The 288,358-nt window shown below is 40.1% G+C and overlaps 1 protein-coding gene across 1 annotated transcript; it reads right to left on the minus strand.

Moving 5' to 3' along the window:
* Positions 1 to 66,344: 66,344 nt before the first annotated feature.
* Positions 66,345 to 243,288, minus strand: LOC135710742 (uncharacterized). The gene is made up of 2 exons (XM_065233407.1): positions 241,807 to 243,288; positions 66,345 to 66,505 (listed from the first exon to the last, which is right to left on the minus strand). The coding sequence occupies exons 1-2, from the start codon at positions 242,151 to 242,153 to the stop codon at positions 66,457 to 66,459; spliced, it is 396 nt and encodes a 131-aa protein (XP_065089479.1). The 5' UTR covers positions 242,154 to 243,288; the 3' UTR covers positions 66,345 to 66,456.
* Positions 243,289 to 288,358: the final 45,070 nt, after the last annotated feature.

Below are 288,358 nucleotides of genomic sequence, written 5' to 3' on the forward strand. Positions count from 1 at the left end.
GGACAATTACCAGTTTTTCAATAATTTCTTGTTGAAAATCAACATTCGAAAGCATTGTTATCGATGCGTAGCCATGTTTCTGATCGATTGGTGATAAAATAAATGAAATTGGACCAGGGGCAGCTGAGTTATTAACGTTCAAAATCTTTCTTAATTTGTTACATGTTCCATTTTCGGTTTTCACAAAGTGTACCCCCATATAGAAATCAAAGACGTAGTACTACGTCAAAAATCTAAAATATTCCGAGAAGAACCTCAAAGATATTCAATTCTTAGGACAGTTCCAAAATATTACTGGGGAGAATTCAAAGAAAATTCTTCGGATAATTTCGAAAAGAATATGCTCAATGTTTGTTTACGTCTTGGTAGTCTGCAGTTGTGGTAGGAACTGTAGCAGTAGGCGACACTTTTGAACAGTTTGGCGAGTTCTGAATATCGGTCAAAGAGCCCTCAGCTTCGTTGACATGCAATGCGTTCTGGCCATTGCTCCCTCGGGTATCGCTGGAATCTGGGGCCATGCCACCACCATGTCGTCATATACGATCTGACTTGCCAGGGTACTCGAATTATGTTCGGTAGTCGCTGAACCTGCGCCACACGATTTGAAACGAAGACTTTCCAGCTTTGGGACTGTAGCCAGTGGAGCACAATTGTGCTGTCGGTCCACATTGTCGCTGACTCAGTGAACTCGGTAGTTCTATGCAGCGTATCGATGAGTTTGCTGCCAAGTAGCACAGCGCTAAGCTCCAGGCGTGTAATGTATTTACGTAACGGTACGACACGAGATTTTGAGGTAAGAAGATAACTGTGGAGCTCTGCTGTTTCGTCTGGCGAAACGATGTACCTAGATGCAACACACGAAGCAGTGGAGAGAGTACAGACGAGAAGTGTTAGCACGGAACTTGTAGAGTGGACAATTGCGCCATGTCAGTTCGATAAGTCATCCACCAATCTTGCAATTCATTAGAGAGCTGCGTTTCCCATGGCAAATGTTCAGCCCAGAGAGTTAACGACCTGCCCAAGAAGAGCTGGTATCATAAAGCTCGATTCAAAGTAAATCTGGTCGCACGGTTTAATACACCACCGCGCCCCTGGTGGTTGGAACAAAAAACGTTTGACAGGCATTTGTTGATGTTCCCTAGAAACACGCTTGTCGCAAATCAGTTGAAAAAACTTCTATGCAACTTATTTTAGTCTTAAACAAGTTGCTACAACTTTTTGTGACGGAAATGTGCTACTCGGGTTTCATTGACGAAGAAATTGGTGAAAAGTTTTTCTCGATTGATCGACGCATCTGGAAATTACGGATCATGGAACTTTAGAGAAAAAAATAATTGTGCACAAACATCTAGAGAACCCTTCGTGGTCTGCCTCAAAAATAGCAAAAGTGTTAAAATTCCCAAAGTTAACGGTGAGTCTTGTAATCAAACGTTACAAGGATACTCTGAGTGTGGATAGAGCACAGCGCATCTATCATAAAAGTGGCACTAGGGACAAAGAGCTGAGGAGAAAGGTGTCGAGGTACGTGAAAAGCAACCCAGCCCAAGTAACAATTTTAGTTTTATGAGAGTTCTGTGGACCATGATTTAGACTTGTAGAATACTATAAAACCACGATAAAACCTGCAATGTTACTTAGGAGGTGTCTCCATACGTGATTTGGCAAAGAAATACGATTCCAATTTTTCCACCGTGCGTAACATCCTTTCAAGAGAAGGATATAAATCTTGTTGTGCCAGTAAACATCCGAATCGCTCCCTGAAACAAAATTTAGTGGCCAAAAAGTGAGCACGATTACTATACGAACGAGTTTTGACGAAGTTTGATGGCTGTATTTTGATGGCTGTATTTTAATGGATGACGAAACATATGTCAAATGGATTATAAACAAATCCCCGGGCGAAATTTTACCTGGCAACTGCTCGTAGGGATTTCCCTTTCAGATATAAATTTGTTTTGGCTGATAAGTTTGCTCGGAAAATAATGATTTGGCAAGGAATCTGCAGTTGTGGCCTTAAGACCAAGGTTTTCATCACATCTCACACAATGACGTCAAAGGTTTACATTAGAGAGTGTCTGAAAAAGCGGATTTTACCCTTCATTCGGCAATACAAGACCAACGTTATGTTTTGGCCGGATCTAGTCAGCTGCCACTACTCTAAGGGGGTACTAGAATGGTATGCAGCAAACAATGTTAATTTCGTTGCCAAAGAGATTAATCCTTCGCATTGCCCTGAGTTCAGACCGATCGAAAAATATTGGGCAATTGTCAAGCGAAAACTTCGAGGATGCGGTAAAGAAGTGACAAATGCACAAAAAATGCGTTTAAAGTGGAATAAGTTCGCCGGTACAGTGTCACAAGTAAAGTGCGACAGTTCGTTCGAAACGGTGAAATGTAATAACTTGTTATACATCGTTTGAAAGCTGAATAAATACCCCTTTGTTTGACGTTTTGATCAACCGTGTATGTTGTTTAATTCTTTGAATCGGGCTTTACACAGCAAAAAAAAACTGAATTTTACTTGTGATGTAAACATTGATGCGTGTAAATTTATATTTCGTCTTACGTAAACCAGCAACTTGCAAGAAATGTTGCTTGAAAAGATGGTCAGTTGCATACAATATTAGCAACATTTCATGAAATGTCGCAGAACTTTACATGATTTATAATGTAAACTTAATGATATATGACGCTCAATTTATGTGCATCATATTGAACAGAAATTGACTCTACTTTTTCGAACTGTGTAAGCCACAGAAATCCTAGCATCTTAACAGTAGTCGAACGACTGATTTCTAGCTTGCTGGTAGTTTTGGAACACTGCACCTCCAAGCAAGGTGATGAGCTGTCCACATGTTTCCTGGAGGGAGCGTAAATCATCGTGTCCAGTAAGTACATCGTAGACGTAGATTCCTTTTCGAATGACTGTCACTGCGAGAGGATAGTGTACTTCGTCATCGGTGGCCAACTGGTTGAAAACTCAAGTTGACAAGTACGGTGAGCTGGCCAGTCCGTACATAACCGTATTCACCGGTAGTGTAGTGGTAAGCGTGATTGCCTCTCACCCCAAAAGGCCTGGGTTCAATTCCATTCGACGCCGCCTGGATTTTCTGAGGCATAAAATCTCTGATCACGTGCAAGTCAATTCATCAAATCTAGAAAGCTTACCAAAGCTTAGGGAATACATGAGGCACAAAACTTAATTTCTTAAGTGAAAACACCACTTTTGAATCACTAGGGCAGTGCCATAATGAAGGATGGGCAAAAACTTATCCCGTTTCGGGGGCAAATACAGAGTTTATACCGGGTAACATTTTCTCGAAATTCATTCCATCGACATTTACTCAATACATAGACGTCATTTTCACAGTTTTCTAAGGCTGAGGCAAACTCTCACTACAATACTGCACTAGGTTAGGCTTTCATGAAGCCATGGCTCAAATGATCGTTAGTAGCCACTCCCAATATTATCAGACATAAAGAAATCCAAATTACCAAATCTAGCTATAACCATAAATATGACCGCCGCCCTATTCTATCATGTAATTGCAAAAACCGGGTAAAACGGCACCCATTTCCATAATAAGTAGCGCATGGGAAATGCCCTGCTTTCCAGTAATTTATCGAAAATCCATATAACGATGACTCAGCACACTCATCCCCCGTCAATTTCAATCTAGTTTCACTCTGCTTGCCATACGAACATTGGCTGCAGACTATAAATATCCTGTTGGTCCTGCAGATCGATACATTTCGGAAGCATCAAACTTTTGATTAAATATGTATGCCCACTGGAATCGATCGAAACAAAGATGCGGATAATGCAATACACGTGTAGTGCCTTTCACCGAAAACATTGAAGGCGCGTTGCAAGGCGACTTACCAGCTTCTATCTTTCCTTAGCGATGTAACAGAATCGTTAAAAATTGAACAGTTGGTTGCCTCCAGGGAAGGGTCATGGTCGGGTCGGATCGACGACACCAAACGCGTGCGAATGCAGGCGGCGGCTCTCATGATTATTCTACGCTCCTGTAAGTGAACACGTCGATTTCCCCCTTTTTTTATTCGAACTCGAAACAAGAACGTTTTTGGAAGGTGGGAGGACTGCGACGGTACCCCCTGCATTACATTATCCACAAAAGGCGTGTGCATACTAGAGGAGCGAAGGCGTTCGAAAGCAGACTTCCTTTTATGGGGAGGAAGCGAGGATGGTTCCTTTCACCAGCAGCCAAAAATCTTGTCTACAACGAGACATTTTTCCCAATTAGGTGCGCTTGCTCCTTGGCATGTCGTGTGCGGAATGACCTCCGAAGGAACAAAGGGACAAAAGTGACTGTCGATCCAAAAACGCTCTTGGTCAATCTTGATCTGAAGAAAATGAAATCGAAACATTTCCCAACTCCAATCCAATGCAACCCTCTTGATCAACTCCCATAAATTTGTGTAAATTACTCTCGACAACACCACATCGTTATGTAATTGAAAAATTTACTGCTGCTCAGTAAAGTTATGCTAGTTCACATTCCAAATCCAAATCCGACGACGACGACGGACGGCTATTCCCATAATCGTTAATCGTCTCTCCCCTTTTAACCACCTAACTACTAGACCTATAGCATCCGACTCTCAAAGAATAAGACATTATTCTTCCCAGCCACTGATTTTCGCTCCCACAGTGAATCACATTGGCTCTTCAGCCACATACGGATTTCGAAGATTCTTCCGTACAATTGTTGTTTTTTTGGTGCAGTTGCCTGACCATCGCCGCCGCTACCAGTCTTATTATTACACCACATTAAACTTAAGCCTCCGAGCGCATAAAAACTTCCAACTAGGGGAATATGTTAATTTCATTTAACGATCCACCGCCCCTTGCACACCCCTTTGAAACCACCTATAAACCACCATCTATAACTACAGACAGCAATCATAGCTTCCTTTAGTGCCGTTGTTCTGCAACCCACGCATGTGCCGTTTTGGACGCAATATTCTGACCAGAACGCGCGTGAAGACGACCACTCGAACGACGCGTTTAAAATAATTTTAATTCGTTTTACAGCTTTTGGATAGCTAATTGCTTTAAAGAGATTCATCGTACTGCCCTCCTCGGTGGCATGCATTTCGGGGTGGTGCAATAACCAGCCGTGATGGCTGGATTTGGGAAGTTTGTTTATATCATGAACCTCTCCCATTGGCGTCAAATGCTATGTCTTTTCCTACTTATTCTTGGATAATATTACTTGAAATAGTTGAGCAGTCCGCTGCAATCACTGTGAGTTGATATTTTGAAAATTCATTAAACTATACCAATTCACTACCAACACCATAACACTATGGGAAATTACCATAGAAGTAGGTGGACAAAAAAATATTTTCTTCATCTTTGCTTCAATGTAAGATGTTGAATGGTTGTAATTATTAACTGAGTGACGAGGAACACATTTTGATGATTCACGAACAACTTTTGATGAGGGCTTAGGTTTTAATTGCCCAGTGCAAAAAATGCAGTGTCTTTTAAATTCTGTAAGTGTTGCTGAACGTTTTATATGTCTAGGCATCGAATTGAAAACATTTATTCCTTTAAAATATAATGAATTTTGTGAAGCACAAGTCAAGAAATGTGGTGTTCTTATTTCAACCGCGTTTATAGTATTATATCTATGAAAGTCACTTCCCTAATACACTTCTCTGGGGAACTCCAAGGTTATTCCGCACGGGACTGCAAACAGAATCATTAAAAACAGTCCGTTGAGTTCTGTCAGACAAATAGCTTTCAAACCATTTATATGCAGTACTCGTAATCCCAAAGCGCTTGATTGTTCTTAACAATAAGGGCCTAGAAACAGCTGGTATCAACAAACTATTACTATTTAAATACTCCAACAGCTGGCCTTTAACAACAAGTTCTAAAATTTTCTCTAATGCGTGCAACATGTTGATAGGACGAAACTCGTCGGCTTTAATCGTTCCAGCATCTTTTTGGATAGGAACCACTAAGGATTCCTTCCAAATTTGTGGCACATGTCCAGTTTGCAATGATTCATTAATAAGGTCCAGCAAGATGTGGCCAATGACATGAAAGCAATCTTGAATAACTCTAGCATTAACATTATCTACTCCAGCCGATTTTCCTAATGAAAAACCAATAACTCTAATAAACATATAAATTAATAAACGAATCTAATGTAATTGGGTGAAAAACTTCCAATCTACAACTACTATTAACTGGCTGTTTTATTTCGTCAGGTTCATCAACCAATTCAATGGATCGATTGATCAATGAAACACTGTCGACAAAATAATCATTAAACTTATCTGCAATTACTTGTTCTGACTGTTCTAATGTGCCATTGAAAGTTATGGACCACGGTTTGCAATTACTAGGCTTTAATTAAGATTTCAAAATTTTCCATAACTCTTTGCTGTTGTTTTGATGCTGATCAATCTTCCTTTGAACATATTCACAACGAGTTTTCTTTATCGATTGTGAATACTTATTACGCGCGATTGTGTACTATTCCAATGATGGTCATTATTTGATCTACAAAACTTTTTGTACCATTTGTCCCTTTTCTGTTTAATTCCTGGTGTATTGGACTGCAACAAACGTGAAGTTCCAGTTTCTTTGTTATAAGTTTTGTGAGAGCTGATATCTGTACTCTTGAAATTTTTATGTGGTTATGAGATTGATCAGAAATAAGGTTTCCTTAGCGATTCAACTTGAAAATGCACAATTTTTCACCAATGTTATGCAACATTTCATAGTTGATCGGGATATCAATTAACCATGAATCCATGTGTGCTGAAAATACCTGGGCCGAGTGGATTCAAGGAGAAAGTCGACGAAGAGAATCTTGTCAGTGTTACTTACTTGCAATGTTCAGATTGAATTGTTTCGCTTAGCTGTAGCAATGTAAACAGAAAATCGATGAAGAGAATCAAACATTACAAGTAGGCCCTTTTGAACTCTCACTTTCGAATTTCAGAACCTAGCACTGAAAAAGCTCGACGGTACCTCTATTTATGCTAAGAGATAAGCATTGCAAGTCCCTCCTACTTGAAGAATTATGCAATCGAATGACTGGCTATGCATCAGCAACCGTTCTATAGCAATAATAATAGCATAATATTAGCAATATTAGGATTTTTTTTTAATTCATTCCATAGATTAAAGATGTACCGGTAATTAAATGGAGGGATTTCTGATCGCGAAATATTGATGATCAATACTGAAATTGTCCAACCCGTTTTGTGTGGTGTGCTGCTGATTTTCAGTGTTGCTCAGTGGGAGCTTTCATAAATAACGTAGTAGTTGAGGGAGAAGAGGGGTTTCAGAAGTTGGGACCGGCCATGTATTAGGTGTATTGCAAAACACGCTCTGAGGGGGAAGGGGGGTTAATTGGTAAAACATATATACGTAATTTATGGATGGCCTTAAGGGGAAGCTCACCGCTCCGAAAAAAATAATTACGTTTTGATTTTTCTAAAAATATTGGAAAAAGATATCAAAATTCTAAGAAAATCACATATTTTTTAATTTTTCAAAGAAAATTCACATGCAAAAACATTTTTTATACCGTGCCGATTCAAATTTCGGACACTTTTAAAAGTTGATTATCTCGGTCGAATATGATCCACATGTCTTGTAAATTTTAATTTTTTTTTACTAGTGCCCTCCACGATCATCTAACATTATTACTTTGTTTCTAACTGGATGTAATATTTAATTAAAAATGAAAGTGTCCGAAATTTGAATCGGAACGGTAAGTCATTATGGCATAAAGTTGGACTCAAAAAACCACAAAACATCAACTTTTCGGTTTTTCTGAGAGTCCAATTTTTTTTCATGATGGGATAGAAATATTTTTTTTTGCATGTAATTTTTGACAAAAATCTAAGGAAGAAACTGATTTTCTTGGATTTTTGATTTTCTCAATATTTTTAGAAAAATAAAAACGTACCGAAAATATTTTTTTATTTTTGGGCCGGTGCGCTTCCCCTTAATTTTACTTCCAAGGCTGTGTCGCAATGGGCGAGTTAAATTTATCTCGTGGTTAAAAGTGACGGATGAGTTATCGAATAACTCTGCTTTACGAGCGTGGTTATTTCTGTTTGAAAACTCTGTTTGAAAACTGATCAATTTCCGACATTTTCGAACATTGAAAATAGCTTTCGAAATGTCACGATAAAAAAACTCGGCAATTGGTACAAAGCCCACGAAGTATTTCTCGATTACTTTTTCGAAGGAACGTATCAGCTTTTGTAAACAACGCATTTGATCGTCGATTTGGCGTAACTGGTAGCTCACCCACGCATACTAACACTACCATGAGATAGAGGAAATTTTCCCCTACCTGATATAGTGGTGTTTAGTATGTGGGGCGAGCTATTAGTTATGCCAAAACGACGATAAAATGCGTTGTTTACAAAAGCTGATATGTCCTTTCGAAAATTAATCGAGATTTGTCGCCAGCAGCCAGTGATCTCGACGGGAACGACGCGCAAAGTTCGAGGTGCTAAACTCGAACGCTGCACGCTATGTCTGAAGGCACTTTTTTTGCAACATTCATGTACCTCAGATTTTTCTTCACAGGATGTTAGTATTGATTGTAACAATCAAATCTGTGATGGTTTTAAAATATTTCATCTTGGGTTTTTTGAGAACAAGTGTTTTGAAGTTTACAAAGCTGATTATTAAGGCGTATATGGACTATTGACCATACAACAGCATACAAATGCAGTCAAATTAGGTTTAAAAGTTGATTGCATTAATCCAAATGGCATTAAAGAAGTTTTCTTTGACTCCCAAGTAAGATCCATATCGATTTTGTCGACTTTGTGATAAATCAATTAATATTTGTTCGTAGCGCAATATCTTGTTTAATTTCTCTTCCCTCATAATAGTAAAAGCAAAAGAAGCGAGCAGGACAGTCCGAGACAGCCACGTAATCATAGTAGGCGTTGATTTTCGTCCTATTTCGAGTGTTTTGATGATGTGTTCTCATGAAGAAAATAGATAGCTCGCTTGTCGTGCTTCGAAAAGCGACTCTGTAAAAAATGGAGCCACTTTAGTAGCTAGGATCATTGGAAGATTTTTACCGGAGTTAAATAAAGGAGATAGTAGGTATCCGAAAGTTTTGTATCTTGTACTCAGCAGCTAACGAAGGTGGCATTTACAACTAAATCATCCTGAGGGGCGTAAAATTTGCTTGGATTTTAAAAAATAAATAGATATGTTTGACTCAACGGCGAGATCGACAATAAATTCTGGCAACCACGACGATATTTTTTTAAAATCGTTTAACCGATAATGCCGATAATACCGGAATGAAACTCACTTGAGGTTAGTTACTCTTACACAGGTAGTTTAGGTAGCCCTCACATTGAATTACTACAGAGTTGCTAGAGCTTCATCGCAGTTCCCATATTTTGTTCATGGAAATTTTCAGGAAGGTTCAGTGACCTTCTAGGAAATTCTGCGAACTATAGGGAACTGTGATGAATTTTAGGAAAGTACTGCAAACTTTAAATAAAGCAGAGAAATTCAACAACTTTCTGATAAGTTCATTGAACTTCAGGGAAGTTCTACATACTTCAGGAAAATTATTAAAACTTTATAGATGTGCTTCGATCTTCAGAGAAGCTCTATAAACTTCAGGAAAATTCTGCCGACTTCAGGGACGTTTTGTGAGCTTCTGGGGAGTTCAATGTCGTTCTGGTAAGTTCTACGAACTTTAAGAGAGTTCTGTGAACTATAGCAACATTATATGAATTTCAATGATGCTCTGCAAAAACTGCTTTGAACGTGAAGAAGTTTTGGCAAACTTTAGGATGGTATGTGAACCACAGGGAAAATTTAATAACATTAGGAAAGTACTGTGAACTTTAAGAAATATCTGAGAATTTCAGGAAAAAAGCCAAACGGTCAAAGAACATCAAGAAAGTTCGAAAAATTTCATCGAAGTTCAAGGAAATCAAGGAAAAACAGGGCTTTGAATTTGAATGTAACTTCTATAAGCTGTTTCATCGGGTCGTTGGTTGAACAACTCCTACTCTATGTCTTAGAAAACAGGTATAGTAGAAATAATTTCTTATGATATCTCTTTCTCTTTTACGCTTCCCTTATGAAATGTGATCGAGGGCATGAGCAGGATAAAAATGAGAGTTCGCCACCCAAACAAATATCGTGAATATGACTCACGCATGTTACATTGCCGTTTACCGGTATAGAAAAGGGAGCAGTTTATGAAAATTGAGGTTCACAAATATCCAGAAGAAAGATGTTAACAAGAAGTTCAAACCAAACTCGACAGTCAAAGATGTGCGGGTTTGTAGATATTTGTTAAAAAAAATCACCGCAGAAAAAAAATAAATTCATAAAAATTTGCAAATTATGTCTGACGCAGCTTTCTCCTATGAAACGTCCTGCATGTAGTGAAAACCACTTTGTCGCCAAAAGCAGGCAAAAAACTAGCCGAGGTTATTTTTGTAAACGTCGCAGGAAGACCAGGAATCAATGTTTTTCAATATAAAATCCCAGTTTTTTAATAACATTTTTACACGAATTTTTAATTACCTTTCAATTAATATTTTGATCTTTGAAATCAGCCCAATAGTACAAAAGTTATACACTTAAAAAAGAGGCATTTAAAAAATAAAATAAATAATAAACTATTTTTTGGACTACTCTAACATTGAAATGGTCTCCCTGATGACACAAAATAAAATAAAATAAAAATATTTTGCGATAAGGAATAAAATTACAATTTTCTACCAAATTCTAAGAACCACTATATCGTTTTGCAATGGAATGGCTGAATAATAGTAAATTTAGAGACTACACAATTGTTTAATTATTTTATTAATTTAAACATTATGAGATCATGACAAAGCTACGATATCTTACGGTACCAATAAGGGAATCGTACTTTACCAGTATTTTGACAACTTTAGTCCCATTTTAAATCATTTTCAGCTGAATTTGTTTCGATCCACAATAGTTTTGTATCATCAATAGTTCGTATACGCCTTTGTAAACGACTAAGTATACTTAAAAGCACTTTTTCTCTAAAAACCCAAGATGAAATATTTTAAAACCACCACAGATTTGATTGTTAGGATCAATGCAATGCATCTTGTGAAGAAAAATATGAGGTACATGAATGTTGCAAAAAAAGTGCCTTCAGACATAGCGTGCGCTGCGCGCTTGACAGGAACCGCCTTCCTGCTGCTGCTGCTGCTGCTTACCTGCTTACCAGCCGTCCGAAGCGAAAATGAGTTGAGGCAGTAGTAGTAGTAAAATTATGATTATTTCTGTTGATTATGGTAGTATTTACATTGATTTATCATATTAATTGATTAGCCTATCTGGCTCTTCATCTTTGTTTAATTTGATATTCTCATTTAATATTTGCGTTTTTCAACTAGTTTACAGAATATCCCTTTGGGGATTTGTTTTATTTGAATTGAAAAAAAGTGATAACCTACCTAACTACGAGTATAACTTAACCGAACTTGCTAGATCACATATGATCTGATGATTTGATCTCAGACAGGTGTCTCTGAACCTTTCCAGAATGAATACTCTCCGTTCTTCTAATGTCTGAATTCCAGCCAGGAGGTGGATCTCAGAATTTCTAGTCCGCGGGGGACTGTTTAGGACCATTCTAAGGATCTTGTTTTGGATCCTTTGGAGTTTAAGGTGATGGTGAGTTGAGGCACATTAGCAGCGCTGTTTTATAGCTTTTCAGATTCAAGCAGCACGATGTGCAACCAAATTGTGCTTGATTATGAGGACTGGGTTTGGGGAGAACGTTAATTACATGAAAACAGTGATACTATCGGTCCATTTTTAAAACAGTTTCTTATGAAAAATTGAAAAAGCGTTTATTGCAACAGCTAACGAAAGGTATTTCCTATCGATGTGTATTTGTGTATTTGGATTTTAATTTCATCTATAAATGACCAAGTTAGAAGCGTTCAAAATCTTACACCTTTTCGTAGCGGTAGCAATTTTAGATTTTCGATTTACCCCCTGTACCTACCCGTAAGACGTAGTCTACGTCAAAAAAATAACTGGGAGAAAAGGTATAGATTTTATTTCACTCTTTTTTATTATTGTATTCTCGATTGTTCATTTTTTATTATTCGGCACGGATATTATCACTAGCAAAATCTTCTTCAACTTCGTCGACAGTTTCCATAAGTTCTTCCAATGCATTGCAGTTATAGGCACCGACTATTGAGCAGTTTTCGGAATCTTCGAGTATCATAAAACTTTTGACAATCACCCATATTCTTGTTTTCGTTCGAACCGTATTTTCCATACAAAAAAAAAGTTTTTTGTTTGGAAAATACGGTTCGAACGAAAACAAGAATATGGGTGAATATCGGGATCGATCAATGCTTTTTTTGTCTGTCTTCTTTTCTCCATCCAAATGGTACAAATGAATGGTTCTGATTCATTCATTGCCTGACTCTGGATCGTTTTCTAGCATGGTGAGTTCGATATTTTTTCAGTTGTTTATGCTAAATTTCTGCTGCTTCTTCTGCTAGTATTCCTAGAGAAGCTGGCAAATGAATTGTTATTTCTCCAGCAAGTACTTTATGTACGGTTGCAGGAATTTTATACCAATCATATAATGAAAGATAAAGTCGGTATGTGTCTTTGCAATAGGCATCATTTTTGCCTGGATTAATTGGCTTCTGACTGTTGATAGTAAATAAAATGTTTCGAAACCTCACAATTAATTCTTAGTCGATTTTTAAAACGCTGCTTATAAGATGAGGATTTTCGAATCCTCGTCGACAAACGTTACCTGCTTGTTACTTTTTTTTTTCTTTGCAAATACTGTTCTTTACATGGCTGTTAAACTTTCCATTGCTCTATATCCATACGATACGAAATATACAGCAGACATTCAAAGAAGCGAATCCATGCATAAAGTGGAAATGTATTTACCATAGACTAGGGTATCTACGTTGGATACAAATCCTTCTAATTTGTCTTTGTTGTTCATTAGCTTTGGATTTGTCCCACAAATAGGACAGTACTGCATTGATGAACTAGGGGAAATGGCTCTAATGTTGGCCTATGAATCTAAGATTAAGTCCATCGCTAAAAATCTGCTATTTTTTTAATTTTATCTAGATGAACGCACGTCATTGGGACGGTACTAATGGGTATTCTTGGTCGCTATTCAAAATTTAGTTGATTGCTGAATTTATGTATGGGCCCAAATTAGGGGCATTTAGGCCGACATTACATCCATTTCCCCTACCACAAATATTTGTTAACACCTTACCGTCAATCATACTTAGTACAAATTTACATTCAACTAAGATTGTGTTTCCGTTTAATGGATCAAATTTCTATTTCACTGATATTAGTTCTTGCATTTCTTTCTCCACGGTATCTCTCTACTCTCTTTCACGAATTGCAGGATGAATGGTCTACAAAACCGAATACTTTGAGACATGCAGTTAAACAACATAAATGTGTTCGGATTATTTGCCATATAGGGGAAATATACATTAATTCAACAATCGACTAAATTTTCAATAGCGACCAAAAATATCTATTAGTACCGTCCCATGACGCGTTCATCTAGATAAAATTGATAAATAACAGATTTTTAACGATGGGTCCAATCTTAGATCCATTGGCCAAAATTAGAGCCATTTCCCGTATTGGAGAGAGTATTGATGACAAAACATCAGAATCATCTGGACATTCGTCTGGCAGTTTTTGATGATACTGCGAATAACCGGTTGAGCCATCCATGCCCCAACTGCTCAATAGAATCAACTCTGCATATTTCAGGTTATTTGATGTCATAAACTCGTCGAGTTCCATCTCAATAACTTTGATGATTCGTTCGACTGTATGTTCCAACAGAGCCTGTATTTTCACCTTTATTTTGAACGCTGTTTCTTCAACGGATTGAATTGGAGGGGCACATACTATTTAAATGTCCCGATAACGTTGTATGGTGGAAATCTTGATTACTTCGTATTGACTTTTGCTTAAGCCAGCTTCAATGAACAACTTCTTCAGGTGACATCATTCCACGTTCATCTGTTAACTGCGCGTATATTTTCTTATAATGTTCTTGGTTTTTAATAAGGTGTCCAATGACCTTAACCAGATTAAAGTTTCGTCGATTATAGGCAGTCTATCGCGTAATAAATAAGGCCTTCTCGATGCTGTCCATCTTTGGATTTACTTCCTCGTTGTCGACGAGACGACGCTTGCTTATTTTGCTCAGCTCATCAAACTGCAATGAAGGTCTCCTTCGTTTTGATGTTGAAGGAACGTTCTGCTCCTCTTCCATGAATTCCTTGATGGTAAAACTCAGGCTTGCAATTGCTCATTACAGCTAAAATGCTATTTTTCAGTATTATGAAACAATGGGATACTATAATGATAATTTTTATTTGTAAGATGCAAGAAGAGGTGGTGAAGTTAGTATATGACATATACAATTTGTCAATTTTGCTTTCAGAAGGTCACAACTAGCGATTTTATGATCGCTGATTGCTTGTTCATCGTCTTGCTCAGCTATTCGCTACACACTAAAAAAATCTGAATTTTACTGGTGATGTAAACATCCATGCATGCAAACATTCATGCATGTAAACTTCCTTTTCACGTAAACTAGCAGCTTGCAAGAAATGTTGCAAACAAAGGTGGAAAGTTGCATACAATATATGGAATATTGCATGACATGTCTCATAAATTTACACGATTTATAATGTAAATTTGTATGATTTATGACGCTCCATTTATGTGCATCATAGTAACGGAAATTTACACTTCTTTTTTTTAGCTGTGTACTGTGACCCTCTGAAAGCTAAATTGACATGTTTTATGTGTCATACACACACTTTACCTTCTGTTCTTGCATCTTGTAAATACAAATTATCATTAAAATATCTCATAACTTCATAAATCCGAAAAATAGCATTTTAGCTGTAATGGGCATTTGCAAGCTTGCACACTACTAAAAAGTCATGTAAATTTCGGTTCCCTGAGACCGACACATGTAAGCGGGCCTTTCGACATAAGAATCAGTTGAAAGAAACGTAAAAATCAATTGAATCAAACGTTCTCTTTGTCGACTAGCTGATGTTTCGATTTGAGAACACTTAATTTTACATGCCATGTTTGTTTACGTTCCATGATTTACGTCAAAGCTGAATTACGTCTCGTGTAAAATTAATAATTTCTAAGTGTGTGGTGAAACTAGATTCGAGCCTCTTTTTTCGTTGAGATTGACTCCACTTATCCTTGTATTTACTGACGAGTTTGTAAATGTTATCCTGCAGTCGTGATTGCTTTTCCACGTGGATATGATATTTTTCTCAAATATACATGAAAGCGTTTTGAACATTTTCACTATGCGCTAGCTTTACGTCAAAGAGTTAAATAAGAGTTCTTTTATCCATGTGCACCAGAGATGCCAGATTTACAGACATGTATGTGAATTTACAGATTTTTAGTTTTTTCACAGACATTTTTACGATGCACCAGTTTGCGATTATTGTCGATGCTGAGAAAATGTATGGACAGCTTCGGCTTCACTCTGTTGATTTGCCACTGCATTGTATTCGCTGGCGTTTCTCCTCTTCGGAACCGCTCAAAACTTTCGAACTAACCACTGTTACCTACGGTACTGCATCAGCATCGTACTTGGCTACAAAATGTCATTTAGAGTTGTCGAAGCAAGGCGCTGATTTGTTTTCTCTAGCGGCGAATGTCATGTCGAATGATTTTTATATAGATGATATGCTGACCGGTGTCGACGATGAAGAAACCTGTTGCAGTCTTCTGGTTTCAATTTACGCAAATGGGCGTCCAACTCGCCGTCTATTCTCTCGGTCATACCACCAGAACTGCGTGAAGAACGAGCCGTACTTGCGTTAGATTTCCCAACAACCATTAAAACCATTGGACTCATATGGGAACCATTGACGGATCTACTCCACTATTCCGTCCCCAAATGGTCCCAAACGAACACAATCACAAGGAGAACCGTGCTGTCAGACACAGCAACATTGTTCGACCCACTCGGGTTGATTGGCCCGGTGATAGTCCTTGCTAGAATCTTTCTGGCGAACGTCTGAATCCTAGGACGATCCATTAGGCCGACAACATAGTAGAAGCGATTCGAAGCGATTCGATGCGTTAGCAATAAGTGAAGCGCTTGTGTGAAAGCTCCTTCTATGAGCGTTCTATGGGAATCGCCCAAACCTGACGTAGTGAAAGCAATGCGAAGAGGTGTAAAGCGTTCAGCAAAGCGACAGAGCTGTTCGTGTAGTGTTTTGACGCCTGCGAATGCAAGTGGACTGATTCGATTGAGGAAAAATGAACACCGATATCGATTCGGAAAATCTGATTGCTCTCGTTTTTAAGAGAAAACACCGGAACAGGTTGATTGTCGATAAGCTTTGGCGACAAGTTTCCTGTGAGCTGGGAGGAGAGGCAACAAGTAAGTGTAAATAGTGATTTATTTCCTAATTAATATAATGTCCACGTTTTCGAAAGAGATGAAGAAAATTCCGGAAAGAAGATCTAGTGACGCAGGAGGACCATCGAACTATGAAACATATACCGCCTGGCCCTTTTTTGAGTCGATGCTTTTCTTGAAGGATCAAGTGAAACCACGCAAGTCCGGCGGCAACCTTTCGGCTGGTGTTGGTGGCAATGAAAACGATGTGGATGATAAGGACCTCCACGAAATTATAACAGGAACCATACCTGATGAGCCAACCGATAATGCAGATGCATATGAAGTCGCTCCTGCAGCTGAAATAATTCCTCACCCGAACCCACAACCACAAAACAGACCAGGAAAGCGAAGTGTTCAACAGCAGCTGAAATTGAGACTTCTGGGGAAAATGGCTATTAAGTCTAGTGCTTGTGACGACGATGAGGATGAAGCATTCTTCAAGAGCCTCCTGCCACATGTGAAAAAGCTGAAGCCAAGAGAAAAACTGGAATTTCGAATGGAGATGCAAAGTCTCGCACACAAGCTTGTGTACAAGGACAACAGAACCCTGGATGATCCAAATTTGTACAACATTCAACGTTCTACGCCGTTGCAGAGCCATGCACCATTTGCTGAGTTTGAAATAAACGCATCACAGCCATCTATCTTGTTCATATCAACGTAGTCCACCAATTCAACAACATGATGATATTATCACAATGGAGTACCAGGACGTCCCGACGACAAATGAAGATCAGCACTCCACCATAATTTCCCCTGAAAGGCAATATTACTCAGTGATAACATCACCTATCTTCAGTGTAATCTCCTAAAAATAGTTTTAATTTTTGAACAGTGCATTTATTTTCAACTTCAATATGATAAATACATAAGTTCGAAACGATTTCAAAGCTTATTTCTGTCCATAAAGTCTTTGAAGTAATTACGTACAAAGCGTCCATTTTTATTACATATTTTGATACATGTGTTGTTCGTCGTCTTCTTAATACCTCCTTCATTCAACTCAGCGGCCTCCTCCAGTTGCACATCGAGTCTTTCATGGTCAATGATGACATTGTGAAGGATGCAAATCGCTTTAACAATATCATCGGCAAAATCCGCTCCTGTTTCAATTGGTTTCCACAGGAGCCTCCACTTTGCGGTCATAATGCCGAACGCACTTGCGAACACACTTTCTTGCTCTCGATAACTGTGAGTTGAAATATGCGAGGGATTCAGTCAATTGGTTTCGTGGGTATGCGCGGATCAAATTTCGTATTAGTGGATACACGCAAACCAAAAATCTATTACAATGAATGTTAGTTCCGTTTCCCATCATCCTCTGTTCATGAACATCGCAGCGAATGTTAGAAGTTGACCATGCAGGCGATGTAATGGTTTTTTGTCTTTTTTATTTCGTGTTCTTTCTACGCTTTCGACTATACCAGTAAGCTTGTAGAACGACGCACATTGTAGAACATTGCAGAGCGACGCACACACTTGCCTCGAATCTCTCCAGCAGATAAAGCATACGAAGTCGAGTATGCGAGAAAATGAGCGCTTCGTGTTTGCTTTTAGGCTATCCATATTCAGAAGCATGGATAGAGCAGTGGAGAAAGCACAGGTCTGATAATCGCAACGTTCGTGGTCTACCCGACAAGGAAACCACTGCGCTGTCTGAGGAACAGAACGAGAACGGTCTTAGGCCGAACCAGGTGTTCAAAATGAATCGGCACGACACCTTCAGAACAGCTGTGTTTGGTCCACCTCGAGCGAAACTCAACGTGTCTGAAAGACCTTCAGTACATTCGGACCCTTTTCACACATCGTGTTTAATTGGGAACGCCAAGCCACCGTAACGTTACCCAATGCTCAAACTCATGTTTGACCACGGCACCAAAAATTGCCACATGGCTCATCGCTGTAACGAATGTGGCATGCAGCACGCACCTGAAGCATGTGACAGGATAGAGAACGCCGATCCACAATGCGCCAACTGTGGTGCAGCACATCGAGCTACCAGCAAGTCTTGTCTGAAGCGTGCGGAATTCATGGAAATCCGCAAAAGGGCCTCCACACAGAACCAGTCGGGTCGGAAAAAGATTCCGGCACGCAATGAGCAGAATTTCCCCGCCATTAGCCAACGGCGTCCGATTTCAGTTCTTCCGCCACTTCTGCTCAACAACCGTTTGGCTGCTGCTGCATCGGTCCCGCCTTCTGCTGAGGTACCAAACCCTTTGGCTAATCCGCGCCGTCAGTCTTATGCGGCAACGGTTTCGACTTCTCCCCCGTGACTATCGTGGCGTCGAGATGAGGCCCCACCATCGAACGAAAAAGGAAAAGCTGCTCACAACAGAGGAATTCATAACCATCATGGCAGAAGTAATCGTCATCAAGTGCTCCTCCTCCGAGCAGATTCTTGCTGCATCACGTTTCATAGACCATTATGGACCGTGAAGCCATCAAGCCACCGGAAACCGGAGGTAAACGTCTACCTTCCTGACTTCCGGCTTCTAAGACTTGATCGAACCAGCTCCGGGGGAAGAAGAGTGGCCATTGCAGTTAGGAGAAACATCTGCTGTCGACTTCTGCCGAGCTTCCAGCTGAAAACCATCTAAGCTTTAGGGGTAGAAGTCTCCACTCCTGTCGGCCCTATCACCATCATTGCGACCTATTGCCCCAAGCAAGTCACCATCAGGGACGGGTCGGCAGCAGACCTGCGGAGGGACATCATCAAACTAACTCGACGGCGCGAAAAGTACATCATCGCGGGCGACCTGAACGCCAAACATCTGGTTTGGGGCAACAGTCGACACAACCAAAACGGCACAATCCTGAATGCGGCAGCCTGCAAGAGGCTCGCTACACCATATTAGCGCCGGACTGTCCCACCCGGTTGAGCCGGTCTGGCGTACGCTCTATCATCGAAATATTCATCAGCAATATGGGAGACAACATCTCGCTACCAGGAGCTTAGTTCGGACCCCTATCCGGTGGTCCAAGCTTCCCGACGCAACTACCATCGTGTCAGCTGGGAGCAGTTCCAACACTGTGTCGACTTCACTATCGACTACGGTTTCCTTCCGGAGACGCCCGAAGACGTTGACCGGTGTCTGCGTTCCATCGAGCAGGCGATATTCCGGGCCAGGGAACAACATGTGCCAGTATCCAACCAGGTGAGCAATACTCTGAACCTTGATAGAATTACCAAAAATCTCATCAGACTCCGTATCTCCATCCGAAGGCAATACCAGCGTTCTGGTTTGCGTGTCTTGAAGACCCATTGTAAACGTCTTACGAAAACCATCCAAGCCAGGATGGTGGACGTTAGAAATCAGGATTTTGCTAACCAGATCCGCTCTCTCCCAGATTGTGCAAAGCCCTTCTGGAAACTAACTAAAATCCTTAAAAATAAGTCAAGGCCCATCGTGTTGGAAGTCAGCTAAAGTCATACCCATCCGGAAACCTGGGAAGGATCCGTCCTCTCCTTCAAGTTATCGACCAATCAGCTTTCTCTCATGGTTATCAAAACTGTTCGAAAGAGCAAGCTCCTAACATCTGCAGACGAAAACAACTAGTTACTCGAGGAACAGTTTGGTTTTCGGAAAGGTCGTTCGACCGTCCACCAGCTGACTCGAGTAACAAACATTCTCAGACGGAACAAGTCTGTTTCGAAAACATCTGCCATGGCGTTGTTGGACGTTGAAAAAGCGTTCGACAATGTCTGGCATGATGGCCTGGTGTTCAAATTGCAGCAGTACGGTCTTCCAATCTTCCTAGTGAAGATAATAAACAACTACCTATCCGACAGGACTTTCCGAGTCTCTCTGAATAGCATCACATCGGATGCTTTCAACATCGGTGCCGGGATTCCACAAAGAAGCATCCTTGGCCCCATCCTATTCAACCTGTTCACCTCCGATATGCCGGCTCTCCCTGATGGTGGATCGTTGTCTCTGTTCGCAGATGACTCATCCATCGTCTACAAGGGTAGGGTCATGGGAGCGCTGGTTGCCAAACTTCAGAGAGGCCTGGACGTCCTGTTTGAATATTTCAACAGCTGGAAGATCCGTATCAACGCGGAAAAGACCCAGGTCATCATCTTTCCACACTCTGAACGGCACAGCGGTGGAATGGTCGAAAGAGGTAGTCTACCTAGGCCTAACATTAGACAGCAAGCTGATTTTCAGGGAGCACGTTGACAAAACGAAAACCAAGTGCAACATCTTGATAAGATCGTTGTATCCACACATCAACAGGAGGTCTACCCTGTCCCTGAAAAATAAGCTTGCTGTCTACAAACAAATCATCCTCCCCGTAATAGAATGCGGGATGCCAATTTGGGAGACTTGCGCAAAAAGCCACCTTCTCAAATTACAAAGGATCCAGAATGAGATCCTGAGAATGATCCTCAATAGTCCACTGCGGACTAGAAACCCTGAGGTCCACCGCCTGGCTGGTCTTCAGACACTGGAGTTACGGAGAGCTGACTCCATCGCAAGGTTCAGAGATTGCTGTAGGCGATCCGATCAACAGATCATCAGGGATCTGGCACGTTAGGTTAAGTAGGTAGAATAACAAATTAAAACATTTACCTAAATCAAACATTCTTCACAAGAAGAGAATTGTAAAACATTACAATAGTAAAACACGACATGTACAAACACAAAATCAATAATTTCACTAAAGATGAAGAGCCTTTCTGGCTAACCTCTTGTCAATTGTAAACCACGAAACAAATCACAAATAAAGAAGAATTTTACTACTACTAAATAATTTCAGCGAAAAAAAAATCACCTGCAAATCAACAAGACTAGAATCCACCAACCATACATCGAATACGATCTCGTGGGAGTCTTTCCGTACCAACAGCCAGAACAAAAAGCACGAACACACCACCCATGTCACGAAATCGTTCGTTCAATTGCTTCTCGTTCCCAGTTCCCAGCACTTTCCTCTGCACATCATGTGTGGGGCTGACAATCGCATAAGTGGGCTTGTCCCCAAACTGGAAGCTGAAACCTTTGTGTCGACAGGCAGACCTGAAAACAGGTCCGTCGCTGCTGCAGCACTCGTCTCGGTTGAGCGCTCATCACCTCTGATTCTGATGGTTGGTCACGCTTCGACGATTGGAGTACAGTGACATTCTTCTGCTCTGCATGAGCTTTCATGGGGCCATTTTCCCGAACGATGAATCACTGCATCCATCGATTTGATTCACCTTCATCATCATCATCAAATAGGGAGGCACGCGTGTAATGGAGCTATAAATCAACTAATCTCACCCGAACGATCATTGTTGTTATCAGAGCGATTAGTTCCCTCATTACGTGCTTATTAGTGGTTCACACTCTTCTAGATCTCCACTCCGGACGGTTCCCTCTTGGGTGGTTAGTACTGCTCAACATAACCCACGGGTGCGAGAAAATTTAATCATAACCATTTCGTTTCGCCACACTACCGATTAATACGCACATGTGTGCGCGGCCGCTGCGGATTACAACAGCGAGACTCTGGGGCATGATTTTATGATACGGCTTGTGTGTTATGTTGTGTTGTGGGTTCGTATAATTAGCACGTGGTAGCTGGCAGCTAATCGCTATCGATCGACTGCAGCAGCCCAGCCAGTCGGCGCTAGACGATCATAGGCGATTTCTCCCATGTTAGCATCTTACATGAGCAGCGAGAGCAGCAGCAGCAGCAGCAATTTCACTGCAAATTCGCCACTAATTGGTACTAATCGAGTAGGGCGGGAATTTCTGATTGACCAATACACCACTTGGCCTGACGAACGACGACGACCATGATCAAGCCGCGATGATGAAAGTTGTGTGTTGTGACTAGTTATGATGGCTAGACTAGGGTACTGGGTCGAATGCAGTGTAGAAACCGAGGACGATGCTGGCCCATGCGCGCACGTGGAATGTTAACGAGCCCAAGTTGTAATTATACCGTAATGGGTGCCGATTCTGAATGATAGCGAAAGTTGTTAGAGATTTAAACCATGTCATGATGATGTATTTATATCGTAATTTACGGGATCATTTCGAAGATTGGTTTTTCTTAAAATCACAAATAACGAAAGCCAAGATGACATTGGATAGAACTGCAAGACAGTCCGAGAATCTTCAGAGAAGCCTAGGTGAAAATATGGGGACGGGGGATTTCACAAAAATGATCGACTAACTTCATAGGTACTCTGTATAGTATTCGAGAGGTTCTGTTGCAGTAAAGGAAAAAAAGTTCTTACTTTGCTCCAATTACTTTTTGAAATGCTCCACATTTCCATAAACGTCTACCGGTTTCAACATCCCGGTTATACCGCAAAGCTTATCAAGATTTACCGGGTCAATTATCGTTATCTAAGAGCACAACAACACCCCTGAACCACCTCTCGTATAAAATGCTCCCAGAAAGACGCTAACCTATGGTGATGGTGTCCTTCTATGGTTTAATGGGTGCCTGCCTGCCTGACTAACTGACTGACTGATGTAAACTATGAGATTAGGAATTTGCATAAACATCCACACTGCGGTGCAAAGTGCTGCTCGTTCGCGAAATAGAAAAAAAAACTACCAAACCAGAAATGTGAGTACATACCCGGTAAAGTCTTGTAAGCCCCAAGAAAGAGAGACGGTAATCGGTTTAGGTGCGATTTCGGATTTGCATATATATATTTTTGTTTGCATCGCCAGAGCCGTAACCCAATCTAATCGAATCGAACCGCGGCGTTCGTAATCGCATGCAAACTTATAGTAAAGTGATCCATTTGCTCAACAATTTGTTATCCCGTATTCTAAGCTGATTGATGTTGTCGTCGAAGACACTTGAGAACGGCGTGCGAGTGATGGAACAAGTGTCACCAGCAAGGCATACATTGACTCATAACAACCCACGCGGGCGATAACAGTGGATCTTTCCTTGTACACCCTAGCGAGCTGTGAGCTTATCTTGTTTGAGAAATTCCGAAACTCGCGAGACTTGCGCCGCTTATCAGCAGGACTGTTATCTCTAGGTAAGGTAAGTATACAACACCAAGCTAGAAGAAAACGGTATGGTTCTTTGCTGGTAATGGCATTTGAAAATTGATGACGAGCGTGGGCACTCCCTTTCGTGACTTAACCCACACTGAGACACGTAAATGTATAGTCGTATAATTTTGAACTTCAGCTACGGGATGAATGTCGTCGGAGTTCAATGAATGCTACAGCAAAACTATCCTATCTTGGTGGTCGAAAACAGACATGGTGGGAGAACTGGATGTGACCGCGGTGATCATACTGGATGCGGGAAGGCACGGAAGTGGCAGAACATGAATGATGAGTTAATAACAATCTCTCCAGCTGGCACTCCCAGTAGTAATTGGCTGGTAGTGTGGGTTACGAAATGGAATAATTGCAGCTGGATGATGTGTGGATTTGCAGGTGAGTGGACAAAACCCGACTGTACATTTTAAATGTGGGGTAAGATTTAATTTCTGTCATACTAAGCACAACCCGCATTTTGCATCTCTTTTTTATCACTGATTTGGACGAAAATTGGAATGTTTCTATAAATATGGCTTCTAAATTTATTTACCTTTTCATATGTACCGTAGGATTTGGTTAAGAGTCACAAACTGTTGAGATATTGTTAAAATTATAACACTGCTTCTTGATTCCAATTCCGTCATACGAGTTTCAATCTCGTCCAAACACATGTAAACGTCATTGAATTCACTTCGGCATATGTTTGAAGGCAGAAAAAATGGGTTCGCTACCAGAGCAAAGTTGGAGATTAAATTGAAATCAAAATTTGATGTTATGATGTAACTTATTTTTAATAGGGCTAAGGGATGTAATGTAAGTCTAGCTAATGTCCTTTAAGTATGGATGTCTGTCAAAAGTTGTTCCAATCGAACCGTCAAAATGCACTGTTTTGCTCGATTGGAGAAACTTTTTCAGTTTTGTGGTGACAGTCGTCCATACTTTTACTAGAGTGCTCAAAGCCTAGCGCCTCACTTCGGCCTATCAAGCAAATTACTCATTGATTCAGCAATAATACACAAAAGTAATGAAAACCCAATATCACATCTGCTGCGAAATTGTAATCCGTAAATAAATTGTCTGTTTTTACGACAAATTTAGAAATTTTTTAGCTTTTTTCAACGAAAAAGATGAGTGGAATTGTCATATTTTTAGATTTCTAGGTGCCATGATCTTGCCGTACCACTACACTAGCAAAAATCTACACTCTAGTGGTTCATGAAAGGACTTACTTTTTTTGTAAAATAATCGCCTAATAAATCAATATCACATTTTCACTCTTATTGTACCTGTAGAAGATTTAACGCTTTTTGCGCTTTATAACTATGGGCCGAACATAAATAAGGGATGTAATTTTTAGATGTGTTCCTAATGATGGCCTACGAACTGTATTTGAACATTCTGTTTTGGTATAGGTAAAACCATTTGCTTTGACGTCAACTCTGCAACTGTTCAATCCGTTCGGAAACCCCCAAAGTCACGACAACATTGAATTGAATATTTTAAAGGTAATAATTTTTTGGGGAACCAACGTAAACAAGCGTATTAAAATAAAAATCAAAAGATCGATCTACCAAAGATCGATTCTTTGGTACCGATTTAATCAGTGGATCGATTCTAGAGCCAAATATAAGATCGATCCGTCAAGATCGATCTTTCTCTGAAGATCGCCCAATCCTAATGAGCACCAATACTACCGAAGTCAGGGAGGCAGTTCCCACACCTGGACCACAGACAAACAGACATAACTCTCACAAGTTGTTCATCGAACAAGCATTTAACGGTCAATTTAAAAGTATCTCAGTTGGTAGTACTGCCAGCTGTGGCGCGCATAGTCAATTCCCTTGCGTTTGACGTTTACACACTACCGCCATCTGTTCAGCGTACTACCCACCACCGTGTACTCTACAGATGGCGGTAATGTTTTAGCGACGATGTTTTACAATGAGAAATATTCAATGTGTTATGTCTGTTTGTCTGTGCCTGGAGCCTACCTATCGACCCATCAACTCATGAAGCGGGGACCAACGGCTTTACTTCCTTTCCGAATGAAGGCGTGATCAGAGATGTTATGCCTCAGAACATCCCGGCGGCGCCAACTGGGATTGAACCCAGGCCTGCTGGGGTGAGAGGTAATCACGCTTACCATTACACCACCGGCGCCGCTTGAATTTCATTGATTTGCCTTATGAAAAATAATGTCGGCAATAAAAAATAATAAGACGGAGCAGACTGGAACTGAATTATAGACGTTGGGATCCTGTGTCTGGACCACTCGGCGGTCAACGCTTGGGAAAATGGAATGACTTAAGGCGTATAAGAGCTACTTCATTTTAGATGTGTCGTTCATAAGTCGAGTCTTATGAAATTCTTAAGTCTATTTGCCTCAGTGTACTATTATAGCATGGAGCCACTTTCTGATCCGATATTCCACCTCTGTTCTGTACATCCATGCTTCTCACGCTGAAAGACTTGAGCTCAAATCTTACCCTCACGAATGTCTTAAAATGTGTTAAACAAAACAAATAAACAATAATCGTTAGGTCAACGACAGATGAATTATTAGCAAGACGTTAATAGTAGAGATTACAGTTATGTTGCTTTCGTTTAAAAAGTCTTGACTGCATAATGAAAGCACAATATGTTGGACCTTAGTTCATCATCTTTACGCAAATATTATGTATATGACCTCATCTGTTTTCTTTGTTCAAGTGTTGAAAGTTAGTGATTTATTAGTGGTCGAAACGAACATAAAATCATACAAATATTCGGTAATATTATTGCACTAAATCCTTCTAATTGAAGATTAAAAACAAATTCTATCATCATTTTTCAAAATCGAAACGATATGTCCACTCAAGCCATTCAAGCCATTCGTACTCTTGCCTCACTTGAAGTTAATAATGTAAAGGGTCTCCCATAAATTACGTCTTTCCTGTATCGTCTGCTGATACATACAATAAAATACCTATCATAATAATCAATCATAATAGTGGAATACTTAGGTTATATTCTTTATCCATGATATCCATGATATCATCAAGCGGTATTTCAAAAACATTGTAATTTTCTATCAAAATGCAAAAATCGAAAAAATACATGCTACTAGTGATAACCTTAAGGTGGATAATTAAAAAAACACAATATTTTTCTAGTAGGTAAGCTTGTATTCAGTAGAGGCAATTCAATCATTCTCATAATCAATGGTCCATCATTTCGTTTACCTGTATTTCGAACCAGTGCGTACTTTAAACCTCTTTACTCTACAAACTTGCAGCAAATTGATTGTGACTAAAATGAGTCCTATTGAAGTTACCTCAATCGGGTCGTGACAAGTGACAATTGAATCAAAATTATAACACAATTTTCTAAATTTGTAAATTTACTCCTTAGCTTCTTAACAGTCATGTTTTCGTTGAGGAAAGAGGCTTTTATTTATCCTAGGCATAATAAATCTGAAATTTTTGCTATTCTCTTAGAGAACGATGCTCCAAATCTGCTCGAATGTGTGATTAAAGATTATACTCGGCAAAATGCAACGCTTTCTTATTGCATTTAGGTAAAAAATTGAAGATTTTGAGTAAAACTAGTTTAAAGTGTAATGTTTACATGTGAAAAATCTCGTCACAATCTGTCAACTGGTTATCGAGATGGCTGTCAAGCAAGAAGTGCTTCGACAAAAAATTATAGGAGCGGTCGTGGAAAATCCAGTCCAGTCCCAGAGTTAGGAGACCCAGACGACCCAGTGGCGAGTTGAAAGCGGAAAAAAAGCGAAAACGACCGACCCCGTGAACGCAGGGAAGGGGAGGGATTACTTCAAGCGCAATCCGAACCTTTCGATTCGAAACGCGGTCAATAAGGTCAATTCTTCCGTCTGGTTCGTCCAGCTGACAATGAAGTGGGCCAGACTTCATGTCTTCAAGGTAAGGAAGGCGCCTAACCAAAGCGAAAAACAGAATACGGTGGCCAAATCCCGCGCCAGGAAGCTGTACCGCGAGTGGTTGATGCAGCCGAAATGCATAGTAATGGACGACGAGACGTACATTAAAGCGGACGCCAAGCAGATCCCCGGCCTGGAGTTTTTCGTCGGCAAGTCCCTCCTGGATGTTCCGGAAGAAGAAGGACGACAAATTTGTCAAGAAGTACTTAGTGTGGCAGGCGATCTGTGGATGCGGTAAATTCAGCAAGCCGTACATAACGACCGGCACCATCAACGGCCAAATATTTTGTGCCGAAGGAGGCAAATCCGCCAAACGAGAGTTTCAAAAATATCCGACTTAAAATGAAATTTTGGTGATCATTCTTGTCTGTTACATTTTTTTCGAGTACAGTCTTTAATTAAATTCAACTCTATACTGACACGTTCTGGTCTACATGCTCTATTGAATTGAAGTCAACGTTGACCGTTCTCAAAACATCCAATGATTTTTCATCTACATTCACACAACTATCACCGATTTCGAAAAAAAATCGAAGCAGTCTCATCAACTGAACACTCCGAACACGATGCTTCCGAAAAATGTGTAACGGAAGAAGAATACTGTTGGAAGAATTTAACCAGGTCTTTCTGCGTGAGAGTCCCAGTATGAACCCCGAGGCAATCTGACATACATGAAAGTACCCAACAAACAATTGAGAGCTCTTATAAAACACCTGAGTTGATCAAACGTTGAATAATAGCTTCCAGAGTTGAACAAAAATGTAGTTGTATTGCCATTTGATTAAAAGTTTTAAAAGCTGTTGGAGCACTCTTAAATGATTGTTTACGTTCGGTTTAACTATATGCTTTATAAGACCTACGATAACTTTTATAGCACCTTAGTTAAACTGATTCACAAGAGCTATATAGAACGTGAAATAAACGCATCAAAACAAACCATTGGGAGCTCTTATACAACACCTGAGTTGATCAAACGTTGAATAATAGCTTCCAGAGTTGTACAAGAACGTAGTTGTATTGCCATTTGGTTAAAAGCTTCAAAAGCTGCTTGGAGCACTCTTAAATGATTGTTTACGTTCGGTTAAACTGTTTGACAGGAGCCATATAGGATGTGGAATAAACGCATCAAAACAAACCATTGGGAGCTCTTATACAACACCTGAGTTGATCAAACGTTGAATAATAGCTTCCAGAGTTGTACAAGAATGTAGTTGTATTGCCATTTGGTTAAAAGCTTCAAATACTGCTTGGAGCACTCTTAAATGATTGTTTACGTTCGGTTAAACTGTTTGACAGGAGTCATATAGGATGTGGAATAAACGCATCAAAACAATCCATTGGGAGCTCTTATACAACACCTGAGTTGATCAAACGTTGAATAATAGCTTCCAGAGTTGTACAAGAATGTAGTTGTATTGCCATTTGGTTAAAAGCTTCAAATACTGCTTGGAGCACTCTTAAATGATTGTTTACGTTCGGTTAAACTGTTTGACAGGAGTCATATAGGATGTGGAATAAACGCATCAAAACAATCCATTGGGAGCTCTTATACAACACCTGAGTTGATCAAACGTTGAATAATAGCTTCCAGAGTTGTACAAGAATGTAGTTGTATTGCCATTTGGTTAAAAGCTTCAAATACTGCTTGGAGCACTCTTAAATGATTGTTTACGTTCGGTTAAACTGTTTGACAGGAGTCATATAGGATGTGGAATAAACGCATCAAAACAATCCATTGGGAGCTCTTATACAACACCTGAGTTGATCAAACGTTGAATAATAGCTTCCAGAGTTGTACAAGAATGTAGTTGTATTGCCATTTGGTTAAAAGCTTCAAATACTGCTTGGAGCACTCTTAAATGATTGTTTACGTTCGGTTAAACTGTTTGACAGGAGTCATATAGGATGTGGAATAAACGCATCAAAACAATCCATTGGGAGCTCTTATACAACACCTGAGTTGATCAAACGTTGAATAATAGCTTCCAGAGTTGTACAAGAATGTAGTTGTATTGCCATTTGGTTAAAAGCTTCAAATACTGCTTGGAGCACTCTTAAATGATTGTTTACGTTCGGTTAAACTGTTTGACAGGAGTCATATAGGATGTGGAATAAACGCATCAAAACAATCCATTGGGAGCTCTTATACAACACCTGAGTTGATCAAACGTTGAATAATAGCTTCCAGAGTTGTACAAGAATGTAGTTGTATTGCCATTTGGTTAAAAGCTTCAAATACTGCTTGGAGCACTCTTAAATGATTGTTTACGTTCGGTTAAACTGTTTGACAGGAGTCATATAGGATGTGGAATAAACGCATCAAAACAATCCATTGGGAGCTCTTATACAACACCTGAGTTGATCAAACGTTGAATAATAGCTTCCAGAGTTGTACAAGAATGTAGTTGTATTGCCATTTGGTTAAAAGCTTCAAATACTGCTTGGAGCACTCTTAAATGATTGTTTACGTTCGGTTAAACTGTTTGACAGGAGTCATATAGGATGTGGAATAAACGCATCAAAACAATCCATTGGGAGCTCTTATACAACACCTGAGTTGATCAAACGTTGAATAATAGCTTCCAGAGTTGTACAAGAATGTAGTTGTATTGCCATTTGGTTAAAAGCTTCAAATACTGCTTGGAGCACTCTTAAATGATTGTTTACGTTCGGTTAAACTGTTTGACAGGAGTCATATAGGATGTGGAATAAACGCATCAAAACAATCCATTGGGAGCTCTTATACAACACCTGAGTTGATCAAACGTTGAATAATAGCTTCCAGAGTTGTACAAGAATGTAGTTGTATTGCCATTTGGTTAAAAGCTTCAAATACTGCTTGGAGCACTCTTAAATGATTGTTTACGTTCGGTTAAACTGTTTGACAGGAGTCATATAGGATGTGGAATAAACGCATCAAAACAATCCATTGGGAGCTCTTATACAACACCTGAGTTGATAAAACGTTGAATAATAGCTTCCAGAGTTGTACAAGAATGTAGTTGTATTGCCATTTGGTTAAAAGCTTCAAAAACTGCTTGGAGCACTCTTAAATGATTGTTTACGTTCGACCAACCACAATTTTGTTGCTAAAAATAGCACAAGTGATAGGCATGTTTATATAACCATAAGGCAATGATTATTCGACTGCAAGAGAAGTTACTCAAGATGAGCTTGATATACTTCTCTCATATGATCAAAATATGTATTCAAGAATAGAGCAGATGGAAACAGAAGCGGCTGGCAATCCGGGATCATGAGTTCGAATCTTGCTTCGAGAAACCTTTGGTGGAGTAGAGGTAAATTATATATGGGTGTTATTAATAAGTGCAAACATTAATTTAAGACATATATCATATAATCAACGATAACATTTCTAGATAAATTCTCTCAATTAATGATTAGAGAGATTAATTGAAAGAATATCAATCAAAGCTTAAACAGATGCTTGTTTCAGACACACAGAAACTTCCTCCATGATCACAGAATGTGAATTTATGGCATAATTAGATATTTTTTCAAGGTGCATAAATAAATTAAATAAATAAAAACTGTACAAGCAATTATTTTGGCGTACCACGACAATTGTTAAACTAATTTTAATCTGTGAATATTGTGAGTACTTACACAACGGTTATTAAGGAGTCATTAAAAAGTGTTATAAACGCTTTTCACCGCTTGCGTATAGTGATTATTTAGGAGTCATAAAAGAGTGTAACAAACGCCTCTCAGGTTCAATCTCTAATACATTTCGAAGCAGCGCTGTTAGGAGGTGTCTACAAACGTTGTATAAGAGCTTTCACCAAAACAATAAAGCTTGACTTTAAATATGTATCTATAAACGTTGTATAAAAGTTGCTTCTATCCGATTGTTAAGGAGTCATTGAAAAGTGCTATAAACGCTTTTCACCGCTTGCTGTACAATGATTATTTAGGAGTCATAAAAGAGTGTAACAAAAGCCTCTCAGGTTTACTCTCTACTAAATTTCAAAGCAGCTGTCAGGAATTGTCTACAAACGTTGTATAAGAGCTTTCACCAAAACAATAAAGCTTGACTTTAAATATGTATCTATAAACGTTGTATAAAAGTTGCTTTTATCCAATTGTTAAAGAGTCATTGAAAAGTGCTATAAACGCTTTTCACCGCTTGCTGTACAATGATTATTTAGGAGTCATAAAAGAGTGTAACAAACGCCTCTCAGGTTTCCTCTCTGCTAAATTTCAAAGCAGCTGTTAGGAGGTGTCTACAAACGTTGTATAAGAGCTTTCACCAAAACAATAAAGCTTGAGTTTAAATATGTATCTATAAACGTTGTATAAAAGTTGCTTCTATCCGGTTGTTAAGGAGTCATTGAAAAGTGTTATAAACGCTTTTCTCCGCTTGCTGTACAATGATTATTTAGGAGTCATAAAAGAGTGCAACAAACGCCTCTCAGGTTTCCTCTCTACTAAATTTCAAAGCAGCTGTCAAGAAGTGTCTACAAACGTTGTATAAGAGCTTTCACCAAAATAATAAAGCTTGAGTTTAATATGTATCTATAAACGTTGTATAAAAGTTGCTTCTACTCCTATACCGCTTATACATATAATGCTGTAGTTGAACAGGTTCTCCAAACCAGTGTAAACAAGAGTTTTACAGAAGTTATAATAAAAAAATTGTACAGTTATTATTCAGCATGCAGTTGAATAAAATCACAATGGAAGCGTTTCTTCAACAAGAAATTGATTTTGGATAAACGTTTTACTGAATACGTTAGACAACACCTTTGTGTTGCAGTTGTATAGGTTCTCCAAACCAGTGTAAACAAGGGTTTTATAAAAGTTGTGGTGAACACATTGTGCAATTATTATTCAACATGCAGCTGAACAAAATCAAAACGAAAGCGTTTCTTCAACTGGAAATTGTTACTTGGGTAGGCTGTTGTCCCAACTACTGTTGGAGTTTTCAATGCTAGTTACCACCTCTATGAATTTCAAATTTGAGTTATCCTGCACAGTATCTCAACACACTCGTGGTGCAATGGTTAGCGCTCGTAGATATAATGCGGTATACACAGGTTCAAATCCTGGAGCTGCTCTTTTGAAATCCTGTTTTTTTTCTCAATATTTGGATTGAATATTGATGCATTGCATAAATATAAGAATTATGCTTTATTTGAGCCATCGATCCTTTTAGATTTACGTACATGAAATACGGTTACAAACAAGGACTTGTGCTGATTATTTTACGTGGGCTTCAATGGATCTTCTTAGAAACTTTAGAGCTGCTTAGAAGTTCACAGTGAACTTGTTCGGAACATTGATGCGGCCATTTCTGTAGCCTTGTCTAGATTTATGAAGTGACCTCTTATTCAGCTTGAATGCTGTTTAGGAGTGCTCTTCAGGCCTTATTTTGAACTTCAAGAGTGCGCATGGATACTTTTTGGAGCCTGAAGCTACTTGGGAGCTTTCTTAGAATCTAAGAATCTAAGGCAAACTTTTAAATTATTTTACAGGAGTGAGTATTTTTTTACTAGGTTTTTGAATTGCTGAACAAATCGGTAAAAATTCAAATAACCGTTATCCGTATGGAGACAAACTAAATTTTCTATCATTAAATTGAAATAACAGAACTAAGTCTGTACAAGTTCAGAATAATTTTTCTTATTTTTGACTTTTCCGCAGATTTTTAAAATTTTACCGAACAATTCCGCAATTCAAAAACCCAGTAAAACCTTACTGACTGGATTAGTGTGCTGCAAGAATGTTCCGCAGAACTTTTTTTTTTTAGCTTTATGGAACTTTAAAGTGGATTTTATAGTTGAATGCCGAACTTTTGGTTACTTGGGTATGGAACCGGCGACCAATATGGTCAGAAAAATTTGAATTGATCACTCAAAACTAATCCATGATAAATTTGCATTCGTTGTGAACTGCTTGGTGGTCTTCTCTAATGCAAACACGGAATAGGCTTTAACAGATCTCAAAATAGAGTACAGCGGAAATTCGTTCGTCGGAATGTAGACTCTAATAGGTGTACTCACATTTTGTTTTTGTAGTGACTGCAGTAAACAGTCTGATTACCGGCAGGTATGCTTACAGACTAACCAAGGTATCCTACGATGTTCTGACTAATCTTGTCTACCTGTTTAGCACAAATGGAGACATGCAACTTACTTCAATCCGAATTGATTTTTGTCAAATCTTCTCTATCACAACAAATGATGCGCATAACCCCAAAAAAACTAAAAGGGACAGCCCTATGGGGTTGTACGCAATGGTGACGTAGGACAACGTGGTCTTATATCATAAATGTTATTTGTTAACTGCAGCAGGAGCTTGTGTTTTGTGTAGGAATACGATTTTGAGCGGGGTTCTCTCTGTTTATACTCTTTTGTATGACACGCTTGAAATAGATGGCCCATAGCGACTCACGAAGAGCTTCTGATTCCAATCAATAGCGGTGCGGCTTCTTCATCCTTCTATGGATGCTCATGTGGGCTGCAACTCGCTGCTTGCAGGCAGCCTTTCGTTGTGTACTGGAGAACAATGTTAACGCCACGTGCCGAATGCACTGCTGCTGCTGCTGCTGATGCCGACGACCGGACAACACCACACACGGTGATTGGAACTGCATTCGATCAGCGGTTGCGGGCAGCCTTGATAGCTAGTTGCTTGCGTGGACCTTTCGTTGTGTACTGAAGAACACCACCACTCACCACGCGATTATTGAATAAACACCGTATGGTGAGACCGGATGGAATTCAACTTTGAAATCTGTGTTAGGGAAATCGCTTTGCACAGGCAATCGGTGATAATTTTAATTATCAAAGCAACAGTTGCACATTCGTGCAATTTTCAATAGTGACATTTTGAAAAATTATAAAGTCTTAAACGCGTAGAAACATTTTTGATCGATTGGTGTTAAAGTTATTAAAATTGATCCAGGGGCAGCTGAGTTATTAACGTTCAAAATCTTTCAAAATTTTGTTACATCTTCTATTTTTGGTTTTCACAAAGTGTACCCCCATATAGAAATCAAAGACGTAGTCCTACGTCAAAAATTAGCCGTCTGTCAGTTGATCCAACTAACGAACCGAAAAAGTAGACAAGACAAGAACGCTAATTTGTCGACTACCATACACTTATTGATGGTGATAGTCAAGAAGAAGACAATAGGAAGTTTTCCCTAAGTGCCTCGGCAGGTGTAACTACTCTTGTTGACAGCTATAACTATAAGTTCATTGACACCGAACGAAGAGCGTCTTCCGGATTTCCTTCCATTCCGGACTTGCAACGTTCCATTTTTGCCTGCAGTTCCTACACAGCAAAAAATCTGAATTTTACTTGTGATGTAAACATTGATGCATGTAAATTTATATTTCATTTCACGTAAACCAGCAACTTGCAAGATGGTCGGTTGCATACAATATTAGCAACATTTCATGAAATTTCGCAGAACTTAACATGATTTATAATGTAAACCTCAATGATATGTGACGCTCCATTTATGTGCATAATATTGAACAAAAATTTCCTCTACTTTTTCGAACTGTGTACACTATGATTCATTCCTTCCCCGTCAACTTGTCAGACCCCGCAAGCAAACAACATTCTTTTGTTCTAGCTTTTCCAGCTTACGACACTTTACTCCACCGTACACATTGTACCTTTTCTAGTTCATTGGATAGAGCCATGCCATACTGTACATTCCGCTGCCAACCAACGCGTCCTGAACGTGAATGTGCAAGCCCTATCGTAGTTCCTGGTTGAGTTAGACCCATAGCCTCCAGCATCCAGCATTCTCATACTCCATGCATATTTAGTAAAGTCCCTACCAGCCGTGTATTGTAAAATTGTAAAGCACATGTTCTCCTGTGTGTTACAACAATGTTTCCATCTGCCTCTGAATTATTATCATATCCCATCCCATTCCGCCGGACCGAACCCTTTTGGATCGACCCACACACAAATGATGGACCCGGACAGGAAGTAGCTAGCGACCGTCGATCGACATCTATGTGCCTACAGCAGTGAAGGGGCTATTATTACTCCAGTCATTTTCAGAGGAGAACAGTGGCATGCATATTTGCTCTACATAAATTGAACATTCCTCCTTCTGATTGTTCGGAAACATGTTTCACGAAGGGCGTTCGTTTGTCTGAATTTCTAATTTTTGACGTAGGACTACGTCTTTGATTTCTATATGGGGGTACACTTTGTGAAAACTGAAAATGGAACATGTAACAAATTTAGAAAGATTTTGAACGTTAATAACTCAGCTGCCCCAGGTCCAATTTCAATAATTTTATCACCAATCGATCAGAAATATGGCTACGCATCGAAAACAATGCTTCTAAATGTTGATTTTCAACAAGAAACTATTGAAAAACTGGTAAATGTCCAGCATTGTCCAAAACCGTCAAATTAACTATCAAATTGACCAATTACCTACATGCATATGCTGTTTCCCCAGCACAGTCGTCAGAGAGTAGTAAGTAGACGAAACAAGTCGAAGTGGCATTCGCCTCCGATCCTCGGGCGCGTGCGAATAGGGAAGATGGAATTGCGTAATATTTTGCACACTCATCACCATATTCAGAACCAAACGCAAATTCTTCAAGATAACCACCATCCGTTGTCTGGATTGCCATGGCGGTGTCTGACGTACACACGCCAAGCGTAAGCGGCCATGGATGTCATCTACGTTTTTGAAGTGACAGAAACGCACTCTGTTTGGTTTCGGAGGTTAAATCATCTTTGGCAACAAAACGGCTCTTTTCAGGGCCACCAAGCTTATTACAAAAAAGAGTAGGAATAGAATTCTTCTGCCTGTTTGTCCATATTCAGAACCAACGATCACACAAAATGCTCGTGTAATCAAACTGGAAGCAGGGGTACAAATTATTTTGATCAACCTTGATCATCTTTGAATCGCCACGGCCGGATATTTTCGATGGAAGAAGCAACAATCTAGCATCTAATTCGACGAAGACGGCAGGAAACATTTCTGGATCAACAATAGAAAAGGGTCCATCAGCATTTGTAAACAAACCGTTCCAAAGCCCATTCCTAACAAATCGAAGGCCGCTCACACAAACCAACACCATCATCGTGTAGGTAGAAGTTTCCCCTATCCGATGATGGTGTTGGTTTGTGTGGGTGGCCTTCGCTTTATGAGGAATGGGCTTTGGAACGGTTTGTTTACAAATGCTGATGGGCCCTTTTCTATTGGTGATCCAGATTTGTGAAGCCAAGTTATTTACAAAAGAGAGTGTCTATGAAGAGAATCGATCAATGTAGATAGGACCTATTGAAAAGTGACGCGAGATTTGTTTTCCGTACTGAGCTCCAATGCTACCGACTGAGATTGGACCCAGGCCTGCTGGGATGAGAGTTAATCACGCTAACCACCGGTGCCGATATCTATCACGGCGAATGAGAACGACCCAAATTTGAGTTTACTTATCTCAGAAATAAGAATTAAAGTGCAGGAACTCAGCGATGAGTAAATTTGCCTCATGTTTTCCCAAGTTTTTCCAGGATTTTCCAGGAAAAAATTCCCGAATTTGAGAAAAGTAAAGATTGGATTCACTCAGTCTATTGGTACTACTCCGAGACTATATAAAATTTTCGTCAATTTCCTCATTTTCTGGCAGATTTTTAGGTTTTCCACAGGAAACCATGGGATAAATTTTCTCGTCGCTGAGCTCCTACACTTTTGGCGACTAAACTCAAATTTGGGTCGTTCTCATTCGCCGTGTACGCAAAAAGAAAATAGCCAGTGTCGCTACTTGATAGCAAACTACACATAATGGGAGGAGTCTTTGTAGCTTTTATACCACATCATTCTGCTTTAACCTAAAAAGATATAAAGCAGCGCTGCTGTGTGGTATCAGCTCATTTTCGCTTCGGACGGCGTGGTGAGCAACAGTAGCAGTAGGTCGTGGCTGGTCGTGGCAAAGGAGGTGCCAATCGTCATCGCAAATTCTTCGAGGTAACCACCATCCGTCGTCTGGCTCGCCGTCGCAGTGTCTGACGTATCTCCGGTCTGATCTACGAGGTGTGCTGAAGGTGTTCGTGGAAAATGAGGTCCGTGATGCTGTCACCTACACTAAACACGCCAAGCGTAAGTGGCCATGGATGTCCTCTTCAATAAAACGGCTCTTTTCAGGGCCATCAAGCTTACATCAGTAAAGAGTTGGAATAGAATTTATCTATGCTTGTTTGTCCATATTCAGAACCACAAGCCCCCAACGACCACACAAACTTGGAAGCAGGAGTGCAAGTGATTCTGATTGATTGATTCATGGTGGCCAGCAAACCGGGAAATCCGGGAATACCGGGAAATATCCAGGAATTTGCAAAGTAACCGGGAAAAACCCGTGAATTCTGCAAGAGAACCGGGAAAATAAATTAACCATATCAGGAACAAATTTTTACATCAGAATTTCAGAATAAACCATTAAAACAGAGTGATTCTTTAGCAAATGAATGTCTTGCTCTATTTGTTGCATAATTTTCTTCAGTATACCGTCTTATTGTTTTTAGAATTTAATCACTCAGCAATATTGCAAATTGATTTTTGTCGTTTCAATTTCAGGTGTAAAGTGCATGGTCCTCTAAAGAAAATATTGAAGATGCTGGAGTTTGGAAACAAATATTTGTAAAAACCGAAACTGAATTATTCTTTTCCGGGGTTTTAATTTTTCGTTGTTCAAAATTCTCATGATGAATTCCAGAATTAACTTGGAATTCTGCTCTGAATTATCTTGAAATTGTTCTGAAATAAACCAGAAAACACTCCGCGTAATAATTACTGTTGAATTCTTTTAGGAATTTTTTTCCAACCCCTTCTAAGAATTTATTGGAATCCTTCATATAATTTCCGTTCCCGCCTATCAGGAGACTTTGATTCCTTTAAAAATCTTTTCAAACATTTCTTTTAACTCTATTCAAAACAAAAGAAATCTTTCGAAAATTAATTTATAAACCCCTTGGAGTATTTTAAAGAATTTCTTTCTAATTATCAGCAAATTTTTTGGAATCATTCGCACTAGGGTTGAAATTATTGCCAGAACATTTTAAGAACTCTGTTTCTTGTTGAATTCCGATCATAATTCTCTTGGAATTCTTCTTAAAATTCATCTGTCATGTTCCTCACGATGCCCATACAAATCTCATCAGAACCACGTAGGAATTTTCTGCAATGTTTTATTTTTATTTTCACAATTCTTTTTTAAATCTAATAAAATTACCTAACAGTTTAATTTAGAACTTGCATTCTTCTCCAAAGAAATCCTTCCAAATTCATTTAACAATTTCTATGGATTTCATAAATAATTCTAAGAATAATTCTGGAAATCTGCTCTTCTCCTTCGAAAACTGTGTGGGAATCCTTCTCAATATTTGTTTTTAATCAACACTTTGAATTCTTTTAAATTTTACTAAAAATTCCAGGGTTTGTCCGCCAGATTCTACAGATTGCTATGTAATTTGTTATTACCCTTAAAATGCTTCCAAGTCTCAGAGCGTGACAATTATGACTCCACGACTCATAAGTATGATGTTTTTTTTTTTTTATAAATCTGTGTTCTTGAAAAAAATTCAAAATTTCACATTTTAATTATTGTTTTTCCAAATCTTGCATCACGAAGCATGTTATTAATCACAAATTTTGAAGAAAAGTTCTAGTTTCAGACTCTACACAAATTTCAAAGCTCCAGAATCTTGGGAATCTTCTTAAATCACATTTTTTTTATCCTATCAGTAAATTTTGTTTTTTTTTTTGTTGCATATTAACAACCGGGAATTTTTAAGATTTGAACCGGGAAAACCGGGATTTTCAAAATGAAAATTCACTGGCCACCCTGATTGATTCTCGTAATCAACTTTCTTTTTGAAAAAGATTACTACAAATTTGGATCGCCTACAATTCAAAACCGGCGTACTTTAGTTCGCGTGTAAAGGGCCTTAGAATGTTTGTTTACAAATCCTTTTGTGCCGTTATCAAATGTTATGCCTGATTTGATCAATTAAAAGAACTTAATGCTCTTCACATTTATTCCGTCCACTAGCGGTCCTACGTCAAGCTTCCGTTCGTGCCCCTAGGCACAGACCCTTCTACTTTTTGTGTTGGTTTTATTCGCTCTCTCCCCCTTAGCAGCCGCGTCTGGTGAGTTATTTCCGTGCCACTGCAAGAAATTTGGGTTGGTTTCTAGTGAACAGTAAGGCACGATATGGGCGAGGGAATATATTTATGGAAGGTTAATTTATTGCTTGCAGTCATGACGGAGTGAACAGGCAAGGATACTGCACCACCCACGAGAAAAGCTAGGTCGCACCCCGAAGCGTACACGAAAGGACGTTGCAGCTTTACCCAGGCGTGTGCAGGATCTTGGATGGAATATGCTATGTCCAATCTACAACCTCTTAACTCGTCCCCGTCCCAACATTTTGAGGAATTCAATGGCTGTTTGCAGTGCAACGGTATCAACGACCTCGGAGAACGGTACAAGATTACCATCAAAGAGGGAAACAATCTTTGATTTCGAACGATTTGCTAGAAGGGGAATTTTTACGACATCCAATGGCATGAGTCATTCCGGGTAAGTGCTATGGAAAGCAAATTAATCTTCCCGTCATCGAGTCGAGCTGCACCCTGCTTATGTTTTTCTTCTTTTGGATCAACGGTCAAGGTGAAGCTTCGAGACTGGAAACATCACCAGACAGTCGGTTTTGGCCCAGCTCCAAAAACGGTGTGAAAATGGTCCATGGTCGTTCAGCTGCCGGTGTTACGCAATGCAATCCAACGCCCATATGGTGCAAAGCGAGCCAGACACGTCGGACGGTCGAAAGGGGTCAAGGTTACGGAAAGCAGCTCGATTTGCACCGTGACCGGGGCCGTAATTGCAATCTTCATCACTATAATGAATCGTCAGATTTTCCTAGAATCCATAAAGAGCAGCAGTTTATTGCATTTTCGGTGGGCGCACTAGAGCCGGAATCGGTTGTTTATTTTTGCAAATGGATTAAAACGCCCACCAGCTGAAAAAAAAATGTGCAATCGATTTTGCGAGCTGTGCTTGCAGGCCTGGGTAGATAAAGAGTATATTCACATTGAAATGGTAGTGAAACTCTGTTGGCTGACGTGTTGCAGTTGTTGTTTTGTTGCTCTTGGAGTTCACATTTTGTTGCGCCGGATTACCAGAACAGGTGTGTCAATATGATGGTCTTCCGCTGGGGAGACAAATTGGTTGCCTGTTTTTAGTATGCCCATAAACAATTGGAGTGACAGTTTCAACAAAAGTTTTCCGGGATCAATAATGCTGGTTGTCTGGGGTGATGAATGTTCTTTGTTTCGCTTCTGTTTTCCAGGTATGGCTCGGTTATACATTTGAATATATTTAAAAATTGATTAAATAGTTAGTGATTCATGTGTATTAATTGATACATAATCCTTTTGACAGCCCATATCTGTTCATATCTGTTTTTCTGATTTAACAAAATCTTGATTGCAAACCATTCACATTCGTCATCAAGTTGGATCTTTAAACATGATAAATATGCCACGAATTGCTAAAAATTCATTTTTTTTTCAACTGTAAGGCCCCTTGGCGAACGAGAGGTTCATTAATTTGAGTAAAGGAAAGTGGCAATCTCATTTTTCATTAGTTTCGACCAATCAAGCGGATATATTTAAATATGTAAAGACCATGTGCCAATGGTGACCTGGTTTCAACGAGAATTACTCAATTGATAAACAAGGAATAGAGCTAACTGTAGACACGCAAAGAGTGAATTTCAATTTTTAAACTCTAGGTGTATTTTCCGGTTTTCCGGGTTAGTAATTCTACAATTTTTCAGTTTTATAAATGTTAATTTCTCGGCACTTCTTGAAACGAAGTAATGAAATCGGGTTGTTAGCGGAATGCTTAAATAAAGCAGCCAAAAAAGGTTATCTTCCATTTAAGTCTGCACGATGTAGGGGAAAAGTTTCTAAGGGGGTTATATTTTAATAAGTATTTAGTGGAAATGACGCTGATGAAGACTGCACATTGTAGTCCAAAATTAATTCAATGGAATTAAATGGAACCCGAGTAAAAATTGACCATACAAAAACAACAGAACCTACCGTTCCCATGCAATAAAATGTTTTGTAGCAACCATGAATCTTATAGTCAAAAAGAATTGAAATGCATTAGAACTTATTGTTATGTGCAATAGAATATATTGTTTTTGAGGCTTTTACTATAGAAAAGGGGGGTTGTTAGTTACCGTAACGATAAAAAAAAATCTTTTTTTTTCTCGAACAAATTTGATCTCATTACAATACATTCTATTGTTTTTTTTGTGTGCAAAATTTTGATAACATAGAATTTATGGTACACCTATTGTGATGACTATTTGATTATTTGACCAATACAATAGAATAAGATTAATTGTCAACAATAGAATCGATTGTATTTTATTAATATTTTATTGCAGTTTTATGGCTATTTTTATCCGGGAAGATAACCTGTTTTGCTGTTTTATAACTTCTTGAAAGTTCTTGCAATTAATTAACGGAGCTGCTCGAAACACCCAGAAATATCCATGAAAATAATGAAACTGTAGTTCACTGGGCTTCCGTGAAATTCTCGGAACTTCTTACAGCTTCTCCAAATTTTCCTGAAATGCATGGTACTACTTAGTACTATTTAGTATCCTCTACCAAAAACTACACATCTTAACTCAAAATCTAAAGATCTCTGAGCTTACCTGGAGTTAAATTTTCACAATCCTTTTTAAGTTTGCCGACTTCTCAGATGCTTTTTTGACGTGTTATCTGGACATCCTTGAAGTCATAGAAATTTTTCATAGCTACTACAGTGGCCTGGAAGCTGATTCATTTATTTATTTGATGGTTATTCATGTGTCATCTCTGGTCATAATGAATACAAATTTGAGATTGTCACAACAGTTAAGCAATCAAGTGATACCCATAAAGAATATGATCGAAGTGTGCTCTGCTTCTGTAAGGACGTAAAAAATTTCCGAGTTTCAAATTTTAGGCTTGCATTTTTCAGTCATTGATTTTTTCATCGCGTTTTAGCCCGAAACAATGTGCCACTCGATAACATAATTCTAGAAAAGAGCTTTAGTGCAAAGAAAGTGCAAGTGATCGGGTAAAATGCATTTCAAAGTATTTTTTTTATCAGCATCCTTTTCGTCAGAACTGTTATTAGGCGATTGACAAGTTGGCCCGATGATTCTGATTGGATTGGAGGCGGATTGTGCAAGAGTTTCTTTGGAGATCCGATGAAATGGTTTGAAGTGTTGAGCTAGAACTAGGAGATGCAAGTAGTCTTCCAAGTTTTTGCTTCAAGGGCAATCCATCGTTCATTTGGTGAGATCGTTCCTGTTTATATATTCACCTGTTTCGGTTTCTACAACTTAGCCCTAGATATGATTTCGAAGAGCCGCTTTCGTGCTGTATTTTGATGAGAAATCAAATGTCGAGTGCGCTATTGTCAAAGTTTGGGAACGAGTCGGTATGGCCAAGTTCCAACATAGATTTGCCAATTGGTTCATTCGGCAAGAGAGTCGTCCTAGTGCTTTTTTCCTGGTTTTAGACGTTGATGTTTTGTACCTTATAGTTCCATTTTTGTGATCATGATTTGCCTGAAGAATTTTTGAATTAGTTTGGAAATAACCCGGAAAAGTCTTGGAAGTGCCTTTGGTTCAACAGTAGTGCAGCAGGCCAGATCGGGCTGAGATCTTCCCTTTATTTTTATTTATGTTTTCTTAAATTTATAATATATTTTCGTTCTATTACTCTCTACCGAAATCTAGCTCTGACCTGTTCGTGTTCAGCGTTGGGAAATTTAGCGAGGTTTTATGAAACACACGAAAGGAAAAGTTCGCGAATCATTGTGAATTTTTGCGAACTTTTCCTGTAGATTGATTAGATACCCGTTTTTTTCAGTTTTTACACAAGGGAAGGTAGAACTAAAGTTCCTTCCTCCTTTTCCTTTCTCCTACGGCCGTTTATTCTCTTTTCAGAAAGCGAGTAATGGCGCTATAACCATAAGCCATATAGGGCTAAGACAAGAGTTAGTGCTCATGTCCGTACCACTCGAGGAAAATGGAGCATCATTTAACTTTTTTAGAATAGATGCTCCCAACGACCAATTATTGATAACAACGGAACGTACGGTACGAGATGTCCACGTTTCATCCATCGTGTTTAAATCTTTGATTTAAACAGGCCCGATGTTTCTGAATCATCTTGCCCCTTGAATGCTGCACAGTAGAACTGGCCGTTTTGATCTCTGATGTACAAAATATACCAAATAGACAAGAAAAAGGATGGAGGTATATCTATCATTTTCCAGGATGCTTTCATGAACTGGCTGTGTTGGTGTTAGATTAGATTATAAGTGATACCCATAAAGAATATTCCCATAGATGGCACTGTGTCCTGCATGCAGCGTTGAAATTCAGCATGGGAGGTGAGATAAAATCAAATTTTTCAATAATTACAAGCTGTAATTTCGAATTCACGTAGCCCAGTGCATAGTAAATATCAACCTTATTTGGAACTTTTACTTTAATATGGAGCCCTCCCCCTGCGTAGTCAATTGTTCATACACAAATTTTAAAATTTGTAGGGGCCGTGGATAATTTCCAACCTCGCCTAAACTGTCTACGTAGTTTATGAACAGCCCTTATTTACTAACAATAAAACAGTTCATTCCCGTACTCTTTGCTTTCAACTTTACTACCAAGAGAGTAAGCTACTTTGTCTCTCATACTATTCTCTCTCTCTATCACCATTCCATGTATTTTGATGACACTTGATTTGTGATTTCCCTCTCACATACTTGAAAATAGAGTACCTACCACTTCAAAATATGTCTGGTACCTCTATATATGCATGTAGTTTAACATCCGAAGTCCCTTCTTTTTTGCATACTCGGCACAAAAGAAACCTTTTTTTTCATAAAACGTCGGTAAATTACACTAGTTTACAAAACAACATAAAAAGTGTGAACTTTAGTGGTTGACCAACGTTTCTAATGCAAAATCCTACGCTGAATGCCGTGGTCAGAAAAAATTAAAGTAGAGCCATTTTTGAGATATACAAAAATTTTGATTTTTTGAATTTTGGACAAAAGTACGATTACTAAAATGTCAATATCTTTGGAACTAGTGCACCAATTTTAAATCTTTTTTTATGAAAGTGAAGCTAAATAAATTTGCTATCGTTCACTTGAATATTATGTCTTAATTAAAAATTTAATTTTGAAGTCATTTAAAAATTTACAGCATTTTTTTTTATTTTTCCTGCGAATTTTCCATAAAAATCTTGTTTTAATCAACATTTTTAATGGGATAAAAAGATTCAAAAAATCATTCCATAATTAAAGTCCATTAAAAACTGGAGAAAATGAGCCTTGAATGGATGAAATCGGTTGGAAATTGTCGAAGTTATGATTTTTTTGTAAAATCATGGAAATTAAATGTTCTAAGATTGGCCGTTGTCCCTCTCCTAGGTTCATGCACCACTTCCAGTAAGCCTTTCTGCGGACGTGTACGCATACGGTGCATTTCACTAACACTACCAGCTGTCACGCAAAATTAAATGGGATATTTTCAACAATATAATTTACGCTAGTGTTTGTGAGACCGCTCGGCGAGAACCTAACGCAACCAACTCAATTTGACAGCTTTCTTTCTTTAACATTGCTTAACGATGTATACGACAAAACGTGAATTCAAGTGTAAAAATGATCCTCAAAAGTTTTGCTACGCGTGTGGCAACTATATATTTACAAAATCGGTCAATTTCACTGCTTCGTTGCAAACTGCATACAGGCTTTATTTTAAAATTGATCCTGGAGACTTTGACGAACCGTGGATTCCAAAAGTATTATGTAGTTCGTGCAAAACGTGCTTGGCTAGGTGGATGTCAGGCGCAAGGTAAATTGATTTTTTGAATAACTTTCATATAAACAATTTATGTACAGCATGGTAGTGCTTTGTTCTTTCCTGATCGACATTATCTTACTTCATCTATTTTTGATAAGTGTTAATGTCTTACTTACTAACTCACTTATTTGTTATCTGTCAGTCGCTATTTGTCCTTTGACATGCCCACCATATGGCGTCGACCGTTTTATCATGCAACGGATTGTTATTTATGCTTGACAAAAGTTAAGCAACAAGGACGTCACTAAACAGTTGAGTATCCACAAGTGGCTTCTATGACAAAACCTGTTCCACATTCAAGTTCGGTCCCGTATCCTGTTTATCCAAAGCGGAAACGAGCGCCCTCTGTTGAATCGACCGTTACAAAAAGTGAGGAGGAATTCAAGGAGGAATGCGAGGAAGACTTCGAAGTGGAATACAGGAATACAGGAAGAAATACAGAAGGTTTTTGAATCAAAATTTTCAAACGTTGATTGCGAAAATTCACATATTTTGAGTTGTGCCACTATTGTACGAAATCGACAAAAGCTGTAATCTTTGATAGGGAATTCACTTTTTTTCCACCTAGAAACACCCCGTTTTCTTATGCAAAAAGATGAATGTGCGTTCACAAAACGCATGAAATATAAAAAAAACACAATATTTAGTGAGAGAGATAGGGTAGACAACTACTTCAGCCTAATCGCCCATTTTGGGCCTATCGAGAAGATAACTTCAAATAAATCCATGATTTCAGAGTTAACAACTTAATTATGCGTTTGGTACGATACTTTAGTTTATAAGCTACCGAACGAAGTCAATGAGAACGCGTGATATGAAGGTTTGCACCCATTATTCCCAAAAACAAAAGAAGCGCTCCGACCGAATCAATTTTAATCTTCATCCGATAGGCCGAAGTGATTTCATTGGCGTTTCAATGGCGTTTCAATGCGTTAGGCCGAGTTTAGAATCCGTAGGCCGAGTTTGGCGTCAAGAAGCAGTGTTAGACTTTTGACAATATCTCAACGATTGGTTTCTCTTTATCAAATCTTACGGTATATACGGAAAGGTAAATAAATTTGAAAGCCATCAGTAATAATAACATTCCATTTGGTTCTAAACTGCACTAGGTTAAAAAAGACTAAGTGCGGGTTGTGCTTAATTGGCCGGAAATGGGGTAGTTAACCCTATTCGCGATCAATTACGAAATTTCGCATACAATTGATCCTTTTGTCAAGCTTCTGCATGCATGTTCCATCAGATGTCACTGCTGTTGTTTGCGGTGACATCTATCGGAAACTACACACAATCTGTTTTCCTATAATTGTTCACAGAGGACACTGCAGTGCAAAGCATGTCTGGTACCTCTATATATGCATTTAGATTATTATTAGAAGTCCCTCCTTTTTTACACATTCTGCACACAAAATAGCTCACCCCTCACAGAATTTCCCGCCGATTTTTATGTATGGGCGGGGCATAAATTATCTTTTGCGTAGATAATGTAAAAAAGGAGGGATTTCAAATGTTAAAGTAAATACATATATAGAGGTACCAGACATGTTTTGTAGTGACAGATACTCTATTGTATAATCTGTGAAAAGGAAATCACAAATCGAGTGTCAACAAAATACATGCCATGTTGAGAGATTGAGGTCGTGAGAGCAAATTTTCTCTCTCAAATTTTAATTTTTTGGCTCTCTGGGAACTGGTAGTAAAGCAGGTAAAACTGTATGGGGAAAAATCATTTTTAAATTAATTGTAGCTTGTTTAACAATAATTTCCGGGAAAAAACTGAACGCAAAGTCCCTGATTAATTTCTTTAGGTAGTCGTTCACTTTTTTTTACCTGAATATGCACCGAAAGTGAATTATTCCCACTTCTCTCAATTTTTATCACTTCCTACCAGCGAAACAGCGCCATCTCTGTGGAAAATGGTCGAACAAAATGATTAATTGGTGCAAAATTGAACACCCCGTTTTGTGTGTGCTTTTTTTTAGCGTGCTGAATAATGCTATACCTTAACAAATGTTGAAATTTCAGGCTTTCCTTAACGTTAGCAGACTCTTACTGTTGATATCCATTCCATTTAGTATGTAGTTTGTTGAAAAAAATTGCCTGAATAGTAATAAAGGTAAAAAAAAACTTGTCTTGATTACAGATCCTACGTTTGTAACATAAAGTTAACGCTGGATTTAGCGTAATTAAACAAGATATTTCGTGTAAATTTAAGCGCAATCTCGCAATTTCGTTGTTTATGCCAACTTTAGCTCAAAATTAAACGGATGGAGATTTTACAAGATAGTTAAAATTCAGATTTTGTTTTCTGTTTGACAACAGTAAGATTGCCTCGTCAACAGTATTAGTGCCTAATCATTCTGGACCCTTTGCAACACTGCAACAAATAATTTGAGGGATACTAAATAAAACAAAAAAAAAACGGTCCTTTATAGTCCTTTATATTATCCACAGATGAAAAATATAGAGTTAAAATTGCAGCTTTTGAACAAGTGAAATAATCAAACCCAAACACAAATGCACCGACCAATCGCTGCCCTGCGCAGGGTGGCCAGACCTACCGATTTATCGGTAGTCCTACCGATTTTTGGGATGCCTACCGATTCACCGATGAAAGGTTCAAAACTACTGATTATTCACTTTTTCTACCGAGAATCACAGATTTCAAGGCTGTGCTCCATTTGGCAAATTTCCACTTAAACTTTACACTTCGAAAGTAAATTATAGTGTTCGGAAATTCCTCTGGTGTTGATCGTCCGATTTTTGTGAAGGTGTTTGTCAAGATTGATTCCTGATCGGTGAGCCATAAGTTTGCTGGAATTGCAGGTTTATTTGAAAAGTTTACATCTGTCAAATTTAAGTGAAAATTCACCATTAGAACACAGCCTTAGTGATCTTGAAAAATGTTCAAAACCTCTGTTTAGTTTTCCGTTTAGTCAGTCAGTTTGATCGAACGCGATGTATTTTGCAGCTCCAATCCAACGTATATGGTAAGAAAATAGAACCCAAAATTAAGTTCTTTTCACTCATCTCGGCACTATGGTGCAGGAACCAAAAATAGGTAAAGCAGGGCAAAGTAGTTTTCATTTACTGGTGTGAAATTTGAACACTGAAAGAAAACATCCGCAATACTTTGACTGATTATTGTATTGCTCGAGCGCATTAATAATATGTCGAATTTTGGATGATTTTTTTATGATTGAATTCGTCATCAACTGATGAGCATCCATATGACTGTCCTCCAAATAAAGGATGATATTTATTTGAAAATTGGCTGTACAAGATACTGGGCTCAGAGGACAATCATTTAAGGATAGGATGACTTGCAAATGCTTCAGATTAGATTATTAATTCGATTGTTAACATTTCCATATTGGATAGCCATGAACAGCCATTCATCATTGATACAAAAAGGAAGTGTTGGTAGAGGAAACTTCCTCCACCATGAAATAGACAATATACGGTTTCCACGTTTTACCAATGTTCGTACCACCTCTAATAGCGATGGCTATGCTTTCACCTTGTTTGTCTACTCAGAGCAGCAAATGACGTTCGACAGAATTATTTACATCATCGTTTTGAATGATTTCCGTTAAGCGGCTGAACCAATATCAAACGCATTTCAATTTAAGATGACTATCATTCTGCAGAGAGCATTACGCATTCCAACTGAAAGCCCTATCCCTTTTCATAACAATGTTCATCCTGTATTCGAAAGGAAAATCATCTGATTTCAAAACAAACCGTGCTCCGGTTGCAGCTATCATTCGAAAAGGTGATTTCGATGTTTCGATTTGAATGGTCTGAGGTTTCATACGAACAGAGGATGGTGGTTTGGTACAGTGTATGGCATTTTCCACTAACTTTCTACCCAAAAGTAAGTTATTTGTACCCAAAAGTAGGCTCTAACACTTTAATACCCCTGTGGGGTGGTTTTTCTCCTCCGTTTTTTTGACAACATAGAAGGAGAAAATGAGACAAACTAGTCAAAAGTAGGTAAAAGTGAAGTGGTCGTTGGGAACTTCTTTCTCACCGTCTGTAGGACTGTTGGACTAATCTCTTTCTGTTTACCTTGTGTTTAAAGCTAATAGAATGTCGGACACCTAGGAAATCGTATAAGAGAAGATCACCAGTATTGGCCATAGGTTCCTGTTTTGGCCACGCCTCAGAAAACCGATTAAATTACAATCGAGGGGTGCGACACATCTAAATCTCGATTTTAAATGGGGGTTGATGCATATATTATGTCACGCTCTAAGGGGGGAGGGGATGGTCTAAGATTTTGTGACAGGGGGTAATTTTTTGCTCGATTTAGCGTGACATAATTAATGCATGGGCCCTGGTCGACAAACCTCACACTAGCGAATCAATCTACGAAAAATCTTTTTTCATCTCTTACATTTAAACCCATCTACTCGCATCGCTCTCCACCTATTTGCAGGAAATCTTCAAAATCATAATCAATCGTGTTTCTATCTATTAAGCGCGAGTGCATCTCACTACAGCAAAGCAAACAAATTCCTGCATCTTAGATAGAGTCGCCCACCTCGATTACAATATTCGTTGATTTTGTGGTCAAAATGTTTATGTACATCGATGAATGTGATTTGTACCAACAAACTGAACGCAACTGAACATCTCAAAATTGTAAACAACGTGAAATAGCGTCAAAAGGTGGCCAAAATATGAACATGACCAATACTGGTGCATTTATCCTATTAAAAAAAACCATCGATTCAAAAGTCCGAAATTGGCGAATCAAAGCAAAGCCAAAACTGGTCATGTGATACCTAGTTTTAAGAACCGCAATTACAAAAATGATGATGTCCTAAAAAAAATGTCATGCAATTTGACAGATATCAAAACGTCATTACCATTTTCACCCACTCGACATCTGTGCACCGAAAAAAGTTTTCATGTACCTTCCATTGGAAACGCACATGATTTTCATCCATAATCAAAATTAATGGAATTCTCGATGAACATTTCAAATGGTCCTATCTGCTATGATCGATTCTCTTAATCGACTTTCTGTTTTCATAACCACTGCTATGCAAACAGATTTCGCGTTAATTCTACCACATAGTTTGATAAAGGAGGTTCTTATCTAGCGTCCAAAACGTCAAATACCACAGGGAAAGGTTTTGCAGCTGAGTTATTGACGAAAGAGAAAGTCGATGAAGAGAATCGATCAAAGCAGATAGGACCAATTGAAATGTTCATCGAGAATTCATCTGAATTACACATAACATTTATGCAATCACATTAATTGTATGTGATTTTTCATATGAATTTCATCGACCTCATAATATTCATGTGATTTTGTGGTGGGATTTGCTGCTATGTGATCACAGAAAAGCTATGTGAAATTCACATGGATTTCATCCATTAGATATGTGATAAATTTTTTGAGTGTGAGTCAATCGTTACTGTTGCGCGCGATTTGGTTTCAATAACCCCTCCCCCCTATCCACCACCCTCTCCACTCACAAACGTTTCAAGTTTCGGGAAAGCCTTATTAAGACGGTCTACCGATAACTACCGATAAACGTTTTGAGAACCTACCGATAATGAAAAAAATAATCTGGCCACCTTTCCTACGTCAAGTTTCCTCTTCTTATTTTTTTTTTCAGAATGATCTCACTGTGCCCTTGGTGGATTCTATCAACCTTGTAGGTAATTAGCTACCATTTTCATTTAAAAAAAAACTCAGTTTTGACAAAAACGCATAAGGGACCGAGTTGCGATTTTTTCCTGGAGCGAATAATTCTCTGATGTTTACAATCTCAATTTACTTTTCAGTCACAGAATTGATTTCAGTTCTCCCCTTCCCCCAAAATGAGATCAATATTTGACATGAGCAAATATACCATCCAGTCAAGTCCTGGAAATGAAAACTGCAAAAACCCACCTCCAATGCCGCACCACCGTCATCCGGATCACTTCGACCGGAAGCTCATGGTGCTGTCGCCAGCGGGCGCCTTCCTCCACCAGCGTGTTGTACTTGTTATGGTCCCGTTGAAACTGCTGCTGGTACTGCGACTGCCGGTAGACCGATTCTTTGCGCCATTCCGCACTCTGCCGCCGTATGGACTCGGTGTCGAAACAGTGACGCATGATAATCCCCTATAATGGATTCAGTATTTCACCACACAAACACACGGGAACGGGTGGACGGGGTACGATTCACTTGATTCACCGTCGTCGTCGACGTCGCGTTGCTGTTGCCCTACGCGTATTCGTTTCAGGGGGTCAGCAACCACTTCTCGACCACACGGCAAAGCACCATCAGACACTGAGTATCGATTTTTTTTTACGATAAGTAAGAACGAGTAAGAGAGTGAGAGGACTTGTTTCAACGGCGCCGGGTATTCGTGCGAAATAGTTACTCAACGATGACGCGGAGGTGGTCCTTCCGACGACGACGACGACGACGTCAAGAGCCACTTTGAAAGCTTGTGACCTCCGGAGGTCCCAATTTGGTTAAATCCACTTGGCCGCATAGCAATCCGAAATTCCACAGCGGTCGAAAATTGGATCTATGACATTGGCTCCGGACCACACTTTGACACTTGAACACGTTCACGTTCAGTTGCTGAAGATTTCAATGCGAACCACTATTGCACTCGAATGTCAAACACTTTTCAATTCGATACCACACCACCGACTGTAATCGAAACCGCGCTCCGAATAAAAAAACAACCCGTTAAGGAATCGAGTGCCAGCCAGCCAGAGATGCAAAACTGACGAGTTCCGAAATGCCACTGGTCGGAAAACACACTCGCAGCAGTCACTTGGTTCGAGTTCGAGTTCGGTTTGGTCCTAGTTTCGACTTTCTTTTTTTTTTCGTCGTGCCTCCCAAAAAAAAAATATCGTCGTTGGTAGCCAGGATAACCGGGGGGTTTTCCGCATTAACAGCAATGACTGAAAAAACAAATCTCGATGGAAGGGGGGGGGGGGGCAACAGTAGGGGTGACGAAAATAAAAAAAAACACACTCTCAGGGAAAGAAGGACGACCGAGGACATCGACTGCTGCTACTATTTCTGATCAACTAGGTCTCTGCGCTGGCTGTAGACTAGGACTGGGACTATCGCTATAGATGCGAACACGGCAATAGAAACGGAAGACGACAACCGACGATGCGGTGTCAGCGAGCGACGTGGGCTGATTCACGTGCGGAAGGACTCTCCGCTTCTATTCTATTTTCTGTCAGGGAGTTCGGTATACATAATGACAAAGTGACTATTTTCGCTCGTTGTCTGCTACTGCGTCATATAATGGGTTTCGAAAAAAAATCCTGAACATTACGAATCAGTGGGTTAAGTCGTGACGGGGAGGTTGTGGGACAAAAAGTGTCGAACGATCGATTTGTCCTGTGTCATGAGGACTGTAGATCATTCGTCTGCTTTTTGGGGTAGGTTTCTCATTTTAGGATAAATAGTGGCTGACGGTGGTTTTAGGGTGACCAACTTTTTCAAGCTTCTATAATATCAAAAATAGTGCATGGGACACTACAGTAAATAAGGTATTTGTAACAAGCGGCAAAGGTGGCATTTGCCACCAAAATAAACGGAACGGCGAGATAATTGCTTCAATGTCCCCGAGTATTAACAAAGTTTCATTATCCTTACTTCTTGAAAATGTTTTCAACTTCTATGATGATTCAGCAACTTCTTCCAAGATCTTTGAGAATCTATGTCCTTTTCCAAAGTTAGAGATCAACTAGCCTATGGCTTAAAATCTCTCAAATAAAGAATTAAAAAAAAAACTTTTCCAATGTTCAGAAATGACCTTGAAACTTTCTTTTTTTTTTTCTTTGGTTTGTTTTTTCCGTCGATCTTGTTTTCCGTGCTGAGCACCAATGCTACCGACGTGCCAGGAAGGCAGCTCCCACACCTGGACCCTACCTATCGACCCATCAACTCATGAACCGGGGACCAACGGCTTTACTTCCCATACGAAGGAAGGCGCGATCAGAGATGTTATGCCTCAGAACATCCCGGCGGCGCCGACTGGGATTGAACCCAGGCCTGCTGGGGTGAGAGGTAATTACGCTTACCACTACACCACCGGCGCCGTTATTCTTTGAAACTTTCCTATGAATTTCTAAACAATGATCCCAAAACTTCCAGTAAGTTCTCAAATCAAAACCCACAGTTTAAAAACGTATGCAGAACGTCTTACGAGAGATCGAAGTGTGCTCTGCTTCTGTAAGGACGTGAAAAATTTCCGAGTGTCAAATTTCAAGCTTAATTTTTTTCATCGCGTTTTAGCCCGAAACAATGTGCCACTCGATATCATAGTTCTAGAAAAGAGCTTTAGTGCAAAGAAAGTGCAAGTGATCGGGTAAAATGCATTTCAAAGTGTTTTTTTTTATCAGCATCCTTTTCGTCAGAACTGTTATTAGGCGATTGGCAAGTTAGCCCGATGATTCTGATTGGATTGGAGGCGGATTGTGCAAAAGTTTCTTTGGAGATCCGATGAAATGGTTTGAAGTGTTGAGCTAGAACTAGGAGATGCAAGTAGTCTTCCAAGTTTTTGCTTCAAGGGCAATCCATCGTTCATTTGGTGAGATCGTTCCTGTTTATATATTCACCTGTTTTGGTTTCTACAACTTTGGCTGAGACATAATTTCAAAGAGCCGCTTTCGTGATGTATTTTGATGAGAAATCAAATTTCAAGTGCGCTATTGTCAAAGGTTGCAAACGAGTGGGTATGGCCAAGTTCCAACATAAAAAGTCTTGGAAGTGCCTTTGGTTCAACAGTAGTGCAGCAGGACAGTAAGAGAACAAAATTAATGAAACTGGCTGAGATCTTCCCTTTATTTTCATTTATATGTTCTTAAATTTGTAATATATTTTCGTTCTATTACTCTCTACTAAAATCTAGCTCTCACCTGTTCGTGTTCTGCGTTGGAAAATTTTGCGAGGTTTTATGAAGCACACAAAATGAAAAGTTCGCGAGTCATTGTGAGTTTTAGCGAACTTTTCCTGTAGATTGCTTAGAGACCCGAAAGCGAGTAATGGCGCTATAACCATAAGCCATATAGGGCTAAGCCAAGAGTTAGTGCTTATGTCCCATCACAACGGAACGTACGGTACGAGATGTCCATGTTTCATTCATTTATTGGATTCTGAAGCATCGTGTTTAAATTTTTGATTTAAACAGGCCCGATGTTTTTGAATCAATTTGCCCCTTAAATGCTGCACAGTAGACCTGGCCGTTTTGATATATTTTGCGCATCTCTGATGTACAAATAGGCAAGAAAAAGGATGGAGGTATCTCTAAAAATTTAAGCACTTTGAATTTTTGAGAAGTTTCTCGAAGTGCTACGCATGTAATTCTCGTGATATAATTTTTTGAATTCCTATTAATTTCGATGCACTCCTGCAAAGTGCTCTGAACTTGTTGGAATTTCGTTGATTTCTGTAGTTTTTCAGAAACATTGAATCTGATCTCTTTGACGTATTTGAAGTTCATTTCAACATGAAGTTTTGCAAAATAATCAAAATTCCCTGAACTACAGCAGGGCTTCCCAAACTTTTATGAGGATCCCAATTCATAGACTTTGTTGACATTCAAGAAGCATCGTTGATCTTATAAAAACTTCGTAGACATTCATTGAACTGCAATGAACTTCTGAAAATATTCTAGAAGAGCAGCAATTCAGGAAATTCAGCGAAGCTTATAAAAGCCCAGCCAACTTTGTAGAAGTTCATTAAACTTCATAGAACTTTAGTGAAACTTTAGTTGAACATGAAACATGAAAGTTTTGTAGAACTCAGCATGTTTTGTAGAAGTTAAGAAAAATTTGTAGACTTCCATAAAATATTGTGAAAAATTAGCTTTAATTAAATTAATTGAATTTTGTAGAGAACCAAAGAATTATGCTGAGGTTCAGTGACTTTTCTTTAATTTCAGTAGAGATGTTTAGAGGATGACTTCAAAATTCAGGAAATGTATACTAAATTCGGTTAATTTCATAAAGAATAAAATCCGAGCAAATCGAAGAAATTGGGGGTGCTTTGTAGAAATTCGGGAAATCTTTATACAATTTTGTTTATTTTTATACAATTTCATAAAAGTTCATTTAGTAACAGTGTTCTTTAAAGTGTAATGGACTGGAAATATCATTTTGAAGTTGCGTAGAGATTCTGGAAGTTTTGAAGAACTTCAGGACACTGTAGCTAACTTCATAAGAGAATAAGAATTTCGTAGAATTTAAACGGATTACGCAAAAATTCGAGGAATTTCGTAAAACTTCACAGAAATGCTGAGATTGTTTTTTTTAAATTCAGCCAAAATTGAAGAAGCTTTGCAAATCGAGTATTGTAGCTGTTCAGCATACTCTTCAAAGCTACAGACTTTAATTTGGGAACTTAGAGGAAGTTTGAAAACTTTTTTTCACTCAGATATTCGCTTTCCTGAAGTTTGGACGGCATGTGATAGAAATGAGCCAACTTGGAAAAATATGGAACTTGGAAGTGATGGAAGCTTGTAGAAAATGAGAAAATTTTCAGGAAGTAAAGCAAAGGTATCTTTGTAAACATTCAAGGATCATTAGATCAATTTTCCACACCTAAGGATTTTGTTGTTGTTGTTGGCAGATGACACCTTCGCTTAATTGTATTGTTTAGTGTCATGTTCATTCGAGTGTGCCTGATGAAGTGGAGTGATTTATAAAAATAATAATAATAAATATCACCCGCGTGGCAAAATTAAGATCCGTGGTGGTGGCGTAAGAAAATGACCCACGGCGGCAGCGTGACGCAGCGGTGCACAGATCTAGCTGTAATATGAAAAATCAAAGCGACAAAATTGAAAACTGTGCCATTCTTCATAAGTTACACAATATAGCAAATGGCGATCAATGATACTATTGGTATTAATTGTATTTATACCATTGGTATTTGTTGTAATTGGAGACTGTTCGAACAAGAACTTTGCCGGCCACCGAAGGTCTCACTTCGCTGCAATATGCAGGCACCGAAAATGTATGAAGTCTGGTGTGCACAGAGACGATTTACTGACCAGAGGCTTGGGTCGCCACAAGCTCTTGTGCGTCCAGGAAGCACCACTAGTTCTACAACTGTTGGTCACTTCAGGCTCTTCAACCTTCTCACCAAGGTCCGAAAGCACTAGAAAATGGATAAGTTCCTTCGTAAAAGGGCACTTAGCAAATATCACGATGATTGATTACCAACGACACCGTATAACACAAACGACAGAGTCCCTTTTTATCAGTGGACTTGGTGAAATTTCTCGCACCGACCGATAGGCACACATACGATCGACCGTACGTCTGCTTCAATTCGTTTGCAATTGATTTCTAATTCTATACAATATTTACATGGTAGGTATGGGGTGCAATTTGTTGTTCTATCGGTCCACGATCGGTGATCAGTGGATGGGAACTGTTTACGCATGCGCACTCTCTCAACTCTTTACAGTGCGCAAAAAGTTGGTAGGTAGATTTAAAATTTTAAATAGAGGAAATGGCTCTAATGTTGGCCTATGGATCTAAGATTGGGTCCATCGCTGAAAATCTGCTATTTATCAATTTTATCTAGCTGAACGCGTTATTGGGGCGGTAATAATGGATATTTTTGTTGCTATTGAATATTTAGTCAATTGCTGAATTTATGTATGGGTCCAAATTAGGGGTATTTAGGCCGACATTACATTCATTTCCCCTACTTATTGGAATTTACTTCACTTCGGCTCCAACAGAGACCTTAAGTCACTGCAATTGCTTTTACTTCATACATAGGGTTAACTACCCTATTTCCGGCCTTTTTTTTTTCTTGATTTGTTTTCCGTCGATCTTGTTTTCCGTGCTGAGCACCAATGCTACCGACGCCAGGGAGGCAGCTCCCACACCTGGACCCTACCTATCGACTCATCAACTCATGAACCGGGGACCAACGGCTTTACTTCCCTTCCGAAGTAAGGCGTGATCAGAGATGTTATGCCTCAGAACATCCCGGCGGCGCCGACTGGGATTGAACCCAGGCCTGCTGGAGTGTGAGGTAATCACGCTTACCACTACACCACCGGCGCCGCTATTTCCGGCCTATCAAGCACAATCTGCACTTAGTCCTTCTTAATCTAGTGTAGTTTAGCGTCAACCGGAATGTTATTATTACTGATGGCTTCCAAATTTATTTACCTTCCCGTACGTACCGGAAGATTTGATAAAGAGAAACAAATTGTTGAGATATTGTTAAAAGTCTAACACTGCTTCTTGACGCCAAACTCGGCCTACGGATTCTAAACTCGGCCTAACGCATTGAAACGCCAATGAATTAACTTCAACCTATCGGTTGAAGTTAAAAATTGATTCGGTCGGAACGCTTCATTTGTTTTTGAGAATATTGGATGCAAATATTCATATCACGCGTTTTTATTGACTTCGTTCGGTAGCGTTTGAGCTAAAGTATCGTACCAAAAGCATAATTTTCCGGCGTTAACACGAAATCATGGATTTATTTTATGTTTTCTGCTTGATAGGCCCAAAATGGGCGCTTAGGCCGAAATAGCTCCTGCCCCACTTGACCAATCAAGTCACAAATTATATTGATAAATTCTGAATACATCTTTATCCAGCAGCCAAAATTTCATACATTTTGAAAAGTAACAGGTCTTGGAATTTTCACGGAGAGACAGTACTGTAGTTACGTTCAAACACTACGTTTTAAGCCTAAAAGCCTATAGAAAGAACAAATGAAACAGGAACATCCGGATATATGATAATAGGTCGAAGGACAAAAGGTCAAATTGAACTTAGAGGAAGAAAAAGTCGAAATGAACAAAAGGTCGTAATGGACAAAATTAAAAAAAAAAACAATAAAATTGACAAAATATTACAGAGACAATTTTCGCTTAGTGTTAACAAGAACGTAGACCAAAATACTCCCAAATAACTGATCATGTTTAGAGATGAAATAAACTCTAGAGAAAGGCAGTTATTTGACTTTTCAATTTATGTGACACGCACAAAGTACCTATTTGTTATCTTAATTTTCAAAATAACTGTACATGAATTAAATAAAGAACAACTGTTTGAGAGTCAGCCACCCATTTTATCCTTCATAAATTTGATCAGTTTATCCATTTCGACCCTTTGTCTATTTCGACCATTTGTCCACTTCAACCTTTTGTCCATTTCGATATTTTGTCCATTCGACCTTTTCTTTATTCAATCTTTGGTCCGTTTTGATCTTTTGTCCATTCGACCTTTTGTTCATTCAAACTTCGGTCCATTTCGACCTTTTGTCCATTCGATTTGTTGTCCACTCGTCCTTTTGTCCCTCTAAGTTCAGTTTGACCTGTTATCCATTCGATATTTTGTCCATTCGGCCTTTTATCCATTCAACCTTTTGTCCATTCGACCTTTTGTCCTTCTAACTTTTGTCCTTCAACCTTTTGTTCTTTGACCTTTTGTCCTTCGACCTTATGTCCTTCCAACTTTTGTCCTTCTACCTTTTGTCCTTCTACCTTTTGTCCTTCGACCTTTTGTCTTTCGACCTTTTGACTTTCTACCTTTTGTCCTTGGACCTTTTGTCCTTCGAACTTTTCTCCTTCGACCTTTTGTCATTCGACCTTTTGTCATTCGACCTTTTGTCCTTGGACCTTCTGTCCTTTGACCGTTTGCCGTACAACCAGAGTTGATAGTTTAGAAAACGGTTGCGTTTAATCTTTATGAAAGTGGGCGTCTTATTGGAATACTTTTATAAAAAGAGAGAGAGAGAAGAATTGGTAATTTCCATTTAATTCCAATACCTTATTCTTGAAAGATACGCGTATTTCGTCTGCAATGTGCAGACTTCTACACACTTAATCTAGCTCAGTAAAATCTCCAACAGCCGATTACCTCGGCATTTGCTTTTGCTGATATCTGTTTGTTAGCTGATATCTCAGCAAAATGTTATTTGTTAGCTGAGTCTCGGCAATTGTTTTACTGAATCTCAGCAAAACAAATTGCAGAATCACTCGGCTGTTGGAATCTCGGCAAAAAATAATTAAGTGACAAAATAGGTTAATATATATTGGGTAAGATGTGATGTTTTTTTCAGTCGAGTATTAGTATAAGACACTGAAGAAGTCTGCACATTGTAGACAAAATACGCGTATCAGTCAAGAATAAACAAATAAGGTAGCGGAATTAAATAGAAAGTACTAATCCTTCTCTCTCTCTCTTTCTTTATAGTCGCGTTTAGAAGTGCTAACATTGGTCATCGTCAAAAGTGTGGAGTTGAGGAGCTTTGCCATAATCCTTATTCAATTCTGAGGTTGTTTCGATTGCCGTCAATCGTCTTTTAGAGTGTCCTTGTGATTTGTCTGTTCTGACTTTAATCCATGTTAGTTGCTGATGATTGAGTTTGATAGCAGCGTTTCCAGATATACAGATTTATCGATATTTATACCGATTTTAGAACTTAATACCGACATTGATCACCGATAAGGTTCATGAGAATACTGATGTTAAAGTTTTTTTTACCAATTGCTACCGATTTAATAAATAATCGAAATGATTATTTCATTAAAATGTCAGAGAAAACTTTTGTGAGAGACTTTCATTCTTTTCAATATCTCAAATTTTTGGAACATTCAAAATGCATAAATAATTATTTATCCTTAACAATTTCTTATACATAATATTCTTTCGACTAATGTTTCCATTTCCTAGCCGTTTTGGGCTACACAGGAATCGAGAAAAAGCGAATGGCTCATACTGATATTTCCTGGGAATCTGGAAATACTTGCTACATTTTAATTTTTCCGATTCCTCCCGGAAAGTTATTTTTTACTTCCCAGCTTCTTCCGTCTGATCCTGCCAGTTTTTTCCAACTTCCCCCGGAAAATTGTGCTAACCAGTTATGGCATAATCATTAGTAAATTGATATTTTTCCGCTCTCATACGCTCTCAATATTACGCGTGATATTGAAATAAAATATCATGCCTGATATTGATTTTACAAGTTCCTTTGATATTGCGAGACTATTCACAGCTAGTAAAGTTAAAAGTGAGAGTTGAATCGACACAAAAATGATTCCGTTGCACCTCGTTTTTTTTAGAAAGAGAAGGTATAATAATGCAATCTCTTTTTCTTATCAACCCGGGGGCAACTTGACAACTCCAGTATATTGCTAGTGTACCCTGACTATTTGGTGCTGGTGGTCCTGTCAAACTCACAAGTTTCAAAAGGGTTATCTGAATAGGACGAAAGCACAAATGATGTACAATAAATAAAATTCAAGCTTAAAATTCTCTTTGTCGCGCGCTCACCAAGCCGGAACACGCGTCCGACGTCAAAATTAACATTAGTGACATACACACTTAGATTTTTTTTGCCGAAGTTGGCACCACCGAGCCACTGACCACTGAGATCTCAGCAAAATTTATGTTTGTTAGCCGAGATCACGGCAAAATTCCCGTTTGTTAAGTGAATCTCGACAAATTTTTCACTGAGATCCAGCAACATAGATTGCCGAGCTGCTCGGTGGTGCCCATCTCGGCAAAAATCTAAGTGTGTAGGAAGTCCAGTCATGCCAACGAGAAATGTCGTTTTGATTTTCAGTCGTATGCATAATTCATAATCAGTTTATTAAGCTTTTTTTTGTAGTCTCATGTGTCTTAGAGCAGAACAGAACCAAAAACATATTTAAACATATTATTTGTAAAACGAAAATATGTGTTTGTCATCGAATTAATCGAAGCGAATGAGAATTTAGCGATGATTTCGATGCTATTGCTATTTTCCTCGATGATGAACAAAAAAACATGGTTTTGCAGCGAGTAAGAGCGTACTTATTACAGTTTTCCCCCGCTAATCCAACAAACTTGATTTATCTGACTGTCAAGTCCATACAAATCAATGTTACCAATATATTTAAAAAAAAACCAATAAGAGACCATAATGTCAGATTAAGGAGAGCCGAAGTGGGGAGAAACTGTATACGTAGCTAGTACTGTACAATTTGAGGTACTAGCTTAAAAGAGTACAGTGGCAAGGGGTGCTAAACTCTGCACACCTTAATTCATGCCGATTGATTGAGCGTGCCGAGAGCTGTGCCAAGCAATGTGCTGAACGTGCCTATCAAGCTAAATAAAAGTGTGCCAATATTCAATGAGTTTGGCAACCCTGAAAGCAATGACTTTTGTGATTGTGTTTACATTCTCAATTTCTCTGATCATGGCAAACATTCACCTTCATTCTCATTAGAGCGTTAGCAGGTCTGGAGGTGGAAGCGGAACTGGGATTGATGGTTATATTGGCTATATGTTCAAGCACATTTAACCCATCCACAAGATGTCTCTTTCTCTGTCTCTTTGAACTGTTGATGGACAGGTGTACAGAAAAAAAAGAGAAATCCGATCGATAATTTTCTGCCTATTAAATTCTCCCCCAGAACCTGAACGGGCGAGAGTTCAATCCCTCTAGGAACAACATCGTCGAACCAGTTTTAAAGCATCTGTTTGACTCAGAAATTTGTGTCCTCGAAGATATCACCCAAACCTATAGAACTCAATCCATTCAGCTCCACACAGATGATCAATGTGAGCGATTCGTGATTCAAGAACTTATATATTTGGGATTAATACGTATTGACATCCCCCAGCTGATTGAAGTCCATACTAAATGAAACTTATGACTGGGAATAATATCCGAGGAAAAATGCAGGGCCATTCCAGAAGATCCTCGGCAAACTCAGAATTAGAATCTGGCCGCCTCCCCTATGATAAGTTTTTGTTCTTCTTTACTGTCCATTCTCCATAACAAAATTGATAATGTAGCTCAGCTCTCGCAGAAGATCCTTCATTGTACGCTTCGAAATTGGATACCCATGACGGTACAAAATGTTTAGTTCAAAAATAAGAAACGTATTCTGGAATAAGCCTCCAGTACTTTTGTGTAAGGCATGTGGGCGTGAATGGGAGCAGCGTTGGAAAAGTTCGCGAGTCATATTGATGTTTGGTGAAGTTTTCCAATACTCAATGTGAGGATTCATTGACCTATAGATGCTTGATGCTCTCCGTTCCAAACTTAAATCCGATATTAGCATGATGCATGGTATTCTTCTTTTCGTACGAATAACCCCATAGAGTAGGTGTTCCGCCATCCCCGTTACATAGTTGGGTTCCATTTGCTTGATATTGATGAAATTGTTTGTGTGGCTTTCCAAATTTACCATCAAAGACAACTGTCGGGCATTTTTCAATCGAAAACGAATCGTCACTAGAGGTTACCCGTTTCAGCCATCTCGACAAGACGCTCTCAACCACCCATGGTGTGGATGAACGAGCCTATGGGATTTTTGCTGTGATTCAGAAGAGACGAACTTAGTTTTGATAGGTTTGAAGAGATTCACGATTCAGAGAACATAATTTTTTGAACCCTCAAAATCAGAGGGTATCCGTTTGTCGTTTTTAAATTCTTGATTGAATCGATGTTTAACCAGTATGATAACAAATTCTCTCACTAGCTTAGTTTTTGAATAAACAAAGTATTCAACCGAGTAGTGAATCTTAACAACGATTGGCAAAGGCCAACACTCAACAGTGATGCTGTTTTATTTTATATTATTTGTGTCCTACTTTTCAAAGTGTTCCTTAACGTGCTAAGCAGTGTGCCATGCTGTGTATCGGCACATGGTGCAGAGTTGATTACCCCTTGTACAGTGGTGAACTTTGTGCGTCTTTTGAAGGCCTTAAATGCATTAAAGCTAAATATGTAATATATCACGAAATTTGACTAATGTTAAATTTCAGCTGTTTACTTCACTTACATTTTTTACGGGCCCAGGACAAGCTTTCATTACTCCACTATGCTCAAAGCAATAATCTGAAGGATAATAATATTTAAAAACAAAAAATAACTGAAGAAACCAAAGTATTATTATGGATTTATTTCATTTCACCACGAAAATAATAAATTAGCTCTTTTCATATGGCTTTCTTGTCTGTTGTTTGACATCCACACATGGTGAAACAAAAAAAATCCAAGGAGAAATAACGTTGCGGCGGTGAACGACAATCCCTTTGTTTACGTCGTGTGGCGACATCTACTATTTGCAAGTGGGTACGTGAAACTAAGGTTATCTGCCACCTTGCCGGGGACTTGGCCGTTATGGAAGTTTCGGTTGCGTTCGGGTATAAAGCCAAAATCATGAAACTCAATCTCACCACAGCTTGCTGAGATTAGCAGCTGGTGAGTTTTGTTGGCTTGATATCCCGAGCTGCGATATCACAGCTTGCAAAATCAACCGCAGTTGCTTGCTTGTTGATTTTTGTCAACGAAAATCAATCGTGAGCTTGTTCTTTGGTAAGATTTGATTTTTTGATATTTTTCCAACACTGGTGCTAACTTCCAAATTTCTCCCGAAGTTTCCTCCAAACTACCTTAGCAAGTTTCATGCGTCTTCTCCTTTAAACTTTTAGCGGAAGCATCATTAGCATTGTCTCAGAAGTTTTTAAGTCTTCCTCTGGAAGTTTCTCCATTTGCTTCCTCCGGAGATTTTTTTCCAACTTCTTTTGGAAGGTTTTTCCGAGCTTCTTCTGGCCTCCCCTAGAAATGGCTACTCATAACATTTTCTTCCGATGTGGATGTGTCAAATTTTTTTCCCAAAAGTTTGTCAGAAAAAGTCAGACATTTCTCAATATTTTTCTAATATTCGTCCCGGTTATTTTTTGGCTTTTCGTAGAACTTTCTTCAATCTTCCTCCAGGGGAGCGTTTATCTTATTTCTTTGGAAGTTTTTTTTTCAGCTACCTTCAGCTGGTTCAAACATTCCCCGGAAATTCCTTTCGGCTTCTGTTGGAAGTAAATCTTGTAATCCGCCAGCCTGTCGAGCTTCCTTTTTCAAAGAAGGCGCCACTCCTAACGGAGACCATCCAACAGTTGGTAGCTTGTCCCGTTTTGAGACCTTCCTAGGGAGAGGATCAAGTTTCCCGAAATTTCGGGTAGGAAGCTGACTGGCTGAATAAAACGCGTTTGGCGTACTTCACGCAAGACACATAAGATAATCCTAATTCCTAAGACGTACGCAAATCAAACTCCGACAATCGGTCAAAGACTTGAAACACGTGAACGAGTGTTTTCATCACAGGCCTAGCCCTAATATTCTCCGTTTGTACTGAAACACTTCCAATTCCAGAGTTGCCAGAACGTTAGTCAGATTCGGACTGACGACCCAATAAACATGAAATACGAAAATCTATAAAATGGACGCGAAGCAACATCAAACCTCAAAAGACATCAACAAAACTATCTCTCGTTTGTACACAACAGAAAACATTCAGTATAACATAGTTGAAGATGCGAAGTTTCAAATAACAGGCTTTACAGGCTGACCACTTTACATTTTATACGATAGATGATGAGACGAAAATATAGAGTTGATAGTTCCGTTAGAGTGCGGCAGTGTGAAAATTGTATATAGGGAATAGAAAGCGAGCAAGGACAACTTTGAGGAAGGTACGAATCGGATAGATCTTCTCTCTTTGCCAAACTCCCCAGTTGGAGAGGGATGGTGAGGGGTAAAATGACGTTTCCTACCACTCAAACTTTGCTGTGGGATAATATTTTGAAAAAAAGGGTCGTATTGATCGTAATCTAGAGAAAACAGGAATTTATCTCTTCACTTTCTTTAAATCGCTGGTAGAAGGTCGTCTCAAAACTGCTTGACAATATGATTAATTAGAGAACGTCTAGTGTATTTGAGTCAGAGAGTTTATCTCATCAACCCATTTCGAACTGGAATGATCTGCAAACCCTATTCGCTTATCCAACGTCATTATTGCCTTTCCAGTGCTTGTTACCACACCAAAAATAATGATAACAAACAAGCAATCGTCTACACGGCCGATGAGATCGACTCAAAATTGAGTGTTTTTACACTCACAATCACAGAAAAACGTAGGTCGCTCATATTTAGTAAAATTGTCCTTACTTTTTCTAAAAAATCTACTAGAATGTGAAAAAAATCGACGAATATTTAGCTCAGTCTAGAATTATACTAATAGACTGAGTGAAACCTCCCTGGGTTTCCTCATATTCGAGAAGCTTTTCCTGGAAAAGCGAGGAAAATTTTACTTAGTCTATGAGTTTCTGCGAATTTGAGTTGGCCTAATCGGTCGTGTAGCTCACGTTGATCCAACTTACACAATCTTGTGAATTCCACTGACCTTTCTGGTTGTATTGGTAAATCTACTGACGTCATATCAGACGACACACTGACTATCCTTACCCAACGCAGACGAAGCAGACGACGATGACGACAGCAAGTCTACCCCGACTCGTCCCGATAAAAAAACGAAAAACTGAGTCGGAAAATTGTTTCCTTATAGCACCAACTCCCCATATATACTTCGAGTCGTACTGTTTTTCCTCGAACATATTTCCATGCTTGTATGACATGGGTACGCTTTAGTCGTCGTCGAGGAAACATCATAAAGGGGGGGGGGGGGGCAAAAGCGGTTCGGCTCGTTTGAATATTGCAACGAATGCGAAGAGTAGCGTTTGAATTTTCACTTTTTCCGTTTTGGATGAATTGTGGAGGTGAATTGGGGATGTTGGGTATAGGTGTACTGGGAAATGTTTACGTAATTTTATTACAAAAAGTTTGGTCGGTTGCTGCTGTAGTGGGAGAAGGTCGGTCACGGGGTGATTGTGGGTGGTCGACCCCCACCACCAGCATCTGATGGCGTAGTGTGTGCTCTGTTCCACTGCGGCAGAGGTGGTTTGTTTTTCTCCTGAATCGTCCCTCAAGTGGGGCATGATGGGTAGGTTTCAGAGTCCGGGGGATTAAGGTAGAGTGGGATGTAAAAGAGCGAAACTTCAGCTTTGGCTTACTTCCGATGGGATTTATGGAATTGAGGCAATCAATTGTCGTGATGATTGTTGAGGGGATTTTGGACGGAATTCGAACAAGCAATATTCAATGTGGGGCAATGGTAGTTTGACTTTTATCGGTGAGTGCATTAAAAAGTGATAGGATTCCACCGTAAAATCGGAAGTTTTCTGTAAAAACTTACGTGATCATCTAATACTAGTATTTGTGCCATCGTGGGTAATCTGTAATCTGCAGTGACACATACCTGAAAGTAAACATAAAGAAGAACGTAGTGTTAAGCAAATACCAAGGATGCAATAAATAGCGAACATGGAAATAAGCTAGTCTTGACTAACAGTGGAAAAGGATCTATTAGGATTTGTAAACTTAACTTGCAATACTGTTTTTGTATGAACAGTAGATCTCCTACGCAAACCAATAACACTGTCGGAAAGAGCAGAATGTCTCCTACCCGATGGAATTCTTTTATTTAAGAAGATAGTGGTGGAGTTCAATTTTATGTCCTTTAAGGCTATCTTTGCGATTGAAGGTCATTTGGTAATTTTCACCATTGCTTTTACTAATATTTTTTTAAATATATTTTTCCAAAGTAATACTTTTTTCCCCAAGTTCAGGACTATTAAGGGTTTTCTTGAGAAGTCCCTGTCCAAGGATGAGGGGCTTGATGATGATTTGTCAAGTGTCGCTTTGATTTTTTTTTGCAATTTGTTAAAATTGTAGTTTTTCTCCAGTTCATTGATTTGAAAAGTACATGCGAGTTAATTTCACGGAGCCGTAAATTGTAGTTTTATCATAATTTTAATATTAGCATAAAATAAAATAGTAATTTTAAATTCGCTTTTGTAATGCTAAGGTAAATAGTTTGCTTTGAGCGTAAAGTTAATTTATAAGAAAGTTCTAACAGTTTTTTTGCACTTCGAAACTTGAAGGGTCATACCTCTAACATAGTAGCAGTGACAGTATCGCATGTCCTAACAACAACTGCCTGCGACTAGTGTTCGAGGGGACGACAGGGCTGAATACGGGTCAATACTAACAAAACTCTAACAATAACATGACCCCGAAACTAACGTTCATCCATTGCACTAATAGTTATAATGTAGTTGTACTTTCCTAATAACCCATCTATCACAGACAAACAGACATAACACTCGCAGGTTGTTCATCGAATACGCATTTGACGGTCAATTTGAGTGTTTTTGGTTGGTGGTGCCGCCACCTGTGGCGCGCACGGTTGGTTCCCTTGCGTTTGACGTCTGCACACTAGCACCATCTGTTCAACGTACTATCCATCAGATGATACTCAACAGATGGCGGTAGTGTTTAAGTGACTATGATTTGTGGAGAGAAATATTAAATGTGTTATTTCTGTTTGTCTGGGCATCTATGTTTCTTTTTAGTTGTGTGTGTGTGTGGGGGTGGGGGAGGGTTAATGTAACCAATACTCTCTGTTCTTTTATTCGTTTTCCATAGCCCTTCACCATCACCCCATATCCCATCATTTTGACGAGAGATGAGTTGCTTGCATGGTGCATGCCCAAGTCGTACTACAGGATAATATGCTGAGTGTGGTTCTATCACAAAAACCACGCAGGAACGCAAATCGATAGAGCTAAGGTATAATGAGGTAAATTCTACACAGTATTTTAAAGGAGCCAACTCTAAGCAGGTAATAATAGCGATTAATAATCAAACAACCATAAACAGGTAAGAATAAATTTATTTATTTTAAATACAGTAATGACCCGATTTTGTAGCCCCTCTGCGCTTCAGACTTTTTTCTTTCAATAATTTCACATAATCATAAATCTAAATTTTTCTCATTCGTCATTCGTTAAGAGGGATATTTAAAGTATACTTTGGTGCAATAGGTTCAAGAAGATTACTGAAAAAGGGCATGGGTTTTGTAGAACATTGGAAAACATATCGGGACATTACTGTATTCCATTTACATTTACATGATTTATCACATATACATATATGGTCGTAATCTAATACACAGTTGATCACAATACGAGCCTAAAAGCTGCAGTGACCTAGTGAGCACCATAGCTCGAGTCGTCTGTTAGTATTGTGTATCGCATGGAGAGCCCAACCTAGATGCTAGCCTATTAAGACTGCAGTTGGCAACTCTTGAAAAACATCCCACTGCGTCCTAGCAAGAAGTACGGTCGACTTGTTTCGCGCTCCGTTGTTTTGGAAGTTTTTTCGGTATTCGCTTGATATAATTTATCAGTTTTTTTTCTCACTAAGTGACTCCTGGCATAGTTCCCGGTAAATTGATCGAAAAGTGAGTTTTTTTTAGTAGAAAGTGTCATTTTCGGAAAGATTAATCCGTGCTATTGGAAATTCGCAAACAAATTTGGGCATCATCGTTGCGTGGTCACGCATACGCGCTCGCGCATACCCGCTCACGTATCATCATCATCGAGTGTGAGCACCCGTTTCTACATCTACATCGTTCATCAATCATCGTGCGCCTGTGTGCGCTGAGTACCGAGCCTCGATCAAGTGCACCACAACGAAGGTCATCCACGCAGCGCGTCTCTTCCAGCCATCTGTGTAAACGCCTACACATATAACGCTCGGTGGTAGTAATATAGAATTATCAGATAAGTTTTTGTTTTTTTTTTGTTTCTTTTCCTCACCCATTAGTTAAATTTTCATTTTGTATTACTGTGTTTGTAGTGTTTTCTGTGTATTGTGTCTGTGCGTTCAGTGGGAGAGCGTTTTGCGCTCCCACTAGTTGAACAAAATGGATGTTTTGTCAGAAGACTACATGGATGACCATTGACCATTCATCTAAGAAAAATGATGATGTCATCCCTGGTTCGTCGTCTCAGTCTGTCAATGGGCAGGATGAGAAAAGCACCAGATTGCGGGCCTACCCGAATGACTCGACTGGCCCATGGGTTGTCTATTTTCAGCCCAAAAACAAACCCTTGAATGTTGTTCAAATATCTGATGATCTGACAAAGCGATTCTCTGCCGTGACCGAAATAACGAAGGTTAGGCACAACAAACTTCGTGTGACCGTCGCTAACCTGAAACAGGCCAATGAAATTGCTGTTTCCCAGTTTTTCACACTGGAATATAGGGTGTACATTCCAGCCTCTGATGTGGAGATCGAAGGCGTGGTCACTGAGGCGAGCCTGAACCCCGAGATACTGGAGAAGCAAGCGGTTGGCCGATTCAAGAACCCCTTGCTTCCTCCGGTAAAGATACTGGCCGTTCATAGAATGAAGTCAGTATCGCTCAGCGAGGGTAAAAAGAGTTTTACCCCCACAGACTCGTTTCGGGTGACCTTTTCTGGATCTGCCCTTCCTCAATACATCGAGCTGGGAAAACTTCGTCTTCCTGTGCGGTTGTTTGTACCTCGGGTCATGAACTGCCAGCATTGTAAGCGGTTGGGACATACGGCCTCCCACTGCGGCAACAAGGCACGCTGCTCCAAATGCGGGGAGAAGCATGAGGATGGCGCCTGCGCAGCTACTGCACCAAAATGCGTGTACTGCAACGGAACTCCTCCTCATGCTCTCTCGTCGTGCCCGGCGTACAAACAGCTCGGGGACAAAATGAAACGCTCCCTTAAGGAACGTTCCAGGCGGTCTTTTGCAGAAATGCTTAAGACAGCCACGCCATCGACCAATGACAAAAATCCTTTTCTCTTTTGTCAGATGACGAGACTGACTCTGACTTGGCCGAGGAGGGAACTTCTTTCAGTTTTCTGGAAGGTTCTGCACGGAAATGAAAGCGCATCCGTTCGCGGATTGTTGCAAATAAAGAACCCCAAATCAGCTTGCCTAAATCAAGGAGTGGTGGAAAAAAGGAGACTTCTACTCCTCCTGGATTCCGCAGAACTGACTATACCCAGGATTTTCCACCACTTCCGGGGACATCGAAAACCCCTGATGCCTCAATTTTAAGAACAGAAACCCCTTCTTCATCTGGGTTGTTCTCATTTGATGACATTGTGGACGGTATTCTCAAATACCTCAACATTTCTGATCCTCTGAAAAGCATTGTCCTCACATTGCTTCCCACTGTGAAATCCTTCTTGAAGCAATTGACTTCAAAATGGCCCCTTCTTGCAGCTATCATCTCCTTCGATGGATAATTTTACAAACGAGGTCGGGGATTTGATCACTGTTCTACAGTGGAATTGTCGAAGTCTTATTCCGAAAATAGATTCGTTTAAGTATTTAGTCCATAACAATAATTGCGATGCATTTGCCCTCTGTGAAACATGGCTCTCTTCAGAAATTGATCTCCCTTTTTACGATTTTAACATTATTCGATTGGATCGTGAGGATTCACGTGGAGGAGGGGTACTTTTGGGGATCAAAAAGTGCCATTCCTTCTATAGAGTGAATCTTCCCGAATTCCCCGGTATTGAAGTTGTCGCATGTCAGGCTACCATTAAAGGTAAGAGCCTTTGTATTGCTTCTGTATATATTGCTCCTAGAGTCTCTGTTAATCGCAAACAACTTTTCGACATATGTGCGGTACTTCCCGCTCCATGGTTGATCATGGGAGATTTTAACTCCCACGGTACAGGCTGGGGGGAACTGTACGATGATAACCGTTCTACTTTGATTTATGATCTCTGTGACAACTTCAACATGACAATCCTTAACAATGGAGAAGTAACACGTTTGGCTGGTCCATCCTCGAATGGTAGCAGATTAGACCTCACCTTTTGCTCCAATTCACTATCGTTGGATTGCACTTGGCATGTAATCCAGGATCCGCACGGTAGTGATCATTTGCCGATCAAAATTTCGATTGCCAGTGGGTTCAACTCGTCAGAATCCGTTAACGTCGCGTATGATCTAACCCGTAACATCGATTGGACTAAGTTCCAATCCGCGATAGACGATACAGTATCGTCAGTGGAAGAGCTTCCGCCGTTGGAGGAATATAATTTCCTCTCTAATCTCATCGTCGACAGCGCACTTCAAGCTCAAACACGACCGGTGCCGCGATCGTCTATTCGTAAGAAAACACCATCGCTCTGGTGGGATCAACAATGCACGGAGGTTTACCGTAAAAAGTCCGACGCGTTTAAACTTTTTCGGAAACGCGGAACACGCGAGCATTTCGACGCATACACATCTCTTGAACGCAAACTCAAGAGCCTCATCAAGGCCAAAAAACGGGGTTACTGGCGGCAGTTTGTAGACGGATTGTCGCGCGAAACGTCTATGAATACGCTTTGGAGTACGGCGCGAAGAATGCGTAACCGGTCTACTAACAACGAAAGCGAGGAATGCTCGGATCAATGGATTCTTAAATTCACGCGAAAAGTGTGTCCAGATTCCGTGCCGTCGCAGTTGATTCCTCACGAAACCGCGAATCCGGTAGACGAAATCAGTCAGCCTTTTTCAATGGTCGAACTTTCACTCGCTCTCCTTTCGTGTGGCAATTCTGCCCCGGGATCTGATCGAATCAAGTTCAACTTGCTGAAAAACCTCCCAGACGTCGCTAAGAGGCGCATGTTGAACTTGTACAATCAGTTCTTGGAGCTCAATATTGTTCCCGACGATTGGAGACAAGTGAGGGTGAAAGCCATTAAAAAGCCTGATAAACCCGCGTCGGATCACAATTCGTATCGGCCCATCGCGATGCTGTCGTGTATTCGGAAATTGATGGAGAAAATGATCCTTTTTCGCCTCGACAAATGGGTTGAGACGAACCACCTTCTTTCAGATACTCAATTTGGTTTCCGTAGGGGTAAGGGAACGAACGACTGTCTCGCGTTGCTTTCCTCGGAAATTCAGTTGGCTTTTGCTAAGAAAGAGCAAATGGCTTCTGTCTTCTTGGATATTAAGGAGGCTTTTGATTCAGTATCCGTTGAAGTTCTTTCAGAGAAACTCCACGCTTGTGGATTGTCTCCATTAATGAATAATTTTTTGTACAATTTGCTGTCAGAAAAACATATGAGCTTTTCTCATGGAAACTCTACAGCTTTTCGATTTAGCTACATGGGTCTCCCCCAAGGCTCATGTTTAAGACCCCTTTTGTACAATTTCTACGTTAGAGAAATTGACAATTGTCTTAGTGACAATTGCACGTTGAGACAACTTGCAGATGATGGCGTAGTGTCTATCACAGGGCCAAAAGAGGTTGACCTGCAAGGACCCTTACAGGATACCTTGGACAATTTGTCTACTTGGGCTATTCAGCTAGGTATCGAATTCTCCACGGAGAAAACTGAGTTGGTCGTTTTTTCTAGGAAGCATAGCCCAGCACAACCGAAGCTTCAACTTTTGGGTAAACCGATCACTCATTCCATGTCTTTTAAATATCTCGGGGTCTGGTTCGATTCCAAATGCACCTGGAGATCCCACATTGAGTATCTGAGAAGAAAATGCCAACTAAGGATCAATTTCCTTCGATCAATTACCGGAACGTGGTGGGGAGCCCATCCACAAGATCTTCTGACGTTGTACCGGACAACGATTTTATCGGTTTTAGAGTACGGCAGTTTTTGCTTCCAGTCGGCAGCTAAAACGCACATCATCAAGCTGGAACGGATCCAGTATCGTTGTCTTCGTATCGCGTTAGGATGCATGCACTCGACTCATACTATGAGTCTCGAAGTGCTGGCGGGCATGTTGCCACTATCCGTCCGATTTTCAGAGTTATCTCTGAGGCTCCTCACCCGTTGCGAAGTAATGAACCCACTGGTGATTGCAAATTTTGAGAAGCTTCTGGAGCTAAATCCTCAAACATGTTTTATGACTTTGTACTACCTATATTTAACACAGGATGTCAGCCCTTCAAGAAATATTCCCAATCGTGTAGTCTTCTCCGATTTCGGCAATTCAGTGAATTTTGATTTATCTATGACGCAGGAAATCCGCGGAATTCCAGAGCATCATCGTCCTATGATTGCTCCGTCATTATACGCTGCAAAGTTTGGCCATGTTGATTCTGCAAGAACGTTTTTCACAGATGGATCTCTAATAAAGGAGTCCGCTGGTTTTGGTGTATTTAATGAATTTCATAGCGCCTCTCGAAAACTTGAAGCTCCTTGTTCTGTGTATGTGGCTGAACTGGCAGCAATTCACTACACTTTGGAAACTATTGCTTCACTTCTTCCAGACCACTACTTTATTTTTACGGATAGTCTCAGTTCTGTCGAGGCTATCCGTTCCATTAGGCCGGTAAAGCACTTCTCGTATTTTCTCTTGAAAATACGAGAACTGCTTAGTGCTTTATCCGTTCGCTCTTTCATCATCACCTTCGCGTGGGTCCCTTCGCATTGCTCAATTTTGGGCAATGAGAAGGCGGATTCACTTGCGAAGGTGGGCGCTATGGAAGGCGACATTTATGATCGACAGATCGCCTATAGTGAATTTTTCTCTATTTATCGTCAGCAGTCGCTCGTTAGCTGGCAACATCAATGGAGTGAAGGGAGCTTGGGACGATGGCTACATTCAATTATCCCTAAGGTGTCGAAGTTTGCATGGTTCAAAGGGTTGGACTTGAGTCGAGACTTCATACGCGTGATGTCTCGTCTCATGTCCAATCACTATTGTCTAAACGCTCACTTGTTCCGTGTGGGGCTGGGAGACAGCAATCTCTGTGAATGTGGACAAGGTTACCAGGACGCTGATCACATCCTTTGGTCTTGTGTGGAGTATCGTGGAGTCAGATCACATTTTTATGATTCCCTTCGGGCTCGAGGTAGACAACCTAATGTTCCAGTTCGGGATATTTTGGCTAGACGCGATCTGGAGTTTATGAAACTCATATATGTTTACTTTAAGGATATTAACCTTAGATTGTAAGTTTGATTTACCTTGTGTTTAGTTTGTGTTTTGTACGTTTTGGGGGATTTTTTTTTTCAATGTTTGTTTTCAAGATGAATAGAAATAATTTCATGCTTTAGGATTAATTAAATAGTTATATCGTAAACCACATTTAAAACCTCCTTCTTCCCTTTTCCCATCCAAAAAATTGTAAATCTCCACTAACCTCGAGACGACCGCGAGTACTCGGTCCAGTTCCTTTAACTTTAAATATAAGACAGTAACAATGTATAACGCAAAGGATAACTCGGCTCTGTAAAGTTTATTCGATTGAGCCTGTACAAATAAAGTAATTACAAAAAAAAAAAAAACTCTCAAAAAAAAAACGGTTTTCTTGAGAAGTAGCCAGAATCTTCAATGAGCCAAATGTCATAAAATATGGGATTATTGTTCAGGTGAAGTATCGAGGGTCCAATTGGCCTAACTTCGGCTTAATCTAGGATGAAATGGGCATTATATACTTTTGATGCCCCTGGGAAACTATTAAATGTTGGTTTCCCAACTCACCCAAGCAACACACTTCCATCGAAATAAGTTGCTACAAGTTGATTGTGACTGGAATAAGTTGCACACAAGTTACCACAATTTTTAGTGACAAGCGGCAGGCATGTTCCTGGTGCCCCTGCGATTGTGACCAGATAAATATGGTGAAGTACCCCAAGTAACATTAGAAAACTTATCGATGTTTTACAGACCAAGTCAATCATGATCTACAGCAGTATGATAAAACCAAAAGATGGATTCTTCAGTGGTGTTGAGTCTGCAATTAGTAGACGAAATACGCGTATCTGTCAAAAGATAAGCAATTATAACATATGCCAACACACTCAAAGCTCCTTACAAAATTTCTACTTGAGACATAGATTAGGCATTCCACGAAGGCTCGCGAATCGATCCTGAACGATGGTTTCCAATTTAGCTGAAATTTTGCACAGTTATTCCTTTTTAGTAAAAATGTAATTTTTTGTTATCAATTCTTCATACTGGGACACGACTACTTTTCGTCAGTGTTGAAACAGTACTAATAAGTTAAAATATAAATTTTCTCGAAGTTGTATGTTCGATTGATACGGTATCTTCAGCAATGTTGTAGATATTAATTTGGCAATTCTGTAAATATATATACACACTGAGAAATGTTTTGTTTATTTCGGTGAAAAAAAATAGATAAGTCATAAAAAAATAATTTTTCAACAAGCTTATTTGTAAAAAGTTTCATTTTTTGAGACAGTGAACTTCATACTGTTTGCTATTAACTGGCAAAATTTGGTAATAGTAAAATCATGATCATTTTCCAATTTTTTATTTAAGCATTTTTTTACAGTGTATATTTGTTCAAGAATATCATTGCACTTTAAGTCATAACATATTTTTATTTATTTTCGGTGGACATTGGCCAAAATTGCATTTTTTTATAAATGTAATCCTAAAAAGGATCTAGATTATTTAATAGTCTAGTAACCTCAAGTCCGCGTTCGGCAACAGTTCGTAGTGTGATTAATCAACACTCAATGGGTAAAGTATACACACTTGGAATATTTCACAAATTTCGGTGAAATTTTACCGAAATCTCAACAGCAGAGCGTTCGGTAAACAGTTCGGTGATTTTTCAAATCACCGAACAATCTGTGAAGTTGCAAAAAAGTTATCTGTCAAAATTACCGAAAAGTTCTGTGATTTTTCACTGTTTTCCTGTATTTTTTCCCAGATAAACTGTCATTTTTTTGTTAAAAATTAAATAAATTTACCGAACGATTCGGTTTTTTTTTACAATAATTTTGCAAGCTTAGACGTTATTTCTTTAATTTTTTTTTATTCAAATGTAATAAATACTGAAATTCATAATATTCTGACTGGTGTCCAAAAGTAAGAAGTATATGATAAACACACGTTTACTTCCGGAACGCAGTCGTACATTTAGATCCACAATACTTTTTTTTCTAGAAAGCAATCGAAACGTTTTTTATTGCAATGACAAATTTGTGATAAAGAATCACTTGTAAAACCTTTATTTCGGAAAAAGTGTCTCTCGGGCGGAAGTGGTCTTTCTTCTAATGATCGTTTATGTGACAATGAAAACGCTTTACATAATCGGGAACTTTGACGCGGGAGTAGACCAGATTATCGGCAACTAAAACAAAACAAAGTGTTAATGATACAAATTTATCATACTTACTACACATACTGTCGAATTTTTAGTTATGCTCCTGTATAGTTTCCAACATTTCTTCCACATTTTTACACTTTCAACGGATGACATTATAAATTTTGTACAAATACCACAAAAACTGAAACTGTTTAATGTGGGACGCAAACAATTGTCAAATGGCTGACATCTGTATTTACAGAAGTTCGGTGAAAAACACAGTATTCGGTTAAAAATAGCTACGTCACCGAACTATCCGTAATTATTTCACAGATTTTTGTAAACTTGTTTAATTTCACCGATCTTTCGGCGAGTTTGTGAAAAAAATAGTAGAAAACATTGATTTTACAGAAAAATCTGTAAAGTTTTCGTTTACAGATCAATTTCGGTAATTTTTTTCACAGAATTCTGTGATCTATTCTAAGTGTGTAACATTTGAAATGAATTTGAACAGAGACGAACCAGTAAACGGCTGAAAGTCTCTATAATAAAAAAATAAATCAATCAATGAATTTGAAACAAAGGGAACTTGGAGTGTAGAGTGCACTGCCCACCGGTTGATGCTGAAGTCTGACCAAGTAAGTGGGTTAGGGTCTAATGATTTCTGAATGCCATGCAGGTGGACATTTTATAATAATCTTTGAATCAGTTTTAGGGATTTGGGTTAACAGAGGCAGAGCGCGGAGGTTTATAAAGTACTATCAGTTAAAACTGTGTTTTTGAGATTTATCTTTATATGTTCTTTGGTGTTTCCTAGCGGATAATCAAGTTGGTGATCGCTGATTCAAATAATGGATGGGATAAACATTGAGCTGTCAAAAGTTGTTCGTTGTTGAACTTGTGGTACTTGCACAACATTTTATATTGTGGTACTTGCACAATGTGGTAACTTGGGTATTTGGATAAAACTATTACTTATACTTATATAAAAATAACTAATCCTGGTTGTATCTCTTTTTCGTTTGCATGCATTCCGGGTGGTGAGCGAACATGATGAACAAAAAAAAGATGGCTTTATCATATTGTTGATGAACCTGGTCTACTTTTCAAGATTGGTTTCTGTAATGGTAAGTACCACGATCTTCATCGAAATGTAAGTATTATTGACAATAATCATAATAATCAACTTGTATATACATTGAAATACATATATAAAAGGGAAAGGACGGTCCAACAGGGCACTCGATTGAAGCGATTTGGACGGGGAGAGTGGGAATGCCAACTCCCTTTTGATCACATTTCTTGGATAAAGGGTGGGCTCTTCTCCCCATTCATTGGAGCATCTTCTTGGTTGGGGACTTGTCTTTTTGACCAATTGGTTGATTAAGTTGCTGGAAGAAGATTCTTTATTGTTCCGTAGTTGCGTATAAGCGACTTTGCCTATCCCGTCCGTTTTTGGCCCTTCATACAGCGAAATGTTGACGACAATCAGAGGTTATTAAGCTTGATCAAGACAAACAGAAAAGAGAGCCCACTGCTGTAGGACTTAGTTTCCGTGCTACAATGGGTGGTAAACCACTACCATCATATCATCAAAACTCTCTTCGAGGAAGCATGGAAAAGCTTCCACATAAATTCAATAAAGAAATCTGCAGGAATTAAAAAAAAGCATCCGGAAGTTGGAAAAGCTTACTTAGGAAGAAGGAAGCGGAAAACAAAAATTCTTCTGGCATACATCAGAGAAAGCTTCTGGAATATGCCGGAAAAACTTTAAACGCAAGCCAGATGAGTTTTAAGTGGCAGTTAAAAAAAAACTTTTTGGAGAAGTCAGAAGAAGCTCCCAAAAAAAAGTCAGAAGACAAAAGAATGCTGGGAGATGTAGGGAGAAACTTCGGGAAAAAATCGGGAGAACTTTTCAGAGGCAATCCGTTGAAAATTTCGCAAGAAGTTCTAATAAAACTAGTGGGATAAGTTTTGCAATGAGGTCGGAAATAATTTCAAGGAGAAACCAGTAGAACGTCTGAAGAAATTACTGAGGCAAACAATAAGAAGTAAACATTCGTCCGGAGGAAGTTGGAAGAAGATTTCGGGATAAAAGAAGAAACTTCCAGGCAATGTCACAAGAAACTTCTTAGAAAGGAAAGGAAAAACTTTCTTGAAGTCGGCACCCTTCATGTACCTTTCAACAGAAATTAAAACGTTAACATTTTGACTAAACGGCGCCGGTGGTGTAGTGGTAAGCGTGATTACCTCTCACCCCAGCAGGCCTGGGTTCAATCCCAGTCGGCGCCGCCGGGATGTTCTGAGGCATAACATCTCTGATCACGCCTTCCTTCGGAAGGGAAGTAAAGCCGTTGGTCCCCGGTTCATGAGTTGATGGGTCGATAGGTAGGGTCCAGGTGTGGGAGCTGCCTTCCTGGCACGTCGGTAGCATTGGTGCTCAGCACGGAAAACAAAATCGTCGGAAAAAACAAACCAAAAGAAAAAAAAAAAAAATTGACTAACCTATCTGGTTACTGGATATAATTATTTCCCGATTCCGAGAATTCCCGGGAACAGACACTTGCTGTTTCGCAATTTCCAGAAAGCTTATCAGAACTCTCTTAACATTCTTCTCAGAACTTATTTAGAATATTCATTAGAAATGGCCCTGCAATCCTTTTCACAATCAACATGGAATTTCCCCCAGAACTAACTAACTTAAAACATCTACTCTGAACTCACACAATTGACTTGAAATTCTAATCAACTTTCTGAAAGTTCTCCAAATCTCCCTTGGATTTGTTATCAGAAATATTTCTTGTTATCCTTAGAATTCATTCTAAAATCATACTTCATAGTTCGTCAAAGTGACTGTGTTCTGAAAATCTACTCCAGTCCAAGGGTCTTGATATTTTTCAAGGACCAAACTCTAATTCTTCCGAAGAGAGGACAATTTCCCCATTTGTCATAAAAATTCGCGGTCTTTTGGTGATTTCTAATTCCCGGTGTTTTCCCGGATTTTCCGATTTCCTGGTTTACTTGATAAAGCAGCACTGCCCTACAGACAAATGTTTTTTAGGTTGACAGTAAATAACCAAGGCAGTGAATAATATCGAAGACATCATATCAAGAAGACTGGCCACTTTGCCAGAATCCAAGCGACAGTTACAATAGTGCTGCGCTTGAGTGAAGGTGGAAGCAGCGCATAGAATAATGAGCAAAGACACAGACCTTTCTTCTGAGGATGTATTCGTTCGCTGTATTTACCTTTGAGGGGAAGATGACGCGATTGTACCTGTCTCATAGCGTTCATATGAGCAAATGGAAGAGTTGCCAGTCTTTTTTATTTGTTGTATGCGGTACCTACAAAACATGACGCGTTATACTTTAGATTTTAACTCAAGGAACCGTAATGTAGTCAGATATGGTTAGATTGTTTAATCCTATAAAAATAATTCAGTTTGACGCACATTGTTATTGATTTATCTAATTGATATGGTCCATAGACCCTCACTGCATGGTGTATGGACACCTCCATGGCTAGACTACAGTAATTTTTTTTAGATTTTCTTATTCTGACATTTCTGGCAGATGTTACAAATTAATAAAAATAATAAAATATTAAAAACATTTCAATGAGCAACCCAGCTTGTGCAGAGTGTTACTCGGCTAACTGAAGGCTTATAATATTTCTTTATATTTAATTCCAGATTAACAGGCTTAGTTTTAAGTATTCCTTGAAATTATGATGAAATTGAGCATAATATTTTTCCAACCAGTCTAGTGCATCCCACTTATCCACCTACGGACGTTGTTGGTTGACCCTTGATGTCGACGACCAAGAAAAGCTACATAGTTTACCGTCCCGTGCATATCCGGCATCGATAATGACCTCCTTTCCTTGCTACTACTGGGACTACTATCACAGTTGCAAATAATCGTACACGACCACTAGTCAAAGCAGCAGATAAAAGGCGAAACAACACTACCAACACCAATTGTGTGGTGAAAATCTCTCTCCTGAGTGATTCTGCGCAGACTAACCTGACCAAAGTGTGAAAACATCTCTCGCTCGATGTTGGTATTGGTGTGAGTGGGTGTTTTGTAAGGGGGTGGAAAAACATGTTGCTCAAATGCACCTGCACCTCCATTCAAGCTAATCATCGAAGGTGGCTATTCTTAGCGAAGCGGTAGTAAACGATGTACAGGATTCTCCCGAGGTGTGGTGAGCTGATTTTTTGCTTGTGAATATGCACCACAGGCAGCACCACCGCGCTATTTGGGGGATTCCTGTAGTTACACTTTTTGCAGTGGAAGCTGATGAACTATACCATATCGAGCATGAGGGAGGGAGACCAATTTACTCTTCTCTATCGGATTGTTCGAGAGAGTGCAGCTTAGGAAATGATGAACCCAAAGAAAGAACATTTCGGATCGATGAGACTAGCAGAGCCGACTTTGAGGTCGATTCATATCTCCCCAAGGGTCAAGTTCAAACGTTATCTTGTTTTCGAACTCAATCTCTAAGTCATGGGAATTCACTTGTCGACACTTAAAACGAACGGTTTCGCTTCAGTCATCACCGACCGCCGTCGCCGTCATCCAGGTGAATTCCCATGGTCATTAGCCCGTTGTTTTTTTTACAAGCCCCATTCTCACCACCCATAAGCGTATCGAATCGCGCCTAATGGCAACAAATCCACACAAAAAGTGACCTATTCACCCACCTTTCAATGCTCCTTCATCACTTATCAGCTGCTGAGGTTCGCAGCTCAATCAACCTTTTAGTCGAGTTTAGTTTCAGGTGGAATGGCACTCAATCCAACCGCAACTCAATTCTTTCGGCTTGTTTTAGATGTAATTTGACACCTGTTCTTTACACTTCAAAAGTGTCAACTCTCTGGTGGAGATCTGTTTAAAAAAAAAACGACTACCCACGACGACGACGATCGAGGATGATGATGACGAAAACCGGTGAAAGTCCATTAGTCTTCGTCGTCTATAAGTAGCTCTGCTGGGAAACACTTTCGCTCTCGTTTCTTTGCCGTTTCATTTCCCATCAGTCTAACTAAAACGTTGGCTGATAGGACTTGGTGGTTAATGGAGCGCAAATTATGTCAAGTTTTTAGCGAACGAGCTCGCCAAGCCAAGAGGCGGTGCATTCAGTGGAACTGGCCAAACTGGTTTTTACATCTCGGGTGGTCGTCACTTTACGTTGCCGGCACATGAAATGGAACTAAACTGGATTTGATGAAGCTGGGTGGAGTGATCATCCTCAGCATTGATGGTGTAGATGTCTAGATTTGGTGTTGATGTTTTGTTTTCCGTCAATCTTGTTTTCCGTGCTGCGCACCAATGCTACCGACGCCAGGGAGGCAGCTTCCACACATGAACCGGGGACCAACGGCTTTTCTTCCCTCAGAAAACCCCGGAGGCACCGACTGGGATTGAACCCAGGCCTTTTGGGGTGAGAGGCAATCACGTTTACCACTACACCAGCGTTGCTAGATTAGATTTGGTGTAGATGTTTTAATACTTGAGATTGTAAACTGTTTTTAGTTTAGGTGTAATTGATTTTGAAATTTGAAAGGAATATGACCCCAGAGCATAAACAAAGCGACCAAGGCATAGGGTTGAAACAGGTATAATTAGATTACACCGAAGACAAGTGAAGAGGACCTCAGGACACGGCAAGCAATTTTCTGGATTTGGACTTCTATTTAATCCTCAATTGCCTAAGCCCGCCTGAGAGCTGGAACAAAAAAACGAATTTTTTAACAAATTTATGCCATTGGTTGAAAAGCACACATCATCATCATGTCGAAGAACATGAAACTCGTTCACCGTATCCGTGCAGAAAGCACCAGAAAGCCGCTACCAGAAGAATACGAACCTGTGTGTAATCCACGCTAAGTGTGTCATCATCATCCCAAAAGACTCCCAGCTTGTTCCTCGTATTATCAGACTTCTATACTTAAGGCCTGTTTATAGAACGAAGCGATGCAAGCGTGAAAAATTTAATTGACAAAAATTTACTTCGCTTGGACCTATAAACAGATACAATCCACAGCTAAGCGAAAATTTGACGTTTTGAGAAAGTGAATCTGTCAGATGTTCACTTCACCAGAGGTGTGAACTGATCGATTTCGTTTCACGTGAACTGTAAACTGCGAAAAGAGGAAGTTGGAAAATGTTATTGACGAAGAGAAAGTCGATGAAGAGAATCGATTAATGTTACTTAGGACCTAATGTATTGTTCAACTTGAATTGTTTATAACGTCCGTCCACCTCACTGCCAGACATTAACGTCACCATGCCCAACTCTCGTTGGTAGTCAACCAAGGACCAACACGTTTGTGGTCAAATGCCTCCAATAAATTTACAGTACATTGATTGAGCATAAGTATTAGTATCATTTCGTTTATTCCCATCGACTATGCTTTTTAGCATGGATCTTACATTGCAGTTGATTTGCATAATGGGATATTCATCTTTTAATGAATGGTTCATTTAATATTAAAATAAAATTTTCTTTTATTCTACCCATTTGGGGGCGTATTTTCATTGATTTTTAAAATTTGACATCCTACCGAGTAGAAGAAAATATCTCTGTCAAACAAAATTATTACCGTGATACCAGAAAACGATATGGATGAGCATGGAATAAGAGGTAAAATATCTTAAAATAATATCGAAAATTTGTTCCCGCGATTCCACTTCAATATCAAAGTAAGCAATAATTTGTCGATACATCTTTAATCTACCGATTGAGCAAACCAAAATTAAACAAAATGTGTGCTGTTTTGTTTTTTTTAAGATTTTGTCCGTTTTGTGGACGCTTATCAATCAACGGTGTGTTTCTAGTGGGAAAAAGTGATTTCCCTATCATAGATTTCAGTACCTAGCACTGAAAAATACCGGCCATAGCAAGCCGGTCCATAGCATAATTCTTCAAGTAGGAGGGAGTTGTTTTTTTTTATTGGATATCAAGCTGGAGCTGCGTGACAGCTTGGTTTTTAAGACTTGACCCATTTGAATGACAATACAGCAGAAGGACTATGTTGGCAGTTTGAACACTGGATTCCGTGTACATTGTTTCAAAGTAGTTATAGAAAAAAATGCTGTGACAGGTACGCGTAGCTACATTCGCGTAGTAAACCGATCGAATAAGTAAATCCGTTTCGAACGAAATATCTTAATTATGTAAGTTACGAATAACGTGCGAATTCCGAACGCCGTGCGAAACAACCGAAGCGAAAAAAAAGGCTTATTATCATTTAAAGAGTGCCACCAAAATAAATGTGATAGTCATTGTTGGCAAGTTGATTAATTTTGGTTTCCTCCCTAGATATTCTACTTATTTAATACTGAGTTTTGTATTAAATTACTTAATTTAACGGACGTACCAATCATTTCTAGATTTCGCGACCGTACCGAACACATTATATACTACATAAGCTTAAAAGTGTTTGACAAGCTCTACCGAATTGCGTATCACTTCTGCGTAAGCTCTGTAGACGTAGGCGCGTTGAATCCAAAAGCCGTCAAATGTTTAACATGCACCAAAACCCCTTAAGGAACGACCTCGAATCAGTAAAACCATTTAGAGCTAAACATTCAAATAACGTAAGATACGAGAATCGCGCTTATTGCGAACGCCGTGCGAGACAACCGTAAAGAAAAAAACAGCTTTTTATCACTTAAAGAATGCCACCAAAATAAATGTGATAGCCTATGTTGGCAAGTTGATTAATTTTGGTTTCTTCCCTAGATATTCTACTTATTTACTATTGAGCTTTGTATCAAATTAGTTAATTTAAAGAACGTATCAATCATTTCAAGATTTCGCGACCGCACCGAACAAATTCTATACTACAGAAGCTAAAACAAAAACTTTTGGTGACCTCTACCGCATTGCGAATCACTTCTGCGTAAGCTCCGTAGACGTAGGCGCGTTGATTCCGACAGCCGCGAAAAGTTAAGCATGCATCAATACCACATAAGGAAAGATCGATTTTACGTATGGTTTAGTTCATAGATTAACATTGACTGCTGTTTACAAATGTAAGTACTTGAACACTAAGAAATAAGTTAACTCAAATGCTTTAACCGCATATATAAGAGATTTCGCGTATTGAGAGAATAATTTAGTAATCGAGTACAACAAACTCAGGGGAATACAATACCTCCAAAAGTTTAAAAGTTATTAATTGTCACATACCTCTACTTTTACTAATTTCCTAAACTATTCCTCTCCTTGTTAATCTGCTTAATGCTATTGGTCTGCTTGCGTTTTCTGATTAAAGTTCAAGACTAAATAAGAAGATTTATTCTACAACTTTAAAGGTTAGTTGCCTCCCTAAGTGGAACCCTCGCATCCTAATTCTTTTGTTAATCTACTTAATGTCATTAGACTTTCTGAAGTTTCTTATTTAAGGGGTTACGCCTACCTGCAAACTTTCAAAAATTCGATTTTTTTTTATTGTCCTAATCGAAAGTATATAAAATCAAGAATATTTCCTCAAAAGATCAAGTTGATCCGATGAAAATTTTGAAAGTTATGCGACGTACAAAAATATTCACTTATAGTGGACTAAACCCAACTTGAAACTTTAAACGCGATTATCTCGGAATCATATTTTCAAAGCCGGTGCCAAAAATTTCTCGAAATGTATACATTCGATTCGTCCGATTCGTTTTGATTTCTGTTCAGTACTATTTTGTGCAGTCCACGATCGTTCGGATTTCGTCTATCATTTAATTTCGATTTTTTACAGCCGATCAAAGACACATTTTAAGGATCAAAAATCGGCACTTCAACTTTGCAAGGCCGCCATTTTGTCAAAAAAAAAATTAAAAAAAAACCGAACGATCAAGGACTAGTTTAACACATGCTTAACGATTTGGCATGGTTTTTTTTTATTTCAGATGATTACATCACAAACCGCAGTTGGCACCGCAAAAAGCGTTTTTTAGAGCATCGTCCACGGGGAGCAGCCGTGCGGGGCACCAGGACCTCGTTTTTACAGCATCGACTGATACCATTTAATGTGTGTTCAATAAACGGCAGAAGACCGATTTTCAATATGTTGCGTCGTTTTCGAGAAAAAAAATCCAAACTTTCGCTTTTTTTCGGTCTTTCAGGTAGGCGTAACCCCTTAAGTTCATTTGATGAATATGATATCTCATTAGTCTAAAGGGTGATACGGTCAAAATTTGGTCAATATCAACTTGACGTATTTCTTTCAATTTTGCATTTAAAAATCCTGAACACCCCTCATTTTGAAGGTGTGTGTGTGTAGAATGTTGCTACTATTTTGATTTTGGAATTTACTCTTCAGTTGTCAAAATGCCGTCCAAGCAAGAAGAGCAGCGTATCAAAATTTTGCTCGCGCATCGCGAAAATCCGAGCTACTCGCACGCAAAGTTGGCAAAATCGCTAAAAGTTGCCAAATCAACCGTTACAAATGTAATTAAAGTGTTTGGGGAACGTTTTTCGACAGCCAGGAAGTCTGGATCGGGGGGAAATCGAAAACCGGAAGCCGCTGAGACGACAAAGAGAGTTGCCGGTAGTTTCAAGCGAAACCCTAACCTCTCTCTCCGAGATGCCGCAAATAAGCTGGGTGTATCGTTTACAACCGTGCATCGAGCCAAAAAACGAGCCGGACTATCGACTTACAAGAAGGTAGTGACTCCAAATCGCGATGATAAACAAAATACGACGGCCAAAGCGCGATCCCGGAGGCTGTACACGACGATGCTGACGAAGTTTGACTGCGTGGTAATGGACGACGAAACCTACGTCAAAGCCGACTACAAGCAGCTTCCGGGACAGGAGTTTTATACGGCAAAAGGAAGGGGAAAGGTAGCAAATGTTTTCAAGCACATGAAACTGTCAAAGTTCGCAAAGAAATATCTGGTTTGGCAAGCCATCTGTACCTGTGGCTTGAAAAGCAGCATTTTCATAGCTTCCGGGACTGTCAACCAAGAAATTTACGTGAAAGAGTGTTTGAATAAACGTCTGCTGCCTTTCCTGAAGAAACACGGTTGTTCCGTACTGTTTTGGCCGGATTTGGCATCTTGCCATTACGGTAAAAAGGCCATGGAGTGGTACGCCGCCAACAACGTGCAGGTGGTTCCCAAGGACAAGAACCCTCCCAACACGCCAGAGCTCCGCCCAATTGAGAAATACTGGGCTATTGTCAAGCGGAACCTAAAGAAGACCAAAAAAACTGCTAAGGGCGAGCAGCAGTTCAAGGCAAACTGGCTTTCTGCGGCGAAGAAGGTGGACAAGGTGGCTGTACAAAATCTGATGGCAGGGGTCAAGCGTAAGGCATGGCAATTCGGATTTGGAAAAGCGGAAGCCTAACTGAATATTTTTCCTGAATTTTATACTAATTGAACTTGAAAAAGAAATTTAATTTGATTTTTTAAATAAACGATTTCACCGATTTACACGCGTTTTCCCTTGACCAAATTTTGACCGTATCACCCTTTAATTTAATAAATTATTAAAAGCTCTAATTCACTTAATCAATCATAACCCATGCTTTATTAAGTACCTGCACTTGTGCTTGTAATCTAAAATTAAACGTGTTTCAAGTACTTTTGATTTAAGCCTATACCTATTTATTTTATCTTAGTTTGACCCAGGTAGCACCTTCATGTGACTAAAGTGCTTCATTTTGAAGCTTGTTTCCTAGCTGATTTTTAAATTATATAGGGTATATGCTCCAACTATGCCCACACGCTTCCACTATGTCGCACCACAAAAATACGTATGGGTATGTCACAATAGAAGCACACCACAGTGGAAATCCCGAGTCATAGTTCAAACACTTATCCCAAATCAAAATGAAGCACATATAAGATTAGTTACAATACCATGTACAAAAATGGTGTTTAACATTGTTCCCTGAGTAATACTTCAATGAAAACAATAATGAAAGCTTGTCACGCAAATAGAAGGAGCACTGATGGGCAATTTCTGAAATATTTCAATAGTATAATTCCCTTGTAAACCCAAATAAATCTATCTGCGTGTGATTTGCGGCAAAACCCGCCAGTATCGCACCCAACGTCAGTGCCTATACATAAGCGTACTACGACGCGGCTCTCAATCAAAGGAGTAACAAGTGTGATACTATCACTGCTAGACTAGATCTTTGGTTCTCTCATGCAGTGGTTCATCATGGAGGAGACGCTTAGTAATCCCCATTGCCTGCCCATGGCACCATTCTGTCGCGGCATGAGCCAGCAACGCTGGCCATAAACCTACCATCTCCAACACTCCACTATAAAGCATGAAATTAAGCCCGCCCACCAGCAACAAGGTGCAAAAACTAGCCAAGGGACTCGTCGACTTTTTTTTTATTCTGGATTAAAAGTTTGGAAAAAAATATACTGTAAGACGGGGTGGCATTGGGCCAAAATAGAAAAATGTTTATTGATGCAAATATCTTGAATATACAGCAAATTATGACTAGAATGTGTTCCTTGAATTTCTGTGATAGCGTGTAAATAGCATTAACCAGATGTTTTATTAAAATAGTTCTGTAAAGTTAGGTGTCATAAATAGTAGCAAAAAGACGTTTTTTAATGTCCACAGTTAAACAAAAGTTAGAACACACTTTTAGGAGGATAGATGAGGGTTACACGCAATCTTTAGCCATACATACGAAGTACATTGTGATCATAACCCATTATACTTCTAATAGCTACGTTACAGTTACGTATTTTAAGATACCTTAACCAAATTTGTGTTTTGGTCCAATGTCACCCCACATAAGGTTTTTCATTGATATATTTTTATTTAATTTTAGTAAAATGATGCATCAATTTCAATCAACCATTTCCATGACAGTCGAAAATATATCATTGATTAATACATTCACATGTTCATTTTAAAATTAAGGAGACTTTCAGCCTTGGGCTGGTTCGTGTCCGGATGCTTCGCATTGTTTTACTTGATTTTGTTTTGATTTTTGGCCCAGTGTCACCCATTAACGGTACTACGATTCAATGGACTTAGAAAAGAACTCAAGATTCTGCGATATGATTTTTTTTTCCGATGTTTGAACAAATTTTAAAGCAACCGGGCTTCAAATATTTTGAGCTTGGAAACTTTCCTGTGCCATGTTTCGATATTTGAGGCTTGGGCAACTTTCCAGATCATAAAGTAAAAAAACTGTATGTCCATTGGGATCAAAGGGCAAAAAAACTTAGATATATTTGAAAAAATCCATAAATATTACTGTTCCCTTAGGAAAACCAACATTTTCACCAGCAGCTGACTTATTTTCAGCAAAAAATCATCATCAAAATACTAGTGATTGGACACTAAATGGACAATTAACGTTCCTGTCGCAACTCTTCTTGTCAGACTTCACACGCTAATTTCTAATGAACACCGGTTTGTTACCGTATCAAGCTGTAATTTGATGTGATTATTTAAAGGCGAATTATTTACTCTCAACATAGCACAGTGTTCCAGAATGCAGATTTAGGTGAAAGGATATGTTTTGAGCCGGAAATTGAAATGTTAGACCAAACATTTCTAATACAAAGTTGTTCCTTATAGTTAGGCCCTTTTTATTATGACAATGAAATCTAGGGTGGCTCTTATTATCACTGAAATCAAAAATCTAACTTTTTTGTTTGTAGAGATTAAGGTATGCATTCATCGGAAAATTTCAAGCAACTTTTTTTGTTCTTAAATTGACCGATGTAGAGCTATTTTCTTTGATTGAGTTAGGGTGTATCTAAAAAAAACAGTTGTTTTGCTCTAGTTTTCTTATTTACAATTTCTCAGCAAATATCTCTTTAAATAACTTTTAACATTTGAAAAGGGCATATTTTTAGTAGAAAAACGTCATTAACTCTTGATCGACGAAAGATATCGAAAAGCTCTGTTCAGCAATAATGTGCGCCTTCTAAAGATCTAAAAGATATTTCGAAGCACCTTTGCTGAAAAAACTTAAATAAGAAAACTAGAGCAAAACAACTGCTTTTTTAGAGACACCCTAACTCAATTCAAGAAAATAGGTCTCAATCGGTCAATACAATATAATACAATATAATACAAAAAGTTTTTTTTACAAGGTTGCTTAAAATTAGCTCAGCTATAACTTTGCTGAAAAATGAATACACTGAAACCTCCGTTTACGAAGTCTTTTTTTACGCAGTATTCAATTTACGTCCCTCTTTTTACGAAGTAAATCCCAAATAACGAGGTTTTCTTTTTACGAAGTAAATTCCAAATAACGAGTTTTTTTTGTGATTTTGGGAAACCGGGATATACTGTGAAATACCCTACAATATGGGTATTTTTCGAATCAGGATGACGTGTAGGGACCGGAAATTGATGTCTAACGCCATTTTGAAATCCAAGATGGCGGCTTCCGGTTACATAAAAACTTGGAAATTCTGTCATATACCCCACAATATGGGTATTTTTGGAATCGGAGTGACGTGTAGGGACCGGATATTGATGTGTGACGCCATTTTGAAATCCAAGATGGCGGCTTCTGGTTACAGAAAAATTGGCAAATACCACCACGTCACCCCGATTCTTACCCATATTGTAGGCTATTTAGCATTATTTTTATGTCTATATGTAAGTGAAAGTCGCCATATTGAATTTCAAAATGGCATCAGACATGGGTTTTCAGTCCTGATAAATCACCCCGATTCCAAAAAACCCATTTTGGGGGGTATTTGACAGAATTTCGAAGTTATTATGTTACCGGAAACCGCCATCTTGGATTTCGAAATGGCGTAAGACATCGATATCCGGTCCCTACACGTCACTCCGATTCCAAAAATACCCATATTGTGGGGTATTTGGCAGAATTTCCAAGTTTTTCTGTAACCGTAAGCCGCCATCTTGGATTTTAAAATGGCGTCAAACATCGATTTCCGGTCCCTACACGTCACCTTGATTCCAAAAATACCCATATTTAGGGGTATTTGACAATATTTTCAAAAACTTCTTTTGACGAAGTAAATCCCAAATAACGAGTTTTCTTTTTACGCACTAATTCGATTTACGAACCCCCGTTTTGGTTCCTAAATGGAGGTTTCAGTGTACCTTAATTTCTTCTAACAAAAACGTTTAATTTCTGATTTAAATGATAATAAGAACCACCCTAGAATTCATTGTCATAACAATGAGGGCCTAACTATAAGAAAAAAACATTGTACAAGAGACTTTTAGTCTAATGTTTCATTTCCTAAATCTGATTCTGGACCACTGTGCATTGGTCGTAAAAAGTGTCATTAGTGACTAAATTTTAATAAATACAGGCCGGACTCGATTATCCGGAGGCTCGATTAACCGGAGGCTCGATTATCCGGGGCTCGATTATCCGGAGAAAATGGCTCGATTATCCGGAGTCATATTTTTTTACCTATCTTGCAAATTATTTTTCATAAACCGCTTGGAAAACCGACTTTCGATCCGAGGACGAGTAACATACATCGTTCGACTCAGTCTGACAAGTAGTAGTTCAGAGTTTTCTCACTTTGCGGCGCTACTATAGATGTGAAACTCTTGCATATAAAATATCTCTAGATCCTGACCAGATAGAAAGTAAATGTGTTCGGCAAAGTTTTTCAGAAAGTCAAGATCTTTTTGTCACCCAATAGTTTAGAATTTTCTCACTTTGCGGTGCTAGTATATACGTGCCTTTCTCCCATATTCAATAGCTCTAGATCTTGATCAGCTAGAAAGTTGCTGTCTTCGGCAAAGTTGTTTAGGGGATCAAGACTTTTTGGCTGGTAAACAGTAGTTAATAATTTTCTCACCACGTGGCGTTAGTATACATGTACACTTCTCGCATATGCATGTCTCGAGATCCTGATCAGATAGGAAGTTGTTCAGGAGGTCAAGGTCTTTTGGCTGGTGGACAGTAGCTCAGAATTTTCTCACTTCATGATGCTAGTATACATGTGAAATTCTCGCATATAAAATATCTAACGTTCTTTACCAGATAGAAAGTTACTGTTTTGAACAAAGTTGTTCTGGAGTTTAAAGCCTAGAGTTTATGAGAAAATTCTAAACTATTGTTCACCAGCCAAAAAACTTTGACCTCCTGAATAACTTTGTTGCAGACAGTAACTTTCTATCTGGTCAGGATCTCGAAACAAACCACATGCGAGAATTTCACGTGTATTCTAGCGCTACGTAGTGAGAAAATTTTGAATTACTGTCCACTAGAGAAATCTATCTGATCAAAATCTCGAGATATTTTACATGCGAGAATTTCGCGTGTATACTAGCGCCACGTAGTGTGAAAATTCTGAACTATTGTGCACCAAGCAATAGACATTGACCTCATGAACAACTTTTTCGAACACAGTAATTTTCTACCTGTTCAGAATCTCGAGCTTAGCATACGCGATAATTGTACACGTTTACTAGCGCCATGTGGTGCAAAATTTCTAGGCTACTGTCCACCAGCCAAAAAATCTTGACCCCCTGAACAAGTTTGCCGAAAACAGTAACATTCTATCGGCTAAGGATTTCGAGCTATTGTATATGCGAGAATTCCATGTGTACACTAGCACCGAGTAGGGAGAAAATTCTGAACAACTGTCCACCAACGAAAAGATCTTGACTTCCTGAAAAACTTTGCCAAAGACATTTATTCTTTATTTCTTTATCTAGTGATGTATCACATGCGAGAACTTAACATGTATACGAGCACTACCTAGTGAGAAGATTTTGAACTACTGTTAATCAGCAAAAAAGCTATGATCTCCTGAACAGCTTTGCCTAAGACAGTAACTTTCTATCTGGTCAGGATTTCGAGATATTTTATATGAGAATTTCAAGTTTATACTAGCGCCGTGTAGTGAGAAAATTCTGAACTACTGTCCACCAGCCAAAACTACTTGACACCCTGAACAAGTGTGCCGAAGACAGTAACTTCTATCTGCTCAGGATATCGAGCTATTGTATATGCGAAAATTGCATGTATATACTAGCGCCACGTAGTGAGAATTTTCTGAACTACTCCACCAACGAAAAGATCTGGACTTCCTGAAAAACTTTGCCGAAGACAGTAACTTTTTATATGGTAAGGATCTAGAAATATTTTATATATGCGAGAATTTTACATGTATACTAGTGCCGCGAAGTGAGAAAACACTGAACTACTGTCCACCAACGAAAAGGCCTTGACCTTCTGAACAACTTTGTCGTCGACAGTAATTTTCTATCTGGTCATGATCTTGAGATATATCACATGCGATAATTTTACATGTATTTTAGCGCTACGTAGAGAGAAAATTCTGAACTACTCTCCACCAGCGAAAAGATTATGATCTATAGAACAACTTTGCCGAAGACAGTAATTTTCTATCTGGTCAGGATCTCGAGATTTTAATGTGCCTCATGATAGGTTATTATCCAAGTCCGATTCTGGTCACTTTCCCGGGGCACCTGGAACTTGTCCGGAAGTGGCCAATATGGTCCAAGGTACTTAATTGTTTCCACCATTGATCTGGTTATCGAATTTTGATATAATCTGATGTGTCGCATGATAGGTTATTATTCAAGTCTGGTTCTGGCCACTTTTCCGGAGGCACCCGGAACTTGCCCGGAAGTGGCCAATATGGTCCAAGGTACTTAATTTTTGCCATCATTGATCTTGATATCAAATTTTGATTTAATTTGATGTGTCGCTTAATGGGTTTTGTTCCTTTCAAGTCAAATTTAGCCTCATGGCCCATAAACGCCGGAACTTGTTCCGGCCATATCTACAAAACCAGTGGTCCGATTCCATAATCCTTCAAAAGCGTTCAATGGAACCACTAAAACATTAAATGAGACCACATAGGACCAAAAAAAAAATTTTTTTTTATGGCTCGATTATCCGGAGGGCTCGATTATCCGGAGTGAAATTTTTTTCAAGACTCCGGATAATCGAGTCCGCCCTGTAGTGACTTTAGTGACTTTTTGATGAAAAAAGTATCTTTGACTGACTTGAAAATAGTGAGCTAGTCACTAAAAAGTGACCTGCTACCAGCTCTGCTCCAAGATAACATTTGAGCAAAGTTGCTTTAGTAAGTGAGGTCTTTACACTCTCCAAGTTTCAATGAAATCTGAGTGGGTGCTGCCAACCAATTGGTCGAGTTGGCTTGAAATTTGTCCAGATCAACATTATTATTTTTGTGTTGGTAAATTCTACACCTACATTTGGGTAAACTGATTTTTAGCGTGAACAACTTCACGAAAGCGGTAACACGACAAGAAGGAGTGTAAGAACCTCACAAGTGGGAACGATTATGCAATCGCCCAGCCGAAGAGCCGAAGCAAGTGATCGTCGTCCTTTTGCGCACCCATTAAAACATGGGAAAAAGGTAAACATTAGCTTCACAACAAAACACTCAGAACACACCGTAGGTAGGTGGATGGGGAGAGTCGTGCGATGGCGTGCTGGCGCAGTTAGCGTTGGTGGGTGAATGGAAATAAGGAGGATGTCTGGCTTCGGGCAGGGATGGCGACCGGTCGGTGATGAGTTTTCTTTTCATTACCTACCTACACGATGAACGAGGCACGACTCCCTTTGATTTAGGCCTACCGTAATCGGAAGCAATTTCATCTTCCTCCGGGTTGAAAGGAAGCAGTTTTAGAATGTTAAGACAGAAAGAAAATGCGATGTGAAAAGGGACTATCCTACGGCGAGGTTTAACGTGGAATAATTTAAGGAAGTGCAAACGCTTGACACTGCCCTTGGGATCACAAAGTTGATACAATTGATTAAGTTGGATTTAGCACCAATTTCACCGATGATGACTCACGTCCAATGTCAACTCTTTGCAGGCCATAAAAATTCAAACAACGTGTCAAACTCCACTCAACTAGTAGCTGCAAATTGATGGCAAATTGTGGCTACCGTTAGCACTTTGCTGAAGAAGAAAAAAAATCTCAAAAAAAAACTCTCCCATTGTTTGTGTAATTCATTTCTCATGTTCTTTCGTACACAGAACTGAGCATTATATTATGTCAGTTTAAGCCCCACCGCCGTCCGCGATGCGACAAGCGTGACCGCTTCACACTTCTGGAGGCCTGTCTCACCTGCAGTACAAACTGCTCAAGTAGTTTAACAACTGTTTTACGATTCTACCGTTGTTGTTGTCGTCGTCATTCCGATCGAAAGAAGGAGGGGCATTGTTTGAGTGTTTGTTTTTCCACAAAGTGATTACAGTCGTAAAATTCTGCGAATTTGGCGAAAACTTGGAAAGGTGTCAACATTGGCACAATCTTAAGATTCAGGAAGCGTTTGCTCAAACTTTTTTCGTTGACGAGTAAGATCTACTGTGAGCTACCTATACTGCTATCCAGAAATGCATGACTTTGAAGACACACGACGAAAGCGAGTGGTTGAAAATTGATTGTTCCAAAATGGTGCTCATTGGTTGTCGAGACATCATCCACCAACCGTTCTCAATCGATTTATCAAGCAAAGGGAGAAGGCAGTGACAGTGACAGTGAGACACACGTGAGTTCATTAGGTTGTGCGCTTTATGACACCGCGTTCAATGGCGCCGCACTAATCAACTTTTTATTGGATGGTTGAAAATTGAATTCAAATCGGATCGGTGGAGACTGGAAAGCCGTTTGACGAATTCAATGTAATTTAGCTCAATTCACCTAAAATGAGCGATCATCAATCTAAATGATTGTCTTTGTTGGTCTTGTTGCGTCTTTCCTATTCTCGTTCCGTATCTTTTTTTTCAAAAGGAATTCAACAACAATGGACTATGTCAGCGTTTCTTCGTGGTATCTGCCGCTTTGCGAAAATTATCGCTAATTTATTGGATGTCTTTCTTTTGTTTCGTTGATATTTTTTTTATTATGTCGTTGATTTCATCTACTTACATTATCAAAGTCAAAGTGAAGACGCATGAACAAAGGAACTTGCATTATAGTCGAATGCGGTTACTTCTCAAGAATGGTGGAAGGAGAAGTGATTATTTTTTAGCAGTAAAGCTGTTGCTGAATGTTTTCGTAATCTTTTATCTGTGTTCCAATTTGTGTTTATTATTGCGTCAGAAGGAAATCTAATGCTAATATCCTCAGATTAAATCCCGATAAAGGATGTCCGGCTGCTTTGATGTCGACATTAGACGTAACTCATTAACATTACTCTAAGCCAACAGTTTTGCAAATCATCCAAAAAGGGTCGGTATAAAAAGTTATCCCAGTTGGAGCTTAGTGTTATAAGAGCTACAGAGCGTTAGGGACTGTTCATAAATTACGTAGACAAGTTTTTGAAGGATTTATACCCCCGCTTCCCCACGTAGACAATCGTCCATACAATTGTTTAAGTATCTACGTGGATTATGAACAGCCCCTCAGGAATTATGAAGGCTATATTTTATGAAGATAATGATGATCCCATCTCTTACCTCTACCAAAGTTTTAGATGAACGATTTATCTTTGAGTTGATTAAACATAACATTTTAACCAGATTAGCAAACAAAAACGAACTTTTACAGTTACCGATATAAATTCCTTCCAGAGAGGGTCTATGATTAATCGTGAAAAATCGCTATCAAACGGAATCAAATACGGTCGGAACCGGTGCGAAAGTGAAGTGCTACTAACGGTGCAGTGGAACGTGTTGAAATTTACCGGGAAAGTGCCCCATCTGGGACAAAAATCATGATTGAATCCTTCCGGGGAGGTCATTTCCTTGCACTGGCGTGCACATATACACATATAAAATAACTTGATTTCTTGATAACTTAATTTGTAGGTAAAATAACTTCATTTCACCAAGGTGCATGAAATGACAAACTTCAAATAAATTTGTGGGTAAAAAATTCCACCCCAGTGATGCATACAAAAAAAAAAAAATCTGGTGTAAATTTTTTTTCAGGGTGGTTCATTTAAGAGGGTAAATTTAAGGTTGAGGATAATTTTTAGCTGATTCAGTTCCTAGGTGTTCTGAGATAAAATCATGAAGAGTTCTAAATTTGATTCCAGTGAACTTCTGAGAATAATTTCAAAAGAGCTCTTAGGAGAGTTCTTAAAAATTCCGAGAAGAACCTCAAGGATACTGAATTCTGAGGACAGTTCCAAAGGAATTCTTCGGGGAAGTATTCCAAGAAAATTCTGCGTATAATTTCTTGTGAATCCTGCAGATAGTTCCAAGATAATTCCGAAAAGAATACCGACTAAATTGAATTTTGAGTGAAATTCCAAAGGGATTTGAAGAAAACTTCAAAGGAGTACCGATAATTTCTAGCTCTAGCCGGGAATAATTTGGTTGAGGAAATTCTTCTGAAATTCTAAGGGAATTTCAGTTGCAAGAAGAGTTCTAAACATAATTCCAGAGGACTTCTGAGAAGAATTTCAAAAGAGCTCACAGAGTTCTAAAAATTTCGAAAAGAACCTCAAGGCATTCTGAGGATGGACTTTTTTGTAACTGTACAAAGTTTAAAGACAGCTTTTGGATTCCCTAATTGAAAAGTGGGTATTAGTTTGCCATTGAACCTTGGTCTATTGTTGTCTTACAAAAAATTCGTCTAAAATTCTTCTATGAAAATTTTAAGTCATTTGTTACCGTGGTTAGAAAGTTTGTCCTGTCATCTTTAAAACATGTTGAATGTTCTGCATCATTTTCTGTCACCCCGACCGGCGGTACTTTGGGACGGTTCATCTTCCCCAGATTAAATGCACCTTATAAAAAAAATGCCCCTCCTTAACAAGGTTCTTGTGCACGCTAGTGTTTCCTTGGATGGCTTCTTTGATGTCGTTTTCCTGTTGACGTTTCCTTTTTGCGCGACCCATCGTTGGCGGCGAGTCGGCACCAATACTATCGTGCCGGGTCGGTTCGAGATGACACCAACACCATAATCACCCGTAGGAGTGTTTTGTTATGAAAATGAATGACCTCTAATATTATCACACATGGCTGGAGTAACTTGAATCATTCGGGTGAGGTCCTTCCTTTTTGTTCGAGGTGTTTCGCTGTGAGATCCTTATTCCAGTAATCACTTCGAAACTTTAAGTGCACAAATATCAGCTTCCACGACACGTACTACAATGAAACTGTTACTCCACGTGTGCTGCGCTGCAGCATAATACAATTTCAGGTGAAATGGGGCTCTAATTTCCGAGGTTTGTGTAATTTAAAATTTGAGCTGGAAGTGCGCCTATAGCCTACATGGTGGCTTTTTGTGGACTCTCTATAATGAATCACCTTAATTTTATTTTAAACAGGATTAGAATTTAAATTGAGGAGCTCGGCTAGCTAGGCGACTACCGCTTTTGCTTACTGAGTAGAAGATCATGGGTTTACTCCCAGGCTCCTCCAAAATAAAACAATTACCATGGTCGCATCGCCTGCTTAAGCGAATCCTGACCCATCTCCTACCCAACTCCGTAGCATCTATGGGGGCGTCGCTTCTCGTTAAGTAAATGTTACATTAACAATATCCTTCCTTTCCCCGAAACGGAGAAGATTTGCGTGGCCGTCAATGGTAACTGTCAAGCGGATCTTCCCTGACACTGATGGAGGAAAGTTTGGCGAAGAAGTTGAATTTGCGCGGCGAAAGGCATCCACTTTGCCTCGCTGGACGGCCGATACCTGCCGTTACGAAGACGATGCCATGCGAGTTTCATTCAACGTTTCGGGCACGTATGACGGATGTCCTCAAAACAAGCTGACAGACTTCCATCGCAATCTCTCTCCATGCGGAAGCTTTCGACGAAATATCCTCATCTCGACGGGTTGCCAATAGAACCGTACAGCAACGTTCAACCGAAGATATTGATCGGCATGAATAATGTACGAGTGGTGCACCTCCTAGATAGCCGTGAAGGGAAGCCTAACGAACCAGCTGCTGTCAAGACACGCCTTGGATGGACGATCTACGGGACTTTTTTGTCCGAGAATGGCCCGGCGTCGAACATTACCCCGTACAGCTACCATATCTGCTTCCACTCTTACGATTCGGATGAGCTCTTACTCGAAACCGTCAAAAATTACTTCACTCTTGACAGTTTGGGGATCAGTGCTCCGCAGAACCGGTTGGTTTCCAAAAAGGACGAACGAGCACTGACGAAATTACGTGACGTTACGACGTTCCAGAATGGGCGCTATCAAGTCGTCTTCTTTGGAAATACGATGATGTGCGTCTACCCAACAGCAGGTCAATGGTGTTGAGCCGTCATCACCGTCTGGTCAAGAGGATGGAACGCGAACCTAAACTAGCTGAGACTTTGAGAGCGAAGATGACAGACTACATCAGCAAGGGCTACGTCCGCAAGCTTACTCCGGAAGAAAGTCAAAGGATGGGGAATCGGACCTGGTACTTGCCTATTTTTCCGGTCGATATACCAGGCAAGGTCCGAATCGTGTTCGATGCAGCCGCGTCGTTTGGAGGTGTATCGTTCAGTGTTGATGAAAGGTCAGGAGCAACTGAACGCTTATGTTCCAGGAGCGGTTGATTGGCCTAGGAGGCGATGTAGCTGAAATGTTTCATCAGATATTGATGAACCCGCAAGACGAAGATAGCCAGCGTATCGTTTGGTGTGCCAGCGACGGAACGATGGATCCGTGCGACTATGTTATGCAGATTGTCACGTTTGGAGCTACCTGTTCACCGAGCACTGTGCTATTCGTCTTGAACGAGAACGCTGCCCGTTTCGAAAGTGAGTACCCTTTTTCTGTCGACGCTATACGCCGTAGACACTACGTAGACGACATGCTTACAAGCGTAGATAGGGAGGAGGACTTGGCCAACGAGGTTCGCTACGTTCATCAACAAGGCGGATTCAACATGAGAAATTGGATATCGAACTCGTACAAAGTGCTGGAAGCCCTCGGAGAGAACCCACAGCCGAAAAAGTCGTTGGAGATGAGCGCCAACCTTGCCATGGAAAAAGTCTTCGGGATGTGGTGGAGCACAACAAAGGTCATCTTTCGTTACAAGCTTTGCACGGAACGCAACAAGGACCTTCTCACCGGAATCAAGCACCCAACCAAGCGGGACATGTTACGGACGCTGATGGCTATCTACGACTCATTAGGTCTCATTGCGCACTACTTGATGTTCCTGAAGATTCCGCTACTTTTGGTTGCATACTTTTGGTTGCATCGCCAACTTGAGGTGATTCCTTACCGAATACCCTACCCAACCCTCCAACTCCGTAGCACTTATGAGGGTGTTGCTAAGTCGGTGGCCTCTCGTTAAGTAAGTACTACATCAACATTTCCTTCCCTATCCATAGTTATGGTAAAGATGGGCGTGGCCGGGAATAGCGACAGTCATGCTTCTGTTACTCTTGTTTAGATTGGAACCAATGTTTACTCCCCAGCATTATTCCTGAAAGGAGTCCATCTGAGAAATTCAGAAGAGACGTGAGTGTCGCTAGTATCCACGAATTATATCATAACAACGCTAACGCTAACGCGTGAGTGAAATATTGGAAGAGACAAATGTTACGGAATGGAAGTGGATAGACACAAAGGAGAACGTGGCCGGCGACGGAGCAAAGTGGAGGTACAAACCGGATCTCAAGCCAGCAACCCGTTGGTTCAACGGTCCATCGTTCCTGTGGAGACCCAAAATAGAATGGCCGGAGTCCTCACTGAATGGCCAGGAAGCCATTGAAGAAATCCGTTCAAGCGTGTTGCACCATTCGGTTGAGAGAGTTCGTACCATTTTGTTGCCAGAGAACTTCTCGTCGTCGTACCGATTACGGCGTTTAACGGCTTTCGTCCAACGGTTCGTAAACGACAACGGAGTGTCGGGCCGCTTACGCAGCAGGAACTTCTCGAAGCGGAGGCGTTCCAAATCAAACGAGCGCAGGAGGAGGTCTATGCATACGAACTAGCGGTACTAGCAGCGGGCGACCGCCGACTCCAGAAAAGAACAGCCTGTTCAAGGTCAGTCCGTTCATTGACAAGCAGGGCGTGATGCGCATCCACAGTCGATTGGGCGAATGCGACTTTATAGATGAGAGCAGCAGGTACCCCATCGTACTCCCACGAGAACATCCAGTTACGACGCTTGTTATACGCAACGTTCACCTATGGTATCATCATCAATGCCACGAGACCTGCCTGAACGAAGTACGCAAAGGAGTCCTCCTCCCACGAGTTCGCAGGGTCTACGACCGAGTGCGTCGAGAGTGTCAGCTATGCAAGTTGCAACGCGCTGCACCGATGATGGCCCCGCTACCGAAGGCAAGGATGGCAGCCTTCGTTCGCCCGTTCTCGTACGTGGGCGTGAACTTTTTCGGGCCGTTCTTCGTCGTTGTAGGGCGCTATCACGAGAAGCGCTGGGGTGTCATCGTAACTTGTCTAACGATTCGAGCGATACACCTCGAGTTGGCTGCCACGTTGAACACCAGCTCGTGCATCTTAGCTCTGCGAAACTGCTTCGTTCGACGGGGAACTCCAGTAGAAATTAGGAGCGATCATGGGACGAACTTCGTGGTTGCCGACAAGGAACTCCCAAGTGACAATTTTTTATGAGGGTTCTGTAGACTTTGAATTAGACTTGTAGCATGCTTTAAAACTGTGATAAAACTTGCAATGTTACTTGGGATGGGTGGCTGTTGGGAGCGGCTCATCCAATCTGTGAAGAAGGTACTGTCCCAGGTCAAGCCACAGCGAGTACCTACGGAGGAAATATTGAGGTGCTATCTGATCGAGGTAGAGAACATTTTCAATAGCCGACCGTTGACCCAGGTACCGGTGGATGATTAATCATCACCAGCGCTTACGATCGAAGGCACTGGTTCCGTATGACGAATGTCCGTTGATGCTGCAACGATTGTGGAAGGCGTCACAGACGTTGGCAAACCTTTTTTTTTTGAAACGCTGGGTGGCCGAGTACTTGCCAACAATCACGCGTCGTACGAAGTGGCACTACCCGGTAAGGCCGATTGCGGTTGGAGAGGTTGTCGTCGTGGCCGATCCCAGCTTGCCGAGAAATTGCTGGCCCAAGGGCCGAGTGGTTACGGTAAAGACATCAGCTGATGGACAGGTTCGGTCAGCGGCAGTTCAGACCACCACTGTACTGTACGAGAGGCCTGCGACCAAGCTAGCTGTATTGGAAGTAGGTGTAAACGGGAGTGGGTCGGACCAGGGTCCAACCACTGGGGGGGGGGACTGTTGCGTGCGCCCCTCGTGCGACGCCACACCTACTAATCCATCTCATGGATGCAGTGGCACCTCATTGAAGCTGACAGTGGCATAATGGCCATGCGGAGCTGTCAATTCGGCCGTGAGAAGATAAAAGTGCAAATCACTCCTAAAATTTAACTTTGGAACATACGTTTGAATTGCAATTAATCCTACTTTAAATTAGTTATAAATTTGTATTTACAATCATTATTACACTATTAGGTCCACCTACAAACCATTGTACAGCACCACACGACATAGGAGTTTACGTTTAACGAGGAAAATACGGTTTGATGGTCATTTGAGGCAGATCCGGGTGACGACCCTAAGAAACGCAGAAACTAGAATTTTAACCATTCGGGTTCCGCTCGGTTGCCCAATAAACCACTTAAATTTCTGTAAGTGTTTTCTTTCGTACGCAACAGAAAGCATTTCTTGTTCTGAACTTTGATTGAAGAGCCATTCACTTCCAAATAGTTTGCCTTAAGCAATGAAATCAATAACGTTAAAGTAGATACATAACAGTTGCCAGTATGCAATCTACGAATTACTCAGCTGTAACACCTAGGTTAAAATTAAATGTAATTTAATTTGAATTTGGAACAAATAAAAATGAAATTGTCACAGTTGTTGTAGACCTCAAAACAGATCGAAAGGACAGTGGAGAGCAGGAGGTTGAGCTTACATGAAATAAGCATATGAAAAAGTGGTACATTATTAGTAACATCATCTCAGCTCAATCTTCAATGATATATTTTTTTATTTTGAAGCCTTACTAAGATGCATTGGCGTAGCTACTGGGGGTGCCAAGGAGGTCAGGCCCCCTCCAGAGTTATCTAGGACCCCCCAGAACATTTGGTGTTTTTTTTATTAATCGGTATATTGTCAATCTTGTCAAGTTCGATGTTACTAATCTTTTTTAAAGTCCTTTATGTTGACTAATTTTCTTACGTTCTGGACTAGAAGAAGCAATTTTGATAAATTATATTATATCGAAATTTAATCGATGGCATAATAAGACGTCTACAGGATCTACAAATTGGTAATGAGCCCATGGATTTTTCTTTAACTTATGGGAGCTTTGTTAAACTTCAATGACTTCTAAGAAGTTCAGGGAGCATCGTAAAAATTGAGAAAACTTATTAGAACTTCATAGATCTACAGAAAAAAATCTTAGAAACAAGAAACTTGGAAAAGTTCTGAAAACTGCGTAGAAGTGGAAAATTTATTTGAGTTTGAGAAGCTTCGTAGAAGTTAAGGGAACGTTATTTTATTTCAGGGAAGCTCATTATTGATCAGAAACCTCTACATAATTTCAAGACACTTTTTGGAGCCTCATGGTTTTGGAATAGTTGTGGAAATTACGTACAAATGCTAGAAATTTCGTTCGTGGAAAATCATCGAGAAACATACAAGTACAACAAAGTTTGTAGAAGTTTTGCGAATTTCGTATCATTTTCAGGAGCTGCGTTAAACTTCATATAAGTGTAAGGAATATTTAAAAAGTTCAGGGAATTTTGTATAAGATCTAAAGATAGTTCAATAAACTTCTAGGAGATCTTAATTCGAAAAAGCTCCATGAACTTCTTGGGGGTTTTGAGAACTTCGTTAAATTTCAAGGAACTTTCCAGATGTTCAAGAATATTTGTAGATGATAGGTGCCTTTCTGGAAGAGCAAAGATATTCAGAGATCTTCGTAGAATTAAAAGAGATTGACAAAATATGGAATTTGGAATAAATTCAGGGAACTTCGTAGAAGTTGAGGAAATTTAATAAAAGTTAATGGAGTTTTGCAGACGTTCATGAAACGTTGCATAAGTTACAGGATATTCTTTCAGACATCCTTTCTAGAAAGTAGGAAATATTCAAAAGTGCTCCATATACACAAAGATATTAGTAAAGTTCACTGAATATTTTTCCAAGACTTCAGGTTGATCAAGTTTTGAGGATCTCCAACTGTTTAAACATTCAATGTTCTTTCAAGACTGTAGGTTGTTCAGGAAGTACCGTAATCCGGGGGAAAATAGATCACCGGGTTAAAATTGATCATAATGCTTTGCACTTTTAATTGTAACGTATAACATGGTCGGTGATAGATATCAAGAGAAATTTAAAATTTTTTATCATCATGAGACTCCAATGATTGCCTTGATCTCTTTTCCTAACAAAAAGAAAAAAGTATTGCATACATTTCAATTTTATAGATCTCACGTTAAGTAGCATACAATATCAACATCCAAACAAACGATCATAGGACTGCAACTATTGATGTCATTACCATTCAAGTATCATGTTTTACTAAACTAAGTGTCAATGAATCCGAATTATTTTAAAAATTCCGGTACAATGTTTCAAATATCAAGAAATCCCGGGTTTTTCGCAAAAATAACCAGAAATTTTGAATGATATGGCCTACATTTAGGCGCATCTGTGCATTTAAGACTTCTTTTTCGGCGTTTCTGCTCAAAACACTTTTCACACAAGGGTTTTAGCATCAGAATCGGATTCAGGGAACCTACATTTAATAAAAACAATTACTAGGGAACTGGGCACTGGGAAGCTATTTGAGGGGTTGATAAATTTCACCCCATATCGATAATATAAAATTTAAGATTTCAAAAATTTCCTAAAAATTAACAAAACATCCAATATTATAATAAATCAATGGAGCCCTAGCTACTGATTTAAAGACCATTAGTTTTTCAGTTTAGTTTAGTGTAGGAATTTATTTATTTACGTTAAATAGTGATCAATTTATCCCCGGATTACGGTACTCAAAAGTTTTCCAGCTATTGAATCTGATGGAATCTTGAAGTATGAATCTAGATTTTATGGACATGTTTGTACATTTTCTATACTCTCTACTCTCGTGCCTTGGCGATTTAGCTATATTGGTAAGCAGCTGAATTCCGGACATACATTTTAACGAAAAGTGGAAATTTCTACACATATCTAATGTGTACAAATTTCTTTCTTTTCGGTGAAATTTATTCCCGGACTTCATTTGTAGGATAATTTGAATGTCTTAGCACATACAAAAATCCGTGCTGTTTGTGTGTATTTTAATTAAAGTTAAATCTTGATTGGCTCCGAATGTTAGTAAGTCCGCTGCATCGAATAAAAAAATGTTCTGCATAAGTGCTTTGTTACTTTCTTTTCTCTTCAAATATTAGAATCATGACAAATTATAACCAGACTTTTGAGTATTTTTCGAAATTTTTAAATCTTAACCTTGAACATATTTAAGTCCTTAAGGTATGAAATTTATTCTGTTTGCACTTTATCGTGTTTCAAATTTCAAACTCTTAGAATTTAATGTTGGTTTCTGTCTGAGATTTAACTGATGATGAAATATTCAGAATCTAAAAAAAAGCTAGTTACAAAATTCACGGAATTATCTAACTCTGCGCATTCTCTTAAGTTTGAGATGGTTAAATGTTTGACATCTGGTCGCTATGTGATTTTATTACACTAAGCATGAACAAAGGATCATTGCTTGTTCAAATTCAGTAAGTTTTTAAGGCTCCCCCAATCGAGTTTCCAATCATTGCTATGAAATAAATATAATCAAATTTGTTGTTTCACCATTAAAATAAAAGTAAGTTTCAATGACATATTATTGGTCACAGAAAAAATGTACCCAAAAACAAGCATCTTCGCGAGTTTTTATTTAACCGTAGTTTAGCAAAAAAAAAAATCAACAGGTCCCCTAGGCCCCCTCCAGATAACTTTTCTAGCTACGCCAATGCTAAGATGCTAGAGGTGGGAAGGTATTATCTTATAATCAGTATCTCCCAAGGGGATCTAATAAATGCTGAAAATATTCATACATAATTTGTAGATGAGCCTCAGACCGAAGACCAAACACGTGTAATGCTATTGTTCAGAGTGAAATGTTTTTTTGGCATACATCGAAATGATAAAGTTCAACGTCAGCCAGACCCTTAGCGGACAGGCCCAACAAGATCTGCTGTAAAGGTCCATAGCATTATTCCTATTCAATTGAGACTTCATCGGGCTGTTGCAGACAGCTTTTTAACCTTTGAAGTCAAACCATTCCGAAAGCAGATCGTAATCTCGTTACCTACAGGTAACGGTATGCATTCCCATTGTGGATGCATCTCCACACTTTAAAGCCGCGGCAACTCACCACTTAATACCGAACCCGATAAAGATAAAGATCGAACGTGACATGGTAGTAAAAATCTATCAAACCCCGGCCTACAGGTTTCTTCTGGCATGAACACAGTTGAAAACCAGGTTAATGGAAGTTAGAATTGGGTTTCTGTTTGTTTTGGTTGCGTCTTCTCATCGGCATTATCCGCACATCTGTTTCTATATGGGTAGCCATAGGTTTCAACCGGTGCTCTAGCAATAGATTTTCCTCGTCGATTGAGGTGTAAAAACGATGGGGGGTTGAAAATGGATTCCCAGAATCAAAATGACTGTCATTGTTGTTTTGACACAGATTATAGTGGCCATGCCCCCGAAATGACAAACGAATAGCAGGACACGTGCCTTCATAAGATTCAGAATTTTATGGCATAGGTATGAATAACGTTTCTAATTAATTATCGCTTGATTGTGTTGTAAAATTTGCCATTAACGTAACTTAACGAGTTCATTTCCAGGTGCAAATTTTTCGAACCAACATCATTTCAAACAATAAACCGCATTTACGAAGGTTTACATTTGTCATTTGTCATTTCCATTCTACAGCGACACAATTACCACTTGAGAAACTGCGCCGAGAAATCAAAATCCAGATTTCTTCCAGCAGCCAAGTGCCACTTGATAATGAAACCAGAAGGTTTCATGACCTCTTCACTTCCCACTCCGACGTAGATAGGTAGCTGGTGCTCAGCAACACCACTCACTACAGAAATTGGTCCGACACACTTAAAAAGCATTCCAGCTCCAGCTTCTGCTGCTCCCTCTTCTGATGATGATGCTGACCCTTTTATCGGAAGACGCTCGGAAGAAGAATTGCAATTGCAGCTGCCACTGCTGCTACTTCATTTGTTTCGATCCAAGGTGGTGGTAAACGCGGCAGCATGTGCAACCGCAACCGCATCCTAGCGTCAGATACTGGTTCCAAATGGCAATCCTGGTTACTATCGATACAGAAACGAGCAGCTGCAAAAGTTTAATTTTGGTAACTGCGCCTGATAAGAGCACAGGACAAGGACTAAGATGCAATTGCAAAGGGAAAGCTGATCAACATCATAATTTATAATCGATTACCTTACTGCAAGGTGTTTCGTTTAAGTGGAAAAACTGGTGAAGATGCTGCCTTATAACTGCAGGAAGGCATTCCTCATTTTTTTTTTTTGCGGTGAGGTAATCTCGAGTCGAGGGAGGAATTCGCGAAACGATTTGCGTTGTTTTTCATTAGCGTTACGTGACGAGCACTGCCAAATGATATGACGAGGCGGAATGGAAAAACAACAGCATCCCGAGCGGGGAATGAAAACAAATTGAGCACATATTTTGATATTCTGATAGCATTGATATCAAATTTGGATGTATTTTCGTCTTATAGGGGAAATGGCTCTAATGATGGCCTATGGATCTAAAGATTGGACCCATCGATACAAACACCAGTGGCGTTTCCCTTACCTCAATCTACATGTGCACTAACTCTCAAAACATAAACAATAATCAAAATAGTGCTTGCAATGGATAGATATCGAGTAAACTAGAAGATTAAGTGTATTTTTCAACCGATTCGAGTATGGATATGGCATTAAATCTGGTTTTGAAAGTTGGTGCACAGGTAAAAAGTGAGGTTACGGGACGCCACTGATAAACACAAATAAATATTTTTAGTTGCTTGTGATTTTTTTTAAATAATATGCTTTCCTTCGAAATTTCTGTCGGTAAAGGCACAGCTACAAAGCAAGACCATGCTGGAGGTGGCTGGGTTCGGTTCTCGTTCAGGTCTAGGAATTTTTCGAGCCGAGCATAGAGTATGATTGTACTTGCCACACAATTATACTAATGCAAAACTGGTACAGGCATCGAAAGCTCTCAATGAATAACTGTGGAAGTCCATCTAGAACACTAAGTTGAGAGCATGCAATAAGATAATATGCGATTATAAGCTTAAAACCGAAGAAGAAGAATTAGATATTGATTAGTTATCAGTGATGCAACGATTTGCCACCATTTTGATAACATTTTGATATCCAACTCTGCTCGAGATACTTGCCTACAGCGCGCTTGGATGTTTGAGTCGGTGGTTGTTTCGAGAGAAAAATTACATCGTTATGATTTGCAGAGCGTGTTCTACCGACTTGTTTTGCTTCTTTGAAATCGGTTCGTCGCGCGTGTATTGTTTTGAAAGAACGTGTGCGCGGGCGGAGAAAATGGAAAATTCCTCAGATCTCAAGCCCGCACGCCCTCGTGAGGTTTTTGCTGCTCCAAAGAAAGCTGAAAATGTCTTTGAGTTCAGTTAAGTTTAGTTGTTTTTAAAGAGATTTTCAGCCGATGGCTGGATTATCTCTAGCTACTCCAGAAGGGAGTCCCCTAGGTACATAGTAATTTTTACAGGGTTGCTTATGCGACGTTTCATAGTACAATATAGTTTACGCAGTTGCTGTCTTGTTTCTGGTCATGATGCGGGCAAGTGTCCAAATCGAAGACATTGTGAATTGCAAGGGTAATTTTATAATAATAAGAGGAAGTTATATTTGCTGGAAGAGTATGCGTCCCAAACACCGCAGCGCCTAGGAATCTAGAAAAAAGTGGCGTTTTTTTTTGGTGCATACTTTTGGATGCCTGGATCTGCTTGAATCAAGGGCTTCAACTACACTTGCTGAATCAGTGAAGACAAAGATCGAACACCTATATGTTCTCACCTTGCGCAGAACTACCTTTTTACTCTCTTTACGTTTCACCTGGAATCGGAAGGTCTTCTTCTTCAAGCTTATTGCATATCGCATATTAGCTTATTGCGTGCTCTCAGCTTAGTGTTCTAGATGCACTTCCACAGTTATTAATTGAGAGCTTTCGATGCCTATACCATTTTTGCATTGGTATAATTGTGTGGCAAGTCCAATCATACTTCTATGCCCAGGGAAGTCGAGAAATTTTCCAACCCGAAAAATTCCTAGACCGGACCGGGAATCGAACCCAACCACCTCCAGCATGGTCTTGCTTTGTAGCTGCGCCTTTACCGACTGAGCTAAGGGAGGCCCCGGAATCGGAAGGTCCTCAGAACTAATTTGAAAGGAATCCTCAAATGGTACTTCCTAAAAATTAATCTTTTCATATTCTCCTCTGAATTCTCTTGAAATTATACCTAAGAGCTCCTTGAAAATTCTCTTTTAAGTTTATAAGCGTTGAAACTTTTGAAAGGCTCTTAATTTATATGAAATCTGGGTTCCTGGAATTTATTATATTTTTTTCGTTGATTTATTTTCCGTCTATCTTGTTTTCCGTGCTGAGCACCAATGCTACCGAGGCCAGGGAGGCAGCTCCCACACCTGGACCCTATCACCTATCGACCCATCAACTCATGAACCGGGGACCAACGGTTTTACTTCCCTTCCAAAGGAAGGCGTGATCAGAGATATTATGCCTCATGCCTTCTTGGAAAAAAATCCGTTCCCGAAAACGGGAACGGACCGTGAACTAAAAATCACGGCCAGCTATCCAGAACAAAATTTTCTCAAATATACACCGTGAACTATGGTTCACGGCTGTGGTTCACGAATATGGGAACTCTTTTTTCCCCGTGTTGTTGAACTACCATGAATTTAATTGAACAGGTTCTAAAAATGTTTAAGCTTGCGTGAACTTCTGGACTTATGTGAAAACCTCAATAATTATCTTATTAAAGGGTGATACGGTCAAAATTTGGTCAATATCAACTTGACGTATTTCTTTCAATTTTGCATTTAAAAAACCTGAACACCCCTCATTTTGAAGGTGTGTGTGTGTGGGATGATGTAAAAGTATCATATTCTTTTCATCACCGCTGGCCATTGGCCAGCGGGGCAAACGACTGGGTAATGCGTACCACCAGTACCGCGAGTACTTGAAGGATAAAATAGACCCCATTAGTGGTCCATTAGCCTCTTACCCAGTAACTCCTATCCCTACCTCCTCGTGGTGTCTCCTGGGATATGAGCAACCTTAGCGAAGATCGGGTAACCAACCCCGGTGGGAGCTTTGGTCATATGCTGACAGGGAAGGGGGCCCCTAGCGGGTTCGGCCTACACGGCCTGAGCGTCTGTTCACCATGGAGGTGCGGCTCAAACAGCGTCTGACTGGCATCCAGCGGCTGAATAAGAAATGCTGTATTGTGTCAGCTAAATCTAAGATGGCAGCCCCATCTACACAATAACTGAGCGTCTGTCCACCATGGAGGTGCGGCTCAAACAGCGTCTGCCTGGCATCCAGCGGCTGAAACAAGAAATGCTTATCCCCGAAAGCTATACCCAAGATGGCAGCCCCATCACGGCGGATAGGAGACCTTAGGCTAACTACCTACTGTCCCCGAAACTTTACAACTGTTACAGAAACCAATAGAGAAAGATCACGGACTGATATTACGGCAACGACTTTTAGCGCAAAACAACGGACAAGAATTGGAACATGGAATGTACTAACGCTAGCCCAACAGGGGAAGCTGGCACAACTCGCCAGCGAGGCTCGACGCATGAAGCTCGAAATCCTGGGACTAAGCGAAGTCCGTTGGCCAAACTTTGGAGAACACAAGCTGCCGTCGGGACAGGTACTACTCTATTCTGGTATTCGAGGTGAAAACGCTCCCCGCCACCGTGGAGTTGGTTTCCTGCTTAGCGCCCAAGCAAATGCGGCGCTCATCAAGTGGGAACCTATCAATGAGAGGATAATCGTTGCCAGATTCAGAACGCGGGTTCGTAACCTAACCATAATCCAATGTTATGCGCCAACCGATGCTGCCGAGTTACAGGACAAAGAGAACTTTTACAGTCAACTGAATGCAGTCGTGGATAAAATTCCGAGAGGTGACATCAAGATCTACATCGGCGACTTCAATGCGAAGATCGGCTCCGACAACACGGATTATGAGCGTGTCATGGGGCGCCATGGTCTTGGCGAAATGAGCGAAAACGGTGAGCTGTTGGCAGAGTTTTGTGGCAATAACGACATGGTGATCGGGGGTTCGCTCTTCCCCCATCGACCAGTGCACAAAGTCACGTGGGTTTCCCGTGATGGACATACCGAAAATCAAATCGACCACATCTGCATCAGCCGAAAATGGAGAAGGAGCCTTCTTGACGTTCGGAACAAACGCAGTGCCGACATCGCGTCTGACCACCATCTCCTCGTTGGAGAGATCCGCCTTCGTATCGCGCGGGTCCAGCGGCGGGAGGAGCGGCTCGGACGGCGATTCAACACACGCCGATTGGAAGATCCAGCAGTAAAAAGGTCATTCGTCGAGGAACTGGAGACCAGAGCTGCGGATATTCCTGATGGTGGCAGCGTAGAAGAGCAATGGACGGCGATCAAGGATGCCTTTACTGAAACGAGTGAAAACAACCTGGGCGAGCTGCGCGCTCAGAGAAAGGAGTGGATCACGGATGACACCTGGAGGAAGATAGAGGAGCGGAGAAATGCAAAAGCCGCGATAGAGCGGGCGAGAACCAGAGGAGCGAAGAACCAGGCCCGCCAACTGTATTCGGCTCTCGAGAAGGAAGTGAAGCGCTCGTGTAGGCGGGATAAGCGAGCGTGGGTGGACTCCCTAGCCGATGAAGGTGAGAAAGCCGCAGCAACAGGCGATATCCGTCTCCTCTACGATATCTCACGACGCCTGAGTGGAGCAAGGATGAATCCTAGGATGCCAGTGAAGGACGCGACTGGTCAGTTGCTCACCGACCCCACTGATCAGCTGAAACGCTGGTTTGAACACTTCGAACAGCTTCTACAAGTTTCGTCGGTCAACCAGCCATCAACATCTCGGCATGAACCGCCAAGAGTGCGACGCATCACTCGCGTCAATTCTGAGGCGCCATCCCTACCGGAGATCGAAGCTGCTATCCGAACCATGAAATCCAACAAGGCTCCCGGGGTCGATCGCATATCAGCAGAGATGCTCAAAGCTGACCCCATGCTATCTGCACAAATGTTGCATCAACTATTCTGCAATATCTGGGACACCGCGACTTTTCCGGCTGACTGGATGCAGGGCGTCTTAGTGAAGGTCCCAAAGAAGGGGGACCCAACTGTATGCGATAACTGGCGTGGCATTATGTTACTGTGTTGTGTTCTCAAAGTTCTATGCAAAGTTATCCTCAACCGGATACAGGAGAAGATCGACGCGACTCTCCGACGACAGCAGGCGGGATTCCGTGCTGGAAGATCCTGTGTGGACCATATTGTCTCGCTCCGCATAATCTTGGAGCAGGTCAACGAATTCCAAGAGTCCCTTTACTTGGTTTTCATTGACTACGAAAAAGCTTTCGACCGACTCAACCACGAAAACCTGTGGGGCGCCCTAAGGCGCAAGGGAGTTCCGGATAAAATCGTCAACCTCATCGAAGCTCAGTATGAGGCTTTCACGTGCAGGGTGCTGCACAACGGAGCCCTATCTGACCCTATTCGGGTAGTCGCTGGAGTGAGGCAAGGATGTATTCTATCACCGCTACTGTTCCTCATCGTAATCGACGAGATAATGGTTGGTGCGATCGACCGTGTGCCGAACCGTGGGTTGCTCTGGCAGCCTATTACAATGGAGCATCTAAACGACCTAGATTTGGCGGATGACGTTGCTTTAGTATCACAACGGCGTTCTGACATGCAGAGTAAGCTCGACGATCTCGCCGAACGCTCCTCAGCGGCAGGTCTCAACATCAACGTCAGCAAGACTAAATCGTTGGATATCAACACGGGAAATCCATCCAATTTTACGGTAGCTGGTCAGGAAGTGGAGAAGGTTGAAAGTTTCCAATATCTTGGCAGCCAGATAGCGTCGGACGGCGGAACCAAGAGTGACATAGGTGCACGGATCAAGAAGGCAAGGGCTGCTTTTGCGAGTTTACGAAACATCTGGAAGTCAAATCAGATTAGTCTCCGCACGAAGATCCGAATTTTCAACTCTAACGTGAAATCTGTACTGCTGTACGCTAGCGAAACATGGTGCGTATCAGCGGAGATCACACAGAAGCTGCAGGTGTTCATCAACCGATGCCTGCGGTATATAATTCGTGCTTGGTGGCCTCACAACTGGATTTCGAATGCCGAGCTCCATCGACGGTGTCACCAGAAGCCGATATCGACAGAAATTCGGGAACGTAAGTGGAGGTGGGTTGGCCACACTCTACGGAAGAGCGGAAATGAAATCTGCAAACAAGCGCTGGATTGGAATCCAGCCGGACATCGCAGCAGAGGCAGACCCAGGGGCTCATGGCGGCGAAGCCTAAACAAGGAGATTAAGCAAGTCGACCGGAATTTGACCTGGGCCCAGGTCAAGGCGAAAGCAAACAATCGCCCAGGATGGAGATCTTTCACGTTGGCCCTTTGCGCCAGGGATGGCGCTCAGGACACTTAAGTAAGTAAGTGTGTGTGTAGAATGTTGCTCCTATTTTGATTTTGGAATTCACTCTTCAGTTGTCAAAATGCCGTCCAAGCAAGAAGAGCAGCGTATCAAAATTTTGCTCGCGCATCGCGAAAATCCGAGCTACTCGCACGCAAAGTTGGCAAAATCGCTAAAAGTTGCCAAATCAACCGTTACAAATGTAATTAAAGTGTTTGGGGAACGTTTGTCGACAGCCAGGAAGTCTGGATCGGGGGGAAATCGAAAACCGGAAGCCGCTGAGACGACAAAGAGAGTTGCCGGTAGTTTCAAGCGAAACCCTAACCTCTCTCTCCGAGATGCCGCAAATAAGCTGGGTGTATCGTCTACAACCGTGCATCGAGCCAAAAAACGAGCCGGACTATCGACTTACAAGAAGGTAGTGACTCCAAATCGCGATGATAAACAAAATACGACGGCCAAAGCGCGATTCCGGAGGCTGTACACGACGATGCTGACGAAGTTTGACTGCGTGGTAATGGACGACGAAACCTACGTCAAAGCCGACTACAAGCAGCTTCCGGGACAGGAGTTTTATACGGCAAAAGGAAGGGGAAAGGTAGCAGATGTTTTCAAGCACATGAAACTGTCAAAGTTCGCAAAGAAATATCTGGTTTGGCAAGCCATCTGTACCTGTGGCTTGAAAAGCAGCATTTTCATAGCTTCCGGGACTGTCAACCAAGAAATTTACGTGAAAGAGTGTTTGAATAAACGTCTGCTGCCTTTCCTGAAGAAACACGGTTGTTCCGTACTGTTTTGGCCGGATTTGGCATCTTGCCATTACGGTAAAAAGGCCATGGAGTGGTACGCCGCCAACAACGTGCAGGTGGTTCCCAAGGACAAGAACCCTCCCAACACGCCAGAGCGCCGCCCAATTGAGAAATACTGGGCTATTGTCAAGCGGAACCTAAAGAAGACCAAAAAAACTGCTAAGGGCGAGCAGCAGTTCAAGGCAAACTGGCTTTCTGCGGCGAAGAAGGTGGACAAGGTGGCTGTACAAAATCTGATGGCAGGGGTCAAGCGTAAGGCCCGGCAATTCGGATTTGGAAAAGCGGAAGCCTAACTGAATATTTTTCCTGAATTTTATACTAATTGAACTTGAAAAAGAAATTTAATTTGATTTTTTAAATAAACGATTTCACCGATTTACACGCGTTTTCCCTTGACCAAATTTTGACCGTATCACCCTTTATCTCTAAAGTTCTCTGAAAATCTGGGAACTTCTTGCATTTTCCCGTTAATTTAGTGAAACTAATGGAACTGAAATCCCCTGAAATTCTCTTTGTTTTTGAAGCTTAACTACATAAACTTTTTTGAGATGCTCCCGAAATGTCCATAATAGTTCCTGAAGTACTCCGATCTTCCCTTAAGTTCCATAGACTTTTATGAAGTTCTCGAAATGTTTCTGAAGATCTCTGTACTTCTGTGAAGTTTTCATTACATTACATCCATTGCCCCCATGAATTCAACCGAAACTAAAAAATAGCATACAAAAATATGTTATAAACATGATTTCAAAAACATAATTTGTTATAATTTTGATAGTATTTTGATGTCCAGCTTTGTCCGGGTAACTACTAATCGTTGTAACTTGGAGAACATTATGAAACCTGCAGATGAGTTTGCCACGTACTTCGTAGATAAAATTAAAAAGTTATTCACTCATGACTTTATTTGTAAAGAACAGTCTTTTTTCTAAAGAACAAAAAATGTTATTTCATAAGGTGAAATAATTGTTATTTACGATTTCTCTGAGAACTATTTACTTATTATTCAGAACGCTGCTCAGGGTTACCATTGGAATAACGTTCAGGCAACTATTCACCCTTTTGTGGTTTATTATGGTTTGGCTGGTAAACGGCTGGACAATGCGTGCCATTGATACTTCGCGTATCTGCAGGTATAAAATAGACCCCACTAGTGGTCCTTGGCTTGTTGTCCAGTAACTTCTATCCCTATCTCCCCACGGTGCCGGCTGGGGTACGAGTAACCATACGGAAGATCGGGTAAACAGCCCCGGTGGGACCTTGGTCGTATGCTGACAGGGAAGGGGGGGACTCCTCTCTTCGGAGAGTGCAATTTTCGAGCGTCTGTTCTCCATGTTAGGAGCGGCTGATCAACGTCCTGGTGCCAGAGTGGGTCTCTAATCAGTGCTGTGCACGATGGTCCCCCGGCGAGACAATGGGGGTTGGTGCAGGCCCTACAAGCCAGCCGTAAAAAAAAAATAAAAGTACATGAAGCAAACAATGTAAATACGGACCGGAAACTCGGAACATGGAACTGCAAGTCTCTCAATTTCTTGGGAAGTACCTGCATTCATTCCGATTTATTGAGGGTCCGCAAGTTCGACATCGTAGCGCTGCAGGAGGTTTGTTGGAAGGGAACGTCGGTACATACGTATAGGGATGGTTATGCCATCTACCAGAGCTGCGGCAATACACATGACCTGGGTACAGCTTTCTTAGTGATGGGCGAAATGCAGAAGTGCGTAATTGGGTGGTGGCCAATCGATAGCAGAATGTGCAAGTTGAGGATCAAAGGCCGTTTCTTCAATGTCAGCTTAATCAACGTGCACAGCCCTCACTTAGCAAGTGACAATGACGATAAAGACGCTTTTTACGCGCAGCTGGAACGGGAATACGACAGCTGCCCAAGCCATGACGTCAAATCGTCATCGGTGATCTTAACGCTCAGGTCTTCCAGGAGGAGAAATTCAGACCGGTTATAGGAAAGTTCAGCGCTCACCAGCTAACGAACGCCAACGGCCTTAGACTCATCGATTTCGTCGCCTCTAAGAACATGGCCATACGTAGTACCTACTTCCAGCATAGCCCCCCATATCGGTACACCTGGAGATCACCGCAGCAGACAGAATCGCAAATCGACCACGTTTTGATCGACGGAAGGCACTTCTCGGACATTATCGACGTCAGGACCTATCGCGGCGCAAATATCGATTCGGACCACTACCTTCTAATGGTCAAGGTGCGCCAAAAACTTTCCGTTGCCAACAACATTCGGTACCGACGCCCGCCACGGTGCAATCTGGAGCGACTCAAGCTGCCCGAAGTCGCAACTGAGTACGTGCAATGCCTCCACGCAGCGTTGCCTGATAAGGGAGAGCTCACGGAAGCCCCTCTTGAGGACTCCTGAAGGCGCCGTTGGGTTCGTGGAGCGGAATCGACGGAACGATTGGTTCGACGAAGAGTGTCAGACGGTTTTGGACGAGAAGAACGCAGCGCGGGCGGCGATGCTGCAGCAAGGAACCCGTCATAATGTGGAGCGATATAAACAGAAGCGAAGACAGCAAACCCATCTTTTTCCGGGATACGAAGCGCCGCCAGGAAGAGCTGGAGTGCGAAGAAATGGAGCAGCTGTATCGTTCTCAAGAAACACGCAAATTCTACAAGAAACTCAACGCATCCCGCCATGGCTTTGTGCCGCGAGCCGAAATGTGCGAGCCGGGATAAGGAAGGGGGTATCTTAACGGACGAACGTGAGGTGATTGAAAGGTGGAAGCAGCACTACGATGAACATCTGAACGGCGCAGAGGCGGAGGACCAAGGTGGCAGGAGCAATGGCTTCGACGGTACAGCGGATGAGGGAGACATGCCAGCTCCCACGATAGGTGAAGTTAAGGATGCTATCTGACAGCTTAAGAACAACAAAGCAGCTGGGAAAGATGGTATCGGAGCGGACATATCAAAATGAGCCCGGATAAGTTGGCCACTTGTCTGCACCGACTGATAGTCAGGATCTGGAATACAGAACAGCTACCGGAGGAGTGGAAAGAGGGAGTAATATGCCCAGTATATAAAAAAGGTGACAAACTAGAATGTGAGAACTATCGAGCGATCATTATTCTTAACGCGGCCTACAAAGTGCTTTCCCAGATCATCTTTCGCCGTTTATCGCCACTAACAAGCGGACCAAATCTTTACGTTGCGGCAGATCCTCCAAAAGTGTCGTGAATATCAAATCCCTACGCACCTCCTATTTATCGATTTAAAGGCTGCCTATGATACTTTTGAACGTGAAGAGGTATGGAAGATTATGGACAAGAACAGTTTTCCCGGGAAGCTGACCAGACTGATCAGGGCTACGATGGATGGTGTACAGTGCTGCGTGAAGATATCGGGTGCGTTATAGGACACGTTTGAAACTCACAAAGGACTTCGACAAGGCGATGGTCTTTCCTGCCTCTTGTTCAACATTGCGCTAGAAAGTGTTATGAAACGTGCGGGCTTTAACGTGCGGGGCACGATCTTCAATAAGTCCAGCCAGTTCATCTGCTTCGCTGACGACGTGGACATTGTCGGAAGAACGTTTCAGGCCGTGGCGGAGCAGTACACCAGGCTGAATCGTGAAGCAGAGAAGGTTGGACAAAGTATCTGTTAGCTGGAGGAATCGAGCGCGATAGACCTCGCATAGGCAGAAGCGTGACAATCGACGGGGATGAGATCGAGGTGGTGGATGAATTTGTGTACCTCCGATCATTGTTGACGTCGGATAACAACTGCAGCAAAGAAATTCGTCGGCGTATTATTGTCGGAAGTCATGCTTATTCCGAACTCCACAAGACCCTGAGGTCGGGTAAACTTCACCCCCGTACTAAATGTACCATGTACAAGACGCTGATAAGACCGGTAGTTCGTGCCCACGAGACGTGGACGATGCTTGAGGAGGACCTGCAAGCACTGGGTGTTTTCGAACGACGAGTGCTTAGGACCATCTTTGGCGGGGTATGTGAGAACGGTGTATGGAAGCGAAGGATGAACCACGATCTGGCGCAACTCTATGGCGAACCCAGTATCCAGAAAGTTGCGAAAGTTGGACGGGTACAGTTGGATGATACAGTAAAATAGAAAATGTTAGTTTTATAATATCAGAGGTATTGGCCCATGATACAAAAGCAGTTAAATTGTTCATTTCAAAACTGATATAATTCTTGAAACTTTCAATAGATTTCTCCAAAATGAATGGATCAGCAGCTCAATATAAAAACAGAAAAACATCTGCCAGTCTATGTAACTTCAAATCAATGCACAAATTGGAAGCAGAATGGCATTTCTTTGCAACAGCTCATAGTCCCTGTGATGCTTTTGGTCGAACTTAAAAAGAGCAAGTCTTGCCCGAGAATACTGGAATACTATTACAACCCCACGAGAGCTCTACGACTCGGCACACACATAGAAAATATTACCGACTTCGGTAATTTTTTAACGAACTTTCAACAGCTGAACTGTTCGGTGAAAATCAGGCATTTTAATTCATTCGTCCACCACCACGAATCTGAGAGGAGGCTGCTAATTTCTTTGTCGAGTTACCGTGAAATTTGTCATCAGTCTAAAGGTACAGGCTTAGAAAGCTCTCAATTAAAATGTGCAAGTGCTTCATAGAACACAAAGTTGAGAGCAGACTCAATATGCTATAAGAAATAAGCTTGAAATGCCATGTACTAGTAATACAAATGGTATTTTTAAGCAATAAAAACAGTTTTTATTTGTCGGGGATCAGTATTTGAAGTCACGGCCACTGAACGATTAGAATTTACCAATTCTCAATATACTTTCCAGCAAGCGACAATCCACGCCGATGACCGAATTGCCAGTTTTTGAAGATCTGCTAAAAGATGGGTTGTGTCAATTCCAATGCAAAAAGGGACTTCTAGTAACATAAATCGAATTGGTGTTCCAAGATCCAGTATCGGTCTGTAAATCTGTAAATTTTATATTCTTATTTCAAAGCCACCGCGTCAAGGTTCATTGACTTGGAAAATGCAATAGTATGTCGTATCCGGTCTAAAAAAATCAAATTTTCCCGTACGGCAACCCATGATTTGGGATTAGGCGTTTCCCTGGCTATGCCGACCCGAGCAGAAAAATACCCTCCGGAAAAGCTACAAAAAAAAACTTCAATTAGTGCAGTCAGTGCTGCTGGCAATTTTTGGCATATGTATGTTATATGCTCTGGTCCAACTGGTCATAAAACACATTTGGAAGCGAAAAAAACGAGCCCTTTGATACTCCGAAAGCTACAACGGAGGCAAAGCGGAAATGTGCAAAACAGAATTAAAAACTGTATGAACCATAACGAACGACCACCACACGAGCATGACAGACCAGGTCAGCCGGCGGCCGGCTTCGTCGTTGTCGTCGTCTGTTCATTTATGATGCAATTATTTTCCGCATGGTGATGCCCATCGTTGTAGCTTGGCGATTCAGGATGCACGGAAAATTACCTACCGTTTTAGGGGGAAGTATTGTCATTTTGGAATTTCAGGAAAAGTAATGCTTCCACTAGGTGGATTGTTCATCCTCATTTGTTCTGCGCTTTCCCAGTAATCATTCATGTAGGATGGCATCAAAAAAGTCAACCATCCTAGGCTGCTGACGACCGATGTGAGCGTGATGCTGTTGATTCACGACTTTTCGGTATTTCATGTCGGACAGTCACGTGCCGCCTAAGATGGAGAGGACCGAAGGTGGTTGGCAATTTATTTAGACTTCATGAAATGATCCAAAACATTTACCCTCCGCAGCATGGAGAGCTGAGCACTGAGCAAACATACGTGGGGTTATGCATGTTTTAGAAAGGTTTTATCGTCCAGTTTGGGTTGCCGGTCCTACCTAGAATTATGGTTTAATACCGGTCTGGTGGTCTACCTTTTACTTAGATAGAGATAATTTGGCAATTATTTTGCAATTTGGAATACCACTGTGTCAAGGATCAACAGGAGAGGTGTGCTGTATACTTGTCTGTCATGGAACAAATCCAAATCTCATGGGCATTGAATTAAAGAACCGGATGCTCTTTCGTTCAGCCAAACATCAAACAACTTGAACTTGAAGCAATTTCTTCAACAACGGCCAAGATCGGTCTGCTGAAGGTTACCTTGTAGATACGGCTGACCATCAGCCAACCGAAGTATACTCTGGTACAGCGAGAAAAAAAAACGAGTGGCACGAGGAGGCGCCAGCCAGGTGTCTTGGACGGATTCGATTGCACCCACGCAGAGGCCACAGTTTCTTCGAGGTTTGAATTGCTACACCGACACTAACAGACGACGACGCAGCGGACGATGAAACTAGGACACCGCTGCCGGTTCAAGAAGTGTCTTTTGATCAGTGCTTGCGTGGAGGTGATCGACCACTCAAATGTATGCACGAGTGTATCGAATTAATTTAATAGCTCTGCTGGATACCATTTTGGGCAGCTTTTTAGCGGATTGCTGAAAAATCAGCATTGTCATTTCTCTGAGTGGCATAAATGGAAAGTTTTAAGGAGTGATGCATCTGAGTGTTTCAATTGTAAAGAAGCTATTTGCAATCTAATAGACCACCATCCAGTTTGATTCTCACCTCCAATATATGAGTTTGTGAATAAATCGTCAAGATTGATGAAGGTTGGTTTTAAGTTTGTATGCGAAAACATGACACATGGCTAAAATTCTACGACAAGCAATGAATTAGGTATAGGAGAGGGGAGGGGAGTAGGAAGTTAATTTTTTTTTCATGGCATGGAGCCTTGGTCAGCAATTAGTTCCATACAGATTAGTGTAAAAAAATAAAAATGTTAACTCGACCTTCACCGATTTCGATGAAACTTTGTATAATTGTGTGTGCATTTAAATGTTTGCAAAAATTCGAACATTCTGGAACATGTTTTTTTTTTTAATTGCGTCTTTAACATTTTTAATAAATTGTAGCACGAAAACGTCACTGCTGATCGAGTTTGCTGAGTTAGCCGAGCAGAGTTTGCAATGACATAGCTTACACATTTCTTGATGAATTTCAAAAATGGTGGTACCACTAGAACTCCTAGCGTGTCACCGTGGTCTAGAAACTGTCAACTGTAGAACATGCAGGAACATGAATTATATAAATCTTCTAATTTTGTCGAACCTCTTAACGGAATCCCATGAAAAGCTTTGTGAGTGTGTTGATTTATTCCCTTTAATTTAAATTTAAATTTGCCCGTCTCTCAGTTAACAGCACACAGGAATTCACAAATCAACTTAAGGCATCAGGAGAGATTTGGGAGGAAGAAGTTTCATTTGATGTCACAGTACTTTTTCCGAGTGTACCAGCAAAGGATTCCATCTGCCTGTTAGAGTAGTGGCTTCTGAAGTAACGTGAAGATTTTACTTGGAAAAACAAAGTTCGGTCATGTGTTAAGTTTACTCGTCTTTGTATGGAGGTAGATTATTTCATTTTCAGAGGAAATTATCGAAGAGGTGCTCATTTGGGCAATCAGCTTTCGCCATTTCTATGTGAATTGGCTAACCTTGAAAATGTTCTGGAGGATAGGAATTTGTAGCCCAAGTGTTGGTATAGGTAAGTGTGTGACATTTTTAGCATTATCAAAAGGGAAGATTTATCAAAAATTTTGGAGGCCATAAGCAACGTTCACAAGGTCATCAAAGAGAACGACGGCAAACTTCCCTTCTTAGATCTTCTCATCAACAGGGTAACGTCTTCGTTCCATTTCGAAATCTATAGGAAACCAACTAATACAAAAAGAGTAATATCAAGCTCTTCAGACCATTCCCATCAACACAAAATGCCCGCTTTTCACCACATGGCGATACAGGCAAATCAAAGAAATAGCTCACATTTTCTGAAATCGCTAATTAAGTCTCAAGGCTACCAAGAAAAAACAATCCAGGGATCATTAAGGCGTACTTTGCCAACTCTTACACCAGTAACTGAGGGCTTAAAACGGGTATCGGTAAATTTCGACAAAAACATTACCAAACCATTGAGTTTGAAGTTTTGAAGTTTTGGCCTAGTTTGAGTATTTAGCAGCTGGACGAATCAGCTGAAATCACTTTTAGAATCAACAAAAGATTCAATAAATGTCTTAGGAAAAGCCGGTGCCTACGAAATCTCTTGTCCAGATCGTTGTAATATCTACTTTGGTCAGACGAAAAGGACTTTGGAAACAAGGATTAAGGAACACATCGCAGAGGTAAAAAAGGCTAACCAATAAATTGATAAAGGACTTCATTATGAATCTAAATCCAAGGTTGCCGATCATATCTTTAAAAGAGGGCAGAATTTGACAAAGGATAATTTTAATAACTCCGCAGGCTATCTTCGCCTTGGAAACTAGACGTTGCAGAAAGTTTAGAAATATACAAAAATAGAACTGGCTTTTTGAGCATTTTCAGCGACAAATCGAGCTCATTGCCAATGGATCCAACAGACATCAGCTACCCGAGCAAAGCTAAAGATCAAATTGAAATCAAAATTTGCTGTTATGATGTAACTTATTTTGAATACTCCAGTTGATCTCATTTTGGTTGACTTAACGGTTAACACAGCAAAAATGAGAGCAAAATTTTACACTGTTGAAGCAAACGGAAAACTAATCCTGCTTTCAATGAAATCAATTTGATTACTGATTTTGCATTCATAATGTTTAACTGAATACGGGCCTGGAGTAAATGGTTACCATTCATGTTTCTCAAGCTGGGCTCCAATCTCACCCCGGGAAAGTCACGAATGACCTAAAATGTGTCAAACAAATCAAATAAACAATCATCATTAGTTCAACAACAGATGAATTTCAATTAAATTTTAAACAAGACGTAAACAGCAGAACTTCAAGTTAAGTTGCTTTCATTTAAAAAGTCTTGACTGCATAATGAAAGCACAATATGATATCAGACTTATGTCGTAACATTTGAAATCAAAATGAGTTTTCATTATGATAGGAACTGCACACTTTAATATCGATTTGCTTTCATTTTGTTAACCGACTTTGCTCGGGTAGGCAGAAACATTCGAGGAAATGGAAATACAATTAAAAATAAGTTTAATTCATCTCCTGATAATAGAACTGAGCAGATAAAGTTTTATCCGTGTTGCCGCAGAAAAGTAAAACATGAATTAATAAGCGTCCAAAGTGTTAACAAGTATTTTTGACGTAGGACTACGTCTTTGATTTCTATATAGGGGTACACTTTGTGAAAACCGAAAATGGAACATGTAACAAATTAAGAAAGATTTTGAACGTTAATAACTCAGCTGTCCCTGGTCCAATCTCAATAATTTTATCACCAATCGATCAAAAATATGGCTACGCATCTATAACAATGCTTGAGAATGTTGATTTTTAACAAGAAACTATTGAAAAATTGGTAAATATCCAGCATTGTCCAAAAGCGTCGAATTAACTAACAAATCCACCAATTACCTACATGCATATGCTGCTTCCCCAGCACAGTCGTCAGAGAGTAGTAAGTAGACGAAACAAGTCGAAGTGGCATTCGCCTCCGATCCTCAGGAGCGTGCGAATAGGGAGGATGGAATTGCGTAATATTTTGCACACTCATCGCCATATTCAGAACCAAACGCAAATTCTTCGATATAACGACCATCCGTCGTCTGGCTCGCCGTGGCGGTGTCGGCAGTATCACCGGTCTGATTTACGAGGTGTGCTGAAGGTGTGACGCGAGATTTGTTTTCCGTACTGAGCTCCAATGCTACCGACGCCAGGGAGGCAGCTCCCACACCTGGACCCTACCAATCGACCCATAAACTTAACCGGGGACCAACGGCTTTACTTCCCGAAGGAAGGCTTGATCAGAGATGTTATGCCTTAGAACATGCCGCTGGCGCTGACTGAGATTGGACCCAGGCCTGCTGGGGTGAGAGGTAATCACGCTAAACACCGGCGCCGATATCTTTCAATGTGATATCACGGCGAATGAGAACGACCCAAATTTGAGTCTAGTTATCTCAGAAATAAGAAATAAAGTGCAGAAGCTCAGCGATGAGTAAATTTGCCTCATGTTTTCCAAGGTTTTTCCAGGATTTTCAAGGGAAAAATTCCCAAATTTGAGAAAAGTAAAGATTGGATTCACTCAGTCTATTGGTACTACTCCGAGACTGAATAAAATTTTCGTCAATTTCCTCATTTTCTGGCAGTTTTTTAGGTTTTCCTCAGGAAACCATGAGACAAATTTACTCATCGCTGAGTTCCTGCACTTTTGGCGATTATGAGTGAACTAAACTCAAATTTGGGTCGTTCTCATTCGCCGTGTACGCAAAAGGAAAAGAGCCAGTGTCGCTACTTGATAGCAAACTACTCATAATGGAAGGAGTCTTTGTAGCTTTTATACCACTTGGTTGCGCATCATTCTGCTTTAACCTGAAAAGATATAAAAGAGCGCTGCTGTATGACATTAGCTCATTTTCGCTTCGGACGGCGTGGTGAACAGCAATAGCAGCAGTAGGAAGGTGGTGCCTAGTCCACTCCTTCACACCTAACAAGCAACAATTGACTGGTCGTGGCAAAGGAGGAAAAGGTTTGGTGAAGGAGGCGCCAAGCGTCATCGCAAAGTTCTTCGAGATAACCGCCATCGGTCGTCTGGCTCGCCGTGGTGGTGTCAAACGTTTTTCCGGTCTGATCTACGAGGTGTACTGAAGGTGTTCCTGGAAAATGAGGTCCGTGATGCTGCCACCTACACTAAACATGCCAAGCGTAAGTGGCCATGGATGTCCTCTTCAATAAAACTCAGAGCCATCAAGCTTACATCAGTAAAGAGTTGGAATAGAATTTATCTGTGCTTTTTTGTCCATATTCAGAACCACAAGCCTCCAACGACCACACAAAATGCTCTCCAGATTTGTAATCTTGTAACCAAACTTGGAAGCAGGGGTGCAAGTGATTTTGATTGATTCTCTTAATCAACTTTCTCTTTGAAAAAAATGACTACAAATTTGGTACGCCTACAATTCAAAAACGGAAAGAGTTGAGATAATAGATAATTGATCAATTAAAAGAACTAAATGCCCTTCACATTTATTCCGTACACTAGCGGTCCTACGTCAAGCTTCCGTTCGTGCCCCTAGGCACAGACCCTTCTACTATTTAGCATACATGTAAAAAAGGCGTATATTTAAATTATCGATCCGAGTATTCTTACCTGGTATATCATCAGGTTTGTGGCCACTTGTTGATGGTTGTTCATCACTTGTTGGTGATTCATACCTACTCGTTAATTGTTGTGGATCGCACATATACATATATCTATTTTGCTGAACCAATGCTCGGGATGCTGCTTAAACGGGAAATAATATCTATTTTCTAGGTAAATTCCGTGACATTGAAACTGGTTTTCTCACTCGTTTAAAATATCTTGTTTGCGATTTATATGATTTGATATATCGACACCCATATTAAGCATACCATGTTCCGTCCATATCTCCAAAACTAGTTGACCCTTCCTTAATATTCAAAAGCTTTATAAAAGATCATTTTATTTTTGATTTGGAGTTGAATACAATCCTGTAAAATGGTAGACGTGAAAAACGTCTTTCAAAATTTTAAAATTTCTCGTTCCCACACTGAAAAAAAAAATCATAGATTTTATTCAGTGCGAACACGAAAAGGTTTTTGTTGAATAAGTTTTTCCCTTTTAAAGTGCCCATCTTAAGGTGTATGAACGAGTTTTAAATAAATGGTACGTCTATTTGTAGAAAAAGTTTCAGATTAAAAAAAAGCATTTTTGAGGAATATCAATTTTAAGTTTTAAAAATTATTTTTTTCAGTGCAGAAAAAAGACTTTTTTTTATATTTTTTTTTTGAAGTTCGTTTATTTCTCTACAAATCATCCCTCTGCAACATTTTTGTAGGACTTAACATTATTGAGTCATAATTTTTTGAAGTAAATGATGGCAAAAAGTTCTGCTCTTTCCAAATGTTGGTCAAGATTTTTTTAAAGAAAATAAGTTTGCAAAGTTGCTTAAGTAGACGAAAACTATATACACACACAAAGTTTCATTGAAATCTAAGAGGGTGCCGCCAACCATTTTTCAAGTTACCGTGAAATTCGTCTGATGCTAAAATTAAAATTTTCGCTTCACTGTGCTCAAACTGTTCCAAATCGATCCAAGCCTTATCAAATTTAAACAAAGCTTGGTTCATGAGTTATGAATTTTAAAAGTACGTCATGTTCAGGAAAATCAGAAAACTACTCATGAAGGCTTTGAACATGTGCTTGGGTTTCGTTAATATCACTCCTTAATGTTTCATAATCCATTAACAAATTGATCGTTTGCCGTTGAACTATATTTAACACTCTCTACATAATGACACATTCAATGTATTTAGTATCATGGTTAAACAATAACATCTGCTTATGTGTGTTCTATTTCTTACGTCAAGACTGATAGCAGTGTTAAGCAATAAACATAGTTAATTAGTGACTAAAATCATTTAAATAGTGACTAAAAAGTGACCAAAATCATTTTAAAAACATTATCAGAAAACTTTCATAAATAGAATCATGCAAATTGATTTGTCAGCCATCCAAAATAGGTAAGCATCGATTTCGTATCTGTGCCCATTCGTCAAAATTTTACATTGCAAGATCTTGCACAACTAGATTAAAAACTAACAACACTGTGTGGCACGACTTTCAATAACAGAGATATTTTACCATATTTGAAATTCTTATGGTCTCCTGAATTAAAGTCTAGAATAAATGTATTCTCTAACCCGTCTCGCTTTTTAGATATTAACTATGATGATCTATATGCGATCTGCGAACTTGCATCACGAAGGTGCTCCGCATTTGCTTAGTTACCCTAATAAGAAGACATTGCCTAATTATTCAAACTATCTCCGAAATAAGGAATGACACGTCGCGTTAGCGTTTTAAAATATTAAATAATATAGATATAGAATTTTTGAAAAAAGTATACTGCTTCTACAACAGGAGTTGCTATTCATTCTACTGGGCCAAACATCTACTGGACCGAACAAGGCTGAATGAGTCTTTAGGTCGACTTGGGAAAGCGACATTATAAAGGTTGAACACGAAAAAACCCGGACACGAAAATCTTGTTGGGGGTTTTAAATGCGTCTCATTTTTCATAGTTTAAGACCATTGTTTCAGTCTTCCTTCTAACTATAGGCCATTTCTCAAACTTTTCTTTGTACGAGGCCCATCATCTTTTGCACGAGCCCTGTTCCCATTTTAAGTGTTTGGCTGCCAAATTGCATTTCCGCTTGACATCTTTCAGGCCAATTGCAGTTCCACCCTTTTTCTTCAGTATGTGCTTCACATTTGACCAGTATTTCTCAATTGGCCTTAGTTCCGGAGAGATTGGCCGGATTCATCTCCTTGGAACCACTGTGACACCATTTTCGCTGTCCTGTTTGGTGGAATTTGAGTAGTGGAAGCTTGCCAAGTCCAGCCAGAATAGGCAATCCACCGTATGTTGCTCCAGAAAAGGCAGTATTATTTTCCGTAGGCACTCTTCCTTCGCTTTTAATCCCACAACTGCAGATTGCTTGCCAGACAAGGAACTTTTTGGGGAATTTCAATTTTTTTTTTTTGATTTTATATTCATCCGGGACACTCTTCCGGTCAACCGAGGTATAAAATTCATGCGCAGAAATTTGATAGAAGAGTGTTGATTTTAGTTTTAAGCGCGCAGGATCGAATCGCGACGTGCTTGTTCCGGTGAAGCCATGATGTAAACAAATGAACTTATCCTGACAACCAATGCCTAATGTGATTCGTTTCACTATTAGCTGGATTAAGAAATTTTGAAAAACAAATCTCAAAAAATGCCTTTATGGCACCATTTTTAATGTGTCCGCATTTTTTCGAGTTCAACCTTTGTATACGCTTGTTTTAAACTGGTATAAAATATAGTAAAACATGATGAATCAAATGTCAAATGATTGGAATTGTTTATACCAGGAATTCATAAAATCCTTGAACTTCAATTCACAAGATCCCTGACGAGATTTTGGATCATTTGACATTTGACAATCTTAAAATTTTGGAAATAAGAAAGTTTTCAATACATTTTAACTTGAGAGGTGTCAGACTAAAGAAAGGAAAACAAGTACCTGAATGAACCATTTGTTTTAAGATCTCTTAGTCTTCTCTTTGGAGATTTGTTAATATTCTTCGATTATTGTCAAGCTTGCGCTTTGTGGAAATTTGATATATTTTGGATTTAGTTTTAATAAATTCCAGATTATTTATCATTTAAATCTTTAAACTCTGTTGTCAATTGCATTTTAAAATAATGGATTGGGGTTTGCTCTTCGATTATTTTGCGATACATCTAACAACAAGATATTAGGAAAATTATTCTACAAAAAGAATTGCAAGATGTAGGAAATTTACAACTCATAGGACTTAGACACTTTTGAAGTTATCAAACTCAATTTATAAGTTCTGAAGTGATTTTTTTTTTATAAACCTTCTAGAAACTTGTGAGATAAATATATAAAGGGGGACATTGAGCACAAGAGAAACTTAAATCAATGCTGACTAATTTAAGCTGTTGCTAATCGTAAGACGAACCACAAACCTATAGATCCCCTGTGCTCCCATGAATTATCTAAAAAAACACACACTTAAAATTTAGCTAAGAATTTTCAAAGGATATTCCTAGAAAATCCGTTGGAATTCTTCTCATAGAAAATATTTTGGAATTACCGTTGAATTTTGCCCCTTTCCTTGGAATTCAACTAACAACTATGAAATTTTCACCAAAAAAATAACTTGCAGTTCTACTTAGTTTTCTCCACAAAATTTGTCCGAACCCTCTTGGAATTTTTAACCGAATTATGAGGATCGATAGGAATTATACTCATATTAAATTGTAAACCTCCATAATATACCCTCTATGAATTCTCCAAAAAACTCACATGGAAATATGCTCCGGATTCCTTTTGTTCCAGAATCTTCGTTAAATTATCCTCAAAATGTTCATAGGTTTCTCTTTTGCATTATCTTGAAGTTCTCCTCGGAATGATTATGGTGTAATCCTTCTTCTCATCCAACGTTTCTCATAATCCCTTAAAAATTAACGTCAAAAGCTGTTATGAGTTTTCATTAAAATTTGTATTGAATCCTATTTAAGGTTGCCTTAGAATTCTACTTAGAGTTACTCCAGAGAAACTGGAGTTCTAGGACATGGAAGAAAATGATCCAAGGGTTAAATTGTGTGGACATTTACAAGGATAAACATTTATGCTCATCAGGTACATGAACTTTGTGAAATATAAAGATGTGGATTCAAATTTAACTTACACCAATCAGAAGATTAACTATATTTAAAACCAAAAGCTTCTCATTGATGAAGTGTTTGATTTTAGTTTCAATAAGGTTCTTATATTTATTGTAACGAAATAAATATTTTACATGGGAATTTGAGACTGTTCAGTTATGGCTAACAATTTAAATTTCAACTTGCCGTAATTAAAGTTCCAGAGAAGCGTTACAGAGCTCAACAGGATTATATTTATGTTCAAGTATTTTTTCAAAAGAATTTCCCCTTTTAGAGTTCTTTTCGGAATTCTTCTAAAATAAATTCGAGTTTATCGCTGGGAGTGCCTTGAATTTTCTTTATAACAGTGCAGAAATTCTCTGCAGAACATTAAAACAATCATGAATAGATTCTCTTTGAATTATAAACTTTTTTTTAAAGAATTCACTTTCCTAGAAATTCCTATGCTGGTTACCTCTGAGTTCTTATACATTTTTATTCTGAATTGTCTTGGAGTTTTCCTCTAAGTTCTACTGAAAATTCACATGGAATTCTCCTTAATTTTATCTGGAAATGCTTTCTAAGTAGTTCCTAGTCCAAGTTGTACTCAAGAAATCAGGCTAGCTTCCACTCACTTGCTATAAAAACATGATTTTCTGAATTTTGAAATCATTAGATGTTATAATCATATTGTGTACATGTTAGATACAAGAAGAGGTTAAAATGTAGGTGTTTGTCGCATGAAACCTGTCAAATTCGTTTTCAGATAGTCAAAATCAGCGATTTTACGACTCGCGAGCGCTCACTCTGAGTGAACGCTCACGAATCATAAAATCGCTTATTGTAACACTCTGGCAGCGAAATTGACAGGTTTTAAGAGTCAAACCCTTGCCTTTCACCCTCTTCTTGTATCTAACAAGTACAAAATATCATTATAACATCGAATGATTTCAAAATTCATAAAATCATTTTTTTATAGCAAGTGAGTGGAAGCAACCCTGCAAGAAATTGTTCACAGGGCTACTTAAAAAATACACTGATCTCGCACAATTGACTTGGAGCTCTAATCATAACCCTCGTATAGTTCATCCCAAAACACCCTAGAACTTTTTGTCCGAAGTACCTTGGTATTACATATCTCTAGAATCTTTTCTAAAATCTGATCAAAACTGCTTTGGAAAAAGTTGTTTTAATAGTTCTTCAAAGTAACTGTATCCCGAAAATTTGGTCCATCCCAAGGATTGGAGGCGAACCAGCCTCAGGCTGAAAGCCTCCTAAATAAAGACAAATCAATCAATCAATCCATTCCAAGGGTCTTGAGATTGTTTAAAGAGAGGAAGAAGCACTTTTTTTTTATTCAATTTGGCATCGAAGCTCACGAGTTTATCCCAGTGACATCGAATTTCCGGTATTTTCCGGTTATCCCGATATCCCTGACTCCTCAAAGGTGCGAAGTCGCAAATAAAAGTGTGCTTTGATGATGTATCGTCTTGGTTTCTTCTGTGTACTTTTTCGTTCGGTAGTTCAATGAACTTCCAACTAAGAAGTAAGCATACTGCAGTACATTAACAATTTTGATTTATTTTTTTTAACGAATTTTACGGGAAGCGGGAAGGGCAAAAAAAAAGTGACTTTAGTGAATTTTTGTCGAAAATAGGGAATTTTTTGTGACCACCTTCAAAAAAGTGACCGGCTATCAGCTCTATCTTACGTGCACAGGTTTTGAATATGTATAAACTCAATTCTATTAATTTCCGTCTTCATGTATGAGGTGCTCGGTGGCCCTAGAGTGAACGTTTTTGCTAACTGAACAAAAGATCGTGGATGCAACCCAAGGCACCTTCGCTAGGGTTTAAAGAGTTTTAGAGTCACATCATTTGCATCAATAACCACTTGTGATAAATAGGAGTATGGTGACATAGTGCCTACCATTCTAGCTTACTGAGCAAAAAGCGTGGATTCAATACCAGGTTCCTCCATATTATACATAGAGTCTTCAGTGTCACATCTCTTGCTGTCTTTCGTTTCCCAAGACCCTGGAACAACCCAACCTTTTATCCACTAACATAGTGGTTTTTCGTGAAAACATAGAGGATTAATTTATGGGGGAGAGGTAGCTCATCGATTCTTCCGGTTCGCCTCCTAGCATCGTGCTATAAGGTACCAGGCGATAACCAGGGTAGTTGATCGATAGCTCGATAACGTCGTTTCGTTGGCGTCTGCAATGGGAAATTCTCATGGCAGGCGTTGACGATGGGACGTTGTCGAGTTGTTGAATAGCAACTATCGTGGTAACTCACCGATTACCTGTCGATCTGCCAAATTTTGAAAGACGTCTGCATTGAATTGTCTCATATAATAATATTCCGCCCACTATATCACAAGAAATTGCGAGTAGCTGAGTGGAATGGAGATAAGTTAAGCATTGGGTACAGGACCAAGTCTCCCCTGGGTGGTGCCAAAAGATGAGCGCAATAGAATCAGCAAGTTGCCATAAGGCACGGAATGAGACTATTGCATGGCTGGGTAGTAGACTGATGCAAATTTTGACATTTTCGCTCCACAGTGCTCAAACCGTTTCAAGTGAGGTCCTGATAGGTCTCCCAAGATTTGGACTCATTTGATAAGAGACTGACTTGGCACAAACCATTTGAAGTTTATATGGAAATTACTATGGGAGGACCAAATGTTTTGTTCATATCCATCTAACAATTAACCATATCGCTCTGCTTTAAAAAATGATAACAGAGCTCGTAGAAAATTTTCTCAGCTACAACTTTGTGCTGAACCACTTTTCAATATAATGTAAGCATCAAAAGCTATCAATAATTCAAGCAACTAATGTCTTACGATTATGCTCAATCAACTGTTCAGCAGGCAACATTGGTGTTTCTGGCGCTTGAAATAGAGCACAAAAATCATGGCTACTATGTCACACTGCAAGATACAGTGTTGCTCACAAAACAGCTGCTTGATCATGCCATAAGATTATCAATCTCTTAAACAATTAATAACTATTTCATTTGACGTTTGGCTCATCAACTATATTATGCTAAGTTGAAGCTGAGAAAATTTTCCATAAGTATAGCTTTTGAATTTTTGAACAGTGCAATATGGAAAAAGGTAAGGAGACAATGAACAAAAAGTTTGGATTTCCCATAGTAATTTCCATATGGACTTCAGATGGTTTGTGCCAGGTCGGTTTCTTTTCAAATGAGTTCAAATTTTGGGAGACTTATCAGGATCCAATTTGGAACCTTTTGAGCACTGTGGAGTGAAAATGTCAAAATTTGCATCAGTCTACTGGGTAGTCAAAGTCTTCCATTCGTTAGTAATTTCAGGTGGATTAGAACAGGTTTAGGTTTAGGGTGGGCGTTGGCCAGATGTGGATTTTTCAGATGTAATCCTGGATAGGACCCTGTCATTGAACGTCGCGTGAAAGTGGAACTTAATGAAGGCCTAAGTACTTTTTCGTAGTTTTTAGTTTTCGGATTTGAAAGATCGTCGGTTACAGTGGCCTGCTTACTGAGCAGAAAAACGCGGTCCCAGGTCCTTACATATCAAAGAGATTTATGGTAAAATCGCTTGTGTATCGTGTATTTTGCGAAACTCGTTGTTGTCGTTGGTTCCGGGTTTGAATGGATACACAAATTTGAGCAACGGTATTATGTGGTATGAGGGGCTCGGTGGCCTTAGAGCAACCGTTTTTGCTTACTGAGCAGAACATCATGAGTCTAATCTCAGGCCCATCCACATTCAAGATTCGTCAATCGTTTTATTTGTTAATATGACTACATGGTAATAACAGCAACTCGGTGATTAAAAAGGTGCTCGTCTGCCTAGTGGCAAACGTTTTTGCTTACTGAGCAGAAGACCGTGGGTTTAGTCCCAAGCTCCTTCGCGTTATATGATCGTTAGGACATCAATTCAGCTTATCGTTTACCAAAACGAACCCTGCTGCAAACCCAACCCTCTTATCCAACATCCCAGTGATTCCTCGTGGAAGTGCAGAGGTGTTCTCGGCTTCCATCAAAGCGAGTGTCATGTCAACACAATCCTTCCCATTCCTTTCTTGACCTGTGTTCGGGCGCGGCCGGCGCTGGTATTGCCTAATTTAAGATCACCAGTTTTTACACATTGAGGATGATTGCTAGTCCCAAGCATCGTCTATTGGTTCTCTGTGTAATTACTGCTGATCTGGCAGTAACAGAGTAGCAACCGTGGGCGGTCAATCAAGCTCAAGCTCAAGCTCAAAACATAGAGGATTAATTTATGTATTGCCGTCCATCAGATGTAGACCATTCCGTTACAATTTGGCACAGTTTTCGTCTTTTTAATAAGACGCGGTCAGCGCTGGTTTTGTAGAGTGAAAGCTATTGGGGATATTTCCTAGCCCAAAATATTAAAAAGTGCGTTAAACTCAGATTAAAAGAAGCACCTGGAATGTTTACTTAATAAAAGTTAATTAAAGTTTTAAGATCAGTTAATTTTAAGATTTTAAAGGCAGGTACCAAAGCAATAGAGGACATCCACAAGCGTAAAGCACCAGTGATAAAGGTATAAGCGGCAGGTTCGAATACCGATCTGGTCTTGCATAATTTTGGGTTGGATTGGAAGTTTTTCCAATGAATATTTTCCTTGATTTTGTTTTCCGTACTGAGCACCAATGCTACCAACGCCAGGGAGGCAACTCCCACATCTGGACCCTACCTATCAACTCATGAACCCGGGACCCACGCTTTTACTTCCGATCAGGAATCAGAGTGAAGGATGATCAGAGATGTTATGCCTCAGAACATCCCGGCGGCGCCGACTGGGATTGAACCCAGGCCTGCTGGGGTGAGAGATAATCACGCTTAACACTACACCACCGACGCCACTGGACGAAAACTTTGAAAGCGCACAAAGTGCTCGCTCACAAAGCTTCCAACATGGACATGAAAAAGAATCTCATATACTCTGTTCCCTCTATTGTTGAAAAACTCTCAATCTACGACCTGATAGCATATTTATCACTTTTTGTCCTCAAAAATTACACCAGACAATGCTCACACATTTTGCATTATTTATTGTGTGGGTGTCGTGCTCGGCGTGCTGTGAAACATTATCAAAGTTTATCGTTTTTGGCTTGATTCTTCCTCTTCGGAACGAGTTTACACCGCACGGAGCCGCGGCGAAGGAAAAGGAAGGGTAATTTCATTGTCAATGTTCGCTCGTTCGTTCCATGCATGGCATGCATGCTTGCACATGGCTTGACATTCATCATAAGCGCATTCTGGCGGCCCGCCAAATCATGAATCATATGTCCATCAGCCTGATGCAAAATTGTATCATTGTTAATATCTTGACACGAAATACGTGACGCTACCCCCGAATGGATTTCCGTAATTTCAATCAAATCCACCGCCAATATCTACAAACCTCATTATTACGATTCGAATCTGAGCGTCAATCGATCCATACCTGAAAGCAAACAAAAGAGAAAAATCCCATTAAAATCGAACAAAACTTCCAAAAGCAGATTCGAAGCTCCAAATAGCCCCTTCGCGCGCGCTGGGTTTCGATTCACAAAACCTTTCCACAATTGTTGAAGATCAAACAGTACCTGCCTAACTGCCTGCCGGCAGTCAACTCACACAATGCCTTACATGTTTCAACGTTTGTATTTATTTTATTTTTTCTGTCGACAAAAGAGCTCACAAATCGAAACCAACGACGGCAGCGACAGGTCACGAGCACACATTTCCATTCAAATTTGGTTCGATTCGTTCGATATAGATTCCCTTCCCGCGAGTTCTGAATGCTCTCTTTCCAGTGATGGATTCTATTGATTGAAAGAATCAAACATGAGCATCGCCGTCGTTGTCGTGGATCGACGGTTACCGATTGGATGAGTTTAGACTTAGTCATTATTTGTGGCGGGCGGCGTTCGGAAGGAGAAACGTGCTTTTCTTGGATTTTGATATGGTCTGTCCTTCCGTAGAAGTTGGAGACGATATCAATGTCGGTGACAGTTGTTTGGTATTCAAAGGAGGATGGAGTTTAATGTGATACTTTAGAATCCGGTTCCTCCTTCCTGACAAGTTCGGAAATGGAAATTGCTTTATCGTTCATCTGCATTTTGTTAAAAGTTATTGATCATGATTCAATACTAATTCGATTAAGGACCATTCTGAACCCATCCTTCTACACCAAATGAAGAATTCGTGTATTTTTTTAATAATGTATACTTCCGTTCTATGCATAAATCAATATGAATATGACTCCCATCCTTTTGCCAGTGGTGGTGACACACACACCCGGGCTACAAATGGTGAGTTGACAACCTGGGAAGAGCGTTTTACCTAGGTCTGGTCCTCACAAGTTCGTACCTCACACCTCCCCGCGGTGTAGTCTGGGCAATGTTGTCCTTCCGACAATAGCAAAATGAGAAGGTGCGTCGCGAACACTGGCGCGTTAACCATAGCACGGCGATAGAGGATTTGTTTTGTCAACCCGCAGGAGTGCCAACTGGCACAATGGGATTGCCGCCAGTAAGATCCTAATTACGACATACTGGACACGATACGGCACAATTGATTGGATACCACGCTGACCACCAGTGCTGACAGTCGTGCTATTCTGCTCCCTGAGTAAAAAAGGCTGACACCTTCTTGAAATGGCGAGTAGGCTAATAGTGTGGCTGCCCCCGTCGCGGTAAAACCTTGGCAGGCCTCTGGATACGTTCAAAACTCGTCACCAATTGGTGGTTGGTGAGTAGTAGGCTCAGATGTAACATTCCTGACTTACGCCGATCTGGCTCTGAACACTGCCCCCATGAAGGACCGTGTCAACCCTAGCATGGCCTCTCTGCTTGCATAGATAACCATGAGATCACGATAGGCGACTACATAGAACGAGTGGAGATAGCGGCCCGGAGGGGGGAACCCAACAGAATGGAGAAAAAATAAAAACGAAACAAAAGAAGGACGACGGCAAGACGCTAGACAGTGAAAACGTAGAAGCGAACGTGTTCGCAAGGAGCGGGATATTGCGGAGATCACCTGTGTTGATCCTGGTGGCTACAGCGAGTTCCAGCAGCAGCAGTAAGCCCCAAGCAGAGCTAGGTCTTGTGTTAAGCCAGATGTTCACACCGAAATCCAGCAGTAGCACACCCCAAGAAGGACTGCAGCTTGGAAAGACCAAAATAATGGAGGTTAAGAGGAGGATCGATGAATTCCATGACTTCGTCAAGCATAAGAACAACGTCCACAAGGCAATAAAGAAAATGGTGACGGGCATCTAATCTCCCATGATTGCTGCCGAACGTGAACAGAATATGCTGAGGACGAGAGCCATGGGTTCTTTAAGGGCACTGATTGAGCCCAAGGAGAAAGAAGCAACTGAAGCAAAGGAGACGCCGTAGGGACCCCGAAATCCACGCACAAAGAAGAGGAAAAGGAAAACGCTAGGAGGTGAAAAGGAGTTGAAATAGTAAAAGGGTCTGTGCCTAAGGGCATGAACGGAAGCTTGACGTAGGACCGCTAGTAGATGGAACAAATGTGAAGCGCATTTAGCTTCCAAGTTTGGTTACAAGATTACAACTCTAGTGAGCATTTTGTGTGGGGGCGTGTGGTTCTGAATATGGACAAACAGGCGCTGATAAATTCTATTCCAACTCTTTATTGTAATAAGCTTGTTGGCCTTGAAAAGGGTGATGATTTAACCTCCTAAACCATGGCCGCTTACGCTTGGCGTGTTCAGTGTAGGTGACAGCATAATGGATTTCATTTTCCAGGAACACCTTAAGAACACCTCTTAGATCAGACCGGAGATACGTTTGACACCACCACGGCGAGCCAGACGAAGGATGGCGGTTATCACGAAGAACCTTGCGATGACGCCTTAGCACCTCCTTTACCAAGTCCTTTTCCTCCTTTGCCATGACCAGTCATTGTTGCTTGTTGGGTAGAAGAGTGGACTACCTAACATGCCACAACCTCCCTACTGCTACTATTGATGCTTCTGCTGCCAGCTCACCACGCCGTCCGAAGCGAAAATGAGTTGAGACTAGACAGCAGTGCTCTTTTATATCTTTTCAGGTTAAAACAGACTGGTGTGCAACCAAGTGGTACTCGATTATGACGACTGGGTTTGGGAAGCACATTTTTTCATGATAAAATTATCACTTTTTATTTGTACATTGGACAATGCTTGACATTAACATTTTTTCAATAGTTTCTTGTTGAAAATCATCAGTCAGAAGCATTGGTATTGATGCGTAAAAATATTTCTGATCGATTGGTGATAACATTATTGAAATTGATCCAGGGGCAGCTGAGTTATTAATGTTCTAAATCTTTCATAGTTTTGTTACATGTTCCATTTTCGGTTTGCACAAAATGTACCCCCATATAGAAATCACAGACGAAGTCCTACGTTAAAAACTCAAGAACGACAAGGAAGACAATAAAGAGGAAGGATGGCGTACCGTCGAGAAGCCGAAGGAGAAGTGAAGAAAAAAAGAAAAACAGAAGTAGAAACAACCCAGGCCTCGTCGGGAGCGAAGTAAGGGCGATGCTCTGATCGTCGAAGCAAAGGACAAAATGACGTATGCAGCACTCCTCCGGAAGGTTCGAGAGGATCCGGAATTGCAGGAACTAGGTGAGAACGTGGTGAAAACCCGGCGCACCCAGAAAGGCGAGATGCTCTTTGAGCTGAAGAAGGATCCTTCGATCAACAGCTCAGTCTTCAAGGAGCTCGTCGAAAAGTCTCTTGGTGAAGGGGCGAGCGTAAGAGGTGGTGGTCGAGTGCAGGGACGAGATCACTACATAAGAGGAGCTGAGAAGCGTGTTGAGAGTGCACTGCGATCTGGGAGATGTCCTGATTTCAATGCGGATGAGGAAGGCTTACGGCGACATGCAAACGATACGGCTTTCGACAATTGCAGCAAACAAGCTATAAAAGGCGAACATGCCAATTTTCTTATAATGTTTAGAATCAAACCAAAATTTTAGGGTAGTTTTATACATATATTTACTTCAAAAATCAAAAGAAAAGTTAATATATTGAGCCTCCATCAAAGTCTTTACAGTGTCATCCGGTACCAGTTTCTCAGTTTTTTTTTTCCATTTTCTTAACATGTCCTTCTCGTCTTTGACTGTCTTCTTGCTCTTCCGAAGTTCCCGCTTCATTATTGCCCAGTACTGCTCCACCGGGCGCAGCTCCGGACAGTTTGGCGGATTCATGTCCTTTGGAACAAAATGGACAGAATTGGCCTCATACCACTCCAGGACACTTTTAGAATAGTGGTATGATGCCAAATCTGGCCAAAATAGCTGAGCTTCGTCGTGCTGCTGCAAGAACGGCAAAAGGTGCTTCTCGAGGCACTCAGATTTGTAGATCTCGCCATTTACTGTGCCCTTTGTCATGAAAGGCTCACTCCTCAGTCCGCAAGAGCAGATGGCCTGCCAAATGAGATATTTGGAGGCGAACTTCGACATTTTCTTCTTCTTAAATTTGTCGTCCACATCGAACTTGCTCTTGCCGGTGAAAAACTCCAACCCCGGAATTTGCTTAAAATCGGCTTTATATACGTTTCGTCGTCCATCACACAGCAGCCATATTTTGTCAGCATCTTCTCGTAGAGCTTCCGTGCCCGAGTTTTAGCCGTCGATTGTTGCCGCTCATCGCGGTTTGGGAAGTTCTGTACCTTGTATGTATGTAGTCAAGCTCTCTTCTTTGCATTCTGGACGTAGCTCTGCGACATGCCGATCTTTTTAGCCAAATCACGGCTTGAGACGTTGGGATTTGCTTTAATCATCCGCTTCACCTTTCCCTCCGTCTTTTTGTTCTCCGGTCCCGGTTTTCTTCCAGCTCCTTTGCCGTGGTCCAACGTCAACCGCTCCTGGAACCGCTTCAACACTCTGGAGACGGTTGAATGGTGAATGTTCAACATTTTTCCCAACTGCCGGTGCGACAGGTCAGGAAATTCCAGGTGTTTGGAAAGAATTTGTTCTCTCAACTCGCGTTGGTTCACCTCCATTTTCGTTGAATCGAAAAACACGACTTCGAGTTTGACAGCATGTACACAATACACATCAATGAGAAAGTGTGCAAAATTTGGTTGATTTTTACCCAATGGTAAAAAAGTTATGCCCTGTTGAATGTGTCGCAATAATTTCGTGTTCGCCCTTTAGAAGACGAGCAAGGTCAAGGATGGGTGGTCAGTGTGATCGCTGAAAGCTACTCCTCGGGATACCAAGCAACTGGTTTTGGTTTTAGTGCATGGTTTTCGGTTACCAGGCGAAGAACTGCAATGGTCCTGACAGATCTGATCTGTGCAGGAAATGCGGGGAGAAAGGTCACATTGCAGGAGGCTGCACGAAGACAATCGAGGTGCATGCTTTGCAAAAAAGAGGACGGAAACGATCATACGACGGGAGGCTTAAAATGCCTAGCATACAAAAAGGCGAAGGCCGGTCAACAGTAATGGAGGTAACTCAAATATATAAACTTTAACAATTGCGACACTGCATACCAACTGTTGTGGCAGTCGACAACAGTCGAGTCCGTCCCGATAGCGGTAACTGGGTGGCGGATAGAGCTGGGATGACTGCTATACAAGTTATGAGCAGATACCCCATTCAAGAAGTGGTTGCGAGCTCATACAAAGGTTTCGTGATCGCCAAAATTAAAGGAATCTTCATATGTAGTTGTTACGCATCCCCCAGATGGATCAGTTCCATGATATGCTGTGATATATCGGAGGAGACTTCAATGCTTGGGCAGTGGAGTGGGGATGCATATGTTCCAATGCAAGAGGGCACAGTCTGCTGGAAGCTCTGGAAAGCCTGAAGTTATGGTGTCGAGCGAAGACACCAGTAGCCCTTTTCGCAGAGATTGCCGAAAATCCATTATCGACGTTACTTTCGGCAGTACGTCACTGGTCTTCTTCTTCTTGTTCGCATTTCAAGCTTATTGCGTATCGCATATTAGCTTATTGCGTGCTCTCAACTTAGTGTTCTAGATGCGCTTCCACAGTTATTAATTAAGTCCAATCATACTTCTATGTCCAGGGAAGTCGAAAATTTTCCAACCTGAAAAATTCCTAGACCGGACCGGTAATTGAACCCAGCCACCTCCAGCATGGTCTTACTTTGTAAATGTGCCTTTACCGACTGAGCTAAGGGAGGCCCCTAGTACGTCGCTGGTGGCAAACATGAATTGAAGAGTGTGCGAGGGGGAATACCCATGGCGACCATCAGGCGATCCGATATGGCATCGGCCAACGGAATACCGTGGCAGTACGGAAGATGAAAACTTGCGACCCTAAGTGGAAGACGAAGGCTCTCGACATGGATCTTTTCGTTGAAGCCCTCCTAGTGGACAGGGGCCCCGCGGATCTGAACGCGGACGAGCTGACAGAAACGTTAGTGAAAGCATGTGACTCGACCATGCGGAGGAAATTGGAGCCAAATAACAGATTACGTCCAACTTACTGGTGAAACGAGGCACTTAGCACCCTCCGCGCTAGTTGTCTCAGAGCCAGAAGACGTGTTCAGAGAGCAAGAACAGAAGCAGATAGAGAAGAACGAAGAGGAGTGTTCCGAGTGGCCAGGGCCGCACTTAAACGAGAGAGATACTTTTCCCGAAGCTCGACCCAACGACCTTGCCACCTACACCGTACGGAGAGGGAGAGGGAGATAACGTGGAAGTCACCAACGAGAAACTTGAAGCAGCGGCGAAAGGATTGAACGTGAAGAAAACTCCCGGTCCGGATGGAATCCACAACGTGGCGCTGAAAGCAGCGATCCAAACGTCCTCGGATATATTACAGAAGCTAGTGTTGCTGCCAAAACCAGGAAAACCGCCGGGGATCCAGCATCGTACAGGCCTATATGCCTGCTGGATACACTCGGAAAACTCTTGCAGAGGATCATCCTAAACAGGCTGAGAGTAAGCACGGATTTTCGGAGAGGCAGTTCGGATTCCGGAAGGGGAGATCGACGGTGGATGCAATTCGGACAGTGGTCGAGAGAGCCGAGAATGGGTGTCTAAACGCCGTGATAACGATAGACGACAAGAATGTTTTCAACAGCGCAAGCTGGGAGGCCATCACCGAAGTGCTGCATAGAATGAGGCTCCCTTACTATCTGTACAGGATCCTGAGGAGTTATTTCCAGAACCGGGTTCTGGTCTACGAGACAGACATGGGACAGAGATCGATTAGGAGTAGGAGTTCCACAAGGCTCCATCCTTGGTCCAACGCTTTGGAACGTGATGTACAACGACGTGCTAACGCTGAAGCTACCCAAAGGAGTTGAGATCGTTGGCTTTGCGGTCGACGTCGTCTTGACGGTAACAGGCGAGACGCTGGAAGAGGTGGTAACTGGATGCAAGGAGCGAAGCTGCTGAAAGCCCACCACGAAACGGAAGTGTTATAGGTCAGTAACTGTAAAGCAGTGCAGCGTGCAGAAATCACCATCGGGGAGCACGTCCCAGCCTCGAAGCGCGTGTTGAAATACCTGGAAGTGATTATCGATGACCGGCAAAACTTCAACAGCCACGTCGAATATGCCTGTGAGAAGGCTTCGAAGGCCATCAACGCGATAGCTAGAAACATACTGAGCAACGGTTGTCCCAGCAGTAGCAAGAGGTGTCTTCTGGCCAGTGAATCATCGTCGATTCTGAGGTATGGAGGTCCAGCCTGGGTTACAGCACTGGAAACGAAGCAGAACGTTCTGGAGAGTATCAACACCGAACAATCGTCAGCGGAGCTATGGTGTCGGATTAACGCCCTTAGCGGCAAGCGGCGATCATCTCCGCTCCAGATTCGAACAGACACCGTCACCATCACTGATCCAACCGTCGTAGCAGACGAACTGGGCAAATACTTCACCAAACTTTCCGGCATCTCGGAGTACAGCGAAAGCTTCCGACAGCGAGTCCGCCCCTCTCTGTCCTCTGTGTCTACCTTCGGAATTCCTCCAGACAACGACTACCTACAGATCAACAGCCCACTATCCTGGGAAGAAATCGTGTTCGCTCTTAGTCGGAACAACGGGAACTCAGCCGGACCGGACGAAACCGGCTACCCGCTGCTAAAGCACCTTCCACCCGAAGGCAAAACTAAACTTCTCGACCTCTACAACCAACTCTGGACCGCCGAAGAATACCCGGAAAACTGGAGAGAAAGCCTCGTAATACCGTTACCGAAAACCAGTGTCGGGACCAAGGACATCACTGGGTTCCGTCCCATAGCACTGACCTGATGCATGGCCAAAGTCCTGGAACGGATGGTCAACAGGAGGCTGAAGCAATATCTTGAGGCCAAGGGACTGCTTGACCATCGGCAGCACGCCTTCAGGCAAGGGTATGGCACCTCCACCTACTTCGTCACTCTTGGGGAAGTCCTGAAGGAGGCAAAGGACCAAGGTCATCACGCGGACACCAGCTGTATTGAAAAAGCTTGCTGATTGGGGCCTAAAAGGACACATCCTTCACTTCGTCCGGAACTTTCTGAACGACCGATCTTTTCGGGTTTCGGTTGGAAACGTGCAACCCGGAAGTTTCAGTTAGGAAACCGGAGCGCCACAGGGTTCGGTGATCGTGGTCACCCTCTTCCTGGTGGCCATGAATGGTCTTTGACCAACTACCCAAGAACGGTTACATCTTCGTCTACGCGGATGACGTCCTCATTGTAACGGTGGGTCCCACTCTGCAGAGGACAAAACTGAGAGTGCAGGCGGCAGTCTCCTCGGTGGTCAGATGGGCTAACTCTTTTGGTTTCCAGCTTTCCGCCGGCAAGAGCGTGCGCTGCCATATATATACCACCAGACATCGCAACAACGGACAGCCCATCATGATTAAACAACAAGCAATACCGACCAAAAACACCGTGAGGGTCTTGGGAGTGCTCCTCGATCGGAATTTATCTTTTGAGCCGCACTTCCAACAAGTAAAGAAGGACTGTCGCAGTCGGTCCAACCTGATTAAGACCATCTCCCGCCCCCACCGATCCAACAATCGCGATATCTGCTTCCGCGTAGCTCGAGCCATCATCGACAGTCGCCTACTGTACGGTGTAGGGATTACATGCCTTGCCGCCGAGAAAGCCGTCCAGATTCTGGAACCGGTGTACAACGGCTACGTTCGAGCAGTCTCCGGTCTCCTGCTCTCTACCCCGGCCGACGTTGCATGCGTTGAAGCCGGTATCCTACCTTTTCGGCTCATTTTCACCGCAGCTACTGTTACCAAAGCCGCTGCCTTTCTCGCTAACACGTCGGGAAACAACAGGATCGTTCTCCTCGACGAGGCGAACCGACTCTTCCGCACGTAGATCTCCCTCCAGTGGCACGGAGACAAAACTTAGCAATCGCACAAGATCAAAATTGACAGCCGAATCAAGGACCGCTTCAGGGCAGGAGCATTGGCGTAGCTAATGGGGGTGCCAGGGGGCCAGCCCTCCTCCAGAATTATCTAGGCCCCCTCCAAAATTATCTAGCCCCCCCCCCTTCAGAATTGTCTAGGCCCCTCCAGAATTATCTAGGCCCCCTCCAGAAAAATTGTCTAGCTACGCCAATGCACAGTGGTCCAGAATGCAGATTTAGGTGGAATGATATGTTTTGAGCCTGAAATTGAAACTTAAGACTAAAAGTCTCTTCTACAAAGTTGTTCCTTATAGTTACGCCCTCATTTTTATGGTAATGAATTCTAGGGTGGTTCCTATTATCATTAAAATCAAAAATCTAACTTTTTTGTTTGAATAAATTAAGGTATACATTCTTGGGCAAAGTTATAGCTGAACTAATTTCAAGCAACTTTGTTGAAAACAACTTTTTTGTATCTCTTAAATTGGCCGATTTAGAGCTATTTTCTTGAATTGAGTTAGGGTGGCTCTTAAAAAACAGTTTTTTTGCTCTAGTTTTCTTATTTAGAATTTCTCAGCAAAGGTGTCTCCAGATAACTTTTAGATCTTAAAAAGGCGCAAATTTTTGCAGCACAAAGTTTGGCAATATCTTTCGCCGATCAAGATTTATTGACGTTTTTTTACTAAAAATATGCACTTTTCAAATGTTAATATCTCTGGTTGGGGCAAACAAAAAAAAAGTTGTTTTACGGAATTTGAAAGGGCGTATATTATTCTCAATAATATGACAAAATTGGAGGTATGTTATTTTTTAAACTTTTATAAAATCAATTTGAATTTATTCATATTTTTTACTATATTTGGGTATATCTTTTTTATTAGAAGAGATACAGGCAACAAATTAAGCTATAAAACATTTGTCTTAAAGAGTTTTAAAATTCTCTAGAAGATAACTTTCATGAGAAATTTCAAATAAAAAAGTTATTGCTAAAAAACTATTTTTTCCAGGAACACCCTAAGTCAACTCCGAAAAATTACTCTAAAATGAGAACGTTAAGAGATAGAAAAAAAATTTCTTCAACAAAGTTGCTTGCAATTATCTTAGCTACAACTTTTTCAAACGACACATGTTTATATTTTATAAAACAGAAAAGTTAGTTTTAAAAATTCCCTAATTTGACGACCACCCTGACGTTTGCAAACACCAAAAGAAGGGAATTTTTAAAAACAAAAACTTCTCCGAAGACACTAAATGTCCAAATATTGAAACAAATGTACTAGCACATTTTATATAAATTTGTCATTAGAGTAGTCCTATGAAATCCATCTTTTGCCAATAACTTTTTTATTTGAAATTTATCATGAAAGTCATCTTCTAGAGACTTTTAAAACTCTTTAAGACGAATGTTTTATAGCTTAATTTGTTGCCTGTATCTCTTCTAATAAAAAAGATATACCCAAATATAGTAAAAAATATGAATAAATTCAAACTGATTTTATACGAGTTTAAAAAATAACATACCTCCAATTTTGTCATATTATTGAGAATAACATACGCCCTTTTAAATGCCGTAAAAAAACTTTTTTTTTGTTTGCCCCAACCAGAGATATTAACATTTGAAAAGTGCATATTTTTAGTATAAAAACGTCAATAACACTAGATCGGCGAAAGATATTGACAAACTTTGTGGAGCAAAAATTTGCGCCTTCTTAAGATCTAAAAGTTATCTGGAGACACCTTTGCTGAGAAATTCTAAATAAGAAAACTAGAGCAAAAAAACTGTTTTTTTTAAGAGCCACCCTAACTCAATTCAAGAAAATAGCTCTAAATCGGCCAATTTAAGAGATACAAAAAAGTTATATTCAACAAAGTTGCTTGAAGTTAGTTCAGCTATAACTTTGCCGAAAAATGTATACCTTAATTTATTCAAGCAAAAAAGTTAGAATTTTTATTTTAATGATGATAGGAACCACCCTAGAATTCATTGTCATAAAAATGAGGGCGTAACTATAAGGAACAACTTTGTAGAAGAGACTTGTAGTCTAAAGTTTCACTTTCAGGCTCAAAACATATCATTCCACCTAAATCGGCATTCTGGACCACTGTGCAATGGCAGGAGACAACTCGCTGGCTTTACGCTGGACAGTTGTCGAAACTCTAGGGGTGCACTACCAAGGTTATGAAGTTAGGTACACCGACGGCTCTCTCTCCAGGAACGGAGTGGGAGATGGTCTGCTTGTGAGCAGATCGCTCCCAACCCAATGCTCGGTGTTCTCAGCTGAGGCAGCGGCCATTCTCCACGCGGTTAAGTTACTGGTCAACCGGCCGATATTAGTCTTAACTGACTCACACAGCGTGATATTGGCCCTAACAACAGAAACACCGAAGCATCCGTGGATCCAAGGAACGGTAAAGCACGCACCGCCCAACACAGTATTCATGTGGGTACCCGGTCACTGCGGGATTCAAGGGAACGTAATAGCCGACCACCTCGCCGGCTCAGGCCACTCCGGACCCAGGTCCACCGGCAATGTATCGCTCCAAGATGTCAAAAAGTGGATCAAGCGGACGATTCGGAGAGCCTGGGACACCGAGTGGAGGAACAACAGGACACACCATCTTCGGAAGATCAAAGTGACCTGCGGAACCTGGAAGGATCGACCAAACCAACGAGAACAGCGAGTTGTGGTTACTTGTATGTACCTTATTTCAGTCACAATCAAGTTGCAGCAACCTATTTTGATGGATGTGTGTTGCTTGGGTGCGTTATCACCGGGATGATCTCTATCGGCATTACCCTGCCGGAGGACAGAGAGTGCTACCGGTGGAGAGAAGCCGGAAGAGTACGGAAAGTTGTGAGAGTGGAGTCGTTGACTAAGTGGCAACAGGAGTGTAACATGGCGGAGAACGGTAGATGGACACACATACTAATACCGATTCTTTCGACCTGGGTGAACAGAAACCACGGAGACCTAACCTAACCCACCTGACCACCTAACGCAGTTCTTGTCTGGACACGGCTTCTTCAGGAAATACATGCATCATAATTGTGGAAACTAGATATTTACTCTGGGTGAGAATCACCCAGCACGCAACGGTAGTCACACGTTTCGCCTGCCCGATGGCCTTCCACGGAAAGAGGACGAATGCAGTACTCGCATGTTGAGGTGTTGCGCAGCCGCGAGAGAATGAACGTGAATGAAAGTTTACCGAGGGGTTCAACCATAGATGTTATACAATGACGAATAGTAATCCATTCAGTCATTTATACTCCTCACAATAATGGTCCCGGGGGGGATCCATGCAGAGAAGAGAACAACGAATAGAAGGTTAGGAATCACAAAGATGAAGTATAACTATTTTTTTCTTTGTTTCAAAGTCATCCTCGGTCCAGGCATCCCGCTATTAACAAGACATCAAAAGTAACAACGATTAAGATGCGTTCCTTTGATTACTGAAAAATCCTGTTCCCCTAGATTCTTCCGACTTCTTCTGGATTTGTTTTTCGACTAAGGACCCTCGGGAGTTTTTTTTTATCCAAAAAATATGAGGGATTGTGTACAAGACACGACCGCATGGTTGACGTATACTACGTTAAGTTGTGTAGGGAATTTCTCGTGATTTTTTTTCTAGAAATTGATTTAAAATACGGTAGAATTAACCTACGATTTCTGTACTATGTATATATTTTAGATTTCCTACTAAGTAAAACTTGGTTAAATTCAGGATCTCATAGAAATGCGAATACTTATTCTTTTACATTTGGTTCTTAAATTACAATCAGATTTGAAGGTAGGGCTTTTTTAAGGTAATTCATTGAAGTGTCCTACAATAACCGTCTTGATGGCTGATATTCCCTATCACTTTAGATTTCTAGAGCACAAATCTTGGACGGTTCTGACATCACTCATGAAATTGGAATTCCTTGTGTACTGCACTGCAGCAAACGTGAAGTTCCAATTTCTTTGTTATAAGTTTTGTGAGAGCCGATATTTGTGCCACTGGCGTGCACAGGGTATATATTTATAAATAAGATTTTTATTTCCACATTTTCGAAGTTATGATAAAAAATATCTAGATTTATTGATAACTTGATTTGAAGGTAAAATTGAAACCCTTTTATTGCGCCAATTTTTTGAGATGGTGCCTGAAAATTTCACCACTAAGGTGCATGAAGGGACAAACTTCAATGAAATTTTTTGGCCAAAAAATTGCACTACATCGGTGAGTACAAAAAAATTCTGGTGCAATTTTTTTTCTAGGTTGTTCATGGAGCGTTGAAAGAAAAGCGTAAATTTAAGGTTAAAAAATTCACCTTCGTGGTGGTAAATCGAAGAAAAAGCTTTTTATTGAATATTTCTGGTGTAACAATGTCATCAACGAGGGACTTATCAAAATGAATAACTCTGGTTCTAAAATTGAATCGCGCTAAAAATTTGGAGGTGCACATTTAACTGAAAATTTATGGTGGAAAGTTCGCAACACTGTGGTGAATGTAAAAGCAAGGTTTATTATTTTTTCTGGTGCATAATTTGCATCGTTCTAATGAATGCAAGCTTCAGTGAAAATTTATGGTGGAAAATTTGACCCTTCTGCATGAAGAGACAAAGCTTGAAAATTGCACCACAAAGGTGCATGGTGAAACAAACTTCACTGACAATTTTTGGTGCACCATTCTGGTGAATGGAGAAGCATGCTCTATTGAAACTTTCTGGTGTGAAATTTGCATCGCTTTGATAAATGAAATGAACAGAAAATTTTTGGTGGAAAATTTGCACTAGTCTGGTAAATAAAGGCACAAGCTTTACTTAAAATTAAGCTAAATTTAAAATTTCTGGTGGAAAATCTGCACTGTTCTGGTGAACGGAAGGGCAAGCTTTTTGAAAATTTTTGGTGTCAAATTTGCTGAATAGAGAATGATTGGAGGGAAGCTGCTTTACTGAAAATTTATGATGAAAAATATGAAAATAGGGACAAGCTTTATTTGAAAATGTCTGGTGGATAATGGAAAAAGGAAATCGGCACCAATCAGAAGATTGGAGAAGCAATTTTAATTGAACATCAAGGGTGGAAAATTTACATCGTTCTGGTCATGGAGGGGCAAGCTGAATTAAAAATTCCTGATCTAAAAATTGTACAGTTCTGGTGAATGGAGGGGCAAGATTTATTAAACATTTCTGGTAGAAAAACTGCAACGTTTTGGTGAATGGACGGACAAATTAAATTTGATTTCCGAGTAGAACGTAAAGGGTATTGAATTCTGAGGACAGTTCCAAAAGAAAAGATTTCTGGGGATAATTTCATGAAAATTCTGCGATTAATTTCTAGAGAATCTTGCAGATAGTTGCAAGATAATTTCGAAAAGTATACAGAGAGAATCAAATTTTGAATGAAATTCCAAAGAAATGTTGAGAAAAAGTTCAAGGGAATTCCGAGGATAATTTCAAGCTAATTCTGGGAAGAATTTCTGGAGAATACAGAGGAAATTCTTCGGAAACTTTAGGAGAATTTCAGAAACTGTGTTCTGAGAAAAAAAATGTTCTAAAATATTCCGAGAAGAACCTCAAAGATATTGCATTCTTAGGACAGTTCCAAAATATTTCTGGGAAGAATCCCAAAAAAATTCTACGGATAATTTCTAGTGCATCCTGCGGATAGTTCCAAGTTCATTTCGAAAAGAATACCGAGAAAATCAAATTTTGAGTAAAATTTCAAAGGGAACAAAATTTCAAGCGAATTCCGAGGGTACTTTCTAGCTCATTCCGGGAAAAAACTCTGAAACTGTAAAGAAATTTGACTTCCAAGGTGTTCTGAGAAAAAATCATGAAGAGATCTAAGCATAATTCAATTAGACTTCTGAGAAGAATATCAAAAGAGCTCTTAGGAGAGTTCTAAAAAAATCTGCGTTCAGTTCCAAGGGATTTCTGGGGAGTATTCCAAGAAAATTCTGCGAATAATTTCTAGTGAATCCTGCAGATAGTTCCAACATAATTCCGAACAGAATACGAGAAAATTAAATTTTGAGTGAAAGTCTAAAGGGATTTTGAGGAAAATTTGAAGAGAGCACCGATAGCCCAATGGCTGGCAGCACTGCTGGAGTACAAGCCAAGTGCAAGGACGAAAATAGCAATATACTTTTATGAAGAGCTTTGAATGTGTCGGTTTATTTTCTTTTGACAGATACGCATATTTTGTCTACTACTTGCAGACTTCAGCAGTGCCAAGTACTCAACACCACTGATCAAGATTAGATTGATGAAGAGCAATATACTGTTTGTTCACTGCTATGCGCACTGTTTGAACCTTGTACTTGTCGACGCAGTGTGTATGCGAAAGAAGAATGTTCGGATTTATTCAGGAATTATTCATTGGAATCACCGTTTGCTAACAGCTATTAGCAAACGGTGATTCCAAAGAATAATTCCTGAAGAAATCCGAACAAAATCAAAGAATTTACTACTACTTTAAAGGATGGACTCGACCGTGGGAGATTGCATGAAATGCAGGAAGTCAAACCAAATAAGTGACATGGTACAGAGCGATACTTGCCAATTGTGGGCTCATTTCTCCTGCGTCGGAGTGTCGGACGTTATAAAGGACGCAGATTGGAGCTGTGACAAGTGCAGCAATGAACTCCAGGTACCGAAAGCACCGAAAAATACCGGAAGCAAGAAAGGGAGCTCGACGTCCAAAAGCGAAGGTGGAACATCTATTTCGGACTCGACCATGGGTCTAAACGATGCAATACGCCAGATGGAGGAAGAACAGCGCGCAAATGAGAAGGCTTTGGAGGATGAGATGATTCTGCGAGAAAAGCGCCTCGAGATAGAACGTGTTCTTCTGGAAAAGCGGAGGCAGAAAAGGAGAAGGAGTTCCTCTAAAAGAAGCTGCTGCAAGATAGGAAGTTGGGGGCGACCCCGGCATAGTGGTTAGCATCCATACCTCTCACGCCAAAGTCACGAGTTCAAATCTCACCCCCGGACAAGCCACGAATGACCCAAGAGCGTTAAAGTGACTATAATAAAAAAAAAGATAGGAAGTTGAAACAGCAACAACTGAAGGAGGAACGGGAGGTGCTGCAGAGACAGCTGGAAGAAGAAGCCAAATTCGCTAGTGAGCGTAGGAAGATGCACGAGCAGTTTCAAGACGCGAAGAAGGTCATCGTAGAAAATCTGTCCGAACCATATGGCGCAGCTGAAGGCGACAAATTGAAGTGTGAGAAGGAAATGTCGTTCGAGAAGAAGGTTCAGTTCTGGTTGAAGCAGCAGGAGCAAAGTCGAAGTGGAGCAATACTGGCAACTCGGAGCAGCATGAACAAGAAAGCGCAGACGTAAGACCGTAATCAAAACTAACAAAAAACAATTATTATTCACCGAACGTGGTAGCGTGGTTTTATTAAAACATTGTAATTCCTCTGAATAGTATAACGGTGAAATAAAATCTTAATTTATTGAAAATTAGTTAGAATAATTATAGCACAAGTACCGGTCGATCAGTCAGCTTTAGGTTACCTAACCTAAGATATAAAGTGTGAAGATACACGATTAGTTTACAGGAATCGATCTGTCGATCTGCACTAAAGTAAAGCGAGATCCATTTGCAAGAGGAAGACGGATTGGAAACTAAATTCTTTGAATTATTCAGGAATTCAGGAATTATTCTTTGGAATCACCGTTTGCTAACAGCTGTTAGCAAACGGTGATTCCAAAGAATAATCTGAAGAAATCCGAACAGAGAATGTGATTCTTATTGGTCATTCATGTCGGTTTGTCGGTGCTATCACCACCATCTGAAGTGACTTCAGCTGAATCCAACCACCAAGGCAACAACATTGCAGCAAATGTATCATTTCAGTTAAAGCCCTACTATTGCAACCATTTGACGAACTGATCATCATCGACATTGTCGATGGGATTAAATTGCCAATTCCATTGGCTGTCTGAAAGCAGTTTCCATTGAAGAAGATGAACCACCACCGGAGTAAAAAATAAATAAAATTATCTAAATTGAACAGTAGGGAAACAGTGGTGGTTGGACATCTTCCACGCACTTTGGAGTACTCCCCATCCCCAGATTAAATGCACCATAGAAAAAAAAAATTGCCCCTCTTTCACAAGATACCTGTGCACGCTAGTGATTTGTGCTGTGGTAATGAGTATGATCAGAAATAAGGTTTCCACAGCGATTCAACTTCGAAACGCTGAAGAAAATGCACACACAAAAACGGAGTGCACAATTTTGCCACAATGTAGTTGATCGGGAAAATCTCGATAGGCCATAAATCCCTACAATAAGTTCTCGGTACATCCTTAATCTACCGATTGAGCAAACAAAATTAAATATTACTGTTTTCTAAAGATTTCGTTTGCGTTTTGTAGACGCACATGCATCATTTGGCATAAGAACACGTTTCAGTGGTGGGAAAAAAGTGACTCACAGATTACAACAGATTCGACAGTGAGCATGCATAAAGACGTGATCGTGATGATCGATTCTCTCTTTTATTAATTAATCGCTTGCGTTTCTCGGTGCGTTTGCTGTTGCTTTTGATAACCAATACAACCTGTTGCAGTACTGTATTGGCAAATTTCAGAAAATTGCTTGAAATAGAAAATCGATGAAGAGAAGTGATCATCGCATGGGCCCTTGTGGATGCTCACTGTCAATTTCTCGGTGCATGAGCAGAGACGAACCAGCGTTCGGTTGAAAGTTTCCTTAATAAAGATAACTAACTTCTCGATGCATTTTCTGTTACTTTGTCTCGCCCCCATCAGCAAAAATCCGGGAATTTATCAACCATTCTATAGCATAATTTTCCAAGTAGAACGGACTTACATAGATTATCTAAAAACATAAATAGAGGTACCGTCTTATAATTTCAGTGCTTGGTACAGAAATCTGAAATCTGTGATAGGGAAGTCCCTTTTTTCCACCACAAAAAGATGGCCATGTATTAGGTATAGCAGAATTCGCTACGAGGGGGAACGGAGGTTAATTGGTTTAAAAATGCTGCGTCATTTATGGATGGTCCCTTATTTTACTTTCAAAGCTGTGTCCCAATTGGCGATTTAAATTTAACTCGCGGTTAAAGGTGACAGATGGAAAGTTGTAGAATAGTCCTGCTATCTGAGTGTGGTTACTAGACTATAAGTTAAATTTTGGCAACCATGGCTGAGTTCTGTTTCTGATCGTTGGTCACGTTTGATCACGAGTTAAATTTACATCTGCAATTGTGACACAGTCCAAGAAGTATTTCTCGATTACTTTTCCGAAGGGACGTATCAGCTCTTATAAACAACGTATTTGATCGTAGATTTGGCGTAACTGGTAGCTCGCCCACGCACAGCGTTGCCAACAGTTTTCCAAAAAATAACTGGACAAATTCTGCAAAAACAAAAAAACTGGATCCTCATAAAGTCTGCATTTTCTTTAGAAAATACATATATATAATTCCGGACATATTATGGTTATCTTCACAGCAAAAAAATAATTTTGATATCACGTCAATGTGGATGCACTACAATCATGTCGAAAATATGGTGTAATATTACTTGCTAAAAAGGACAAAATTATCATTAATACAATGCATGTACTGACATTACGCTGCTTTTACTGCATTTGTTTATTTATGTGGTCATAAAAATTACATGAAATTTTCGACATGATTGTAGTGCATCCACTTTGATGTGATATCAAAATTATTTTTTTGCTGTGTTATGCCATTGCTAGCACACCTTCAACGTTTTAGGTGTAGAAACAGACTCTTTTCATCTGCAAATACAAATAACACGCCAAAGTCACGAGTTCATATCTCACCCCCGGACAAGTCACGAATGACCCAAGAGCGTTAAAGTAAAAAAAGAAAGAACAACACTGCACGGATAAAAATTCTGAATTTTAATTGTGATTCTTATTTCCTTTATTTAACGTCGGTCTCTGTTCCGCAATCTAGTGCCAATCACCGACGGACATCGATTGCCATCCATTGACGGCAATCGAATGTGCAGGAAGGCAGCTTCCACACCTGCGTAGGATATCGCACCCATTCAACACACATGGGCCGGGACCAACGGCTTTACTTCCCTTCCGAAGGAAGACGTGACCAGAGATTTTTATGCCTCAGAAAAATCCCACCGACCTCGGCTGGGATTGAACCCAGACCCATTGGGGTGTTAGAAAGCAGTCACGCTTACCACTACACCACCGGCGCCGGCTTTTTTAATTGTGATGTAAACATTCATTCACGTAGACTTGTTTTTCATTTCACGCAACCGAGCAACTTGCAAACAATGTTGTTTACAAAGATGGGCTTTTGTATACAATATTTGCTACATTGCATGAAATGTGTCAGAACTTTACATTATATATAATGTACACGTATATGATATGTGACACCCCATTTATGTGCATCATATTGAACAGAAATTTACACTACTTTTTCGAACTGTGTGGTTTCATTCAAATCATGTTTTTGAAAAGAGCGATTTTTAAACATATTTAAATCGTGGAATAATCTAATTATTTGAGCAGTTTGAAGTAACGTTTCATTATCCCAAAATTTACAATGGAACACTATGATTAGATTCATTGAATTACAAAGTACTAATTGCACACTACGAAAAAGTCATATGAGGCTTGTACTCAAAAAAATGCACCATTTTTATCCGTGTGTAAATTTTTTATCCGTGGGTAAAAATTGATGAAAATCTGGTTCTAGTTTGGAGTTAATTGTTTACATGTGCTTAGTTTCATAACAATCGGTTCAGTGGTTATTGAGATGCCATCGAAACAAGAAGAAAATCGCCGGAGAATTTTGCGTGCCGTCATGGAAAATCCGACTGCGGCCATGAGATGGATCGGAAGACAACTGAGAATCACCCATACACCCATAACTGTGTCTTGGGTGGTAAAATCGTTTAATGAGTCAAAGACGACCGAGCGGCGGACTGAATGTGGAAGGAAATCGACAGCTGACCCTGTGAAGGCCCGGAAGGTGTTGGATTATTTTAAGCGTAATCCGAACCTTTCGATTCGCGACGCGGCTCTGAAGGCAAAGTGTTCCGCCTGGTTCATTCAGCAAACCATGGCACTGAACCGGCGTGATCAACAAAACACGGCGGCCAAATCCCGCGCAAGGTAGCTGTATCGAGACTGGTTAACGAAACCGATGTGTGTGGTTATGGATGACGAAACCTACATCAAGGCAGACGCAAAGCAGATACTGGGGCTGGAGTTCTACGTTACCAAATCATGGTTTTATGTTCCGGAAGACATAAGGAAGAAGAGAGTGGACAAATTCGCCAAAAAATACTTGCTCTGGCAGGCCATATGTACCATCAACAGCGAAATTTACCGCACCGAGTGCCTCCAGAAGCGTCTGTTGCCCTTCCTGCGGTCTCATGGAGGTGAGATATTATTTTGGCCGGACCTGGCATCATGCAATTACCAGCGATCGACGTTGGATTGGTACAGAGACAATAACGTTGTTTTTGTACCAAAAACCACCAACCCCCCAAATTCATCAGAGATTCGTCCGGTGGAAAGATTTTGGGCCATAATGAAGGCCAAAGTTTGAAAATCGTCCAAGGTGTTTAAAAACGAGCTGGAGTTGAAGACAGAATGGATGAAAGTGACCAAAAAGGTCGGCTCCACCATTGCACAAAATGTAATGAGGGGTCTTAAGGGAAAGGTGCGGGCTTTCAGCGATGGAAAGGAAATTGAATAAAGTAATTATGCCGAAGCATAATATATATGTATTAGTTCATTCCCTGAAAGTTTCAAGAAAATCCGACTTAAAATAAATTTTTGGCGAACGCTTTTGTCTGGTGCATTTTTTTCGAGTACAGGCCTTACATTTCGGTTGCCCTTTTGACATAAGAATCCGTTGAAAGAAAGGAGAAAATCAATTCAATCAAATGTTATATGTCGACTTGCTTATGTTTCGGTTTGAGAACACTTAATTTTACATGAAATGTTTGTTTACGTTCCATGATTTACGTGAAAAATTGCCTGTAGACTTGAAGACATACTTCAAGTCTCCGCACATCGTACGGGTTAGGCAAAAGATGTGCGTCTGACTTTAAAAACTGTCGCATTAATGGCACTCATTTTCAACTTCTATTCAATTTTCATACTGCCGTACTCTTATGGAACTATCCACCTACCCTCTTCTAAAGATCATTCTCTAGCTAATAAATTATCACACTAAAGCTTCATGTTGGATAGCATTTCCAACCAACTCTGTGAAAAATTAGTTATTTCTAAGTGTTTGGACCAGTTTTTAGTCGGAGATGTTTATTTCCCCCTGCCTGGTGCCACATTCCGCATCTCGAAACGAATTTTTTTTTTTCATAAAAGCTTGCGTACAAAAAGTGTTTCGTTTCGAGATGCGCATTGTGGCCCCTGATAGTGCTGTTGGTATGCGTGGGCGAGCTATCAGTTACGCCAAACCAACAATAAAATGCGTTGTTTCCAAAAGCTGATACGTCCCTTCAAAAAATTAATCGAGATTTGTAGAACGCGGGATCGTTATCACTCAGACGAGGTTGATCCACTTCGGAGTGCTTGGGCCATCGAGACGACGGGGTTAATTTATTTTAGCAAATTGTGAGAGTTATTTCCGATCGATTGGTGTATTTGGACTTAAATTTCATCTATTAATGACAATGCTATAGGCGTTCAAACCCTTACACCTTTTCGTGACGGTCGCAATTTTAGATTGTCGATTTATCCCCAGGTATCTTCCCGTAAGACGTAGTCTACGCCAACATATTACCGAAGTCTCTTATATTTCTTAAAATATCATTGGAAGATTATATTTAATCGTTTTTATTTACCCTAGAAGTCGACATTTCTGGAAGCTTCTCCCGACATTCTTGGTAAGTTTTTTTGGCTTCGCATGAAAATGTCTTCTGATTTCCTCTGAAGGTTTTTTTCGTGAGTCGCCATAGATTTCTTCTGTCTTCCCTTAGAAATAAACTCTGACTTCCCCTAGAGTATTTTCCGATTTCCTTTAGAAAATCTTTGGACGTTTCTGGAAACTTTCTCCTTATATGTTTCTTATGATTCTTCTAGGAAAGTTCTCATATTCCTGCGAATCAGGAAACATGATATTTGGTAAATTTCCCACGAAAGGTTTCTCCCGGGTAAAAACGACAACTTACAAGTACAAAATATCTTTCCCCTTAGCATCTTATACTTTCATACGAGACCATACTTTAATTATGTAACGCTAAATTAAGAAAAAATTACCCCCTTTTCGTCACGTTTTTCCTATCACAAACTTTTAAATCCCCTCCCCCTTAGAGCATGACATAATATATACATCAACCCGAATTGCGTATCCATTTGTTGATCAAATCACCACCATTTTCCTGGTTTATGAAGATCTCGTTGTTCACAACCAGCTCTAGAACAGAAAGTCTTAAATGTGAATCAATCTCAATAGCAAACGACTTATTCATCCTCAACATTCCTGATATGACAAAACAAAATCTCATCACTTAACGGAAATTTATGCTACTCAGTTATTTGCATAAACCTACATTTTACAAGAATGGAAAACCGAACAATCACCCTTCTGATTACACTACGGTCCGCATGAGATGGAAGCACCTCGAAAGCTCAAGTCATCCTTCCGCACCCATGCCACGGGTTGGATCCCATGGAATTATTTCCACTGTGCATTGAATGGAAATTTATGACTTTGAATCATAGCACGTCGCCGTTGACTGGATTCTTGGCTAGCTGCACAAACAGCATGTGAACAATTTACGGATGATTTGAGTGATAATTTATGGTGGTTGAAGGAAAGTCAAGAACTCCGCTGGTACCAAGCTGAAATGGATTAACCCCTGGCGAACGTCTCAGCGGTGATGGATTAAGGTGCGGAGTCGGTCATTGCAGAAACCACAAAGCTGCCTGCAGGGTTTCCCCTGTCCATTAGTGGAGCGGTTTTACATTCCTAGTCAGGAAGTTTGAAATTTCCTCAGCTATGATGGTTTGTTTGGTTTCTGTAAGTGAAACTATTTGCGCTCGGGAGAATTTGATACCTTTAACCACCGACCGATGGTAGTCGCCGGAGCAACATTTAACGAAAGTAAATCGTTCTTGTTTTCACAGCAGAGCACGCCCCAGCCAGAGTTTAGTGTAAACTAACCTGGAATTAGTTTCGTTTGAAAAATAAACAAAATGCATTCGCAGTGGGTGTGTGGTGGTTTTCCAGTGCAGTTCAGTTCCAGTACTCAAGAACTTGCTCATAATAGTTGAAACCAAAGCTTCAAATCAGAAAGAAAACTATCAAACAAGCCAACATCTGCCACCAAAATTGCAACCATTTCCCGAGGGATTTAAACGCCATGTCATTCAATTCAATTTGTGTGTCGTTTCGTTTCTGTTGGTGCCGTGATTTCAGTTGACTCGCGATTGCCCTCGTGCGCCAAAGCAATAGGTAGCAATTCGTTTTATGGCTTATTTATTCGGAAACGGGCTGCAGGGTCGTCGTCGTCGTTCGTCGTCAAATTGACTTTGACTCTCCGCTCTTGTCTCTGTCTTGCGAAATCAAAATTCGCAATACCCACCACGGGGATCGGTTTATTGCACTTTTGCTTTCAGCAGTTCTCTGTTCTAGGAGATAATCCACGAAAATGTTGGCTGTTGTTTGTTGGTGCGAATTGGCAATCATAAAGTCAAGGTTGTTGCCCATTCCGAGTCTCTCGGTGTGCCATAAAACGATAGAAATATCGTCTGGATAGTCTCTGACTTGACAGATTCGGTTGCTGATTAAAAACGAATGATTCGTGAAATATATCCCCAACTCTAACTGTAACTCCAAGTGTGCTTACTGTTCACATTGAACACATAACCCACCCCAACCGAACCCATATTGGCATTGATAGGGGGAGAGACACTGTTGAACAAATTGATCACAATCGCTTCAGTAAATCCAAACAAATTCGATACAAAACTCATTGCTGGCTCAACCGATTGATGTCTGGTGACTTCATTGTTTGGGTACAGATACGACATGCTCACCACCGGGCAGTTAAAGTCAAGTCCGGACAAGAGAAGCATATAACACACTTGATTAGTGGAGCTATTGTCGGACTGCGACCAAAGGCAGGCTTTTGATCTCATCTTAGCAGTGTTGGAGCCTAGTGCCATTGTGTCAGTTCTATGGCATTGATTGGATCAATTTTCGGAACGGAAAAGAATGATTCAAATTGGAATCGATTCGCTGTACATGTCATTGACAACCTGAAATGAACAACTCATGCGGAGATTTGTTATATGCGAAATGCTGCACAAGAGTAGCTGAAAAATCGGATACGTTTCATTCAAGTATAGAAACTTAAAGCCATAAATGGAAAGAACCTGTAGCACGCAAAATTTTCCCCCCATTAGAATTCTCATCACGAAGGAAAGATAAACCCTTCCAGGCCATGCCGAACATATGTCACCACATTATACCGTATTGCAACAAGCCAACACATGCCAGAACCGAACCAACCGATTAAAGTTTTGCGTGCAATATTCAGATTCCCTTCACGAACAGCCACGTTTGTCACGTAGATCTTCCCCAAGCCCAGCACTAACCAGCCTCTGGGAACTGTAATCGATACCGGCAACAATTTCAGTGCAACCGGCGTGTTTGCGATTAGAACCAATCTCACACCTAGCCGTGACTTGGTCGTCGTCGTTTCGAAGCATATGCACAGTTGCATAACGTCGCGGTTTGAATTTATAAAAAAAAATCGATACCTACACACGGCAATAACGAACGCTGGCCGGTTTGGTGCACTCAGACATGTGCAAGATATTCCGGAGCATCGCATTCCCATTCCGGAGCATCGTCGTGCATCGTGCGGTGTGAAACGATAAAGCTAGAGGCGCCTATCGGCTGTCGACGTGCGGTGCTTTATGGTATTGGCGGCGGAAGATTCGTTCCAAAAGACTCATAAACTTAATGACTTTATAGGCGGGCTGGGAGGTGCTGAGGTGGGTTTGTTGTGGTGGAATTTTCCTAAATGAACTACGAAAGTGGTGATCCGGAGACAGTTGGTTGTTTTGTCAGCTGGAAGATTCCATACTTGAGCATTGAGGGCTGCATACTGAGGTTCTTAATCCCGAGCGTTGTTCCAAATCTGAGAATTACTTACCAAGAAAAGGCCGTATCCGGACAAAGTCAGATTATGAGTTAGCTGTGAATAAGAGTGTGTCAACGTTACAAACCCTCTTTGGGTCTGTTCACAAATTATGTAACGCAATAAATAGTAGTTTAAAACTCCTCCTCCCCCTTAAAAACAAACATAAAGGGTGTCCCACATCAAATTGCGTTACGAAAAAAACGCTGTAGAAAACAATCCATTGGGTATTATCTCTTGAAAATTTGGGTAAAAGTAGTTTAGAATGTATTGTTCACACTGTATTTTTATCGCTGTCAGTTTTTTGAAAGTTCAAAAAAAATGCATCACCCGAAAAGCAACGTCGTGAATTGATTTTGCGCAAGCACCTGGAAAATCCTCAACTCTCTCATCGGGACATCGAAAAACAACTCAGAATCGTGCAGTCAACGGTGAGTCGTGTGATTAAACGCTACTACAAAACTCTGAGCATCGAACGGAAGAAGAAATGCGGTCAGAATGGATGTTCTATTAGTGATCAGGATCACAAGCGTAGCGGCGCCGGTGGTGTAGTGGTAAGCATGATTACCTCTCACCCCAGCAAGCCTGGGTTCAATCCCAGTCGGGGCCGCCGGAATGATCAGAGGCATAACATCTCTGATCACGCCTTCCTTCGGACGGGAAGTAAAGCCGTTGGTCCCCGGTTCATGAGTTGATGGGTCGATAGGTAGGGTCCAGGTGTGGAGCATTGGTGCTCAGCACGGAAAACAAGATCGACGGAAAACAAATCCCAATGCTTCGGTCAGGGATGTGGCCAAAAAGTTGAATCTGTCCAAGTCTTACGTTCAGAGAGCCAAGGACGGGGAGGGACTGCATATGTACAAAGTGCAGAAGGCTCCAAATCGTGACGAACGGCAAAATACGGTGGGAAAGTCACGGTCCCGGAAACTGTAAGCCCAGATGCTGACGAACCCTGATTGTCTCATGATGTCTCTGGATGATGAGACTTATGTCAAGACGGACTTCCGGTAGCTTCCGGGGCTACTGTTCTTCACCGCCCAGCACAATTTTGTGTGTCTGGAGGAAGTAAGGAAGCAGGAACTTTCAAAGTTTGCCGAGAAATACATGATTTGGCAAGCGATCTGCTCATGTGGCAAACGGAGTGTGCCGTTCGTGGCTACCGGGACTGTAAACGGGGAGATCTACCACAAGGAGTGTCTACAGAAGCGTCTGCTTCCTCTGTCGAAGCAACACGAGGGCCCTACGATCTTCTGGCCGGATCTAGCTTCGTGTCACTATTCAAATGATGCCCTGGAGTGGTACACGCAAATCAAAAATCTATTACAATGAATGTTAGTTCCGTTTCCTATCATCCTCTGTTCATGAACATCGCAGCGAATGTTAGAAGTTGACCTTACAGGCGATGTAATGGTTTTTTGTCTTTTTCATTTCGTGTTCTATCTACGCTTTCGACTATACCAGTAAGCTTGTAGAACGACGCACATTGTAGAACATTGTAGAACGACGCACACACTTGCCTGGAATCTCTCCAGCAGAATAAAGCATACGAAGTCGAGTATGCGAGAAAATGAGCGCTTGATGTTTGCTTTTAGGCTATCCATATTCAGGAGCATGGAGAGAGCAGTGGAGAAAGCACAGGTCTGATAATCGAAGCGTTCTTGGTTCGAGTCCAGTCGGCAATCGGATTCCTATTTTTTTCGACATAATTAATTTACCTCACTAATACACTCTACATTTTTCGGTCTCCAATTTTCTTGCATTGGACCGCAGCTAGGTATATCGCATCCTCGGTTCATGCGGTCTCCACTAACATCCTCTGATGATGAATCCCACATAATTGTAAGCGAATCTTACATCCCTCGGTTGGGTGTATGGTAGATTATGCACGAGTACGGATTTCCGGATAAACTGACGCGACTGGTCAAGGCGACGATAGATCGAGTGATGTGCGTTGTTCGAGTATCGGGAAGGCCCTTTGAATCTCGAAGGGGGTTACGGCAAGGTGATGGACTTTCGTGTCTGCTGTTCAACATCGCGTTAAAAGGTGTGATCAGAAGAGCTGGGATAGACACTGCCGATGACATTAATATCATGGCACGGAACTTTGAGACGATGGTGGGAACGTACATCAGACTGAAGGCTGAAGCTACACACCAAAAAATTCTGAATTTTACTGGCGATGTAAACATCCATGCATGCAAACATTCATACATGTAAACTTCCTTTTCACGTAAGCTAGCAGCTTGCAAAAAATGTTGCAAACAAAAGAGGACAGTTGCATACAATATATGGAATATTGCATGACATGTCTCTTAAATTTACACGATCTATAATCTAAACTTGTATGATTTATGACGCTCCATTTATGTGCATCATAGTAACGGAAATTTACACTACTTTTTTTAGCTGTGTAGGCGGATTGAACTTGCCATCAGCGCATCAAAGACAAAATACATGAAAGGAAGATGTTCTAGGGAAGACAATGTTAGCCTCCCACCCCGAGTTCAGATTGACGGTGTCGAAATCGAGGTGGTCGATGAGTTCTTGTATTTAGGCTCACTGGTGACCGCCGAAAATGATACCAGCAGAGAAATTCAGAAACGCATTATGGCAGGGAATCGTGCTTACTTTGGACTCCGGAGGACGCTCCGGTGAAATAAAATTCGCCGCCGCACGAAGTTGACTGTCTACAAGACGCTGATTAGACCGGTGGTCTTCTACGGCCACAAGACCTGGACTATGCTCGAGGAGGACCAACGTGCCCTTGGTGTTTTCGAACGGAAGGTGTTGCGTACCATCTACGGTGGAGTGCAGATGGATGACGGAACGTGGAGGAGGCGAACGAACCACGAATTGCACCAGCTGATGGGAGAACCATCCATCGTCCACATTGCAAAAATTGGGCGACTACGGTGGGCTGGGCACGTCGTAAGAATGCCGCACTACGACCCAGTGAAAATGGTTCCAGAAAGCAACCCAAACAGGAACAAGAAGAAGAGGCGCGCAGCGGGCTAGTTGGATCAATCAAATAGAAGGCGACTTGCGGCCCTTCGCAGACTATGAGGCTGGCGAAGTGTGGCCATGGATCGAGTAGTGTGGAGACGACTTCTTCGGACAGCAGAGGACAACAAGGTCTTAGCCTGATTGGTAAGGTAAGTCAACTAAGTGTTCCAGATGCACTTCCACAGTTGTTAATTGTGAGCTTTCTAAGCCTGTACCATTTTTGCATTGGTATAATTGTGTGGAAAGTACAACCATACTCCTATGCTCGGGGAAGTCAAGAAATTTACCCACCCGAAAAATTCCTAGACCAGACCGGGAATCGATTGCTAAATAAGGGTGAGACCACGGATATGCTGGTACATTATGCCTAAGGTTACGATCGGCTTTCTTTACCAAATGATGCACCATTTTGTAGGATATTTTAAAGAAGATTATTGCTCCAGGTTCCAGTTTGATGGAATATTTGAGTAGTACAAATCATGTAATTTTGAAGTTAGCAGGTTTTACTCGGTTGCTGAATATAGGTTTTTCAAATTGAAAGAAACCGGCGTGGTTCATGGTTGTAATTGATTAGATTATCTTAAGAATTTTCAAAATTATTTTATTTTTGGAAAATAATAGCCCCCTGAAAATGTTCATCAATTAATTCAACCAAGAGAATTCTGAGGTAAGCTGCAAGGAAATACCGATCATTTCAACGAAATCTATCATGATGAGCGGTCGAATCATAAAAAAAAAAAAACAAAATGGCAAAAGATTGAAGGGACAGAAGGTCGGAAGGGAAAAAGTTCAAAGGGACAAAAAGAGATTTTTTGCCTCAGAAAATCCCGGCAACGCCGCCTGGGATTGAACCCAGGTCCTTTGGAGGCAGTCAAGCTTATGGGACAAAAAGTTAAAAACACTATATACTGAGTAAAGCAAGTAGGCAAACCAAACTAAGACGCAATTTGAGTAATTCAACTGAAATTTTCAAGTCATTTATCACTCTTCAATCAAGTTGACTCCATCCCCGAGCAAAGTCCAGCATCAAAATGACAGCAAATTGAAATCAAGTTTTGATATCAACATGTGTCCTAATGTGTTTTCAGTTTCTGCAATTGATAAATGTTGTTTTCATTTTGCTGTACATTTGCTCTTCAAAAATATGTTGTTGCGGGTTTGTTTTTATTGCCTTAGCATAAGATCAAATTGAATACTTGTTTTGTTATCAACATGAAACATTGATATCAAATTGAGTTTTCAGTTTGTTCTCACTGATAGCAGAAATAGTTTTTAATGTGATGTCACAAGAAGATTTTCTTGCTCTCAATTTTGATATTTTAACCGTTAAAACGACCAACACGACAGCAACCTGAGTAATCATTATCAGAGACATCACAACATCAAGTTTAGTTTTCAATTTGATCTCTTATTTACGAAAGAGTGAGAGTCGATGAAGAGAATCGATCAATGTAGATAGAACTTATTGAAAAGTGACGCGAGATTTGTTTTTCGTGCTGAGCACCAATGCTACCGACGACAGGGAGGCAGTTCCCACACTTGGACCCTACCAATCGACCCATCAACTCAACCGGGGACCAACGGCTTTACTTCCCGAAGGAAGGCGTGATCAGAGATGTTATGGCTTAGAACATGCCGGTGGCGCCGACTGCAATTGGACCCAGGCCTGCTGGGGTGAGAGGTAATCACGTTTACCACTACAGCACCGGCGCCGATATCTTTCAAGGTGATATCACGGCAAATTAGAACGACCCAAATTTGAGTTTAGTCAACACATAAATCACATTAAGTGCAGGAACTCAGCGATGAGTAAATTTGCCTCATATTTTCCCAGGTTTTTCCAGGATTTTCCAGGGAAAAATTCCCAAATTTCAGAAAAGTAAAGATTGGATTCACTCAGTCTATTGGGAGGAGTACCAGACTGAATAAAATTTTCGTCAATTTCCTCATTTTCTGGAAGATTTTTTAGGTTTTCCACGGGAAACCATGAGACAAATTTACTCATCGCTGAGTTCCTGCACTTTTGGCGATTATGAGTGAACTAAACTCAAATTTGGGTCGTTCTCATTCGCCGTGTACGCAAAAGGAAAAGAGCCAGTGTCGCAACTTGATAGCTGTTTGTCCATATTCAGAACCACAAGCCCCCAACGACCACACAAAATGCTCTCCAGAGTTGTAATCTTGTAACCAAACTGGGAAGCAGGGGTGCAAGTGATTTTGATTGATTCTCTTAATCAAATTTCTCTTTGAACAAATTACTACAAATTTGGTAAGCCTACATTTCAAAAACGGAAAAAGTTGAGATAATAGAAAAGTGGTCAATTAAAAGAACTAAATGCTCTTCACATTTATTCCGTCCACTAGCAGTTCTACGTCAAGCTTCCGTTCGTGCCCCTAGGCACAGAACCTTATACTTTTTTTTTTAAATTTGGTTGCTGCTGTAGTGGTAGAAAAGCTGAAATCTATGTAAACAACTAAAAATCTGAAAATATATTTTACCGAACGTTCAGCTGTTGAGATTTCGGTAAAATTTTACAGATTTCTGTAAAAATTTCTAAGTGTGTATGATGATTTTGGAATTCCGCCCTTTTCAAATGTTAGTCTAGAAGTAATATTAGCAGTTCTTTGACAGACAAAAGCTTTTGAATAATCCGACAGAAAATGAAGAACTAATTTCTCACTCTTTACGTCCTTCGACCTTTTGTCATATATTCCAAATGGCATATATTCCGCTTTGCTCCAGAGTTTCAAATCTAGGAGCTTATTCAGCAACTTCAAAGAAACTCATAGAGCCCCAGAAAAATTTTACTCGCAAAAAAATCAGAATACGCCACCCAAGCACTTCACTAATGTACCGTATGCGTGATAATGTTTGCACCATCGTACAAATAACGTTCGCATTTCACCTGTGCATATAATGCCTTGGTTTTCTTTGCATGCACTTAACCAATAGCTCATACCGTAGTAGGCTGTGTATAAAAGAAAATTATTTACTTAGTTTGACAGTTGTACCATGACGAAGTGGCAGCGTATTCGTGATTTTTCCCACGCGCAAATGTCGTAACAAGACATTTCGATCGCCGTGGGAGTGTCCCGGTGGACCGTCAAAAGGGTTTTAGACCGAGAAAAGAAAGGACAACTATCCGCGAAAGTGGTCACAGGTCGTCCGAGGTCAGCTCGGATTCCGAGGGTTATCCCTGCTATCAAAAGGAAGCTTTACCAACCGCAACCGGGAGCTACGAGTCGAACGATGCAAGAAAATCTTGAACTTCATTGAGCGAAAAAATCCGGTAATTCTGTTCACCGACGAGAGCATGTTTACCGTCGATCCCGTATCAAATTCCAGAACCGACCGGTATATTAGTTCTCTTCCGGTAAAAGACGTGGCCGACGAGCACAAGAACGTGTATCTGACCAAGCATCCTGCTAGCGTTATGGTGTGTGGATTGGTGGCTTCCGATGGCAAAAAATGGACCCGGTGTTCATTCCAGAAGGCGACAAGGTCAACACGGAGGTCTACATCGGGATTTTAAGTAAGTATGTTCTTCCGTGGATCAAAGAACAGTACGGTCCGAAGCTAAAATGTTGTATTTAAACAAGATGGGGCTCCGTGCCACCCCTCGAACCGCACTCAGAAGTGGTTGCAGGAACATCTTCCGTTCTGGGCGAAGGATATGTGGCCACCATCCAGCCCCGATCTTAATCCGCTGGATTACTCAATATGGCGCGTCATGAAGGCCAAGGTCTGTTCTGAACGCCACCCGAGTACAGCAAGCCTCAGACAAACATTGGCCCGTACCTGGAGAGAAATGGATCCAGACTACATTATTAGAACCTGCCGTGGAAACTCGATCGATGATTCACATAGTTGAAGACTCTGAGAAACATCCCCCTTTGAATAAATTAAAAACTGTTTTTTTTTTTAATTTTGACATTGCTCACGCGTACGGTATAGAGACCTTGGGAACAGTTCTAGAAAGCGAGCCTACCTATCATAGCTGATCAATCCACCAAATTGAAAAGATAAAACGTGAATTCTCCCAAGAACGAACCGTTTGATTTCAAAAACCATACACCTTTCAGTGCCAGCAAAATCCCTTTCAAGCTGTGACTCACACTGAAACAGATTCCTCTATCCATTACCTTGTCACACTGAATCCATGTCAAGTGCGGTTTGCCGCATCGACTCGCAGGTTACAAACACGTTCGACATGTATCGCATTCTCGACGACTGCAGCCCGCGCGCCGGCTGGAAATTTGTCTCCAGTAGATCATTTCAACCGACGGCGACGGTCTGCAGCTGTGTTCTGCCGAGACGTGTCGTGTGTGTGTTCGGCTTGTTTCAAAAGACATTTCCCTAAATGAATGCGTTTGTCGTCTTTGGCCGCCATCGTCCGTCTGCCCAAAAATAGCACTGTGCAAAGTTTACCCTTTGGACTGGTCCCATAGGGACCCATCCACCATCGCTCACATGGAACACGCCAACACCGGAGGGCGAGACGGGGGAAATGGGGGTAAATGTGTTATCGCCAGGTTTTCCGCTACATGAAGCAATTAAAATTAATTGGAAATTCAAATTATCTCCTGCTCGTTCGCTGGAAGCCGTATCAAGTTCTGAGCATGGGAGGAGCGAGTGGTGGTGTGGTATTCTCAGTTGGAAAAGTTGGGAAAAGTTAGACCTGTATGCCGGGTTGAGGGAAAGTAGTGTTTCGGTGAAGATCATATTTCTCCTCATGTACGATGGCGACTCATAAATCGTTCCCTTGGGATCGGCAAGTTGGTAATTGTGCGCTTTTTAATATTTAATATTGGTTGCCGCAGCGCAAGTTTCGGGGAGCCTCTGTACCATTAGCGAATTTGCGACTGCATGAATGTTTGAATAGCATTCTCTGGAAAATTTGTTCCTGAAGCCGTGAAAGCGTGAAAAGTAGAATCACAAATTGGATATCTACAGCAGCGGTTCAGAATTCAGAACATTTTCATATGCAAATAACCTTTCTCGTTGCATGTTTTCATATTAGCATAAAGTGGAACCCTTTCGTTGCCAACAGTCAGTGAACAAAGAGCGCTTTCAGCGAGTGCGAAGAATTTACACCTCATTCTCTCATTCTTTCTGATTGCCATGCTTTTTCCAAGTTTGTGTTTTTTTTTCTTCTTTCTTCTCATTATTCAACTGATGAACATTGAACTTGCATGGCTGCATACATGCGGGGATGACAGTGAAAAGTGCATTTGTGTTCGAGTTGTTCAACGTTGCCTGGGTGCTCTCGCAGTGAGTGAACTTTGTTCCCTCTGTTTAGTTGTAATCAACCATATATGGGGAGATGGTTGAGTCATGAGGAAAATAGAATGGAATAGAAAGAGAAAGAGACATTTAAATAATGGGTTTTTAAATGGCCGTTCGAACCACGCTTGATCCGCAGGGTTGATAAGAGACGATTCTGTTTTACACCAACCGGCAAGACGGTGGCAGTTGTGTCGGGAAAGATGAAATGATATGCATAAAATGCAAATTGTAATATCGAAATCCAGTGACTCAACGTGCGGAACGTAAAAGCGTGCTCAGATTGGAGATTTAAGGGTAATGCACTTTGCTTTGTCACTTTGTTGAGAGTGGACTGCGGCTGAAGTTGGGACTAACTATGCTAAGCTAATTAAACTAAACGGGTAAATCAATTTTGCAAATTGTCTGTACGAAAGCTACTGAAATGACTGTATTTGTCAGTATTAGATATTTTGAATAGTGAGAGCGGGAGGGAATGTCTTTGTGTGAAAGTTGTTGCAAATGCTCATTGTGAAACATACAACAACAACATCGTTTCCTTTTATGAGAAAGTTAGAATACACTGGGAGGTAAGCCTATACCCATCGGTGTGTATGAAAAAATTTGCGAAAAAATCTACGGGCACCGGTAGGATTCGAACTCACAATTTCCCATTCAGTACACGGCCAGATTACACTAGTTTACAAATTAAAGTAAAAAAATGAATATGAATTTTTGACCAATTTTTCTTATGTAAAATCGTGCACTGAATTCAAAAATGTATTCAAAAAACTCTCAGTAGGATAGTTTTCGAGATACAACTAAAAAATAAAAATTCACTTTAAAAAAGTGATTTTACTAAACTACAAATATCTCCGATTTTAATGAGACCATATCAATTATTTTAACGCCAAATTAAAGGTAAGAAATTTTTCTTTCGATTTAACATTACCTGTCAGTGAGATTAGTGGTATTGTTGTTAATTAATAGTTTGTTTATTGTATTTTTTAAACTTTGTATTTTTCTACGAAAAATTAAATTTCTGATAAGTTTTTAAGCAGTGAAGTAATGAATTTGGGTTGTTAGCGGAATGCTTAAATAAAACAGCAAAAAAGGTTATCTTCCATTTAATTCCACTTAGTTCATTTTGGTATCCATGACAGATTTTTATTAGTTAAGTAGGTTCCGATTAAACACATTGTAGTTTCATTTTTATACCTATGATCTTGACTTTTTTACCTAGGGGATGAGTACTTAAGGGGTTTAGATTTTGATAAGTTCTTTAGTGGGAATGACACTGATGAAGACTGCACATTGTAGTCGAAATACGTATCTGTCATGGATACCAAAATTAATTAAGTGGAATTAAATGGAAGATAACCTTTTTTTGCTGTTTTATTTTAAGCAGTGTAAATCAAAATGTTTGTAGTGGTTATACCTTTTAACTCACTGAAAAATTATGTTGGAATGATCAAATTTTATCACCTTTAATTTGGCGTTAAAATAATTAATATAACTTCATTAAAACCGGAGATATTTGTTTTTTAGTAAACACCGTTTTTTTCAAAGTTAAATTTCATTTTTTAACCATATCTCGAAAACTATTCTACTGAGATTTTTTTTTACTACATTTTTGGATTCAGCGCACGATTTTACATGGTAAATGACCATCAGCGTACAAAGTTCGAACATGCTGTAAACTAGTGTTATGAATTATACAACGGTGGACTTGTGGTCTACGGATGTATTTGGCTAATGACATTTGAGTTTCGAATCCTTTTCCCTTAAAATACACAACAATCTATTATCGACAATATGTGCGAAGTAATTTCAGAATTATTGCATTACATTAGCATGAGCATGATTGACCGCATAATTTCCAGATCAGCTGTAATTAAACAGAGATCCAACAGACATTGCTCGGGACTAGCAATCATCCTCAATGTATAAATTTTGGTTATCTAAAACTAGGCAATACCACTCCTGGCCACGTCCAAATGCTGGTCAAGAAAGAAATTGGAAGGAATATGTTGACGTAATACTCGTTTTAATCGAAGATAACAAATCAAGAAGAATGGCAACTCTTCCATTTTTTCATACAAACGCTATGAGACAGGTACAATCGCGTCATCTGCCGCTCAAAGGTAAATGCTTCGAACGAATTTGATAGCAAAGATTACATCCTCAGAAGAAGGGTTTGTGTATTTGCTCATTTTTCTATGCGTTGCTTCGACCTTCACTCAAGTGCAGCGCTACTGTATCTGCCGCTTGGATTCTGGCAAAGTTGCCAGTCTTCTTGATTTGTCGTCTTCGCTTTAATGCAAGCCGAGAACACCTCTGAGCTTAATTTGTGTCCTAACGACCTGCGATTACCACCCACAGTCTTCTGCTCGGTAAGCAAAATCGGCCGCGACTAGGCCACCGAGCTCTTTATACCACAACACAATTATGATCAAGTTTCCGTTCAACTTGCTGTTATGTACTAGATATCGATCCCGGAGACGACCTCACCGACGACGACAACAACAGCTCCAGAGAAGGATTAATTATGGATCTTTCCGAACAGTCGAATATTATTTCTTTTACGTACTCGTTCCAACTGAATACTGAAGTACGTTTTATATCATCCTAAGAAAGATAGCAAATTCACTCTAATAACTATATAGACTGTATGGTTCCGTTTTGAGCAACACATACATTCTGACTTCTTTGTCTTCCACAAGTTTTAATAATTGCAAACTGATTATTTGATCACGTTCAAAGCTTCCATCTAAATAAATTTTGAGGTTTTAACACTCCGAATCAGGCTTCCAGTGCGCGCGCTACCGTATGCGAGACGCAATACGAATAGTCTCATAATCATAGCAGTCTCATGCGCAAGAGATTTGTAGCACTCTGTTTCTCTCTCTTCAGTTTTGTCGCATCTCACATTCTCATAATGTCTGTGTGTCGCACTGTTTTGTAAGCACAGCACATTTCCGGATGTATGCGTTTCATGAGAACGAGTATCATGCGACGTCGCGTGAGCCGAAGCTCATGCGCTTTTCGCAATGAGACGTCGCTAAGCGACGTTTCAATGCGACATCGAAATAACAAACTCAACTGGAAGACCAACTCGTGTTCTTGATGTGGGGAAAGTGTTGGTTTGTTTTGGAAACGATGGAAAGCGACCTAGCTACTACACTCTTATCGAACATGGAGAAGATGTGTCGGATGGTTATGACCAACAAAGTTTTCCTAGCGGCAATTTTCGTTGATTAAAGGATTAACTTGAAAAATAGCCCATTCATAACGAACGAAGTAAGAGATGTGGCTTTGGTAAGCGAAATATACAATCAAGTTGGGGTTTATTTGCTCGTTAATATGTTTTTTTTTTATTTCACCGAGGGTCCACGGTACTAACACTAGGACTATTTAGAAATCTGTCGTCGCAAATTGATTGTTTCAATTCAGCATCATGGTGGCTGATATGAACTATCCTGTGAGCGCTAACACATCTGAAGAATTCAGTTGCTGCCGTAGTAAGTTTTGTTGATTAACAGGTATTCAATACAATTCCTGAAGCAAGAAGCTTAGCAACAATCTGTAATACAGATATGACACAAATTGTTCCAAAATTTATTACTTTAACCCTAATCCAGCATTTCGTACCTACGTACACTGTGGTGCAAAGTTGATCGGACAAAGGTCGTTTTCATACAAACTAGCCAAGTTTAACATGTTATAAATGTATTCTGTTATGATCAATTGGGCTGAAATTTTGACGCAAAACTACAAATATGTTGAATTTCACGTGTAAGAAATACCAAATTTTTTGAAGCATCTGCTGGAAGGTGACAATAAAAATAAAATTTGTGCATAGCTGATCGGACAAAGGTCAATGGAAAAGCAAGTTTTGTGTCAAAAATTTCAACTCAATTGATCTGACAGAACACATTTACAACATGTTAAACTTGGTTAATTTTTAAGTGCAGACTTGTGTGTATGCAATGAGAAGTCACCACCAACGTTTTTGCAGCAAAGTACACTTCTGCGTTGAAAATAATCCCTTAAAATAGTGTTCACTCAAGCCAGACAAATAAAAATATTAATCTTCAGAGTTCTATCATTACTAGCGTGTTGATATGATCGGTCAAGTCAGACCGAAATGTGAATTTTTTATTTGATTTTGAGAGTTGGCTGTTCAATATTGTGTCTTAGGTAATGGGAAAAATCATTTGACCGTTTTCTCGTGCTACTCTAATTTTTCAAATCTGGCTGAAAAATTGAAATGTAGCTGAGGGAATTCTTGATCTTATGATATCATTAACTCATTTTTTGTTTTTATTTTGCTACTTAGTCCCTTCTGACTTAAGACCGACCATATGATCTTGTATAGCATAGTGCTGTTTTACATTCAAAATCGTCCATTTATATTTTTACTGGTCTGAGTAAAAGTATTCTGAGGGATTCTGAGTTTAATTTGGTGTAAATGCGCAATAACTTGTTTATTTTTCCACCAAATGGGCTGAAAGCTTCAGAGGCTTCCAAAAAATGTATTATAGAAGATTTCCGCATAAGGACTTGTTGAAGGACACATAGTTCCACAGATATTCCGGTATTATTTGGGTGCTAACATGCTAACGGTATCCCAACTACCGTAAGGTTGCCATCCACCGCTCACGTAAACCTTCCTTTAGCATCCTTTCGACAAGCAATTGCGTCTTCCTAGGATCATTAGTGGTGATCTTACGGTGATTCCAGTATATCTCTGGAACCATGAGTTGAGTCTGCTTGAATCTATACTAGAAGATATTTCTGGAACCATCTAAAAACTTTACCCCATTTCAAAATCCACATGTGCAAAGGGCCACAAGTCTTCTGTGAACAAACCCTTGCAGTCCCTTATCTCGTCACCCGACAACATCACTTATGATGGGACCGCGAGTGTCAAAGCATGCGAAACAGCGCACGGCGATGGCGCCCTGAGAGAGCGCATTGATATGTTTCAATGAAACAGTCGCATGTGATTGAATACATGCGTCGCATTGAGAGAGCAATGCGATGAGACAAACAAAAATTGAAACGCTCGAATTTGTTGAGAGCGTGTAGCTTGTCGCGCGCATCGTTCTGGTCTCTCTTTTGTACAATAATGTAGCACACCATGGATTTGAGAGTCATGCGACGCTCCGTCTCACAGCTCGCTGTCGCATTTGTGTACGCGTGAGATTTCCGGAAGCCTGCTCCGAATACGATGCCTCCGAAAAACGTGTAACAGCAACTTTTCCATAGCCTAACTCAGCCATTTCTTGAATTTTAATAATTGAGGTACTTCTGGAATTCGTAGGGTCTGTAGATTAGTATGATTGTGAAAAGATTAAAAATAGGGTAGTCTACTTTATTGAAAAGCATGGGTTATGGGTTTTGCAAGTGGCCTGAGATCCATAAATTAGATTAATGGGCACACATGTTTATAATAAGCCAGAATACAGTCATGGTTCCTATATATGGATCCAGGAGACAACAGAACGGTCCTCCAAAAGATTCGGAACATCCGTAAAATTAGTCAATCCACGAAACTGATCCTAGAACTTAGCAGTTTTTGTCGAAAACATTAGGAACTGTGATATAATAAAAAAAATTGGGTTCATGACATAAACACGGACCCGGATGGCCATGGGAGCATGCTAAGGAAGATCCGAAACATCTGTAAAAGTGGTCAATCCATGAAACTGATCCTAGAGCTCCGCGGTTTTTTTTTGAAAACACTTGGAACTGTGATATAAGAAAGAACTTAGACATAAACATGGTCCCAGATGGCTATGGGGCCGTCCTCCGGAAAATCCAGAACATCCGTAAAAGTGGTTCATGAAACTGATCCTAGAGCTTCGCAATTTTTTCGAAAAAAGTAGGTAGTGTGGTAGAAGAAATAATTCGGGATCATGACATAAACACGGACCCGGATGGCCATGGGAGCATGCTAAGGAAGATCCGAAACATCTGTAAAAGTGGTCCATCTATGAAACTGATCCTAGAGCTCCACGGTTTTTTTTTTTGAAAACACGTGGAACTGTAATATGGGTCATTCCATCTCAAGTGACCGAGTCAGTTGCATCGACCCTCTCCGATTTGAACCAAATTTGGTGGAACGACGTATTTTAGGCCACAGTCAAAAACCCAACTTTTTCTACCCATCGACTCACCCCCCGGTTCTGGAGACTGCCCCCACTTTTTTCCGATCTTCAAGAAACACCTTTTTCTTTTGAACATATCTCTGGACCAAATTATGCTACAGACATGATTGGGCACTCATTTTAAAGGATTTTTAACGTGGCGTAGATGGCGTACTCAGAATTTTTATGCAGTGTTGTCAACTTGTCGATTTTACAATTTAAAACTTAAAATGCAAATATCTCAAAATGTCCCTGCTTTTTTTCTAATTTTCATAGCATCAAAATGTTCGGCAGACATTTTTACACCGTTTGGGAGATATTAATTTTTAAAGATTTAATGTTTAAAAAAAAGTTCCATTACTGTACAACCCTTCAATATGAAACGTTGGACAATCCTGAAAATTGATAGAAACGATGAAACCTGTAAGTTAGATGAGGAACTAATCCTTCTTTCATTTTATACAATCAAATGCTCAGATAATATTAAACCAGATTTGTTTCGACAGTGTTGCCATCTAGAAAATAGCACAGTATAGTATCACTTTTTTAAATGTGCATGAGCGGCTGCACAGATTTATACACATCTGGCAGAAAAGTGCCGCTTTAATATTCAAATATCAACAAGTTTGTCAAGGCCTACTTGATACTAAAAAGAAACTGTATTTACGGACTGAGACGGGACCCGACAATCGGGTGGCGATTTGGAGCCAATTTGCTGTCAAACTGGAGCCAGTTGCTGATTGGTCGATTAGGCAGTAGCAACCGTAGCAGCCAGTGAATAAAAGGGAACACACCAATATGATTACCAGTGATGCCGAAATCAACGAAGTGCCAAATGTATTGATGTTGATCCCGCATATTGGTTGCTGTAAAGTTGTTATCTGGTTTTAATATTTAAAAATTTATTAGTTAACATTGCATTTTGTGTTTTAAAATTTAGTGGAATTGTTACAATCAAATAAGAACTGGTTTCGGCTGCATATATTAATTTGTTGATCCAAAACATAAATCTTCATAACAATTTAAATAACTTTCTGCAATCTTGGCAACACGAAACGACACCGTCAATCTTCATGAAAAATTTGCAATGAGGTATGCATAACAAATATCAATAGCAACAATATTCTCGATTGTCGTGTCCCGTCCCAGTTTACGGACAGTGTCTGAGAAGTGTCAGTTGAAATTGTGGTTCACTTGCAGTCGTTACTATCTGGCTAAAAATGGCGTGTTCGATTGGATTGTACTTAAAAAGTCAGTTCTCATCTCGGGAATGGAATCTTTTCAAACTTCGATCCGGTGTTCTCAGTTTGAAAATTGTGTGTAAAAACCACGCGAATCAGTTCGGATGGTTTTATGCAGCTAAGCAGAAGCAATGCTGTAACCCGTTAAAAGTGCATTCAAATATTCGCCGAAGCAATTTGAAAACAATTTCCAAACAATTTCACGACGATTTCAATCATCACGTAAAGGATGTGATTGAGGGTCACAGTAAGGGAAGAGGAATCGTATAACCCAAGCAACAATTTTTGTTTTATTTAAGTTTTATAGCAGTTGATATAACCAAATTATAAAACCTTCACTGACGACCACATTGCTTTAACAATCTCCTGAGAACCGCAATACAGCCATGTCATGGCCAATTGGCCCAGTTTTAATGCAGTCATTAAAACTTGATATGCGAACTACTTTAGGAGCATAGGATTTATGTCAGTTTTATCACACTCTAGACGTGATTGTTTAAAATGAAAACATAAAACCTCCTCCAGGTCAGAAAGTTTTAACAGCCTTCTAATGACTACCATAAAACTATATTACAACCGCATAAATTGCTCCTGAAGAAGTTGATAAAACATGATACGCAAAACATTTTGACAACTTTGAAGGTTTTAAGTTGGGGTTTTTGGATGATAGTTAATATTGAGAAAAATTTTATTGTGGTTTTATTCTTTCGATGTTTGATGTGAAATCATGATCCTTGTCAGTTGGTAATAATGGCTGATATTATTGTACATTGAAAATAAGACGACTTTATTATAATTTTAAACCAATCTGTATATGCTTCACAGCATGCCGTGCAATATTTATGGTGATTATTATACTAAATAGGAGCATAAATTTAGTGCGCCATATGAATACTAAAATATAGGGATATTTTTAATTTGTCTGCATTAGCACCATGCATTAAAGAGTCATTAAAAGATTATCTATTTAGTACAAAACTGTTACTACTGTTGAGCAATAACCAGTCACATATTATTTAATTATACATAGATGTATGAAAGTGTTTTATTGCCTATCAATTTAAGCGTAATTATTCATACTGTGTGAAATTTGTTCATACGGCGACATTTTTTTTCGTTATAACTTGCTACTCCTTAAAAATACCTCAATATAACACATTCTCCTAGATTGAAATTCTATAGCATAACATAAACAGAGCGTTAAGTTATATTTAAGCTATATAACTAGCTTGCTGGTTTTATTCGGTACAGCGAATCAAAACAAAACAAAAACCATGACCACCTGTCAAAATGTCAACATTCCAAGCGATCCTCCTATTTTCGCTTGTAATCAAAATGTAAGAAATGCTCATTGGATCCACTAAAAGCTTTTTCAATACAAGGTTTAAAGCCGTGATTTCAATACTGGCCATCTCCAAACGGATTTAGTGAAACTGTCGGCGTTGCTTTAAGAAGGGTTCGTGGATCTTTCGGAAGTGTATCGGAAAGCCGCTTGTTCAATATTTTTAAGAGCTCCTTTACCGCACTGTGCCTTATGTAGGGATCGTATAACTGTAGTTCCTCCAGGAGTTTCATATTGTCGATCGTCTCATCTTCATCGTGTTCAGAAGCACTGAAGGGGTTTTCATTTCATATATCTGAATAGATTTGTTTTTTTATAATGACAAAAAATTTCAGAGTATTTTTTGTTGTAGCAGTATATTTCTTATCTGTGAATCTTAGGCCTCTGATAAAGATGATAGTTGTAATGAAGCTTTAATGAAGGTCTAAGACTGCTTCAAGTTTTATATCGGTCATAAAAAGTGTACCATAAAACATAATTGTATGTTTTGTTTTGGTTTTATTCTTCAGTTATAAGTAGTGATGCAGAACCACCTTACAGCTACCGTTAAAACTATGAAGTCTGAGTTTTAATTTAGTAGTCATAAAACAGTTTTATAGAAGACTTGACGGCCTGATTTTATGACAAGCACACAAAACCGTAATACAACCACAGGCTGGAAGGGATGCTATGATAAAACAATGATAAAATAAGAATAAATCTTCCAAGCATTTAGATTGTTACTTGGGAAGGGACCTCATGCTGAAAATGGTACGTTTGCGAATGGTAGTGAAATAATACGTTTCCTGTGCAAAAAATTACATTAAATTACAAAAGACTATTTTTCGGCAGATGAAGCTGGGATTACTTGTCCAGCCGATGCGTGGGAGGATGTAGACCGGGTAAGAAAAATGCCATTTGGGGGGTTGTGGGTCTTAAATTGTATGCTTTGTTTTTCACGCTGTTACTTATTTAACACAGAGGTTGAAGATGACAGCGATGATGTCGAAGATCCCTCTAGAAATGAATTGACATTTTCAAGTTTGAACACCACGCTGGATTCGCTTGGTCAATCACCGATTTGTAGACATAAGGTGAACCCATCGATGAAATATCCCACAGGAAAGTACTCCAATGCTTCAAAAGCGTTGGAGACTGCATTTGCCGCAGCTCTCGGCGAAGATTGCTTTATGGAAGAAAAAAATCACAGACTGGACAATATGAGGCAGATGGAGAGGAGATAATCAAGCAGCTGAAAGAAAAGTTTCGGATTTGTACGAAAGATAGCGATAAAATCCAAGTCTTGTCAGTTTTGCCCAAATTCAGAAAGCTTAATTAATTTAGAACAGAGTTTAGAATTAATTGATTGCATTTGGTGATCTGCAGGCGAGTTCGAGTGTTCCGAAAGATTAGTTCGAAATATGAAGGTGTTCTCTGTTCACCTAATCCAAGAAAAGGTCACCCTAATTCAGAAGACGTCGTGCACACGGTTTTATCATTTTACCGTGAAGCTGATGTAAGCAAAGAGTTAGCTGGAAAGAAGGAATTCAAGGGTGTTCGAGAAGGAAACTCTCGTGTTCTGAAGCAAAAGCGGTTGGTGCTGGCAAATCTCAGGGAAACTTTCTCTTTCTTTAAAGATAAGTTTCCCAAAATCGACATTGGGTTTTCAAAAATGCTGACCTACGGCCACGTGTGTGCTGGCTGAAGCTGCAGGAACACACACAGTTTGCGTATGCGTGGTTCACGAAAATTTTAAACTCAAATTTTTGAGTGCTAAGTTCAACAAAATTCAAGGGCAAGTAGAAGGTACGAAAGCATTCTCTTCGTACAGAGACGTACTGAAGCAGAACCTCTGTGATCCACCATCGGAGCCATGCTTTTTGAATAAGTGTGCCAATACAGTTTGTGGCGATTTGGATTCGATTAGAAAAGCGATTTGGTCATATTTGGACGATAACTCTATCGAGAAAATAACGTGCAAGCAATGGACTCAGCATGATCGGTGCAGTTTGGAAACGAAAGTCAGTGATGCAGAAGCTTTCATTGATACATTTCTTGAAGCTATCCCAGAGGTCCGAAAACACGATTATATTGCTGCAAAACAGGCAGACTTCTATAAAAAATACTCGGGACAATCTGCAGGGAGGAGAAGTTCTTGTTGTTGCGGACTTTTCCAAAAATTATTCGTTTGTGTCCCAAGACAGCGTACAAGGTGTTCACTATAATAACCTACAAGCCACCGTCCATCCATTCGCCGCCTATTTCTTAGAGCAAGAAGAGGTTGTTCCATTAAACTGTATCATTATCTCCGACGTTCTTGAACATTCCACAGCTATCTTCCACAGTTTCCAGAGGCAGTTTATAGCATTTCTGAAATCTCTCATTTGACTAAAAGTATATACTTTTCTGATGGTGCTCGTTCGCAATATAAAAACCGATTCAACGTCATCAACTTGCTCTATCATCGAGAAGACTTCGGAGTTCCGGCTGAGTGGCATTACTTTGCCACGGCACACGGCAAAGGCCCTAGTGACGGTTTAGGAGGTACCTTGAAAATATTGGCAACGAGAACCAGTCTACAGGGTACAACGATACAAACGCCAAAAGAGTTATACGAATGGGCACTGTCAAATTGCAATTTGAATGTACAATTTGTGACATCGGAGCAATGCAATTGGCAAATCAAAGTTGGCACTCGTGGAGAATAGAAGAACTATGAGAGTGATGATGGTTTCAAAATTTGCCACGGGGAGGTATACGAGTGCAATCTTTTTAAATTGCAAAAATCGACAAGTTGTAAATCCTTTAAAATGAGTGCCCAATGCTGTCTGTAGCATAATTTGGTCCAGAGATATGTTCAAAAGAAAAATGGTGTTTCTTGAAGATCGGAAAAAAGTGGGGGCAGTCTCCAGAACCGGGGGGTAGTCGATGGGTACAAAACGTTGGATTTTTGATTGTTGGCCTAAAATAAGTCGTTCCACCAAGTTTGGTTCAAATCGGAGAGGGTCGATGCAATTCTTCAGTTTTTGGCGGTCACTTGAGATGGAATGACCCATATACAAACGCATACGGTATGCGTGCCACTTTTCCCTGCCAAAATGCAGTGTTTCGGACCGTTACTGGCGAACAGGGAAAATCCTATTTTAATATCAGGAGTACGCCTCCTGCAAGTTACACAAAACTAATCTTCTTTGTACGTAGATTCCGCCTTCATCATTTTTAAATAATCTCTTTTCCCCGGACAAACACGACTTATATCGTCACTATTGTAAAAATCACGAACAAGCATTATCGTTTGTTCTCCTAATGAAGCTCTGCTTAACCTTATTACAGGCACCGACATTATTCCTTTCTCTTGCTGCAGTGCTTTTGCTTGGTTGGCCATATGTTGGGAAACATTGAATTCCTTCATAATTCTATATGTAGACCAACTTTTGGGAAGTGTGGTTAAAATCCTGTGGCAAGCGCAATGATACTCTATGCCCAGGGAAGTCAAGAAAATTTCCAACCCGAAAGATTCTCTCGACCGGACTGGGAATCGAACCCGCCGCCTCCGGCATGGTAATACCGTGCCTTTACTGACTAGGCTATGAGGCCCCTGCCCCTGTGTTGTAGGTGGTAACGATCGATTCAGAACTGGTTGTTTAAGTTAGTAATTTGAAGAAAAGGATTGACATTTAAAGAAGAATCACATGAATTTTCAAATAACGTACCTGAAGCAGCGATTCTGGATGGTCCTGCAACGGCTTATTCGGTCACGGCATCATTGGGTTCATATAGTTTGTGGTAGCAACGTTGACAAATGAAGGAGCTACTCTCATCTATTTTAATCTTTTTTTTCCACTACATAATCGTACTATTTATTGGTGATTTTTCTGGCACATGAACTCAACATCCAAACACCACACATTGAACACATACGTTTCATTTTAGATATTCTTCGATTCAACTATTCTAGTAGCAAACTTTGTTTTCTAACTGATCATTTCTTTCATAACATTCCTTGTTTTATGTGAAGCATTATATCGTACCTACGAGTGAGTGATATACCTACGAGTCTATCACTCGTTCGTGAGTAATGTCGTCATTACAAACAGCTGTTTCAGGTAAGTAGATAAACATTGCGAATAAATACAAACACCACCAAACATTTCCAAATGTCACTAACACCACGAAGCCAATTGGGCTGGGGTTTATGTAAAAGTCATTGCCTACGAACGAGTGATATACCTCCCGAGCAAAGTCGGTTAACAAAATGAAAGCAAATCGATATTAAAGTGTGCAGTTCCTATCATAATGAAAACTCATTTTGATTTCAAATGTTGCGACATAAGTCTGATGTCATATTGTGCTTTCATTATGCAGTCAAGACGTTTTAAATGAAAGCAACTTAACTTGAAGTTCTGCTGTTTACGTCTTGTTTAAAATTTAATTGAAATTCATCTGTCGTTGAACTAATGATTATCGTTTATCTGATTTGTTTAACACATTTTAGGTCATTCGTGACTTGCCCGCGGTGAGATTGGAGCCTAAGTCTTTCAGCTTGAGAAACATGAATGGTAACCATTTATTCTAGGCCCGTATTCAGTTAAACATTATGAATGCAAATTGATTGCATTGAAAGCAGGATTAATTTTCGGTTTGCTTCAACAGAGTAAAATTTTGCTCTCATTTTTGCTGTGTTAACCGTTAAATCAACAAAAATTAGATCAACTGGAGTATTCAAAATAATTTACATCATAACAGCAAATTTTGATTTCAATTTGATCTTCAGCTTTGCTCGGGCTATGAGTTTTGGCATTGCCACCGTGTGGTATTTTTTCGAAACTTGTCATGGAAAGGGCCCAATGGGAGGAATATTGAAACGAAACGCTTTAAAATTTTAGTATACGAGGGGAAAGGTAGGATCTGTAATGTTTCAAACTTGGTCTACGTGGTTTATGGACAGCCCGCAGGTTTAACTGAATGTTGCACCCAGCTTGTAAGTTACTCATACATTTCGTTAGTCACAGCTGCTGTGACTCGATGGAGACGCATTGTAAACTCCTTTGCGCCTTCATCGTTTCCATGCACGTGTGGTGTATAGATTGCGGAACAATTAATTAAAAAAAATTGTATCTACAAAACTACTTCTTCATCATCGCTAATTTTGATATGTTATGTAAAATTAAATGATCGTTCAATTAAAAATACTATAATAAGAAGTTGTTGAAGACCCTCGCAGTGAAAATCAAGAAAAAGCATTTATAACGTATTTTTTCCTACAAAAACTAATATCTCTGAGTGTTTCATAATTTTCCTTAAAACTTCATTAAAACATCTTTCATTTGAAGGGTCAATCGTAAAAATCGGTCAAGATGTTAAGAAGTTTGAAAAAGGCATTTTGAAAAAAAAAATAGATTTTTCGGACCACCCTAACACGGAAATGGTCACCCTAATGACGGAATAAAAAAAAATTTTGATAAGGAAGAACTATACCAATTGAAATGAAATTCTGATACTCACTATAACTTTTTTCTATGGAATTGCTGTATATATAAATGAATTTCCTGTCTGTCTGTCTGACCCTAATCGACTCGGAAATAGCTGAACCGGGAAAGGTTCTTATGATGGTTCAAGACCCCTCCCCCTCTGTAAGGGAGGGCTCCCACACAAATGAAACAGAAAAATATAGCATGCTTTTTTTGAATCGGCGCATAAACTCAAGCTAATATTGAATCTCGAGCTAGACCGGGCATAATCAGCTGGTAAAGAACAAAAATAAAATCCATACCGACGGCTATTAAATATATTTTTTAATAATCGTAGCTCCTGTTCAATGAAAGTCGTCTTCAGTACCTGTAACGAGATAAGAAACACAAAACAAACGTTAGTTGTATATAACATACATGGATTGAATAAATGCTCCTATCGAAATGAAATGGCTTATGCGAATGATTCAATCAAATCAATCGACCAGATGATGAGGCACTTCGTTTCACCACCGCTTCTAATGCAACTACGTGGTAGCAGATAGAGGGTCATACTTTTTTTCTTCTTGGAAACGAGCCAATCATAACGAAAACATGTTTCCAGCCAAAAAATGAATCGCGGTTTGTTATATAATGGGCACAATTATGACTATACATCTGAAGAAGACTCGATTCGACGCCTCAGACACGTGCCACCCTGTGTGAGAAGAGTGTGCAAATATGAACACACTTTGATAGGTGCCTGTAGATATCTGCTCGTTAGTGAACGGAATTTCCTGCTTTGATTTGCTTTCGGACTAAACCTAGTGGAACAGCTTGCGATTCGCATGTGAATGGCAGACGCACAAAAGAAAAGGATTGAGTTTCATTTTCGGTTGTTTGGCATTGCCATGTAGGCATTTCTGTTGAATGATAGGTTATATGATTGCTATCAGTCTAATAATCGTATTTGCAACAATTGTATTTACAACGTATTTAAATTTATAACGTACTATATAATGCCTTTTTGAAGCTATGACTTACACACTTAGAAAAATTAATGTAAATTTAGGTGCTCTGAGACTGACATATACGAGCGTCAATTTTGACATAAAATTAAGTCATAATAGAAGCGAAATTCATTTCAATCAAACGTACTTCCGAACTTTTCAGTCTAGGAGCACTTAATTTTACATGACATGTTTGTTTACGTCTCATTCTTTACGTCAAAGATGGATTCCGTCACGTGTAAGATTAGGTATTTCTAAGTGTGTAGTATATCCAGTTAGTCCACTGAATCTCAGCAAACAAACGTAATGAGATGCATTTCCAAAGCACTTCGCTATGCAAATCTTGGCATGAGAGAACCCAGCAAAATTGAGGGTGCATAACTTGATTATTGATAGTGAACAATTATCCTATGGGACCTCATCGGTATAACATTGATCTGTTAAAAGTTGCAAGTGATTTTTTTTTTTCAATCATAAAGCACCAAGAATCAACTGATTCAACGCATTCCTACAAATTCATACGAGTTGAAAATTTCTCTCCAACACTTCGACCAACACCTTCGAGCTGGGATTGAGCCATAAAATGTGACCTCATCTAATTGGCCTTCTGCGCGCGGAGGACGCCCACAAACCTTGACCACCAGTCAATGGTCCGAAAATAACACTTCACCAACCGGAAGTGCCTGATCTATACGTTCACACTTTCGTTTCTAGCTTCACTCACCCAAGCAATGGAAGAGAGAGAGAGATATCGATCTCAATCATCACATTTCGGTTTGTGTCCACGCCATATGGACCGGTTGTTGCTGGTGCGGCGATCGGATGCTCTTCGCACAGTGAGTCAATATTGATCCATCTTCGTTGGATATGAGTTTATAATTTATTTATTTTTTTAATTTTCGAAGCAAGTATTGGGTCATTTGTTTGCCGATCGTACGATTCTCACACCACTCAATATCTCACTCGGAGCGTCCAGATGTTCGCGCGACGGTTACGGATTGATTGACTGACGTCTGATTCTATTTATAGACCTTCTGGTGTGATTTACGTGAAGCTGGGTCTTTTATGTTACCTCTTCCGAGCTCATCCAATTATCTATTCGCCCATTTAAAGCCGACAGAAGAAAATCCGCTAAATCACCATCGAATCAAGAATCTCAAGTAGCGGCTCAAGCACGCACTCTCATAGAAAATGTTGAATGTACTTTCGAAAACGGAGTGAAAATGAGTTTTGAACTGCCTTGCCGCAGGAGGTGGTGGGCGGTGAAAAAACCGGAGAGAAACACAAGCACACATATTTTCCATCCCAGGGCGGTGCAGGCCAGAGGAATGGGGCCGCAGGAAAACAAACAAAGCTGAGTCTGAGCACGAGGGAGGAATGTTTATGAACTCTCAGTTTTTGCTGTTTGTGTTGTTGTTGATGATGATGATCGTCATCTTTCTCGCATGAATGGATCTTGTGCAGTCTCAAACTCGTCTCGATTTTATACATTTTCCGTTTCTGTTTTTCCATTTCGAATGAACGGGTTTTCTCCTGAAGCAATGCACTGGAATGAATGCAAAAAGTGTCTGTTTATTAGATTAGTCAGGGGGGGGGGTGTCCAGCGGCCGGCAGCGGTAGTAAGGGATGGTTTGGAACACGCAAATGGACTTCTGCGGTCTATCCAGTAGAGTGGTCTGTTGTTGTTGTTGTTGTTTAGGTGTTGAAGTCCATTTTTAGGTGGTGTCGGGTGGTCAACTCGAGCGTGACGATTCGAGCGCAGCAATTGACGTTTAAATGGCGTGGAAAAATGGGTAGCCACAGGCGGCTGACTGCATGTCTGAAACACGGGGTGAGTCACGTTTTGCTGGAGAACTGGATCAGTTGGACGATTACTGGAAACTGTGCCGAAATCAACTGCAGTGAGGATTGTTCGGCAGCTGTTTGTGAGGAGATTTTTGTTTTTAAACTCAGAAACAGGAATTTGGAATACACAGTTTGCAAAATTTCAGTCAAATGATTAGTTAATAGGTATGGCCTAAGCCTAATATAAAATGTATGAAATTATTAAGCAAGCCTTTTAGGTCCCCCAAAATGTTCCTGGGGTAACCTGTAGCAGGGGAGAATTTTGGTATTACACCAAAACATGGTACTCAATAACTCCTCCTACATGCCTCCTAATGAATGGGCCTTACCATTGGTCACATTGGAGGTACCACCGAATCCACCGGGATGCTCCTGGTGGAGCCTATGGAACATTATCTTAGCATTCAATATCGTTTCCGAAAATGCACACTCGTGCCAATTGTCGCACACAGTTGGATTTCCTGTCGGTCGGGAAACTCGTTGTGTCCCAGATATTACATAGTTGCGGAAATAGTGACCAAATAGTGACTTTTACATAATACAACGTAACCAACAGTGATCTTTATTGATCGCAGAGATATGATTCCAACCTTCCGTTGATTGCGATTTGTGCATTTTTCATGTTTCCAAAAATAAGTCTAATGGTTTAAGGATCCCATATCTTTACTCTCGAAAAACTAAGTATTAATTGAATAAGCAAGAACACAGATCAATACTAGCTTCCATTTTCTCACTCTGCCCTTTTTGGTTTACCTCAATTTTTTAAACAAACATTTCACTAAGTTAATATTAGATGCAAATCACGATTTGTTGATTCGATCGCAAAATTGATGCACAAATTCAAGGATTTAGGCAAAGTTTGGAGCCTCCCTTAGCTCAGCCGGTAAAGGCGCAGCTACAAAGCAACACCATGCTGGAGGTTCGATTCCCGGTCCGGTCTAGGAATTTTTCGGGTTGGAAAATGTCTCGACTTCCCTGGGCATAGAGTATGATTGTAGTTGCCACACAATTATGCAAAAATCGCATCGAAAGCTCTCAATTAATAACTGAGGAAGTGCACCTAGAACACTAAGTTGAGAGCATGCAATAAGCTTAAATGCGATAAGCTTGAAAAAAAAAGAATAAGAATAAGAATAAGACAACATTTTACAATTTAAGGACGGTCAATTTTAAAGATCTAGGATATAGATGAAGCTATGCGATTAGCAATATTCAGGACAACAGATACACTCGATTTATGTGTTTCTGCAAATGTCTAGTATAATAATTTAATTTATTTGTCTTTTGTCTCCCTTGAAAAGCATTTGATTGTTTTGTCCACCCGTCTCGATCAGTCTCATCGTCGGCCAGAGGTCATTAAAACCGTTCGAACTCCATAAATTGTAACACGAAAATGTCACTTCTGATCGAAATGACGTCTGAAATAAAGTTCATGTTAAAAATGTAAATTCTTTCTTGGAAAAATATACACGGTAATTTAGTTTAAGAAATTTTGAATGAAAATTCAATAAAAGTTAATCTAGAATCGCTCTACCGTTTTTACTGGCGACAACACTCTGATAAGGGCCCATGCATTAGTCATGTCACGCTAAATCTAGGAGAAATTTACCCCCCCCCCCCCTATCGTGACTTTTTTCCTATACCTAATGCATTGCTTGTCACAAAATATTAGACCCCCTCCCCCACCCCCCTAGAGCGTGACATAATATATGCATCAACCCTAAGACAACGAACCCCACTTCAAGTTGCTCCTCTGATTCTATCTTTCGACAACCCCTCTAACTTCGGGTCAGCTGTAAGTATGCGTTCCAATTCCTGCTGGACATAGAATTTTGTTACAAACAATGAACAATAAACTATCGGCTCAGTAAAGCTAATGCGACTGTGCCTTCCAAATAAGTGCACTAGATTAAAAAGAAAGTTTCAGTACATGGATAAAAAATGACGAAATTTTGAGTAAAACTAGTTTAGAGTGTAATGTTTACATGTGAAAAATCTCGTCACAATCTGTCAAGTGGTTATCGAGATGGCTTTCAAGCAAGAAGTGCTTCGACAAAAAATTATGGGAGCGGTCGTGGAAAATCCAGGCCAGTCCCACAGATGGATCGCGAAACAGTTTGGAATTCGACAATTCGACCGTGACCCGTGTAGTAAAATCGTTCAAGGAGACCCAGACGACCCAGCGGCGAGCTGGAAGCGGAAGAAAATCATAAACGACCGACCCAGTGACCGCAAGGAAGGTGAGGCATTACTTCAAACGCAATCCGAATTTTTCGATTCGGGACGTTGCCAAAAGGGTCAATTTTTCCGTCTGGTTCGTCCAGCAGACAATAAAACGGCCCGAACTTCATGTCTTCAAGGTAAGGAAGGCGCCTAACCGAACCGATATGGAATACGATGGCCAAATCCCTCGCCAGGAAGCTGTACCCGTGGAGAAGCTCCGGAACAATAAGGTCGAGAAGAATGCCTCCAGAAGCGCCTGCTGTCCTTCCTCCGGTCCCACGAAGGTGACACTCTGTTTTGGCCGGATCTGGCCTCGTGCCATTACGCGAAACCGGTGATGGAGTGGTACGAAGCCAACGATGTTGTTTTTGTGCCGATGGAGGCAAATCCGACAAACTCGCCAGAACTTCGCCCAATAGAAAAGTTCTGGGCGATTATGAAGGGCAAGCTCCAGAAAACAGGGAAGGTCTTCAAAAATGACAAGGATTTGAAGAAAGAGTGGCTGAAAGTGTGAAAGAAAGATGGCGCAAGTGTTGCACAGGATTTGATGGGTAGCGTTAAGTCCTTGGTGCGGGTATTTAGTCTAGGAGAGGAGGTTGAATAAACCAACTTTGCAAAAACGCAGCTAGCCTTGAGAGTTTCAAAAATATCCGACTTAAAATGAATTTTTGTCTGTTGCATTTTTTTTTCGAATACTGTCTTTAACTGTCTCAGGATCGTCAAACAGCTCTCCAAGTATGTATCCTCTTTTAATGCTGTCCATAATCAAGTAACACATTCGTTAGGCTCACCCGTGCTGGTATTTCTTAGGATCCATCCAGCAGTTCAGACTCATCGTCCGATTTCAGTGGAAGTTTCCCGGAGAATACACCAGTGAAGCAGGAATCTCCCCTGGCTGCTCCTAGCTCAAAGGAGTGTTCCGTGTTCACGGCGAATGAGAACGAATCAAATTTAAGTTTAGTTCACTCTTAATCGCCAAAAGTGCAGGAACTCAGCGATGAGTAAAATTTGTCTCATGGTTTCCTGTGGAAAACCTAAAAATTCTGCCGGAAAATGAGGAAATTGACGAAAATTTTATTCAGTCTCGGAGTAGTACCAATAGACTGAGTGAATCCAATCTTTACTTTTCTCAAATTCGGGAATTTTTCCCTGGAAAATCCTGGAAAAACCTGGGAAAACATGAGGCAAATTAACTCATCGCTGAGTTCCTGCACTTTTGGCGATTATGAGTGAACTAAACTCAAATTTGAGTCGTTCTCATTCGCCGTGTTATCACTAACGAACTTTTTATACACACAACGGCTTTTTTGTCCGAAATAGATTTTAAGGCCATCGTTCGGACATTTTGAGCCGTTTGTCTGTGATTTGGGTGGTTTTCCAGGAAACGTCCCGAAAATCCGGTGAAGGAAAGCGAGTATCGGGAAACAAATTCCGTCCGATTGTAGCCAAGGATTTTGTTTTTCTAGTGTGTAAAATTTGGGTGGAAAAGTGCATTCAACTTCAAGTGGTGTGCTTTTTCCGGGAAAGTGGCATTTCCACCCCTTTCTGGGCTGTTTGATACTACTGGCTATTTCTCCCGTCAGTGTATATGTGCGCGCAAGGAAATGCAATCTTGCGCCTATGTTTTCCCGAGAATTTTCAAAGAAAGTATACCATATTTTTATACCAAGACATTCTGCAGACTATGCACAACATGATGGTATACATAAACATATGATTCTCGAAAATTTGTAGCATGGTTTTCCAATTTCCAAACCATGCGCCAAACATTCTCGCTGTAAATTCGTCACGGACATAGTGAAGAAGCAATCAGCAATTACGCATTTGTTTTACCACGTTGCCACATTTTCTTGTTCCTTTGCTACCGGATCACATGTTCACGTGTCCTTTTCCGCTAGTTCGCTCATCATATCAAATTGATCAGGAATTCTTCCGAAATGTCAAAAATTATATCGAAGACCTACGACGGTTCGGAAATTGAAATTGAGATCTCCATATATTCTTTCATCATATCAAACTGAACAGGAGTTCTTCAAAATCTTATCTTATCTATCGAAGACCTACGACTTATCGGGAATTGAAATCGAATCCTGCATATTCCCTCATCTCATCAAATTGATCATTAATTCTTCCGAATAATCAGAAATTATATGTTAAACGTATGACTAATCTGAAACTGAAAATGAGTTCTCCATATATTCCATCAACACATCAAATTGATCAGAAATCCTACTCTAGATATTCGGGCAGTTAGAATATATTTCAAAATACAAGGATGGTCAGAAATTCTCTAAAACTATCAGAAGTTATATGGAAACCCTTCGATTGATTGAAAATTGAAATCGATTTCACCATAATGTGTACCCTATGTACCCTATCAAAGTGTTCAGAAATTCTTCCAGATTATCAGTAATTATATTGAAGGTCTTCGACTAATAGAACAATTGCAACCGAGTTTCCACATATATCTCAATCAAATCAGGTTGATCAGGAATTCTTTCGAATTATCAGAAATTATTTAAAAAAGAACTATTTTTGACCAGAAATTGAAATCGAGTTCTCCTTATTCCATGACCATATCAAATTTACCAGGAATTCTTTCGAATTATTACATTACATTACATTATATCAAAGGCCTACGACTGATCGTAAATCCAAATCGAGTTTTCCATATATTCCTTCATCATATCAAAGTGGTCAGGAATTCTTCCGAATTATCATATATTATACCGAAGGCCTTCGATTAAAAGAAGAATTGAAATCGAGCTCTCCATGCATATACTTTTTCCATAAAATTGAACAGAAATTGTTCTGGACATTTTTAATCAGTAAGAATGTATTTACAAAATGTAATAATGATCAGGAATCATATAGAAGACTTTCAAATCATCAAAAAATTGATTTAAACCCGTTGAATACAATCCAACAATGTCAGTTTGATAAATAATTCATTCGAAAAAATGATACGAAGATCTACGATCGGAGATTGAAACCGAGTTCTCCATATATTCCCTGGTCAAATCAGAGTGATCGGGAATCCTTCTGATTATCTTTGGTCTGTAAGAATGTATTTTCAAAATTTAGCATTGTAGACGATCTTCAAATGATCTTGAAATAAAACCATTTGAATATTCTTACATCATATGAGATTGGTCAGGAATTCTTCCGAATTATAAGAAATTATTTCGAGGACTTCGGTCAGTTAGTATGTATTTTCAAAATATAAAGATGGTTAGTCGAAGGCTTTCAAATGATCTAAAATTTTACATTCAATCTTTTGAATATTAGCACCCCATTTGAGGTTGACCAGTAATTCCTCCAATTTATCAGAGTTTATACCGAAGACTTACGACTTACAGGAAATTGAAATCGATTATCCATATATTCGCTCATCATATCAAAGTGATCAGGAATTATTATGATGATCGTCGGTCAGATAGAATGTAGCAAAACTTCGAATATTCAAAGGATTTTATTTCAATTTCTGACCGTTTACAGATCTTAGACATGATTCCTGATCAACACTTTATTATGAAAATACGTTCTTATTGACTGAAGATCTTCAGAAGAATTGCTGATATATTTGTTATAAAAGGGGCGCCGGTAGTGGTAAGCGTGATTCCCTCTCATCCCAAAAGGCCTGGCTTCATTCCAAGTCGGCACCACCGGGGTTTTCTGAGGAATAAAATTTCTTATCACGCCTTCCAACGGAAGTTAAACCGTTGGTCCCCAGTCCATGAGTTGATGGGTCGATATGGTACTCAGCACGGAAAACAAGATCGACGGAAACAAACCAAGGATTTTTTTTTATATGATAAAGAAATATATGGAGAACTCGATTTCTATTTTTTATTAGTCCAGGTCTTCGATATAATTTTTGATAGTTCGGAAGTATTCCTAATCCACCTCATATGATGAGAGAATATTCAAAGGAATTATTTTTAATGTTTAATCATTTGAAGATCTACGATTCTTATATTTTGAAATGCATTCTTGCTGACCGAAGATCTTCATAAGAATTTTAAATAATTTCGATTTGATTAGGAAATATTATATCAATTTATCAATTTATTTATTTATTTATTTAGTCGTTAATCAAAAGCGTAGATTACATTATAATATCATTACTTATGATCTATGATTTCGCAGTGCTTGGAATTATTTTTCAATTTTAGCTGTGACATATTTAGGTCTATCATTTCACAGTTTTCATTATATATAGATATCATCTGACTTATCGATCCATATTTCGCGTAGCTGGTGCGATCTATCGCGAACAAATGTATATTATGCAATTTTCGAAAAGGTGCATAAAAATTAAGTCTTGATAATAAATAACCTGAGTCAATGCGTTGCGAAGCTATATTGTTTACGGAAGAGACCATATATGTTATACTGATGCTCTTTCAATACCTGAATGTTAATTAACAAGCAACATACTTCATAAGATGGGAGAAGAAATGCTGTCCATCCCAATTAACTCATATAATAAAAACTACTTTTGGATTGACTCTATTCGTTCAATTGTGTAAGGTGTAAAGTGAAAACCAAAACGCTTTATAAAATAAGATTGCTTTATAAAATAAATATGAATTGCCTGCTCTAAGAATTATTGTGTTATAATGATCCACAAATGCTTATTTAGAATCTAGAAAAACTCGTAAATCTTTTATTTTATATATTATGTATTTATTTTATCAAACAAACTTTTACAACACCACGTCTAAAAAAAAACATGAACTTCATCAGCATGAATAAGCACTTTGAGCTTTTTCAAAATAAGAGATATATCGTTGCGAGCCCTGAGGAACTCTTGACAGGACTTGAAGTGAATTAGATTTTTTCTCGCAGTATCTTACAATTTTCTGATGGTCCGTTCCCAAGTATCACTTGCAACATCGTTCTTGACAAATAAAAGAAATCCCAGTTGTGAATAAGTTCTATATTAATTGCTTGCAAAACGTCTTGTTTTAGGCCCGTTGTATTGTTTTTGTGAAGTATTCAACCTCTCTGGTCAGGACATCTTCCGAATTATCAGAAATTATATCGAAGACCTACGACTGATCGGAAATCGAAATCGAATGATCCATATACACCCTAGCAAAATGATCATGAATTCTTCCGAATTATCAGAAATCATATTTAAGGCATTCGCCTTGACGTAAGTCTCATCATCCATGATGGGACAATGAGGCTTCGTCAGCATCTGGGTGTACAGTTTCCGGGCTCGTGACTTTCCCACCGTATTTTGCCATTCGTCACGATTTGGAGCCTTCTAAACTTTGTACGTATGCAGTCTCTCCCGGTCCTTGGCTCTCTGAACGAAAGACTTGGACAGATTCAACTTTTTGGCCACATCCCTGATCGAAGCATTGGGATTCCGGTTAAACACTTTCACTTTCAGACACGCTTGTGAACCTGATCACTAATAGAACATCCATTCTGACCGCATTTCTCCTTCCGCTCGATGCACAGAGTTGCGAAATAACGTTCAATCACACTACTCACCGTTGAATGCACGATTCCGAGTTGTTTTCCGATGTTCCGATGAGAGAGTTGAGGATTTTCCAGGTGCTTACGCAAAATCAATTCGCGACGTTGCTTTTCGGGTGGCGCCATTTTTTCCAACTTTCGAAAAACTGACAACGATAAAAATACAGTGTAAACAATACACTCTAAACTACTTCTACCCAAATTTTCAAGAAAAAAATAGCCAATGGGTAGTTTTCTTCAGCGTTTTTTCCGTGATGCTATTTGATGTAGGACACCCTTCAATATAAGATACAATCAGGCATAACATTTGATAACGGCACAAAAGCATTTGTAAATAAGCTTTCTAAGGCCCTTTACACGCGAACCAAAGTACGCCCACGCAAACCAATACCACTTTCGGAAAGGTGATAGTTGCCCCTATCTGATGATGTTGTTGGTTTGCGTGGGTGTACTTTGGTTCGCGTGTAAAGGGCCTTAGAAAGTTTGTGCCGTTATCAAATGTTATGTCTGCAATTATTATAATCTTGATTTGAATGTTTTGTTTTGCTTCTTCGTTACACCTTGCCACCGAATCTATGTTCGTAGGAACAATTCCCGGTTTGCTAGGTAGTACAAAGATTTGCAGAGCACTTTGGCCACAACGCGACTTCATATATTGCGGGCTCTGAAGTCACAGGAACAGGATATCATTACGACCGAGGAGCGAGCAACGTCGCATTGCATTGCATCCAGGAAATCATGACCGAGATCTGTATCTACGTGGAAGTTCATTCCAGGGCTGACAATCGTTCCGCTGCTGATTACTTCCCTTTATGGCGGCTGCTGCACTGGTCATTACGTCGTTCAGCATAGACATGGCAAATTCAACCCGCAGCGTCCGGTTGTCGGTTCGCGTACTCTTAACTTTCAGTATTATCCTCTCGGGATCCAGTGTTGTTACAAACAATTAACAATTAATGATCGGCTCTATAAAACTAACACGACTGAGCCTTGCAAATAAGTGAACTAGAAACAAAATTGAGGGTTGCGTCTAAATCACGACCGCATTGTTGACGTAGAACTACGAGATTATTGTGCTGTTCCATTAAATAAAATATAAATTACAAAATAAATGGTTTATAAATTTTATTGAAAATTCGAAACCCTTGATATTTTTCACGGAATCCTTGGAACTTTCAATAGAACTCACTTGAAATTATCTTGCTAATTCCCTCAGAATTCAATACTCTCGGAATGTCTTTGAAGTTCTCATAAGAACTCTCTTTAGATTCTTCACGGAATTCATTTAGAGCATTCAATCGTCACGTAATTTCACACAGAACCACCTAAAATTTCTACTTTGAACTTAAACAATTGACTTGGCGTTGTAGTCAAAACTCTATAAAAATACTTCCAAAAACTCCTTTGGAATTTTTATCTTACATACCTTATTATCTTTAGAATTCATTTTAAAACTTCCTCTAAACTCATTTGGAATTTTCATCAAGTTTTTGAAAAAGTTCTTCAAAGTGATTGTATCCGGAAAATCTAGTAGTTGAGAAGATTATTATTTTCCAAAGAGAGGACGAAGTATATTTTTTCCCGGTTCATCATCGGAATTCTCGGACTTCTCCCGGTGATTTAGAATTTCCAGCTTTTTTCCGATTTCTCGGTTCACTGGTCAACCTGTGTCCACAATACAATAGGTTTTATCCATCTGAATAACATTACTATAGAGATAGCAATCTCCTATCTAGTCGAAACACAGAAAACGAAACTAACTCAGAGAGTGAGTAGCTTTTGCTCATTCGTAAGGATACATTTCTAAAAGCTTTGGTCACCCAGTGCATGAGTAAAGTAGCCTACGCAAAAGTGACTCACTCTCTGAATAAGATTCGTTTTCAGTGAATGTAGACTGCTTAAGCAAGTCTTTTGAATCAAATGTTACTAGCGCTGCATGGTGAGTGAATTCTGAACTAAGAGGTCCGATCATGCGAAAGGTATTGTCCATCCGAATAACTTCACTGAATACAAAAAACCTGCTTTCTGGCCGTGCTGTCAAGTTAAAACATGGAATTTGATGCAAATTGCACACTGAGCTTGACTATCCAATTTCCAATTTCTCGCCGAGATGGCAAGCTAAATACATTGAAAACGAATATTACTCAGAGAAAGAGTCTCTTTTTCTGGTTCGTATGGAGATTTTTTTTTAAATCGTAGGTTACTCGTGCGTTGATAACCTACGCTTTAAGAAAAAAGTAAGAGGTTGTATCAAAGACTCGACCGTAGATTTGACGTAGGATTACGTGCTCGGTATCAATATTTGGCGACTATGTTAGGGAAACCACTTTTTGCAGGCAATCGGTGATAATTTTGATAACCATTTCCACAGTTGGACATTTGCGTAATTTTCAATAGTAACCTAAATGAAAATTGATGAAGTATTGAATTTAGCAGCTTTGAAGAAAAATTACCAATCAATTGGCTTGTTAAGAATTAAAATCCATCCGCTATTGACAGAGTTATAAGTGGTCAACACCTGACCACTTTTGGTAACACGGTCGATTTTGTTTTTTTTTATTTTTAATTGCATCCCCAATATGTTGCCAAGAGACGTAATCCTATGTCAAAATGTAAACTTTACGTAAGACGATGTCATATCACTCGAAAGCAATTTTGTGAAATATGAAGTGAAACAAATCCTCGTTCTGCATGATGATTTTGTTTGATTGTATTTATTTGTAAAGTCGCCGGGTAATACCAGCTGGCAAATTGTTTCTTTATGATAGCTCCTTACTTGAAAACAGGCAAAAACTCACAAACAGGCTGCTTTTTCATGGTATATAGAGTGTTAATTCAATAATCAATTAATTACCTCAACATTATGCCTCTAATTTTGGCTCATACATAAATTCAGCAATCAACTAAATTTTCAAAAGCAACCAAAAATATTCATTAGTACCGTCCCAATGACGCGTTCATCTGGATAAAATTAATAAATAGCAGATTTTTAGCGATGGGCCCAATCTTAGATCCATAGGCCAACATTAGAGCCAATTCCCCTACAAAAAATTCTATAATCCATATTAAATTTCCTTTGTAAGCGCCGATCGAAACAAACATGTTGACGTCACTACAAGGTTGATTGAGTAAAAAACGAATCGTGCAAAGCGGAATGAAAGCTGAGGGAAAAACGGATTAATCATTTTGTCAAGCTTCTGCTTTCATGTTCCATCAGATGTCACTGCTGTTGTTGGCGGTGGCATCGATCGGAAACTACACATAATTTGTTTTCCAATAACTGTTCACAGAGGACAGTGCAGTGCAAAACATGTCTGGTACCTCTATATATGCATTTAGATTAACAACTGAAGTTCCTCCTTCTTTACACATTCTGCACTCAAAATAGCTCACCCCTCTCAGGATTTCCTTCCGAATTGTATGAATGGGGCGGGGCAGAAAGTAGCGTTTGAGCAGAATATGTAAAAAGGAGGGACTAAGAATGTTAATCTAAATGTGATACCAGACATGTTTTGTACTGTCAGATAGAGTTCACTACCTTACTTCCGGCTTATTAAGCACAACCCGCACTTAGTCTTTCTTAATCTAGCGCAGTTTAGCACCAAACGGAATTTTATTATTACTGATGGCTTCCAAATTTATTTACGTTTATGTACGTACCGCAAAATTTGATATAGAGAAACAAATTGTTTAGATATTGTTATAAGTCTAACACTGATTCTTGACGCCAAACTCGGCCTACGGATTCTAAACTCGGCCTTACGCATTGAAACGCAAATGAATTCACTTAGGCCTATCTGATAAAGAAAAAAAAATTGATTCGGTCGGAGAACTTCTTTTGTTTGTGAGAATTATGGGAGCAAACCTTCATATCACGCGTTTGCATTGACTTTATTCGGTAGCTTATTAACTAAATTATTGTACAAAACGCCTAATTGACTTGTTAACTCTGAAATCATGGATTTATTTGAAGTTTTCTGCTCGATAGGCCCAAAATCGGCTATTAGACCGAAGTAGTTCTCTACCCTACTCTATTCTGTAATCTATGAAAGGAAATCACAAATTGGGTTTCATAAAAATATGGCAATTGAGAGACTGAGCTCGTGAGAGCTAATTTACTCACAAATTTGATTATTTTTTGGCTTTCTGAGGATTGGTAGTAAAGCAGGTAAAACTGTATGAAGAAAAATCATTTATATTAAACAGTATTTTCCGGGAAAACAAATGATTGTCCCTGACTAATAAATTTAACTTGTCGTTCACTTTTTACCTGAATATGCACCTAAAGCGAATTATTTCCACTTCTTTCAAATTCTATATGTGGATTTTTATAACTTCCTACCAGCGGAACAGCTCCGTCTCTGGAAAATGGCCGGACGATATGATTAATCTCACCAATACAATCAGGCCTACAATTCCACACCTTATATAGACAGGTTGAGCCTTGAAAGCTAGCTGGTTGCGGGAACTGATGACCTCGACAAATGTCCAAATAATACTCTTTAACAATTTTGTGCTGGTCCTAAAAAGGACCGTTTAGTCGTGATGGTTGAGTAATGCTGAGCTATTAAGGTGTTCAACACGGATGAGGCTGGCGATCTGTTAATTGTTTGGAGCAAGGTTGAAGGCGCTAGGCATTGATGACCCACAGCTTCTCACGAGGAAACTGATTTCGATCGCGGTGCGGCTTCGTCTTCCTTCTATGGATGCTCGCTGCTTTCAGGATGCCTTTCGTGGTGTACAGGATAACGATGTTCAACGCCACACGCCGAAAGCACTGCTGCTACTGATGCTGCTGCTGCGGACACCGTCGACCGGACACCACCACACACGGTGATTAAATGAGCACCGTTTAGTGAGGCAGGATCGAATTCGATTTTTAAATCTGTGTTAGGGAATGCGCTGTTTGCAGGTAATCGGTTATAATTTTGATCACCATTGCAACAGTTGGACATTTGTGTATTTTTCAATAGTGACCTATTGAAAATTAATAAAGTGTTCAATTTAGCAGATTGGTAGATAAATTCCCAATTCTTTGGCTTGTTTAGAATTAAAATTCATCTGCAATTGACAGTGGTATATGTGGTCAAAACCTGACCTATTTTCGTCCCGCGGTTGATTTTGGTTTTTTGAAATTGCACCCCCAATATGTTGCCGAAAGACGTAATCCTACGTCAAAAAGTGATAACATACCTAACTACGAGTACAACTTAACCTAACGTGCTAGATCATGTATGATCTAATGATTTGATCTCAGACACCTTTCCAGGATGAATACTCTCCGTTCTTCTAATGTCTGAATTCCAGCCAGTAGGTGGATCTCAGAATTTCTAGTCCGCGGGGGACTGTTTAGGATCATCCTAAGGATCTTGTTCTGGATCCTTTGGAGTTTAAGGTGATGGCATTTTGCGCAACTCTCCCAGATTGGCATACCGTATTCTATTACGGGAAGGATGATTTGTTTGTAGACAGCAAGCTTATTTTTCAAGGATAGAGTAGACCTCCTGTTGATGAGTGGATACAGTGATCTTATCAAGATGTTACACTTGGTTTTGGTTTTGTCAACGTGCTCCCTGAAAATCAGCTTGCTGTCTAGTGTTAAGCCGAGGTAGACTACCTCTTTTGACCATTCGACCACTGTGTCGTTCAGGCAGATCTTATTATTCATTGACGGTACAAGACTGGGAGATTTAGAGTGTGGAAAGATGATGACCTAGGTCTTTGCCGCGTTGATACGGATCTTCCAGCTGTTGAAATATTCAGACAGGACGTCCAGGCCTCTCTGAAGTTTGGCAGTCAGAGCTCCGATGACCCTACCCTTGTAGACGATGGATGTGTCATCTGATGTCATCATGGAGCCGGTGGTACACTGCTCTTTCGAACAGTTTTGATAACCCTGAGAGAAGGCTGATCGGTCGATAACTTGAAGGAGAGGGCGGATCCTTCCCAGGTTTCCGGATGCGTATGACTTTAGCTAACTTTTTCCCGTTTCTCAACTGGATCTACACCTGCTTCTTCGGGGAGTGCCGAGAACGGATTACTCTGAAGCAACCTTTCCGTGTGGTTGCTGGCACCAGCTTGCTTGCGAAGCTTTTTCAGGGCATCTTGATCGAATGCGGTTGCATCCACACTTTGGCGACCCATCACCTTTTGTTTTTTCAACGGATGAGTGGAGGCATTCAATTGTTGCTCCACTACCGCCGATTTAGCGACTGCCACAAAAGAGGCGAGAACTGACGACACGTTGCTAGCCAAAGCGAAAACTCTCGACGGGTTCCACGACCGACTTAAAATGCCCTCCTTTTTCTGTATTTAGCTGATGTAGGTGAATCAATAGAAACAATGCTACAATGTCCACGCTGCAGCGAACAAGTTTGAGATCGACCCGTGCAACGTGCAAAACTGAATGATTATGCGGCTTCGGTTTGCGTTGATAGGGACCAACTTTCTGATGGCTGTGTTAGGGGTCAGCGCCTTGCGGCCGAAGAAAATGTATGTGAAATTTGAATGTTTCCACATTTCTTAATTTTTAGCTATTTAAATATTTAACATTTATAATGTGTGACATACCACACAAAACTGCCGAATCGATCGACATACAAATCATCAAAATCCATTGATTATTGACCAAGTTATTAGCATTTAAAGTATGACCAATTTTCGTTGCATTTGGATTGGCACCCTTCCCAAAAGACGTAGTCCTGCGCCAAAAAAAAAATCCAGTGCATTGCAGTTGATGTAATTTTGGATTTCGGATCCTTATTTAATTCGGATTCCAAATATGCATATACATCCATGATTGTATGACAAAAGGTCGAAAGACGAAAACTCGAATGGCAAAACGTCGAATGACAAAATGTCAATGGACAAAAGGTTAAAGGTACAAAAGATTTTGACCTTTTTTCATTCGACCCCAAAAGAACTGAATTCTCAGTTTAATCGATTAGATTAGAACACCAAATTGTATCGCCTAAACCGGGCTTAAGCCTGGGCTATGGTAAAGGCGCTTAATAACCTAGTCGATTTAATCCCTAAGACTACTGGACATGATTTCAGGACGTAATGAAATCCTTCAATCACCAACGGCCTCCCTCCTTAAGCATATGACATTCCAAATTTACTCTAGCTCTGATAAACACGGGACGATGACAACCCCAGCAGAAATTTCCCGATGGATAGGAGAAAGGTAATCTCCAAGCGCGTAATGGGAAGCAGAATCGTGCCTCGGAATAACGGATGAAGCTTTTCACTCGAGTTGACGACCATGTTCGGTGGAGTTTTTCTCATGCTTCGGAGAGGCCTCCAGGAGCTTTTCCGTAATTAATTTCCTCGCAATTGCGATGCAGGTTCTGTAGGGAATGACGATGACAACCGGAATAACGATGTCGACGACGACGACAAAAACGCCTGTGATGCAGCAGAGCGCAGTGCACAAACAAAGGACAGGGGGGCTACAATACACAGGGGGGAAAAAACACAAACTTCACATTAATATAGGCATAAAAACAAGCAGAGCACGTTAAGAGAACAAGAGCAAGTAATTTAGCCATACTTTTTGCTACTTATTTTTCGTTTTTGTTCGCAAAGAAAAGAATGCAAGTGAGTGCCTTGCAATGGAAAGCTTCTGGCTCTGAAAGGTAAACATTTGATGTAAGAGTCAGTTGGAAAATAAGAGTTTGAAATTATTTTCCAGAAGCAACATGAAAATCAGTGACTCATTTGGCCCAGTGTAAAAGACGTCGCGACGCTTCGTATTGTATTAATGTTTTTTGCGAAAATTATCTTGCTTTTTTGTCAAAACGAGGTGCGAAATATGTAACGGATTATGGTCGTTGCAAGCGTTTTCAATCTATTTTGAAAATTTCAATCAAGTGATAAACTAGAATATTAGAATAAAATAATGGAAAATGAAATTCTAGATGCAAAATTTGACGAACATTTTCAGCCTCTTTCAGCGACCAAGCAGCATTTTTACCGAAAAGGCCAAGGAACCAAACGACATAGTTCACGTTCGATAAATCTTCCATTGATCGAACCAGACCTATCGCCTGGCAATAATGTCACCGAAAGTCCCGTTAGTGCTTCACTTCTTCGAATCATTCGGAACACCAACGCTGCCCTGACTTTTACTTTCATTCCCAGGAGCACTAATCCAACGGTATTACCGCGGTCTCTCTCGTGCTTCCATGGAGAGAGTTCACGCATTTCCGACCATCCAAGCAGATGAAAACCCCATTCCCGGACGACGAGCTTCCAAAGAGGATGAAAAATATTGGTTTTTATCAAGTTCCTCCTTCTGAATGTCCCGTTGCCTTCGTTCGTTCCTAGTGAGCTTGGTAGCTATACCGGTTAGGCACGTGGGCGGACTCGTCTGGCATTCCTATCGCACGAAACCCAAAACGATGTACCGGGTGTGCTTCTAAATGCTTCATGGGTTTCTTCTTTATGTTTTCTTCTTTTGAATAAAATATGCTTCCATATCAAGCTCTTGTCTCGGAAGCTGTGGACGTTATTCAACACCACGTCCCGGTCGGTCGTCGTCATCTTCATCATCGTCGTCATTGCGCGCACATAAATCCACCCCTCACCTCGTTGTTTTCCCGCGTAATCTGAACGAGTTGCAGGGCATACAACTTTAGTGACTGAGAAAATGAAGAGAAAAGAACCCCTTCGCGATTATGTAACCATCACTACACCGTTAGAGCCTACGACGAAGACGACAACCATATCTCTCAAGTTTCATCCCGGAGGAGCTTTTGTTCGAGCCTATATACGAACGAGTGGAACTTCATTAGACGCTCTATTCACGGTGCTTCGTCTGTGAAATGACGAGGTGAGTAACCGGAGAAGTTTTGCACCATTACGATTCGCATTTCGCCCTCGAGGTAGAGATAGTGCAAGCACGAAAAGTGGGTGGATTTAAACTGCAATGCTATGTTCGGTCACAGCTCATTGATGGCTGCAGCGTGCCATAAAATGGGTGGAAATTGGAGACGGCTACCCCATCAGTCGTTGGACGCAGAAACCTGGGCGTTGAAATGGGAGTTTCTGCAACGATTTCTGTACCAGATTGAATTTCAACTGCTTACTGCGGATGACGTAACATGGCTTCCATGGGATGACGCAGCATGGAAGCCTGAACGCAAATTGGGGCCCCACAGTGTTGCATCGCTCTAGTTTGAATCAATTTGCCAATCAACAAAAAAATAATCCATCCAATCGAAGTGAGATTAGCAAAACGAAATGTGATTGCAAAGCCTCTACGAATGTTCGTGGTGGACTGTCATGCTCGAAAGTGGCAACTTAGACAGCCGTAGAAATAAACCGGCCAAGAGTGGTGAGATGGAAAATAGTAAATTTATTTTGCAACAGAGATGAGGTTGGCAAAAAACATAAACATGAAGCCTCCTCTAGTTGGCACGTGCCGGTTGAAGGCTGCCTAAAGTTTCGGATATCATTGTCGGTTTAAGTGACCGTTTAGAGCAGTTCCCAGCCAAATGACGATTCGATCAGACTCGACCGTTTTTGATTTGGATGAAGCTTTGCATGATTTTCATGGCAATCATTCACATTTGTGCTGAAATTTGACCATTTTGGAAATTGCATTTTTTTTTTCATATGGCGTATTTGACCTTTTTTAATAAATCGTAGCACGAGAACGTCAATTCTAATCGCAATGACGTCTGAGGCAAACAATGTAGAGACAAATAATGTCATCCTAGGAAAAATGTACACAGTAAAATAAATTACATTGAATAAAAAATCCAGAAAATAGTCATGAACTTAAATATGACAAAGAAAATACTTGTTCAATTTTTTTGATTTTATAAAAATGCTTGTAACAAATGAAATCTTCTGAAATATTAACAACCTTGAACATATAAAATTAAAAAAAAAATCTTTGATCTTTAAGGTAAATATACAAATATTTTTTATTCAAAATTAATTAAATTTTTGAACACTTATTTATTCCATTGCTGATTATACATATGTGTTGCTCGGTTTGCAGTAGGGTAAGAGCGTGAAGATTTTGTTGTGCTTAACCTTCCTAGTAGGTCTTTTTTGGCCCGGCGTTACTTTAAAAATGCTGTAACTTTGTAACGAAATATGATAGAGACCAGAATTTTCTGACCTTTTCTTACATTTGGAAACGATAATTTTGGTGTCAAAAGAAGGTTTCAGTGACCTCTAGGAGTGGCGCTACAAAAAATTGGCACATTGTGCATTAGGGTCTAAAAAGACCCAGACTGCAACTCGCTCCTAAAAATCCAATTTTGAACCGATTCTTGATCTATTGCCCTCAAAAGAAAGATAGAGGTTTCTAAAATGATACCCTGCCCGTGATTTTTTCCAGTTTGGCCATTTAGAATACCTGGCACCGGTTCCAAAACCTCATGTACTGGTACCGTCAGACGGCTAAAGATTTATGATTTTTTATCCAGAAGTAAACAGACATCATGTTATGATGATATGATGATGATATGGAACTACCACTCACTGTAGCAAGACAACTGTCGGTAGACTGTGAACTATCCCCGCTGTTCAACTTGATCAAATTTAATAACCTCTAATTGTACTCAACCTGCCATTGTATGGGTGAATCCGTGGGAAACATCGCCCACGTGCATCCACGGGATAAATGAGAATCCCCTTCCAACAACAGGATCATATAACCGGTCAAAGGAGGATGTCCCAAATGAGTGGGAAGAAGAGACGGCCTCTTTTCACGAAATGTTAAAGACAGGGAGTTGGCATTTCCACTCTTCCCATCCCTTTCGCTTCAATCGGGTGCTCTGGTGGACCGTCCCGTACCCAGCATGTAATGTTTTATATAATAATGGAATGAAAGTTAAAAGAAAAATAAAGGAAAAGTCTCACCCGATGTTGCTAAGCAATCCATGACATCTCGATGATTTCGAAGAAATCCCATAGATATGCTGCCGCTACTTCTTCAACCGGTGTTAAAAACAGCACTCTCACCTATCGTTTCTCACACAGCAGCGTAAACCCCCATCAACCACGAAACACACTCTAGCTGCTCCGACTAGAGAGACCTCAGCAGAGAGAAAAAGGACTGCGTCCACTTTTCATCACCAACCACTCGCGACACAACGGCTTCAGTTTGCCAGTACACAGTTTGTAAGATGCAGCGCCAGCTCCTCACCGCTAGTGCCGAAATCTGAACCGACTACTCCAGCGACCGAAAACAAACGCGGCTCGAGCCACGGCACACTTCGATTGCATTTCTGAAACACAACCTCAACGCACAAAGGCGATGACGACAACATCCGACAAGCACCTTTCGTCTGGGAGGCGGATCGCTAGCAAGCAAGGGAAGAAAAAATGCACACAGAGAACACGGCATGAGCTGAACTGCGAACTTTAAAAGCCAAACGCGAACTGAGTAAATAGACATCATGTCATGAACCCAAATTTGGATTTAGCCACATATGGATACCTGGAACCGGTTCCGGTAGGGCTCCGTAAAGGACACTTCCAAAACCTCATGTACTGGAAGCGTCCGATGGCTCAACATTTACGATTTTTCATGCAGAAGTAAATAGATATCATGTCACAAACAAACAGAGGGATTTGGCCACATCCTGATACCCAGAATCGATTCGGGCAGGGCCCACAAGGACAGCTCCAAAACTTCATGTACCGTCCTACAACTCAAAATTTATGATGTTTCATCTAGGACCAACCAACCATCATTTAGAACTAAATAGACATCATGCCATGGACCAACAGGTGGATCTAATCATATCTGGATACCCGGAACTGGTTCCGGCACCGTCTCAAATAGAAAACTTCCAAAAGCTCATGTACTAGTACCGTTCGACGTCTCAAAATTTATGATTTTTCATCCGGAAGTAAATTGACATCTTGCAACGAACAAACAGGTGGATATAACCATATCTGGATACCCAGAACCGGTTCCGGCAGGATCCCAAAAAGGACACTTCCAAAACCTCATGTAAAAATCGATCACGCCATGAATCAACAGGTGGATTTGGCCATATCCAGATACCCAGACCAATTTAGAAAAATGTCTAAAAATATTGAATTAGGGGAAATGACTCTAATGTTGGCCTATGGATCTAAGATTGGGCCCAGCGCTAAAAATCTGCTATTTATCAATTTTATTCAGATGAACGCGTCATTGGGACGGTACTTATGGATATTTTTGGTCGCTATTTAAAATTTAGTCGATTGTTGAATTTTTGTATGGGCCCAAATTAGGGGCATTTAGACTGACATTACATCCATTTCCCCTACATGCGTTGAATTCAAACCTATTTATTGTTGACTTTTGATGATTGCGACTACATATTTTCAAGGTTGCAAATACTCATTTCAGCTAAAATAATGTTTTTCGGAATAATAAAACCAAAAGATGGTATGATGGCATGTTTAACTTGTAACTTACAAGAAGAGGTTACAAAGTATGCGTTTGAAACATAAAACCTGTAAATTTTGCTTTCTATGAGTCACAATCAGCGATTTACTGATCGCTGAGTGAGTGAGTGAGTGAGTGAGTGAGTTTGTGAAAAATCGCTGCACGGGAAAAAAAGAGTTCCCATATTCGTGAACCACAGCCGTGAACCATAGTTCACGGTGTATATTTGAGAAAATTTTGTTCTGGATAGCTGGCCGTGATTTTTAGTTCACGGTCCGTTCCCATTTTCGGGAACGGATTTTTTTCCGAGTGATTGTGACTCTCATGAAGTGAAATAAACAGGTTTAATATGTCAAACACATTATTTGCAACCTCTTCGTGTATCCTACCAATTCAAAATTTGATCATGGCATCTAATTATTTCATAATTTAGAAAAACATTGTTTAAGCTGAAATGAGTCTTTGCAACCTTGCATATTTTACGGCAACAATTATCAAAGGCCACGTGCCATTTAAGGCAAGCAACTTAATAGTATGAGCTTAAACAAACAAAATTATGAAATGTTTTATATGCGACACGATAGGTTTCAAACGCAATAAAAAATTGGCCATTTCCAACGCTTGTTCCAGATCATCAAAAACCAGAAACCATTCTGTTGGCCCCGGATGACTAGTGTAAAACTCGCAGATTGTGTCTATTTACTTTAGGAGAAAAAATAATAAATTTTGAGCCGTCGGACGATAGCCGTGCATGAGGTTTAGGAAGTATTACTTTTAAGCACAATTTTTAGCACTTCCGGAACCGATTCCGGGTATCCGGATGTAGCCAGATCCACCTCTTGGTCCATGGTATGATGTCTACTTACTTTGAGATGCAAAATCATCAATGTTGAGCCGTCGGACGGTACCATTACATGAGGCTTTTTATTTGACATTTGTGGGGCCCTACCGGAACCGGTTATGGGTATCCAGATGTGGATAGATCCAGTCCGTGACATGATGTCTTTTTACTTCTGGTGAGCTGTCGGACGATACCAGTACATGAGGATCAGGAAGTGTCCTTGACAAGTAGCCTAAATGGCCAAATTGTAAAAAGGATGTCATTTTAGGAACCTTCAACTTTGATTTAAGGCCAATATATCAAGAATCAGTTCAAAATTGGATTTTTGAGAGCGAGTTGTAGCTTGAGCCTTTTTTTGACCCGCTAATGCACAATGTGTAATGCATTAGGAAGGTTAAGCATGATTCGTTTTGAGGTACAGTAATTTACCGGATTTTGCGCACTGAGAATGGATTGGTAATCCCAAGCCCCATTAACATGGTTCTTTGTTTGTTATATGCGACAGTTAGAAGATACTGAGAGGTTAGCACATATCATCGGCAAGAGACGTGCGTGTGAGAAAATTTGCGAAAAATCTAAGGGCACCGGTGGGATTCGAACCCACAATTCCCATTCAGTACACGGGTGCATTGCCAATTATACAACGGTGGACCTATGGTCTACGGATGTATTTGGCTAATGACATATGAGTTTCGAATCCGTTTCCCTCCCTAGTCTTTTTGCGCAAGCGTTCTCAATACACAACAATCGTCTATTACCGACGATATGTGCTTGTACCGCAACCACTCAGTATCAGGTTCTTTGTGCAAATTTTGCTTGATCTGGTCAATCACGAAGTGGCATCTTCTGAATTGTATGGTTATCAATGTTCATGCTCACTTTTTTGACCATCATCGCCGATACGTAGACAATCCTTAGTGACATAAAGCTCGGTTGAAATGACAAAATAGTGTTTTCTCGGGAAAATATGATACATGCTGATGCAGGATATCATCTTATTTGAATAGCTTCATGCCGCCGGACATAAACAATCAGCGTTGGTTATTTAATTTAATGTTATGCAAGGGGCTCGATTTTCTAGTTCAACCGTTTTTGCTTACTGAGCAGAAGACCGAGGCTTTTATCTCAGGCCCCTTCACATTACTGAATTGATAGGGTTGACTCATTTGCCTTCCAGTTATTCCAAAGATCACAAGTCATGTTCGGGTCAATTTCCGAAATCAATGCAGCATATAAAAACTTATCAATCACTTATCAAGGTGAATCCTGATCCAACGAACCCAACCTGCTAACAAAATATTTCTCCTGTGACCTTTGTGCAGATGCATAGGTAAACACGGTCCCCAAAACAACAAAGGTCGCTCTAATATTCCTTCCCTAGTCACACCTGATTGCAAGACGTGGCCGGCGCCGTTATTGATCTTTAAAATTTGGGGTCACTGAAACTTGTACAATGAAAATGGAAGGTCACTCCCAACAGTCATCGTCAAGGCAAACCATGCCAATTGTCAATGACATGTGTAGTTTTTTTTAGTAACTAAATTTGTAACGAAATTAAATGACTTTAGCAACACAATTAAAACAGGCGAGGCAATGAAAGAGCCAACAAAAACATTCAGTCACTCACCAACAGGCGACTCACACCGCTTGCCTTCGCTCACACAGCATGTAATTGAGGCATTTTTCCATAGAAAATGTTCGCTAAGTCTTTCAAAACAAGGATTGGGAACCATCATGGAAGAATAAACATGCTGACTGAGCTACATACTGAGTGCTCTGCTGTCAGTGACTCGTTTACTTCCCAATCATTCGACCCTCACGAGGCAGTGAATTATTAGGAGGATGGCTGTCCATATTCATATGAAAATTACTGATATGATAAAATTGTAAAGAGAACTAAAAATTGACTCCAAGTAGTTATAAACAGACTGTTATGGGGATTATGAGCAGGATTTCAGGGGATATTAAAGCAAATATGGTGGTATTTAAGGAGCATTTTAAAGGCATTCGATGGAGTATTCAAATGAACCCTACGACAAACATAATGATGATATCACATGACATATGACTACGGTTGAAAATCACTTAAATGTCAATGAAACTATTGAAGAGAGTTCTTAGGAGAGCTCCAAGGGAATATCGATTATTCCAAGAAAAATACAAACTCAATACTAAATAATGAAAAACTCCTTAAAAATTCTTTTCAGAATTTCAAGCTAATTTGAAGATAATTTTCTTAAGACATTCTTAAGAAAATTTATTCAGAAGTAATTTTAATTATTTGGCGTGAGAGTTCTAGCGAGAAAAATTTGGAGGATATTTTCAGCATATTTCCAAATTTCTTTGTAATTTTTTAGAGATCAAAGAGTTTGTTGAGGTCGAAGTCCAGAGCTGGTTGGAAATGCTATCTAACATGAAGCTGTAGTGCTCTGCTAGAGTACGGTGTTTTGAAAATTGAATAGAAGTTGAAAATGAGCGAAGGTCCATTAATGCGACAGTACTAGTCAAACGCACACTTCTTTGCCTCATCTCCTTAATAAAGATATAAAAAAAAATCTTTGCCTAACTAGTACAATGTACCTAACTCGTACAAATCTACAGACAGAAAAGTACGCGTTTGACTTGCTCATATACTGTCTGCGGTTGGGGTATTTTCTGGCGACGTTTCATCACTACCTAAAGCACCACGTTGCCGAAAGCATGAGGTCATTGTGCATTTTGCACTCATGCGCTAAAAATAATTTCTCGGATCTTTTTTCGTTCAGCACAATAAAAATTAAACTGAACCATTTTGAATGTAACATTTTTATGTATAATAACCTATAACAAGTAAATACATAACTTTTGCTGAGGGATAACCTGGATGCATGCAATCTAGCGCAACAAAATAATAACTCTGATACTAAGCATTTACTAGGCTTGGTGTCTTCAGCAAAGTTCCTCACTATAACATTTGGCATGGAATATGGTTCAAAATTTATCCGGATGGATTGCAACAAAATCGAATCTTTCTCTCTGGCATTCCGGAGACTTGAAGTCTTCCGCACAGTTGTGCATCTTCCAAAAATAAACAAATCTATTGCATATGTCAAAATTTCACAGCCTACTATTTCCGAGTTACCGTAGCATCCCATTAGTTTGAACAGCTAAAATGGCAATTACACGGCGCTCATTTAGAATTTACCCCTACATAGGTGAGAACGCCATTGGACACCTGTGTAAGAGTACTATTTAAACAAATTATAAAATGAGCGACGTTTAATTGCCATTTTAACTATTCATGCTAACAGGGTTCTACGCCATCTAAAAAACAAAAATGAAATTATGAAAAAAGAAAAAAGCTGATTTCTCATTCTTTTACAATATTTTTCCAGTTTATTTTTTTTATATAATACACAAAACTTTTGCTCACTTATATACTGGTTTTGATCACCCAGATCGAAGAAAATTTTGAAAAGTACGGAAAAAGTACATTTACATAACCAGCCACAGAACAAAATTTCTAGCAGATACTTTTGTGAAATTTGCACAAGATTTAAATCGAATGTATTACTTTTGATTTCAATCATTTCGTTTTGCACAAAATTATGCTTTTTAGAAGTTTCTAAATTTGAAAATCTTAAATTTTTGATAATTTTTTACCAAAAATATTAACAATGTTTTACAAAAAAAATGGGTTTGGATATACAGTGAACGCTCTAATTATATAATAATAGCAAAACTGAATTTCATGGTTACTCTGGTAGCCATTTCGTGTGGGAATTTTATTCTTAAACTCGATGGGCAATTCAATATCGAGTTGTAGAGAGTTCACTGTATGTTTCCACAAAAAATGTTTAAAATATATGTTGTTAAGATTTTTTTTTAAAATAAGACAGTTTTTAATGAATCAACTAAAACTCGATATTAATTAACTCTGTCAGTTTCAAAGTATCCATCAACTTTTTTCAACATAATTTAAGAAAACATACATCCCAGAACTGCTTTAACATTAATGCACTGAACTGAAATGGTTCATCCACAAAGTAGGACTTGTATAGTCGAACAAATTGGTAGAATACACCAAATTGCTACGACGTCACCTCGAGGAGCTATTAATTTTGTCCAGCTTGATTGCTTATCTAGCCCACTGTGCAGTGCACTATGGTCACAAAGCCGTATTTAGGAAGACAAAATGTTGGTTTTAGGCATGTGTTGTTTTCGGGAAAGTTTCTTCATGGCCGATCATTTCATGTCAGTGAAATTAGGGTGGTTCATAAAATTGATGAATTGAAAATGCAAACTTTTTTTTTATTATTTAAGATAGAGGAATGCAATGTTCTAGAAAGTTGCAGAACAATTAATTTGCAGCAATTTTGCTCAAGACACACATTTTTTTCTCTCTTATGGTTCATGAGTTATGATTTTTTTTAAATAAGCAGGTTAGGGTGGTCCCTATGAATACCTTTGCATACGTTTAATACTCGTAAAAACGATGTTCTAGGCACTTTTAGAACTTTTAATGACAAATATTTTTGCTCAAGCAACCATGTTGCTATCCTTTTTTTATTTGAAAGTTATAGGCGAACAAAAAGTCACTTTTCAATTGTCAATATCTCTAAAAGTAACAAACCTTATTCAATATTACCACAGACAAACAGACGTAACTCTTCATTGTGTATCTTCGTTCACGCATTTAACGGTTGATTTGAATATTTAACGGTTGATTTGAATATTTTCTGTTCCGCGACATACTCGCCGCAGCGCTGGCATCGGATCACTTTGACGTTTCTATACATTCTATTGAACTTTCATGGAATATTGTTTGCGAGTTAGCGAGCAAGATTGTTTTCCGCGAGAAGCCCGAGAGATGTCGTTACTGAGGTCCTATGTTTTGAGATGCTATGTTTTCAAGAAAAACTTTTTCAAAGAGTTACGTCTGTTTGTCTGTGATACTACAATGGTCTCTTTCTCCTGGATTTATAAATATTAAAAACAAAGTGCAAGGATAAATTTAATGATATTTATTGTTTAAATAGCTAGTAAGTTTGACAAGTATCAATAGTTGATAATTAAAAGTTTAAGAGCTTCTACGGGTAGATTTCCGTCAGTTTGGTTATTCCGGAATTTTCTTATGGATTTGTTGCGTGTCTCTAAAGCTTTTTCACTCAACATCCCTACTGGAACAATAGAGTGTTTGACAATCGCACTATCGTGGACCAGAATTTTGTGCAGTGTTGGAGAGAGGGGATATCACCCTTACTCGCTGACGTAGAGTAGCGCGAATTGCTTCACCGTTAATTTCGCGCTTTCTGTTGATTACGACAAGAATAGTGTAGATTCTTTCAAGCAACTCCTTGTTCAGTCCAGTTATTTCACATACTGTACGCCACTCTCTGAAAAATTTGCGTGCAGTGTTCCCGTCATTGCTATCATTGCGGAGGGCTTGGTAATGGTTCACTTATCCTGAGGCCAAGTTTTCGTTTTAACTCACTCCGTAAACAATATTGTGATTTCTCGCTGACGAAAACTTTCATTCGATTTTGCCACTCGCCATGTCGGCTTGTCCATCTCCGATCAATAGGAAATCTCTAAGAATGCCTCCATCGTCCTTATTGATAATCAAAGAAGGCTTTGCCGTTGCGTAGCGCACGTGTAATGATTCAATTTAACTTGAGGGTTTCAAAGATACCATAGCTTGCTATTATCACTGCTTTATATGGACGCTAAGATTCAAATATACTGTGGTATGCTTTGGAATAATCTGTTAAAACCTCACCTAAAAATCACTTTTTCAAAATTATCTTTTCACACATTGATTTCTTGCAAAAACTTTGTTCTAGACACTTTTAGAACTTTTGATGGTAATGGATTTCTGTCAAAGTGATCAAGATACTATCTCCTTAATTTGAAGAGATATGACAGTTTTTTGCATAAAAATATGAATTTGAAAAAAATTAATTAAATGCTTTAAACAAAAATCACTCTCGCACAATCGTAAAACACAACGATATTTCGAATGGAATTAAAAATTTGAAAATCGGTTTTCTCCTTTTAGAGATATTGACAATTGAAAAGTGCCAATTTTTTTTGAAGAAAAACGCCTTTAACTTTCCAATAAAAAAATATAGCAACTTGGTTGCTTCAGCAAAAATATTTGTCATTGTTCTAAAAGTGCCTAGAACATCGTTTTCACCAGAATTAAACTTATGAAATGATATTCATAGAATACCAACCAAACCAACGGTTTTAATGCAAACATTTTTGTCTTCCTAAATACGGCTTTGGGACCATTGTACAGTGCAGGGAAGCTTTTTCCTAAAAACAATCAATAAATCTCCTTTCCCAGCCACCACTGTCCAACCATGTCTAATTTGGAAACAGAACAAATTAATACTCAAAACAATCTTTTGTTGAGTTGTAGAACCGCCTCTTATAGAATTCTATTCTCATTCCAGTTCTTACTTATGGGTTGATCATTTTTGTGAAAGCGACAAATGGTCTCTCCATTATGAATAAAACATATCAATCTTATTTAATATTCAAATCTAGCTCTTCGTTGGCCGTTGTCGAAGACCTCAGAAGAAGACGAAGAAGCAGCTCAGACTGGGCAAAAGGGACCCCGAGTCAGGTACACATAGATCATGTTATGGAGTGGGCCACCCAAAAATGGACAATATAATTATTCAACCATCTGCCGAAGACGATCCATTTCGATCCCGTGAACGGCGGCGCGGTGCGATTTTGATTCATTGATTTTCGTGGGTATTTTAGGACTTTAATGACCACTAAATAAGGAGTGCGCTCGTTCCAAGGTCAACTCCGAGGCGAGAGTTGAAACAAAAAGGTTACAAATTAATAGATTGATTCGCCGGGGATGTCGGTGTGCGATAGGAAAATTTTCACAATCGGACTCGATCGACTGCAGGCAATCGAGCGGGGGGCAGATTGGATGATGTAACTGTTGGAAGCGTGAAACTTGTGTACCTAACGAATGTCTATAGTCGACGCTAATGAACGCCATCAATCAGCAGGTGTGTTGTTGTCATTGCTGGTTACGACGGACGTCGGGACGACTTTTGGTGTTTATTGTCGTTTTTAATGAGAGGCATTTGCCATTCGATACAACTAACAGTGAAATTCGTCACACTCGACGAGAAAGTGTTGCAATGAATTTATTTGCTAATTCGAATGGTGCGTCAGCTTGCATACGGACTTTGTCTCTCGAGACAGGCATCCTTGGAAATACGCTGAGAACACTCCTCTAATCTAGCGTGACAGTGTGAACAAGTAGATCCATTAAAGCCATTACATTTAGTACCGATATCGAGCCGATGGACGCCAGTCTAGCAGTCGGCAGTAAGACCACCATCAAACAGTTTCGCATACGTCGTCATACGTGAGTGGTTGATGGAAGATCTGCTACGACAGTACCCGCCGACTTCCATTTGATCGAACGTTTTCTTCGTACATACCAACAGCCATAAAAACGTGCAACGAAGTGACAAAGAGGCACGCTGATGTGTTGGGCCCGGTCGCTACCAACAGAGCGTGTGTTGCTCACCTCCAAGGACAAGATTCCAACTTGACGTCGTTGGCCATTAGGTCTGCCTTTCGAACAAAGATTGACAACTGTGTGAGATGGCGCCACAGCAGTGGGCGATGATGAGCATCTGGTTCTGAGCAGGGAGGATTAATCTATTGATTGGGTTTCAATTGAGTTATTGGAGTACACTGGCAGTGGCCCATTAGAATTATGGGAATCCTTCAGTGCTGTTGTCGTAAAATTTGAGCTAAGTAGTTGCATTTTTTTTTCATTTGGGGGCCACATATATCCAGAGTGATTTGAGATTTGGGCGTAATTTCATTTGTAAACAAACACGTCAATCACCGATTTCTCACGAATAAAAGCTTAATCTCGAAAACTAATAACACTATGAGGTAGAGGAATGATTCCTCTATCATTTGGTATAGTTTGTTTGTGAGATTGAGCTTTTATTCAAGAGAAATCAGTAATTGACGTGTTTGTTTTCAAAAGCAATTACGCCCAAATCTCAAATCACTTCGGATATAAGATAAAAATGGCGCTAACGTGATCTAAATCATAGCGCCAAGAAACATTCGATTATGTTTGAACATTTCACCATTATCAAAAGTAAAATGAGTGACATATCTCAACACTTGATAATACTTTATAATCTTCAACTGGTATGAAAAAAATGGGTGGGGTTGTGTGCAAGACACGACCGCATGGTTGACGTAGACTACGTTAAGCTTTTTAGTGAAATTCTCGAGCATTTTTCTAGATATTGATTTAACATACAGTAGAAGTAGCCTATGTACGTATTTTGGATTTCCTACTTAGTAAAACTTGGTTAAAATCAGGACCTCATAAAAATGCGGTTACTACATTTGGTTCCTAAATAACAATCAGATATGAAGGTAGGGCTTTCATCTTGGACGGTTGTGATATCACTCATGAAATTGGAACTCCTTGTGTACATCACTGCAGCAAACGTGAAGTTCCAGTTTCTTTGTTATAACTTTTGTGAGAGCTGATATTTGTGCTCTTAAAAAAATTTATGTGGTAATGAGATTGATTCGAAATAAGGTTTCCACAGCGATTCAACTTCAAAACGCTAAAAAAAATGCACGCACAAAAACGGGGTGCACGATTAGCCATAAATCCCTCCAATAAGTTCTCGGTGCATTTTTTATCTACCGATTGAGCAAAACAAATTACTAGACATTGCTGTTTTTAAAAGTTTTCATTTGCGTTTTGTGGACGCACATGCATCATTTAGCATGAGAACACGGGTCGTTTCTGTGGTGGGAAAAAGTAACTTCCATATCTATCACAGAATACAAGTTCGACAGTGAGTATGAATAAGGGCGTAGCCGCGATGATCGATTCTCTTGTTAATCGATTGTTAATAGCTCTCTTGGATTAACATTTCTCGAAGCGTTTGCTGTTGCTTCTGATAGCCAATACAACCTGTTATAGCACTGTATTGGTCAAATTTCAGAAAATTGCTTCCTTTAGCTGAGAATCGATCATCGCATGGGCCCTTGTGCATTCTCACTGTCAGTTTCTCGATGCGTTTTCTGTTGCTTTTGATAGCCAATACCTCGGCCAATGCAACCTGTTACAGCACTACATTGAACACATTTCAGATAATATTCGAGCTGAACATTGCATTAGGTTCTAAGTAACATTGATCGATTCTCTTCGTCGACTTTTTCTTTCGTTAATAACTTGAGCACATACCCGTTTCTTGTTGTGTCTGTCGTATTAGATGCTAGATAAAAGCTTCTTTTATCGATCTGTGTGCTGAAAATACAAGGAGAAAGTCGACGAGGAGAATCTGTAAATGTTGCTTAGGATCTCGCTTGGTACCTTATGCAATGTTCAAGAGAAAATCGACGAAGTGAATCGATCATAGCAAGTATGCCTTTTTGAACGCTCACTGTCGAATTTCTGTACCTAGCACTGAAAAAAAAACTCGACGGTAACTTTTATGCAAAGAGATTAGCATTGTAAGTCCCTCCCTACTTGGAAATTATGCAATCGAACGACTTGCTATGTCCCCATCAGCTAAAAATCCGGGAATATTTAAACCGTTCTATGGCATAGTTTTTCAAGTAGGATGAACTTACATAGCTAATCTTAAAGCATAAATAAAGGTACCGCCTGATAATTTCAGTGCTTGGTACTGAAGTTTGTAATCTGTGATAGGGAAGCCCTTCACGTAGAAGGGTGGCATTCTGTACTTCTTCGGCGGTCCTATTGTTTCCGTCACCGGCTCTGCACTGTCCTTCAAAACGGAGAACCGACTGTTGTCAAGCAGCTTCTTCGCAGCTGTCGCACTGTCACTGTTGTCTTCAGGCCTAGACCGTTTCCCGGGATTGCCGGCACTCACGCCACCGTGCGATTTTTTACCCATGGTTGGCTCAGCGAGAGCGTCTCTATTCAACGCGAGAATACATGGAACAACGCAATCGAACGAACGAAGAGAGCCAGAGAAAAACGTCGACTGTACTGGTCTGGCAGTGTTAGTAGTTGTAGTCTGGCAGTGAATAAGTTGAGGCTTTAAATGATTTTGATTTTTGAATGAGTTGAGGCACGAAGCAACGCTGTTTTATAACTTTTCAGTTTCAAACACAATGATGTGCAACCAAGTAGTACTCGATTATGACGACTGGGTTTGAGGAGAACGCTTATTTCATGAAAACAGTGATAAATTTTTCACGTTTTATTTGTACATTTTTCAACAGTTTTATTTTTATGGAAAATTGGAAAAACATTAACTGTAGCAGATTTTGAGAGTTATTTCCTATTGATTGGTGCATTTGGATTTTAATTTCATCTGTAAATGACAAAGTTATAAGCGGCTTAAACCTTACACCTTTTCGTGACGGTCACAATTTTAGATTTTCAATTTACCCCCAGTACCTTCCCGTAAGACTAAGTCTACGTCAAAACCTGGAAATACGGAAATCGACAGGGAATTTTATTTTTTCTTCAAAATACCTGGAATTTTCAGGGAATCCCATAATTGCACAGAGAATTTTGATATTCTTTTACCAATGCAGTGCATTTTATAATGCAAACTTTTATTGTACCTCATTATTTTCATTCAGTAATTGAAATCAATACATCAGTGAAAAATTCTTCAGTAATATTTAAAAATTCTAAGGCTTATTTTTTTTTCTGCTTCCAAATTATTCATTTTTTAAAATAAAGAAGTTTTTGAAATTCTGGGCTTAAAGTAATTATACTTCAAGAAAATTTCAAAACCTAGAGTTAAATCCCCTGTACGGTTTTAAAAGCTCTTGGATTTTGATTTTAATTTCTACTGATCATTTCAACCACACCTAGCGCAATCTACTTTTAAAATACGTTTAAGGAATTGCAGATTTCATGTGAAGGTTTCAGAGATAATTTTAATTGAATTTCAAGAAAATTCTTAATTGGGTTCAATTTGTATATTAATGAAAGCTCATTAAAATTAATGAGGATTATTCCATGATACTTCCAAGCAGATCTCTTTTAGCACTGGCCCTGACGGAATCCCTTCCGCGGTTATTAAGAACTGTATTGGAGTGCTGGCCGCACCTTTAGCATCCATCTTCAACCTCTCTTTGGATTCTGGGATCTTTCCCGACTGCTGGAAGGATTCTTTTGTTTTCCCCGTCTTCAAAAAAGGCAATTAGCAGTCGGTGTCCAACTACCGTGGTTTAGCTGCTTTATGTGCAGTCTCAAAACTTTTTGATCTATTGGTGCTAGATTATTTAAAACATACATGCTCTAGTTACATCGCAACTGAACAACACGGATTTATGCCAAAGAGGTTGACCGCTACAAATCTCGTTCAATACACATCATCAATCATACGCGAGATGTTCCCTTCTTGATTGGCTTCGCTCATACCTCACCGGTCGACATATGTCAGTGAAGATTGGAGATCATTTTTCTCAACCGTTCGCTGTTTCTTCTGGTGTACCTCAAGGCAGTCCTCTGGGACCGTTCATATTTTTATTATATCTGAATGACGTTCACTTTTCGATCCGTTGCCTGAAGCTGTCTTATGCTGACGATTTCAAACTAGTGATGCATTTTTTCTTCAGCAGCAGCTGGACCTTTTTACTGTTTGGTGTTACAAGTACAGGATGCACTTACCTTTGATAAAAAACACGTCTACTGAGGATTCATATTTATGAAAAAATCATACATCAATGAAACAGTCATCGGTCGTTATTGAAAAGCAATGCAACTATGTTGTCAATCTAATTGACTTTTATTGGTTCTGTTGTCTTGTGAATTTTAGCTAAAACGGCCTCTTTTCTGATTTTTATCTCTCAATCTATGAAATAAACACGAAAACTATGTTGGAATGAAACTTCTAGAACAATATGAGGAACATTATGCCGTACACTACACATTTTTATATCATACGGGTGGAAAATTCGTAGAACAAATACTTTAAAATTCTTCACATTTTAAGATATCTTCGAGCATGAAACTAAGTCAAAATTCAATAAAATCACTTCGAATAGTCAACCTTTGGCCACAAAGTTGGTAGATAACACATTAAGCTTTGCTATGAAAGTTGTTACAGCAGCTTTCGTTGTTTCAGGCTCGAGATACAAATATTATAAGCCGTAAATTACCTTGAAAACATAAAATTAACTAGAAGCACCTCTAAATCAACACCGATTTTGCTGAAAATTTGCACAAAAGTTCAAATTAACATGACGAACAGTAATCACGGTTGACCCGTTACATTCCGAACATTTCGTTTAAAATGAACAGGTTTACTGTGTATAAATAAAATATTTACACAGTTGCACCATGACGAAGTGGCAGCGTATTCGTGATTTGTCCCACGCGCAAATGTCGCAAAAAGACATTTCAATCGCCGTGGGAGTCTTCCGGTGGACCGTCAAAAGGGTTTTAGGCCGAGAAAAGAAAAGGCAACAATCCGCGAAGGTGGTCACAGGTCGTCCGAGGTCAGCTCGAGTTCCGAGGGTTATCGCTGCTATCAAAAGGAAGATTTGGGTGAATCCAGCGCGTTCAATAAGGAAAATGGCAAAGGAACACGGGATCAGTTACTTTACGGCACGGAAGATCGTAAAGGAAGATTGCGGGGCGAAGTCGAGGGCACGGAAAAAAACTCACATGATTACCAACCGCATCTGGGAGCTACGAGTCGAACGATGCAAGAAAATCTTGAACTTCCTTAAGCGAAAAAATCTGGTAATCCTGTTCACCGACGAGAGCATGTTTACCGTCGATCCCGTATCAAATTCCAGAACCGGTATATTAGTTCACTTCCGGTACAAGACGTGGCCGACGAGCACAAGAACGTGTATCTGACCAAGCATCCTGCTAGCGTTATGGTGTTTGGATTGGTGGCTTCCGATGGCAAAAAAATGGACCCGAAATTCATTCCAGAAGGCGACAAGGTCAACACGGAGATCTACATCGGGATTTTAAGTAAGTATGTTCTTCCGTGGATCAAAGAACAGTACGGTCCGAAGCTAAATGTTGTATTTCAACAAGATGGGGCTCCGTGCCACCCCTCGAACCGCACTCAGAAGTGGTTGCAGGAACATCTTCCGTTCTGGGCGAAGGATATGTGGCCGCCATCCAGCCCCGATCTTAATCCGCTGGATTACTCAATATGGCGCGTCATGAAGGCCAAGGCCTGTTCTAAACGCCACCCGAGTACAGCAAGCCTCAGACAAACATTGACCCGTACCTGGAGAGAAATGGATCCAGACTACATTATTAGAACCTGCCGTGCATTCCGGAAGCGTGTGGAGGCCGTAATTGCAGCAAGTGGAAACTCGATCGATAATTCACATAGTTGAAGATTCTGAGAAACATTCCCCTTTGAATAAATAAAAAAACTCGAAAACGAATTTTTTGAGAATTTTTTTAATTTTGACATTGCTTAATGGTGCAAACATTATCACGCATACGGTATAACTTTCATCAAAATATATAAGTGCTTTATGAAAAACCACACGGACCTCCAGCCCATGAAGAGTGGTCCAGTACTATTTCAAATTAAATACAGCGTTCCGTACATTTTATAGAATGCAAAAAAATCAGAAATCTCGTGTTGCCAAACACGGAAAAGATCCGCATTCTACCCTAGGGACACATATTCATCCAAAACTCCTTCATCTTCATGGTGACCAGCAAATCTCGGTTAGCAATTGTCTCGTTTTTTGGAAATTATGGCGGTGTAGGTATTTTAATTGAGCGATTTAGTCGAAGGTTAAATGGGTAATTTCTAAGACAGCAGCACCTTTGCTGGATCTTGAATTTGGATCTGCGACTGGTTAGAAGTCTTCACAATATGTGTATTCAAATTTCGCTTAAAACTTTACAGGCTTTTCTTTGATTGTTTTCAAGCCTTTCCTTTAGATTAATTTCCTTTCACAGAGATCTTTCCAGAATTGTTCTAAAATAAATTTGATATTCTCTCTGGAAATCTCTTGTTTTTTTTTTTATATTAGTACAGAAATTCTCTGTAGAACACTCCAAAAAATTCTTAAAATTAATCCTTTCTTCGAATTTTAAACTCTTTATAAGAATTCACTGGAGCTTCAATTTTTTAAAAGTTTCATGAAATTTTCCGTAGAATTCACCTCAGACCAACAATTGAAAAGGGCCTATTAACGTTTGTGAGCAAATTTTGTAATCCCCCTTCCCTGCCAACACCATCTGGCACGGGAAATTCTCCCACCGAGAATAGTCTTCAAATTTTGCTCAGAAATATCTTGCAGTTCTCATCTAAATTCGTCTGAAAATTGAATGGAATTCTCATTAACATTCTCTAGAAATTCCTTTCAAAATGGGCTTGGAATTATACTCGGACTATCCTTATAGATCTTTGCCTACCCTGTTCATGAGTTGATGGGTCGATAGGTAGGGTCCAGGTGTGGGAGCTGCCTCCCTGGCGTCGGTAGCATTGGTGCTCAGCACGGAAAACAAGATCGACGGAAAACAAATCAAAGGAAAAAAAAAAGAAAAGATCTTTGCCTAATTATTTTGGAATTGTAACCTCAAAATTCGCGTTCCTTGGTATTTTTCATGAATCCTGGAATCCTCTTCACTCTTGGGAGATCTAGTAAAAACTCTCCTAAAAGTTTTCCTAAAGCTCCCTGGAAAATATTCTCTGAAATAGCTAGGTGTTCTCTCTTGAATTTATTCTAAAATCTGCTCAAATTTGTTTTGGAAAAAAAAAATCTAAAATTATCTTAGTTGTTCTTCAAAGTGACTGTAGCTATCCTAATCTAGACCAGTCCAAGGGTCTTGAAGTCTTATTGTTTTCGAAGAAAGGACGATGTATATTTTTTCAGATTTGTAAACTAAATTCATGGGATTTTCCTGTCGACTTCAAATTCCAACCTTTTTCCGGTTTTCCCGGTTCACTGACCACTCTGCATTTCACATATGAAACACTTGTTTTTAATCCCATTATATTTGTTTTGCCTTTAGCACATTTTGAGACCCAGCTCCGTAAGAAAATTATTCCGGATAATATGCTTAACCAAACGCTAATTCGCAGCCGGATTCCTCCGATGGAAAATAGTAAAAACAACGCTTTCATCTCCAAAATTATGTAAGGTAATCCCATCTAAATTGCCATAGCAGCAACATTACCATACGAAAACTTTACTGTGATGACTTTACTGCTAATTTTACGAGCTTACCAGGTTTACAATGAAGACCTAGAATACTTAATACAGCCACTGTATGTTGTCAAAGCAATGCTGGTCTACGTATCTTTGAATTATTATTCAATCATAAAAGTGCTACTCCAAGCAGGCAAAAAAAAACTCCCAAGCAAGACCATTATTCTAAATTTCATTTATTTAGTTCTATGAGCCAATCAATCTCTTAAAGCTGAGTTTAGACAAAGCGAGTCAATTGATCAACTCAGTTGAATTCAATTGACTTGAACGTGTAAACTATGCCATTTAACTGACATGAATTGAACAAAAAGTTGAACCAAATAGAACTTTTCAAGCCAATTGAATTCAACTGAGTTGTTGCCTTGTCTAAGCCTAGCTTAACTCTTAACAATTCTTGCATTTACTACAAAGCGCTTCAATGCGCTCAAGGGAATGATTGTTGTTGGACACAGCTGGATCGAACAGACGCAGAATCTACTTGAAGGTTAAATTTTGTCAGACGCAAATAGGTATTACATCTATTAAAAGACGCACATTGCCATAAGCAGGAATGTGGCAACACCCAGTGGGAGCTAAATTTATAATAGGCTCAAAATCATCGAAATACCCTTTTATTTGAGTAACTTTTGCTCCACTTGCAAAACTGACACATCAAGCATTGAACAACCGCAACTTCGCAACTCTATTTAAAATTTGAAATTGTGAACCATCCTCAAACTATAACGAGTAATTAAGTGGTTTGAAATATTATGATTGATGTCTCTGAGCAGGGGCCCCCTCCAAATTAGGGGCCCTGGCTTTAGGCCACCATCGCCCTACCGTTAATACGGCACTGATTGCCTTTAATTTTCCATAATTTTCTAAGGTTTTGTAATGTTTCATAAACGCTTACGAAACTTTGCCTTAAAGCACTAATATCGTTGCCAACTTCTCTGAGGGTCCCTAAATATAGTTCCCTGACGCTTGAGAAGTTTTCAAATCATTCAAAGAATCCTAGGAATATCCCATAATTCCACGAAACTTTTTGTAAGTCTCTGCAAACATCCTTAATTTTACGAGATTACTCTGTAGTTATCTGTTGACCTCGCTGAATATCATGAAACTATTTAAAAGTTTTTAAATTTATTTGAAGATCTCTGGAATGTCTTTAAGATATCGCATTTTTTTTAATTAATGGAACAGCCTTTAAGTTCACTATTAAAATTAGTTAATTTTCACCAATTTTTTAAGTTCCTGAAATTCCTACGAAAATCATATATATTTTTTTAAATATTCTCACATTTGACTAATGTTAAAATATTTTTTCTTGAGTCCTATAAATTCTCTCGGAGATTTGCTGAAGTTTCAAACTGCAATATCCTAAACATTTTCGAACGACCCTTCCGTTCTCTTATCGTTCCAGATCAGAGAAGCTTCTCTGAAGCTCACAATTCTACAATATCTTTGTTCTGCTCTGAAATAAATTGAACTCCCCTGAACACTTTTTAACTTTCTTGAAGTTTTCTGGACCTCTGTGAAGGTTCCAAATTATTTCTGAATTTTTCATAATATTTCTGATGGTCTGTATAGTTCTCTGAAATTCTTGGCACATTTTAAGGATTTTCGTAATTTTTTTCCTGAAGATTTTTTTTTCCTTGATTTGTTTTCCGTGCTGAGCACCAATGCTACCGACACCAGGGAGGCAGCTCTCACACCTGGACCCTACCTATCGACCCATAAAATCATGAACCCGGGACCAACGGCTTTACTTCCCTTCACGCTTACCACTACACCACCGGCGCCACTACTGCCGTTGCTGTTGTGTTACCAAAAATATTTTATTTTTAACGCATCACTTTTTCACTCACCCCTCCTCCCCCCTCCAAATCCTTTACATAATTTGTGGATGATCCCAAACCACCTATATTGGCTTCGAAAGAGCCACTGAACTCATTGTGCCCAGTTTTGCACACATCGGCGACGGCGGCAGTGTCATTCAACCAGCATAATAACGTGTCAAATTTCCAAATTTACCATCTGGGTAAAATCGTTTAAAGCCGTTTCCCCTTCCGTGTGGATTTTTTGTTTGTTTTACGGCGTCGATCGTTGCCAACATAAAACTGTATGTCAACCCGTTCCAAAATTCTTAATTCCTCCGGGCTCTTTTTGTTCCCCGAACGCACTACACTCAAGTGAACCTGCTTATGCTCAGGCTGGCGAGTCGTTATGCTAGTTTCTTCTAATTTCGCTTGCCACTTCTTTGTGTTTCGGTTTTTATGCCCCTCCTGGTACATATAAACGACACGGGTGTCTGAGTCTGACTCAGTTTTCACGCTTCTTGTTTCTGCTTTCCATTTTTTTTTCGTCACCGTTTCTTATGCTTCTATTAGGACTTGTGTTCTGCGCCGCAGTATACATATATGTGATTTAGTAATTAAATCCAAAAACGCCAGTCGTGCGGCCGTTCTCCACGTTCATAGAACGAGATGACGGTCTTCATCGGGGAGGTCACCCAGATCCACCACACGAGTGCGGGATCTAAAAATACTCTTCCCATATGTCGCCGAATGCACACATGGAGGGGGGTGCCGTATATTTTCGGATTGCATCTTGGATCCAAAGGGAGCAGTGCCTATCCCGCAGATGGGTGACAATTCAGCAAACCGCAATAATAGCCGGACAAGGAAGGAAGAACCAATCGAATGACCTAGTTTTCGAAGTGGAAATCGCTAAAACTGGAGCACGACCCAATCCTCTCGGCGGCGGAGCGGCAGCTCGGAGGAAGAAGTGAAAAACAAGTTAAAATTGCACTCTCTTGGCACCATCATCAGAAGCTGCAGCACGGTTTGTGGTGGCTAAGTTGGTGCAAATGGGAAGGAAGGAAGCCCAGGTGAAAAAAGAGGTCAATAAGCAGAACAATTAAATCGAGTCATGGTGCAGTCAGCAGGGAGAATGTGATTTCTATTTAGGGTGAACAATGTGGGACCGTCCATATAGTCGTCGTAATCGTAAGGTTAAGGGCATAAAGTACGCCATAACACTGATTTTCGGTTTGGACAAGCAGTGCCAGTGAATATTTATTTTGAAATTCCCGTTTCAAATCCAAATATTACAGGTTTCTGCCATGTGATCGGCAGTTTTCGATCCACAACTCAAAAACTGTAAGACATACCACTCTGAAATTGTCACCAGTGACAGATAAGAAATGTTCAAATGTTGGTTTTATTTGCAATTCCACTTAACCGTGAAAAAAAATCAAGGAAGCCATTTATTAGATTATTTTTGTTTTTGGATTGCTGAGATGATGTTCATATCATTCAACTAGAATATAGAGATATAGATATAGAGAATACACTTGGTTCATGAGTTATTCATTTTTAGAGTTTGTGAGGTCCAGAAAACTTCAGTTAAACATTTCCGGGAAATTCCACCACAAATTTTGAGATTTTTTTTTATCATAAAGGGTGTCCACGATGAAATTGCCACACTATGAAATTGCTCTAACTTTTTAACCGTTGGGTAGAATTTAATGAAAATTTGGGTGGATTTAGTTCATAGTGCATTATTTACATCCTGCAAGTTTTAAAGTCCTGTGATCAAAACTCGCGGAAATGGAGTCGAAAGAACAGCTCGTGCGTGATAAAATCTTGCGCATTCATCACGAGAACAAGGATCTCTCGCATCGTTCCATCGCTAAAACGTTGGGAATCGCGAATTCCACGGTGTCGCGAGTGATTAAGCGGTTCGAGGAACGGTTGACCACCGATCGGAAGCCCAGAAGTGAAGGAAAAAGTATTCCGTACAACACCAAAAATCACAACCGCGTAGTTGAGGCCTTCAACCGAAATCTGAACGCCTCCGTTAGGGATGTGGCTAAGAAGCTGCACCTAAGCCGAAGTTTTGTCCAGAAGGCCAAAACTAAGGCTGGGCTTCGAACGTTCAAGGTACAAAAGGCCCCTAATCGCGACGAGAAGCAGAACAAGTCCGCCAAAACCCGTGCCAGGAAGTTGTACCTCAACATGCTGACGAAAGTTGAATGCTGCATCATGGACGACGAAACATATGTGAAGGCCGACTTTAAACAGATCCCCGGCAACCTGTTTTTCACGGCCAAGGATAAGTTCAGCGTTCCGGAGCATGTCCGCACTCAGAAGATGTCCAAATTTGCGAAGAAATTCCTGGTTTGGCAAGCCATCTGCACGTGCGGGAAGCGGAGTGCACCTTTCGTGACCCAGGACACGATGAACGGACAGGTGTACATAAAAGAGTGCCTCCAGAAGCGGCTGCTTCCTCTCCTGAAGGCCCACAACGTCCGAACAATCTTCTGGCTGGATTTGGCCTCATGCCACTACTCCAAGGACGTGCTGAAGTGGTATGCGGACAATAAGGTCAATTTCGTGCCGAAAATGTTCAACCCTCCCAACACTCCGGAGCTCCGCCCCATCGAGAAGTACTGGGCGATTATGAAGCAGCACCTTCTTAAACGACCTAAGGTAGTGAAGACAGTCGAGGAACTGAAGAAAGTATGGGTTTACATGCAAAAAACGGTTGATTCACAGGTTGTGCAGAATCTTATGGCCGGGGTTAAGGCCAAGGTGCGGGCATTTGCGTATGGACTGTAAATAAAATACGAGTAAAATGGTAAAATGAAGTTTAATAGTTATTTCTCAATCCCTGAAAATTTGATGGCAATCGGATGAAAACTCGAATTTTGCGAATCAATTTTGTGTGTGGCAATTTCATCGTGGACACCCTTTAAATTACATATGGGCAAAGTTTCAAAACATTTTGAGACCCTTTGGCCCAGCTGGTAGTCCAAGTTTTCCTCGAAAATGCTTACTTTGAAGTCATTAGTGAATCTTTAATAGTCATTGTTGGGTATTTTGCGGTTACCGTGTACTAAAAGGGGAACGTTTGAAGGAAATAAAAAATACCATAGATGGAAACTGATTGGGGAGTGGAAAATTTCTCTGGTAAGTCGAGTTTTGTGAATAGCAAAGGGTAGTTGTATAGAAAAGGTGTATATGTGGTGAGATAATGATACGATACGGAAGATGGAGAAGGTGTTAGTAAGACATGGCCATAGATATTAATTATTATATATGGAACATAAACGCCTAGACGATAGTTGACTGGTGATGTCTAATGAACCGTTATGATAATATTACCAATCGATTCCTGAATGATATGGAGAAGGTGAAGGTAATGGCCGTTTTTAAAGTTTTTAAATTCATCAAATATGTATTTGTTATCATTGATTATTTTTACCATATGACAAATACAACTTATAAGGGACGTTGTATTGTGAATAAGTTGATTAAACATGATTGGTTCGATGTTAAATTATTGGTTTGCCTTAGTAAAAAACCATTACTTATTTTTATATCATTTGAAGAGCAAAATGAGAGAAAAAGGAGGATGCAAATAATTAAATTTGATAAAAACATTATTTCCCCTAATTAATTCATTATTGAAAAATGAGAATAAACAGAAAGGAATAGGTAAAATTTTCGTGCAAATTGACTGAGAAGGGCCAAGATTTTAATTTAATTTAAATATACAATGGCGAATGATATTTTGTTAGATACAAGATGGTATTGAAAGGCAAGTGTCTGACACATAAAACCTGTAAATGTTGCTTCAAGAGTGTTACAATCAGCTATTTTATGATTCGTGAGCGTTCACTCAGAGTGAGCGCTCGCGAGTCGAAAAATCACTGATTGTGACTATCTGTAAGCGAATTTAACAGGTTTTATGTGTAAAATACTTGCTTTTCAACCTCTTCTCTTATCTAACAAGTACAACATATCATTATAACATCCAATGATTTCAAAATTCAGAAATTATTTTTTTATAGCAAGTGAGTGGAAGCAAGCCTGGTTATAGGTCCACATCTCCGTTTTTGGCCCTTCACACAACGGAGCAGTAACGATTGCAGGGTTGCATGGTTTGACCTTGCCATTAGGGGGAACCGAACGTTATGGCAAGTCCTGCATTGGTGGTGGCTTCTATTCACTTCACATGAAACATAATTTGTAACATTCCTCCCAAGCAATCAACAATTTTGGTTTTATGAGGGTTCTGTAGATAATGATTTAGACCTGTAGCATGCGTTAAAACCACTATTAAACTTACAATGTTACTTGGGCTAGCCGCAACAAATTTTGACATGAAAAAAAAACTCAATATGATGGATTTATTTTTTTTTTTCCATGATAAACATAACATTGCAATTGGTTGTGGAAAATGTTCAAGGCTCTGCGACATGGAAAAATTGTCATGTTTCAAACAGCTGGCAGAATATTTCATAGAAATCTGACGCAAAACCCAATGGAATTCTTGGAAAAAAATATAAACAGTTCTGACCAGAATTTCAACATATGAGTAGAAATTCTGAGATGAAATCCATGACATTTCTAGGGAGAAGTAATGAAGTTCAGGAATTAATTCCTATGTAATTCTTTAACTATTTTATTTTCTTGATTTGTTTTCCATCGTTTACTGAACTAAGTACCAATGCTACCGACGCCAGGGAGGCATCTCCTACACCTAGACTCTACCTATTGAGCCATCAACTCATGGAACGGGGACTAATGGCTTTACTTCCCTTCTGAGGGAAGGCGTGATCCTACTACCTTATTTACTTATCCTTGGCAGATACGCGTATTTCTTCTACAATGTATAGACTTCTTCAGTGTTTTGCATAGCCGAGTTTTCGAACAAGACACTGAAAAAGTCTGCATATTGTAGATGAAATACTGGAATATCTGTCAAGGATAAACAAATTAGGTAGAGGAATTATATGGAAATAACTAATACTAATCTCTTTCTTTATACAACTACTGGTGGAAAATTAAAAATAAATCCTTTGGAAATTCCCACGAGAATCTGCGGAGATTTCCAAAGGATTTCTGAAGAGGTTTCCGAAGAATATCTGAAGAAAATTTCAAAGAATTTCTGAGGAGAGTTTTGACAAAAGTGAACAGAAAATTTTGAGAAGAACGTCAAAGGGATCTAATTCTTAGGTTAGTCTCAACGGAATTTTAAGGAGCATTCCGTGGAAATTCTTAGGAGAGTTTCAATAGGATTCCAAAGAGGATTCCAAGGTTTTACGAGAATATATGTTTTTTTTTTACTTTATTATAGAGATGTTTAGCCGTAGGCTAGTTCATCTCAATTACTAGAATAGTTGTTTGGTAGTTTTCAAGAATTCTATTATAATTATGAGCAAAACCCCGCGATAACTCTGGAATTAATAACATGGGAATTTTTATTGGATACCGTTATAAAATCAAATCACGGAAATTTGTTTGAGTTTTTACTATTATAGCTCTTGGGTTTGGCATCTTACATATTTTTCGTTAACCATTTATAAGGCAGTGGTAGATTGATATGAGGCAAAAAGAACTAATATGTTTTTCGTTCACGCGCAATAATATTATGTTTACATATTTGCTTTATCTGGAATTTGTCAACACTCTTTATTTTTCAGAACCAAAAAAATAAAAATAAAATAATAAAAGAAGTAACTGTAACTGTTTTCGTACTGAACGTAGTATACACAGCAAAAAAATCTGAATTATAATTGTGATGTAAACATTCATTCGCGTCAACTTGTATTTCATTTCACGCAAACGAGCAACTTGTATGCAATGTTGTTTACAAATATGGGCTTTTGTGTACAATATTTGCAACATTTCATGAATTGTCTCAGAATTTTACACGATTTATAATGTTAACTTAGAAGAGATGTGACGCTCCTTTTATGCGCATCATATTGAACAGAAATTTACACTACTTTTTCAAACTGTGTAGTATAACTAAAGCCAGATAGAAAATCTATCATTTTATAATAAATGAGCAAAATCTCAGCTCATTTGGGTCCTTGTTCTTAAAAATATAGCACTTTCAAAATAGTACCAAATAAATAATAAATATACTAACATTACTCAAAATTCCGACTTATTCAATGGATCTCTAAACTATACACATTTCCCTTGAATATTTAATCAATCAGTAGTCACGGTTTCAGGAATTTTGATAAACGCCCAGAACTTCCATTTTTTTTTGGAAAAGACAAAAATTTCAATCTTTCTTTTCTCATTCAAAATGTTTGAAATATTTTTTTCAAAAATAAAATTTAATTTGTTCATTGCATAATGCGAATTTTATCGTTTAACACAGGACCAGTCACTTAAAATAACCGAAAAATTTACGATATTTTTGCAAACGAATAAATATGCAAATTTCGCTATAATAGATTCGGGTTTTAATTTACTTTCAAGATCAACTCTTTTTAGTAGTATATTAACATTTTTTTAAATCCAAGGAAATTGTTGATAAAATCATGTTTCAATAGTATGTTTTTGCACGTGTGCTCAGTGACTGCTGGAAGGTTAATGTAGTACGAGTTGATTCCATGGTTGGTGTTCACGGCCTTAAGGGTTAAGGAACGTTCAGATTACATCCGGATTGGAGTAGGGACGAAAAATCAATTTGCAATATTGTTTTACTTGTTTTGCTTTCTGTAGATCTTGTTTTCCGTACTGACTACCAATGCTATCGACGCCAGGGAGGCAGCTCCCACACTTGGATCCTACCTACCAATCCATCAAGTCTCATGGACCGGGGACCAACGGCTTTACTTCCCTTCCGACGGAAAGCGTGATCAGAGATTTTATGCCTAAACTAAAGACACGGCATATACTACAAAAGATCAAATTACTGGTCGCAGTTGTGTTAAAAGTTGAATTGTTTAAACTAACATGTTCTACAACTTTAATAAAACATGTTCTACAACTTTGTTGACAACATAATTCCTCGGTATCTTCAAAGAAAAAAGTAATTTTTTCATTATTATCATAGTAAGATGTGATTAATTTTTGGTAAGCCCAAATTAAGAAAGATGTTCATACAAACTAATTTTCTGGAGACACTTTGAGGATGCAAAATTAAAAGGTCAGGCTCTAGGAATTTTTTTCTTATTTTGCCATTTTGGTCCCATGTTAGGTTAATGTTGGGTCAATGTTACTATTTATCTATAATACCGTTTTCAAATATGATAAAATCATGCCAATTTCAGCTATGTCTAGTGAGTAAGAATTTAGTGATTAGACGTTGAAATTACTGAACCAGCAGAGCGAACAACCGGAAGACGTTCTCAGAAAAAGCGGGAAATCGTTTCTATTTTTTGCAATGACATTAACGGTAATAAACGCCGCCGTACGGTGAACTGGTGGCGGCACTAGCTCTGCTCGACGTCATGTTGCAAAACGGAACACAACGTGAACTTGAGCAGCTCTGTAGCTCGACCTCATCAGCAGCTGAAGATGGAAGAGCATCCAGTCAACGAGAGAGAGAGTGTGTGAGAGGTTATCAGCTCCTTATACATCTCCTTCCCCGTAAGAATGGAAGCTTCGAGCGTGGGGGGCAGAGGAAAGTTAAAGTGTAACTACTACTAACGATTACGAGTGGAAAGATCGGTGAAAATGTGATTACCTTCCTAACCGAGCGAGAGGGAGCGAGAGCTTGTTTGCCGGGTTTGTTGGACGGAGAGATTGCAATTCAAATTGAATCAATTAGACGCCCGTCGTGGAGTAGCTGCTGGTGGGTGCTTGAAGAAATCGATACAGGGGCTTGCTAGATGCTGGTGCTTCTGCTAGATGGGAGGTGATGCTATCGATATTTATATCGGAGTTAAGTTAAAAAGCAATTCAAACCGAGTGGGACGGAAAGCTTTAGGGTGTTGTGAAAATGAAGCTGACCCTAACGTTTTCACTTGTTCAGGTGCAAAAGTATACAAGTACCTTTCATCAAGGAACTATCGAACAATGGTGGTTCACTTTCTATTTTGCATTGGTTGATTTCATTAATAATTAATGATATGACAACTTGTGGCGATTCGAGGATTGCTTCGTTTTGATTCGGCCGTTTTGAGTAAAGACAATTTTCTATTTATGAGCATGCTACGTACCTTTTTTTATGGTTAAAAGGTGACCGAATTAAAACGATGAAATGCTCCATGCATTGACAAAATAAACAACTCTTTTGAAGATGCAAAATTTTCACAGCCTACTGGTTCTGAGTTATATGGAGTTAAATGAAAAAAAAAATGTCGAAATATGTTTTTTTCGTTCTGTTTCGGTTTTTTTGCTTACAACCATATAATGTTTTATTATTCTCTTATGCAAATGCATTAAATAAATAAATTTTCTGAAAAAACATACTGGTTTAAGCTTCAAATTTTAAAAATATTGTTGAAAATACGAAAAAAAACAGCAGTTTTTATCTTTATTATCTCCCAATGCGCAAAAAATCGCAACCTGAAATTTTCAACGAAAATTAAGCAATACTCGATTAACAAAATATCAAAATTTGAGAGAGGTATATTTTGGTGTTTTTGAGATTTCATCATTTTAGTGGAGCATGTATGATTTCTATAACATTTTTTAATGCATTGAAATGGCGTTTGGAAGACTTGACTTGACAGAGCCCTTATGAACAAATAATTTGGAGGTTCTAAAGGAATTATACTCAAATTTAATTGCAATCCTCCGTAACACATCCTATGAATTCTCCGAAAACTCCCTTGAAAGAATACTCCGGATTTCTTTTCTCCCAGAATGTTCTTGAAATTGTCCTCAGAATGTTCTAAGATTTCTCTCTCTGTTCTCCTCAGAGGTATCATGGAATATGGAGAGAGCCGAAGAACAAACTTCTCCAGTTGGAAGTGGAACTACAGTCAACTCTCCACAACTCGATATTTTCTATATCTCGATGGATTTTGAGGTCCTTTCATTTTCCCATGTATTGCACCCTTCATTAGTCGATATTTCTACCAGTCGATGCCTCCTTTGGTCGATGATCTATGTAGGGTATGTTGATTCTATACCTTGATATGTCAAAGGTAGAGCTTCTGAATTCTGTGATGTTGATGTCTAATTCAAAGGAACCTTAAAAAATGATAACTAGTGAGTACCCCGGACCCATCGAACACATCAGAACATGTTTTTGGTGTTTCGGGAAACGGTCCACAGCTTTATTTTATACCAGGACTTATCATGAGATATATCAAACAAGTTATATTGAATGCTCAGGGTGGATGCTGGGTTATTAGGCCGAAGGTAAGTAGGCTGAATGGTCACCTGGCCAAATAATCATTAGGCCGAACGGTCATTTGATCAAACGTTCATCAGACCGAATGGCCATTAGGCCAAACGGTTACTAGGCCAAATTCTGGAAAAAAAAACTTAACACTTGCGAAGAAAATTTGCTGGGTTGAAAAAGAGAATGCCACAAATAGAAGGATAAATAAGGCTATTCCATTTTGGTCTCAAATCACCAACAATTATTCCGTCTCATGTCAGGAAAAAGAAGAAATAACTACTATAGATTTTCAGGGTGTCTACTACCTGAAGAAAAAAACTCGAGAATCTTCGGGAATTTCATCATTACTCAGAGAATTTTTAAATTATCTTACTAAGGATTTTATTAAGAACACAGTTTAAAAAGTAGTTTAATACTCCGGTCCTATGAAGCACATAAAAGGAGCGACATATATCATACAAGTTGACATAATAGATCATTTAAATTTAAAATACATTTCATTAAATTTTACATATATTGTATGCAAACGTCCATATTTGTTAGCAACATTTCCAGCAAGTTGCTACTTTACGTGAAAAGGAAGTTTACATGTATGAATGTTTGCATGCATAGTAGTAAAATTAAAAAAAATTCTGTGAGCATCATAATTTTTTCTGTACAAACATTAAATTTTCTTAATATTTTATTTCACTCATTGAATTTAATAGATCCTCAGCGGATTAATGTTCAGAAACAAATGCAATTTTAATAGATTCAGAGGCTAATATTGTTTTATTTTAGGATCTGGAATATGGATATTTTTCACAAATTTTAAACTTGAACATATTTTTTAAAATTTTGGACATACAAATAATTATACTTGAATCAATTTTCAAGACCCTTTAACCTAGATATTTTCCAAGATCACAAATTGGAAATACATCAAAAAATTAAAGACCTTGTATAATTTTCAATGCTCATGAAATTTGATAATAATTTCTAAGAAATTCATTCCAAGGAACTTCTGAAAATAACTGTGAGGTAAACATCAAGTGCAATTTAAGTTAATTATTTAGTTAGGTAATTATTAAGGTATTCCGAGGAGGTTTCGAAATGTATGGAGAGTGAATCAGATCAGTCGACGCACCAAAATCCGAATTTGCTGTCTGAAGTCTGTGCTGTTATACGCCAGTGAAACATGGTGTGTATCAGCGGAGAACAATCAGCTAGTACCCCCTTAGAAACCGTTTTTTACCATAACTTTTTAATATCAATTCGTCAATTTTTTCAATTTTCTTCAAAGTTGTAAGTGCTATAAAACTGAACATTTTTACTGCAGAAAACAAACCGCTATCCCTTTGTTTTAAGGATCTCTTTTTTGTTTTTGTTGGCTATCTGTAAGGGGGTGTATCTGGCATGTTTGCAGGTATTATCATCTAATCTCAACATTATATTGTTTTTACGTTTTGCTGTTTTCATGACCAATTTTCCAAGTTTTTACATTAGAGTGTCAACCTGCAAGGTACACCCCTTAAAAGTTAGTTTTGAAAAATTATAAATACGTATGTAAATCCTTTACATGAAGAGATAGTGATATGATTCTATGAGCAAAAATGTGCATTTTTAGAGCACTTACAACTTTGTAGACCATTGAAAAAATTGACGAATTCATAATAAAAAGTTATGGTAAAAACGGTTTCTAAGGGGGTACTAGCGATAGTACTCCATTTTCACCCTATAGCTTCGTCCACTTGAGAGATAGAAAATTGACGTCTTGAACAAAGCTTCTTAAAATGACTTCATCTACAATGTTTTCATAGATGATCATCGATTTCAACAAGACATAAAAAAGTAATTTTTTTTATCTTAGTGTATACTTAATCAAAATTTTTCACTTATCAATTAAAGCACTTAAAAAATAAAGAACCATTCTATAAGACATCAAAATGCTACACTGAATAGTTTCGTCGCAAATAGCCATGTCCCACTATTTTTGATTTCGTCCCACTGCACAGTGGTCCAGAATGCAGATTTAGGTGGAAAGATATATGTTGAGCTTGAAATTGAAACTTTAGACTAAAAATCTCTTCTTCAAAGTTGTTCCTTATAGTTAGGCCCTCATTTTTATGACAATCAATTCTTGGGTAGTTCCTATTATCATTAAAATCAAAAATCTAACTTTCAGCCGGCGCCGGTGGTGTAGTGGTAAGCGTGACTGCTTTCTAACACCCCGATGGGTCTGGGTTCAATCCCAGCCGAGGTCGGTGGGATTTTTCTGAGGCATAAAAATCTTTGGTCACGTCTTCCTTCGGAAGGGAAGTAAAGCCGTTGGTCCCGGCCCATGTGTGTTTGAATGGGTGCGATATCCTACGCAGGTGTGGAAGCTGCCTTCCTGCACATTCGATTGCCGTCAATGGATGGCAATCGATGTCCGTCGGTGATTGGCACTAGATTGCGGAACAGAGACCGACGTTAAACAAAGAAAAAAAAAAAAAAGAAAAATCTAACTTTTTTGTTTGAATAAATTAAGGTACACATTTTTCGAAAAAGTTATAGCTGAGCTGATTTCAAGCAACTTTGTTGAAAACAACTTTTTTTTTGTATCTCTTAAATTGGCCGATTTAGAGCTATTTTCTTGAATTAAGTAAGCGTGGCTCTAAAAAAACAGTTGTTTTGCTCTAGTTTTCTTATTTCGAGTTTCTCAGCAAAGGTGTCTACCTCATCCCGAAACTGAAAAGACATTTTCTTGTTCACTATATCTTCCAGAACTTTTGCGAAATATTTTTTTTTAATCTTCAAAATGATAGATAAAACATTAAGATAACATTTCCAAATGTTCAAGAAAAATGTTATCGCAAAAATTTTCTACAAAATACATTTTACAATAACAGCACAATTATAAAATCAACATCCAATCGCATCCCAAAGTTGTTTACTGTAAATTTCGATGGATTCTAAATTCCTACGAGGGTATCCAATTTTAAAAATCACCCGGATGAGGGGTAAGAATGATCTAGGAAAGTGTTTGTGTAGTCACTTCCTACAAAAACTTTCGGACGACAATGTCATAACAACTTTAGTTAGGCAGTATACGACCATCATCGAGACAACATACAAAAATCATAAAGATGGCGGTACCAAAAAATTAGGACGTGTCAGGATATAAGTATATCTAGACTTTTACTCAGGGGACAGCAGGAAAGTCAAATATGATTAATTTTCTCAGTCCTAGAAAGTTGTGTTGTTCTTATAATCAGGAAAGATTAATAATATTTTTAAATTGAATAAAATAACAATAAATTGAGAGTGTTTTCATTCTTTTGGGTTGTTAAAATAATTACTTTATGGAAATCTCGACATACCAGCACATGCTATGGTTTTACCACAGACAAACAGACATAACACTCGCAAGTAATTCATCGAACAAGCATTTAACGGACAATTTAAAAGTATCGTAGTTGGTAGTACCGCACCCTGTGGCGCGCATAGTCAATTCCCTTGCGTTTGACGTTTACACACTACCGCCATCTGTTCAGTGTAGTGCCCACCACAGTGTACTCAACAGATGGCGGTAATGTTTTAGCGACGATGTTTTACAGTTAGAAATATTCAATGAGTTATGTCTGTTTGTCTGTGGTTTTACAGTGAATTTACATGTATTCTAGATTTCTAGGGGGGTACCCAAATTAAAAAAAAATCATCCAGATGAGGGGTAAGACAACGAGATATCGTTTTCAAATGTTCTAAAAAATGTTTCTCAAGTCATTTTCTACAAAAAAAAAACTCTTGGACGGCAATGTCGTAACATGCTTTAGTTAGGCAGTATACAACCGACATTGGAACAACATACCAAAATTCATAAAGAGGGCGGTACCAAAAAATTAGGAAGTGTAAGGGTATAGGTATGTTCAGGACTTTTACTCAGGGGTCCACAAGAAAGTCAAATATGGTCAACTTTCTCAGTCCTAGAAAAAAAAGTTCAGATTTGTTGATCAGTGTAATCATTACGTTGTTTACCTGTGTTAACAGGATCAGAACTTAGCAGCAGTGTATTCAGCATATCCATGTTGCAAGCCCGTCTGGAGAGAACTTTCTGGAAAAAATTTGCGGCAGGGGAAATGGATATAATGTCGGCCTAAATGCCCCTAACTTGGGCCCATACACAAATTCAGAAATCGACTAAATTTCCAATAGCGACCAAAAATAGCCATTAGTACAGTACGCGTTCATCTAGATAAAATTGATAAATAGCTGATTTTTAGCGATGGACCCAGTCTTAGATCCAAAGGTCAACATTAGAACCATTTCCCCTATAATCTTAAATGTTAGTTTCTCGATTCTATAGCTTATTCTGACAACTGCCCTATTGGTAGCAGTGCATGTTCTATAACAATGGTACTGTGGATTAAAATTGTATGCAGAGTTGGAGTCATCGGATACTACGGATACAGTCGAAACTTTTTCGTATCAATTTTAAAACCACTAGCTAGTGTCTCCAACATAACTTTAAGCCAGTAGATCAAATTAAAATCAACACCTGTTATTTGAGCAGCGGTTCCCGGATCAGCAAAGAATCTTCGACCAGTGTTGCCATAATTCGAATTTCCAAAGCCTGGTTTTGGATAATCTACAAGGAGTCTTAATTTCTTTCTGAAGTTTTCTTGAATGTGTTTTGTTTCTTTGACGATTTCCTTTTCATTGCCCGTTAACCGCCATTTTTTGATCTGCAACTTGTAAGAAAGATGTAAAATTGTGTATGTATGTATATACCATCCAACTTCCACTGTCCGGAAGAGTTTTTTTTATGGAAGAAACATGTTTGCAATATAATCTATTATTATCTTATACTGATTCCATTGCAAACAATTTTAGCCCGGAAGTTGAAAGGTGATAGCTCTGTTGAGATTCAGTAACCCATTTCAGAATGCCTGGTCAGTCACGTCCATTCCGAGGTTACTTTATACACGTAGTACCGATATAAAATGTATATTCGTACTGCGTGTACACTTCCATCATCAAAGCAATTCATGCTTTGTATTTAGATGGCATGTATTTAGTAGGATGCATTTCATATTTTTATATTTAGTTGTAATCAGTGGGATCTCACCGCGTATGTATTGTGTCCTTGCTGCTGAATCTTTGTCATCTCGATTCTCGTTGAATCCTGTTGAATAATCGGCATCTGTAGTGGAATATTCTTCTCTCTCTTTCTCTATAACTTTTCGATGTTTTTCGTATCTCTTTTTGAATATTGTAACCTTTAATAAACATATTTGTAGTCAAACTGAATATGTTTTTAATGTATGGTACTCTATTTGTTTAATGTTTTTCTTTTTTGATTAAATATATTTTATTCTGGTGTTACTTGCTGTTATGTCACTTTTTATTTGTTTATTCCATTTAATCTTCTCCAAACAATTATCCATAAATAACAAACCTGTTTTCTCCCCCTTTATTAAGAGCTTTTGTCTTTCTTTTAATCCTTCTCTTATTTTATTTTTAGTCTTTGAGATTCTCTAGTCTTCTACATCTGATTCTGACTCTTCTTTGCTTCCTATAGTTTATAAATTTCCTCTGCCTGTTTTTTAACTTCTCCTTGTCCTTAACCAACTCTAACCATTGTTCTTCTGTTATCTCAGGTAATTTCTCCTTATCTTCTGTCATTCCATGTTTTTGCTGGCCTACCTCTTTTTTTCCAAGAAAATTTGAGTTTTTTTTTTGCTATTTTCAGTGGATGTCTTTCTGGTCTTCTCTATATGTCTCCAATAGCTTATGCGCATTACCCTAACTTTTTTAACTGCTGATTTTCCATCGAATAAGCTTGAAACTGTGTAGTTATTTGGCGAACGTTTCAGCTCAATTGATCATAAGTTAACAAAGTTACATAATGTCAAAGTTGACCATTTGTATGAAAATCGGCATGCGCTGCTATTTTATCGAACACAGCTGTATCCGATCGCTTCATTAATTACCTCAGATGATTCCTTGATAAACCTAATGCAGATTGGGCGACAGTAGCGAGGTGAAGATGGAGTTGGGTTTTGCAAAACTATTTTTGCATTGGATTCACAAACTATTCTGAACGGTACAAATGAACTTTGGAACACACTCCAATCAGAATTCATATCCACGCGCTCCTTGAGCTTGAGCTTGAGCTTGATTGAGCTTGATTGACCGCCCACGGTTGCTACTCTGTTATTGCCAGATCAGCTGTAATTACACAGAGAACCAATAGACGATGCTTGGGACTAGCAATCATCCTCAATGTGTAAAAACTGGTGATCTTAAATTAGGCAATACCAGCGCCGGCCGCGCCCGAACACAGGTCAAGAAAGGAATGGGAAGGATTGTGTTGACATGACACTCGCTTTGATGGAAGCCGAGAACACCTCTGCACTTCCACGAGGAATCACTGGGATGTTGGATAAGAGGATTGGGTTTGCAGCAGGGTTCGTTTTGGTAAACGATAAGCTGAATTGATTTCCTAACGATCATATAACGCGAAGGAGCTTGGGACTAAACCCACGGTCTTCTGCTCAGAAAGCAAAAACGTTTGCCACTAGGCAGACGAGCACCTTTTTAATCACCGAGTTGCTGTTATTACCATGTAGTCGTATTAACAGATAAAACGATTGACGAATCTTGAATGTGGATGGGCCTGAGATTAGACTCATGATGTTCTGCTCAGTAAGCAAAAACGGTTGCTCTAAGGCCACCGAGCCCCTCATATCACATAATACCGTTGCTCAAATTTGTGTATCCATTCAAACCCGGAACCAACGACAACAACGAGTTTCGCAAAATACACGATACACAAGCGATTTTACCATAAATCTCTGTGATATGTAAGGACCTGGGACCGCGTTTTTCTGCTCAGTAAGCAGGCCATTGTAACCGACGATCTTTCAAATCCGAAAACTAAAAACTACGAAAAAGTATAATGAGAGAGAGAAGGATTAGTATTTTCCATTTAATTCCACTACTTTATTTGCTTATCCTTGACAGATACGCGTATTTCGTCTACAATGTGCAGACTTCTTCAGTGTCTTGTACTAACAGTCGAGTATTAGTACAAGACACTGAAGAAGTCTGCACATTGTAGACGAAATACGCGTATCTGTCAAGGATAAGCAAATAAAGTAGTGGAATTAAATGGAAAATACTAATCCTTCTCTCTCTCATTATACAGGTATTCCACTAAGACGCCCACATTCATCAGGATACGAAAAAGTACTTAGGCCTTCATTAAGTTCCACTTTCACGCGACGTACAATGTTTCAATTTGCTCTTTACGTATTGTTCAGGCTAGGCCCTTTTCAAAATTTACGCGAGAAATACGCACAATCGTCACCTACCTCGCAAAACTGGTTCCAAACGACAACAAAGGCATAAGCAACGATGGATTGTTGAACTTTGCTGGCTCCGGTGGTGTAGTGCACAGCAAAAAAAATGTAATATCGATCAACGCAATTCAAGCTGATGTATGAAATAATGATGTAATTATAATTTTGTAATTTATCAGCACACACCCTGGTCGACCACTGTAAACCAATCTGCCGTTCAGCGTTTTCGGTTTTTGTTTCTAGATCTTTAGTTGCCTCTGTGATATACTTACTTGCGGCATACTATTTTGGGAGTGTATATGAGCGTGTACCATGTACGGTAGCTCATCTCTCATCGTGATGGTGGGACATAGTAGACAAATTAGAGAGAAAACAAGGAGGTATTAGTATTAGTTATATGTAAACAAACAAAACAAAAGTTAGATAATGCGGCACTGTAACTACTACTATTTTAGAGGTATGATTCGTCATGTTTAACTCAATGTTTCAATTGAGGCAAACTATCTATCTTACAATTACAAAAGCAAACCTAAACTTACAATTATATGCAAATGCAAAATGAAACTTGACAAATCATCGTCAATTCCCTTATTCCAGGGCAGGGCCTGACGATTTGAATCTAATTTTGATCAGTGAACGGGCACCATATGGTACATTTTCTCACCATGAACCTATCATTTCCAGCCTATCTGAACTATTTAATAATTGGAAACCATAACATGGGTTACGCTCCCCCTAAGCGGGCCCTCCGCATCCTGTCTCTGTCTTATCTCAAATACAAAATGCCAATGGTATGAATGTATCTATGTAACTTGGAAATGACGTACAATCAAATAAACCCGTAACCCACTCACTTGGTCAGGCTTCAGAATCGTCCAGTGGGCAGTGCACTCTACACTCCAAGTTCCCTTTTTTTTCAAATTTACCGCAAACTTGAAATTTTACCGATTGAGTGTTGATTAGTCACAATTAAACATTGTGACAGAAGTTGAGGTTACTAGTGTATTAGATAATCTAGGTCCTATTTAAGATTATATCTGAAAAATCCAAACCTGTTCTAATCCACCTGAAATGACTAACGAATGGAAGACTTTGACAACCCAGCCATGCAATAGTCTCATTCCGTGCCTTATGGCAACTTGATGATTCTATTGCGCTCATCTTTTGGCACCACCCAGGGGAGACTTGGTCCTGTACCCAATGCTTAACTTATCTCCATTCCACTCAACTACTCGCAATTTCTTGTGATATAGTGGGCGGAATATTATTATATGAGACAATTCAATGCAGACGTCTTTCCAAATTTGGCAGATCGACAGGTAATCGGTGAGTTACCACGATAATTACTATTCAACAACTCGACAACGTCCCATCGTCAACGCCTGCTATGAGAATTTCCCATTGCAGACGTCAACGAAATGACGTCATCGAGCTATCGATCAACTACCCTGGTTATCGCCTGGTACCTTATAGCACGATGCTAGGAGGCGAACCGGAAGAATCGATGAGCTACCTCCCCCTGGCGCCCCCGGGTGGACCAGAATTCATATCCACGCGCTCCTGATGAAAAAAAAAAAACTTGAACTTGTATCAGAAGTTCCTGATAGCACAGCCTCTAAAACGCCGAAACAATCTTGAAAATGTCTAAATAACCCATGTATCGAAAATATGGTGGTGGAAATCCCAATTGGTTTTGAATCAGGTTTTAATTATAACTCAACATAATTTTAAATTCAACTATACAGGGTGCGTGACGAATTTTCGCAGTAAATTTCAAATAGTAATTTCTCATGCTTGTGCATCATGATTTAGATATATTTGGCAGCACTCGATAGCTTATACTGTTAGGTGTAAGATTTAAACAAACAATGTTGAGTAAACGTAAAGATGTCGAAACAAGAGAGCAATCTGTCAGCCGTTGTCTCTTTGTTGCGCGCCGGAGTATGCATGAAAGAAATAATTCGGTCGGTAAATGTGTCTGAAAGAACAGTGAATAATATTAATAAAGGCTTGGGAAAGTGATAAGACGGAGCACCTGCTCATACTGCTAATAAAGCACAGAAATGGCTTACGGAAAATATTTCGTAAATTTGGGAGGAAGAAATTTGGCCCCCAAGCAGTCCCGATATCAATCCGTTGGATTATTTTGTATAGGGCGTCGTCCAACGGGATACCAATAGAGCCCCTCACACCACACTTAAGTCGCTAAAAGCTAAAATCAAGGCAGTGATGACATCTATTGATCGAAACATTTTAAAACGTGCATACTGCAGTTTCCGGAAGCGTCTAACTACAGTCGTCGAAAGGGAAGGCAATTTTTTTGAATATGTTGCGAAAGAAAATAAATCGCACAAAATTCATTGCTAGAATAACTAACTAGTGTATTTTTTCTCAAATATGCCATTTACTGCAAAAATTCGTCACGCACCCTGTACATTGCATGAAATTTGAAAAACATGACCAAGTTGTCTGAATTTTTGCCACCCACCTGAGGGCTGCCTCTGATCTACTGACAGCGGGCCTTGACCCATAGATTAAGACATGCTAGACAAGACTATCCGGACCGTTTGAATAATGACCATAACCCACCTGTCTTCCGGAAGCCGCTTGAGTTCCGCCATATCCAGCTCCAGCCGTAGATTGGCCACCTCACACAGAAGCCGATCCCGATCGGACGTGACTTCCTTCAGCTTTTCCCTCAGCCAGAGATTTTCCATGGCCAGATCCTGAGCGGAGATGAACTCATTCTGTTGCAGCTTTTGCTGTTGCTGAATTTGCTGCTGCATCGACGGTGCCGACAGGGAACTGGCCATGTGAATCACCGGATTGATAGCCTCTACCAGCAAACCATTGGTAGAGGGCGTACCATTGGTATTGTTGTTGTTGTTGCCATTGGCTCCTCCAGTGGAGCTAACCACACACTCACTGTCGCACATTTTGACAAAATTAGGTTTGCGAAAATTTCACACTTTTTCACGCACGAAAAAGACTAAAGCTTTCTCTTCCTCCTCGAATGAGGAGCAGCTGGGTCGCTCTTATCACCTGCTACGATTCGATTAAATAACAATCACTCACGCACTCACACACCGACAGACCGGTTACAAATCGATAATCTTCGCCTTGAAATTTAACTCACTGCCGATTATAATCATTTATCATTCACATTTTCCCACATTTTTTTCTTCTTGTTTGACGTTATTTGCTCCCTATCTTCCGCCGACGATAAATTCATTCACATCGCTTCCTTTGCGCTCTGGCGAATATCCTTCCTAGGAGGACGAAGACGACGGCGACGATGCTGATAGAATCTTTCTCGACACTGGTTCTACTTTGTTTTCATTTTCTCCCTTTTGCATCCACGCCGCAGAAGAACATGCGAGCGAAACACGCACTTATACACACTCACAGATGCTCCTGGTTCTTTTTCATCAAGCACTCCGGCTGATTCCGAGCCGACTCTTTCCTGGCAGAAAATGCACCCTCCAACCGTAGGAACCCGAGAATGAGCACTAAATTTTCCTCCCCTTTTATCTGCTCACTCGAATCAAAATCAGTAGGCGATAAAGGTTTTTCCTCACTAATAGGTATTCAAATTCAAACAAACTTCACCTTCGCACAAAACTCTCCTCGCCTGTTGCGAATTCTTCTCAGGACTCACTCATTTGCGCCCACTGTTGCGACCGAAAAACCAGATCACCCGACCAACCACAACTGCACCTTTTTCGCAAAAATTCGCACTGAGGACCCTGGCAAAGGGGTCCGCCGAGTGGCGCAACACTACCCCTTGGCTACAAATTGGCCAATTTCCGTACACAAACCCGGCAGAAAATCAACACCGATTGACGGATTGGACAGTAGTAGATGCCCGCTTCTCGCCAGAAGGGGGACCCCGTGCAAAGAACGGTTTCACAGCCAGTGCAAAGAACACACACCACACACGCGGGTGACCCTCCCGTCGGCGCAAGAGGACAGAGCAGACAGAACCGTGACACACAACACAACAACGGACGCGCGGTGAACCCGTTTGGAGAGTTTCCGTACGACTACTGATTCGAACGGCGGCGGCTGCAGCCAGAACAACCCGTCCGTCTGGGTTTTGGCTTTTGGGTTGTGTTGTATTTGCGCGAGACTGGTTTTAGTTGGGCTCTCCTTCTCTCCGAACGAGCGCGCGTAGGACTTTTGCCTTAACAACGTCATCGCCCGTCCATGTCCATATGCAAACGGTGGTGTTCAAAACATGGAACCAATACAGAGCGGAGCGAGATCCGCAGCCAAGAAGCACACTCCAGAAGGTAGTAGACGTCGTTGGACGATGCAGAAATGCCGGGAGCGAGAGAGGAAAATATGCGAGCACGGAGACACCATTACAGTCGCACGAGAGTAATACCTTAAGTTAAGGTACAACACGCGGTAGCGAAAGAGGAAAAGCGAGTAAACAAAGAGTGGTTTGGAAAGAGAGCAAACGAAAATATCAGCCCTGTTGTAAATTCAGGCATTGATGGTATTAGTGCTCGGTCACACCCAGTAGCCGATCCTCCGGTTGGGACGAATATACGGGCGTTGAGATCGACTGAAAATTGAGTTGAATTCAACTCAATTTAGACAAAAGTGGATTTGCTCACAAAGTGAGTAGCATTTTCCGAGTTATTACAGGAAAAAAAACTTCTCGAATGTGATGAAAATCGAGAAAGTTTTAATTCGGTCTATTATCGTCCTAGACTGAGTAACAATTTTCATCGATTTTTCTTCAATTTTCTTGAAAATGCTGGGAAAATTTTAATCACTTTGTGGTCAAATCCATTTTTTGCTTAATTGATTCGAATTAAACTCAATTTAGAGTCGATCTTATCGTTCGTGTAGTTGATAGACATCTAGCGGTCGGAAATCGAAGCGTGTTAAGAAAAAGCTTCTTAAATTAGGCGAAAGCTCGAAGAAGCATTTGTAGCATAAAAGCTTGGTAATACGTGCTGAATCTTTATATAGTTTTAGAATTTTACGGTAGAGCGACCATAGCATGGAAGCGGTCAATCCCTTCTGTACCGTTTAGTTTATATCGTTATTCTAGAAATGTGCCTTCCCCTTTTTTCCAATTTTTCCAAACGAGCAAAGCAGTGCATTTTGACGATTATATTGGAACGACTTTTAACAGACGACCATACTTTCAATTGGAGGACTTTACTTCAGTCCACCTCCGATTTTGGCAACACCCGTTATTAGCAAGAATTAGCAAGAACACGATTTGTTGAGTCAAGTGAGATAAATTAAACATAAATTGGAAATGTTTGAGGATTTTGAGTTTAAATTTAAAATCGTATTGCGTTTTTTATGCATATTAAGACTGTATCGACGAAATGTGGCAGCTACAAAACATTTCTGTGACTTTTCGAACCCTTACCATTTTAGTCATAACTGAGTACACTAAAATGAATTGCATCGTATGGTGAACAACAATAAGGTAGTTAAATTTACAGTTAACAAAAGTTGTCAACCGTATTCTTCTTCTTCTTCTTCTTCTTCTTCTTCTTCTTCTTCGCATTTCAAGCTTAGTGCTTATCGCATTTTAGTTTATTGCGTGCTATCAACCTAGTGTTCTAGATGCACTTCCACAGTTGTTAATTGAGAGCTTTCGATGCCTGTACCATTTTTGCATTAGTATAATTGTGTGGCAAGAACAATCATACCCGAGAAATTTTCCAACCCGAAAAATTCCTAGACCGGACCGGGAATCGAACCCAGCCACCTCCAGCATGGTCTTGCTTTGCATAGGCTATTACATTTATTTTGGTGGCACTCTTTAAATGATAATAAGCCTTTTTTTCTCGCTTCGGTTGTCTTGCACGGCTTTCGGAATTCGCGCGGTTTTCGGAACTTACATAATTTAGATATTTCGTTAGAAACGGATTTACTAATTCAATTGGTTTACTACGGGGATGTATCTACGCGCACACGTCACAGCATTTTTTCTATAACTATCTTGAAACAATACATACGGAATCCAGTGTTCAAGCGGCCAACATAGGCTACTCCTTCTGCTGTATTGTCAAAGATAGAAGCAAATTTTTGACGTAGGACTACGTCTTTGATTTCTATATGGGGGTACACTTTGTGAAAACCGAAAATGGAACATGTAACAAATTAAGAAAGATTTTGAACGTTAATAACTCAGCTGCCCCTGGTCCAATTTCAATAACTTTATCACCAATCGGTCAGTAATATGGCTACGCATTGATAAAAATGCTTCCGAATGTTGATTTTCAACAAGAAACTATTGAAAAACTGGTAAATGTTCAGCATTGTCCAAAAGCGTCGAATTAACTAACAAATCCACCAATTACCTACGAAACAAGTCGAAGTGGCATTCGCCTCCGATCCTCGGGCGCGTGCGAATAGGGAGCCATGTTCAGAAACAAACGCAAATTCTTCGAGATAACCACCATCCGTCGTCTGGCTCGCCGTGGCGGTGTCTGACGTATCTACGGTTTGATTTACGAGGTGTGCTGAAGGTGTTCCTGAAAAATGAGATCCGTGATGCTGTCACCTACACTAAACACGCCAAGCGTAAGCGGCCATGGATGTCATCTACGTTTTTGAAGCGACAGAGACGCACTCTGTTTGGTTTCGGAGGTAAATCATCACCAACATTGGAAACAAAACGGCTCTTTTCAGGGCCACCAATCTTATTACAGAAAAGAGTAGGAATAGAATTCATCTGCCTGTTTGTCCATATTCAGAACCACCGACCACACAAAATGCTCATGTTATCAAACTGGAAGCAGGGATACAAATTATTTTGATCAACCTTGATCAACTTTGAATCGCCACGGCCGGATATTTTCGAAGTAAGAAGCAACAATCTAGCATCTAATTCGACGAAGACGGCAGGAAACATTTCTGGATCAACAATAGAATAGGGCCCATCAGCATTTGTAAACAAACCGTTCCAAAGCCTCACAAATCGAAGGCCGCTCACACAAACCAACACCAACATCTTGTAGGTAGAAGTTTCCCCTATCCGATGATGGTGTTGGTTTGTGTGGGTGGCCTTCGCTTTGTGAGTAAAGGGCTTTGGAACGGTTTGTTTACAAATACTGATGGGCTCTTTTCCATTGTTGATCCACATTTGTGAAGTCGAATATTTACGAAAGAGATTGTCGATGAAGAGAATCGATCAATGTAGATAGGACCTATTGAAAAGTGACGCGAGATTTGTTTTCCGTACTGAGCTCTAATGCTACCGACGCCAGGGAGGCAGCTCCCAGAGATGTTATGCCTTAGAACATGCCGGTGGCGCCGACTGAGATTGGACCCAGGCCTGCTGGGGTGAAAGGTAATCACGCTAACCACCGGCGCCAATATCTATCACGGCGAATGAGAACGACCCAAAATTTGAGTTTAGTTATCTCAGAAATAAGAAATAAAGTGCAGGAACTCAGCGATGAGTAAGTTTGCCTTATTTTTTCCCAGGTTTTCCAGGGAAAAATTCCCGAATTTGAGAAAAGTAAAGATTGGATTCAGTCAGTCTATTGGTACTACTCCGAGACTGAATAAAATTTTCGTCAATTTCCTCATTTTCTGGCAGATTTTTGAGGTTTTCCACACGAAATCATGAGACAAATTTACTCATCGCTGAGTTCCTACACTTTTGGCGATTATGAGTGAACTAAACTCAAATTTGGGTCGTTCTCATTCGCCGTGTACGCAAAAAGAAAATAGCCAGTGTCGCTACTTGATAGCAAACTACTCATAATGGGAGGAGTCTTTGTAGCTTTTATACCACTTGGTTGCACATTATTCTGCTTTAACCTAAAAAAATATAAAGCAACGCTGCTGTCTGGTATCAACTCACAAACAGGTGTCATCATCATTCGCTGCCAGACTGTTGAGCAGTTCAGTCGATTTGAATTCTCTCTAGTTTCGTTCGTTCGTTCGCAAGTCGAATTAGCTCCGCGTTGTATAGTGACGCTCTCGCTGACCCAGCCATGGGTAAGAAATCGCGCGGTAACGCGAGTGCCGGCTTACCGGGAAAACAGACTCTCCCAGGAGACGGCGCGATCACCGAGCCAGCTCAGAAGAAGCAGAAGAAAACCCCATTGCCCGTCCCGACAGGCGTTGCGGACCCGCAGCCGGGACCTCCCGGAACTAAACGACCCAGACCTGAAGACATCAGCGCCACCGCATCGGCAGCAAAAAAGCTGCTGAGCAACAATCCGTTCTCCGCCCTGCAGAACGGAGCCCAGCCGCAGTCGGACCCTGAGACGGTGCCTAAAAAAGTTAAGTTGCCACCCTTCTATGTGAAGGGCTTCCCTCCCGGGCTATGGGAGCAGCTGGATTTCTACATTAAGCAGGGCCTTCGCTGCACCATTCAACGGTGCACGGAAGGCTACAAACTGATGGTCTCGGCCGAAAATCACTACAACGCAGTCCAGGCCCTCTTGGACAGGATGAAGCTGGAGTACTTCTCCCACGACGTCGAGGCCACCAAGCCGCTGAAAGTGGTGCTGCGCGGGCTCCACGACATGGACACCACCACCTTAATGGACGAGATTAAGGCGAACGGCCTCAAGCCGGTCGAAATCCACAAGATGACCCGCAGCAAGGCCATCAAGTATCGTGACCAGCTCTACTTGGTCCATCTGCAGAAGAACTCCACAACCGTGAAGGATCTCCATACGACACGCACACTGTTCCACATCGTAGTGAAGTGGGAGCGGTATAAGCCAACCCACCGTGGCGTCACTCAGTGCTCGAACTGCCTATTGTTCGGGCACGGCACCAGGAACTGCCGCATGGCCAGCCGCTGCATCAAATGCGGCAAAAACCACAAGATCGACGACTGCGACAGCATCGAGGAAGCCGCTCCCACATGCGCCAACTGCGGTGCTGCCCACAAGGCCACGAGTAAGGCCTGTCCGAAGCGGGCCGAATACGCCGAGATCCGGAAGAAGGCCTCGTCCAACAACCAGCCCGGTCGCAAGAAGGTCCCGGAAAACAACGCGCAGAACTTTCCTCCGTTATCACCGGTCCAACCACGGCCAATTCCAGTGTTGGCGCCGCTCCCGCTCAACCAACAGTTGGCTGCTGCCCAGTCGGCTGCCGCTGCAGTACCCAGTCAAGCCTCCGGCCCATCGACGGATCCCCCTGCTCCGGGATTGGCCGGTACAACCGGTGAAGCTACAGACGATTCTCCGCTGTCAACGGATGAGATCGTCACACTGTTGGCCCAGGCCATCATCATCAAGCGCACCTGCGCAACAAGAACACAACAGCTCCAAGCTATCATCTCCTTCGTCGCTAATTATGGACCGTGAACCCATAAAGATCGCCAACTGGAACGCTCGCTCCGTAGGGGCGAAAAACATTGAGCTTGCAGACTTCCTCCGCAAGCACGACATCGACGTGGGCCTTCTCACCGAGACCCACCTCAAGACCGGTGACAGCTTCTGGCTGCCCGACCACAGCATTGTCCGGCTTGATCGCACCAGCTCCAGGGGGGGCGGTGTCGCGGTCATCATCAAGAAAGGCATCAAGTACTGCACCCTACCCCACTACCGCACTTCCATCATCGAGGCCATTGGCATAGAGGTGGAAACATCGACCGGAAACGTCCGGTTTATCGCCGCCTACTGCCCCCGGCAATGTACCGTTAGCAATGGTACAGCACAGCAGTTCAAGAACGACCTTGCCATCATAACCCACACCAATGCCCGCTTTGTAATCGGAGGGGACCTGAACGCCCGGCACGAGGCCTGGCGGAACTACCAGCAGAACCAGAACGGCCGTCTGCTATTCGACCATTCCCAGCATGGTCTCTATTCCGTCTGGTTTCCGGACGAACCAACCTTCACATCACCGACGGGCAACCCATCGACGCTGGACCTGTTCTTGGCAAACACCAGATTAGCCAAGCCGGTTGCCGTCAACGACCTGAGTTCGGACCACCAACCGGTGCTGACCGAGCTGGGCTACAACGTGGCCCCTGCACCGTGCCAGCGGAAGGACTACCATCGAGTCAACTGGGTTCAGTTTCGACGCGTGGTCGACCGCCACATCTACGACAACCCACCGCTCGACACAGTGGATGACATCGACCGGGCCCTGGAGGGTTTCCATCAAGCCATATCCGTGGCTGACGAAGAGTGCGTTCGACGAGTTCCTGTGAGGGGTAAGTTTCAAGCAATTGATTCCCACCGGCTCAGAAATGTTCGTAGACGCCAGTTTCAGCGGACTGGGGATCTGCAGCGTAAATACGAAATGGTCGATCTGAATCGGCAGATCGCTTCCAGAATGGTCTCAATCCGGAACGAGAGTTTCGTACGGCTCGTTTAGAACCTGGACGACCGTTCCAGACCATTCTGGAAGGTTGCCAAGGTGCTGAAGTCTCACCCCAAGCCCATTCCACCACTTAGAGTCAATGACGAACGGCTTATCACCAACGAAGAGAAGGCCAATGCGATTGGGGAGCACATTGCCCAGTCGCATTTGCTTGGCTCTAAAATCCCAAGTCCACTCGAGAACCAGGTTGCGCAGTGCGTCCTGACGTTAGATGCCTCCCCTTGTGCCGTCCCTCCAGAAGAACGGATTACAGGGGAACAAATTTGCTCAGCGCTGAAATACAGTAAGAACATGAAGGCTCCCGGGTTTGACGGAATATTCAACCTAGCGTTGAAAAATCTCAGCCCGAGGGTGCACTCGCTGCTAGCTGCCACCTTCAACAGATGCTTGGAGCTGCACTACTTTCCAAGCATCTGGAAGGTGGCAAAAATCATCCCGATCCGCAAACCTGGGAAAGACCCTTCACTACCGTCAAGCTACAGACCGATTAGCCTGCTCTCAGCGCTGAGCAAGCTGTTCGAAAAATTGATCCTCAGCCGACTAAACAAGTTTGTGGAGGAACATGACATTCTTCTTCCGGAACAGTTCGGGTTCCGCAAGGGGCATTCCACCAATCATCAGCTAGTGCGGGTGATGAATAACATCCGAAGTAACAAAGCTGTATCCAAGTCCACAGCCATGGCCTTGTTAGACGTCGAAAAGGCGTTTGACAATGTCTGGCACGACGGACTTATATACAAGCTTTGTAACTCCAACTTTCCACCATACCTTGTGAAAATCACCCGTAACTATCTCCAGCAAAGGTCGTTCAGGGTGTCGTTGAATAGTTCCCTTTCGGGACAATTTCCGATCCCAGCAGGTGTTCCGCAAGGGAGTCTGCTGGGACCACTGCTTTACAGCATCTACACGTCGGACATCCCTCCTCTAGGAGACGGTTGCGTGTTCTTTCTGTTTGCAGATGACACCGCGATAGCCGTCAAGGGTAGGATGCCTCGTGAAATTACGAACAAGCTCCAACGATGCCTTGACACCTTTACTGACTATGCCACCACGTGGAAAATCAAAATCAACGCCTCGAAAACCCAAGCGATCATGTTCCTTCACAGACAATCATTAAAACTTAAACCGTCTCCCTCCTGTACCGTAATAATGGATGGTACAAGGGTCGAGTGGTCCACTGATGTTACTTATCTCGGGATGTTGTTCGATGAGAAGCTCCTGTTCCGCTCGCACATAGAGAAAACCCTAGTTAAGTGCTCCGCCTTTGTTAGGTGTTTGTATCCGCTCATTTGCCGCAGATCCCGCCTCTCAAGGCAAAACAAACTGGCTGTTTACAAACAGATCATAGCCCCCGCGATCTTATATGCCGCCCCGGTGTGGGAATCGTGCGCTCAGACCCACAGGAACAAAATCCAGGTTGCACAGAATAGAGTGTTGAGGATGATCCTAGATCGTCCATTCGACACAAGAATAGCAGACCTCCATCAAGAGGCAGAAATTCCCAAAGTAGATTCCAAAATTGATGATATGACAACTAAATTTATTCAAAAATGCAATCTTTCTGAACATGCTTTAATAAGCAATTTGTACATAGTAGGTTAAGTGTATATAGTAGAGTAGGTTAGTTTTAAGCTGTAAATAGTAGTATTAAGTAGTTTCTCTTCAAATTCTAAAAACAAAACAAACTAATCCCACCAAGGTGGTCGACCGTGTACTAAGTCTAGGACTAATTCTGTAAAACAAATTTTGAATTTTGCCCATACCTAAAGATGAAGAAATCATTAAATCACTTAGTAAAAATGTATATGGTAATCGTCCAAGTTAAACTAAAATAAAGATCATTTAAACTAAAAAAAACTGGTATCAACTCATTTTCGCTTCGGACGGCGTGGTCAGCAATAGCAGCAGTAGGTCGTGGCAAAGGAGGTGCCAATCGTCATCGCAAATTCTTCGAGATAACCACCATCCGTCGTCTGGCTCGCCGTGGCAGTGTCTGACGTATCTCCGGTCTGATCTACGAGGTGTGCTGAAGGTGTTCGTGGAAAATGAGGTCCGTGATGCTGTCACCTACTCTAAACACGCCAAGCGTAAGTGGCCATGGATGTCCTCTTCAATAAAACGGCCCTTTTCAGGGCCATCAAGCTTACATCAGTAAAGAGTTGGAATAGAATTTATCTGTGCTTGTTTGTCCATATTCAGAACCACAAGCCCCCAACGACCACACAAACTTGCAAGCAGGGGTGCAATTGATTTGGATTGATTCTCGTAATCAACTTTCTTTTTGAAAAAGATTACTACAAATTTAGATCGCCTACAATTCAAAAACGGAAAGAGTTGAGATAATAGATATTTCAGGCATAACATTTGATAACGGCACAAAAGCATTTGTAAACAAACCTTCTAAGGCCCTTTACACGCGAACCAAAGTACGCCCACGCAAACCAACAACATCATTCGCGTGTAAAGGGCCTTAGAATGTTTGTTTACAAATGCTTTTGTGCCGTTATCAAATGTTATGCCTGATTTGATCAATTAAAAGAACTTAATGCCCTTCACATTTATTCCGTCCACTAGCGGTCCTACGTCAAGCTTCCGTTCGTGCCCCTAGGCACAGACCCTTCTACTTTTTTTTTCAAACGGGTCAAGTCTTGAAAATTAAGCTGTCACGCAGCTCCAGCTTGATACCAAAAAAAAAAAAAAAGAATATGTGCATTGCTACTCACCAAGTAAACTGTATCCAGCCATGTTTTCTGAGTAGAAAAGAATTTGGTCTGTCCATGCACTTTCCTCCAACGTCGAAGAAATCCACGGACCCAATTGTCAACGTCTCGTCGAACCAACTGTTCACTTTCACTGGAAGTTGGTACAAAGAGCTGAATGAGACGAGCTTTGCTATGATCTGATATTTTCAAACTAAATTCAATTTTTAAAAAGTAGAAGGATCTGTGCCTAGGGGCACGAACGGAAGCTTGACGTAGGACCGCTAGTGACCGGAACAAATGTAAACATTTAGTTCTTTTAATTGATCAATCATCAATTATGTTAACTTTTTCCGTTTTTTTATTTTTAAGCGTATCAAATTTGTTGTATTTATTTCAAAGAGAAAGTTGATGAAGAGAATCCAAGGCACTGCCAACTTGAGTATTTTCAATTCATCTACCCGACTTTAAAAGGTGTATTTTGAATTTTTTTTTATATTTGAATTTTTATGTTTTGTGCATTTTGGTATTAAAGTGTATTCAATTCACCCCTCATAGGATTTCCTTCCGAATTATATGAATGGGGCGGGGCGGAAAGTATCGTTTGTGCAGAATTTGTAAAAGAGGAGGGAACTCGAGAGATTGAACTTGTGAGAGCTAATTTTCTCACAAATTTGATTTTATTGGCTTTCTGGGGACTGAATAAACTACACCCAAAGCGAATTATTCCCACTTCTCTCAAATTCTATATGGATTTTTAACGCTTCTTACCAGCGTGTTCTGGAAAATGGTAGGACGATGATTAATCTCACCAATACATTCGGGCCTACAATTCCACACCTTCTATAGAGACCAGGTTGAGCCTTGATAGCTAGCTGCTTGCGGGAATTGATGACCTTGACAAATGTCCAAATAATACTCTTTAACAAATTTATGGTGGTCCTGAAAAGGACCGTTTTGTATTGATGATTGAGAAATGTTGAGCTGAGCACGACGAGCTACTGATTCCGATCCTAGCCTAGCGGTGGGACTTCTTCCTCCTTCTGCTGCTGCTGCTGCTGCTGGACTGGACACCACCACTTACGGTGATTGAATGAGCACCGTTCAGCGGGACCGCATCTAATTCGATGTTCCAATCGTTTGGCTTTGGTCGAAACTTGACCTCTTTTCGTAATGCTGTGCATTTTGGTTTTTTGAAACTGCGTGGATTCTATAGATCCTGTGGAGATCTATCTAGCCCTGATGTATGTGTTGGTAGAGGGAAAAATGTAAACTTTGCGGGAGACGATGTCTTAACACTCGAAAGCAATCTTGTGAAATATGAAGTAAAACAAATCCTAGCTAGTTCTGCATGATGATCTTGTTTGATTTTATTTATTTGTAAAGTCACCGGGAAATACCAGCTGACGATTTGTTTTTTATGATAACTCCTCACTTGAAAACAGGCAAAAACTCACAAACAGGCTGCTTTTTCATGGTATACAATGTGATAATTCAATAATCAATAAATTATCTCAACATTTAGTGGCAAACCATTCATAAATTTTGGTAACATACAAAAAATTCTATGATCCACATTAAACTTCATATGTAAGCGCCGATTGAAACAGTCTTTTCGACGTCACTACAAGGGTGATTGATTAAACGAAAGAAACAAATCGTGTGGAATGAAAGCCGAGGAAAAACTAATTGCACCAATATATTCAGGCGTACAATTACACACCTTCTATAGACAGGTTGAGCCTTGATAGTTAGCTGCTTGCGGGAACTGATGACCTTGACCAATGTCCAAATAATACTCTTTAACAAATTTTTGGTGGCCCTGAAAAGGACCGTTTTGTAGTGATGGCTGAGTAATTCATAGCTGGGTGTTCAACACGGATGAGGCTGTCGAGCTGTATGTCGTTTGGAGCGAGGGTGACACGCTTGGCATATATGACCGGCCCGCAGCGACCCACGAAGAGCTACTGATTCCGATTCATAGCATTGCGGTGCAGCTTCTTCCTCCTTTGATGGTTGCTTATGTGGGCTCTGCAGCTCGCTGCTTGCAGGCAGCCTTTCGTTGTTACTGGAGAACAATTTTCAACGCCACACGCCGAAAGCACTGCTACTGCTGCTACTTATTTCGACGACCGAACACCACCACACAGTGGTGTGGTAGTTGGGAGCGTGTGGTTCTGAGTATGGCGATGAGTGTGCAAAATATTACGCAATTCCGTACTCCCTATGCGTAGCCATATTTCTGATCGTTTGGTGATAAAATCATTGAAATTGGACCAGGGGCAGCTGAGTCGACAGTGGTCGACACATGGCTTCGACACATAGAACTTTGCAACATTTAATTCCTTGGATAATTTTACAATAGATAAATGCATGAAGTTCAATATTTTGTCCGTCGCAGTCTGCTTTCCGAGTGTTAAATCTTATTTTTATAGGCCAACGGAAAATCGGGTAAAATGGACCACTTATTGACGTCTGATCAAAGTAAAACTAACTCCATTCAACTCCCCAGCTCTTTTTACAAGGATAAAGTCAACGTTAGCTCAATCTAAGCGCACCAAGTTCAGTTTCAGGATGATAATTATATTTTTCTTCCAGACTTCTACCGTGCGCCGTCCAATTAAGTGGGATTTTGGGTCGATTTTTCCCCACTGTGCATCTTGTAGGAAGCTAGTAGTAGTAAAATTATGTTTATTTCTGTTGATTATGGTAGTACATTGATTTATCATTTTAATTGATTAGCCTACCTGGCTCTTCATCTTTGTTTAATTTTATATTCTAATATAATATTTGCGTTTTTCAACTAGTTTACAGAATATCCCTTTGGGGATGTGTTTTATTTGAATTGAAAAAAGTGATAACCTACCTATCTACGAGTATAACTTAACCTAACGTGCTAGATCACGTATGATCTGATGATTTGATCTCAGACAGATGTCTCTGAACCTTTCCAGGATGAATACTCTCCGTTCTCCTAATGTCTGAATTCCAGCCAGGAGGTGGATCTCAGAATTTCTAGTCCGCGGGGGACTGTTTAGGACCATCCTAAGGATCTTGTTCTGGATCCTTTGGAGTTTAAGGTGATGGCATTTTGCGCAACTCTCCCAGATTGGCATACCGTACTCGATTACAGGAAGGATGATTTATTTTGTTTGTAGACAACAAGCTTATTTTTCAGGGACAGGGTTGACTTCCTGTTGATAAGAGGATGATGTTGTACTTGGTTTTTGTTTTGTCAACGTGCTCCCAGAAAAGAAGCTTGCTGTCTAGTGTTAGCCCGAGGTACACGACCTCTTTGGACCATTCCACCACTGTGCCGTTCAGGCAGATCTTGTTATTCTCCGACGGAACAAGTCTAGGAGATTTAGAGTGTGGAAAGATAATGACCTGGGTCTTTGCCGCGTGGATACGGATCTTTCAGCTGTTGAAATATTCAGACAGGACGTCCAGGCCTCTCTGAAGTTTGACAGTCAGAGCTCCGATGACCCTACCCTTGTAGACGATGGATGTGTCATCTGCGAACAGAGACAACGATCCACCATCAGGGAGAGCCGGCATATCGGAGGTGAACAGGTTGAATAGGATGGGGCCAAGGATGCTTCCTTGTGGAACCCCGGCACCGATGTTGAAAGCATCCGATGTGATGCCATTCAGAGAGACTCGGAACGTCCTGTCTGATAGATAGTTATTTATGATCGAAAGTTTGAGAGCTTGCGACAGGTGTGTTATAGGGATTGATTGAAAACGTAGCCTCTAAATCCTTGAAAATGGTGAAATATATCACCGAAACGTCGGAGAGTTGAAGCAATACAAAGTTTTTGCTGCAGAAAAAAGACTGAAAGAGCCGTTAAACCCTTCAATCAATCGTTATTTATGATCTTCACTAGGAAGATTGGAAGACCGTACTGCTGCAATTTGAACACCAGGCCATCATGCCAGACATTGTCGAACGCTTTTCAAACGTTCAACAACGCCATGGCAGATGTTTTCGAAGCAGACTTGTTCCGTCTGAGAATGTTTGTTACTCGAGTCAGCTGGTGGACGGTCGAACGACCTTTCCGAAAACCAAACTGTTCCTCGAGTAACAAGTTGTTTTCATCGGCAGATGTTAGGAGCCGGTGGTACAGTGCTCTATTGAACAGTTTTGATAACCCTGAGAGAAGGCTGATTGGTCGATAACTTGAAGGAGAGGACGGATCCTTCCCAGGTTTCCGGATGAGTATGACTTTAGCTGACTTCCAACACGAGGAGAAGTAGCCAAGTCTGAGGCATTGATTAAAAATCAGTGCCAGATGGTTGTAGAATCTGGAACTCAAGTGTTTGAGTTCCAGATTCAGGATGTTGTCGAAACCTGGGGCCTTCATGTTTTTAGATGATTTGATGAAGGCCAACAGTTCGTCAGCCGTAATCTCAGATTCCTCTGGAAAAATGTTAGGAATCTGATGAAGATTGGTTGCATTTTCAGCAACCTCAGATTCATGAGGGCTGACGATGTTTTGTCCGAGATTATGGGAGCTGACGAAGTGTTGACCTATCGCGGCAGCCTTCTCTTCAGGAGTTATCAGATGAACCACTGGGTCGCCGGGACGATCCAGTGGGGTCAGTGGGGGAATGGGCCTAGGCTTGTTTTTAAGATTTTTTGTAAGTTTCCAGAAGGGCTTAGCACAATCTGAGAGAGAGCGGATCTTACTAGCAAAATCGTTATTTCTGAGATCCACCATCCTGGCCTGAATGATCTTTGTTAATCGATTACAATTGGTCTTCAAGTTAGGCAGGCCAGTACGCTGGTACTGCCTACGAATGGTGTTACGGAGTCTAATGAGATCTTTGGTAGGGCTGTCAAGGTTCAGAGTGTTACTCACCTGTCTGGATACTGGCACGTGTTGTTCCCTGGCCCGGGAAATTGCCTCCTCGATGGTTTGTAGACACCGGTCAACATTTTCCGACGTTCCCGGTTGGACATCGTAGTCGATGGTTGTGTCGACGCAGTGTTGATATTGCGCCCAGTTGACTCGATGGTAGTTGCGCCGGGAAGCTTCGAATCGGTTTACCGAGGATCCAACTTCGGCCACCACCGGGTAGTGGTCCGAGCTCAGCTCCTGGAATGCCACAGGTTGCGAGACGTTGTGTCCCATGTTGCTTACGAAGATGTCGATGGTCGCATGGAGCCCAGACCGACTCAACCGGGTGGGAGAGTCCAGGGCCAAGATGGTATAGTGGCTCTCTTGCAGGTCTTCATTGAGGATGATGCCGTTTCTATTGCTCCGACCGTTGCCCCAAGCTTGATGTTTTGCGTTCAGATCGCCAGCGATGATAAAGTTCCCGCTCCTCCGGGTGAGTTTGATGATGTCTTTGCGGAAGGTCACTGACGACCCGTCCCTGATGTTGGTTTGCTTGGGGCAGTAGGCCGCGATGATGGTGATTGGGCCAAGTGATGTGTTCACCTCCACTCCGATGGCTTCAATTGTTTTCAGCTGGAAGTTTGGTAGCAGCCGGCAACTGATGTTCCGTCTTGCAGCGATGGCCACTCCTCCACCTCCAGAGCAGGTGCGATCAAGTCTGACGAGCCGAAAGTCGGGAAGGAATATGTTCAGTTTTGGGCTTCAAATGCGTCTCGGTGATGATAGCAATGTCGACCTCCTTGGTGTTGAGGAAATCGAGTAGCTCTCTATGCTTGTTCGTCAGTGAGCAAGCGTTCCAATTTGCATTTTTTATAGCTTCACGGTCCATACTTGGTGACGAGTGACAAGGCAGCATGAAGCTGTTCAGATCGAGTCTTGCAGGTACGCATGATGATGATGACCTCGGCCACGACCGCACAAGTTCCTCCGAGGTGAACGGAGAATCGTCGACAGATTCACCTGAGACAGCACCAGCGTATGATAAACCAGGGGCGGTGGATGAACCTGGAATTGGCTGGGCCGCAGCAACAGCGAGACGATGTTGAACTGTCCGACTGTTGGAAACCATTTGGATACTCGCAGGATTGGCTTGTTGGTTGTTGAGCGGAAGCGGGGCTAGATTCGGAACATGTCGGCGGGGCTGGAGAGCTGGGTACTGGACTTCCGTTAGTACAGGAGGCGAACGATGATTACGAATGCGACCGAGCTGGTTGTTGATTGTGGCCTTCCGACGGATATTAATGAACTCCACTCGCTTGGGACATCCGCGATTGGAGGCTTGGTGGTTTCCACCGCAGTTGACACACGTTGGCTCGATGTCATCGACTTGCTCACAGGACGCAGTTGAGTGAGTTCCAGCACACTTGCCGCAGTTTGTCTTCATGTGGCAGTTTTTGGTGCCGTGGCCATATGAGAGGCAGTTCATACACTGCGTTACATCACGATGTTGGGGTTTGTAATGCTCCCAACTGATGATGACCTGAAACAGGTCCCGGATTTTGGAACTCAGAGCCGCAAGACTGGTGGATCCCTTCGTGAAATGCACCAGGAACAACTGATCACGGAAGCTGATGTTTTGGTTGGGACGCCGGTTCATCTGGAACACGGCCTCAGGTTGGAGCCCAAGCCGCTCCAGCTCGGACTTCACCGCAGCAGCCTCGAACGACGGTAATCCACGCAAAACCACCTTAAGTGGCTTGCTCGATGGCAGATCATGCGTGAAGAAGTCCACGTTGTTGTTCATCAGGAAACTTCCTATTTGTTTGTATTCCTCCAGGCTGGAGCACATGATTTTGGTACCGATGCTGCAAAGCTTGAAGCGAGGCAGCAGCTTGTGTTTTGCCAGTTCGGCACCCAGCTTGGCAACATCCTTCACCGGCGTGAAAAGCGGGGGAATCCGCTCTCGTCTTGCAATGGGAACGGCGTCGGGAGTACTGCATACTGGTTGGCTTGCAGAACTTGTTTTCCGGTGTCATCCTGCGACGCGCTGGGCTTGATTAGCACCTTCTTTGAAGGGCCCGCTGCTGGCTCATTGGCACGTTTACGCACCATTTGTTTCGTGTTTGCAAGTTCAATTAAACTTGCCAGAACGCGAGAAGGTGGCGACACTTCCACGGCGCAACGCGACAGCACAAAGCGAAACAAAATCGAATCGCGAACTCGAGCGAAAATACGGCCTGAACAGCTCGACAGTCGAGCAAAGAATGATTTGTAGGAAGCTTAATAAGTATTGCGAATTGCGTAATTAGATTTATTGGATCGCATCGTTCGAAGGTTATTCTTAAATTCCCATGGATTTTGCGTAAATGCCTCTGCTTGCGGGTCCACCCCTCCGATATTGGCCCTTTGTACAGCGATATTGTGAATTCAGATCGGTAGCTCAATTTGATCTTGCTATTAAGTGGAACTGCAAAAAAGGCAAGTTATTTGAAGGGATGGTGGTTACCTTACATAGATACATGCAAGATATATTTTTATTTAGTCCAAAAAACCGTTTCCTGGGCACAAACCGCATATGTATATAGCATGGAAAAAATTTCACCATTTATTTCTTTAAGTCTATTTTCTATGATTATGGACAATTTTAAAGTTTTTTTTTCATTTTATTATTTTTTTTTAGAATTTTTAATCAGTTTTCATTAGTTTAAAAATCTTTAAAATATATATATATTTTTTTTTTAAAGATTTAAACAGTATTTATTTTTAATTTTTTGGCGGAAATTTGTGATTTTTTTTTTCAGTGTGTATTTTTTACTGAAAATGCCATCCTGTTTTCTATATTTTTGTCTCATACGTTATTAGGTGAGCCGTTTTCATGCTATGATTTATTGAACAATGCATCAAATTCGGAAAGGGAAAAATAAAATCGATTCGTCAGTTGGCGTGGAACTGCTCAGCTAGGTCGACTAGGTTGATTTTTTTTATAATTATTATGGTTATTTCGAAAAAGTCTAGGATTAACTTGGTCAGACTTTTAATAGCTTTGAAAATTCAGTAGGTGTATTGAACACGTAAGATTGATTTATTGGAACATCGAGGGTCTTGAGTACCATCCATCCTTTACGGATAAGTTCACATCCATGAGTCGTCTGTCTGTCTGTCTGAGTTGATCATCACCCTCCGCATGCAATTCGACTGCTTTATGGTTCCAATGTATCGATCAAATTACCAAATCGTAATTTTCCTCTCAGACATGGAACGCATTCGTCTGAAATATGTCTTCTCCGCAATCGCAATCCGAGGGGGGGGGGGTGGTGTCAGTTGAACTGCCACAAAACTGCCCATAAAACGGGTGCAATTTAACAACTAAATCAATCGCTCTTTAATAGAGGTGCGCTCGTATGCACACAAACTCACCACAAACCAGACATTCACTTCGCGCGCCACACGGCCGTTCGAGGAAGGTCGAAATCACTTGCAATCAATCGTGGCCGATGGGGTAGAGGTACCTACATAAAACGAAACCATTCCGGGGATGAAATGAGAAGTCGTTGCCGTCGTCTTCGCCGTCATCGTCGTCGTCGTCCAGCCACCAGGATGGAACGGTGTGGGAACCATTACCCTCTGGCACATCCCGAGGGAGTCGAACCAGCGCGCGCATAAACTGATTGCCCATTAAAATCAATCAAAATGAAAAATTGCAAATAAAGTATTAAATTTTGTTTTAATGACCGCGCACACCCCGTCACCGTCAATGAGATGCTGAAGAAACTACATTACCCTACCACACGGCCGTTTCCAGTTCCTCTGGAGTGTGCAAACAGCAACGAGATAATTAGTCCAACCCCGAAAAAAAACGGCGTAACTAACCATCCAATCTCCGAATCTCAGCGGCCTGCACAGGATCCCGGCGAAAATTGAGAAGGATCTTGATCGTTTTCGGAGTCCCCGAGAGGCGCGAGAGAAGCAACGTGTTTGCCTTGCAATAAAGATTGATTGATGGTGATGGTAATTTGGAGAAGAGGTACCGCCCGTAAAAAGAAGCCTCGCAACTAAAAAAAAAAAAAACAACAAAAACGGAACAACATGTCGAATTTCGGGTTCCCTGGGTGCATGCTGACTGCACTGTTTTCCAGGACAAGACGCCTAAAGATGGATAAATGAACTGTTTGACTGCGCAGGTCATAAATTGTCACTCATTAGCCGAGGGATTATGCGAGTGGAAATGATTGAAATTGTTTTCGCGGTTTTATGGGAAAGTAAGAAGATTGATGGTTTATGAGCGAACGGTTGGGTGCGATGAAGAATGCGAAGGATCCGGAGATTGTCGGGGAGGAATTTCTCTGACAGTTTTACTGCGGAGGTGCAACATTACAGGAGGTGATCAAGAAGGTGGGTTTTGTTTGTGGATTGAAACTCCGACGCCCAATGAATGCTTGAATCCTCTCTAACTTACTCTTAACCTCTTTTTCTCACTTCACATTTGTTTCCACTCGTCGGGAAACAACCCGACCGGATCTGGAACATTTTTTAATCTCGAGATCAACGCCTCTCAACACCATAACGACCTAATATATTCGCCGAAAGTGTCCCCAAGCGAGAACGATCAACAGCCATCGAGGCCCGGTCAACACTCGTCTTTAGCAGAACAGAACTCGGCGATCCTCGGACGACCTGCCAGCCGACATACGATCATTTCGGTAATGTTTCGAAATTCTTCCAATCAACCCAAATCACACCACAAAACCAATATGAAAATAAATCGGCAACGACTTAATTATGCAAATTTTTTTTTCGCAGACCCAGGGTCCGCGTGCATATTATTCCCAAATTTATTCACCGAATTAGTGGACATTTGTTTGGGACGACCCCGTCGACCGCTCGTTATCTCCGTCGGCAGAAGATTTCCGATCCATTCACACTTAATATAATGAATATTCCTGTTTTCCCCCACGATGCTCCGCGCCTTGAACCTGTCCCTTAGCGGCGGTGGTGGTGTCACCACGCCCGGACTGTCTTTCGATTATCTCCTCACAAGTAGACAACAACGAAAATAACAGAGCTAAATGCTTAACACTCTAAGCAAAAGGCAATCAGTGGGAGAATGGGCACATGGGGATGAATATGGAGGCGGGCGTCGGGTGTGAGAAATTAAATTATCATCAAAGATTTTGAGCCGCGTCGCGATCGCTGACCAGCGACTCTCAACAGAATGCGGGATTAGGATTTCGAATAAAAAGAAGATAAAATCATATCGGCACATTCTTTTCCCTCGGTTGACACTTATGGAACGTTTTATGGTGATGGCTCTATTTCGGTTCGCTTCGGATCGAGCAGATAAGGCCAATTTGAGCGGGAGGAGGCGTTCTCTGTGAGCGAGATTTGAGAATATGACAAATTGGAAGGACTTAGGATTGGAACGCTGTTGGGAATCGTAGCAAATTGAGTGGAGATGGAGTGTGTATCGTTTGGTGGACATTTAGGAATACAACTCGAGCACATATTCAAATCGACGTAAGTGCTTTTGTAAACAATGACTGCAAACGTCAACCTATCAAAACTGATAGCCACGCACAAATTCACCTTCCACATATATACCTCACATAGGGGAAATGCCTCTAATGTTGGCCTATGGATCTAAGATCGGGCCCATCGCTGAAAATCTACTATTTATCAAGATGAACACGTCATTAGGACAGTACTAATAGATATGTTTGGTCGCTATTGAAAATTTAGTTGATTGCTGAATTTATGTATGGGCATTTAGGCCGACTTTACATCCCCTATTACATAAATTGCTTAGACATATGGAGTCGTATCGTGCTCTCTTGTCGTGCCTAAAGATTCAACAAATTTAAACAGCACTTTTCAGTGCTCAATAAACCTGCAAATTTTCTAAAGTCTGGAATGCGCAAAAATTGGTCAACTTCAAATTGGTGTATTTCTGTTAAAAATGCATAAAAAACCTTAAATGCTGCATTTGGAAGTTGAGTGTATAAACAATGGTTGCTATGATGAGTTTTCACGGTTTGCTTTCCAGTTTTCAAAATGACGTCCAAGCAAGAGGAGCAGCGTGTCAAAATTTTGCTCGCGCAGCAAGAGAATCTGACGTTCTTACACGCCAAGTTGGCAAAATTGCTGGATGTGCCCAAATCGACGGTGACAAACGTTTTAAAATTGTTCGAGGAGCGTCTGTCGACCACCAAAAAGACTGGAAGCGGTGGAAATTGCAATCCGGACGTAGCAGCGATGACGAAGAAGGTGGTGGTGAAATGTAAGCGGAATCCTAACCTCTCCATCCGGTACGTCGCTGGCATACTCAAAGTCTTACATACTACTGTGAAGCGGGCCAAGAAACGAGCCAAGTTATTGACGTTGAAATGGTGGCGAACCGAGATTACAAGCAAAACACGTCGGCAAAGTAGCGGTCCCGAAAGCTGTATACGAATCTGCTCACAAAGATCGACTGTGTCGTCATGGACGATGAAACTTATGTGAAGGCGGATTTCAAGAAGTTTCCGGGACAGGAGTTTTATACCGCATCAGGAAAAGGGAAGGTGGCTGAAATGTTCAAAACCATCAAAATATCGAAGTTCCCGAAAAAATATCTCGTCTGGCAGGATGTACGTGTGGCAATTTCATTACTACGGGAACCATAAATCAAGACATCTACGTCCAGGAGTGCCTGAAAAAGCGGCTGCTGCCATTTCTAAAGCAACATGTGCTGTTCTGGCCGGACTTGGCTAGCTGCCACTATGGGAAAATGGCAATCGAGTGGTACGATGCGAACAACGTGGTTGTGGTACCCAAAGACCACAATCCTCCCAACAGCCCAGAACTCCGCCCTATCGAACGGAATCTTAAAAGAGCTAATAAATCCATGGAAAACGAGCAGCAGTTTAAATCGAACAGGCGTTCGGCGGCGAATGAGGTCGATGCCACCACTGTGCAAAATTTAATGGAAGGGGTTAAGCGGAAAGCACGGCAGTTCAGATTCGGCAAACCAAAAGAATAAACAAACATTTTTTCCTTTAAATATATGAATTGAATTACCAAAAGAAAAATTAGAAGATTTTTTAGATGTGAATTTTGACTGAAAGAAACGATTTTTTGTCGACCAATTTTTGCGGGTTCCAGTCTTTATTTTGCTCGACTCTTATTCCTCTTCGATCCTTATTTGGACCCTACCCGCATGCTTGGCATACACGGTTTGTATGATGTAACAGTTGATAGAATAGAGTTCAAGCTTGTTAAAGATACGTAAAAGAAAAGTAGATTTTAATTCTAGTTATAAACTTTATTTGTTTTTCCGCTGTAAAAATGAAGTGAGAAATGTTCGCTGCACATCTCGGACATTAAGTGTAAACATTCATTGGTGTTGATTCAAATGTTAAGATTTACCTACTCTTTGGATATCTATAGTAAGCTATGATCCTAATCTACCAATTAATTTAAAAAAAAACTTATTTCAACAACTGAGTGAAAAGCTATTAACAAATGAGGCGTTGGTGTGCACAACTGTGCATGGCAAACATGCCTACTCGAGGTAATCCTGCTTGGATATCGATATGGAAAATTCCTCTTCGATCCATCGGATTATTATAGTAATCTGCTAGAAAGTCGATTAGAAAGGTTCTACTGCCGCCATGGCGTCTAAGCGCAAAAGAAAAGGGCAATCTCTTGATCACCCTTCTGATGAAATTTATTTGAGCAATCAATTTTATATGCTCGCAGATAATGAGACTGTTCCATCATCCTGGCAAAATTCCACTAAACTTTCCCGGCTTAATGCCAAGAAGGAAAAGGTCCCCCTTATTGTCATAACCAATTCCAATTTCCATGTTCTTTGCCCTGCACTTTTGAACTTTGATAAATTGAAGTTTTCACTTCAAATTGACCGTCGGGGTGAATTGGCTGAAACCTTGGACGGATTCAAACGTCTGCTCAAGTATCTTACTGAGAAGCAACACACATTTTTCACTTACGACACCAAAACTGAACATTTGTTCAAGGTTGTCTTGAAAGGTCTACTGCCGTTCTACGCATATCTGTCCCATGTTACTTTTGGACGGTTTTCACTTTCGTTCATAAAACAATACTTTTTTAGGTAGACTTAGGAATGAAAATGGAAATGCATATAATTTGTTCTGGGTTTGTATAAAAACAACATCAAGCCTAATTGTCCCATGTTAGAATTCTACGCATTACTGTCCCTCAAATATTTTCTTGACAGAATCTAGCATTAACGAATCGATTTGTGTAAGGAAATGATTGAAACAGGATTTATATAATCAAAAGAAACGGTATAAACCATTTTATGAAGTGGAAGTTTTATTTTATGCTGATAAATATTACGAAAAACGGGATTTCATATTGAAACACCAGTTTCCAGGCATGGAAAATCATTTGCATTCATTTACATTCATTTGTCTCTAACTATTTTCTTCAACAGGATTCCGCAAAATAATGTAAAAAGCTTTTGTGGGTTTTGTTATTAGCTACAACTTTCGTTAACAAACCAAATCCGCATCTCTGATGCATGACGAACCAGAGCGAAGAGAAGCCACTACTGTTTTTCAGTGAATGTGTTTTACATTCACTGAAAAACAGTTACAAGTTCTGACCGCTCTAGTTCGTGATGCATGAGGGATACAGATTTGAGTTATGAACAAAAGTTGTAGCTAATAACAAAACCTACAAAAGCTCTTTATATCATTTTGCGGAATGCTGTTGATGTAAAATGTTAGAGGTAAATGAATGTAAATGAATGTATGAAATGAATGTAAATGATTTTCCATGCCTGCCAGTTTCTAATTTCAAACAATGCATTATTAGACACTTACATAAACACTCGCCACCCCCCACACTCCCTCTATAGTGTCTTCGTGTTTCATGAAAAGCTCCTTATATAATATAATAATACGTAGTATAAAGGCCAACTCCGTACGGAAGAACTTTGCATGTAAATACATGTCAACTCTCCCAAAGTATTTCTTGAAATCATCGAAACCCACGGTCAACGATCGTGGCAATCAACTCTGAAAGTAACAGTTCCTAGTGGGACTAACATGCGTAGAATTTCCTACTTCATTGCAAATGTCTAGGCATAACAGTCCCATTAAATATTGTTCGTATACAAATAGGCTTAACTAAATTCATTGAAGGTAATTTCTGTAGTTTTCACTAAAACATATTGATTCTGTTGAAATGTGAACAATGCGCTAACTTATTTTAACGTATATTTCGAGCTGAAATGATTTGAAACAATATTCACGATATTCTCAGAAGCAACTTTTGAAACATGGAACTGATATGCGTAGAACGGCAGTCTACTCAGTGGTCAATCCCTGGATCACATCAAAGATGAATTGACTTTTTTTTTATTATAGCCACTTTAACACTCTTGGGTCATTCGTGACTTATCCGGGGTTTTAACTCGTGACTTTAGCGTGAGAGGTATGGATGTTAACTACTACGCCGGGGTTAAGATGAATTGACTAAATAACGTGGAGTTGAGGGGATTTCTAATGATTAGTATTTAGTTCACTTCAAGTCTAGTGAACTAAACAACCTTAAGGTCTTGGAAAAAGCTAACCTTATGCTCCATGTCCGAGTGAAGTGGGAACACTTAAGGAAGACTGGAGGAAATTTTCATAACCTCACTCAGTGCCGTTAGTGCCATGGAATGGGGTAACGGAACAAAAAAAGGCTACATGCCCGATAAATTCATGTATCTATTGTGGTGATTCCTCTCACGCAAACGACGACTGTCCTGTGAAGGAAGATCCTAAGAAATGCAAATGTTCAAATTGTGGTGAAAACCAAAAATCCAATTTTGGGGAATGTAAGACTCGCAAAGCGATCCTACAATCTCGTTCTAAGCTACAGGTAGGAAAAGCTCCACGACCAGGTACAAATTCCTCTGCAGTTAACAACGGTCAGTGAGGAACAAATTCTACATTCGTACCCGTAGGTCCAAATATCACCCCTGCTTCAAATTCTTCATCTATACCTGCTCCCCTCGCTGCTAACAATGTTCAGCGAGTAAACGGAGCTTTCTTTGCTGCTATTGTAGTGGGTAGAGATCAAAATACTAGCCTACATAATTCTAACGGAATTTTTGATAATTTTGATTTAGAAAGCATTACTACTCCTAAAATGGATTTTTTTTTTACAGAAATCAGTAATAGACATGATTACTGATATGCTTAAATCTAACTCCATGTTTGATGTTATTCAAACTGGAGTAAAATTGGCGAAAATATCGTCATGACTTTGAAATTCAGTAATGGATTTTAAATCATTAAATATTTTTAAATTGGAATGCTCAATCTCTTAAAGATAATGAAGACGAGCTATTTAACTTTTTGAAAGTTCATAACGTGCATATTGCCGTTATAACTGAAACGTTCCTTAAAACCTAACCATAAGGTTAAAAGGGACGCAAACTATTTCATTTATCGAAATGATCGTCTTGATAGACCCTGTGGTGGCATTGCCATCATTGTTCATAGACGTATCAAACATAAAATTCTTTCTTCATTTGAAACCAAAGTTTTTGAAATTTCAGGAGTTTCTGTTGGAACAAAATTTTGGCAATTTACGTTTATAGCTGCCTATCTGCCATTTCAATGCGTATGCCAGCAAAAGAATTATCTCAAGGGCGACCTTCAGAAACTTACCCGTCATAGGTCTAAATTCTTCATTATTGGTGATTTTAATGCAAAACACCGCTCATGGAATAATGCTCAAAGCAATTCCAATGGTAATATTCTGTTTGATGATTGTTCTGCAGGTTATTACACTATTCAATATCCAAACAGCCCAACATGCTTTTCTTCTGCAAGAAATCCCTCAACTATTGATTTGGTCTTAACTGATTCATGTCATCTTTGTAGCCAATTGGTTACCCATGCTGACTTCGGTTCTGATCACCTTCCAGTAACTTTTGAAATATCCCAAGAAATAATTTCTAATCCCAACAGCTTTACTTTCAATTACCATAGGGCTGATTGGGAGCAATATCGAACATTTATGGAATATAACTTCGATCCAAACATTCCTTTGCAAACCAAAGATGAAATTAATTATGCTCTTGAATCTCTGACTACTTCTATAGTTGAAGCAAGAGCTGCCTCAGTACCAAAATGCGAGGTTAAATTCGATTCAATTATAATAGACGACGATCTTCAGCTCTTGAACGGTCTTAAAAATGTTCGTAGCAGACAATATCAAAGAACACGCGATCCTGCCATGAAAGTTATATGGCGGGATTTGCAAAAACAAATTAAAAAGCGATTCTCTGCCCTGAGGAACAAAACTTTTGAAAATAATGTTTCTAAATTAGACCCGAGTTCCAAACCCTTTTGGAAACTCACAAAAATCTTGAAAAAACCTCAAAAGCCAATTCCAGCGCTTAAAGAAGGTGGTAAAATTTTGATCACAAATTTGGAGAAGCTCAGAAACTTGCTAAGCAATTCGAGAGTTCCCATAATTTCAGTTTGGGTCTTACTAGTCCTATTGAGAATCAGGTTGCTCGGGGTTTTCTGAATATTTTCTCTCGGGAAAATATTTTTGATGATTTCTGGGGGACTGATTTGGACGAAGTAAGGTCTATAACTAAAAACTTTCAAAATATGAAAGCTCCAGGTGATGATGGAATTTTCTATATCCTCATCAAAAAGCTCCCAGAGAGTACCTTATCTTTCTTGGTAAAATTATTTAACAGATAAATGAAAAAATGCAAAAGTTGTTCCAATTTTGAAGCCCGATAAAAATCCAGCTGAAGCTTCTAGCTACCGTCCAATAAGTTTGCTTTCTTTAATAAGTAAACTTTTTGAAAAGATAATTTTAAATAGAATGATGCTTCACATCAGTACGAACTCAATTTTTGCAGATGAGCAGTTTGGATTTCGCCATGGGCATTCAACTACTCATCAACTCTTAAGAGTCACCAATTTAATTCGTTCAAACAAATCTGAAGGCCACTCAACTGGAGTTGCTCTTCTAGACATAGAAAAAGCATTCGACAGTGTTTGGCATGAAGGTTTGATTGCTAAATTGAAAAAGTTTAATTTTCCACTTTATATTATTAAATTAGTTCAAAATTATTTAACTGACAGAACCCTGCAGGTAAATTTTCAAAATTCCAAATCTAATCGACTACCTGTTAGAGCAGGAGTTCCTCAGGGTAGCATTCTTGGGTCTATATTGTATTACTATATTACTTCAGACCTTCCTGATTTGCTTCAGGGTTGCCACAAATCTTTGTTCGCTGATGACACAGGCATTTCCGCTAAAGGAAGAAGTCTTCGTGTTATTTGCAGCAGACTGCAGAAAAGTTTAGATATTTTCTCTTCTTATTTACAAAAATGGAAGATTTCTCCCAACGCTTCCAAAACTCAACTTATAATATTTCCACATAAGCCTAGAGCTTCCTTTTTGAAACCTAGTAGTAGTCACATAGTCACTATGAACGGAGTTCCAATATCCTGGTCAAACCAAGTGAAATATCTTGGATTAATACTTGACCAAAAATTAACTTTTAAAGATCATATTGAGGGCATTCAAGCCAAATGTAACAAATATATAAAATGTTTGTATCCTCTTATAAACAGGAAATCCAAACTTTTCCTGACGAATAAACTTCTAATATTTAAACAAGTTTTTAAACCGGCCATGCTTTACGCTGTGCCAATATGGTCTAGTTGTTCCACTACCAGGAAAAAAGCACTTCAAAGGATTCAGAATAAAGTTCTGAAGATGATTTTGTAGTTGCTTCCCTGGTACAGTACTACCGAAGTACATAGAATTTCGAATGTTGAGACTTCAGACCAAATTTCCAACAAAATTATTAATAATTGCAGGCAAAAATCCCTTTATACTTAGATAAGGTTTAGTTTTAGTTTCAAGATGTTAATTGTTATACTGACATGCAGGTTTGAAAATCTGATTAAAATACTGAATTTCCAAGGCAGGAACAATTTAAAAACACTTAGACATGTATCATAACAATTAAGGCTGGTAAGTTACTGTAGTAGCTGGAGCACCTAGGTTAAAATGAAATGTTAAAAATTTTGAAGTTGGAACAAATAAAGTGATAAAAAAATTTAAATGGCTAGCGCATTTGTAAAGATGTTCAGGGAAAAATTGAAAAAATATAAATTTTAAATGAATTGCGCCTCTGATATGTTCAGGAAAAGTTTAAAAAACTTAATGTTTAATTGAAAATGGCTTGCGCCCTAGGTAGTCAACGTCACGAAAAAATTGAAAAATATGTCAAATTTGAAATGGCTGGCACACCGGGTAAAAAAGATCAGAAGCATAAAAAACAATGTAAATTTAAAATTGCCTGAAAGTAGAAAAGTTTACGGACAAATAAAAAAAAAGGTCAAATTTAAAATGTTTTGTGCTTCTGGTAAACATGATCTAGGAATAATTGAAAAATATATCACTTTTGTGAAATGTTTAGAATCACTTCGTTAAATTATGAAACACTTCGGAATGTATTAGAAATGTTCGGAATCACTGATTGAGAATAGTTTGAAATTAATTAAGAAAGTACTGAATCACTTCACAAAGTACTGAATAGCTTCAGGAAAGATCAAAAACAGTTCAGAAACATTCGAAATCACTTTAGAAAGCACTGAATCATTGTGGAAAGTTCACTTCGGAAATATTTGAATCATTTCGGAAAAGAAATAATGTTCGGAATCACTTTGGAAGTACTGAATCGCTTCAGAAAAATTGGGACTCACTTGAAAAAGTAGATAGTTTGAAATAACTTCAGAAAGTACAGAATCTCTTCGCAATCACACTTGAATCACTACAGACAATTTAGGATTCACTTTGAAAGGAAGTACTGAGTCATCCCAGAAAGTTTGTAATCATTTTCTCAAGAACGGCAGCATTTCTAAAATAACTGAATCAGTTAGAAATGCACTGAATCACTTCAAAAATGTTCGGAATCACTCCAAAAAGTACTGAATCACTTCATGAATGTTTGGAATCACTCTGGAAAGTACTGAATCATTCAAGATAGTTTGTAATCACTTCCGCAAGTACTGAATTACTTCGGAAAGAACTGAATCAGTATTGAAAAGTTTGCAATCACTTATGAAACTACTGAACCACTTCAGAAAAGCTCGGAAATTCTTCGGATAGTATTGAATGACTTAAGGGGTTACGCGTACCTGCAAACTTTCAAAAAATCGATTTTTTTTTACTGTCCTAATCGAAAGTATATAAAGTCAAGAATATTTCTTCAAAAGATCAAGTTGATCCGATGAAAATTGTGAAAGCTATGCGACGTACAAAAATATTCACTTATGACTTAGCCCAACTTGAAACTTTAAACGCGATTATCTCGGAATCATATTTTCAAAGCCGGTGCCAAAAATTTCTCGAAATGTATACATTCGATTCGTCCGATTCGTTTTGATTTCTGTTCAGTACTATTTTGTGCAGTCCACGATCGTTCGGATTTTGTCTATCATTTAATTTCGATTTGTTACAGCCGATCAAAGACAAATTTTAAGGATCAAAAATCGGCACTTCAACTTTGCAAAGCCACCATTTTGTCAAAAAAATAAAAAAAAAAAACCGAACGATCAAGGACTAGTTTAACACATGCTTAACGATTTGGCATGGTTTTTGTTTTTTTTTTTTTATTTCAGATGATTTCATCACAAAGCGCAGTTGGCACCGCAAAAAGCGTTTTTTAGAACATCGTCCACGGGGAGCAGCCGTGCGGGGCACCAGGACCTCGTTTTTACAGCATTGACTGATAAATGTACCATTTAATGTGTGTTCAATAAACGGCAGAAAACCGATTTTCAATATGTTGCGTCGTTTTCGAGAAAAAAAATCCAAACTTTCGCTTTTTTTCGGTCTTGCAGGTAGGCGTAACCCCTTAAGAAAATTTCTGAATCTCTTTGGATAATACTAAATCTTTCCAGAAAGCTTGTGATCACTTTCGTAAGGACTGAATTTTTTGAGGAAGAACAGAATCACTTCTCGAAACCTCGGCAAGTACTGTATTAATTCTCTTAAGTTTGTAATCTCTTCCTCAAGAACTGAATCGCATTGTAGTAACTGAATCACTTCAGATTAGTTTGGAATTCCTTCAGAAAATATTATATCACTTCAGAAAAATCCAAATCACATTGTGGAGCTCAGAATCATTCATAAAAAGTTTGAAATCTCTACGGAAACATTTTAGAAAATCACGGAATCTGTACTGTAGTACTGAATTGCTGGATAAAAGCTTTAGAAAGTGCTGAATCACTTCGGTATTCACAGACATAAGTAAGCATGAGAATGATTAACTGCTCGTGGGTGATACACCGTTATTGCCAGGTCACCTGTATTACACAGAGAAGCAACCAACGGTGCATGGGACTAGCATGCATCTGGAATGTGTAAAAACTGGTGATCTCATACTTTACAATAGGCAATAGCACCACCCGCCGCGTCCAAATGTAGGTCGATCAGGTAATGGAAAGGAATGTGTTGACGTGATTCTCGTTTTGTTGGAAACCGAGAAAGCCTCCTCACATCCACGAATTTTTCAACAGAATTCACTTGAGGGAGTGTTGATTCTTATCGTTAAGCAATATTAGCACTCCATTGTGACGCATCGAAATAGGCTTCGATTTTAGCAACATAGATGAAGTATAGTCATCTCTCCACAACTCGATGTCCACTAACTCGATATCGAGTTCTAGAACCGTAGTAAACATGAATGTCATGGCTACTGTGATAGCGACTTTTGTATGGCATTGTAATTCTATAACTCAATAATTCTATAATTCAATGGCCGAGTCAATATCGAGTTGTAGAGAGTGCACTGTAGTTATGTTTCCAAAAACGAGATCTATCTGTACAGGCCTTACATTACATCAGAAAAGTTTATAATCACTTTGGTAAAGTTCAGAATCACTTCAGAAAGTACTGAATAAGTTGAGATTATGCGTTTCGGATCACTTTTGAAAAAAAACTGGACCATTCCAGAAAAACTTTGAACAGTACTGAACTTTGCAAAAGTTTTGAATCACTTCGGAAAAAAAAACTACAAGGGACAGCCCTATGGGAGGACTACATCTTATATAGTAAATGTTATTTGTTAACTGCAGCAGGAGCTTGTGTTTTGTGTACGAATAGGAAGTTGAGCTGGGTTCCCTCTGTTTATACTCATTATTATGACTATGATTGCCCTGAAAAGAAACTTTTCATATGAATTTTAGTTGGGACATGTTCAGAAATTTAACTCTTTTGGTGGTCCTGAAAAGGGCTGATGGTGATACAGGCTCAAAGCCTTTGGAAGATGATGATGACGTGTAGGCAGCTGGAGCAGCAAATCGGACCGGACTCGCAAGAGTCTCGGCCCGTCTGCTGCTGAATAGGGGTTGAACTGGTGTCTGCGACAGGTTGGAAGGCCGCAGAATATCAGTGTCCATCCAGCTAAAACTCCTCCACTTTTAAGTTTTTCTCGTTAAACTCCTTCCCTCAACAAGTTGGTAAACCTTAGCCTTTAGCGGAAAGACGCTTAACACTTTTTTCAGCGAATTTATGATCCTGTTCCACGTCACGGTTCTTCTCAACGCTCTTCACATACATTAGTACATTTATTCATATTCTCTACTGCGCTAAATCAAACAAGTAAACATAAGTACGGATGTCGGTTACGCGCTCGATAATTAAAAATTCGATAAATATTTAATCGAATAGCTGTAAAATTTTTTACGATTAATCGATAATCGAAAAATTGGACTTTTAGGCATCCCTAGAAAATAGTGTAATTTCATGTTTCTGGTGGTCTTTCGATAATGTAGACCAGCAGAATTGCAACCAGCAAGTGTAACCGAAGAGCCAAAAACGGTGCTATACTACTTTTCATTGCTATGACGACGACTGAATTAAGGGGCTTAGAAGCAGAGGGGTGAAAATCAATTCTCTTCATCGATTTCATCTTTTGATGACCATGGCTTCCCTAACCTATTTCGCACTATTTCTGCTATGCTCTTCTATCATCCAGAACTACAAACGTTTAATGAATGTTGTTGCCGTCGAGTTATTAACGGAACAGAAAGTTGATGAAGAGAATCGAGCAAAATCACTTGCACCCCTGCTTCCAAGTTTGGTTACAAGATTACAACACTGGAGAGCATTTTGTGTGGTCGTTAGGGGTGTGTAATAGGGTGCTTCATTCTGAAAAAAGTGATGAATTTCTGATGGGCCACCCTCCAGTTCGATTCATAGCCCCAAAATATGAACCTGTGCAAAAATTGGTAAAGATTGATGAAGGTTTAGAGGTCGCGCCAATGATTTGAAATTTGTATGGGAATTACTATGGAAGAATTTAAAAAATCGCTTATATCGCTATAACTTTGCTTCTACTTGTCCAAATGTCGAAAAAATTTAGTATGTTATTGCTATGGCAATAAACAAAAAGCCTACAGTTGCTACGCTCAGTTTTGCAGCGTATCAAGAATTATAAAAATGTGAAAAAATGGCAAAATAGGGTAAATTGACAGATGAATATGTACAAGGCAACAACGCCAATTTCATCGCAACAACAACAGGCTTGTTGATCATTGTCATGACAACCACATATTTTTTTTTTTTCAACGTTTGGACAACTACAACCAAAGTTAGAGCAATGTAAACGAAAATCAATAATTTCCCATACTAATTCACCAAAATCTCCATACAAAATCCAAATCATTGGCGCGACCTCTAAACCTTCATCAATCTTTACCATTTTTTGCACAGGTTCATATTTTGGGGCTATGAATCGAACTGGAGGGTGGCCTATCAAAAATTCATCACTTTTTTCAAAATGAAACACCCTAGTGTGTAATTCTTAATATGGTGATGAGTGGGCAGAATGTGACGCAATTGCATCCTCCCTATTCGCACACGCCAGAAGATCGGAGGCGAATGCCACTTCGAGATGTTTCGTCTACTAACGACTCTCTGATGACAGTGTTGGAGAAGCAGCAATGCTACATCGACATGTTTCATCTAGAAACGATTCTCTTATGGCTGTGTTGGGGTAGCAGCATGTGCATGTACGTAATTAGTGGATTTGTTAGTTATTTCGACACTTTTGGACAATGCTTGATATTTACCACGTTTTTTAATAGTTTTTTGTCAAAAATTCAACAGTCGGAAGAATTGCTATCTATGCGTGGAAATATTTCTGATCGATTGGTGATAAAATTATTGAAATTGGCCCAGGGGCAGCTGAGTTGTTAACGTTAAAAATCTTTCATAATTTTGTTCCATGTTCCATTTTCGGTTTTCACAAAGTGTACCCTCGTATAGAAATTTAATAATAGTTTGATCAAGTTGCAGAAATTCGTAGGGGATCAAGTCCTAAGACCATTGTTTGAGAGTAAAGGGTGATACGGTCAAAATTTGGTCAAGGGAAAACGCGTGTAAATCGGTGAAATCGTTTATTTAAAAAATCAAATTAAATTTCTTTTTCAAGTTCAATTAGTATAAAATTCAGGAAAAATATACAGTTAGGCTTCCGCTTTTCCAAATCCGAATTGCCGGGCCTTACGCTTGACCCCTGTCATCAGATTTTGTACAGCCACCTTGTCCACCTTCTTCGCCGCAGAAAGCCAGTTTGCCTTGAACTGCTGCTCGCCCTTAGCAGTTTTTTTGGTCTTCTTTAGGTTCCGCTTGACAATAGCCCAGTATTTCTCAATTGGGCGGAGCTTTGGCGTGTTGGGAGGGTTCTTGTCCTTGGGAACCACCTGCACGTTGTTGGCGGCGTACCACTCCATGGCCTTTTTACCGTAATGGCAAGATGCCAAATCCGGCCAAAACAGTACGGAACAACCGTGTTTCTTCAGGAAAGGCAGCAGACGTTTATTCAAACACTCTTTCACGTAAATTTCTTGGTTGACAGTCCCGGAAGCTATGAAAATGCTGCTTTTCAAGCCACAGGTACAGATGGCTTGCCAAACCAGATATTTCTTTGCGAACTTTGACAGTTTCATGTGCTTGAAAACATCTGCTACCTTTCCCCTTCCTTTTGCCGTATAAAACTCCTGTCCCGGCTTTGACGTAGGTTTCGTCGTCCATTACCACGCAGTCAAACTTCGTCAGCATCGTCGTGTACAGCCTCCGGGATCGCGCTTTGGCCGTCGTATTTTGTTTATCACGGCGATTTGGAGTCACTACCTTCTTGTAAGTCGATAGTCCGGCTCGTTTTTTGGCTCGATGCACGGTTGTAGACGATACACCCAGCTTATTTGCGGCATCTCGGAGAGAGAGGTTAGGGTTTCGCTTGAAACTACCGGCAACTCTCTTTGTCGTCTCAGCGGCTTCCGGTTTTCGATTTTCCCCGATCCAGACTTCCTGGCTGTCGACAAACGTTCCCCAAACACTTTAATTACATTTGTAACGGTTGATTTGGCAACTTTTAGCGATTTTGCCAACTTTGCGTGCGAGTAGCTCGGATTTTCGCGATGCGCGAGCAAAATTTTGATACGCTGCTCTTCTTGCTTGGACGGCATTTTGACAACTGAAGAGTGAATTCCAAAATCAAAATAGGAGCAACATTCTACACACACACACCTTCAAAATGAGGGGTGTTCAGGTTTTTTAAATGCAAAATTGAAAGAAATACGTCAAGTTGATATTGACCAAATTTTGACCGTATCACCCTTTATTTGCTACCTCAATCCGTTACCGTATTGACCGAGATGTGGGATTGATCTTGGTCTGTTAGATAAAAGTAGCGCAATCTTCAACAATCGAGAACTGTTCTGGCTACGTACTTGCAAACCGTTGGGAATGGGAAGGATTGTTAGTTGGACACTTACTTAAGATACATGCAGTGAACTGTACGACCGCTTATAAGTGTCACAGAAGTTTGAAGGTTGTTAGTGGGGATGGCAATAAAGCTATAGAATACGTTTGGTAAACGTTGCAGGCAGATTTATAATATTTATTTTATTTATTTATTTATTTATTTATTTATTTCGTCAACCAACGTAGACTAGTACAACTAATACAGTTTTGTTTTCTTAAATATATATTTATATAAAAAAAAAGTAGTGTCAGCTTTCTTGTCTTTTCTTTTATGAGTTGTTATTTCTTATGGAATAAAAATATTGCTTTAGTTTATGCCGAGACATTGTAAAGTCAATGGTTTCGCAGTGTTTATTGTAAGAGGCCATCATGCGGTTTAATGGCCCATATTTTGCATAATTTGTGCGATGATGTTTTATGGCAAATAAATTTCGATTTCGGAGTTGCCGAGTGGGTGCATGGAAATTTAATTTTGATAAAAGTTCTGTTGAGTCAATTCGCTGCGAAACGATATCATTTACAAATGAAACCATTGCATATTCACGACGCTCTTTTAATGTTTGTATGTTTATAAGCATGCAGCGTGCTTCATATGATGGAAGAGGAAATGATGTTCAACCTAATTTACGAAGAGCGTATAATAGAAATTGTTTTTGTACTGATTCTAATCTTTCTTCGTGCGTGATTGAAAATGGAGACGATACAATGCTGCAATATTCCAGTATTGACCTCACATAGGCGATATATAGTGTTTTAATTGTGTAAGGGTCCTGAAAGTTATAGCAAAAGCGCTTGATAAAGCCTAGCATGTTATTTGCCCTGTGAATAATTGTATTGTAATGGTCTATGAAAGTTAGCTTAGAGTCTAAGATAATTCCTAAATCCCTAACTCTTTCACATTTGTCTACAGTTTGATTTCCTAATGCAATTGCAATGTTTGAAGTTGTTCTTTTGCTACTAAATATATTGATTTCTTCTTCATTTCTTATTTCCAAAAAGAGCTTCATGTCGTCGGCATAAATAAGCAATTTAAGTTTTTTGAGAATGTAAGATATGTCGTTTACGTATAGAATAAAAACGAGAGGTCCCAAATGAGAGCCTTGGGGGACACCTGAAGTGACTTGAATTGGGCTCGATTTCTTTCCGTTGAATTTAATTATTTGTTGGCGGTTAGTTAAATATGATTCAAGCCATTTCAGGAGCCCTGACTTAATTCCAATTTTTTGCAGTTTAAAGAGTAACATTGGTATGTCAATGCGGTCAAATGCCTTGCTAAAGTCTGTATAGAGAGCTTCTACGTGGTTTCCATTATCCATTGCATTCAATGAATAGTCTATAAATTCAAGTAAGTTGGTCGAGGTCGAACGACCCTTGAATAAGCCGTGTTGCATGTCAGTAATTCTATTTTTGATTTGGAGAAATAATTTTTCGTTGATAATTGACTCGAAAAGCTTAGGAATGCAAGAGATAATGGCTATACCACGATAATTACGTACGTCAGATTTTCAACCAGATTTAAAGATAGGTACTAGAAATGAGCTTTTCCAAATTTTAGGGAAGGTTCCAGATTCCAGGGACATATTAAAAAGCCAAAACAATGGAGCAGTGAGTTCCATTGCTAGACATTTAATAAATACTGGAGGAATTCCGTCAGGTCCAGGGCAATGGGGATGGAATAAGGCATATCGAAAAATTGCAAGGAAATGGACGGGCCTGGGATTGAGCTCCCGACTTTCTGCTCAGTAAGCATAAACGGTAATCACTAAGCTACCGAGCCCGTGTAGATTACTCTTTTTTATTTATGAGGTTAAAACAGTTCATTTGACACGCGAAAATCTGTCATTGAATCCAAACTAAGTGAACTAAAAGAATGCTTACAAAAGACCATCTTTAATTAATTTAAATTATGATCAAACATTGACACACTTTCGCAGCGTTCACTTCTAGATAGTAATTTCCAGTCGTTCCAATCAACTCGAACCTGCACGTCGCGACGACATATCATTAAGGAATGATATAAGCAAACGGTAAACAAACTCCCACGGAATTAAACTGGATTAGTTCTTCTGGTTGCTGCGATTCATTGTGCCTTCTTTTCGCCGGCTGATGGGTATTTAAGCAACAGTGGCAAAACAGCAACAGCAGGAGCAGAATAGTCCCGTGATTGCATTCCAGGTTGCCGCGGGCAGACAAACAGAAGTTGCAACTTGCACACCGACTGGTGCACTAAAACGATTTTGCTCAAGTTTTATGACCCTCGTCGTAAAACGGTACAACTTCCCTTTCCCATCGCAACAACTCCGGAGCTCGACACCGATCATCATTGAGTTTTAATTCGATTTTATGGTTGGAACAAATTAATAAAACATCCAACTTGATGATCCTCCCGGGGTTGGCAAAATACTTTGTGTCTTTCAATCGGGATTACATGCATGCCCGAGATTCAATGACATGTGTTGAGAGTTTATGGAGAAGAGAAACTCTTATCAGCGATCTCCGGGGTCACAAATTTGGAAATCACTTCTGCTGTCTCTTCATGCCGCCGATGGCTAAAATCGGTCACATTTTATTCGACTGCGCCTAGACAACGGACTCTAAATAAAGGCTTTCGGAACATACGCACATAAATTTGGAAAGAAAGAAACATGTTTCTTCGCCTTGTTTTAGTATTTTATGGCCGAACATAAACAAAAGCTTAATCAAATCAACATCCCAGCATCCCGGCTAATGTCAATATATCACACCTTCTTTTTCTCTTTGATTTCAGCTCAGTCCTTTCGAGACGGCCGAAAAGGAAAAAAAAAAAAACCTGTTACAGTGTCCCATCCGATCCGAGTCCGCGGTGGAATTCCACGTCTCGCTCCAAATAATCCGTCCATTAGAGATCGGTTACGGTGATCACTTAATAGAGACCCCGCTGCTGTTCCTTTCCCTGCCCCTGCGACCTACGAATCCTCAAGGGGAGGAGAAGCTCGGATCATTTATAACACCATTAAAAGGCACAGTTTTCAACCCGAAACAATTTAATTCGAAATTTATTAGTGAATTAGATGTTTTCCCCGGTCCCACTTCTCCGATCGCAGCAAACTTTCATCACATATGGAACGAAACCGGAGTCTGAATCACATGTACCCAAGACGGAACGGACGAGCGACACTGATGCCCCGGCTATATCGGTGACCGATCCGCGTGTAAAACAGTCCATGGATAACCGAGAGAAGCATAAAGAAGACATTATTAAAAAATTTAAATAAATTAGAATAATCGACGAAGCAGTCGATACCGAATTTTTCGGTTCGGAATTGTGATTGTGCGAATGGAGTGAACTGCTGATCCGCTAACAAAGGAACGGCACGGTCTGTGGGGGGAATGGGTCGAGGGAGATGAGACAAAAGGGACATCAACTGGTGGCTGGCGGCGGTGGAAATTGAATTAATTTCTGATTTTATACCTCTTAATCTGCATCGAACGGTTTGGACATATGGGAATTGGGAGACTGCGATGCCGGGTGATGACAGGTGGTGGATCTAATATTTAACGTTTTGAGAAAATAGGGAAGTGTAAGCTAGAAGTAATATTCCAAAAAAATTTGAGAATTGGGCACAGAGATCTTAGTAATAAGTTCACAAGTGAACCGATGTAAATACAGGCGAACAATGTACGATTCTATCACAGATAAAAAAATTACAGATTTATAATTACTATGCAGAATTTGTAATATATCATCACATGAAAATATTCTGTTATTTGTTCGTCGGTATAGGGTTGCATTGGGCGATCTGGAGGAAAGAATAGATCTTAGTGAATCGATTAATTTTTTTTTTGAAAATACTCGATTCACCGATTTAATCAATCATTTTGAATCGATCTTTCAATCGATCTTTTGAATCGATACATTCAAATATAATGGATTATAGGAAACTTGGTGCAGATTAACGCCAAGTTAAGTCTAAAGTTGATATTACGTTACATAAGCTATCTTGTTATAACATATCACTTATAATAGTCATTTAGTGTGATGATTGATATAATTAAGAAATAAATTGTGTAGTACGTACGCAGTAAAAGTTGTAAGTGTATCATACATACATGATGAGAATATAGTAAATGACTATTTTGATTCCATTTGACATGTGTGGAAGTTTTTGCTCAGGATACTTGATAAGGTGAGTGATTTAACAGGTTATAATGAAGTAATAAGATTTGATTGTTAGCGGAATGCTTAAATAAAACAGCAAAAAAAGGTTAGCTTCAATTTAATTCCACTTAATTAATTTTGGTATCCATTACAGATACGCATTTTGAATACAATGTGCAGTCTTCATCAGTGTCATTCCCACAGGTTATAATATTTGTTATAATAATTATTACTATTAAATGATGTGAAAGACAGAAGTGGAAGAGAATGCGAAGTACTATACGAGAGTTGCACAGAGAGACAATTATACACGGTTAGAAAATAGTACCCAAACGTAAGTTCTTTTCACTCATCTCGGCACAATAGTGCAGGAACCCAAAAGTAGGTAAAGCGGGTCAAAGTAATTTTCATTTACTTGTGTGCAATTCGTATGGAATTTTCCACTAGCTTTCAATCCAAAAGTAAGTTAGTTGTACCCAACAGTAGGTAAATATGATTATACTCAACGTTGGGTTCCCACACTTTACTACCCCTGTTGGGTGGTTTTGCTCCTCTGTTTTTGACAACATTAGAAGGAGAAAAGGAGACAAACTAGTCAAAAGTAGGTAAAAGTGAACTGGCCGTTGGGTACTTTTTTCTTACCGTGTAGAGCTTTTTGATGTTTAATCGGCGCACACTACTGCGCCACTTCAATCGAATGAGCGCAAGCAAGAGGGAAAACAAACCGTCCGTTCATCCATGTGTGCTAGATAGAGAAAGACAATTAAACGTCAAAAAGGTCTATAATCGTCTCTGGATCCACATAAATGCGATCCATTACTTGACCTTACCAAAAATGGTTAAATATTGTTTATAATCCTTACTTAACTTTAACTGAAATGGTTATGGAACTTTACATGAACGTTTGTGTGCTAAAGTTTTAACCTTATGTATTATGTTTTTTTGGAAGTGAACCTTACAAATCATGGGTTGTTAAGAACCATTACCATTCCAAATTCTTGTTTTCTCCATACATATTTGGAATAGGAATTATATTGGAACCATTTTATTTATGATTTGAGAACTTTAACGGCAATGGTTATGGCAGTCGGTAATGTTCAAAGATGGTTTTCTTACATCCATCAACTTTATGTGGAATATATCGCGAATTGGTTGCCTTTATTTTACTGATTACCAATTCGGGATATAATCCACGCAAAGTTGACCGATGATACAAAACCATTAATGGACCTTACTGGTTATCATAACCATTACCATTAAAGTTCTCAAACCATAAGTAAAAAGGTTCTAGTATAGTCCTCTCTCCGAAAATGTATGGAGAAAACATCTATTTTGAATGGTAATGGTTCTTAACAACCCATTATTTGTAAGTTTAACTTCCAAAAAACCAGAATACATAACATTAAACCCTTAACCACCCAAACATTCATGTAAAGGTCACACAGAGAAAAAAAATACTACCTAAAATTTGAGTTCTATTTACTTAATATTGAGTTCAGCCTCTCACTTGCACTCGTTATTGTTTTTTTTTTGCTGGTGTTAAATGGAAACTACTATATGGGATTTACTCAAATTTTGGTTATTGGGCTGAACCCCGGAATCGAGGGAAAAGTACTTAATTTTGGGTAGTTTTTCATCTCCGTTCAAGTTATGCTTCGCGTTTATGCGGGAGCCCTAAATTTTCTCTTTCTCATTCTTGCCTACTGGACTGTCACACTGGTTGTTTGCAGAATCCATGTTCAAGGCAGATGATGTGCAAAGTAGACCTGTGCGCCGCCACGCCACGCCGCCGCCACCGACGATTTTCATGCGCCGCCGCCGCCGATGAAATTCAACCGGCGCGCCGCCGCAGTAAAATTGTTCACGCCGCCGAATAAATTTATGTCACGCCGATGATAAATCCGCAACACCTTTTCGGTAAAATGCATCTTGAACGCGTTGCAATTAGAACGTGCGAGCACGCTCGTTCATGGCTACTCAAAATTTAGTGAAAACTCACTCAATTTCATTACAACCGGATCTACTCTAAATTTAGTAACATAGCCAGAACTAAATTTTGAGTAAAACGGTCAATGTTGCTCATATTCAGAAATCCCAACTACTCATGCTTTGACGTTTCAAAAGAAGTTATGAAAATGAAAATGTCTGACTCATGTTTGAGTAACCTCAAACAAGCCTGTATGAGGTAACTATTTAGCGTCATTTATAGCGAATTCGTTTATTATCAGTGCGAAACTGAACTCTCTGGCAGTGCGAACCTCAACCGGAGCTGGGTTTTAAAAACAAACGAGCAAACTGACGTTTGTCAGAAAACAAGCAGACCCAATTTTGATACCCGATCCAAATTGGAACTGAATAATAAACGAATTCGCTATTAGTTTTTTGACGTTTGTTCGCACTTGCTCTATCTAGCACACAGGGATGAATCACTATTTGTCCTCCTGCTCGCATTTGTTCGAGTTTGCGTTTTGGTGCGCTGATCAAACGTCAAAAATCTCAGTTCTCTGGTTTCGTCTCGATGAGCAAGAACGGCCAGATCTACAGGTGAGGCAGAAGGAAACTAGCCGACTCTTTCTTTCTCTCGACCCGACGAGAACACCGGATGAATGAAACAGTCGACTTACGTTTCTTTCTGCCTCACCTATAGATCCTGCGCATCGGTCTCGTCTTTACGCATTTGATTTTTGGAGGTTTTGTTTCCATTCACGACGACTTCCGCGATGTCGAATTTGAATTTAAATAAAATTCCTTTGAATTTTCTGTCGATTGATACTTCGAGAGGAAAAAACCTTTCAAATGAATCGTGGAAAGAGTGACGTGAAAATACTTATATTGAAGGAGAAAGTGATCTGCTTGTTATGCATGTCAGAGGCTAAGAAGAGGCCGGGTGATACCGAGGTCCGGAATCGTAAGTCGATATGGATAAAATAAACAGACACATCTTAACCGATATCGAAGAATCTGGAGATTGACTTGATATGGATGAGCAAAACCCGTTATCTAGTATGGAGGAGGAGCTAAATGCTCAACTTCCGAGTTTGTGTGAAACGAATGTCAATGTTCCGTCAAGGACCTAAATAAGCCCCAACACTTAAAACAATCAGCGTAACACGTTAGCATTACTTCCGTAAGATGATGAAAAATCTCGAACTAAATAGAGCTGGCGTGAATGCTTTATTGAACCGTCTCACGATCTCATATTCACAGCACATGAGTGGACGCTAGTTGAATACTTCCGAAACTTTCTTGAGCCGTTTGAGGTGAGTTTTTTTTAAGTCGTGGTTCTGAAACTATAATTGTAAACTATTGTTGCTATATCTCTAGCAACTAAGCCTACTAATAAGCTCCATATGACCGATTGGTGACCATATAGGGTTTGGAAATTAATATCCAACCAGTGCATTGAAGATCAGATGGTTGTTTACTGATACACTAGACATTCGATAGCTGAGAAAATAATGTTTGATTTTCACCTAACGAACGGAATTCACTAATTTAAATGCATTTAAAAAGCATCAGTGTTCATGCAGTTAATCTTGACATTTTTAAATTGCATCATTTTGGAAGAAAATATACTTCAACTGAAAAATTGTCTCAGTTAGCGGACAAGTTAAAAACGTGCCAGTTAAAAGTCGATCACGTAGCGAACGTCCAGTGTGAAAAGTTTCATTTTAGTTCCAATGTGATTTTACTCTAGTCTGTTTCTAGGACATGGTGACATAATGGTGGTGAAAAGATTGTAGTAAAATTCCGTTTAGGTTTACAGATTATAGTAAACCTGTTGTCTGCTGAAAAGAATGCAACAGTTAACATTGCCATGCTTTTGCGATCTGAGATTGAAGCTTGTATCAGTGAAAAAAATGAGGACTTGCTTGCCACATTTGAACACACATGAATCCGGGGATGAAGGAGCATCTGAATCGAAAGTTTCCTGTTAAGGACCTAATTTTGATTTCGACTTTACTTGACCCTCGATTTATGAACCTGAAATGCATTAAAAGTGCTTTGGATGAACGCTCGATTACCAATTTCTTGTACGTACTATATGATATGAATTTATTGTACGGACATCATTAAAAACCGAATGTTCAAATGGGTTTCTAATCGGTAACTACATCAGATCCTCGTTGCTCAGTCTTGCTATGAAGCACTCAAACGTTGAAAATAGTGTGACTTCTGTAATCGAGAAAGAGTGCACCGCATATTTGGCTACGTCATACCCAAACAACGTTGTAGATGGAGATATAGACCTTTTTGATGTTTGATAGTCTTTCTCTATCCAGCACACATGAATGAATGAACGGTTTGTTTTCCCACTAATCTGTTTCCCTCCTGCTTGCACTCGTTCGATTTAAATGGTGCAGTAGTGTGCGCCGATTAAACGTCAAAAAGCTCTATTCTCTGCTTTTGGAAAATTAGAAAGCTGGCAGCCTTGGTTCGCAAGGTCTCGCGAAAGGTATTGTGTGTGCACACCAAGTGAACGAGTTTTTAACATAGCTGGGCCGACCGTATCTGCACGTCGGTCAGGCATCCACCATAAGAATGTGGATAAAACAATCTTAATTCATGACAATTACAGCCTTTGCAAAAATAGAATTGTGCAATAATCACTGGCTTACTGACGAGGATCGGATTTAAATAAAGGTGAATAAGGGACTATTATTAACAACACGCTGAAATTTGACCTTTTTTTTAATCTCTAACAGGTCCAAGTTGTGTGGGATTCTACGTATATCCGAAAGACTTCATCTTCAAATACATAAACAAATGTTATATGACTACAATGCGCGTTCATTCAAACATGCATCAGAGTAATAAAAGCACATCATTTATCACTATCAACATAAAAATAACGTGTAATGCTCAATAAATGATAAAAGATTGCTTTTCAATACTATCCACCTCTACATAACGTACTTTTCTTATACTTAATAAAAAGGTTGCTTACACTTTGCTATACGACTCCACCCCCTGCAAATTTAAATAAGCACTTGACTTACTTTTCTAAACAAATTCTGCATGCACGGTCAATGAGAACGACTCAAAATTGAATAAGAGTTACTCATATTTGAGTTCAGGTTACTCAAATTCGCGAAAACGTAGCTCACCCATAGAATGAGTCAATTTTTCGACGCTTTTCCGAGGAAAACTTCTCGAATATGAGGAAAACTGAATGTGGTTGTAGTTGTTCCACTAGTGCAGTTCTAAACGTGTGTAAAATTTTCTTAAATTTTCCACATATTCAAGAAGTTTTTCCCGGGAAAGTGTCGCAAAATTTATTCACACTATGAGTGACCTACGTTTGAGCGATGTTGAGTAATCTGAACTCAAATGTGGGTAGCATTTTGTGTACATGTGGGATTAGTTTGAAAAGTATTTTTTTCTAAATCATAAAAAATAAACTCACGCCGACCCACGCTGCCACGCCGCCGCCGCTTAAAGCAAAAGGCGTGACGCCGCCAAGCCGCCGCCGCCGGCAGAAAATAAAAAAAATATTTTGATCGGCGCACATGTCTAGTGCAAAGGTGAAGACAAAAACAATTTTATTTTGATGGCTTTCATCTTACGAAGACGCTTCGTTTGCCACGGATGACGATCTCGATCTCGATGCACTGTTTTTGGCACATGCCTATCTAAAGTTGTTCATAAGTTGAAACCTGCATGGCTTAGCAATTATAACGAATTCTTAAGTTAAATTTTCATAAACTTCAAAATATGTTTGGTAGAAAAAACAAATATTATTCAGAATACAGGATGCACAGGTATCAATAAAAAAAGTAGAAGGTTGTATCCAAGACACGACCGTAGATTTGACGTAGAATTACGAAAGGTAGTTATGATGTCACAGCAAAAGTAAATTGATCTCTTAACTCGTTATTAGTGAAAAATTTCGGTAGGTTGAAATTCGGAAGCAATTTGAGTGTTCTGTTTTTAAGGTGCTCTGTCTGTTATTTGAAGTCTTTAGTAAACTCTTTTATCAATCATTTGTGGTTCTGAAAAGGACCGATGGGTTGGAAGCTTGGAAGCCAGTTTAAAACAATGCCGTGGATTTTTTTCCTCGATGTTCTTGGAGATGATAGCGGTGCCCATGCGTTGCACCTGGAGCTATCGGTGAACAGATTGGTGAAGGGCATTGGCATAGTAGTCCTCAATTGATGTTCTTGGAGAAGGTGGAAGTAGTGTTCATCCGTTGCATAAAGATGGTTGAGATTCTGTCAAATGATTGAAAAAATATTTATATACAAGAGTTTTCAACATTTTGTGAACTATTACGGTATATTTACCAACTGCTGCTGCTGCTGACACCGACGACCAGACACCACCACACTCGGTGATTGAATGAGCACCATATAGTGAGACAGGATCGAATTCGATTTTTAAATCTGTGTTAGGGAATGCGAATTAAAATACATCTGATATTGACAGAGTTATATGAGGTCAAAACCTGACCTATTTTCGTCATGCGGTCGAAAAATTGATGAAATTTTGAGTCACACTAGAATTACGAGACGGTTCTCATAATGCTTATAAAAAAAAACTTTTATTGAACTAAATCATTTGATTACACTTGTCTCACTAAATGCTAAAACTGAACTCAAGAACAACATTTGAAAAGGGCATACAAGCTTTTTGTAAACAAACCTTCTTATGCCCTTTTCTCGCCACCCACATGACACCCACGCAAACCATCAACATCACCGGGTAGGGTAAACTTTCCCCTTCTCGATGATGTTGTTGATTTGCGTGGGTGACCCTCGGTTGGCGAGAACAAGGCTTACAAAGGTTTGTTTACAAAAAGCTTGTATACCCTTTTCACATGTGGCTCTTGAACTGTTTGAATTTTGCCTCAGCGGTCATACTTATTGCCCTACTGCTGCTAGCACTGCATAATTCTAATTTCTGCTGACGCTTGATGTTCGATGAAATGGAGTGGTTGCGTGGTCCGATGTGTTGCTACGCGGTACATTGATGACACCGCTGGTTTATATGGAAATGTGTTCCGTGATTCTAGTTTAGAGTGTAATATTTACATGTGCAAAATCTCGTCACAATCTGTCAAATTATTATCGAGGTGGCTTCCAGGCAAGAAGTGCTTTGACAAAACAAATATGGTAGCCAGGCCACCAGGTGGATCGCGAAACAGTTTGGAATAAACAATTCGACCGTGTCCCATGTAGTTCAAGAAGACCCAGACAACCAAGCGGCGAGCTGGCAGCGGAAGAAAAGTGAAGAATACCGACCCCGTGAACGCAAGGAAGGTGAGGGATTACTCCAAGCGCAGCCCGACCCTTTCGATTCGGGAC

This window comes from Ochlerotatus camptorhynchus, unplaced genomic scaffold (assembly GCF_037179485.1).
Source record: "Ochlerotatus camptorhynchus isolate MF236.1 unplaced genomic scaffold, CSIRO-AGI_Acam_v1.1 ptg000401l, whole genome shotgun sequence".
NCBI lineage: Eukaryota > Metazoa > Arthropoda > Insecta > Diptera > Culicidae > Ochlerotatus > Ochlerotatus camptorhynchus.

Coding starts and splice junctions, on each gene's coding strand:
- LOC135710742 (XM_065233407.1), bottom strand. CDS start 242,153: ATGTGCGACAGTGAGTGTGTGGTTAGCTCCACTGGAGGAGCCAATGGC. Junction 66,506..241,806: donor AAGCGGCTTCCGGAAGACAG/GTGGGTTATGGT, acceptor GTTTACTTTCAG/GTATGTGTCACTGCAGATTA.